Source organism: Canis lupus, chromosome Y, assembly GCF_048164855.1.
Source record: "Canis lupus baileyi chromosome Y, mCanLup2.hap1, whole genome shotgun sequence".
In the NCBI taxonomy this organism is placed as follows: domain Eukaryota; kingdom Metazoa; phylum Chordata; class Mammalia; order Carnivora; family Canidae; genus Canis; species Canis lupus.
This window is the reverse complement of record NC_132877.1, coordinates 1,002,459-1,255,825: the sequence shown is the minus strand read 5'-3', so window position 1 is coordinate 1,255,825 and position 253,367 is coordinate 1,002,459. Positions and strand designations below refer to the sequence as shown.

At 48.6% G+C, this 253,367-nt stretch overlaps 2 protein-coding genes across 2 annotated transcripts; both read left to right on the top strand.

Moving 5' to 3' along the window:
• The first annotated feature begins 33,799 nt into the window (after window positions 1-33,799).
• LOC140629108 (E3 SUMO-protein ligase ZBED1) lies at window positions 33,800-42,519 on the top strand. Its single transcript, XM_072818554.1, has 2 exons — window positions 33,800-33,941; window positions 39,142-42,519. The coding sequence occupies exon 2, from the start codon at window positions 39,195-39,197 to the stop codon at window positions 41,286-41,288; it is 2,094 nt and encodes a 697-aa protein (XP_072674655.1). The 5' UTR covers window positions 33,800-33,941; window positions 39,142-39,194; the 3' UTR covers window positions 41,289-42,519.
• Window positions 33,808-172,223, top strand: LOC140629109 (polyprenol dehydrogenase-like). Its single transcript, XM_072818555.1, has 7 exons — window positions 33,808-33,941; window positions 58,312-58,419; window positions 64,967-65,035; window positions 136,741-136,842; window positions 146,820-147,027; window positions 153,648-153,855; window positions 171,766-172,223. The coding sequence occupies exons 1-7, from the start codon at window positions 33,833-33,835 to the stop codon at window positions 171,967-171,969; spliced, it is 1,008 nt and encodes a 335-aa protein (XP_072674656.1). The 5' UTR covers window positions 33,808-33,832; the 3' UTR covers window positions 171,970-172,223.
• Window positions 172,224-253,367: the final 81,144 nt, after the last annotated feature.

Genomic DNA, 253,367 nt, shown 5'->3' with positions numbered 1-253,367 from the left:
TTATCCATCCATCCACCAATTTTTCCATTCATCGTCCATCCATCCATTCATTCATCTACCCACCAATCCATCCACCCATCAATCCATCCATTTATCTGCCCATCCATCCATTTTTCTATCCATCATCAACCTGTGCTTCCTTCCATTCATCCACCTACCCACCAGTCCACTTACCCATCTATCCACCCTTTTATCTGTCCACATACCCACCCACCCCATCCATCCATGCACCCACCTATCCATCCTTTACTTTCTGAAATCAAACATTAATACCTATGTAATATCCAAACCTACTTCAACCCTTGCCATAGCCTAGGGAATCGATACTCATTAAATAATAAATGCACCCATCAATGAATGAATTGGCCTAATCTAGATCATTCTGCAGACTATTTATATGTGTATTCTTATTTTCACCAAGGAATAGACCCAGAGGAAGAGAATAACTTGGTTAGAAGAGACTTGTGTTCCCAGTTACACTGAGGGGAATCATACCCCTGGAGAGAAAGACAAGCTCGTGATGCAAAGAAATCACAAAACATCAGAAAGGGAGACAGAACATGAGAGACTCCTAACTCTGGGAAATGAACTAGGGGTGGTGGAAGGGGAGGTGGGCAGGGGGTGGGGGTGAATGGGTGACGGGCACTGAGGGGGGCACTTGACGGGATGAGCACTAGGTGTTATTCTATATGTTGGCAAATTGAACACCAATAAAAAATAAATTTATTAAAATAAAAAAAAAGAAATCACAAAACATATTCCGCACAGTATGTGTTGATCCCTTTACAGTTCTCTCTGCTTAGCTATGTGTTCCAGAGACAATTAGATTCCAAAGAGTTCCCATGACTTTATACACAAGAGATTACATTCTGGCCACGTGTAATTGGTTCAAAAGTTATGGTTCACAAATAACACTAAAGAGAAGGATTATATTCCCCTGATGGTTCAGGAAATTGGAAACGGCAGGTTGCAATACTGAATGTTATTCACTGTGTCGTCAGTGAGTAACATTCTCGGCCCGACAACTGAGCACGTCCTACTCTAGAAATCCGGAGAGCACAGGAGTCCTGTTTGTGGCTCCCATGTGGACAAACAACTTAACGGGTCTGAGATATTTTATATTCGAAACGTCGCTCATTTCACGATGCCTGGAAGGTCTCATGCCTTTTCTTTCTTATTTATCTTTATATTATCCACCTTACTGCACCTTTGACCAGGGTTTGCTGTATCAGTGAAAACAACCAATTATCCTGGATTAAATTAATTATTCCACACCACTGAGGTGGGCAGATGCAAGAAACACGGTGAAAGGTGGCCCTATTAGCGTGTAGACGCTGGAGAATTCCAGTATCCCCTACTAGTGTTGGCAAGCAACCAATCCAGACTTTTTCTTTTTAAAGCCGAGTCCTGAGCCCTCTGGGCAGATGCACTTTGCTCTGCGTAGAATCCGGCTCTGGATATCTTCCACAGAACTCCGCAGGGAGCACCCCACGCAGACTCTGCCTCTTTCAACAGCGAGTTCTAAAAACCGTCAGCTTCGTGAGACTCGTTTTTAAAATTTAATGAAAAATGTAAAATTCCCTTTGTATCTTCGTTCGCTGTTTACATAGCACGTTACTTAGCACCGATTTGTTTTTCCTTAAAGTTCCTTTTCCCTCCACGATTTACTAACGCCCGTTTTGTAACTGGTTTTCCCTGGTTTGATCTACGTCGGGGACACGCTACACACAATCACATGTAAGAAGGCGGGAAGATTGCTCAGGTGCATGATGTTGGTGGTTTCTGGGAATAGTAATGCATTTGAGCGACCCATCTGGGGTGCTCCCCCTGTCTTCTCTGTGATGCATCGCCCGGCCTTGTGCATTTCGCACTGCGGGTCAGTCAAGTGGCTTTCCCACATTCCATCCCCACCTCCCGGGTTAGGCGGGCCGGCCCGGCTTGTTTTCTGCAATGAGTTCCCACAAATAACCACCTCTATTGTGTAAAAGCTTTGCTCCAGGGAACGGGTCAAGAACGCATCAGACTTCTCTGCCCCTGAATTCCCAGTGAACTCGGAAATAGCTGGCCCTCCTGGCTGAAGGCGGAGATGCGAAGAAGCGACGTTCCAACGAGCAATGGTTCCATTGACGACTGGTGAGTTTAGGCGAAGAAACGGGACAGTCCTCCAAAGACCCAGGCTGAAAGGCAAATGAGCACCATGCAGTTTTGGGCAAGATGGTTCATCACAAAGTAATCTCTTATTTTCTGGGCTAGTTTGTGTTTGTTATTTCACGAGGTTGGGACAGGCTACATTTGCCTGACCCTTCACAGCTTCCCACATGGGGCTTGTCATTTGACTGCCCCATTAATCTTATTTTCTAGGCAAGGAAGTGTCCCCATTTCTAGTAGAAAGCATTGTGGCTCAGAGTCTGTAACTCTTACAAGACCAGTGAGTGGTTGAAATAGGGGAATTCTTTCTTTTTTTCAAGATTTTACTTATTTATTTGATAGAGAGTAGGGGGAGGAATAGAGGGAGGGACAGGGGGAGAATCTTGTATTCCCAACCTGGGGCTCCATCTCATGACCCTGAGATCATGACCTGAGCAGAAACCAAGAGTCAGATGCTCAAGCAAATGAGCCAACCTGGCGTCCTGAGCTAGGGCAACCATGATGAGCCCAGAACACACTTCTGAATTTCCAGAATCCCTGTTCTAAATGTGGAGGGGCAGGAAATCCTTTGTTGCCTCATTGGTAACCCAATAGCCTTGCCTTATGTGGTAGGGAGGATGATGGCCTCCAAAGCCTTCCATCTCCTGATCCCCATATTGGAGATGGAATGATGTCCCCAAAGACGTCCATATCCTAATTCCCATGTGGTGGATGTGCTAATATCCCCAAAGATCAGTGCATTTTCATCTCAGTACGGTAGGCAGAATAATGTCCCCAAAGATTGCACATCCCGATCCACGTGTTGGGGACAGACTAATGTCCCCAAAGACATCCATGTCCCGATGCCCATGTGGTGGTCCTGTGATCCTGATTTTAGACTATTTTGACTTAAGCCACAAACTTGGTGATCATTTGTTACAACAGCCGTAGGAGACTAATAGATTTGTCTTCAACTTGAACGGACCAGAACAAACATCACTGCGGAGGCCGCCTTTTCAGGTCATAACACGCATGCAAATCACCCAGGGGTCTTGTTAACCACGGAGTCAGCCTGAGCAGGTCTGGACAGGCCAAGATGCTGTGTTTCCAACCAAGTCCCAGGCAATGCCGGCGCTGCTCGTCCGGGGACCGCACTTTGAGCTACAAAGCCAAAGGTGCGTTTCAGCACGGTTTTCATCCTTTGAAAAGTGTTGGACAGAATAACGTCCCCACGGTTCCTTGGGGTTTCTCAGGGCTGGCAGTCAAGGGAACCTCAATGGTAGACTCCAGACTCATTCACAGACACTGGTGAGTTTGTCCAGGTCTTGGAACACGCTTATTGTTTCCCCAAAATTTCTTGGACAACGTAACCACGAGAGGGAATGCCCCAGTTCCCTATTAATTGAAATTGGAGATATGCCCTGACGAGCAAAACGATTTGAAAATTAATTATTGGACGTCTTCCTTGGCTAGAGCCTACAATTTTCAGAGCGTGTCACACATTCCCCACATTTAATTTCTCCCAAAGACGGAGGTGCTGCGGGTTTTCCAATATCACCTGCATGTCTTCCAGAAATAGTGTGGTTCAGAGGGGGAAGCTATAGGACCATGTGTACCCCATGCATCATTTCTAGGACCTCCACACGGATTTAAAAGAAACCCCCTCAATCTCCTGTTCTCATTGTTCTTTTTTTTTTTTAAGATTTTATTTATTTATGCATGAGAGAGAGGCAGATCACTCAGTGATCTCAGGCAGAGGGAGAAGCAGGCTCCATGCAGGGAGCCCGACGCGGGACTCGATCCCGGGACTCCAGGATCACGCCCTGGGCGGAAGGCGGCGCTAAACCTCTGGGCCACCGGGGCTGCCCTCACTGTTATTTTAATTCAGTATCAGAAACATCTTTTTAAAAAATATTTTTATCTATTTATTTTGACAGAGGGAGAAGGGGCACGAGTTGGGGGAAGGGGCAGAGGATGAAGGAGAAGCGGGGAGCCTGACACGGGGCTCGATCCAAGACTCTGGATTCATGACCTGAGCTGAACCACAGAGGCTCAACCAACTGAGCCACCCAGGTGCCCCCAATGATCAGAAATACCTTAAGGAAGGGCCACAGTCTCTGTTGTAGGGACTTGCCGTCACGTATGTTTTCGTCACGAGGCTCCAGGCTGCACGTCCACACTTCCCTGGAAATCTGCGGTCTCAACACCACGCATCTAAACGTTGAGTGCAAACCTCATATCACGTGCTTAAGTATGCTGGACACATGCAAGACTTCCGCAGAGTCATAGAGACTTTTTTGTAGATGGAGAAGGATTTTCCTGGAGGGATGAAAGAAAGTCATTACTTCGGGAAAAATAACTCTGATAACACAAGATTTTAGCACATGAACAAGTGCGTATCTGTGATGCATGCGTTTGATGCGTGTCTGTCTTACACTCCACTTTCGGGCACGTGGCGTATGCGTATTTCACCTGCAACTTCCTTGGCAAAGGCCTTCTCCTCTTGCCCGATTAGCATCTACTCAACTATACGAGCCGTATTATTAGTCCACCAGGTAACCCGCTGAGGATTTTAATGGTTTTATCCCCTGGGATCCAATCTGATCCAGATGTTAACGACATGACCCAAGCCAGGAAAGCATCCTGTAGTCAGGTACGTCGGGGAAAGCCGAGAACGGTACCGTAATATCCGTCCCTCAGGGAAGATTTCACTGCATTTTCGCAAATAAATATTGTATAAAGGAGACTTTTTGCTGCAGTGAAGACCTCAGCTCTTGTAGACCGGCGTTTCTTACGTATTTTGGCCCATAGAGCCTTTGTTACTTCCCACTGGCACCACAATTAGCTTCCCGGGTGATTTGTTAGAAGGAATCACTCAACAGAGTTTGGAAAACACCGAAGTCAGTGAGAGACGATAATCTGGTAATTTGCACTGGAAAGTGTGAGCTCTCACTGGTGGTGCCCACTGACATGCTTCTTTCCGTGGACCACACCCCTTAGCCGGTCTACAACACCCTGGTGCTAACAAGAGTCTTAGCCCTAGGTTTTATAAATACATATTTTTATTTGCAGAAGTTGCATGAGGCCGCTATCAAATAATGTACATTAAAATATTTAATAAACGTCCCCGTCTTTTTAAAGCACCCCATTTGTGCACTTACGTGTGACTCTGAAACATACCACCCTTGTTACTTAGAACCACGGGAGCACCATTGCATCTCCGAATTAATTTTTTATTTTTATTATTTTTAAAATATTCTATTTATTTATTCATGAGAGACACAGAGACAGAGAGGCAGAGACACCGGCAGAAGGAGAAACAGGCTCCATGCAGGGAACCCAATGCAGGACTCCATCCCGGGTCTCCAGGATCACACCCTTGGCTGAAGGCGATGCTAAACCCCTAAACCCAGGGTGCCCCAAATTAATTTTTATGCAATCTTGGAGAGTCACTGAATCCCCAAATCAAAATAAATGCCATTCTTCTTCTTCCTTTTTTGTCTTGCACAAAGCTTTCCTATGCCTTTACAGCTGAATGCAATTTCTGCCTTGACACAATTTTCTCACATAATTAGCTTATTAGTCTGGCTGACCAGATATACAGGCTTTGGCTAAGAATGACACATTTTCCTCCAACGAGAAGAGCATTACAAAGGAAAAAGCATGTGGGATCCAGAAGCCAATGCACAGTGACAGGTGTGGATGAAGCTCGTCTGTGACTTTATGGCGAGACTGGACACACGTGGCATGCCAACTCTCAGTTCTGTGACACCTTCTGGTGCAATTTAGCCTCACACGCTCTTAAATATTCCTCAGAGATGCTCACGGGCCACCACCTCTTCAGTCTCACAGAATTTTTCTAGGCAATGTCAAATCTCCTTCCAGTATTCTGACTCTGTTTTGCATCCACCGGTGGCCTCTGGACACAGCACCTGGGCTGATTTACCTGTGCTTACGTGGCTATGGTAACCCTGGGTGGCAGCTCCGGGCAGCCAGGTGGGAGCTCTGTCCAGCCCGGGGAGCATGTCCTGGTCATACTTTCTCCTTTGCGTCTCTTAACACAACCATGACCCTCTGCAAATCCTCACTCAAGTGGACATCCAAGGGAGTCTGTGCTGCTGGGGGGGTCACATCTCCTAATGTAATCATGACATTCCACAGCTTGTCACTCAACCCAACGGGCATCGGAGGGAGTCTGTGATGCTGGGGGTCACATGAGAGCTGAGGGGGTGATACCCATGCTTGCTTGCTTGGTGGCTCTGGAATAAATGTACTCATTGCCTATGAACGAGGAGGATTCCATCCACCACAAGGCATGGTTATCTAAAGAAGGGGCTTTTCACCCACCCAGATCAATGCATTATCTGTCTTTGGTGGATGAGGTTTTGCAAAATCCAAGTGGGTTGTCCCATCCCCACCCCCACCCCACGCTCGTGTATCATGAATGGTCCCAGAAAGCTTCTGAAACCTCAATGCATCTTTGCACAGGTCAGAGGGTACACCACCATGAGCTCTGCACCAATCGGAATGGGCGTGTGTTTTGGGGTAACTGAACGGAGTCTCCCGCATGGTGGATGTGCTCACATGGGGCCGAGGAGAGACTTTGGGTTTGCAGAGGATGCCTGTAGGGTCACTGGCAGAGAGCTGTGTTTGCAAAGACAAAGGTTCCAATTACCATATGTGCATATGAAAACCTTCTCAGGAAAGAGAACAAAGAAAGAAAAAGAAAAGAAAAGAAAAGAAAAGAAAAGAAAAGAAAAGAAAAGCGCTAGATGTGCAACCTGGGAAGAAATTCCAGGATCTTCAGGATCCAGGAAAGTTGTTATAGAGTCACAGGGTCTCCTGGGTCTAACTGGCTTCACTGTGGTAGAAGGACATCAAGCAAAAATAAACTTATTAAAATAATGAACAATTGATATTTCATATATAGGATTATTATATATTATTATCATATATAGGAATATTATGTATATTATCATATAATATACATAAATATACAAAAAATCCTAAATAAGAAATAGCTACCCAACCTTGTAGGACACCTCAAGAGCTTTGCACAGAATCCCAACGTTTGTGAAGGACCAGCCCAGCCCTGTAAGGACGTGAGTAAAAATCTCAAGCCAGAGGCGCCATCCAGGCAGCTTTTAACTGACAAAATTTCTGTGTGAAAAAAATGCCATGCTAGTACCATTGCCAATTTTCCCATCGCTGAAGGGACGGAAATATTTTGCAAACACCTGAATGCCTTATCAAGCCGAAACAGAGCTGCTGTACTATGTGAAAGCATTGGATTATTTCCAAAAAAAAGAATTTTTTTTTTTTTTTGGCCACCGAATTCTTCTAGCTAAAAATAAATGCATTTGGAGTAAAAAGGTACGATTTTGGTTCCAAAATATTTCTCCCCCGAGGGCAGAAGGATGGACGCCTCGTGCCTAATGTATTTACGACTAATAGAATTTGGTATCAATTATAAATTTGCCTTAGAAGTCAGGCTGGAAATGAAGTAAAGCCATCAGTGAGAAACACGGCTTGTAGTTTACTTTTAAATGTTTAAAATAGGGACGTGTGCTGAAAATAGGCGTCCGTGCATTCAAGTGTCCCCATTGGTTGTTTTGTTTTGTTTTTTTATGGATATTCTCTGTGATGGAGCATTAGCACGTTGTATAATTAATACATGGTGATTACAGTTGCTCAGTGAAGCAGATGAGAAAAAAAAAGTACATAAACCCGTCTGGGGATAGTCACTCGCCAGTGCTGTTGGAGCTCCATAAACCCACCAACACGTGGCATATATTGTACCTGCACAGGTTAGAAACTGAACCACAAAGAGAAGAAAAAGAAAGGAAAAAAAGGAGCATGTAACGTGCAAAACACAATGACACATCCATCATCACTGAGGCGCACCTTTCAAGGAACCCTGCGGAACACAAGCTCAAAACCCAGCAGAGAAACCCCGAGAAAATGTGCATCCAGCTCCCGGTGCTTTTCCAGCAGTAAAATAATTCAAATAAATCGCTCATTTCTCCCCAAAGACACCTGGAAGCCTGCGTTTTCAAGCAGCCTCAGGACGCAAGGAAAGCAAAACGTCTGTAGCCTGCTGCTGCCGCCAGATAGGGATCATCTGCAGCTCCCGGGTTCGTCGACTCGAAGATGCACACGTCTGCATCCATCCAGAGGATCATCCCTCCGTTCTAATTAAGGGACGTAGTAAATAATTCAAAACCGTGACTCAGAAGACGTGTGCCTGGCTTCTCGGGCGGATGCTTATTAGCAGCTATCAGGGATCTACAAGCACAATTACACTTTAAGAGCCGGTGTAGGGGGTCGGAGTTCTGTGACTAATAGGGTGACAGATGCCTGAAGGAGCAAATCTGGAATGGCGTGAGCACCTCTCAGTGGCTCAGTGTTGGGACCACCAGGCGCTCGGCGTAGGTCCTGCGTCTGCTCTCACCCTCCTCACCCACATGCTTGAAGTTTATAGCTATTAACCATCCGGGATTCTGGACCAAAGATCCCAAATGTTCTCCCATCGGGGAAATGAGGACCAGCCACATGCGGGTCACTTTGGACGACTCATGCGTAACCAGCTGCCTGGCACAAAATAACTCAAAGTGAAAAAAAAAAAAAAATCAGTGCAGCACAATGTGCTCAGTGCCGAGCAAACAAACAGGGGGTGAAACAGAGAACAGCATCCCTAAGGATTCATCCCCACGTTTTCCTACGGGAGTGGAAATTTCAGCCCCGTGGCTCCTTTTGGAAGCTAGGGAATGCTTCTTACATGTTTAAACCACGTCATCTGATTTTATTTTTGAAGATTTTATTAATCTGAGAGAAAGAGAGAGAGAACATGGGCAAGGGGAAGGGCACGGGGAGAAGCAGACTCCTCACTGAGCAGGGAGCCCGACATGGGGCTGGATCCCAGGACCCCGAGATCATGACCTGAGCTGAAGGTGGGCGTGTAACCGACTGAGCCACCAGGCGCCCCCCAAACCGTGCCGTTTTAAATGGAAGACATAACCCATATGGGATTCTCCACTGTCCTTCTTAGCCTACAAACTCTGAGAGATTGACTATCTGGTGTTTTTTTTTTTTTAAGGAAAAGTTTCTGAGTCCTACACTGGAGGAGCAGCCATTCCTGAAATCATTGGAAATGTGTTGTTTCGTTTTTGATTTTTTATTTGGACAATGTAATCACATGTTTTGATCCAGCACAGTAGACATCCAGGAACTCTCTGAGTCTGCCCAGGCCTCTCTAGATTCACCTGAGAAACACAGGAGAATGGAACCGTGTCCTAGGGCAAAGGAAGGAGCCACCATGGTGCCAAGAGTGTGCTGATGGAATAACAAGGCGGCTTTATGAGTGATGTTGGGGGTGGGAGGTCACAGAAATTAGGTGTTGAGCCAAGGGAGGTGGTTGGTATTGGCTCTGGGTCACTAGATAGGGTTTCAGGTACGAGATAACAGAATATCCTAGAGACAGAAAGTTATATTTGAGAGATGTTGTTTTTCAATATTTGAAGTGGATAAAGAACCAGAATGGTTAGGGGCAGCATGGCAGATTAGGGAATGCAAAGGTGTGCTGGTCAGGGTCTGCATGGAATCAATAAGATGGATGGGAGGAAGGATGGATGGATGGATGGATGGATGGATGGATGGATGATGCACAGATGGATGGATGAATAGATGGAAGGATAGAGGGATGGATGGATACATGGATGGATGGATGGATGGATGGATGGATGGATGGATGGACAGATGGATGGGTGGATGGATGGATAGATAGGTAAATGGATAGATGGATGGATAGATGAATGAATGGATAGATGGATAGATGGATGGATGGATGGGTGGATGGGTGGATGGATGGGTGGATGGGTGGATGGATGGATATAGGTAGATGGATAGATGGATGGATAGATGGATGGATAGATGGATGGATGGATAGATAGGTGGATGGATGGATGGATGGATACATAGGTAGATGATGGATGGATGGGATGGATGGATAAATGGACAGATAGGTAGATTGATGGATAGATGGATAGATGGATGGATGGATGGATGGATGGATAGATAGATAGATAGATAGATAGATAGATAGATAGATAGATATAGGTAGATGGATAGATGGATGGATAGATGGATGGATAGATGGATGGATGGATAGATGGGTGGATGGATAAATAGGTAGATAGATGGATGGATGGATGGATAGACAGGTAGATGAATAGACAGATACATATTATAAGGAATCAGCACATGCAGTTATGGAAGTTGAGAAGTCCCAGGATCTGCCATCTGCAAGTGGGGACTGAGGAGTCTCTGGTGTAAGTGCCAATAAACAGCAGGAGAAGAAGACATATTTCCCAGCTCAAACACTCAGGTGGAAGGAGACTTTCCCCTTCTTTCTCCTTCTCCACCTCTTCAGACCTCACCTGATTAGACGAGGCCCACCCACATGGGGGAAGGCCCTCTGCTTTCCCGGCTCCACCTGTCCAATGGCTCATGTCATCCAAAAACACCCTCCCAGCCACACACCCAGAATCATGTTTATCCACGAATCTGGCCACCCCATGGCCCAGTCAAGCCGACACATGGAATCCACCCACACAAAAGGAGTGGGGAAGATCCCAAGCATTTGGCAGAAAAACGTTTCCTTGTGGTGAGCTTGGAGCAGGAGGTGAGCAGGGCTGGGATTCTGACCAGGATTTGGCGGGTCATGGTTACAGTGGAGGCAACGGGGTCTCATCTTGCAGGGAGAGAAGACAAGGAGCAAAGGATGCTGAGGTCTGGCTGATAAAGCAAAGTGTCTTCAGAAATCAAGGAAGGAGCCTGGGCTGCTGGCTCAGAGTGGGTGTCTTTGCACCTGGACCCCAGGCAACCCTGATTGCCTTCCACTTCCAGCCTGAAGTGGCAGCTGGTGTAGACAGTGGTGTGCTGGCTCCCGACCTCAAGTACGGCGCCCTCTGTCTGGACTCAGATGGGCTGAGCTGACACTTTGCTGAATCCCTTAACACCTGTGGTTGGCGCGCCGCATGTGTGTGTGCGTCTACAGTATTTTTCCACTTGCAAAACATCCCACCTCCTCTGCACATTTTTTTAAAACTAACAACCACCCGAAAAAGCCACAGACACACAAAAACAAACAAGAAGAGAAAACCACAACCCACCCATGAGTGTTAATGAGATGCCAAATTCAATTTTCCTGCTCAGGAGAAATCTGTGTCTTCCTGGGCTTGGAGGTAGGTGAGAGGGGCTGGCACGGGCTCACGGCCGCAGGCATCAGAGGCTGGGTCAGGACATCTGCTGACACTCATGTGCCCCAGGGGATGTCTGCTGGCGAACAGATAGCCCGAACCCAGAAACAGGCCCGATTGCACGAGACTCGTTTCAAACAGGCTGATGTACCGGACACAAAAGTGGGATCGATCTAAGTGCCTGCCTCCCACTCTGTACCATGGGACAGTCCCCCCAAGCAATCTCGGGAGGAGGCGTGGCGGCCAGCGTTGCGGGTTAGGGCCGCACCAAGGCCACTCGTGTGGAAAGCTTTCTTCCTTTGGGAAGATTTAATCCAGCGGACAGCACTACGTGGGGATGTCTCTAGGGTCACACAATCTAGTGTGAGACTCCAAACATCCCCCCCCCCCCCGCACACTACACCTGTCTTGCTCATCTATATGCACAACTAGACAACCTGAGTCTCTTTTCAAAAACCTGTAAGCGTCTGCCTTCAGCTCAGGTCATGACAGGGTCCTGGGACCAAGCCTTGCATTGGGCGCTCTGCTCGGCGAGAGTCTGCTTCTCCCTCTCTCTCTGCTCTCCCCCACTCGTGCTCTCTCTCAAATACATAAATAAAATCTTTAAGGAAAACATAACCTCCCCCCTCCCCGTATTTCCATTCCAAGCACCCGTACCTACGTGTGTGCATTAGTGATCTCTTGCCGAAGAGCAAATAACCCTCAAGCTTAGAGGCTTCACCAGCCTGCACCCGTGAGCTTCCTGGGCATCAGGGATGCACGCACAGCTTCAAGACGCAAGCACGGGAGCTAGGGCTGGGGGCGCCCCGAGATGTGTGGGCAGGAATCGCCTTGCAGCTCTGCTCACCAAGGGCTTCAGATCCACCCTGGCTGTCAGCTGCAGGTCACCCTGCATTCCCTGCAGTGAGGGCCTCTCTCCATTAACAGCTCACCCCAGGGCAGCTGGCTTCCATCAGAGCCAGCCAATGGGACAGTCTGCTAGTGAGACAGAAGCTATCACCCCGTGCAGTGCAATCATGGAGGTGACATCCCACCTCCCACCATCCCACATTGCCACAGTGTCCTCCCCTCCCCCATAGTCATGGGGACCAGATAGCACAGGGGTGTGCATATCACTACCTGGAGGTCCTAGGAGACCCTCCTAGAGGCTGCCCACTGCCAGGAAATCCTCCTGTAGTGGTCCTGCATGGAAATCTCCCTGCGGCTCCAATATCAAGCTTCTCCTAAATACCACGTTGGGGGGCGATGAACCCAACTGTTGGCTATTCTTGACTGCAAATGGCAGGGTAGAAAGGAGTAAGCCTGCCTGAATTCTCAGTAATTTTTAGCAGCTGCGTCTTAGGGCCATTCATCATGATCATTATTTGACTTTCCTTGTAGTTGACTTTATCCGTGATCCAAGGCAGGCTCGTCAAAGGACGAGCATGGAGGACAAACCAAGATGGCACCACGTGGGCTGGATTTGCAGCCATTTCCCCGCTCTTACCTCCCACGAGGGCACACACAGAAAAACAAGTGAATTCCATGCATGTAAAACTAAAGTAGGAAACCACACACCCGCGTCTGGTGTAGAGTCGGGCCAAATATTTACTCAGCAGAGGCCAGCTGAGTTCCTGACTCCGGAATGTGTCAGAGTCCCAAACAGAAAACAAAGAGGCAAGGTGGAAAACTGCAGTCGGAATAGAAGAGCAGGATCTAAGACTCAGTCAGGGGCTGGCCTGCAAGACACAAAGGCAGGACACGACTCAGGAACCAGCTGAAAACAATCCCATCCCAACAGCGGCAGGCGCAGCTGGATGTTGACGCAGTTGAAGGATTCACTGCAAGAGCAGCAGGGCTTCAAAGCGATAAATCCTAATGAAATGAAAATTCCTAAACAGACAGGCAAATTAAACACGACAAAAACACAGCTTAGGAGGAAGAAAAAAATAACGGACAAGAGCAAAGAAAATTAAAAAAAAAAAAAAGAAATAATGCTATAGGTGACAGAGAAAGACTCCACCAGAGGAGGCATTCAAGACATCTGCAATAAGACATGTCTTAGGTTTTATATTTGAAAAAGGAGTAAATGCAAATGCAAAAAGTCCTTCTATTTGAAGGATGAGATACGAAGGGATCACACCAAAGACTTTCACGAGTTTATTCTCGAGTTTATAAAGCCAAGCTTTGTATTACAAGGGTTTCAAAAGTTGAATTAATAATGCATTCAAACGGTAACACATTATTAAACTATCAATAGATAGCAGACCAACAGGGACCTGCTTTAGTCAGTAGAATAAAATGAATTATAATTAGCTTTTCAAATAATGTCTCATTCTAGTTGGTTTTTCTTAAAATTTTAAAAAGAGTCTACAGAAGTCAAGTTAATTTTAAATCTCTCTCCTAGTTCTTATAAAACTGACCAAGGCTCCATTTTCTCCACACAGGTACGCAGGACGATGATGGGATGCTCTGAACAGCCGGGGATCGTGTCGAAAATGAAAAATAAAAATTAAGCCGCCATGTTGGAATTTCAATGGGATGGTTTTGTCAGCTAATCTTTTCAGAGCAAGATTGTTGGTGAACTTGTTAGTAGGCTGAAGATGTAAGACCGGTTTCTGATTCTAACTCTGCAAAACAAGGCCCGCCCCCTCCCAGTTCCATATTCCATTCACGCCATACAAAACCAAGTGTGAATGACATGTGATACCATGGATTGGAACCATAGTCAAGGCGACTTTACATATCCAGTCAGGGGAAGATAAAATTCACAATATGACACACACAACGGTCTCTTAAATGAGTGCACACGGGAAATGCTGGCAACTCATCCTCAGTGACTGTCTTAGAAAACAAACCCCTTTGGATGGACGCCCCTACTTGGTCTCAGAGAGAGGAAAGCCCACGATGAATACAAAATGGCGGGCAGGTCAGGCTCATGTAGGGTTTCCAACAAAGGTCTCGAAGTCATTCCCTTGAATAAGTTGCAGAGCCCAGTGGCAAACACACCAACTGAATGGAAAGTCTCCCTCGATTGAGACAGAAGCCACTTGAAATTCAGTATTGCTAAAGATGGAAAGAATCTGGATCCAAAGCTTGCTGAGGAATAAAATAAAAATGTTTAAATGGCAGCGAAAGGGAAAGCCTGCTTGCATTCATTGAATTTTCTTCCACATTTTAGGCTCTGTGCCAGGCACTCTGCATGCTGTAGTGTCTCATTTCAATTGTCACGGTAACTATAGTGTTAGAGTTAAAATCTGTGGTTCTGGGCAAAGGACTAAGATCTGTCAGGGTAAAACCCAAGAAAAGTCGTACTGATCAAATCCTTACACAAAGGACCATTCCAGAGAAATGATGGCCTCTCCCCCGCTTGCCAATGACCTCCCCATGGAATTGTGCAAGCCATTTGCCAGCTGCAAAGGTAAACATTCAATCTCATCCTTTTGAGCTGGGGGTACCCAGAAGGCATGAAACGCTGAGAAATTCAATGTTGGCCGTGTCAACAACTTGAGTTCCTTGACAAATGGTAGAAGGGGTGGGAATAACTCTCTGGGCTCATGGTCCAGAAGCCCAGTGCCCTTAATTCTGGAGAAAGGGCATCCAGTTGGGGGACCTCCATTTCTAACCCATTCCTGAATTCTTCCATTGGTTGGAGACACCCGAGATTTCCTCACTAAAATTAGGACAGACTTATATATCCACCTCCTCTGGGACAAGTATCTTTGGTTCTTCAGAGATGTTGGCAGAGGGGAATCCTTATTCTGCTTCCTCACCCATGGTGCTGACATGATACCACTCTCTGCATCCTTCACTTATGTTTTCAGAGCCCCTGGTATGCCAGGCATGGTGGGCACTGGGATAAAACAGGGACTGGAGAGAGATGAAACTTCCTGCTTCCTTGGATTCTGAGTCTACTTGGCACGATAGACATAACTGCACAACTGCACTTGCAAGCCTCTTTGACTCTACTCTTAACTTTAGGACTGGAATAATCTGCTCGTTTAGCCAACTCAGCACACATGTGTTGAATGCCTACTCGGCACCATGACAAGTCCTGTGAAGACAAAGAAAGATCGGCATCTTCACTCTTACAGGGTTCACAGTCTGGTGGGACAAGACAATGAGAGGATCACTAACGGGAGGAGTGCTGCCATGACTCCATTAGAAGATGGACATCACTTCTATCCCAGGATCCAGGCCTGTCATGAACTCCCTCTGTCATCGATGAGCAGGAGCCTTGACTCCAGGGCATCCCTTTCAGTTGCTTACCTTCTCATCACTGAGTTCCTTCTTCCTTCCTTCTTTTGGAAATCATTAAGACATTTCCATCGCTAACACCCCATGCTTACCGACATCCTACTCCATGCATGGGCTGAGGTAGACGCTGTGCTTATAGATCTGCAGTGGAAACAGTGTTTCAGATGCAAAATATAGAGAAATAGAGGTATGTATACAGGGATACAGATATAGAAGGAGAGGCTCAGACGTACATATATATGTCAATGGAGGTGGGGTAAAGGTATAGAGATACAGACAAGAGAGATGGAGACAGAGGTATAGCCATAGATCCAGTATAGGTGTATATTGTAGAGGTGTGGCTAAAGAGGTACAGGTGCAACTGTAAGTGTACAGTGATAGAGGTATAGCATCACTGTAGGGGCAGAAGTATGAACATATAGGGATAGTTACAAACATGAGTACAGAATCATAAATATATAGTACAGGTACGGGTGGAGAAGTAAAAGTCTATGGATATAGGGACGCCTGAGTGGCTCAGCGGTTGAGCGTCTGCCTTCGGCTCAGGGCGTGATCCCGGAATCCTGGGATTGAGTCCCACATTGGGCTCCCCGCGGGGAGCCTGCTTCTCCCTCTGCCTGTGTCTCTGTCTCTCTCTCTCTGTGTCTCTCGTGAATACATCAATAAAGAAAGTCTTTTAAAAAAGTCTATGGACATAGATAAAGCTATACGGAGACAGATGTAGGGATATAGATGAAGTACAGATAGAAGCATGTAGTTGATGTATAGAGTAGAGGTTCCTAGAAAGGCATATGAGTAAAAGTCTGGATGCAGGTATATCCACATAAGCCCAGGTATATAGACATAGGTAAAGGTATGTACATGTACGTATATATAAATGGATGTAGGTAAAGGTATAGGTACAGCTACAGGCATATGCCTGTCAGCATAGGAAGAGATGTGTAGACACAGGTATAGTACAGGTGTAGGTGTACAGGTAAGGGCATAGAGATAAAGGTCTAGCCATGCACATGGGCAGTAGATATGTACCTCAAGAAAGGTAAGAAAGAAGATCAAGGGAATGGAGAGGAGGGGCCAGCCAGCCCTCTGGGAGGACCAGGTGCAGCACCCTGACAGAGGGAAGAGAGGCCCATTTGGTGTGGCCCAGAGGGTTTTCCTCAGCACCCAGGAAGGACAAGAGGGGATTCCCAGTGGGGTCCTCATGCAAATGGCAGGACGAATCCAGTCTCTTCAAGCCATGAACGGGGTAGAAGGCAGCTGTGAGCTGGGACATGACCCTGGGTCACCTTATCTGGGTTCTGAACGCCATTATGGTCTTTGCCCATTAGGGAATGAGGAGACCATGGGGGCTCATGCATCTCGTGAAGCCCAGCCTCCTCCCTCTGGATTTACTTCTCCCCTTCATGCTGCCGTATCTCAAAGACCTGAGTGTGTCACCTTCACCTGGAAGACCTACCATTGCTTTTGGTGCCATGGAGGCCAGAAGATGGTGGTCCCTTGGGGGAAGCACCAAGAGATTCCAGAAGATGACGACCCCAATCCCTGGGACAGTGGTTGTAGCGTGGATGACACCCTGGTCTCCACCACCCATTGAGCTACCATTGACCGCTCAGCATGACTTCTTTCTTCAGGGACTCCATCAAGGAGGGGTCTTTGCTTCTGCTTCCTTCCTGCACAGCTTCTACCAGACACAGAGCAGATGCACCTGTTCCTTGCACCTGCTCTGGGTCGAGGCAAGTCCTGACTTCTGAGCCCCCTCGGCACCTGCTCCTCCTGCCCCCGAACTCCCAGAGCCTTTGGCTCATCTGCATCCTTGGTACAATTTTCTGGATGCACATCCAGGGCAAAACACATAGAACTCAGGACATGGCCCCCAAAAGGCACAGGTTCAGTGATGTCCTTTCATAAAAATGTGAATGAAACGATCTGACATGATGAACCAGCAACATCATCTGATGGTCAGGAGATGAAAATTACCCCCGGAACGTGTTCTGTTTCTACATCAAGGGTGGGTTCCAAGACAGATTTGATTTTCTTGTTCTTTTTCTTCTTTTTCTTTACACAGCAAGAGATACACCAACAGGAACCAGCCTTCAGGATGTCAAAATATTTTTGCAGCTTCCCTGTGAGCAACAGAACCTTTTTAAAAAAATTTTTATCTGGTGCTGTGCCACATTGGATGGTAAAGTTCCATGGTTTATTCTCAACATAAGAAGGCTCGTTGTCTCTTTAGCATTCGAGTGGGGGGGGGGCTCTGTGTGCTTAAACATCCAACCGGAATTTGAGGGGTTGTGTCCACGTGTACATATCCTTCCAAAATAGAAGATTTAAATGCGCAAAAACTGAGGCGAGCATCAAGTCTGGACTCGCCGTTTCAGCGGGAAGGCAGGGACTACTGATTTGGCAGTCAGATCTGTTACATAAATTAGCTTTTAGCTTTCATCTGCCTCCATAAAAACACTCAGAACAGGAAATAAGCTAAGATGAATAATTTATTTGTTCAATTAAAAAAATTGAGCCCTCTGCACACATGCCCTAGAGACCAAGCTCAAATAATTAACACAGTGATAAGTCAAATATCACACGAAGCAGGAGAGTGAATTCCAGACTTATAAAATCCACAGGCAGATTTTGTAGTCTCTCCGTAAGCTTCCTGGTTCTTATGGGTTGAATGATAAGTCCCTTCAAGCTACTTATTGATTAAAAAAAAAAAAAGTCTCACATACATCTCGGCTAAATTCTGCGTTTGTCCCAAATATGGAAAATCAATGATTGTGTTTTATTCTTTTAAATTATTTTTTAAAAATTGGAGTATAGTTGATGCACAATGATCCAGTGATTTTAAAATGAAGACTGGCTGCCATGACCCATTGGAAGCATAGCTCTCAACCTCATCTTTGAAATTCATTCTTCTGCAGTCCACGATCAACCCCGGCCAGAGCGCATGGCTGGAGAGACGTGCTTCTCCAATGGACGGTGCCATTGTAAACCTGCTTTTGAGGCCATCTTCCCTGGTATATATGGGGGGGGGGGCGGGGGACACCTTACTCTCTGTCCCTCTTGTACCTGGAGGATTTTGAGCATTACAGCATTGCATGGGATTGGTGCTTATTTAGAAGTCTCTATTTTTGTGTGTGACTTTTCCTTGGTTCTAAGAGGGCCAGAGAGTTCAATGAGTTTAATGGGTTGTAGTTCTCAACGGGGGTGATTCTGTCCCCCAAGGAACACTAGGTAATGTCTGGAGACATTTTGGATTCTCACAACTTAGGGGTGGGATATATTACTGGCATTAAGTGGATGGAGAACAGAGATGCTGCTCCAACATCCTACCATGTACAGAAGGCCCTCCCACCGTAAAGAGTTATCTGGCCCTAAATATCAATACTGCTGAGCTTGAGACTCTGGACAGGGTCCATGAACTATAACAGCATCCTGTAGTAATTTCCTAGAGCTGCCATAGCAAATGCCCACAAAGTGGATGGCATCAAAACATTGGAAATGTATTTGCTGATAGTTCTGAAGTCCAGAAGCCAAGGTGAAGGTGCCAGAGGTGTTGGTTCCATCTGTAGGTCCAAGGGGAAAAAAATGTTTTGCCTCTCTCTCAGCTTCTGATGTTGCCCATGATCCTTGACACGCCTTGGCTTATCCACACATCACTCCAATGTCTGATCTGCTGTCACATGGACAACTTCCCTTGGTCCACAAATGTCTTTTTTTAAGGCCACTGGTTGTTGGATTTAGGACCCATCCTAACCCCATGGGACTACATTCTACTAAGCTCATTATATCTTCAAAGACCCTATTTCCAAACAAGTCACACTCATGGGTTCTGGGGGTCGGAGCATCAAAATATCTTGGAGGGAGACACAATTCAACCCATCACACATTATTCACTTGTCAAATATTTCATTAACACTTAGTACGTGACAAGCTCTGTTCTTCTCAAAGGAACATGGTGAAAACCTCAGAATAAGCAAAGTCCTCCTGGGATTTCCACCTCTGTGTGTGTGTATGTGTGCACAGACCAGACATTAAACAAGTCGAATGCTCAGTATTCCCCAGAGCAGCTATGAGGTGCTGTGTGCACACATACAGACGTAGAAACATCAGGACACATCTTAGTACAAACACAAACAGAATGTGAATGTTGGGCAAATCTCAAAGGTCAAATGTCCACCCTGTTCATTGTGTAGATAACAAAGTCGAGGCCACACAGGGGGCATGGCCCACCAGGTATCACGTGGACGGTGCTGAACTTTGAGTATCACATCCAGGGACCTTGAAACCACCACACAAAAGAGGCCAAAAGACAAGAAAAAAAAAAGTAGCAACTTCCTAGAGCTTTAAAGATTTCTCTCTGTTGGTCTTTTTAAAGTCGGGGCTGGCCGTGCAGAGCTTTGAATGCAGATTCTGGACACTTAAAATAATGACCTTATTTCCAACAGGTGTCTAGTTATTGTTTCGCAGATGCTATTCATTTGTCTCTTGTGGAAACTTTGCTTGTGATTTATCAAGTCATTTGCATGTGCCAGCCCTCCCCAGATCCTACCTAGTTTGCAAGAGTGGCAATCACCATTTTATTTGAATACCGCCCACGCCCCCCCCCCCAACTCGTTGTGCAATGAATTCCCTTGAGTCAACTCATGGACCATAAAGAATGGTGGGAACCAGGTAACATCAGCAGATTTCAGAGTAAATCACCTGGACTCGAACAGAGTTCAGGCAGAGCCATGTGTAGCACCAAAAAAATCAAGCATAATGAAAGAACATTCGGCTCATTCAAGTCTTGTCCAACCTGAACCTTTTTTTTCTGTGTTGAAGGAAAACCTGTTACCTTTCTTGACCTTCCTGGCCCCAAAATCATGTCCGGGGAAGAAGTTTTCCATAACAGGTGGAAGGAGAACTCATGACCAGGTGGTGTGAGTCCCCACCTGCATGATTGCTCAGCTCGATGGAGATCGTCTCAGTACCTGGGAAGAATATCTCAAAGGCAGCTTTCTTGGAGGATGTCAATGGCAGGCATCTCTCACACGTGAAGCCAGCTCACCTGACTGCAGGTAGGCTCCACTTGGTGACAGCTTATGGCGACAGGGGGAAACTGAGTCTTCCCAAGTCTGATTTGCTATAAGCTGAGGTTGGCCAACTTCCTCCAAACTCCAGCTCCCCGGACTTGGAGCTGATATGATCTGCATGCTTTTGCACAGACATAACTATGGACGTGCACGATGAGCGCATCCTTTCATGGCCTATGGGATCACCGGGGTGGGAAGCACCCAGTCTCCCATTCCTCCACGAAGAACCTTCTTGCTGTTTCAAGACCAGTGAGAGGCAACATTGTCTCTGCAGCCTTGGGGCCGTCATCTGTGTCAATGCTATCAGCGTGGCAATGCCCTGAGGCAGGAAAGTAGAAAGGAAATAAGACATTTTGGCATGCTTTCTTCCAAAGATTCGCTCTGGTGCAAGGCTGTGTGAGACCCCTTGACTGGAGAGTCTGAGGATGGTTTGGGGGGACACCCTGACCGCTCAGTTACAATTTAAATTGATAGCAGTCATGGAGGGGATCATTCCCTCTTGACTCTTTGGCAAGCTTGCTGCAGTATGTATCTGGCTGGGATTTGTTTTCAAATGCTTAGTGAGCATTAAGGGAGGTCCCACTCTGTTGAGGACACACTCAACAAAACTAATGTGGACCGTTGCAACGGACTGTTGGTCCAACCCAGCAGGGATAGCTGGTCTAATCCCGGAGAACGATCCAGTCTTCCCTTCTTTTTCTCAGTAGCCTCGCCCTCATGACGCGCACCCTTCATCATCACCAGTCCTTGGCCATCGCTCCCGGATCACGTGTAACAGAACCTCCCCTAATGCAAAGATTCACCTAAGTCGGCCCAGAAATGGCTTCACTTGAAGGATAGTTTGTGTTTCTGCATTTCTGGAAGAAATTTTGCAAAGGAAAGCCATTGCTTTAGAAATAACTCCTCGGGGGACACCTGGGTGGTTCGGCGGTTGAGCGCCTGCCTTCATCTCAGGGTGTGATCCTGGGGACCTGGGATCCAGTCTCACATCGAATTCCCTATGGGGAGCCTGCTTCTCCCTCTGCCTGTGTCTCTGCCTCTCCTCTCTCTCTCTCTCTCTCTTTCTCTCTCTGTGTCTCTCATGAATAAATACATAAATAAATAGATAAATAAATCTTACAAAAAATAACTCATGGAAAGTGGCCAAGGCATGGGTGTCAGATGAGGCATAATCTGAGGAACATTCACCAAACTCACCCACAGGACTTCCACATCCTCAGGTTGCAGATGCTTTGAAAAATCAGAAAGTGTGTGTAAAACAAACAAACAAAAGTGGTAGACATTATTTGCAGCCATCAATGCCCTGATCATTTTGGAAGAAAGTAGGGGCACATACTATGGAGAGACACATCAACAAACACTGTTTGGTGACTGAGCTGAGTCAGGAAACACACCTCGGCTTCCTAGGTTGGTATCTGATAAGGAAGGGAGAACGATGCTGAGCATTTTTGCAGCCACACCGACCATGCAACCCCTTCAACGTGCTGTTCTTCCCCAAAAAGTGATAGCAAACTTAATTTGCATAAATACCAATACCTTTCTCTGAGGAAATGCAGACTGACATCCAAAAAATACATGGAATCGCCACTCCTGGAGTGTGTGTATTCACATGGGTGGTGGGTATCTGAGCATGCATGCATTGCATTGTGTTGTGTTGCCCTTTGGGTGCATGGTTAGGAGATATTGAAATGTAATGTGTATTGTTTAAGCATTTTAACTAAGATAATATAAATAAATAGCATACATGTCTATCATACACAAATATAAATCCCATAAAACATGCCATGTGAACCATTTTCCAGGGTACAGATCATTGGCTTCAGGCATTTTACGCCATTGTGCAACCATTACCAGGATCTGTTTCCAGGTATTTTTTTTTTTTTTAATATAGTAATCCAAGAGGAAACGTGCTTGGCTTTCCAAAAAAAAAAAAAAGCATTTGGACAAATGCTTTGAGAACAGATGCCAACTAATCTTTCTAAAAATGATGAAATCATCAGAGTCAAAGCGCAGGGCACTGAGATTCGCATGAGTGCTGCTTTGCTCGCCACCGTCCTGCACTCCAACGCTCCTGGTGGGCCCATCTGGCCCCGAGGCGTCCCCCATGAATGAGCAAACCCATGAATGAAAAGTTTAAACCAGCGATCATCACTCCTGTCATGCATCCCGGGATTTCAAGCATCAGGATCCTCAAAATGCCTTTTATAATCTGGGCAGCGTATTTTATTATTATTTTAAAGAGCTCTCCGTGACCCTGCCTCTGTGTTCCGTGGAGTGCAGGAAAGGGATTAACGGCATTAATCCTTCCCGGTGGCCTCTGATGGCACCCAGGCATGCATCACCCTTCCCCACTCCCGTGGATCTCGCTGTAATCTGGAAAGTGGAAACCCTGTTTCTGCGCACTTTCTGAAGTCTTTCATGGTGGTTCTGTATCTAGGAAAGCACGCGGTTGCAGGTTGTAAGACACACGATGTCCGACCACCAGGAAATAAGGAAATATGGGTTGGTGTTGGTCGGTTTCTGTGACAGGCTGGAGGACTAGGTGGTGTTGCAAGAGCGTGTGGGGGACACGCCATCAGAAACCCCAGTAAGGCGGTGGTGTCCCCAGGAGAGCTCGTGGATGGACGCAGTCTGCACCTTGACTTGGGGGTGCGCCTCTCAGAGCAAGCAGCACACACCCCACAAAGCTCTGAAGCCTCTGAAGCCTGCACGACAAAACCAGGGGTGTCCGCAATCGGCCGTCGGTCTGCTCTTGGTGATAAATGGAGCTTTGCGGTCTCCAGAGTCCTGTTGCGTTTAGTTAGGGGGGGGGGACCCTGCATAGCAGAATCCCTGCATTGTCCACACACGCGTGTCCATCCACGCAGGAACCCGCGGTCCCGTCCTTCCTTCTTCCTCACATACTGATTACAGTTCCTTCCTTCCCATCTCCAACTCTTGGAGTGGCAGAAAGCATGACCAAGCTCTTCTCCCGGTTGCTCGTGCCTTGCTACATTTCCTCAGCGTGCTCAGCCCGCTGTGGAGGGCTGAGCCACGTGGACCTCGTGGATGGGGCTCCCCTGTGCTCTGGCTGCCGTTTGGGGTCCCAGCCATGGGTGAGGGACCCTAGCCCTAACCCTAACCCAACCTTCCCAGGATATTGCTGGAAATAGCAGCCACATTAAAACTCTTCTGGGACACACAGGCCCCTGGTGCCTGCTACCTCCTCCTACACAAACACCCTCCCCTACCTCTTACAACGCCTCCTTACCCCACAGACTCTGGACCCACCTCTGAGCCTCACCAGGAAGCGGAGACCCTACCCCATGCAGAAATCCCCAACCTACAAGCCACTCAGATGCTGCATTGGAGATGCCCCTGAAAATGCTGCATGGACCATGCCTGTATGGGGGGAGCTGCAAGAGCAATTGGACTCATTTGAAGGGGAAGCACTGATCTGCGTCACAATCCACACACACACACATGCAAACAAACAACCCCCGCATTTGCTATTTATTGAGCACTTAGTGCATGCACATGCATTATGCTAACTGTTGCACACACCTTCCAATGCCTCCGTGAGGCACCAGCATGATGTCCAGTTTCGGAAGAAGAAACCAAGGTCCTAAATGGATGGACCGTGGGCATGTCCCACCCCTCCACAGATAACTGAAATGTTGCATTTTTATTATGCTTATTGCTGTATTCATATCTGCACAATGATATTGGAATAAAGGGGCATTTTTAGCACTGGGTGTTCTGTGATAGATCATATAAGGCTGTTTTACAGGAAACCATCTTGTCCATGCAGGGGGCCAGGTTTTAGGCAAAGTAAGTGAATCAGGCACATGGGATGAACAGCCCTTTTAGAGCACTTGGGGGGCTGGCCCCAGCCACGATATTACAAATACAAATCCCCATGAATGGAATCGGCCTACAGATTCCCATGAATGGAATGAGAAGGGCTGAGATGATAGCAGAAGGCATGTGTCGTCTGCAGACCACTCGGCACCACATGGATTGTCATGCTGATTCTTTACCAGACACGCAGCTCCAGTTGTTAGCATGTAGTTAAACTCGGTCAGGTTTTTTTTGTTGTTTTGTTTTTTGGTTTGTTTCAGAATACTTTTGCGCTTGCAGAAAATGGCCATGATAGTACAAGAAGTGCTTGTAATCACCACAAAATCAAAGTGGCAGGTTCCCCTATTGCCAGTATCCTATATTGGTGTGCTACATTTGTTATGATTGATAAAGCAAAATTCAGAACAAATTGTTATATGGTCAATACATGATACAGTCAATGCATCATAGTTAACTAGTTCATAATTACTCAATTATTCCCATTTCCTCCGGTATCCTTTTTAGTATTTCTTAATATCCCACATAATATTGAGGCATCCCGTGTCCTCGAGTCACTCTGGGCCATGACAGTTTCTCAGGCTTGCCTTGCTCCTGGACATTTTTTGGGGTTTTGAGATGTGCCAGTCAGGGATTTCGTAGGATGTGCTTCTCTGGGGATTTACTCATGTGATTTTTTTCTCATGATGAGACTGGGGTTGTGGGTTTGGGGAGCAAGAGCACACAGGTGACATGGCTCTGTGGTCATATCATATCCAGGGCACCTGCTCTCAGCCTGACTCATCCCCATGGACACCAATCTTGACCACCTGGCAGTGGTCTCCACTGTAACCATACTCCTTGACCTTGTCTTCTCCATACCGTTTGGAGGGACATCCCTGTGTGCTGCACACAGTTAATATTTCAGTTTTTAAAAGTAAATATTTCTCTCCGATTCAATCTCCATATATAAGAAGTGAGACAATACGTTCTCTTTGTAATAACAGTGGAGGGAAATATCCACCAATAACCACAAAAAGCCTTCACAATGAACAAACCGCCATATAATCATACCGTAATCATTATAACATTTTCCCAAATCTCCCCGTTTCAAAGGCTTCACCATACGAAGCTGTGCAATACCATCAGATATTTTCAACACAGAAGTGAATGCTAGGCCCCAGTGTGTGAAAGCAGGGTTCTCATCTTACCTCCCTGAGTTCTTAAAGTCGCTTGTAAGGAGTGAATGCCACTTCTTGCAATTGCAGAGTGGCTCCTATTGGGCTGACCATCCCAGATGGAACAAGGATAAAGTCTCAGTGGAATTTAAAAACAAAACAAAACAAAACAAAAAATGAAACTACTTGAAAAGTGTGATGAATGACCTCAAACAGGCAGAAATTGCAGAGGAGGAAGCGCCTTGAAAGAAAGAGGAAGTACACTGTGGGGCCATGCCCAGTCAGCTGACCTGGGTGAAGCTGGAAACTCTGCAGATTTATTTATTTTTATTTTTTTAATATTTTAATTCTTTTGTTTATTCAGAGAGAGAGAGAGAGAGAGAGAGACAGGCAGAGACACAGGCAGAGGGAGAAGCAGGCTCCACGCAGGGATCCCGACGTGGGACTCGATCCTGGGTCTCCAGGATCACACCCCAGGGTGCAGGCGGCGCTAAACCGCTGCGCCACCGGGTCTGCCCACTGCAGATTTATTAGCTTACAAGTGACAGCACAGATCTGACAGGTAGCTGCCCGGGTACTTGGGAAATGAGGAAGGAAATACAAGAGAGACCTGCAGGGTGGTGGTGTCGCATCTGGGCCTGAGCATCGCCCAAACCCCTGGAGGATCTGCACCAGGCAGGTGCAGGCAAGTGCCAAGGAACGGGGGACAATCTTCAACATAGGGCAAAGATTTCAGGGTTGTCCACCGCAGGGAAGGCGGCATTTCCTTTACTTTAGCTGAGTCACCCGTCTGCTGCTCTCTGCAGAGTCTGAAACACGCCATCTGCAGCGTCCATGCCTATGAAAAAAAACAAACAAAAAAACAAAGATAGACAAGAAGAATCAGAAAGATGTCATCTAAAATCATGAAAAAAGCATCATCAGGCAGCCCAGGTGGCTCAGCTGTGTCTCTGCCTCTCTCTGTCTCTGTCTCTCTCTCATGAATAAATTTTAAAAAATCTTTAAAAAAAAAAAGCATCATCAATATCAACCAACCCCAGATAATGACTTAATGGTGGAAAGAGCAGACACTTTTATTTAATTTTACTACTTTACTTAAATTTTAACTTATTTTATTTTTATTTTGTTTATTTAATTTTTATGTCGTTTATCTTATTTTATTTTATTCCATTTAAATTCCAGCGTAGTTAACATACAATACAATATTGGTTTTAGCGGTACAATATAGTGATTCAGTGCTTCCATTTGTCACCTGGTGCTCATCACAGCAGGTGCACACCTTCATCCCCCATCACCTGTATCCCTCATCCACCCACTCACGTCCACTCTGGTGACCATCACTGTGTTCTCTAGAGTCGAGAGTCTGTTCCTTGGCTTGTCTCTCTCTTTTGTGCCTTTGCTCATCTGTTTTGTTTCTTAAATTCCACACAGGAGTGAAATCATATGATAACTGTCTTTCTCTGATTGACTTATTTCACTGAGCATAATGCCCTCCAGTTCCATCCATGTCATGGCAAATGGCAAGATTTCTTTTTTTTTTTTTTTAATGCCTGAGCAATATCCCATTCTCTCTATACACGACCACATCTTCTTTATCCATTCACCTGTCCATGGACATGGATTGCTTCCACCAGACACAAACTGTAAAAATCTTTCTGGATCTAAAGGAAAATACTGACAATGAATGAGCAGATGGGGAATTTCATGAGAAAAGTAAACAAAGAGCCAAGTGGGTATTCCATACCAAAAGAATAATATTGGAAACAGAACATTTACTGAATACACTTTATTGCAGCCTCCAAATGGCAGATCAGTACTTTTTTTAAAAAAATATTTTATTTATTTATTCATGAGAGACAGAGAGAGAGAGAGAGAGAGAGAGAGAGAGAGAGGCAGAGACACAGGCAGAGGAAGAAGCAGGCTCCACACAGAGAGCCCAATGTGGGACTCGATCCCGGGACCCCGGGATCACACCCTGGGCCCAAGGCAGATGCTCAACTGCTGAGCCACCCAGGCGTCCCTCAGATCAGTACTTATGAATATACAGTAAGAGAAGTAATTTCATCTGATGAATAGGGAGGAAAAATGATGTGAAAAATGATCAGGGGCCCAGTGTCTTGTGGGACAGTATTAAATAGTCTAGAATAGTAGTTTGGAGCTTTATGTGTATATGTTATAATATTCATATACTATCTAATAATGCAATAATATGTAATAGAATATTTTATTATCATATAATATATTATATATTATGCATATTATACATATATAATACGTCATAAATATATTACATCATTACATTATACTGATATAATATATATAATTAATATATTAATATATTATGCTAAATATCATATGGTACATAATATAATATGTCCTATAATAACACGATATTGCATTATTATAAATTATAAATAAAAATGTATCATATATTATCATAACACACTATTATATATCAATATTGTTATATATTAGGGTATTGTATATAATGCTCCTATATCATGTATTATCACATTATGTGTGTAATATATATGTTATTATATTATACGTTATATTGTCCTTTGTTCTATATTAAATTATATAATATTGTATAATATATAAGTATATATTATATGATATATATTACATATTATTTGATCAAATAATATGTCATTTAACATATCATATAATATGTTATTTAATATATCAAATAATATGTAATTATGATATATGTTATATTGCATAATATATTTATATGTAATTATATATGAATATATAATATATTTATATATTTACATATGTAATAGGTATATTGTGTATTCCTATTATGTCCCCAAACAGCTAGGAGCCATAACAACCCAAACCCCCCCCCAAAAGGTGAATGGATAAGCACATTGTGGCACTCCCACTTAGAAATAAAAGGAACCGACCACAGGTACGTGGACCAACGTGGACGCATCTCGTTTTGCGGACAGCAGATTTCAACAAGAGTGCATCCCATGTCATTCCACTTATGCAAAGTCGTAGAACAGATGCAACTAAGTTACCATGCAAAGAAGGTTAAAAAAAAACCCCAAACCCAAAAACCCAGTCCCAAACCACTGGTTTTTGGCAGAGCGCTGCCTGGGGCGGCCCACGGCTCACTGTACAGAGCGATGCCCGTTTGTACATCTTGTTGTCATGGGTGTCGCGCGGCTGGGGGCAGACGCATTGGACAGTGCGCTCAAGACGGCTGCTTTTCCTGAATATACATTGTGCCCCGAAGAAAGGACTCTAATCGATATAACGTGTTTTATCACATATTTACCAACGGCAGGGCAGGGATTTGGGATTTTGATGTCACTGCATTTCTGAATGAAACACCATTTTCTGAACGTCTGGCGCGCATCCTGCATCGTCCCCAACCCCTCACTTTCAATCGAACGCACAGCTCTCCGGAGAAGCGAGGAGTGCGAGCGGGTCGGAACCACCCCAAAGTCCTCCTTTGCCATCCCCAAAGCATCCACCTGGTTACAAAGAGGATGTTGGAAACATTACACGCTGAGTTTAGGGGAAAGTGAGTCACAAAATGTCACGAACCTACTGGAAGGCACCTTTCGTGGTCCTTGACTGTGTAAGCGGCTGCACGCTTGCTGGCGCACCCAGAATAAGGGGTGTATCTGAAGTGGAGGGGGGGCAAGAGCCGGTTGTCTTTGAGGTGGGTTTCCGAATCTCTGGTCCCATTTTATTCTATGCCACCGTGATGAGAGGAAGGGGAACGTGGGCAGGTGCATGTGGGGCCGCTCTGGGTGCTGCTGATTCCCCAGCGGGGGCTGTTCCAGGAGCCTCGGGGCGGCCTCGGTGGTCTCCAAACCCCGCGGACTTGTGGGGAAACGTCCCTGTACATCCTCGGGCTGCGCACGACATCTCTGAAGGGTCCCGCCTGGCTTGGAAACACTGGGGTCCCCTGTGTCCCGTGTGGCGCCACCTGCGACCCCAACTCCCCAACCACACAGTGCTGGAAGGGCCCGTATCATAAACATCATAGCTTCCTTGGGGTCTGGAGAAAACCCGCACGTCCCCGAGCGGCCCGAAGTGCTAACTCTCCACCCCACGCCGCCCTCCCTGGTGAGGTCCCCTCAGCGGACGACCCTTCGTATCCTGGGGACCAGGCACAGAGCCTGCTTCCCTCTGAGCAGCAAGCTTGAGGTCCCCAGCGGCTCCAATAAGGCGGTCACATCCTCCCACGGGAACCAAGGTGCCCTCTTGGTCTTGTTCCTAAAACACCTGCCGGCTCCGTGTCCCCCTGTGCCCGTTACCCCGTGGGAACTGACCTCCTTTCTCGCACGCTTGAAGGTCCTGTGTCATTGGGGCCAGCACGTGGTCACCTTTGCCTCGTCCATCCGTCACATCTACGCAATAAACCCCGACACTCCCCGGCTGCACTGCCTGGGTTCCCCACATTCGTCTTGATTGCATTCTCACCCCCCGATTTGGAAAGATGTGACACGGAAAGCACCGTCCCCGGGCGGTTAGGATTTGCATGCACCCCTCGCGGGAGGTGGGGGCCCCTGAGTGGCGTCCGGACCCTGGGACACGCAGAGGGCAGCTCTCGCCATGTAAATGTGGTCCGTCTGCGCCTTAAAATAGGCGGGTAATCCTGAATTAACCTGCTGCCTGCGTTCTAATCCCGTAAGCCCCCCAAATACACCGAAGGAACAGGGGTGCCGGGAAACCTGCGGGGAGCCCGGGCTGGCGCGCTGGGAAACGGCGATGTCCACCCCACGACCGCCAGGACCTAGATTCTGCTCGCGACTGACGTCCTGGTCACCGGCCCTTCCAGGCCATGGCCACAGGGGCCCAGGGGCGGCGGCGGGGGGCAACCCCCAGATTTGAGCCTTTGGCAGAACCAGAGCAGCCAACCCTGGGGACGTCTTGCCCGCAGAACACTGGTCTCCCGCACGATTTGGGGCGATTTAGGACAAGTCTGGTAAAACCCGTCCAGAGGAGCATATGGGGCCGGGGAGCCCCTCAAAAAACCATTGCTGGAAGCACCTAGGGAAGCCCGCAGCTCTCAGCACCCCTCCCCAGTTCAAGGCTCCAGAAACCTCCTGGGAACATAGGAGAAGGGGGAGCCTTCAGCGTCACCCCCGGGGCATTGACTGGCCTGGCTGCGTGTCCACGGCGAGCTCGCTTTGCTTTTGGGACAAACGCTCCGAAGTCCCTCCCTCCCTGCTTCCTGCGGGAATCGCAGCCTGGGCCCTAGATCACGGACACCCACCCAGGTCCCCCCAGGCGCCCCTGACACCCGGCCCCCCACCCGGGACCCCGCCTGCATCTCCAACCCCCGTCCACAGGCCCCGCCCTGACCCAGGCCAGACCGGGGACCTCCACCCACAGACCCTGCCTGGACCAGGGACACTGGGTCACAGCCGTGCCCACCCCACACACCAGGACTTCATACGCGGGAAACCCTTTGGGGAGTGGGACGGGGTGCCAGGGACCGTGACTCCCCGGTGCTCTGGGCGGGGCACACCTGGGCCCGCGGGGCAGGCCGACAGGGCCACTTGGCAGGGGATCCCCCGAAGGCTCCTTGGCCTCAGTTTATCTGTAGGACCGGGGGTTGCAGAGGCGGAAGGAACCCTCCTAACCCAGGTGGCCTGGCCGCAGGTGCAGTCCAGGGGCCGCGAGGGAAGGGGTCGCTGTGCCCACGACCGCGAATCCGAGAAAGCACCGAGCACACAGGGTTCATCAGCAAGAGCGAGCTTGGGCCCCAGTATGCGCGGCCCAGGGGGGCGGGGGCTTGGACCCCGAGGCGGCTCCAGCTGGGATTCTATGGGCTGGTCTGGGGGATTCCAGAAGGGGGGCAGCTTCTTTGTTCCCGTATGGGGGGAAGTGGGGGGAGTTTCTTAAGCTGTTTTCATTCTCCCCGTGCGGGACTTTCTGGCGAGGGGCCTGCGGGTTTCCCGCTGAGTGAAGTAGGGGCCTGGGGGCCTGTACTGTGCCAGCGCCGAGCTTCAGGTGGGGTGCCCTAGATTGTCTCGGCCTCCACAGGGTACAGCCCCCGTGGTAGGGGGTGCCCCTAGGGCTGGGCGAGGGTGCCCCCTGCAGTCGGACCCGGTCGGTCCCCGTCCTAGTCCTAGGGGAGTGAGGAGGGCGAATCCAGGGGGTCCTGGTGCAGGGTTCAGGGTTCTGGAGGCTTCCAGCGTGGGATCCTGTGTCCCAGACTTGGCAGGGGTGGGTGGTCTCTGCTGGTGAGTGTGCAAGGGACGTTAGTGCAGAGGCTCCTTGGTGCTACCATTAGGGGGTGTGAGCGGGGGTCTCGGGCCCTGGCAGGCACTGAGGTCCTTGTGGGGCCAGGTGTGGGGGTCCCTTGGGAGGGTTTTGGGTAGGGGTCTGGGGGATGGGTCTCAGAGAAAGTCCTAGCAGTGGTCTGTGCAGGGTGGATGGGGGGTGGTCTAGGGTCTGGGAAGGGTCCAGGGGAAAGGTCTTGGGTGGGTCCTGAGCCGGGTTGAGGGATCCGGGTGGGGGTTCCCCGTCTAGGGTGCCTGCTGGGTTCCCAGTGCAGACAGGGGTCAGGAGGGGTTGCGGTGAGGTTCCGGATTCGGGGAGTTGAGGAGGGGTCAGTGGGCAGGGGTGCGGGGTCTGGATGGGGTAGGGAGTGGGTCGGGGTCCTAGGACAGGAGTCTGAGGGCGGGTCGTGATCCGAGTGGGGTCTCGGTCGGGGTCCACAAGGGATTCTAGGGTGTAGCAGGGGTCGGAGAGGGGTCCACGGGCAGTATCCGGGGTCTGAGTGAGGTCGGGGATGGGTCCGGGGGCGGAGTCCGGGGTCCAGGCATGGTTGGTGAGGGTCCTAGGTCGGGGGTCCAGGATGGGGGAGGCCGAGGAGAGGTCAGCAGGCAGGGGTCCGGGGGCTCGGCGGGGTGGTAGTGGGGGGTCCGGGGGCAGGAGTTCGGGGTCCGGTTGGCGTCAGAGTGGGGTCCTGGGTCGAAGTCCAAGAGGGGTCTAGGGGTGTGGGTGGGGTCGGGGAGGAGTACCTAGATGGGTCCAGGGGGTTCCGGGCGGGGTCTGGGAAACTTAGAGGGTCTAGGCGGGGTCGGGCAGGGGAGTTCCGGGGTCGGGGCCGGGGTTGGGGAGGGGTCCCTAGGGTGGGTTCCGGAGTCAGGGTGGGGTTGGGTCAGGGTCAGAGAGGGGTCCTGGGCAGGGTTCCGGAGTGTGGGTGCGGTTGGGGAGAGGTCCCTAAGGTGGGTTCCGGGGTCGGGGCGGGGTCCCTAGGGTGGGTTCTGGGGTCGGGGCGGGGTTGCGGGGTCGGGGAGGGGTCCGGGAGGGGTCCTCGGGCGGGTTTCTGGGGGATTAGGGTGGAGTGTGGTCGGAGCAGGGTCTGGGCGGGGTCCCGGGCAGGGTTCCGTTCCCGGGTCGCGGTGGGGGCGGGGTGTGTGGGCAGGGTCCGTGGGGAGGGGGTCGGGGCGGGGCTCCGCGGTCGGGGAGGGGTCCCTGGTGGGGTTCCGGGGTCGGAGCAGGGTCGGGGCGGGGTTCCGCGGTCGGGGAGGGGTCCCGGGTGGGGTTCCGGGGTCGGAGCAGGGTCTGGGCGGGGTCTGGGCGGGGTTCCGAGCGGGGTTCCGTTCCCGGGTCGCGGTGGGGGCGGGGTGTGTGGGCAGCGTCCGTGGGGAGGGGGTCGGGGCGGGGCTCCGCGGTCGGGGAGGGGTTCCGAGCGGGGTTCCGGGGTCGGAGCAGGGTCTGGGCGGGGTCTGGGCGGGGTCGGGGCGGGGTTCCGTTCCCGGGTCGCGGTGGGGGCGGGGTGTGTGGGCAGGGTCCGTGGGGAGGGAGGGGGTCGGGGCGGGGTTCCGGGGTCGGGGAGGGGTCCTCGGGCGGGTTTGTGGGGGATTGGGGCGGAGTGGGGTCGGGGCGGGGTCCCGGGGCGGGTTCCGGGTATCGGGGCGGCGCCGGGGCGGGGTCCGGGGTGGGTTCCGGGCGCGGGGCGGGGATCGGGGCGGGGATCGGGGCGGGGATCGGGGCGGGCCGGGGCGGGGTCCCGGGTGGGTTCCGGGCGCGGGGCGGGCGCGGAGGGCGGGCCGCGCGGGCGCGTTTCCGCCGGCCGGTGTGGCTCCGGGTCCCGGGGGCGGGCGGGCGGGCGGGTGTCGGCGGCGGCGGCGGCGGCGGGCGGCGCGGAGGCGGCGTCCGGGCAGCCATGTCGCCTTTGTCTGCGGCGCGGGCGGCCGTGCGGGTGTACGCGGCGGGCGCGGCGGTGGTGCTGGCGCAGCTGGTGCGGCGCTGCGTCGGGGGCTTCGCGGAGCCAGGTCAGCGGGGCGCGGGCGCGCGGGCGGCGGGTGGTGCTGCTGGCGGGGCCGGCGGGGCGGGGGCGGGGGCGGCGGGGCCGGGGGGGGCGCGCTCCTAGCTCGCGGGGGCGGGGGCGGGGGCGCTCCCAGCTCGGCGGGCCTGTGGGGGGGCGAGCGCACCCTGGCTGCTCGCCGCGCGCCCCCTCCCGGGCCCCGGCCGGGCCCGCGCGCCCCCCTCCGTCCCCCTCGCGCCGTCCCTCCCCCGACCTGGGGCCCGGGCGCGCGGCCGGGGCGCCCCCGTGTGCCCCGTTCCCCTGCGCCCGCGGGGAGCGGCCTTCCCGGAAGGCCTGGCCGTGGCCCCGGCGCCCTGGTGCTCGCGGGAGCTGCGGCTGCGGGGCCGGCTCGGTGCGCGGCGCGCGGGCGAGCGGGTGCGGAGCGGCCCGAGCCGGGGAGCCCCGGGGAGCCCCCTGCGAGCCGGCGGGGACGCGCGCCCTGCGCTCCGCTCGCCCGGGCGCCGCGCTGCACCCCCGAGCCCCGGGGTCGCGGAAGCCGCAGCCTAAATGCCGGGGGATCCTCGGGCGACGCACAAGTATCTTGCAAACAAAGTATCCGCTGCGGCCTGGAGCGGCGCTACATTGTAGCTACGGGCGCTTCGCCCGGACCTGGGGGCACCCCGAGGGGCGCACCGCGACCCTCCTGGGCCGAGCGCACGCACCCCGCGCCTCGCTGCCAACTACGCTGGGCGCTTCAACAGCGCTGCTCCCAGCGGCCCACGGCGCTCCACGCTCCCTTTTCTTTCTTTTTCCATAAATACTGCAAGATTCTGTAAGTGCCTTTTTTTCTGCCTTACGGTTTTCCACTTTTTAAACATCTTATTTATGCATGAGAGAGACACAGAGAGAGGCAGAGACTCAGGCAGAGGGAGAAGCAGGCTCCCTGCGGGGAGCCCGATGCGGGACTCGATCCCGGGGCTCCTTCCTCGCCCTGCAGACGCTCAACCGCTGAGCCACCCAGGCGTCCCTTCCTAATGACTTCCTTAATCCCGTTCCCTTTCCTCTGGATTTCGTCATGGTAAGGAGTCAGCACCCGATGCTTACAACACCCAAGATTGTGCTCACGCACTGTGCACACGGGGGGTGATCCTCCTGCACAACAGTGGGCTTCTCCTAGCGAAGGTTTGGGGGTCCTCAAAAGTGATAAGCAGATGCTGCAGGGTGTGTGTCTCTGGGAAGTGGGTGCCCCCGGCCCCCGTGTTGTTTGAGCATCGGCTGCACTTGTGAATTCCTTCCTGTCTCTACCCACTGATGTGGGGCAGCGCACGGGGATCCCGGTGGGCCACGCTTTGCAGAACCTCAGCCCTGAGCCGCAGGAAGGTGTTTGTCCGTGAACCCCACCCTCCCAATCCTCCACCCCGGGGGAGAGGAATCTTGGTTTTACAGGACCTACGCTTTTACCTGTCTGATACCCTGCAATTCATTGCGGTTTTTGTTTCTTTTGACGTATTTACCCGCGTTAGAGCGCAACACAGGGCGAGGAAGGAGGCAGCAGGTATCCCGGAGGCCGGGGATCGACAAGGGAACGCGTGCGCCTTTCCAATCCACTTGTGAACCGGGAGGCACGGGGGAAAGCCACTCCAAACTGTAGAGCGCCGTTCCTTACGTGTACCCGTGCGATTTCCCTTGGACACGGGCTTGTCACCCGCCTAGGAGCCCGTTCGGGGCACGCCGCGAAAGACGGGGCGAATCTGGGAGTGCGATTCAGAGTTGCGGGGTTGTCACTGCACCAGGACACCAAAACGGGCTTGTTTGGCAAACTTCTTTATGGCGTGTCTACGTGGATGGCTTCTTCCTTTGTTCTTTTTAGTTCTTGATTAAAAATAATCGTGAAAACATTAGAATTCTCATGAAATCACGTGGCAGCCAGAGGAATCCTTGTGTGTGTGCCCAAAGACAATCCTTATAGATATAAAGATGAGTTTTTCCTTGTTGGTGCTACGCGAGCCTCGGCCTGTCTGTGGGGTTAGAAACGGTTTTAGATTCTGGTAGGAGAGCGTTTCTGTCATGTGTTTCCTGGAGGCCCCGTCGCAGTCGCTGTGCCTTTTAAAGCTTTTGTGATTTGCTCCACACTGGACGGTGGCATTTGAACTTTGCCCCTGGGACCTGGGGCCTCCAGCTAAACAGTCACAAAGACCCAGTTCCCATTTCCGGTTGGAAGTAGCTGGAAGTTTTCTTTTTCTTTACTTCCTCTTTTTTTTTTTTTTTTAATTTTGCGAGCACTGACAGAAAGAGGTCTGTCTTGCACCTTTTCTAAACGGGAATACGCGTGGCACGTGCGATGACTGGTGTCACTTAGATGGTCTGAAGGAAGGGAGAGACGAGAGGTCCGCTGTCCTCGATGTGCACGTTTCCTGATTTCTTACGAGTTACCCCAAACCAGCTCATTACAGACTCAGGATTGATGGTCATGCCTTTGCAGACACGGTCTGATTCCCAGAACCTCTGTGTTCTGGAGACGGTATCCAGGCGGCCCTCGCAGACAGGTGCGTCCACTCACCGTAGCTTAGAATACGTGATTTAATTACCGCATCCGACATCCTGAGGTCGCCCGAAAAACTCAACCCGTGGGTGAGATCCTGCTGCAAGTTGTTGTTCTCTTGGGAGCGATACGTCTCGATGTATCAGAGCGTTTTGAAAAGGAGAGAAAGTCTCTTTGATGGGTTCTCGAGCGCAGTTCCCACATTGTACACATTTTTTATATGTTCCGCTGGAAGTAGGCGGGCATCCGGGTATGGAAAGTATGGTACCCGGGTGTGGTATACCTGCGGAGGCCGCATCCACCCCAAACCATGTCAACCAGCCCGCGGACCGAGCTGTTTGGGAAGGCCTCCTGGTTTCCAGACGACAGGATTTTAAGACGCCTGTCCAGAGAAAGTGAATTCTTGTTGCTTCTGTGGACACGGTGGCTCCAGGCACATGAAACCCTGGGAGATCCCAGCTTCGTGATTTAGGGTTCCTTTCGCTTCAAAAAACAAAACAAAACAAAACAAAAAAAGGAGGATCCCAAACAGTGTTAGTTTATGTAACTTTTACCTGCTAGAAATGAAACCAGAAATGTAAGACCTAGTTAAGAATATATTAAGAATCGCAGTGACAAGCCAGCTGCCTGTAAGTAGCAGTGACACGGTGCTTCGGGTGCAGAATAACGACGTCCTCCAAGACGGAGGGCAGGCTAGTGATCGCGGCGTCCCCGCCCCCGTGTTGCCTGTTAGCAGGCGTCTCGAGCTCCGGGATGCGGGGAAGGCGGCGAGTTCTCTGTGCTGTTGCTTGCACCTCCCCTGGGATGCACTGTGTGGGTGGCTGTGTGGGAAGAAATCTGGCTGTTCTTGCTGGAAAAGGCAGGACTGCGCAGGATCCTGGGGGGGGGGGGGGAGACGGTCCCCCAGGGGTGCCTGGACCGCCTGCCTGCATGAGCTGTGAGAGTCTATCTTGAAGAAGCCTTTGCTGGCGACTGTGACCGAAGCCATGGTGGGCCGAGCGGTACGGATGGTGGCGGAAGGTGCCTTATGCAGCCTTACAGGGGCTCCTCTGCTCATCGCCTCCTTTCCTGGGGGGCCCCGGAGATTGAGACGTAACTGTTTGCACCCGAGGAGAGGAAACCCAATTGGAAGGCCCAGCGGGGGCGCCTCCATGAGAACCCGCTTGGCTGGGGATTCCTTGTGCTTGGTGCGCAGTGCTTAGCTGGGGTTTCGTGACATGGTTTGGTTAAGTTGATGATACTTATCAGAAGCAGGATAATAGGGCCGTAGGAAGACCTGATACGGGTAGATGGTGTCGCCGGAGTAGGATGTACCGGCCCCTACTCCACACCCAGGGCGAGGCGCCGTGGGTTCCTCCCACGGTTCCTCCCGACTGGGCCGCAGAGCGTGCAGCCTGGGGGTTCTTCCGTCCAGCCCAGGTTCCACAAAGCCCCATTCATCAGACCTGTTGTGACATCTTCCTGGAAGGCCTCAAGCAGGCCGGGGTGGCAGGGTGTGGCCGTCCCCGGGGACGTGGAGGGTGCGGGGGCATTTTGGGCAAGACGTTGATGCTCAGTACCTTTTATGAGTTTTACCCTTGTCCTAGGACTGCCCTGGATCCGCCTTACCCTAAGTCCCAATGGCTTAAAATGGGAGAACTTCATCCTTTCCAGAAAGTCATCTTCTCCCAGTTCTGGAGAGCGGAGTCTGAGACCCACATTGCTGTGTGAGGCTCCAGGGGACGTTCCTTCCCACTTCTTTCAGCTTCTGGGGGCGGGGAGGGGGGGGCGCTCCTGGCTTGTGGCCCGCGTCCGTCCCACGATCTTGTAATTTCTCGTTTAATCACATCTGGGTACTGTTTTGAATAAGGTTCGGTTCACAGGTTCTGGGAGTACCTGAATTCTGCTGGGTGGGGGGGGCACCATGCAATCCCCTGGAGACGTCGGCATTTCGCTCTGAACAGATTCCCAACGCTCGGAAAAATGCCTGGTCGGTGCAGGCTGTTCTCTAACCGCCCACCCCCTCCCAGGGTTAAAAAGTTACAGACTTAACAGACACCTTTGAACAGAACCCAGCTGCCGATTTGGGTGTCTCTGCCCTGTCTGGCGGCTCTGAGGGACCCGACATGGGGGCATCAGGGACAACAGGACCCCCCTACCCCGCCGTCCGCCCGGGGGGGCCGGCTCCTTGGTTGTCAGAGCCTCCCTTCCGAGAGCCTGGTGATGCTGGAACCCGTGCACGGCAAATACATATTTGTGCACGCACGTGTGGTTGCCCACGCTGGGCATTTTGAGAAGCTCCGGGGATCAAGATGTCCATTCCTGCCCCGCTAACGTTACCGATGACGGATGTGCCAAAGATAAAAGGAGAACATGCCATGTTCAAAAAGGCGTCGTTTCAAAACATTAAAATTCGGAAAAAAAAAAAAAAAAAACCAAACCCAAAAACGTTGCAGTGCCTCTTAGCCAACCCAAAGACTGCTCTGTCCAAATTAAAATCTCGCTTTTTGCTTCCTGGATACCCCTGTCTGCCGAACCTCGGGCGCTTTGCAAAAGCCACGCGCACCCGGAAAGGCGGCCCCGTCGGGGCCCTGTGGCCCGCGGCTTGGAGACAGAGCTGCCTCGGCGTGGCGTGCGCTCGCTCTTCGCAGGGCGGCCCCCGTGCCTGGGTCCCTTCTCACGCTGTGTTTGTCTTGCTGCTTCTCAGCAGGTGCGCAGGAATGAGTGGAGGCCCCGCAGGCGGGCCGCGGCGGAGAAGCCATGGAGGCGAAAGGCCTGGACCCGTCCCAGACAGACCTCAAGTTAGTGGCTCACCCGCGCGCCAAGAGCAAAGTGTGGAAGTACTTTGGCTTCGACACGAACGCGGAGGGATGCATCCTGCAGTGGAAGAAGATCTACTGCCGCATCTGCATGGCCCAGATCGCCTACTCGGGCAACACCTCCAACCTCTCCTACCACCTGGAGAAGAATCACCCCGACGAGTTCTGTGAGTTCGTCAAGAGCAACACGGAGCAGATGCGCGAGGCCTTTGCCACCGCCTTCTCCAAGCTGAAGCCCGAGGCCTCGCAGCTGACCCCGCCGGACTCGCTCGCCACCAAAGCCGGCCACGGCCACGAGAGCAAGCGGCAGCAGGAGCTCACGGCCGCCGTCATCGGGCTCATCTGCGAGGGCCTGTACCCCGCGTCCATCGTGGACGAGCCGACGTTTAAGGTGCTGCTGAAGACCGCCGACCCCAGGTACGAGATGCCCAGCAGGAAGTACCTGTGCAGCAAGGCCATCCCCGAGAAGTACGGCGCCGTCCGCGAGGCCGTCCTCAAGGAGCTCGGCGACGCGTCCTGGTGCGGCATCTCCACCGACATGTGGAGGAGCGACAACCAGAACCGTGCCTATGTCACGCTGGCCGCGCACTTCCTGGGCGGCGGGGCCCCCGGCTGCCTGTCCGTGGGGTCCCGCTGCCTGAAGACGTTCGAGGTCCCGGAGGACAACACCGCGGAGTCCATCACCAGGGTCCTGTACGAGGCCTTCATCGAATGGGGCATCAGCGCCAAGGTGTTCGGGGCCACCACGGACTGCGGCAAGGACATCGTGAAGGCGTGCTCCCTGCTGGACATCTCGGTGCAGATGCCCTGCCTGGGGCACACGTTCAACGCCGGCATCCAGCAGGCCCTGCAGCTGCCCAAGCTGGCCGGGCTGCTCGCCCGCTGCCGCAAGCTGGTGGAGTACTTCCAGCAGTCCACGGTGGCCATGTACATGCTCTACGAGAAGCAGAAGCAGCAGAACATGGCGCACTGCATGCTGGTGAGCAACCGCGTGGCCTGGTGGGGCAGCACGCTGGCCATGCTGCAGCGCCTCAAGGAGCAGCAGTTTGTCATCGCCGGCGTGCTGGTGGAGGACAGCAACAATCACCACCTCATGCTGGAGACCGCCGAGTGGGCCACCATCGAGGGGCTGGTGGACCTGCTGCAGCCGTTCAAGCAGGTGGCGGAGATGCTGTCCGCCTCCAAGTACCCCACCATCAGCATGGTGAAGCCGCTGCTGCACATGCTGCTCAACACCACCCTCAACATCAAGGAGACGGACTGCAAGGAGGTGAGCATGGCCAAGGAGGTGATCGCCAAGGAGCTGTCCAAGACCTACCAGGAGACCCCGGAGATTGACATGTTCCTGAACGTGGCCACCTTCCTGGACCCCCGCTACAAGCGCCTGCCCTTCCTGTCCGCCTTCGAGCGGCAGCAGGTGGAGAACAGGGTGGTGGAGGAGGCCAAGGGCCTGCTGGACAAGGTCAAGGATGGCGGCTACCGGCCGGCGGCCACTGCCGAGGACAAGATGTACGCGCTGCCCGAGGAGCCGCCCGTGAAGAAGCTGGTGCTGGCGTCCACGCCGCCGCCCACCAGCGTCATCAACAGCATGCTGGCCGAGATCTTCTGCCAGACGGGGGGCGTGGAGGACCAGGAGGAGTGGCACGCACAGGTGGTCGAGGAGCTTAGCAACTTCAAGTCCCAGAAGGTGCTGGGTCTCAACGAGGACCCGCTCAAGTGGTGGTCCGACCGCCTGGCGCTCTTCCCCGTGCTGCCCAAGGTCTTACAGAAGTACTGGTGCGTGGCGGCCACCCGCGTCTTCCCCGAGCGGCTCTTCGGCTCCTCCGCCAACGTGGTCAGCGCCAAGAGGAACCGGCTGGCCCCGGCGCACGTGGACGAGCAGATCTTCCTGTACGAGAATGCGCGCACCGGGGCCGAGGCCGAGCCGGAGGACGAGGACGAGGGCGAGTGGGGCCTGGACCATGAGCAGGTGTTCCCCCTTGGGGATGCTGTGCACGCTGGCTTCTTCGGCATCAGGGACAGCGGCTTTGTGTAGCTGCCGGTGGGTGGACAGGTGGTCACCACGGCGCTGGCCGCTCCGCTGTAAATACCAAGCGCGCGGGGGTGGCCGTGCTGGCGGGAAAAACGTGGGCTACGCACCTTTCCTCTGAGAGCCCCCTCGCATCCCAGCCAAAGCGTAGGGATGCGCTGGGAAGGTTCCAGAAGCCCCTTTACGCACCTGCTGGCTGCCGGTTGCAGATGATAGCTCCCAGAGCAGTGCAGCCAGGAGGGAGGGACAGTGCAGGGAGGGACGGAGGGAGGGAGGCCCCTTCGCTTCCCAGATAAGGAATTCCACCCCCCAGGACCAGGTCCTGTTCTCCGCGGGAGGGCTAGCTGTAAACCCAGCTGGGAAAATTAAAAAAAAAAAAAAAACTCCCACGTCCTTCCAGCCCAGAGGCTGTCAGCAGGCCTTTGCACACCTGTCGCACTCGTGCGCTCCCGTTTACTGTCCAGTCCAGGTGGGTGCGGCTGGGGGACACCGTCTGCAGCCCACGTGCCCCGCGAGGAAGACACAGCAGCTTCAGGTTTGGTGCAAAGCGTGAAAAGGGAACACGGGGCGAAGCCGTGCCAAAAACGAGCAGGAGAAAGGCGTGGGGCGCGCCTCGTCTTCCGCCCTGGCCCTCGCTGCCATTCGCTCTGTGCATGTGGTCCCGCGAGCCCGAGGCACCTGGGTCCTGAGCGTGCTCGTGTGTCCCCGGAGCTTCGGAGGGTCCTCCCTTTCCCCAGGACGAGAGTGGAGACCCTCCTGCCCGCCCTCGGAAACCCTGGTTTTCAAAATTACCAGGGACCGGAATGTGCCCAGGGTGATTGCACTTCTCCCTTGGGGGGGCGGGGTGGGGGGTCGAGGGACTCTTGCATTGTGTCTTTTTAACTCTGTGCTGTGAGGGCCGCTGATTTATTTTTTTTTAAACATGGACAATGGGACGCTTTTGCCTTGATGACTACATCCAGGAACCTGGAGCCGCTGGGCACGACGCGCGCGGGCAGCACCTGCGGGCATCCCGGACATTGAGGGAGGCGGATGCCGCCGTGTCCTGCGGAGGTGACCCCCCGCGGGGTCCCTACCAGGAACGAGACTTGGGTCCCGACGACACCGACTGGGTAGGAGGTTTCCTCACGGGATGTGCTTTTTTTGTTGTTTTTTTGTTTTGTTTTGTTCTGTTTCCTATTTAACGCTTTCGAATTTGACTCTTGTTCAATAAACCCGAGAAGCCAGCGGGCTCCTACTTATTTGTGTGATGTGTGTTCATTGGGATGGAAGCCCTCCAGGCGCACGGAGGCTGTCGTGGCTTCCCTGAAAGACGTTCTAGGCTGCGAGGAGAGTCCCTGCCCGGGACGAAGGGTACGTATGGCCCCTTCTGGAGACCTGTGCACCCCTAAACGCAGCGGAATAAAGCCGCCCCTTGGTGACGTGCCGGCCGGGAGCAGGCCTCTCGCGGTTTCCTTCACTGGCTGGTCTTCGCAGGCCAGTGGTCTTGGAAGCCAGGGCCTCTCGGAGCGGTGAGCAGACACCTGTGGGGAGGGGAGGACCTGGTGCTGGTGCCACGGGGACGCAGGCGACGCGCGGGGGTTCCCCGGGGAGTGTGTGTACGGCCGTGTCACGGTGACGCAGCTGGTGCGTGGGATTCCCCGGGAACATGTGAGTGCCCGTGCCATGGTGACGCAGCTGATGCGCGGGGTTCCCCATGGAGCGCGTGTACCCGTGTGTCACAGTGACGCAGCTGGTGTGTGGGGTTCCCCGTGGAGCGCGTGTACTCCCGTGTCACGGTGACGCAGCCCGTGGGCGGGGTTCCCTGGAGAACACGTGAGCACTCGTGCCATGGTGACACGGTGATGCGTGAGGGTCCTCGTGTAGCATGTGTATGCCCATGTGGTGACAAAGCCGGTGCGTGGGGTTCCCCGAGAACACGTGAGCGCCCATGCCATGGTGACGCAGCCCGTGGGCAGGGTTCCCTGGAGAACACGTGAGTGCCTGTGCCATGGTGACGCAGGTGATGCGTGGGGTTCCCCGTGGAGCGCGCATACGCCCGTGTCACATGATGTAGCCAGTGTGTGGGGTTCCCCGAGAACACGTGAGCGCCCATGCCATGGTGACGCAGCCTGTGCGCGGGGTTCCCTGGAGAACACGTGAGCGCTCGTGTCAGGCGGCGCAGCCAGTAGGCAGGGTTCCCCGGGGAACACGTGACCACTCACGTCACGGTGACGCAACACCAGTGCGGGGTTCTCGAGAACACGTATGCGCTGGAGCCACGGTGGCGCAACCAGTGGGCGGGGTTCCCCAGAGAACACGTGAGTATCCACGTCATGGTGACGCAGGTGATGTGCTGGGTTCCCTGGAGCGTGTGTGCGCGCGGGAGCCATGGTGAGGCAGCCGGTGGGCAGGGTTCCCCAGAGAACACGTGAGTATCCACGTCATGGTGACGCAGGTGATGTGCGGGTTCCCTGGAGCACGTGTGCGCTGGAGCCACGGTGACGCAGCCCATGCACGGGGTTCCCCATGGTGGAGCATGTGTGCACCTCTGTCAGGTGACGCAGCCGGTGGGAGGGGTTCCCCGGAGAACACGTAACCGCCTGTGTCACGGTGACGCAATCCGAGTGCGGGGTTCCCTAGAGAACACGTATGTGCTGGAGCCACGTATGTGATGCAGCCCGAGTGTGGAGGTCCCTGGAGAACCCGTGAGCACAGGGGTCAGGGTGACGCAGCCGATGCGCACGGGCCGACCTGTGGGGTTCCCCGTGGAGCACGTGTGGGCCGTGGCATGGTGATGCAGGTGATGCGTGGCGTTCCCTGTGGAGCGCGTTTGCGCCCATGTCATGGTGACGCAGCCGCTGTGTGGGGTTCCCCAAGAACACGTGAGCGCCTGTGGCATGGTGACAGGTGATGCCTGGGGTCCCCTGTGGAGCGCGTGTGCGCCGGAGCCATGGTAACATAGCTGGTGGGCGGGGTTCCCCGGAGGACACGTGAGCGCCCGCCTCAGGGTGACGCAGGTGATGTGCGGGGTTTCCTGGAGCACGTGTGCGCCGGATCCGTAACGCAGCCCATGGGCGGGGTTCCCCAGAGAACACGTGAGTCCCCGCGTCAGGGGTCAGGGTGACGCAGCCGATGCGCACGGGGTGACCCGTGGGGTTCCCGTGGAGCACATGCGGGCCGTGCTACGGTGAGGCGGCTGGTGCGCAGGGTTCCCTGGACAGCACATGAGCGCCCTTGCCTGGTGCACACCTGTGCATGCGCTTCCCTGGGCACACGGACCCCGGCCTGCACGCATCCCCGTGCTCACACTCTGCTTCTACGCACAAGTGTGCGTCTTTGGCTGTTACGCTCACATCTGACTCTAAAGCCCTAAGTCTGAGCTGCGGTTGATTTCATTATATCTATTTTCTGGACAGAAGGGTTATCCAGGGGGTGCTCTCCCAGTCGGTTCTGGGGCGCCATGGATGCGGATCCCGCTCAGTGCGGTTCTGGGTGGGAGCCGCTCGCAGGAGCCAGCGCTGTAGCGGGACACGCTGTCCCCGACCAAGGAAGTACCTGTGTCCTCGTGGAGCACGCGGTCCCCGAGGCCATCGTCCCACTGGGCTGTGGCCCTGCACGTGTGACGCAGCGTGGGCGCACAGGACACCTCGAGGCTCCCATCTGCCCTGCGGTCTTGCATGAGCCCTGCGGTCGCCGCTTAGGCCGTGTGCACACGGGGAACCCTTGTAGGGACACCCACAGCATCCTTTAGGCGCGCACGCCCTGGCTGCCTTCCCGACCTTGACGGCGGCTCCTTCCTCGTGCGCTCGTCTGGATCCCGGGGTTTGCCCTGTTTCTTTCCAGCCCGGCCGGGTCATTTGCGGGTTATGCGGTTCTGTATCGCATTTGCCCAGCGAGGCGGGCCGCACCACGTGTCCGTGAGGTCAGGCCGCGGGGTGACCGCCCTGGGAGCGCACGGCCCTACCCGCTCAGGCATGAGAAGGAACAGGGGCATCCCTGGGGTTCTCACGTCACCTCCTGAGTCTCTGCAGGAGCTCAGGCCATCTGCACCACCCTGGACACCACAGCTGGATTCTTAACTTGGGGCATGCGCATTCCGGGGGGTGGACATGCACTTGCCTGTTTAGCGTGTGCCTGTGCTGTTCTGACACTTTCCATCTTGTGGTGTCGGGGTCCCCAAACTGGCCCCCTTGGCCGCATCCTCCTGAGCTTTGCTGGCTTCCTTGGTGGCACTCTGCACGTGCAAGGCCTCCCGCCTTTCCTTTGCGTGGCCACCACAGTTCCGATGAAGCCCACCATCCTCTCCTCAGGGGTCCGGGGGCGTGCACACCAGCCCCATCGTGTTAGCCCCTGACATAATCCTGTGCCCACACCCCACTTTCCCAGGACGTGACTGCAGCTGCCGTGCGGTACAAGAGTCCTGCTTGACAGAAATACAGACCCAGTGTCCCTTCTAGGGACCCCTGATTCCAAAGCTGCGTGGTCTCTGGGTTCCCCAGGTGCCCACCAGTACCCTGTAGTCTGCGTCTCCAGGGTTGGGGGGCTTTGTGCGGCCCCTTTGTTGGGGATGTTGGCCTTGGTTATTCTGGAAAGATTCTCCTAATATCCGCCCGGTGTTTTGACCCCGGTCACAGGCAAGCCTTGGTGGCAAGGTGGTCGCAAGTCCCACCTCCTGATTCCAGAGCAGTTTGTCTGGCGTCTCCATTGTCCCAGACATGCTGGATTCTCCCAGTGACATGGGACGAGGCATGCGCATCGCAGCTGGCAGCTGGCACGTGCTAGGGGAGCGCTTGCCTCAGGAGGCCCTTCCTTGGGGCAAAGGGCCAGGGCGTTCTCCGTTGGAGCGATGCAGCCCTGAGGCCTCTGCGCCTGTCTCCAAAGTGGGGCGGCTCCCAAGAGCGCTGATCACGGGGTCCCAGGCACCAGTGCTTCTCGTCTCAGATGGTGGCAGTTCTGGGACATGGTACTTGATGGGTACTGCGTGCCCATCCATCTATCCATGTATCTGTCCATCCATCCATCCATCCATCCATCCACCCACCCATCTGCATGCCCATCTATCTCTCCATCCATGCATCCATCCACCCACCCACCCACGCATCTATATATCTATCCATCCGTTCACCTATCTACATGCCCATCCATCCACCCATGTGTCCATCCATCCATCCATCCATCCATCAATCCATTTATCCATCGATTGATCTATCCATCCATCCACCCATCTACATGCCCATCCATCCATCCTATACTTTTATGGTTAAGTTGAAGGTGCATTGAGTGACTTTTATTCTCCCTTCATGACATTTAATGAGTTGATGACACTTCCTTATAGGACACCCGTCACTGATTGGCGCGTCATGGATTTACAGTTTTGCCCACTTTCTAAGTCATACCAGAAGGACCCGTGTGATTCCTATGGTGCAGCCTCCCCAGGTCATGGAGAACCTTGGAGGACTGGACCTTTTGTATTTCTGTCCCAGGGGAGTTGGGTAGAGCATCAGCCTGCACTCGGTGTCCAGTCCCCTGCGTCCTCGGCTGACATGGCTCCCACCCCTTCACACACTTGGCCAGGGAGATAGATAGGACATTTTTCATAGGGTCAGGTCACCAGACTGTGAAGTCAGCTGCCAGCAGGGGACGCTAAGGCAGGGCCCTGTTGGCGACGGGCAGCATGGCTGTAGGCCTGCCTTGGGACCACACAGCCCGGGCAGGGGTTCTGCAGCGGGACACACATGGGGAGTTCCAGGCAGGGCAAAGACACCCGGGTGCAGGCATCTAAGCCAGCAACAGGCTGCCTGGCGGGTGTCTGGCACGAAGGACGCCCCGTTGGAGGGGCCAGTGCTGGTCTGAGAACCAGGAGCTCCAATGTCCAAGGGCAGGAGATGGTGAACACGTGGGCTCCCGCAGCGACGGCGCATTCTCCCCCTTCTTCCATGTTTTTGGGTGCTTTTCAGACCATCAACTGATTCAGCAGGGCCCACCCACACTGCAGGAGCCCCTGGGCTTTACTCAGTGCCCCGAATTGGGTGCTCATCTCTTCCAGGAACACTCTCGCAGACAGACACACCCAGGAGGAAGGTGTAACCAGCCCTCTAGGCTTCCCTCCACCCAGTCGGCTTGACACGGCTGATGATCCCTCACATGAACTGGCGGCTCCCACGAGTGACTGGAGTGAAGACGCTGGGCCAGGTCTTGACTGTCACATCCCCAGGAACCACACCGCTTTCCCAGGGTGCTCACAGTTTGTTTTCCAGCCCACAGGAGGGGTGGAGCTCACAACCACTTGCACAAGGGTGCTCCTCGGAAATCCCAGCAATACGCCTGTAAAGCGCCCTCTGTGTTTTCCACATGGGGTGTTTCTGGGACCGCCGGGGCTCCTCCCCAGACAGCTATGTCCTTGGGTGTTGGCTCTTCCTGAACACCACATCTGGCACTTTCTTTTCTTTACTATTATTATTTAATTTTATTTTTTTATTTTTATTTTTATTTTTTTTAAATTTATTTATTTATGATACAGAGAGAGAGAGAGAGGCAGAGACACAGGCAGAGGGAGAAGCAGGCTCCATGCACCGGGAGCCCGACGTGGGACTCGATCCCGGGACTCCAGGATCACGCCCTGGGCCAAAGGCAGGCGCCAAACCGCTGCGCCACCCAGGGATCCCTAATTTTATTTTTTAAAGAACAACTTTAGGTGCACCCTATAACAAAAATACCCAGCATGCAAATAAATGTGTCCAGCAGCAACATTGTGGGGAACACACAGAAATTTCCCATGTACCCCTGTGACCACACACATGCACAGCCTCCCCCGTGTTCATCCCAGCCCCACAAATGGTTGATTTTCTATAATTGATGAACCCACACCAACCCCATCATCCTCATACAGATGCATTCTTTATGTTAGCGCTTCTTCTTGGGAGTTGTGCATTCTATGAGTTTGCACGTCGCCAGTGACACATGTGCAGTTATAGTGCCATGTAGACTATCATCCATTCATCCCTCCATTTATCCATCCATCCATCCATCATCCTTCCATCCCCTCATCCACCCACATGTCCATCTATGCATCCATCTATCCATCTATCCATGCATCCATGCATCCATTCATCCATCCATCCATCCATGCATCCATCATCTATCCATCCATCCATCCATCCATCCATCCCCTCCCTCATCCACCCACATGTTCATCTATGCATCCATCTATCCATCTATCCATGCATCCATCCATCCATCCATCCATGCATCCATCATTCATCCATCCATCCATCCATCCATCCCCTCATCCACCCACATGTCCATCTATGCATCCATCTATCCATCTATCCATGCATCCATGCATCCATCCATCCATGCATCCATCATCTATCCATGCATCCATCCATCCATCCATGCATCCATCATCCATCCATCCATCCATCCCCTCATCCACCCACATGTCCATCTATGCATCCATCTATCCATCTATCCATGCATCCATGCATCCATCCATCCATCCATCCATGCATCCATCATCCATCCATCCATCCATCCATCCCCTCATCCACCCACACGTCCATGTATCCATCCATCTTTCACTTCTCAGTATGTGTTTCGGGTAGCTTCCTGGCTTCTCACAGCTCCATAGCTCGTTTCTATTTAGCACTGAGTAATATTCCCCGGCCCAGATGGACCGCACTTGATGCATCCGTCCACCTGCTAAAGGTCACCTTGGTCGCTTTCATAATCTTTTCAAGGAAGGCAGACTGTGCCCTAATCCTTTTGGGGTCGGAACATGGACAAGGCAGTTTTCCGACCATATTGTCTGAGGCCACTTCTGGGGCCCGCTGGGTCTCTGAGATGCGTCCCTGGTCACCTGACCACAGGGAGCCCCTGTTTCAAGCCCGGGGCACAGAGCAGCTTCCCTGCGTCCAGATGGGCATTTGGAGGAAGCACATAGCTTGTAGGACCGCATGGTGCACATGAGATTCCACCAAGAGCCTGGGAATGTGGAGGGCTGGCCCGGGATGGAAGGAATTCCAGCCGTGCGCCCCGCCCTCCCCATCTCGTCATGTCACCCCACGTCTGTGATGCACAAGGGGCGGTGGGGCGGTGTGGTCCATCCTCGGTTGCTTGGAGCTGCCATCTGCAGGGTGACGTGTGCCCCTCCCGTACGTGTCGGTCTGCCGGCAGCGGTCACGGGTGTTAGTGGCGGCAGCAACTGCGGGATGGCAGGCTCATGACCACACAAGGGGAGCTTGTTGGGGTGAATAGGGCCCGGTGGCCGGCTCCTGTGCGTCCTGCCCTTCTGCCCCTGAGGGCACCGTGGCACCTTCTCCTGGCATCTGTGCCAGCTTACCACATTGTGCAGACACACTGGGCTGAACTGGACGCCCGGGCCTCCAGTCACAAGGATGAGCCACCGTGTGGACAATGGCACCATGTTGGCGCCTCCTCCATGCTTTTCTTTGGCCCAGCTGGCTGCCCCCTGCCCGGGTCCCTGCCACCTCTGTCGCTGACCTCGGGCCTCACGTCACCTCCACATTCAACGAGGAGGTCCTGCCTTTCCAAGGAACCTGCCACATGCAGGGCGTTAGGCACCATGGCCCCGTCCGTCTTGCTTCCCTCCAAGCGTGTTTTTGGGGTGGCCGCTCTCTCTGGTCCTCCTGTTGTGCGTGCTTGATGCAGTGGCCTCACTCAGGAAGGCCCTCGCTCACCGAGCAGACTCCACGCTTCAGGGTGGTTGGTGTCGGCCCCTTCGTTGAGCAGCACGATGTGTATTTTGTGACGGTTAATTTTACGTGTCCCCTACGCTGGGCTGTGCATGCAGACCTGTGGTCCAGCGCTCGTTTGGATGTCGTAGGGACGTATTTCTACACGAGGCAAACATTACAACCAGTAGCCTTTGAATCAAGCAGGTGACTCTGTGTAGAGTGGGTGGGCCTTGTCCAATCAGTCGACAGCTTCGTGAGAAAACAGACTGCCCTCCCCCTTGCTGGTGGAGGTGATTTTTTTTTCCTTTTTTGATGTTGTTTTGACGCTTTTTATCTCCTCATAACCCGAATTCCTTTCCCACATCATCCTACATCACGTAGTAATTGCTATCTTTTCCCCTTGGATCGTTTCTCTGTGGTTTATTGGAATCCAAGCCTACAGGGGCGGAAAATACTTGGGTTTGTCTGGATGGTTCTTTTCTTGATGGTGACATTATCAACAGCCTGCTTTCCTTCCTTCCTTCCTTCCTTCCTTCCTTCCTTCCTTCCTTCCTTCCTTCCTTCCTTCCTTCCTTCCTTCCTTCCTTCCTTCCCATTCATTTAGTTGAGGGAGAGGGAGACTGAGGAAGTCTTCAAGCAGACCCTGCTGACTGCAGAGCCTCATGCAATGCTTGATCCCATGGCCCAGAGATCCCGACCTGAGCTTCCAGTTCATTCCTTTTCTAGCAATGCACATGACCCTATAATGGGATATGCCCCCCCACACCCCGTAGTGTTACTGGGCTTAGTTGGCATGACATCCTGCACGTCAAACGGCAGAGCTGCTTGTGTAGAATTTCAGAAAGGTCACGGGCATGTTTTCAACGTGGTGGTTGCTTTGTTTTCCCTCCACTGAGATTTTCTTAGAAATGGAATCGTGTCCTACGTGGTCTTGGGGACCCTGACTTCTGTCCCTGAGCATCATGTGTTCGTGGTCTGTGCACACGGTAGCAGGTGTCCGAGCTCCGTTCCTTTTCATGGCTGAGTAATAGTCCATCCGTGGATCCGTTGGTCCACTTGGGTTGTTTCCATGGCTACTGTGAATAACGCTGTTCTGAGCCCTGCTGCACACACACGTACATGCTTCCGCCTCTCCTGGGTAGCTGGGTACCGGGGAGCGGGACCGCCGGACCGCGTGGTTTCTCCTTCACGTTCCAGGATGCCCGTGGCATTTTAGGTTCCCACCAGCCACGCGCGACAATCCGCATTTCCCTCCATCCTTGGCAACTAGTGGGCGCGAAGCGAGATCCCACTCCCGTTTTGGTTTGCGTGTCCCGAGAGGCGGACGGTGCAGGGCATCCTTTCGGGTGCTTGCGTCACAGAGCGCCATTCTCACGTCCCAGCGGGGAATAGGAACGCATTATTTGATGGCCAAGGACGGAATGCACCGGAGACCGCCTGGCGGCCACATGGAGCAGCAGTGTGTGCACAGCCCTCAGCATTTGGGAAAAGGACTGAGACGTGCATTTACCAGCAGCTCCGACGTGAGCCGTAAAACACACTGGCATTTCCAACACAACCGGGCAGAAGCCAAGATGGCAAAGACTTCCCTGTTGTTAAATTTGCCTTTTTTTTTTTCTTTTTTAAAGCGGATTATATGACGTGGCTCGAGATTATTAGACTTCTTATGTCTGTCCTTGCAAATCCCCGTAGTTCACACGCAATTGCAAAGAAGAATATAGAGAAACCTCGCGGACACTTTACCTGCTTCCCCCCTCCCCTTGCCAAACTGTAGTGCGCGACCCCAACGCACGTGTCAGCGGGCGTGCGAGGCATCGCTCTTCTACCCACACCTCGCCGTTTTCTCAGGTACCCACCCGTGCATTGCCGGGGTTCGCGGCCTGGGATCTCCTTGCACGTACAGGGTGGTGCCTCCCGCATCACGGTCAAGATGCAAAGCGTGTTTCCCGCCTCGGGCTTCCCACCTGCATGCATCCCTCACCCCCGGCAAACCGCTCGTCTGTTCTGCGCTTCCACGGCGCCGTCGCTTCAGGACTGCCACAGAAACGGCCTCGCACGCCATGCAACCCTTTTCAAATTGCTTTTTTTTTTTTTTTTCTCCCCGCCTCGGTCTCCAAACTGGGCATTGGAGGGTCCAATTTCCTGGAGGGTCCTCCCCAGACGTCACTAGGACAGTAAGGCTTTCTTTTGGAAGAGCACCTGTAACAACTCTTGGCACGCGACGACATTCCCACTGAAGACCTGTGTCTTCTCAGCGAGGCTGGCAGCTCCTGGGCGAAAAAGACACAGCCTTGGTGCACACGTCTCCGTGCAACCCTGCACTTTTTTTTTTTTTTTTTTTTGCAGGACCAGGTGTTCCAGGGGAGGAAGAGCCGGCATTTGTCATTGTTCGGCACCAATAACTCGCTTCCCTTTGCTCGTGTTTAATTCTAGACGTGAGTTTCTTTTTAAATTTTAATTTATTTTTATTTTTTATCATTATTATTTTTTTGAGTTTCAACACTGCTGTAGGCGTGAATGTTTAGCTCAGTATCTGGGACCCCTCGTTCCTTTTCTTTGTCTCTTCTCGGTGGGAAGGAGACGACATGCTCCTGTTGCTTCACGAGGACCCCGTCCGTCATGGACGAACAAAGCATCCTTTATCCTGTACCTGGCAGCCCCTCGTGTGCCTTCTGATATTACCCGACGCACTTTCGATTCTGCAGAATTAAACCTTTTTTTTTTTTTTTTTTTTTTTTTTACATGCTCAGTGTGACCTGACATTTCCCTGCACAAATTCTGTGAGCTCCCTAGAAAAGGCATTGTCGCTGAGCGGTCACCCACTAATAGCCGCCACCGCGTTCCCGTCGGTTTCTATCATCGGGTGTTTAAATATTTCAAAAGTTTAAATATTTGAATCGTTTAAACAATATTTTAAACATTTCAGGTATCTGAATATTTAAGTAAAATAATATTTTAAACATTTCAAATATTTGAATATTCAAGTTAATATTTTAAACATTTCAAATATCTGAATATTTAACTTAATATTTTAAACACAAGTATCTGAATATGTGAATTATTTAAATAATATTAAAATATTTCAGGTATCTGAATATATGATAATTTAAAGAATATTTTAAATACTTCAAGTATCTGAATATGTGAATTACTTAAAGAATATTTTAAACATTTCAAGTATCTGAATACATTAATTACTCAAACAATATTTTAAACATTTAAGATATCTGAATATTTGTATAAAATAATATCTTAGACATTTCAAGTATTTGAATATTCAAGTTAAATAATATTTTAAACATTTCAAATATTTGAATATTCAAGTTAAACAATATTTTAAACATTTCAAGTATCTGAATATTTAACTTCATATTTTAAACACTTCAAGTATCTGAATATGTAAATTACTTAGAGTATTTTGAATATTTCAAGTATCTGAGTAAATTAATTACTGAAACACTATTTTAAATACTTCGTATATCTGAATATTTACGTAAAATAATATCTTAAACATTTCAAATATTTGCATATTTAAGTTAAATAATATTTTAAACATTTCAAATATTTGAATATTCAAATTAAACAATATTTTAAACATTTCAAGTATCTGAATAATTAAATTACTTAAAGAATTTTGAAATATTTCAAGTATCTGGATATGTAAGTTATTTAAACAATATTCAAATATTTCAATCATCTGACTATGTGAATCATTCAAACAATATTTTAAACACTTCAGGTATCTGAATATGCAAATCATTTAAACAATATTTTAAATATTTCAAATATTTGAAAATGTAAATGATTCAAGTAATCATTGAATCTTTCAAATATTTGAATATTTAAATTGTTCAAATATTTGAAACTTTAAATTCCTTAAATAATCATTGAATCTTTCAAATATTTGAATATTTAAATCCCTCAAATGGTTGGATATTTAGATTAAATTTCGAATATTTGAACATATAAAGTATTCAATAATTTGCATACATAAATTATCTAAATACTATTTTTAAACATTTCAAATCTTTAAGTATTTGATCCCTGTCTTACTTCCTGTGCTGTGGTCCGCGAGCTGAGGTTGCCGAGAGCTGTCATTTTATTGCTTCCCTAGATGTTGGCCCTCACGGAGGCATGAGGTCAACCCTGGACATTTCAGTTCTTAAAAAAGCATAATGACCCACGAGGGCTCTAAACATAGTCCGGGCTCTGGACGGGAGCTCTTTCTCAGGACGGCCTGCACACTTCGTGCCTTTGCGAAGCAAATAGGCTTCGGAGGTGCTGGTTGCTTTCCTCGTGCTTTGAGTTGTGCGGTGGCCCCCAGAACAAATCAGGGGTGCGCCATTGGACGTGAGGCTGCCGAGCGGGGTGGTTTGGGGATGAAAGCAGCAGACGTGAACGTTGTCCCCGAGCGGCCTCACGGTGCATGTGTAGCAGCTGCTGACCTGGTGCCGGCTGGTTGGCAGAGGTCAGGTTACAGCCAGCATGTCCCGAGCGCTCCCTCCTACCCGTCGTTGGTGAGCTGGCCTGTGGGACTTGGTGGCGGAACCAAGATAAAGGAAGGACGCGGGCGTGCAGAACAGAGGGTGGCGTGCAAGTTGATGCACGGTGATCCCCGGTTTGCAGCCGGGTTTGGGAGGCGGGGCGGGTGGGGAAGCATAGAAGGCGTCTGGGCTGCAACTGAGCTGCGTCCGGGAGATAAAATGAATGGGGAGAGTGGCCTAGGGAGCCCCTCTAGTCAGGCTGGTGTGCCCTTGCACAGATGTGTGTGTGCATTTGCACCAATTTCTGGGGTTTCAGTTGTGCCTCCCTCCCTCTCAAAAAAGATATGTTGAAGCCTTGGCCCTGGTACTTGTGAAGGGGGTCTTACTGGGAAATAGGTGCTCTGCAGATGGTCGAGATAATGTGAGGTCATGAGGGTGGGCCCTGATCCCATAGGACTGGGGTCCTAATAAGAAGAGGGGCGAGGGCACAAATATGCACGTGGATGACCACGTGAGGACACGGGGAGAACATGGAGTCTGCTCACCAAGGAGAGAGGCCTCACGAGGAACCAGCCTCAGCTTGTCCATCCATCCACCTGTCCACCAACCAGTCATCTATCTCTGCATCCATCGATTCTGTTTATCGAGCTATCCATCTGTCTATCCATCCATCATATCTATATCTACCTATCTCTCTCTCTATTTCTCTACCTAATCTATCTATCCATCCATCATCTCTGTCAATCTATCCATTTTATCCATTCTATCTATCAATCATCTATCAATCAATCATCTGTGTACGTATGTTTGTATGTATCTACCCATCTATCTCCTTGGGTTGTGGCCTCCATGGCTTGCTTGTTCAGTGCACGTGGCAAATTCTGGGATGCGGACACAGCAGGTGCACACCCCAGCTTTGAGGGGGGCGGGACCCCCGGCGGGTCAGCCTCTCTTCCTCCCCTGCGACGGCCTTGCCTGATGCAGCCTGGGGGCCGGCCTCTGTGGGACACACGTCAGGCGTGCATTTCAGCGCACGCGTGTGCAAACTATACTTCAGTATCTGTATGTCGAAGCCACTGTGTGCAGGCTGAGCAATCAAGAGCAAAGCCTTTACATTTGCATCCCCGTTATGGGGTGTCCACGGGGCTCTGCAGCGCCGTCTGCTTCTAAAAAATAAATCCTACGTGCGAACCAGTCGGGATTTGGAAGGAATTGAAAGCAGCTCCTGTAGAGCGGGTCCCGGAGGAGGTGGGATGCGCGTTGCAGAACATGAAGTTGACTGCGTTGATCGGGAAAGCATGGCGGGCGCATGGATGGGGGACACATTTGTGTTTGCAGGAGGTGGGCATGTAGCAGGTCCGCGGGGATGGGGTCTGCTTTGCACACAGGGTTGAGCCCCGACACCTCGATGGGGAGGGAGCCCCGCAGGCGGTAGCTGTGGCGCTATCTTTCCTGCCCGTCGGGCCACGCGGCCCCCAATCTCGTTTCCAAATGCTTCCTGGGCTTCCGTCCTCTTGCACCTGCTGTGCATCCTCCCTTGCACCTGAAGGATGTTCACACGCCTCGCCCGCTGCACGCCGCTCAGGTCGTCACCTCCTGCCTCCGCTCTGGCTGCTGCAACTTCCCTCCATCGTGCACGCCTGTCCTCGGCCCCCTCCAGAGCAGCAGCTCCTGTGTGCTTCCTCGCGAGCCCTCGCAGGCCTGCCCCGGAACCGGCCCGGATGCAACCGCCAATGGCAGTGCGCAGGACCTTGCAGCAGCGCAGCCCCGGATGGCGGGGGCTCGCGTGCGTGCTCGCCTGCTCCGCAGACCCGTTGTTGGACAATGTGCATTGCAGGGGTTGCCACGGGGCAATGAGAGACACGGTCACCCTCCTTCCTGGGGCTCGCGCACGCCTCTCCAGCCCCGCAGATGTCCCCCTGGCAGCTTGAAGGCCATGCCATCTGGCTCCCTGACCCCGACGTGTGTGTGAGGTCGGCTTTGTGCGGGAGCCGGGGCCCTGGTTGCACTGCCCCACGCCCCTGCCTGGCGAATGTCCCCCAAAAGCGCATGTCTAGGACCATTGATGCATGAGTGTTGTTTCCAGCTGCGGTTAGGCCACTCAAGGCTGCTGACTGTTCCCTGAGTGACTGTGGACACCAAGCATGGGCTAGGACACCCCACAGCGTGGATGTGTTGTAGGCTGTTCATCCATGGCCCTACATGCAGGGACGTGGCTGTAGTGAGAAACGTGGGCTCCACGATGGCAGCCCACCTTGCATATCCAGGGCACATTCCTGGAAATGGTTTTGTGGCATCAACAGATAAATGTGTTTCAAATTGCACTAGATAGGGACGCCTGCGTGGCTCAGCGGTTGAGCGTCTGCCTTTGGCTCAGGGCATGATCCCGGGTCCGCGGATCAAGTCCCACATGGGGCTCCCTGCATGGAGCTTGCTTCCCCCTCTGCCTGTGTCTCTGCCTCTCTCTCTGTCTCTCATGAATAAATAAATAAAATCTTTAAAAAAAGTTGCACTAGATGTTACCCGAGGACACCCCCCCACACACCCACATGGACTTTTCTTTGCATTCCCACGCACAGTATACATGAGTGTCTGCTTGCCAGCACCGTGTCAGAGAAGTGTAGCATCAAAGTGTTTGCACTTTTGCCAGTCAGATGGCATCTCGGTGAGTTTTCGTGAACATGTCTCTTACGGGGTAAAAACTCACACTTCTTTGTAGGACCATTTTGTATGTTTTCATATACAGAGTTATGTTTGCCCTTCTTTATAGAGTGTTTTTTTTTCTTGATTTGTAAGAACTCTTTACATATCGGGAAAAAAGCCATTTGCATGTGATAAGAGTTGCGATTTTTAAATGGCTTATCACTTATTTCTAGCTTTGCTTTTGGTGTGCTTTTTTTTTTTTCTTTCATTTTCATAGTGAAATTTGTCTGCTTATTCTTCTCAACTTTGACCTGTAGTTATGAAGGCATTTCATATTCTGAGGTTAAAGATAAACGTGTTCATGTTTTTCTTCCCCCTGCTACATTCATTGTGTAACTTCTTCGCCTTGGTTAATTTTGATGGGTACTATATGAGGTATGGATCTAATTTTGCCTTTTTTCCCAAATGTCTATTTATGTGTCTCAACACCGTTGATTGAAAAGTCCATCTTTGGGGCACCTGGGTGGCTCAGTTGGTTAACCGTCGTCCGACTCTTGGTTCTGGCTCAGGTTGTGATGTGAAGGTCCTGAGATCGAGCCCACGTTGGTTTCCACCCTCAGCATGGAGTCTGCTTGAGAGTCTGTCTCCCTGTCTGTCTGCCCCCCCCCACCCCGCTTGTGCTCTGTCGCTCGCTCTCTCTCTCAAATAAAGACATAAATCTTAAAAATAAAATTAAGTAAAGATTTTCATCTTTGTCACCTTTATCAAATGCTCAGTCTCCCGGGGCTGGCCAGTTCCTAGAGATACTAAGCGCTTCGCCCGGGAGCACGCCTCTCACATGCCAACCAGCCAGTTCAGAGCCCTCACCCCACCAGGTCCGGGACCACACACTTGGCCTCTGTCCACCCAAATCACCGCAACGCCAGGGACGCACAAGTAGGGACGGGCCCCCGTGACCCAGAATCTACTGAAATTATTCACACCAGCTCATCCTAAACCTGCCGAGCCTGCTTACCTCACCCATTTCTTCCCACGGTAAAGACTCTTGTCCACGTCTGCCTGTCCTCCAGTCCACGAGGACTCGGACCACAGTCCACGAGGACTCGGACCACAGTTACCGACTCTCAACTCCCGTTTTCCGTCGTGTGTTCTCACGTGATGAATTCTTCCAAACGTGTACTCTGCTTTTAAAACTCTGACTTATTTCTTCTTCTTCTTCTATAGTTCTGGCCCCACAACCGGAACGTGTTGCTATAGTGACCGGAGGCACGGATGGAATCGGCTATTCCACTGCGAAGCATCTGGCGAGACTGGGCATGCATGTGATCCTAGGTGATAATCGTATTTTTGGTTAATGGAAGATACCCAGTTATATCCGTGTGCAAACAGCGATTTGCTTAGGAGTAAAACAGATCTGGGAAACACCTAAGGATGTCCTTATAAGGACTCCAGCCCTACTGCGTGACAACCCACCTTAATGACCTCATTTTACCATAATCACCCGTTTAGAGACCCCCTTCCAAATGAGGTCACGTTGTGAGGACCTAGGGATCTGGGCTTCAACATACGAATTTGCAGAAGATGCACCATAGCCCACAGTAGACTCTGAGCACGTGTCAACGTATTGGCTTCCTCGGCAGCTGTATCCTATTGACACTACATGTTCCATTCTTCTGTTTGAAACTCTGTCTGGTCCTTATCCTGGCATCAAACTCTTCTTTGAAAACAAAGGGATTGGGATCCCTGGGTGGCGCAGCGGTTTGGCGCCTGCCTTTGGCCCAGGGCGTGATTCTGGAGACCCAGGATCGAATCCCACATCGGGCTCCCGGTGCATGGGGCCTGCTTCTCCCTCTGCCTGTATCTCTGCCTCTCTCTCTCTCTCTCTCTCTGTGACTATCATAAAAAAAAAGAAAAAAGAAAACAAAGGGATTTTCTTTGCCCGGGGAAAACAGACAGCTCAAATCAACCCATTCTACTTTTGTTAGTTTTCCTGGTGCATTGGGGGTAGAATTTTTAATCAGCTAGCAAAAATGATACGGTGCACATCACCTTTGGGGAAAAAAAAAATACACACACACAAAGCAATTCATGCTAATTATGTCCCCTATTGACATCATTTGCATTCAGTTAATATCTTTCATGGTGTCCGTTTTTACAGAAATCATATTATATGTCTGGTTTTAGGGTGTGACGGATTGCTTTCACTTCAGAGTTTCTAAATAATGTTGTGTGTGGTCCTTATTCATTAATGATTTATTTATTCCTTTCTCTCTTTTTTTCCTTCAACTTTTGCCTGCCATCATTTATTGAAGGATAATTTCAGTTAAGAAGTGATCGTTGGGGCTGGGTATTTAGACATGAATGTGTTCTACTCTTTCCTGTCTCTTGACGAGCGCGGTACACAGCCAGGTTTCCCCTTTCCTGGTGCTTGGGCCCCTTTGGCGTCTACTGATGCCTAAACACACAAACCAAAATCCATAATATTGTAAACCAAATGGGGCAGCCCGGGTGGCTCAGCGGTTTAGCACCACCTTTGGCCCAGGCCGTGATTCCAGGGTCACGGGATCAAGTCCCATGTCGGGCTCCCTTCATGGAGCCTGCTTCTTCCTCTGCCTGTGTCTCTGCCTCTCTCTCTCTCTCTCTGTCTCTCATGAATAAATAAATGAAATCTTTAAAAAACATACTGTAAACCAAATGGTATTGAGATGCAGGTAGAAAAATAGATAAGAACACAAACCTGCCACGAAATCACAGACTTTATATCTTTATACGACAAATAACAGGACCTACTGGTGGGCTCAGTAACTCCTACTGATTGGAAGCTGTGATGATCCTAAACTTTATTTTGAGACGGCTTCAACCCCTGAACTAAGGTCTGCAAACATCTCTGGTTTGTGTCGGTGGCCAAGTCACAGACCCCGCCCATACTTCTGAGTGTTGTCCACAGTCCATTGGGGGTCGGCCACCATGATGGTATTGGTTGTTGGTGTTGAAACTCACAGACCCCCAGAATTCCATGGTGGGAGGCTTTTGGGGGGCTCTTAACCCAGATGGGGAGCCCCCAGGTCTAGCCATTGTGACCTTCTGTTGTCCTCGGAAGGGTATGCTCAGCTGGTCCTTCAGTCTCATAATCAAATGGGCTCATACTTCTAACTTTGAGCTTTTTTTTTTTCACTTTTGCAAAACATGACTCCACAATTTAAAAATTTTGTATCATATGACCCTTGCCCTATGTCATTTTTCTGAAAAAGCACAGTTTCTTACAGTGATTCCTCCCTGATGGACCCATTTAGGCATTTTTCTCTCATAAGCCATGGGGGTCTGCAGAATGATGCACATTCAAGCACATTCAAGCTTTGGGAGGGGTTGATTACTTCCTGGTCGACCTCACTGTTCTTTTTCCTCACCAGTATTTTTTTCTTCAGGAATGTGTCCTAGTTCCATTGTCTGAATCGATGTGGAAATGATAAAATGGTTTTTGACAAGTCCTTGCGAGGACAGTCTTTACCAATGTCCGTATCCACCCCCCTAGATGAACAGGAGTTGTTGGCAGGTGCGGGGGTCCTGCAGGACAGGAGACCCATCTGAGTGTGCTCTTCCAGAGCTCCCCTTCAACTGTAGCATCCCCATGATATGTTTATTTCTCCCTGGGACCTGAGCATGTCATGGAGACAAGGTGTGTGAGTGAAGGGTCTCAGATCTCTGGGAGACAACTGCCATGTCTTGGGTTTCTGCCACCATCTGGGATGACTTGATCAAAGTGATGTCAGAAGGAGCAGTAAGTCCCCTCTGAGGGCCGGCTGGATCAGAGCTAGTGGCAGAAGTAAGCTGGTGGAGCAGGATCCTGTGGTCTGAGAACAGGTGGGGGCTGGCATCCCCCCCTGTAACTTCTCTAGTGCACTTGTCTTCATCTTCTTTATTCTTTGTGAACCCAGGCAATGCTGCAATGCAAAGAAAAAAAATGGTTCCATTTCTGTGCTTTTTGCTTCAGTGTGGTGGTTTAGTCTAGATGGGTTAGGTCATGATGAGGTCTAGTTGAGTGGGTCATGAGGAGGTCTAGTTGGGCTAGGCGATGAGGTCTAGTTGGGTGGGTGATGATGAGGTGTAGTTGGGTTGGTTCATGAGGAGGTTTAGTTGAGTTAGGTGATGATGAGGTCTAGTTGGGTTAAGTCATGAGGAGGTCTAGTGGATTAGGTGATAATGAGGTCTAGTTGAGTGGGTGATGATGAGGTCTAGTTAGGTGGGCGATGATGAGGTCTAGTTGGGTTAGGTCATGAGGAGGTCTAGTGGATTAGGTGATAATGAGATCTAGTTGAGTGGGTGATGATGAGGTCTAGTTAGGTGGGCGATGATGAGGTCTAGTTGGGTTAGGTCATGAGGAGGTCTAGTGGATTAGGTGATAATGAGATCTAGTTGAGTGGGTGATGATGAGATCTAGTGGATTAGGTGATGATGAGGTCTAGTTGGGTGGGTGATGATGAGGTCCAGTGGGTTAGGTGATGATGGGATCTAGTTGAGCAGGTGATGATGGGATCCAGTTGGGTTAGGTGATGATGAGATCTAGTAGGTTAGGTCATGAGGAAGTCAGGTTGGGGTTAGGTCATGCTGAGGTCTAGTTGAGTGAGGAGCGAGCAGGTACTGCAGACACAATGCAGTGAAAGCATGTGAGGAAGCACATAGCACCCATGCATCTGAGGACTGGAGCCCCAGCTCTCTTGTTACCTCCTCATTTAGGAGTTGTTTCCTGAGCACCAGAAACAGTCCTGCGAGCACCAAATTTCTCCTTTTCTTGAGTTAAACAGAGTAAGCACCAGCTGTGCTCCTCACCCTCCTGCATCTTCTTTCCCACCGAGCTTCTGACGTCTGCATGGGTCACAGTTTGACCCCTCTCAGGCAGTCCAATCAAGCATGAATCTTCCTTCCTCCCTGAGTCCTTCAGGGCATAATTGCGTATGCTCTGAGAGGGACAATTTTTCACTTTGTGTGACAGTTTGCTAGAAGGCCACTTAATGAAATATTATCACTGGACACTTCAATATAAATCTCACATTAAATACAAACTAAGAGATGTGTATATTCAGTTTCAAATTTTCCAATCCCAAGTCCATTAATGTTTAAAGAATACTCCATTACTTGCTAGAGAATTGGGAAGGGAACCTGGATCCAACCCAAGCACATTAATAGTGCTATAAATACATTAATTATTAAATTTCTCATCTGCTCACGGTGTCTTCATTCTTATAGTCACAAAATACTGTTTTGGTGGAGGATCTTTCTTTGTAATTCTTCATGAACAGCCATTGAAGGTTGAGACCAGGGGCTAGTAAATTTTTTTTCTGGTGTGGACCAGATAATAACTATTTGCCTAGGTGTGTCTCTCAATGATCAACTCTGCCCTGATAGCGGGAAAGCATCATTGTCAATATTTAAAGCTACAGTCATGGCCATTGTTCAATTTTTTTTTTTTTTTTTTTTTTTTACATCAGGCAGATCCTGAGATTAGGCACTAGCTTCCTAGTTTGCTGGCCCTGGTTTGGGTTCAACAGCTTTATTTTTTTTTATTTTTATTTTTTTATTTTTATTTTTATTTTTTTATTTATGATAGTCACACAGAGAGAGAGGGAGAGGCAGAGACACAGGCAGAGGGAGAAGCAGGCTCCATGCACCGGAAGCCCGACGTGGGATTCGATTCCGGGTCTCCAGGATCGTGCCCTGGGCCAAAGGCAGGCGCTAAACCGCTGTGCCACCCAGGGATCCCTGGGTTCAACATCTTTAAAACTTTGTCCTCCACAGAAAGCATGAGCCGAAGGCAGACCTGCTGTGCTTGTGCCCACCTTCTATCCTGGTCAAGTGCTGTCTCTTACACAATATTTGCTCAGTAAATGTAGGGAAAACTCTAGTGATTGCATAGAGTCAAGGTTCCATATCCAGCTCTGGGGAGCCAGCTGATAAAGATGACCTTTGCCAAAAAAAGTGCCCGTGTCCATACCTCTAATACAATGCCTTAGGGAGAGTATGAGCTGCCCGTTAGGGGGAGCGGCCACCATGACCAGTTTCCTCTGCTGGTTTGATGCCCTCCTGCTTCCTCTGGACATTTATATCTTTTTTGCAAACATGGAGCATCTCTCCCAGTTCGTGCAAGCTTCCACCGGGCCACCCCTGATGCCAGAAAGGTGGCCTGGTAATGGGTGGTTATTGAATATTTTAAAATCGCACGGGATTTCAGAAATAAGCTCATGCATGTACATAGCCCCAACTCAAAGAAAGGTGAATTTTATTTTGTTGTCTTCGATGCCTACAACACTGACAGATGGAATACAATTTTCTGGTTATCCCTGACACGGCATCCTGCCTGTCTGTGCACCCCGCCACGCAGGACGACTCTCGGAGCAAAAAATCTAACAACCGTGTAATAGCGTCTATTCTCGAAGGGGGCCCCAGGTGGGAGGGTCACGCGAGCCAGCCCTTCCCCCTTGTGACCTGGCCCTCCCAGGCTAGGTGTGTCGCCTGGTGTCCTCATGCCACCTGTCAGTTCTCGGGGCTCTGGGGGCTTCACACCCACAAGTGTGTTCCTCAGATGCCAGCTCTAATCCCCTTCTGTGGAAGCACTCCCATGACTCACCCGTGCAGGGAGTCTCACGGTTGGCTCACCCTGCAAAGGATCTGAAAATCTGCCTCAGGTCCAGTTGTTCGTGATGGCATATGGGAAGACGGGATCTCCTGAGCTTCTCCCCCGAACTGCAGCCCCATGTGGCACGCCTTAAAATTAGGACTGTGCGCTCAGGGACACAGTTGGGAAGCAACACGCCTTCCTCCAAACATCAGTGCACATTCATCTAGTCAGACATTAAGAAACCTGTTTCACTACTTCAACCCCCAAATTTCATAGTCTTTTTTTTTTTTTTTTAACAGTGATGTCCCTCACGTATGAAACACTCTTTGCCTTTCTTCTAAACTCAACGACCACCGGCGCCATTTCTCTGCCGGTTTTTACAGAGTCATGGATAAGGAAATGGGAAATCCCAAGTATGGAGTTTTTATGGGTTTTTATGGAGTTGTGGATGAGGAAATGAGAAATCCCAAGAATGGAGTTTTTATGGGATTTTATGGAGTTGTGGATGAGGAAATGAGAAATCCCAAGAATGGAGTTTTAATGGGTTTTTATGGAGTCGTGATTGAGGAAATGGGAAATCCCAAGCATGGAGTTTTTATGGGTTTTTATGGAGTCGTGGATGAGGAAATGGGAAATCCCAAGTATGGAGTTTTTATGGTTTTTTATGGAGTCGTGGATGAGGAAATGCGAAATCCCAAGTATGGAGTTTTTATGGGTTTTTATGGAGTCGTGGATGAGGAAATGGGAAATTCCAAGAATGGAGTTTTTATGGGTTTTTATGGAGTCGTGGATGAGGAAATCCCAAGTACATAGTAGGAATGTCCTATGATCATGTTTATAGCTCAGACCACCAGTGAGTGGGAGTTGCTGAGTGTCCGCTAAAAGTTTCTTAGCAAGGTCTATATCTGCTCTGACCTTCCCACCAACATTTTGTTGCTTAGGCTCCTCTTGGCTCCCCTGCCCCGACCCAGCCACCCCCCATGTTCATTGTGCCGCCAGGTGCCTGACGCCCCTGTAATCATCAAAAGGGGAAACTTCATACAAATGCATCCTTCTCGCCGATCCAGGCTAGAGGAGAGGCTTTGTCTGGTGATAGGTGGCGTTGGCCGCAACTGCCCTGACGGCCCTGTTCCACCCCATGGCACGATGGGAAACTGTAAAGAGATCCCTCCGGGGTTATGTTTTGCGTCTCAAGACAGCATTTTGTCATGCTCAATAATGTCTGAACAACATTCCCACCGATCCTATCTTTTCTTTTCCTTGTAGCTGGAAATAATGACAGCAGTGCCCCAGACGTCGTGAGAAAAATACAAGAAGAGACTTTGAACGACAAAGGTACTGCTCGCCAGCCAAGCGGCTGTTTTCCTTGGTCTGAGTGTGTGTTTGTGGCTGAGCCCCGGAACCCGGTGTGGGACCTGGGATCGCCAGCATGGGGTGGGGGGGTGGTGGTGGAGGTGGCACTCGGGGGGCAGGGGATGTCTCTCCCTCTGGTGTGTTTCTTTTGGAGATTTCCGGCCCCCGCTGGCGAGAGACGAATGGCAGTAACCATGTCCCCGGGAGAGCGTTGCTGTGTAGGCGGCTCCTGGGGAACGTGTTGGGAAGCGGTGCTCGTTCTTGTCTCTCGCTCTCACCCCGTGTCCATCTCCAGGGCTGCAGGCCCTCTGCGGCATGTCTTCATGCGGGAACCGTGAGAGGCACCTGCCAGCAGGTGCTTCTACTGGTTGCTGGTTCTTGACTGGAGATCATTCAAACAGGGATGTGTTTGGCTCCACCCTGCTCTGTTGCAAACCCTGTAGCGCTTGCTCTCTCTCCTTGTTCACCCCGAGCCGTGGACACCTGTCTGTAATATCTCTCCTGCTTGCAAGTGCTCTTGAGTGCCTTCTGAGCCCTGCTCGTGGGCCTTATGTGTAAAGAAAGAAGATACAGGGCTCCTGGATGGCTCCGTCGGGGAAGCGTCTGCCTTCAGCTCCGGTCATGATCCCAGGGTCCTGGGGTCAAGCCCTGCATTCGGCTCCCTACTCAGGAGGGAGTCTGCTTCTCTGTCTCCCTCTGCCGCTCCCCCTACTTTTGCGCTCTCTCTCTCAAATAAATAACAGAAAAAGAAAACATGCACGTGACCATCTTGGACTGGCTCCAACCAAGATGGCGCCTTGAGCATGTCCCATGTGCTGGGGCTTCCCCTGTCTGAGCGTATGGTGGATCTTCTTCTTCGTCTTCCCTTTTTTTTTTTTTTTTTAAGATTTTATTTGTTTATTTTGAGAGAGAGAGAGCATAAACAGAGGAGGATGAGAAAGAGAGGGAGAAGCAGATTCTACGCTGAGCATGGAACCCGACATGGGGTGCAATCCCATGACCCGGAGATCATGACCTGAGCCAAAACCAAGCATCAGATGCTTAACTGGCTGAGCCACCCCAGCGTCCCAATGGTGGTTCTTCTTAATAGGCTAGGAGAGAGCGAGCCACGGATGGCAGTCAAGTCCAGTTAGCGTCTGTCCCATGGCGTCCTTATTATCTACCTAGGTCATACAGCGCCGCCGCGAAACTTGCCATTTCACCCTGTCCGCATGGCTGGGGGACGTCCTGGGTGCCTCCCACCTTTGTGACATGATCCCTTTGATCCTGGGACACAATAGGCAGCTGTTTCCCCAGAGCCCAGAGCTGGTTCCACTCTTTGTATGACAACAGGTGGCTGTTGCAGACGGGAGCCGATTCCTTCCGCCACCTGCCCTGCACAGAAATGGTCATGATACGCGATCTTTGTCCCCTATCCCCATTTACAATGGCTTAAGGAGGTGGTGTTCTCCGACACGCTTGTGTTCCCAGCCCCGCAGCATCACGACGAGTATGTTACAAATACAGATGCCCAGCCCTGTGAGGAGTCACACCCTCTAAGGATGGGCCCAGAAATCTGCATTTCTATCTGGTTGACCCCTCACAGTCCCGCTATTTCGAGACTCAAAGAGGAGTCTCATGGGAAACCACCAAATCATGTGTTCTTTGAGACTTTTGAAGCATTTCGAATATATATTTTAAGAAAGGACAGTTTGCCAAAACTTGCTAAGGCAAGTTAGGTTATAACCTAAGCAAGGAGGGAGTAAGTGTTCGTGACGTTTAAGAGCTTCACACCTACTCACAAACCCATAACCAGTAGCCCTGTTTGTCGGAGGAAAGAATGTTCTAGAAGCCCTGTCTGACATTAGAAATGACTAATGCTGGCTCCTGTGTTGTGTGTTGAGATTGAGCTGTGGGCGTGGAAAGGCCATGCATCGAAGGGACGGTTCTGTGTCCGCATGTCCGCGCTGGAGGGGAGGCCACCGAGGGTCTTGGGTCGGCAAGGCAATGACTCATGATCGCAGGATGGCATGCTCACTTCTGAGAGCGGTCACCCGCCTCTCGTCAGCTGATGGCGCCTCCTGCCGTCGGCTCCTGTTTCTTCTTTCCCATCAAATGCCACAAAGTTGATGCACCGAATTAGTATCTGGGAGATCCAGGCAGTAGGACGGATAACCCTTTGGGTGCACCCCTGCGGGCTCTAGAGTGCCAGCCCATCTCGATGCATGCTGCACCCCCTTCCTGCCTCCCACTCCTGGGCATCTCCGTTTCTGAAAGGGGCAGACCCTGTGTGTGTACAAGAAGCATGGCTCTGTGTCCTTGGTGAGGGCATCTGGCCCTACTTTGCTTTGTCCTTTCTGCTTCTTAGGACAGGACTGACAGATGCCCCGAGGGTGGTCATCAGTCTTGGGCTTAGCCTGGCCTGGGAGTGGATGTGCGGGGTCGGGGAGGTGTCTGGCCCTGGGCTGGGTGAGCCCTGAGGTGTGCAGCATGGGTACTCCAAGTGGAGAACCTGTTCATGGCGGTCGCCTGTGTCCACTGTGACTGAATGGGTCTGTGGAGGGCGGGGGGAGGTCTGAGCCAGACACACACACACATTTTAAGTGAATCTTGGCTGCATTGAATTAAACAAGAAAGTAACACTATTAGTTTTATATTAGAAGTGAGTGAGTGGAGGAGTTGGTCAGTGCAGGGCCCCTTCTGCCCGCTGTGTCAGGTGGACGATGCTGGGGCTTGGCTGGATGGGGGTAGTTGGGTGGTGGTTCTTGAATAGACTTGCACTTTGGCTGAATCTGCATCCAGGCTCGGGAGCCCCCCCAAGGACGCCATCCCGGGAGCCCCAGGGCCGCTCTCTGTGCCGTGGGACAACAGGTATACCAGCAGCTCCTGTGGGCACCTGCTGGGGGAGCTGCGTCTCCCCGTCCCTTGGCCGCCGCCCGTCCGTCAGCAGCCCTCCTTCCTCTCAGCACATCTCCCTGTAATCAAGTCTAGCTCGGGATGCTCTCCAGAGCTGAGCTCAGCTGCAGACGCTTCTCTCCACACCAGCGTGCACCCACCAGAGCCTCTGAAATTCTTGCCCACACACCCCCAGTAATGCAACTTGGCTTGGCGCCTGTGTGAGCCACACTTATTATGGATTATGGCTCTTCTGTGATTTCTGTGTTGGGTAATTGTGTCTCTGCTCTGCAGAGTCCTTGTCTTTTTTTTTTTTTTTTTTTTTTTTGAGCCAGCAAGCACACATCGTAACATTAGATACGTAATACGTAATACGTAGATAACTGTCAGAATGCAATGATTTCTCAATGCCTACCACCTTTCCAGCCTACCTCTACCTCTTCTCTGGACTCAATCTAAGTAAAAAAAAGAAAAAAAAACAAAAACAAAACAAACAACCAAAAAAAACCAGAAAACCCAACTAATGCTTAAATGCCTCATCCTCCTTAGGTTCTGGAGCTTTCTGCCTTTGAGGTCATGGTCGGTCGAGACCCTACTTTGGGCTGGGGTGGGAGGCTGCCCACGTCCCAACCTTCAGGTGATTGAGCTCTTGGAGGGACAAATTTATGAGTGTTTTCAGGGACGGAGGTGATATGGCTCATCTCTCAACTGAGCCGTTTTCCAGGGATAAGTTTCAGTGCCTTGTCATCCTGTATCCATGGCGCCACCAAAATCTTTATTGTTCTTGAGTAATAACTGCTGAAGAAAGCCATCTCTTTTGGAGCACCTACTCCTGCTTATCTAGGACCAAAATCAATAAATAAAATGCAAAATAGAAGTACAAAACCCAACACCACCACAAAAACAAGTGACAGACGTAACAGGATCCCAGTGAGCATGAGCACAAACGGGAAAAGAGCTTTGAAATACTCTTAAAAGTACTTAGAGAAGGTATTTCTGTTTTGCACGTTAGCCATAGACTCTCACAAGCTGTGAGAATTCCCTAATCCTAAATCTTCCGTGTGGCGATCCCATTGGAAATACAACGTCTGTGATCTTATCAAACAGGCTTTGCTTTGTGCTCTTGAGAAATAGCTTGTTGACCAGTTTCCATCTTCCCTGACATCATTCCGCCAGCAGTAGCTCATCCGTCTTTATCGGGAAGAGGGGCCAGCTGTTTGATTCACGGGCTTTGGCTTAGGTATTAGGTCCAAAAAATCGCTTTTGTTGAAAGAGACCATTTCCTGCACCCGGAAAAGTCAGTTGTGTTGCCCTTGCCGGCCAGACAGTTTCAGCTTAGAAATCCATCTTTGAACTATAATGTTTGGATCATCCAACTGGCTGTAAAATATTTTAATTGGTCATGGAAGCAAAAAAAAAAAAAATGCTATGATGTCAGTTCAATGTGCATTATGGGAATAGGTAACAGCATCCCTGGATCGCCATCTACTAGTGTTCGTCATCCGAGGGAGATTCATATCTCGAATGTAGACCTACCGTGAGATGAGTAGACACCTACCATGTTTCTTCTTCTCGTAGACACTCTGATTCTGCAGAATGGTCCTTCTGGAGCTTGGTCCATTGGGACAACCTTGAATGAGTGTTGATTGCATGGATCTCTTGATTCTGCCCACCGGGTATCCTTTTCCTTTATGGCATAGAGTTCTCAACGCCCCGTTCCTATGGTGGAGCACTGGATGGAAGTTTGTTGGCCAACAGTCAATGATATCCCCAAGAGTAGTCTCAACAATATTCTGCACGTACATTCAGGTCTGGTGTATACTCAAGACGCCTTGTCTTCCTTACTTAACATAAAATAGCCCTTATTGATGTAAATTTTTCAAACTTGAGTCCTATTTTATTTTTTTACCCTTCAGTTTTAATTCAGTGTCCTGGGTTGGGCAATAAGCAGCCACGCTGGCTAGCTAGACGACAGCCAGGCAGACGGACAGACAGCTGGTTTCCTGGGGGTAATTAGAAGGTTTAGAAGGTCACTGTGTCTTTTCTGAAGGCATTGGAGGAGTCGCTCAGCACTTTCTGAAAATTTAATCGGCTATTATAGGTCTCACCTTGTTCCTTACATTAAAGGCTCCTCATCTCTCAGCCTTGCAACGATTAATTTTAACCTTTCGAAACACTAGCAAGGTGAGTTCTATGAGAGAGGGCAATTGTCTGCCTGGTTTCCTTAGCACCTCTATAAATACCTAGAGGATTTAAAAAAAAAATCCCACGAGAAAGAATTTTCATCCTCAGAGCGCCTGCCACGTTCTGCTTCCCCCACCAATAATTTATGGACGATTTTCACGGCCCACAGTGTCATCGGCCGTTTTGTTTCTGCTTTTCCCCTGGACACGTCTCAAGTGGTTCCTTCGAAGACATCTCAAGATGCTCTGTGCATCTAAGCTACGTGATGCGACATCATGCACGTGAAACCGTTTCAAAAAATTATTCTAGAAACGTTCCTTCCGTAGCATTTTTCCCTCCTGGGAAAGTGAAGTGGGGACTTCAGTTGCTGTAAAATAGAAGCATAAGGTAAGAAAGGGTTGGTTTTTTTTTAACAATAAACTGGAGTGTTCTGTAAAGATATTTTACACACATCATTAAGACCCAGGGATAGGGCCGCACGTTCTCAGTGACACATGGTTCTCAGCAGACAGAACCGAGCGTGTTCCCGAGTGAGAAATCCCTTAGGTCCCCCTGCTAGCCGATGCTGTAACCCCTTACGGGCAGGAGAGTCTTTGTGAGGTACTGTAATGCCTTGGACATAAATATTTATAGTTCCTGTATTTGCAGGTTTTATCTTAAAGGCTCTTCTTGTGGAATCACATTGCACTCCCTGCAGAGAGCAGGTGTGAGAGCTGCATGATCCCAAGTATTTATCCGCAGATGAGGTGATCCCTTTGTATCCCCATCTTCCCCTGTGGCCCCCAGCCCCCGCCCCCCCCCCCCGCCCCGGCCCATAGATGCAGGTTTCCATCTGGGGCTGTTTCACTTCTTCCTCATAAAATCCTGCAAGCATTTCTTTAACTGTGAGTCTGCTCATCGCAAGTTTCCACACCTTTCCTTTGTCTGAAAATGTTGTTATTTCGCCTGTGTTTATTGCAAGGTATTTTCCGTGGATACAGAATTCCAGATTGAGGACATTCACTGACCTCCAGGATATTATTATTATTTTTTAAGATTCTATTTATTTGTTCATGAGAGACACAGAGAGAGAGGCAGAGACACAGGCAGAGGGAGAAGCAGGGTCCCTGCAGGGAGCCTGATGGGGGACTAGATCTTGGGACTCAGGGATCACGCCCTGAGCCCTGCCCCTGACCCTAGGGTATCAAAGTTTTTTTGACATGAATCTTTATCATTTAGGATGAGAAGTCAGCTATAATTATTATCAGTACTTCATGAATATAAGTGTCTTTTTCCCATCTCTTCTGTTTTCAGAAGTTTGAGAATATGCATAAGTGTGGTTCCTATTTCTTCCTATGTTTATCCTGCTGGGGTGTAAAAGGCTTTCTATATCTGTGACTAGTTGGGCATGATCAAATTTAGAGAATTTTCAGTCATTTTTTTTATAACAATGTTATCTGCTCTGTTCTTTCCATCTTGTTCTTATGAGTCTGCAATTACACGTACGTTAGATAGCGTGACGCCGTCTGGCATCTCATGGAGCACTGTTCATTTTATCCCAGCTTTTAAAAATTTTACTCTGCGCTTCAGTTTGGATAATTGCTGTTGACCTACCTCAAGTTCACCGAATTGTTTTTTTCAATTGTGTCTATTATACTAAAAATTTTTTTTTTAAATTTGAAACAGAGAGAACACGTGTGGGGGCAGGGGGGCAGCAGAGGGACAGCAACAAGCAGACTCCCTGCTGAGCAGGGAGCCCGATGCCGGACTTGATCCCAGGACCTTGGGATTGTGACCTGAGCCGAAATTAGATGCTTGACTGACTAAGCAACCCAAGTGCCCCTATTATACTTTTAATCCCATCATTGGATATTTAAAAATATATTTTATTTCTCTATTCATGAGAGACACAGGCAGAGGGAGAAGCAAGCTCCCTGCGGGGAGCCCGATGCAGAACTCGATCCTGGGACCCCAGGATCATACCCTGAGCTGAAGGCAGACACTCAACCAGTGAGCTGCCCAGGGACCCCCATGATTGCAGGAAAACAAACTGTTTTTCAGGTTCAGGGTTTCCAATTGGTTATTTTTAGTTTACCTATATTTCCTAACATTTTTCGTGTCCTCATCCTTGATGCCCATCTGTTCCTGTAGGCTCCTTAATAGGTACTAGTTATTTTGAAGTCCTGTCTGTGAATTCTAACATCAGCGTCATCTCTGAGTCTGTTTCTATTGTTTCTTTTCTCTCTTGACAGCAGGTTATGTACATGTTGTTCTTTCTTTGCACGTGAAGTGATTTTTGTTGTGTATTAAACACCGTGACTGATCCATGGTGCAGACTTTGGGTTCCGTTGTCTAACTCTGAAGAGTGTTGAGTTTTGTAGCAAGCAATGATAAGACTTGCTGAATACCTATATCTTATGGAAGCCCAGCTGAAGGTCTGGTTGTCATGAGTCTATTTCATTGTTGCCCTCGGGCCTTGGACGGAGCTCTTAATGTTGAGACACAGCCCTTTCTTCAAAGACATAGACCATCTCAGGTTTCAGGTGAGAGTCCAACATGCTTGCCAAACCCTTCCAACTTGGCAGGACTTAAATGTCATAGTGTCTCCCCAGCACCAGGCAGCGGCTGAAATTTCTCTGCTCACCTTTCAACCTTCCAGCTGTTGTTTGCTTCTGAGCACCTTGGTGTCTCAAGTTGGAGCCTTTGAAATTCAGTCCTCAGCCAAGGGTGCACAGGAGTTTCTACTCATATTTTGGTGCTCTGTTCCCCCACCCCCAGGCCTTTTGGTTTTAGGATTGTACCTGTTGATTCCAGTTGCCCTAACAGCCTCAAACTTTGACCACTGACCTCTTAGCCCATCTATTTATTATGTTCTGCTCAAGCTCTACGCCTGCGCACCTTTCAGTTTTGGCATTGTACGATCAATTCCAGGTGCCCCAATAACCCTAAACTCCGATCTTTGACTCCTTGGCGCCTCTGTTTACTGTTTTCTGCTTGAGCTCTGCATCTGTGCACATTGCAATCTGAGAAGTACCCTGTAAGGGTGGGGAAAGCAATCAAAGAGAACTGTCTTTTGCAAACCAGGATTTGTGGTCATGCTCTAATAAGCTAGTGAGGTTACAGTGAAGAGCCCGAGGAGAAGAAACCACTACACTTCTGTATGTTAGCAATTGCCATAAGCTGGGAAACAGCCAACATTGGGTTGGATACTTGCTATGGACCAGCTACTGTTGTAAAAACCTGTTACATGCGTCAATTCACGGGTCCTGTCCTTTGAGGTAGGTATTATCACTATATGCATTTTCCAAATGGGATTATACAGAGTTTAGGGAAGTTGCTCGGCTTCATGCAGTTTATAATAAGTGGAGACGTTGGAAATTTGAACTCAATCTCCAGGAATGAACTCAGAAATAAGTGAGATCCTTGGGAATGGGGAGGGATGGAGAGCGAGCAGCAGGGAAGTAGAAGGGAAAGATATGGGCAGATAGAAGTTGAGTTGGTTGTCCATCGTCCAGGGTGTTCAGGAACACTGGTTTGTATAGTGTAGTGTGTTCTGTCCCCAGGAAGACCTGTTACACACACACCTGGCTTGTGCGTAGAGGATGTGCTGTGAGTGCACGTGTGTGTGAGGCCAAAGATAGCATCCCATGCTTCCGTCAGTGGGACAAAATGATGGCAAGAAAGTCATGGTGGTGACTTTCATAGGAAAGTCATGGACCACTCTTCATATCAGTAGGAATCAGCAGAGGGAACCACATGCTCCCCAAGGACCCTGGAAATGCCCAAGGGCTGCGGAGTGTTCTAGAGTCTTCACGACCCAAGACAAGGGCGTGAATCCTTCAAATCCAGAGCATCACCTCAGGAGGAAGCACGACACAGCTGCTGCTTGGGTTCTGTGTACATATCTACCAACCAACATGAGATCCTGCTTTCCATTCCGCCTATAACCTCTCACTTTTCCATGTTCTATGTTGTTGGACATATTTCTCTGTTCATAAATAGAAGTCCTTATTTTTATGCCTACCTACTCTTCCGTTGTGGAGATAGACCAAATTATTTAGCTAATTTCCTATCAATGTACCTTATTATTATTATTATCGTATAAGCTTGATGTCCTTGTATTTGTATCCTTGAATGCTTTTTCAAGTTGCCCTTGAGATGTATTCTGAGAACCAGAATGAGGAGTAGAACGGGTGTGGAATGCATGTTGGCAGGTGGCTCTCCAGGACGCTGGCACCAATCATGGCTGTCCCTTCTCCCCCGCCATGTGTTTTCATGCTGAATTGCTCATCTGGGTGATGGTTAGTCCACTTGGTGAAGCTGTGTTGGCCTGAAGAGGGTCGGCAAGGGTGAAATGCACCCAGTTGACATAGGATGTGGATGTCGCAATGCCTTGCTTTGAGAGCTCTAGGTAGAGATGCCTCTCTGCCTGCGTTATCTGGCCACCCGTCTCCACGTGCTCTGAGCTAGCCTTCTGAACCTGGAGCACCCCCACTTGGCAGGCCACACCTTGAGGTTGCTTCAGCCTTTTTCTCCTTCTCTAACGTATATATCATCACTCCAGCGCTGGAACATGCTGATAAGCCTTGGGCTTGGACGGGGAGGGCTTTCTGTGGGGTTTCAGTGCTTGGCGTGCCTGTTCCTCAGTCACTTGTATCATTACCATCCCAGGCATGGGCTTTACCCATCAGTCACCTGCCCTGACTCGTCCTTTGTTTTGAGTACTTAATAGAGGCTGTGTTTTCACCCGTCCAGTGCTGGGGAGGTGATGGAGAGGTTGACGTGATAGCCCAGGACAGCAAGGATTTCCTTAACTTGTCATCTTATAACAGCTTCCTGTCTGTGGTCTTCCCAAGTGCACTTGACTATAAGAATTTCACCTTACAGAATGACCCTTCTTACTCAAGAGAAAATTCTGTATGTCCTCTGCTTGTAAAATTCAAGGTGAGAATGCACTTTCAGAACTTCCTTTTGGGAAATGAGTCACAAGAAGGCTTCCTACCTGTAACACCCATTCTTTCTTTGTACCTGGGGGTGGGGAGAGGACATCACCGTGCATGATTGCATCATTGCTCACCTGGCCACTATGGCGAGACCTGTTGGAATCTCTACTTTTATTACCCCCCCCCCCAAAAAAAGAAATTTGACGTTAATTTTTTTGTGGAATTTTAGGCTTATAGAAATTTGAGCATAGAACAGGAAATACCCAACCGTGTGCCCCCACAGCTTTGCTGATTATTAACATCTTGGCCACAATCAATGAGCCAATATGGAGACGTTATTATTAATTGTTATTGTTATTATTGATAATGAAAGCCCATCGTTTACATTAGGGCCACTCTTGGTGTTGTGCATTCTGTGGGATTTGGACAAATGTACGGTGACATGGATATACCATTATGATGCCAAACAGAATCATCTTACTGCCCTAAAAATCTTCTGTGCTTGACCTGCTCATCCCTCCCCGCTGAACCCCTGGCAACCACTGCTCTTTTTACTCTCTTCATGGTTTTGCCTTTTCCAGAATGTCCTAGAGCTGGAATCATAGCATATGTAGTATTTTTCAGACTGGCTTTTTTCACTTACTCATATGCATTGAGGAATCCGCCCTATCTTTTCATGCCTTTGTCAGGTTTAATCTGATCAGTAGTGAAATGAAATAGAGAGGCCAGGCAAAAGTTGGTCGGGATAGGCTTTTAATGGGGGAGATTCCGCAGGGGAGGGAGAGAGCGGGGAAGTCGGGTGCAGGAGAGTGCAAGAGGGCTTTTTATTTTTTTTTTTAAGAATTTATTTATTTATGAGAGAGAGAGAGAGAGAGGCAGAGACACAGGCAGAGGGAGAAGCAGGCTCCCTGCAGGGAGCCTGACATGGGACTGGATGGATCCTGGGAGCCACCCAGGGATCCCTGCAAGGGGGCTTTTTAAGGGGGGTGGAGTAAGGGGTTGGGTATCTGTACAGGATGATAGGTATTAGGCATATTACTGGTGAAGTCAGCATGGAGCAATAACTGCCCATGCCCTTATATGGGGTCAGAGTAAGGTAAGGTTCAGGTTTTCTGCATAGACTCAGGTTCCCCCAAGGGCGATGACATATCCTCGGTGGTCTGCCGCTGATAGGAAAGTTCAAAGTTGGGGGCCACAGGGTGGGGGATTTGCCGCCATTTTGTTGGTGCCTCCCGATCCCCCTTGATCCCACTGGCCCAACAGTCTTGAGGACTCATTTCTTTTAGCGCTGAATCTATATTTTTATTAAGGACAGACTGCCCTCTATATAGGATTCTGAATGCTCATGAATAAGCATGAATAAGCAAAATGCACAGACATAGCTAGGCAGCAGGGGGTTTACACAAAGGAGGATGAGCAGCCATGCACGGTGTTTGCGCTTTTTGAAAATCCAGCTCCTGTGTTACATCGAAGGATGGTTAGGATCAGGGTCAGAGTGAGGTTCAGGGTCAATATCAGGGTCAGGATTAGGGTCAGGGTCTTGGATTGCCATTAGGGTTGGTAAGGGGTAGGATCTGGGACAGTGTCTAGTGTTAGTGTTAGGGTTAAGGTCAGGGCTAGGGCCACGTTCAGGGTCAAGGTTAATGTGAGTTAAGGATTTAGATATTTGGGGTTGATGTTAGAATTTTGGTTTTTCTTATGGTTTTGGCCAAGATCTATATCAGGACCAGGGTTGAAATGAGGATCAGGTTCAGGGTTGGGGGTATAGTTAGGATGAGGTTAGGGTGGAGGTCACGGTAGGATCCGTTTTTGGTGATTGTAAGGTTGCAGGTTAGGGGTTGCAGGTGCCCCAGTTTGTCAAAGTCTGATCGCATTTTGGGGTGAATCTGCCTGGAGGGCATGCTCTTCCTGACAGCCTATCCTATACGTCCCATAAGATATACGTCTCACATCTGATTACCAAGCACCTGCCACGCACCCCTGTTTTGCAGAAATGCCATCTGCGCTCTGAGTTCATTTCTCTCACGTCTCCAGGTGGGCTGGGCAGAGGGGATCCCCATTCCTCCACAGCCGCAGCCCCCCACCCCCCTGGGAGTTTCTAATCTGGCACCGTGTTCTCTGCAAACGGAACCTGTCGGGATCACGTCGTCTCCGTCTCCGTGTCAGCAGTACTGAGGACAGGGTTGTTTTACAAGTTAATTACCCAGAAGATTAAACGGGTGGTTTTAGCAGGGCCTATTGTATGCACTATTTAACAGATAAGAAGTAATGAGTGTCGTTCAAACAGTCACAAGGTGGCTTTGTCAGCTCAGCCAGAGCGCCTTATCCTGCCTGCCTTCTGGCATGTGGTCTGTGTGACCCAGAACTCGGGTTGCGGGTGGTGGTGTGGTGGTGGGCCATCTGACGGTCACGTGGAGCCCATCCTTGATGGGCCTTCTCCCACCCCAAGAAAGAGATGCCTCACTCTCACAACAAATGCCTCCCACCCCGTACAACGTTTATCAACTGCTTCTTTCCTGCTATATGTCAGCCTCTCAAATCCAGGTCTCTCCAACCTGTCCCTTTATTCCGCAGACACCTCTGTAGTCTGCTTTGGCTTTGAAAACTATTAAGTACCATTAATAAAGCTATGGTTTCTGAAATGGCAGCGAGGTGTCAATTTGGGGCTCATTGCTCTGTTTCTCACACTCTACAGTCCCCGTGTGCCTCCGACGGGGGAATGTGCCCTAGATGGTGCCTGTAAGGGGCTGATGAAAGTTCCCCACTGAGGTTCCCCTTGCTTAAGGCAAGCTGACCTCCCTTGCTCAAAAGAGCAAGGCCTCAGACCATGCGCTGCATCATTTCCCCGCTGCTAGAGATTTCCAGGTATAATTATCATTTTCTTAGGAAGTGATGGTGGCACTGGTGGGGTCTGGGCATGTTTGAGAGCCTCAGTGAGGTTGCAGAGGCATTTGAGAAGGTACTAAGAATGACTTGTAGATGCTCCTCTGGGCTGATTAATGGCCTTCAAGAAGATAACATCAATGGATGGATAGATGGATGGATGGATGGATAAATGGCATATGGTCCATGCATAGAATGGAATATGACTCAGCCTTGAAGAGAAAGGATGTTGTGCACCTGCCAAGATGTGGATGGACCTTGAGGACAGGACACTCAGTGACATAAACCAGACACAGAAGCCCAAGTCCCATGTGATTCCACATATATGGGGTTCATAGAGGAGCCCTATCCATAGAGACAGGGAGTAGGTGGTGGGACTAGGGGCTGGGACGGGGATGCCAAGTTAATGTATCCTGGGGACAGAGCTTCAGTTTGGGAAGATGGAAAGTTCTGGAGATGGATGTGTATTTACCACAGACTTCTTACCATGGGGTCCCTCTGCCCATCCTGGTGGCCCCATTGAATAGGACCAATAATAACCCCATAGAACTCACTCACCTATATTGTCCATAGACTTGTTGCCCCTGCATGGCCAAGGGCTTCCTCAGGAGCGAGCCAGGCACCTGTGCTCTGTCCACCCTGAGCAGGCCATGCGATTCAGGTTCTTGGTGGTGGCGGGAGGGGGTTCCTGGATGTTCTTTCCCGTCCAAGGGAGAATGGGGCTGTAGAATAGGCAGCCATTTTCTCCAGCTGATTCTTTTCTAGAAATTCATGCTCCCCTCCCCTCCCCCGACTGAATATTGGTCCCATTGCACATCTTTGGTCTGGTTGAGGCCTTGGAGTTGGGGGACCCACCTCACCGCCACTTTTCGTCTGTAAGTTCACCTCTCACTTCATATTCCTTTATCTGTAACCTTGGTGTCCCAGCCAACAGTGAGGTGGGAAGAGCCTCCTTTTCATATTTACTTTCAATGATTAAAACATGTGATTTCCACATGCCCAAACATGTTAATTTTTGAAAGTTGCCCTTCTAAAGCATGTAGACAGAAAATTCACACACAGGAAGATAGTATTTTATAAACGATAAAAATGGAATCTGCCGTATTTCTATTCCATGCCGCCATCTAAAGAATATAGCCAAAATATATTGAGAGAATTTATACGGTGCTCAGTTCTTGAATTACTAAGAAATGATGAAAAAAAAAGTTGTGTCTGGGTGCCCTGGGACTGAAGTGAAAATTGGGGATTAGGGAAATGGAAGTATTTGTGCAGAAATAAAACACCAAGTGAGAACAGAGAAGCTACGAACAAAATTAATAATCATTTCCTTTAAAAAAAAAAGAAAGAATAGTAATTCAGCAGACCATTATTCATCCTCTGCCCTGTAAGAAGAGCAAAACAAATTAAATCTGCCTTGGAACAAGAAAGAGGAAATAACATCTAATAAAATGTGATTTAAATTTGGGCGAGGAGCAATTTATTCTTGACTCTGGGCTAGTATCTTTGATTACCAGTTAGAAAAGGATGTCTCATTTCCAGATCGAAATGGAAAATCGGAGACGGATCAGCAATCTGTTGAAATAAGCGAACGTCAGAGCTCCCCACCGAAAAGGCTCTTGCCTGTGATGGAGTTCCTTTATACTTTTCCTAAACCTCCAAGGGTGGTCTAGACCAGGGTCTGCAGACATCCCCCCTGGCCTAGAGCTGGCCCTCTGCTTGTTTTTACAAATAAAGTTTTATCGACACACAGTGGCACCCTTCATTCACTTATGTGTGTGGCTTTTTCTTCTAAGAGTTGAAGAGTTCAGCCCACAAGGCCAAGTGTATTTATTTACCCCCTGGCCTGTTACGACCAAAGTTCGCCAGCCCTTGGTTTATGCCATTCAAAGTGACCAGAGCCCCCCAGCGTCCTCTCTGTGTTAAATAGAATAAACGCCATGTGTTTTCTTCCCAAATGGGCAATTTCCAAGGCAACGTCATAGACCAACCCTGCGGACCGACCTAGAGACGGACTATCTAGCTTAACGTCAGCTACTGAGTAGACTCCCAGGTTGAAAAATGTCCCTTGAGTGATGCAACTACACCTTCATTCGCCTACAGAACTATTCGCCTACAGAACTCCAAGTCCACTAATTCGTAAACCTCTGAAGTAATTAATTTTGTAGGAGCAGCTGGAAGGCGGGCGGTGCTCTGTCTATGCCTGGGGCGTGCATTGAATGCACAGCGAATGGACTGCCTTGCAACCCTGAGGCTGGTGGATTGGTTCTGCCTGCCAGGCGGAGACGAGGTGAGGACGACCCAGAAGCAAGGGCGACTCTAATCGATTAGCGATGTCTGCTGTGGTGACGGGGGCAGGATTTTGGTCGCGCGCCACATTCCTGCCCTTCTGGCCAGTTGTCTCCTAAGCTCCATAAACCGTCCATCCTTTAAAGTAGCAGCAACCACCAGCAACCACCCCAACCTTTGGCCGTGACCTGGAGGCCTTCTCGCGGCGTAGCCCCTGCTGGCGTCTCCTAGGACTCTGCGGGACACTTACTTACATGCCATCAGAGGTGTTTGGTTTCTTGCCCACTGACATTTACATTCTAGCCGCAGAGGCGAAATAATGCAAGGATAGGCTACGTAGCTGAGTGAACAGAATTCCGGTGAGCACTCAGAGCCGTGTCCTCTAGGCCGTCTTAAAAGATTGGGTTGCATGAGCCGCGGTGATGCTGCCGCCTTTGATTTTCCGGCCACCGATTGGTTCACTTCTGTGCAGCCTCTTCTAACTTGACTGTCCCGGTTATGCCTCATCCCTCAGGCTTGAGCCCAGGGTCTCACACCACATGCCTCCCCCTGGGCATTGCTCGCACTGATGTATTTTTCTCCAAGAGTCCTTCCAGCTGGAGCTCTCTGCCCGCTCAGTACATTCAGGGTAGAACTTGACCTCTTCCTCCTCCCTGTTTCATTCATTGTTGGTGCCATCCCCTCCCGGCTGGAGGCTAGACCCTGGGGTTTTCCTCATGGTTTCTTCCACCTTCCCCTTTTTATTTTTTATTTTTTTTAAAGATTTTATTTATTTATTCATGATAGTTACACAGAGAGAGACAGAGAGGCAGATACACAGGCAGAGGGAGAAGCAGGCTCCATGCAGGGAGCCCAACGTGGGATTCAATCCCAGGCCTCCAGGATCGTGCCCCAAGCCAAAGGCAGGCGCCAAACCGCTGCGCCACCCAGGGATCCCCCCTTTTTATTTCTATCTTCCGTCACTAACTCAACACTTTGTGTCTACTCTGTCAATGTCTCTCGAAAATTCCCATTCTGTTTCTCTGTTGCTGCCACGACCACACCCCAGGTCACACCTGTCCTGGTCCATAGCACAGCTTCCTAGCTGGCCTCCCAGCTCCCAGGTTCTCCCCAATCTGGAGCATCCACCCTGTAGTGCAGAGTCATGCTGTGGCCTTACCTGCATAAAGTCACAAGGGCAGAGAACCTTTCATGCCTCCTTTGAGTAGCTGCACACATGCACATGTTGTCTCTGCTTTTTGGCTGTTCTTCCCTTCCTGACCATTGAAATCCTACTCACCCTAGACTTAGCATCTGTAGAAAACCCTAAAGGAGCTGTCCTAAAGTCAGGTGCTTCACTCCTTGCTCCATAACCTCTCCCTTATCACCAACCTCATGATGTGCTGTCCTTTGGGGGATCTCAGTGAATGCTAAGTGCTCTGATGGTCATGGTGGTGATCACGGTGATGGTTGATGGTGATGATGATAATGATGGTGATGATGGTGATGGTTGATGGTGATGATGGTGACAGTTGATGATGATAGTGATGATGGTGATGGTAGATGATGGTGATGGTAGATGGTGATGATGGTGATGGTTGATGATGATGATGGGTGATGGTAGATGGTGATGATGGGTGATGGTGATGATGGTAATGGTTGATGGTGATGATGGTTGATTGTAGATGGTGGTGATGGGTGATGATGGTGATGATGGTGATGGTTGATGGTGATGATGGTGATAATGGTGATGATGGTGATGGTTGATGGTGATGATGGTGATGGTAGATGGTGGTGATGGGTGATGGTGATGATGGTAATGGTTGATGGTGATGATGGTTGATTGTAGATGGTGGTGATGGGTGATGATGGTAATGATGGTGATGGTTGATGGTGATGATGGCGATGGTAGATGGTAGTGATGGTTGATGGTGATGATGGTGATGGTTGATGGTGATGATGGTAATGGTTGATGGTGATGGTTGATTGTAGATAGTGGTGATGGGTGATGATGGTGATGGTTGATGGTGGTGATGGTGATAATGGTGATGATGGTGATGGTTGATGATGATGGTGATGATATTGATCATGGTGATATATTGTTATTGATGGTGGTAGTGGTAGTAATGATGATGAAGGTGGTGATGGTGATGATGTGACATGATGATGTTGGTGGTGGTGCTGATGGTGATGGTGATGATTGTTGTTGCTCTCTTATCCACTACAGCTATTATCACATAAAATCACAGAATTTGCAGAGTGATGCCCAGAGACTCTTCTGGGCTCTCCAGGGATGCCCAGCTAGCTGCTGGCACTGAATTTCATATTCGTGTCTGTCCCCTACCACATTCATTTCCTGCTGTGCTACAGGGGAGACTCATTAATTCTGTGGCTTCACTCCATGCCGTGTGTTGAGATCATATTTAATTCAAGATAATTGTCAGAACGAATATAGGAAGAAACTAATCTGCATTGTCTGTTTGACCTTGGACACTCAATTTCCTTAAATTTTCAGTCTTCTCTCCTGAGCTAAAATTTTGCAACTTTTACTCCAACTGAGAGCAGAGTCTTTTCCCCTGACACTACCAGAAATGAATTAATTCGTGTTCATATTCATTTTCATTGATACCTTTGTCACTTGGAATGGAGGTTTCCGGTAAGAAATCATATTTAATATTGCCTTTGTCACTTTTCAGCCTTGCATTTGCATACAGCATTCACCAGACATGCTCACCGTCACCATGGTAGCTGGATACGCTATGCATTGATTAAAATACAGTCTCTCCAGGCAACATAACATTAAAAACTACTCAATCATTTCCAACTTTCTTATATTAGATCTGCAGTTGAACCAAACTTCTCTGTTCTTCCTGTGGCTGGAATTCGCACCTTATGGAACACTTATTCAGAAAGACCTAACTTGGCAAAGTCAGTTGCACACCGCTTCACTTTTGCTTCTGGTCGCAACAGCACGGAGACAGCACACTTCCAAGGAAACATAAGTCAAGAGAATTGATTTGCTTTCAATTCCGCCCAGGGAAGGATCAATCTGAAGGTTGTAAAAGAGATTCAAGGGGAATGATCATTCCCCCGCCCATTTTTCTGGAGTCCTATTTTATTCAAATCTCAAATCTGTGAATTCTAATAAGCACAGACTTCTCATCAGACCTCCTGGTGTCCTACCCATGGGAAATGTTCTTCGGGGAAAGAAACTTCGCTGACATCTGTTAACCACATTTTAAATATCCTAGCTGGGCACCTCCTAGCTGGGATGGGACCGCTATAATGCCATGTAAGGCTCATGATTAACACACTTGCCCAGGTAATTCGTGAGGTCCACTCTTCATTAGAAACATCCTTGCTGTAGGCGACCGTCTTGAGACTATTCTGGGGCCCATCCACCTGAGCCTCTGTCTCTGCCACGTCCTCCTCCTGGGGGCCTAGGGAAGCTGGCCGGGTTGGACGCCCTCCCCATCCGCTTTGTGCAGCTGATACCAGCCTTCATGCCAGCAGACTGACAGGCCATTCTGCTCCCTAGCTCAGCCAAACGAGGATTGTGGTTGAGGGGCATCCAAGATCGCTTCTCCAAGCCCTGGAGATTGTGTTACTAAATATTTTCATTAAGCCAGACGAGTCTAGGAGAGCTCATAGGACCTCCCCAAGCATTGTCCCCTCTGCAGGTGACAGTGATGCCATTGGCAGTCCAAGCCATAGGTGATATAGAGACAGTGCTTCCCTGTCGAGCTGACTCTTCCCAAGCTGAACAGCTTGGGAAAAATGCCACACTCCAGCCACCTGCCACCGATCCAATTCTCCACGTCCAGAATCAATACCATGCACCTGCCAGGTTGAATTAATTAACTCATGCACCTACCAGGAGACTTGTCCTTTCCAGGAGAATTCTCATCATGCCAGATGTCTTGCTTCCCTTTGGCTGCAGCTCTTTTCTGGGAACCTGAGTTGCTCTGGCCTGTCGTTGGCATAACAAAGATGCTTTATGTCCCAACTTCTTTAGCACTGACCCTGTCATTGTAGAAATTGGCTAAGGCCAAGTCTGCTTTCTCCTATCCAACCTTTCCAGTTTCTAGAGTTGTCCTTTGCTGCCCATGTGGCTTTCAGATGTTCTGCATTCGGCACCTTCTGATTCTGTGAGTTGGCGTGTACGTCAAGATGTCCTAGAAGTGATGGACGAAACTAGACCAGGCTGCCTTCCTGGGGTCTCTCTGTGTCACTTGGTGGGACTCCCGTGTGGGCGTTTGTATGGTCACGTCGTGCATTTTCTTCCTGCTGGCTGGCAACATCCATAGGTACCTGCTTCTCCTCCCTCTGTGGCTCCATCTGGGGTTTTTGTGGGAAGTCAGCAGATATTCTCAGAAACATGGATGAATGCAGAGTGCCATCGCACTTCTTTCTTATGAGATGCATGAGTGTCCTGGGGCTGTTGAAATGAATTTGTACACATTGCGTGTCTTCAACAAATGGAATTCATCCTGTCGTAGTTCTGGGGTCAGAGGTTTGAGATCCAGCCAGGGCAAGGCTGTGCTCCCTCCAGAGGCTCTGGAGAGGGTCCTTCCTGCCTCTTCCCACATTTGGGGCCCCAGGTGTCCCTGGGCTGGTGGTCACAGCCCCACCATCTTTGCCTCCATCCTCACGGGGCTCCTCCTCTGTGTCTGTATCTCCTCTTTAATCTCTTATATGCACACCTTATATTGGATTCAGGGTCACCTCCCTCCAGCATGGGCTCACTTCCAGATGTTTCACCTAATTACATCTATAAAGACCTTTTGTCTAAAGAAGGCCATATTCTGAGGCTCTGGGTGAATATATCCTTTGGAGGGCCACCTCTCTAACCAACATGCAAGGGAGGATGGAAAAGGGATCAGATACAGATGTGGTGGGGGGAGGGATTCATGCCCAAATTACATAAACCATTGATTCCTGTTCACCGACTTAGCCTGGATATAAAGTTGAATCAAATACACTCAATACCTCTTAGCAGGCAAATGAGGGAACATTGCTCACTTGGTTCAATCAATGGAGAGAAACCATTCCTTAGGTTATAGATAATTCACCTCTTTGCAGCCGCCTCCTCCACCTCAACCAACAACCTGAGATACTCTGGTGATTTTGATTATTATTTTTTTTTCTCAATGCCAGACTTAATTTTCATTACTTTTGAATTCATTTTGTTTTTAGCTGTTGTCAAGGAGAGCCTTGGAAATTTGCGTTAGCAGAAGTGAGTGTGTCTGTGGAGCACCTGGATGGCTCAGTTGGAGGAGCATGTGACTCTTGATATGGGGGTCGTGAGTTTGAGCCCCATGGTGACCATAGAGCATACTTAGAAAAAACAAAAAGCCAAAAGTGCCTGTGTCTGTATGAGTCTGGATGCATCTGTGTCTATCTATGTTTATATCTATTTATTTATATGTGCCTATTTCTTTAAATATATAAACAGAGATACTTATTAAATATAAATATCTAAAAGTATGTATAATATTCATAAAATGAACACATTTCCGTTTATTTACAGAGAGATGATTACATATACAGAGAGAGAGAGAGATTATTCTTCATGTTTTTTTTTATTGTTAAATGGTATTTTAAGTAATACAGAATAATCAGCTTTGCTAGATTTGTCCAGAGAAGTTTAAGGAAGCAGGTGGTGAGTTTGGTTGGGATTTCTGAGCCAACACATGATGCTGAGACGAGTCAGGGCACAGGTGGTGTTTATGGAGTATAGGGTGCATTACTGGGCCACTTTATGTTCTCAGTGTCTATACGTCAGGACTTGGGGCGGACATCCTGTGACTGGAAACAACTACTCATTGATAAACTCATTCCAGTCCTTTCTCGGTGTTGGGTGATGTTCACTGTTTCGATAACACGAGCAAGAGCCCGTGCTACCTTAGGAACAGCCCCAGAATGAAGAGCTTGGCTCTGAGTGGACTTTGGTTGGAAATCCAGGTGGACCCCCACCTCCCACTACACCTGTGAACTTTAAACATCATCACCCCCTGTTGTTACTTCATTAAGTGAAGGAACCCCAAATGGAGCAGTCAGTGATGTTCACCATAATTGGCTAATTTACTGCTGCGGCTTCCGGTTAGCTGAGGAACTTCTCAGGGTCAGACCCTGAACTCTTTCCATTTAAATTGGTTTCCTTAAAAATAAATAAATAAATAAATAAATAAATAAATAAATAAATAAATAAATAAATAAATAAATTTATTTCCTATCTTTGGTCGCATGACTTTAATTATTTAAAATATTTGGAAAACACGTACAAGGTGTGTTTCCAGCTACTACCCGGCATCTGATCTTTAAAATAAAAGCCAGGATTCAGCATCGGGAATGAATTGGATTTGTTGCTTAGGTTAGTAGTAGAACCTCTTGTTTATCTGTCAAGTTCTGACAGCGTCTGATGAAACCCTTGAGATTTTAAAACTCTTGACGTTCCAACTTTGGCAGCCGGGGATGAATCACTTTTACCTGTGTTGTGTCTTGGTTCTTCCGTGGAGAATGGGTTTGATGGTCGGGTTTTCATCCATCATTCCCTATGACGCAGACATCTGCTCATGCCCCATCTGCTGCTCTGGACAGCCTCTGTGTGCATTGACGGGTCTCCAAAACACAACAGTCACCCCTGTGCTAGGGCTCCCTGTGTAGAGCCTGCTTCTCCCTCTGCCTGTGTCTCTGCCTCTCTCTCTCTCTCTCTCTCTGTGTGTCTCATGAATAAATAAATAAAATATTAAAAAAAAAAAAAAGAAGAGGACACCAGACCTGTTGGACTGCAGCCTCAGGCACTGTGGAGAAATACCTATCTATTGTTTATAAGCCTCCCAGTCTGTGCTAATTTGTTATCACAACCCACACAGATCAAGACATTTATATCATTCATACAATGTATTGTTTGATTTTAAAAAAAGAAAACAAGCAGGAAGACCTGTAAAGACATTGCCAGGTGATGGAGCAACATGTAAGACCATTATATCTACTAAAGAATTGTTAGTAATCACTAATAACAACTATGTTTGAAATAATCACTGGCTACATTGAGGAGATTTGGCATCTAAAGACATCCCACCATATTTTGTGGATATATGGAAAGTAAAGGTTATTACAAGAAATTCATTGATTAGCTGGATTTTAAAGACACAGTTGACCCTTGAACAATGCAGAGGTTAGGGATACCAACACTGCCTCCTCCCCACACAGCTGGAAATCCATGTGTAACTTTTTTTTAAGAGATTTTATTTATTTATTCATGGGAGACACACACAGAGAGAGAAAGAGAGAGAGAGAGGAAGAGACACAGGCAGAGGGAGAAGCAGGCTCCCCGTGGGGAGCCTGATGCAGGACTCAATCCCAGGACCCCAGGATCATACCCTGAGCCAAAGGCAGGTGCTCAACCACTGAGCTACCCAGGTGTTCTAAAATACCCCACACAGGTTTCCTGGATCCTCTGCTTGGGGTCCCAGAAAGCTGAATCGAGGTATGCATGAGGGCAGCATTCTCATCTGAGGTTGAGACCGTGGCTGTTGTGTGATTTCAGCACCTTCCATCTGGAGACTGACATCCCCACTTCCTTTGTCTCAGCTCCTAGAAAAGGTCCTTGGATCTTTGCTGTGTGGCTCTCTCCTGGCCCATTCACACCTGTGCTGTTGCCTTTTTTCCAGCATCGGGACTCCCTGCTGCTATTTCCATCTCTGGGGGCTTACCTGAGCAGGAAAAGACCACCACAGGATAATTCAAAGCCAATTGCTTAGAGACCTTAATTACACCTGCAGAGTCCAAATTATGTTACATTATGATGCAGCCTCCTGTTGAGAGTGACATCTTATCCTATTCACTGCCCCACCGCCCCCACCAGGAGGCATGTGCACCAAGACACAGGTACCTGGGGATGGGTCCTAGAATCCAGTTCCTACACAAGCTAAGTAGGATGTATCAATCTACCAGTGAACATGTGTGAGTTCCAACAGGGAGCCTCTTGCCCCTTGCTAACATGACACTTTAAGAATTTCAAGTATAGGCATGATTATGCCTCCTTGTGGTTGCACGTGGACTACATAAAGGCTCCGGGAGATGCCCACATCTCAATATACAGGGTGTGTGAATATATTAGGTTGGGTGGCAGATTATAATCACAAGGTCCTTTTAGGAGGAAGGGAGAAGGACCTGTCAGAGACGGAGAGGCAAGGATGGAGGAAGGGTCAGAACCAGACAACATGGCTGGGTTTACAGATGAAGGAAAGGACCATAAAGCAAAGGAGTGTGCTAGAAGCCTCTAGAATCTGGAAGGGCAAGGAAGTGGAGGTCCCATAAGGAGCACAGCTGTGCCCACACCTTGGTCTTAGCTCGGTGAGACTTAGGTCAGACGTCAGACCTCCAGCGCTGTAAGACAATGCACCTGTGTTGTTTTCAGCCACTCAGGTTGGGGATATTGGTCACAGCAGCCGTGGGGAACCCAAGCGTAATAGCTGGGTATCTCATCCACACCGCGGGTTTCACCTGATGTGTGGGCACCACCTTCTGTGTGTCAGTTGAATTCACTTCTGATTCTCTCCAGTCCTATGTCTCCACAAGTCGTTATGATTACTTTTCTCAGAGACCCTCAGTCCCACAATGCCGTCTTTCCAAGGGAAACCACCCTTGATTCCAGAATCAATGGAGAAGACGGACCTTTGGTCTCGGATTCCAGCAAGCCTGCTAGATGGGATGACAGTGTCTCCATCACTTAATGACCCTCATAATTGGTCTAATTGCTTTTGTCCTGCAAATACTCCTCCGGATTCATTAGTGTTGCAATTACGCGTTAGCTCAAGTTGATTTGAGGAAACCACGCTGATGCTGCCAGACATCGTTTTCATTTGGCAGAGGAGGGCCTTCCGTCTCCCTCTTGCCTTGATTTGTTTTGAATTCCTGCTAAGGTATGGGGTGAAATCAGGGGCACGTCTTGATACGGTAACACAGAAGGTCAAAGCAATGTCCTAGAAGGCTTCCAGCATCAGCCCATGGATCCCTAATGTTATTCATAGAAATTAGGGATTTCCAACTGCATGAAAATGTTCTAGTACGGTGGTATTTCACAGCGTCGTCCATCGTTCCATTGACCCATTTATGATGATTTCCGAATGGTTTGGTGGTTGTTCGCATATCATGCAGGCAGGCTTAGAGTAATCCGCTCTGTGCTTGGTCACCGCGTACAAGTAGCTAGTTGTCAGCAATCAACAGAGGGTCACGTGGCATCGGCGTGATTAGGACAAGGGCCACCGTGGACTCGTGACATGGGAAGGGAGGGTGAATAGCCTCTGTGATGTGTTTCCTCAGTCCATTGTGAGATACTGTGCCTCCTCTTTGGTCTTCACTGGTCCGGCATCCAGTGCAGGACCGGAGTGGATGCTATGCCCACAGCGCTTTTGCTCATGAACACTTAGCACGATGCAAGCCACAGCTGCAGAGCTGACTTACACCAACACGTCCACAGGCAGACAAAGCCACAAAGAGCCACGGGTCCACAGGGTTTGCCCTGCAGTGAGCCAGACCAGGGGTGCTGCCATCATGAGGCACCACAAACTGTGATGCTTTAATGACAGAAACATGTCTTCTCAAGTTCCCGAGACCAGAAGTCTGAAGCCAAGGCATAGGCAGAGCTGGTTCCTCCTGGAGAACCCGAGGGAGAATCTGTGCCACGTTCTGGAGGCCGCCGGCGATCCTCTGCATCTCCTACCTTGTAGACACCCCGAGAGGCACCCCATCTGCTTCACCTCCCCATGGCCTTCTCCTTGCATCTGTGTATCTGTGCTTCTTCTTGTCTTATCAGGACACCTGTCATGCTAGATTTAGGAGCCACCCTATCCCACAATGACCCCATCTTTGCTAATCCCATCGGCTGTGACCTTAGTTGCGAGTAAGGTTGCATGCTGAGGTCCTGGGAGTTCAGGCTGGAAGATACCATTCCTTGGCACCCGGGAGAGGATGTAGTTGATCCCATCACAGCCCCTTACACTTGGACTTTTGAACACATGTTGTGTTTCATCCACCTTATGCCTGGCCCTCCTCTGTTTATTGCTGTCCTGAATGCAGTGTGTGGCCAAGGGTCACTGCTCCATCACCGTGTGCTAAACCGGCCTGCATCAGGCGATACGCACAGACAGATAGGATGGGATTTTTGCAGCGTGGGAACAACCAGACTCGGTTGTCTCAATTCGAGACTCCTTATTCTGCTCTTCCCAAGGGCCAGTCCGATGCTGGATTCCCCGAACCTGCCTCACAGGCTGGGCGGCGCTTGCATCCTCTGGGCACAGGTTTGGAGGAAGAACAGATAGGCGGAGAGGTTGTCTGGGGCATCCAGGGGTGGTCCACTTCCAAATAAAAAGCAATGGGCCAAAGCAGGGGAAGACCAGGGAGGGGTGTTTTTGGAGGACTGTATGTACTGCCCCCTCCAACGTCAAGAAGAAAAAGGTGGACTTTTCAGGGGCAGGTTCTTTGGTGCAAGATTTTCGATTCCAGAGGTTTCTGGTGGGAAATCTGTATGGAATGTAAGAACTTCAGAGACCCGTGGCGTGAGTGGTCAGCCACAGGATGCTTTCCGTGGGAAGGTATTTAGCTTCAGAGAGAATACAGGCTGCCGCACAAGGATCTGTGAATCCTTCCACCCACCCCCACACTTGAAAGCACAGAATCCTCTGCAAGATGAACTCGCATTTTCTGTATGGTTCTTGCTTGAAAACTTGCAGATGCACATGCAGATGCACACTCCCACATCCGCTCTGGGAAGTAGCCAAGACCAGGGACGCATGCCCCAAAGGTCTCGGGCTTCACTCTCTATCCTGTAAACAAGTCAAAGCTGTTAGCATCATGGAACTAATAAAGATCACGCCAGTTCCTTAGGAGATAAGTTCTAAAGGGTCATCAGCGAGTCAACCAGAAGAAAGTCCATTCTTGGGTGCAGATTTCCAAGCCTTTTGCAACGATGGAGTCTGTGCATCTTGGGTCCACTGTAACCCCAGAGTTCACGCAGAGGGTAGGCAAGTCCGCCCTTCAGATTATGGTACAGTTGAGGGTGGGCAGCCGTACTTTGTGCAGCCAGAATGGGCTCTGGGGCTCAACGCAATGTGATGGGGTGGCATGAGGAATGGAGGTGGACTCAGAGAACCTTGTGTCATCTCGTACAATCTCTCCCAGTAAAAGGGACCCAGAAAAGTCCATCAAATTCTGCTAAAGTTACCACCTTTTCTGAATGTGCCAAAACTCTTAAAGAGACATCCCATTAGCAGAGGTCACTCTTCACTCTTGTCCACTGAGGTCACATGCCCCACTCTCCTAAATTTAGCTTTTCTAGAAAATGTTCCATGACCTGTGGCACATGATGTTCAAGTGACAGGACGCGTGACAGGCTGATGGCCATGAGGTTGTTGGGTTAAACCGCTGGCCGTGCCCTGCAGTGACAGGAAGGCATGGGGTGGGCGAGTGTCTGTCTCTGCGAGCTACAAAATCACTGTATTTAAAGCCAGGCTGATTCCATTTCTCTGAGTGCCTAAAAAAATCGAATGCATAGATGCAGAGAGTGGAGTGCTGGTTGCCCTTGGCTGGGAGAAGGGGACGTGGGGAGATGGTCAACAGAGGACGGAGCTTCAGGGACGCAGGGTGGACACATTCTTGGAGATCTGCTGTACAGAGTGGCACCCCTGGTTACCACTACTGCGTGCTGCGCTTACACATTTGTTAAAGGGCCCGATCTTGTATGTTATGTGCTCTTGCCCCCAAAAGACAAGCGGATGTGCAAACAAAAAAGCCAAAGAACACGAGAACATCCTGGGATGTGTTGGCTGTGGCTGTACCCTGGACCGTGGTGATGGTTCCTTGGGTGTGTGCAGACATTCACACTCATCACATGACAAGCATGTGCACGTCTGTGTGTATTGCTGATGCCTTCCTAAAGCTGGTTGGGAAAACAGGGCTGCAAAGGACCCACACACCCCAGTACAATGCTGCTGTCCTTGCTGAGCACCCATGAGATTTTATTTTTAACGTCTTCCTCTGCCGTGGTTGTCAGTTGTCCATGAAGAAATGTGGCAAGTGCCTTCCTCTTCACGTGGATCCCGCTGGTCTTTTGCTTCTGCTTCTGCTTCTGCTTCTCCTTGATGGCACAGAGCTTAGGATGACGGTCATGGCCAAGACGTCTTCTCTGTCCCCTGAGGTTATGCTCAGTGGGGAGTTCCAGTTTCATGCAGAAAGATGCACTTTCCAGATGCATGTATCCAGATACACTCGGTGGTGTTTCCACTCTCTGTTGTCTTCTGTTCCCGGCCTACGCTGACTGAGCAGTGCCTTGGGAGTCTGCCTCATTTGGACATTCTCTTTAATGGGAGCCTTTGCCACCTGCGTTTCTTCCTATTTTGTAGATGCTGAGTGCTTATGGACAGAGCCTCAGGTCCTGGGATCCCACGTGAGTTCGCTAGATGACTTCCATCCACAGCACCAAAGTCTTGATGTGAAGGTGTAGCCAGGGGTATGGAGTTGTGTGTTCCTCTCTGGGTCTTTCTCTCCGGGTGGGACCATGTAGAAAAGCAGCTACACTGTTCTGAGGTTTTCAGACATTGACAACCACATGTGAAAAATGTGCCTTAGACTCGTCATCCTCCCGACCATAACAGCATTAAATGACTTCCATGAAACTACCATCAATCCCCGGCCACTCTTTTTTGTCATTCGGTCTATTGGAAGGTACACTCAACTTTTCCATCTTTCCCGTCACTGAGTCTTAGTCTTTCTTAACCATAGCTCTTCAGACAATCATATAGTTTTAAAGTTTAAAGGAACACCAGAGCTAATTTTAGTAGCAAACTGAGATGTCTGTAACCAGGTATATTAATCTTCCTAATGTTGTCAGGAATTTCTGTAAACCGGGTGCGAAGAACAAGAGATTTGTTTTCCCCCAATTCTGGAGACCAGAAGTCTGAGATAGAGACGGGGCAGGACCACTGAGATCCAGAGGCTCCAGGGAGGGTCCCTCCTGCCTCTTCTGGTGTCTGGGGCCCCAGACGTCCCCAGGCTGGAGGCCGTGTCTCTCCCGTCTCCACCTCCATCCTCACAGGGCTCCTCCTCTGCATCTGCATCTCTTCTTCTATCTCTTCCAAGGACCCCTGTCGTTGGATGTAGGGCCACCTCATCCAGAATGAGCTCATCTCAGAGCCTTCACTTCATCCCATCTGCGAAAGTCCTATTTCTAAGTAGGGTTCCATTCACAGATTCTGAGTGTTGGCACATGGTCGCATCTTTATAGGGACACTTCAACGATTATTCAGCACTTTGTGGAGTCTGGTCACATGGCAGCTGCTGTTGGCCTTTGATGGAGTGGGTCTGGATACTTAGCTCTCATAATGGATCCTGTGGTCCAGTGGGCAGGGAAATTAGCACCACGGTGCCCCCACGCATGAATCTGCCCATGCAGCTGTGGCCTTGGGACACGCATCCTCTGTCTGATTGAGAACTCAGGGGTCTTACTGAGAACAAAGGCACCTCCTTAGTGATGAATGAGGGAAGCTTTGCTTACCCGACAAATGCACAGCTGGGAAGACCAGTCAATTGGCTCTGCCGCCCGGAGGACACATCCACACTCTGTTCTTGGCCCTGTCTGAAGAAAGGCTCAGCATTTTTACAAGCCGGTCACACATTTCCTGAATACATCGCATAAGAAGTTTGGAAACAGTCCAACAACAACAAAAAATTGTTCCCTAAAGTATCTGGAAAAATTTTATTTCCAAAGTAGAGGTAATGATGTTTAAAAAAAAAAAAGAAGAAGAAAAGAAGAAGAAGGAGAAGGAAGAAAGAAAATCCAGAAATGAGGATTATCCGTGCATTGCGGCCAGATTTCATGTCCTGGAGGACAAAGGTGTATTTGCCAACAACACGACAAAGTCGTGCTGCCCTTTCTATGAAAGTTAACTTCCTTCTGCTCCCGCGTGTCTATTATATTCCCGCAAGAGCTCATTTCCCCATTTTGAGTTTTTATGCATGCGAGAGAAACGTTTTACGAAGTGCATTAAAAGCACTACAGAAGGGACCCCAAAGCATGCCCTACGTTATGAATAATGAGGCTTGAATGCATGCCAGGCCTGTCATTTCAACCCCTAGAGCATCTTCCGCGGCCCCAGAACACACTGAATGAGGCATGTTGGCCTGGACGCTGCTCAGTCTGAGAGCTCGTTCTTTCAAGAACAGGTCATTCATTAAGATGGCAGTTGATCCCGTAATTACTCAACTAAACCCCTACCAGGTGACAAGGACTATTGGCACTTGGAGACTCATTGCTACGTTAAGAACTAAAAGTAATAGGATCTCAGAAAACCAGGCGATTCTGAGGACTAGTTAGGCTGGTCCTCCATCCTATGCTGGAAAGGCTTTCTTATAAGGATGCCCGTCATCGGAGTTAAGGCTCATTCTACTCCACTCTTCAGGGTAAAATCGTGTCTCCCACCCCTTCCAGAAGACACGTTGAAGTCCTAACTTCTGGCATCTGTGAATGTGGCCTCAATTGGGCATAAAAGAGCACCCATTCTTTCAAATGCATCCCGATCCTTGTTTTCCAGAAGACTCCACCATCTAATAAGTAGCATACTATGCACTAATTATGCATTTGTCCCTTTGATGTGATACCCAGCCACTGTGCCAGGATTTTCAGTTGTCTGGGTCGTGCTTCTGTCCATGGTTTTATGCTGTGGGATTCCCAGAGGCAGCACTTTATGGACCCATCCATGGGGTTGTTAGGGGATCTGCACATGAAGCATTATGAGAAGGACAGATCTTTCTAGAATGTCAGGCTCCCGATGCCATCACTCAGTGGGTCCTCCTTCATGTCACTAGTGAGGAGGAGTGTGTTGGTTTCCCATGGCTGCTGTAACAAAATCTACCCAACCAGGAGACTTAAAACAATGCAAACTTATTTTCTCCAAATTCTGGGAACCAGAAGTCTGAAATCAAGATGGTGGCAAGGTTGGTTCCCTCTGAAGGCTCTGGAGGAGGGTCCTTCCTTGCCTCTTCCAGCTTCAGCTGGCTCTCAGCTATGCTTGGTCTTTCTTGTCTTGTAGACACATCACTCCATTCTCTGCTTCTGCCTCCACTTTGCCTTCTCCTGTGTGTCAGTGTCCCTCTTCTTATGAGGACGCCAGTCATTGGATTTAAGACCCCCCTAATTCAAGTAGGGCCTCATCATATCTCAGTTCATCCTCGAAGACCCCATTTCCCAAATACATTCTCATGCACCAGTCCCGAGCGGACACATCTAAGGGGCCAGGGTTCAACCCGCTGCACTGAGGTCCTGGGCTGGAATCGGAGTGGACGTTAGATCATCAGCCACTTGACCTGCAAATGCACTGTCAGCCTATTGCCAGGACCCGTCACGTTCATAATAAAGCCATCATCCTATTTAGATAATAAATAGCAGCCTTGCGGAGGATGCTGGCTTGCATTGTTCTTCCTTTCTGACAATTCTCTTTTGTACTTTAGTTTATGGCAAGAATAGACACACGCATACACACACACACACACACACACATACAGGCACGCACACCCCTACAATTTACAATGCCTCAGCTACCCCGCTGCATTCAGCCCCCGTGGCCCTATAGAATTAGGGAAGAAAGGAGTCACATGGTCGGCTAATTCCATCTTTCCGCCTGAATCAGAGTCACCTGTGAAGGAGGAGGAGGGAACTCTTTCTTCTGCAGAAAAATAAGACTCCAGGGAAGTCGCCTTTTATTTGTGTTTTGGTGAAAACATTGTGGTGACAATGGTGGCTATGGGCAAGTTAGTAAAAAAAAAAAAAAAAAAAAAAAAAAAAACAATCACAGAGAGGTAAATTTTACATCCTCAGGGGAAGACTGTGAATTCTTTTAAGACTCACTGATCTATGCCCTTCTTGGAGCTGACCTGGAATAACAAAGAAAAAAGCAAACAAACACACAAACCACAATCGTACAATACGTGAGGATTGTCCCTGCAGGGGTAGAAATGAGGGACACACACAGGGTTTTCCAGCCAACTACAAATAGCTCAAGGAGGGAAGGAGAGTGTTTTGGAATATGCCAGCCTTTTCTACGGTGGAAGTAGGTCATTATTTTGTCAGTGCGGAGCCTCAATACCTGAAGCACAGAAATGCATTTGAGAGCCATAGTGGGTACAGTGGCACTTGGCTATTTGGAGCCTTATTCTTATTCTTTTTTAAAAGATTTTATTTATTTCACAGAGAGAGAGAGAGAACAGAAGCAGGCAGAGCGACAGGCACAGGCAGACAGAAGCAGCCTCTCTGCTGAGCAGAGCCCCCAACTTGGGGCTCGATCCCAGGACCCGATCATGACCTGAGCCAAAGGCAGATGCTTAACCAACTGAGGTACCCAGGAGCCCCAAGGAAGCTTTTTTTTTTTTTTTTGCATTGTGTAAATAACTTCCTGCCACAGATCGGAGTGCTTACCTAGTGCCCGCAGATCCCCACCTGGAGTTCATGCTTAGTGCACCCACAGGATCCCCTTTGACACCTGCTCAACATTTTCCACAAGCATGCGGTCCACTGGCCTCATTGGGGTCGGCGCCTTCTCAGGAAGATGCAGGTGGTGCCCTCTATTTTTGGAATGCTCTGTTTATTTTTAAGTGAAACCAGATGTGGGTAGTTTAGAGCCAAGAATGCTCATCACCTGGGGAGATGGTGGGCTGTCACCTTGGTTGGACAGGGGCGTAGGAGGGGCAGGTTTGCAGACACAGGGAGGGTCTTTTTCTTCCCTACTCACTGCCCAGGTCTTTCAGACTTGCTGTGGTCAGAAGGCCAGATGAACACCTCCTTGGGCTGAGGAGCCGTCGATGGTTTCTATCTGTCCTCATCATCCTCCAACACCTTCCAGCTGGTGTGCCCTGCTTTCAACACTTCCTCCTCCTGGACTCCCTTCTCCCCACCTCTACCTGTTAAACGTGCTACGTCTGTTTCCCCACCAGACACCTCATCCATGAAGTCTCCCAGGGATCCTGGGTGGAATCTGGCCCCTGTCTTCCATGTCTGTTTACTTTTCCAAAGCACTTGTGTCATGTGTTGAGCATCCTGCATCCTCCCGTGGGATCTGCAAGGATGCACCCCATCCACACCGCACCAGGCACTTGGGAGCCCCTCAAAGGATCTCATCTCAATGGCCGCCTGGTGGTCGAGCCCTGGAGACCTCACCTTGAGCTTCAGCTTTGTCCCCTTTCTGCCACCCTGATAGTTTATATGTCCACGGAGACTCTGTCCAGCCACGGCCTAATTTGACAGCTCCTCTTTAGAGCTGTCATGTTTCTGATGGGGTGCCAAGGATTTCCTGCTCATAAGGCAAAGCAATAGAGCTTGAAGGACTTTGCAAACCAGTTATTGAAATGAGAGGAGGGGGAGGAGGAGGGGGCTGTGGTAATAAGGAGCGAACCCCGACTGTGAGATATACATGCAACTCAAGGTCAGCAGAGAGGACTTTCCATTTACCTGTGAGCCTAGAAGAACCAGGTGTGCCGCGTGGGATGAGCAGGTGACATGATTGAAATGTCAGAGCTGCAGATCTCTATCTTGGCAGACAGCTGACTTTTGGAGGGGTTGTTCTGCATTTTCCTACCACTCAGGCTCAGGCGAGGGTGACCTGAAGTCCCAGGGATGCAGGGTGGGGAAGGAGACAGCTGAACCAAAGTTGGATTTCATCATTCAAGGGGGCGTCTTGCCCAGATGGCTCAGAGGGTGCACACGGTTCAGCCAGTCATTCGTGAGCCTAGAAGTGGGGTTGGGAGGGAGGTCCGGATCTGGCCTGACCCAGAGGAACAGGTGGGGGGCATGGTGAGTCTTGTGTAAGGGAGATGGCATTGGTGGGTTCCTAGAGGGAAGGTGTTTCCTAGAACACAAAAGGGTAGACAGTTTCTCCCCACTCAGTGTCTTCCAGAAGCACAGGTGCTATGGACTGGATGTGTGTCTCCCCAAAATCCATGTGTGGAAGCCCTGACCTCCGTGGAGGTGGTATCAGCAGGTGGAGATTTTGGGAGGTGGTTAGGGCACCATGAAGCCATCAAGGTGGGACCCACACACACAATGGATTAGCGTCCTCATGAGAAGAAGAAGGGATTGGAGCTCTTTCCTCATCACACATAGACCCAGCGAGAAGATGCCCTCCGTGACCCAGGAAGCAGGTCCTCACTAGACAGGACACCTGCAGATGCCCTGACCTAGGACATCCAGCCTCCAGAACCATGAGAAGTTATCTGTTTTGTTTTGTTTTTAAGCCACGCTTTTGGGGGTGCCCTGAATATGCAATGTTGTCCTGGTTAGTTTATTAACCGCCAACGCACACGCTAATAAGCGCTCTGGAAAGTCGAGCGTTTCCCCGCGCTCGACGTGGGTGGTGGGCTCGCCTCCGTGGAGGGGAATCAGATGCGACAAAGAGTGGGGAGTTTCACTTTACAGAGAAGGCAACGTCCCTTTGAAAATATTCTTAAAGAGTAGGTACGTGTAAGCATGAGATCAAAACTAATTATCTTCTGCATTTTTGAAGCAGTGATTTGAATTTCAATGTGCCCTTAAATTTTTCTATCATAATTCATACATATGAAAGACGTAGCAGATAATGGAATGAACGAGTGTGTACCTGCTGTGTGGTTCTACCAAATCTGCCCATTTTGCTGCAGGAGTTTTAGATTGTGTTTGTGTGTGTGAAATAAGATGTTTCAGGTGCCATTTTCGTCCTGTGTATTCCTCCCCAATTATTTAGTTATCCCGCAGAAAAATGACTCCATACCTTAGGTCAATATTGTTCTGCACGGTTTAGCGATGCTTCATCTGTGCGTTGACGGGGTGGAAGGGAAAGATGCATTCCTCCTGTTCTTATTTGCACTTCTCAAATGATGCTTCAATTTAAAACTAATTATCTAAGGAAATAGCATCTCTCTGGCTCTACTGCTGAAAAATGCTCTTCTGGGAAAGCCTGGATTGTGGTGTTAGCAGTTTCTGGTGCGAGCTGTGCCGTTCGCTGATGGGGCGCCTGCACCTGAGGGCTGGGCGGTGTCTGGGTATTTGCAAAGTGGCCATTTTCAGACCAGAAGTGGGTCATGGGCGTCTCCAGCAAACCTTCGAATCAGCTCTCTGGGGAGCAGGCGCGACTGTGCACCCACGTTCGCTTTGCAAAGTCAGGCACAGTCGGCAGGATATTGCACATAAAATTAATCCAGGATGCGGGCAGAGAGAGCCCCGTGATCTCTTGATGAAATCCTGCACCCTGGTCACATGTTGATACTAACTGTAATCTCCTTACGGGTTAACAGAAATACAGTTGGAGAGAGTTTTCCCACCCGATGTTTGTGGAATGCACAGTGTCTGCTCTGTGGTCCCCTTGCTTTCCACCCAGGCCTGACCACCTGGAATAGTCGGGTCCTCACGATTCCCTGAATGCCCATCGGGTTAAGGGTCGTGCACATGTTGGGATTTCTCCATCTCATCCCAGTTTGGGGGAACTCATGGGTCCATCCATCGTCAGTGCTTGGGGGCCCCCGGGGGGGTCCATCCGTTGTTAGAGCTTGGTGTCCGTGAGGGTTCTCCCGAGGGTAGAAGACAGGAGGTTGCAGATTTTGGATTTGCTTCACAGACAAGTTTTCAAGCCAAACTCTTTGAGTATATAGGAATGAAGGAAAAATCACGGGAAGGTAGCATTGAAAACAACCCCAAAACTCCCCTTTAATATGGACGTGTGTAGTCTCATGGATGATCTACTGCCTCTTCTCTTTGTCTTTGTGTACGTGGGCCAGCGATCCGTTCCAAATGTGAGATAGACCCACTCGGCTTTAATTCAACACAGTAAGAAGATTGTACTGATGATGATTCCAGATTCCACGTTGCTGCGTGGCCATCCTACAAAAACCACTCGGTGGGTCCAGGGATGGTGTCAACGATGATCTACAAGTCTCTGAAGAAGCTACAGAAACGCTTCTTCCTGTTCCAGCTTGGGATGCGTGTGAGGTTGGATCTCCTTCAACACAAACGACATGTTGCAACACGTGCAACGCAGACGTCGACGGGGAATCCAGCGGTCTTCTCTTAAGCCGCATGTTTGCAAAAGTGTGAGGCGTTCTGAACGTCCCAGTCTACGCCCAGAACACATAGGGCACGTCTCCCGTGTGTCGCCGCCAAGGAGACGTTCGGCTTGTACTATCCACTTCTGCAACCCATCTCTTGCCGCGGGTTCTTCCTGTTGAAACAAGGCCTGGCTCAGTCACATACATGGTTGGAAAGGGAGGAGTATTTTCATAGCTTTTTTTTTTTTTTTGAAAATTGTGGCGAATCTCTGGTGCTGCTCCAACCCCAACAAGTGGTGGTTTTGTAAAGACGAGTGGCCCAGTGGAATCTGGAGTCTTTAGCAGTGGCGGTGACAGGGATGTGTCTGTGACATGCAGCCAGGGGGACCTGCTGTGGTTTGTGATCACTGGGGTGAGTCACTCCATCTTTAGTTCAGGAACAACTCCCCGTTGTGAAGGAGGAAGTTCTGAGAGCCCCTCAGGTGGCGGTGTTCTCGGGACTCATTCCACAAGTGTCACTGAGCATGCTCTACACATCTCCATTGTGTGCAAGTGAGCGGCCAGCCCCAGACACCCTGCTCTCCTAGAGCTCCTGGCTGACATGATTGACCTGGGGTCCTCTCCCTGTATCCCCTGTGTGGAGGCTGTGCAGGAGGGACGTGTGTCTGCAGAGGACGTGGGCTAAGCACCTCCATCCCAGGCCAACCTGTCCTAGCCTGGACCCTGTATCTCTACCCCGAGTTCCTGTAGGACAGATACACCTGTGTCATGGATGTGGGCTCAGCGCCTCCATCCCAGGCCGACCTGTCCTAGCCTTGACCCTGTATCCCTACCCCGAGCTCCTGTAAGAGGGATGCCCCTGTGCAGTGGACATGGGCTCAATGCTTCCATCCCAGGAGGACCTGTCCTAGCCTGGACCCTGTATCTCTACCCCAAGCTCCTGTAGGAGGGATGCCCCTGTGTAGTGGATGTGGGCTCAGTGCCTCCATCCTAGGAGGACCTGTCATAGCCTGGGCCCTGTATCTCTACCCTGAGCTCCTGTAGGCGGGATGCCCCTATGTCATGGATGTGGGCTGAGCGCCTCCATCCCAGGCCGACCTGTCCTAGCCTGGACCCTGTATCCCTATGCTGAGCCCCCACACCTGCCCAGTAGCCCCCAACCTGCCTTGTGTATGAGGACGTCTCTGTGTTTTGGACGTGGTGCATGCAATGCACCTAGCACATGGTGGCCTGGTGCACCATTGGTGCCCATCAAATGCTCACCAACAGCATGGCACAACACTGAGGTTGCTTCTTGAGCCGCCATATGCAAACACTTTGAGTTTTCCACGTTGGGCTCTTTCTTTGGGTGTGGCTTTTCCCACAGAAGAGAAGCAGCATTTTTACTTTTTTTTTTTTTTTTTTTTTTGCAAATGTCTTATATTTTTCCAAATGTATGGCCTAAGAGAAAACAGCCAGAGTCTCCCATGGATGTCGGTATTCCCCGTGTTGCAGTATGTTTCCGTTGAAGAAGATCCAGCTTCACACATGTAGCTGGAAAACAGAGTGTTTTGCTTCTTCAGGTAATGGTGGGTTATCTTTGACACCATCCTCAGACCCACCAAGTAGTTGTTCTATGATGGCCAAGCTGCAGCATCGAATCCGGAGTCATCATCAATGAGATTTTCTTATTCTGCTCAGTTAAAATCAGTCGGCCTATTTATCGTTTGGAATGGATCATTTCTGCATTGGTCCTTTGGAAAATATTGATCTGGTGACTTACCGAGACCCATTTCATTATACGACATCAAGAAAAAAAATACATGTTTCAGTTCAGCCCCTGGTCTTATCAGAGAAGCCTAGGCCTTGGGAAACTGTCGAGCTTCTGGTGCCCCATACAGAGTTTTCCAGAATTCTGAATTTCTCTTGAAAGCTCGACTGTTGTCACTGGCGGCGGTAAATGCTGTCATTTGTTTTCCTTGAAGTGACAAGCTCACTGTGTTTGTTTTCAAGAAAATGTCTGCCAGATACCCAACTCGCAATAACCATAGTTTGTCTATCAGTTGCTCTTCCAAGCAAAACTGATGTTTCCTGAGGAAAAGCAGCCAGTTTAGCCTCCAACGGAAGCAGCCTGCCAGCCACCAGACGTCAGTGCGCGGTAGATGTGCTTTCTGTATACTTTCAGTTTTGTCCCACAGGACGTATATAGTTGACCCCTGAACGACATGTATACAGCTGACCCTTGAACGACACACGCGGTTCATAGTACTAAGATGATGATGGTCCTGACTGCATGGATCTCCCGCCACCTCCCACCCAAGTACCTGTGGCCCCGCTTGGAGAAAACATTGATCTGATGAACACTGAGTTTTGGTTCAACATGACCAGTGCTCATCATGGCAGACACGCATTGGCACCAGCATCCGCTCACGGGTACCAGAAGATACCCTCCTTGGGAGGATGTGACCCTGGAGTCCGACTCTGGCACCTCCTATCACCTTGTCCTTGGGTTCCATGAGCATTGACCTTCCCCTTTAGCTTTAACTTTCTCGTACTGTAGATAAATACCCAACGTTGGCTTTGGCCATGCAGTGCTTCCTTCTTGAGTCTGATCTTGTCATGGTTTAGTTTCATTTCTTTCCACCACCAGGCACTGGGTGCTTCCAAGAATTACATTTTGTTTTAGGGTCTTTGCTCCAGGGACCTTCACCTGGAGCACTGATGGGCTTTTATCTTACTTTCCCAAAGTATGTGCTGTGGGTCCCCGTGCTTGCCTGGGAGTTTGGTCTACATCATCCTCATAGGGCTGGGCTTTGGGTCTCGTGGCAGAAAGACCCGAGTGCCTCTTCACCTTCCATGACATCTTGGTCAAAGTCAGCCTGCCCAGTTTGGGGATGTCCTTGCACTGAGAAGCTCCCATGATGTTTCTCGTCTTGCTGGTGTGTGACCACATGTCCAACCCCCCCCTCCCGCACCATTGAGAGGTGCCAGATACTGCTTCACAGCCATGTCCAAGGTGAACACATTGCTACTGGGCCATGTACCTGCAGGTCCCACTAGTGTCTATTTTCTTCCAACTGGGAAGCATACCTGCCATTCTTATGTCCCCTCCCACATGCATTTTGTCCCACTCAACCCATTAGATGCACCTATTCTGCAGCTTCTCAAATTTCAGTTGGGTGTCTAATTCTTCACACACACACATAAAAAAACCCAAAACAAAAAAAAAAAAACAAAAATATCATAAATACCACATGATAATTAGGACTGAGTCTCCGAGTAAAAGGGAGTTAACATGCAGATTTAAGGCACCTACCAGAGACCCATCACTTCTTTGAAATAGCCCCGAGCAATTGGAGACTCCAGAGGGACTGTCTGGTTCCCAGCTCCCCAGCCACCCTTCTGTCTATGCTCAGCCACCCGCCCACTGAGTCAGCGTTTGCTGGAGCTTTTGCAGAATCAAAGTCTGCAGTTGCAGAGTAAGGGAAATCATTGACTTGAGTATTTCAGAATTGGGACTGACAGGTGTCACTCAAAACTAATGTCCCCGATGAGGACCCGGATCCAGAACACACATCAAGTGTCAAGCAGTTTCCCAGAAGTTAGGCTGTGCTCTCAGACTCGACACACGTGCACAGAACCAGTGCAGGATTCTCCACAAACCATACAATGACCCCAAATTCAGAGCCATCCCAGGTTCAGTGGCTGCAGGATGGTGGCGCTTCCCAATGAGAAGAGCTCGGTCCAAGCCAACTGCGGTTTTGTGTTATCATCGTGCGGCGTTCACTGCAGAGCTGCTGGGGCGCCCTGGGCGTATTTTAGGATGCTGACGGTTGCGGAATTTCTAGAATCGGAATTAGTCATGGCGCTCAGTCAACCCTTTCAAGGATGTTGCCTGTGAAAAGGTCACTTAGGTGGCCAACTGATACAGCTTGTCCATCCCCACCAGATGGGAACGAACCAAGAAAGGGAGTGACTCGCAGCTGCCTGCCTCTCAGAAGATTGCTCTCTCTGATTTTTTAAAAGACCCAGGACACAAAATGAAGGATGAGCAGGAGCCTGAGCTATGGGATGATACTCATGAGACTTTGCAGTCTGAGGTGCCCCTCAAAGTCGCCTTTATACATAATTATGTGGTTAACATGTGGTTAAATATGAGTGATCATAGGAGAAGCCGTTCCCGTCCTTGACGTCTGCACAGGACAGCTGGCACCAGGTGTGCAAACAAAGACGTGCCCACACGCTTTTGTGGCAGCGTGGTGCACAACAACCAATGCACAGAAGCCCAAATTCCCATCAGCAAAGGAGCAATGGTCAAGCAGAATGTGGTCCATCAACACACGATGCAATTCTACTCAGCCACAAAAAGTGACTGTTTTTCTTTGTCATAACAGCTTTATGGATGTATAATCATATGTCCTAAAGTTCAGTTATTTTTAATACACTCACTATCACCACTGTCTAATTGCAGAATGTATCTCTGGCATTCCCCCCAAGAAAGAAACACCATGTCCATTTGCAGTCATGGCCATTAACCCACCCACTCCCCAGTACCTGGCAACCACTTATCTGTGTGTTGCCTTTTATGACTGGCTTTTCTCACTTCAGGTAATGTTCCAGATTCAACCACCTAATAGTGCGTAGTCTGAGCTTCCTTCCTTTTTATGGCTGTATAATGTTCCATCGTATGGGTGGATCACATTTGTTTTTCCGATCATCTGTTGATACACATTTCAGTTCTTTCCACTTTAAAGAATTTACTTAAAAATGGCATGTTCTGTTATGTGCATTTTAGCACAGAGAAACAGGAGGCTAAGTTCTGAGAGCTTGGGACATACCAGTGACTTAACAATGTGTGAAGTTTCACGCCACAGGGATTCATTGAGGTGGACACCTTAATTACCCTTATGTCATGGTTGAGGAATGCAGATATTGATAAGCCAAGTTGCTCACAATGCCCTGAGTGGTGAATGCTGGGCTGGGATTACAACCAGACACCTCAGTCTTCCCAGGAAGACATCCCCACTCCTCTGCAAACAGGAGGCACCATATGTATGAACTCCTCCATGAACACTAATACTACTGTCATCATGACTTCAGGAATGGAGTTTGGTCCTAACTGGCTGCACCGGTGGAACGTTATAAAAGGAGGGACCATGGGTCCTAAGAGGCCAGACCATGAGTAGACAGGCAGCTCAGATGGTGGAGGATCCTAAAAGGGGGGACCATGGGTCCTAAGAGGCCAGACCATAAGTAGACAGGCAGCTCAGATGGTGGAGGATCCTAAAAGGGGGGACCATGGGTCCCCACAGGCCAGACCATGAATAGACAGCTCAAATGGTTGAATGTTCCAGAAGGGGAGGGAAACTTGGTCCCAACTGGCCAGACCATAGGTGTCAACAGGCTACATCATGAGTGGATAGGCAGTTCAGATAGTTGAATGTTCCAGAAGGTGGAGGAGGGGGGACTATGGGTCCCAGTAGAGCACACCATGAGTTTCAATAAGCCAGACCATCACTGAACAGGCAGTTCAGGTGGTAGAATGGTCCACAATGAAGGATGAGATAGCACCTTCATGAACGATGAGAGATTAGGGCATGTTAGAGGGATACTGTGAGAAGGACCACAGGCGGGATTGGCGTGCATCATGGTGAGTGTTGGTCTCTCATGATGGAGAAGCTTCCAGAAGGTTGTGAACACCTGTTTTCAGTAGAATGTGTCCAGGGTAAAAACATGTTGGGTGGAGGAGTTTCCTGAAACCTCTCCTGTGACTTCTTTTTCCCTTCCTCCTTCCTCTGTTGTTTTCCAGAAGGGACACATGTTCCAGAATCCTGCACACCTCCACACTTTTAGAATATGTCCTCCTGGCTCCTGACACCCACAGGCTGCTCTGAATTGGGGTGAGGAGAGCACGACCCAAGCCTTGCCTTTCCACTCACTTAGGTTGGAACTGGGGCCAAGTCATGTGCCTTGGCCCACTATGGCTTCCCCATCTGTGAGCCTTGGCTTCCCTATCTGTGAACCCTCATCGTGGGTTTGAGGGTCAGAGGGACCGTTGACCTTAAAAGATTTTGCTGTGTTCAAAGTGCCTCTTACAGAGTAGCTATCCTCATGATCAGAGTGTATTACATGTGTCTACTGACAGAGGAATCTTCTGGATGGTTAGTGCATTTCTGTTGCTGACTGAAAGCTGGATCCAAAGATATGGCAAAACATTGTTCACTTTTTAAAACATTTTCCTGGATTCTGTAATATCCACAGAACAAGTTTGGAAAATATGAATATCTTATATATGTTAATATTTGTAAACCAGTGTTTCTCAGCCTCAGCACTGCTGACATCTGGAGCTGGCTGCCTCTCTCATGAGGGGCGTCCTGGGCATTGTAAGGTGTTGAGCAGCATTTCTGGTCTCCATCCAGCACATGCCAGGAGCACTTCCCCCTCTCCCCCCACAAGACATGACAAACCAAAATGTCTCCAGATATTGGCTAATATTCTCAGGAAGGCAAAATTTCTCCCACTTGAGAACCAGTGTGAGGCAGATAAATAGGTGATAGAAGATAGATGATAGATAGATAGATAGATAGATAGATAGATAGATAGATAGATGGAGGTGATAGGTAACATACATACTACATAGATGATAGATGATAATAGGTAGATATAGATGGACTTGTGGATAGATGGATAGATGGATGGAGATGATAAGTATATACATAGATGATAGACGTAGAGATGGATGGATAGATGATAGATAACAGATATAGATGGACTTATGGTAGATGGATGGATGGTTAGAGATGATGGATGGTAGATGGAAAGATACAAACATACATACATAGATAATAAATGGATGGTAGATGATAGGTAGATACATAGATAGATGTAGGAATAGATGGATGGATAGATACGATGGATAAAAGAGAGATAATAGGTAGATCTAGATGGACATATGGGTAGATAAATGCATGGATGGGCAGAGATGATAGATCACAGATAGACACGCACACAGACACGTACACACACACACAAAGATAGACACATGCATAAAAACATACTTACATAGATGATAGATACATAGATGGAAAGAAAGAAAAGAGAAAGAGAGAAGGAGAAAGAAAGAAAAAAGAAAAGAAAAGAGAGAAAGAAAGAAAGAAAAAGAAAGAGAAGAAAGAAAGAAAGAAAGAAAGAAAGAAAGAAAGAAAGAAAGAAAGAAAGAAAGAAAGAAAGAAAGAAAGCATCTCTATGCTAAAGCGGAACTTCTCAGTCTTGGCTTTATTGACATGGGGGCTACATAAAGTCTGTGACAGACCCGTCCTGTGCCTTCTAGGATATTGAGCATCAATCTGCCCTCTACACAATGGATGTCACTTAGTGTGCGCTCCCTACCCCGGTTGTGACAACCAAAAATGCCTCCAGACTTGCCAACTGTTTCTTGGGGGAAAGAGGAGAGAGCACAACACACTGTCTTTGAGGACCACTGATAGCGAGTCCAGTTCTTCGGAGCATGGCTGCCTTAGAACTGCAAATGGCCGGGACTCAAGACCTAAATGCACTCTGAGGCTCTGGGAAGGGGGCCCCAGTCCAGTGCCCCGGGGGAGAGTTTACACCTGTAGGTATCACGTATGGCAATTTACATCCAGTTAGAGGTGGGACCTCTCCGTCCCACCAAACACTCACCCTTCACATCAACACCCCCTGTGTCTTGGGGCCTTGGGCTGGTCACGTGGTGAGCACTTTTCCTGCACAACCCCTTCTCCATTGGAAATAACTGCACACCTGGGACTCCAATCGGGTGAGTGAGGACATGGGTGGCCCAGGGCCAGCCCTCCTCCCCTTACATGCAGATTTGTTCTTGGAACGGTGATAAAAATGGCAGCATGATACCAACATACGAGATGAGAGACCCCGAGATCATGCCACCCACAGTTGGATGTATCTGTGTCATTGGTCGTGCCCCCTCCTCCTCCTGTGTGCTGGAGGCAGAGCACAACACCGGTGTCTCTGTTGAATAGGTTCTTCCCTGGGAACCTTCCATGGATGGATTGAGGGACTATCGATAAAACCAAGATGAGCTGTGCCATCTGCGCCCCTCAACCACAGCCTTGAAAGTGAGCGATCCCAAGGAAAGTCAGTTAAACAGTGTAGACCCGCCCGACACTTGCAACACCACCAGCCGGACAGCACCACCACGTCTACAGCGTCTTTGATGTCCTTCCTTCCGCAGATCCTTCTTCCCACCTGCACCACCTTCCCTTCTTCGAACTTGGGGATGGATGGATTTTGAAATTTCTTCTGATGGTATTAAAACATCAGAGTGTTTATTTGAAGCTATTTGCCAGCGATGTCAAGGATATACTTGCAGGGCCCATTGTCGTCAGTCATGTAATCCCATCTTTTTTTGATATGTGGTCCCTGTAAGCATCATTAACTGAAGCACGTATTATGGACCTGGCACTTCTCCTAGGGAAGAAAATTAAGCACTAATTGAAGAAAGAATTAGAAGCTCTGAATTCACAGAAATGCAGCCACCCTCTGTAATTAATTTTTGAAGGAAAGAAAATTGAATGCTTTGCCACTGGGTGAACATCCCCAGCATTTTTATTAGATGTTGCATTTTCTGGCTCTTCAATTGAAAGTGCCTCTCATCAGCCTGTCAATCAAGAGGACTTATCCAGCTCTGCTTTGTCTGCTTGAATCACGAGAGTCAAGATTTTAGTGGGAGGATGGGAAGGAACCAAGGAGACTGGATAGAGCTTGACGTGCGCCCACGAGGGCACCTCATCTGGGGCGCATTGACTCAACCTCGGTTCCCCGTTTGCCCCTCTTGGTAGTTGGGCATTTTTTTCATCCACCTCTAAAAATTCATTCTCCGATTCGATGGAAATTGAAAGTGTTTTCAAGACCTTACTAAACCGCAGATTCATGTTCCTATAAAACCATCATAAGTGGTAGTAGATCCTATGATGCACGGATGGCCTTACCCAATACGGTGATCATCGTTAGGATTAGCAGCAGTCTCTTCAAAAACACTATTAAAATGTGCATGGGAAGTGTTCCCTTCATCAGTCTTGGGGTTTTCTCTAACTAAAGCCCACGCTACAGCCAGCATGTTGGCAGGATCTACAGGACAGGGTTCGTTGTCGTCCTTGTAACCACTGAATGTGAGGACAACGAGGGACCCATTCCCATTGTCCCTAAATTCCAACCCCATCCTCGTCTTTGTAACCACTGAATGTGAGGACAAGGGAGGACCCATTCCCTTTGTCCTTAAATTCCAACTCCATCCTTCTCCCGATAGGTGCCGCGAGACCCGATGTTCTGATAGATTCCTATAGATACTCATTTGCCATTTAGTCATTCTTCCATCAGGCATCTACCTTTGGCGCCCTGGCGGCACAATATTAAATTTTCGGCATTCAAAGGGCAGTAAGGATTTGTCCACATTCGTTCGCAGGTTTTAGAACAGTAACCAAGTAGGGCTTTGTGACCTGACTCAGCGAGTCCCAGGCCATCTCAGCTCCCTGGTTTGTAAACTCCTAAGCAACCATTGGGGTGAACCGGGATCATACAGTCATTGTAACTTCATAGCAGCGTCTGTCCTTTATCACCATTTAAATTTCCAATATTTTTCTTTGCTTTGAATTTATTTTTTTCTGAAAATAATATTTGGATCCTAGATTTCTTTGGGTTTATATTCACCTGTAATCCCCTTTTATATTTGTTCATTTATTAATTTATTTAGTAATCCCCTTTTATGTTCAGCACAGATCACTCTTTTGTTTTTTGGGTTCTTTTCTTTTCTTCTTTCTTCCTTTCTTCCTTCCTTTCTTTCTTTCTTTCTTTCTTTCTTTCTTTCTTTCTTTCTTTCTTTCTTTCTTTCTTTCTTCCTTCCTTCCTTCCTTCCTTCCTTCCTTCCTTTCTTTTTTTTTCTTTTTTGACGGACTGCATATTTGTTGTTTTAAGCCTACGTGATAACGTCAATCTTCCCTTGACTAGCCGTGTTTGTCCCAGTCACTTAAAAAAATATTTGTATTTTGTATATTTTGTTATTTGTGAGTGCTCTGTCCTCCTATTTTATGTTCCCTCTTTTTTGCCTTTTGTCAGTTTTGTAGTGTGCTGTGTGTTTTGTTCCCATGGAGTCTCCATAGGTCATCCCCCAGCTGCCTGGTAATTTTTGTGTTATTTGTTGAAACTGTCATAACTTGAAGTGCTCATTACCTACATTTCTCAATCCGTCATCTTCAGGGCTCAATCAGTCATGACTACGGGCTCTGCCCTTTGAAGACCTAGGAAGTCTCCTACCCACACAATTCCACCAAACTCATTCATGTTTTCAAGAACTTCTCTACGGTTCTAATAGTTTTAACAAATAAACCTGTGTTCTTTTCTCAAGAGGTATTCTGTACCCCCCTGCATTGCTTCCCCCCGGGTAGGTAGATTCAGCCCATGATTATTCAGTAATCTCTTATTTCCATGAATCCCTCATTCGATGCAGACCATCCATCTTTGCCCGAGGGTGCGTTCTTGACTTGAGCAGAATTTAGTGCTCCCGGGAGGAGCATCTGAGAGCATTTCATGGGAAACAAGTGAGGACTGGTTTTCATTTCCCCAATGCCTGGAGTATTTGACAGTATTTCACTTTCCTACCCGAAGGACTTCGTCCCTTCGGTCTATAAGGATGTGTTCACACCTTTTGTCATTCAAGACTGGCTGTTTCTCTGCTCTTTAGTGAAATTTAATGTTGGGGAAGAGGGATCACAACCTCCTTTACTGTTGTCTTTGTCTGATATCCTGTATTTTGTGCCCTGGATGCCCTTAGGATTGTCCAGCGTTGAAGATCAACCACCTTATAGGATGCGGTCGCTGGCAGTTAGACACGATTTACACAGTTTACACAGCTCACGATCACTCTTCCCCTAGCACATTTGAGTGTTTCTTTGCACACACCTTTGCGCAGACTCTCATGTTTCTTTTTCTCAGTTCCTTTTCTTCCAAGACACCGACTGTCCTTGTGTTGAGTTCCCACTGTCTGCCTTCTCTCTCCATGTCTCCATTTCCCCCCTCCGTTGGTTTATCCCTTCACCTTTCTCTGCTGTGTTCTGTATTAAGCCTTCTCTCCACATCACAGACTCAATTCTCAGCAGTCTTGATGCCGATCCTTCATGCATCTGGTGCTGTCCTGGGTTCTCCAGAACATGGTTCCATAACCTCTCCCGTGAGCACCACCAGGACCCTTGATCTCGTTACCTTACCCCTTCATCTCTTGCTGTCACTGAGATGGTGAAGGAATGATCCTTAAAGCTTGTTCTGTTCTCTCCCACCTTCTGCAAACCTACCCTTGACTGATGCTCCCAATCCGTGTCCAACATAGTGCTAGTATTTTCATGTACCCATTATGACCACGTATGCAGTCTATTTCCTCTTTCGGTGTTTTCCCACTTTTTCTCATGGGTCCCAACATTATTTCCACCCCCTGGATATGAGAAGTTCTTTTAATTAATGCCTTCTCTTTGCCCATAAAGGATGTGGGTTGGTTCGTCCACCTAAAGATGGTGGCAAGTAACAGTACACAGTTGTCTAGTGATGGCACCAGGCTGGAGCACACAGCCATGCGATGATGGTGGGAGACCAGAGTGCACAGTTGTCCAATGATGGCAGAATGCCAGAGTGGACAGCCATGCCATGATGTTGGCTCATTTTCAGCACACAGCATTGCCTTCCAGGACACATTACTCATGTTAACCATCATCCCTGGCTCAGCTACCCTAATATGGCTGCAACCCTGTGTTCCTTCATCCTCCACCAGCACCATCTTGCTGGGGTTGTGCACAGAAGGCAGAACAGGGGCTCTCAAGGGGACCCCTTCCTCTTTCCTATCCTTGCCCTGATCTTTTTCCCACCTGGGTGCATCTTCTTGCCAAACCGAGGAATGCGTGTATATCTGTTTGTGGCGGGAGGTGGGAAAGGGCTCTTTTTTTTTTACCCTAAACAATTGATAAACTAGATGATCAATCTCCCCCTGAAATATTAGTGTGTTTATTTTGCAACACATTGAAGCATGACCCAGGAAACGAATGGTTTCTTAGGGGCTTGGTGAATCAGGGGAACTTTGTGTCTCACTAGGTTGATGAGCGTGTCTTCATTCCCCTGAGATTTTCTTTACTGGCCCCACTCTGCTTGGTTGTCAACGAGGCCAACATCTGAGTTTGCTGGCCCCTGTTGATTCCCTGTGGACCCTAGAAACATGCTTGTGGCCTTTTTGGGCACACTTTTGGCTCTGTGACATGGAAGATGAACCCTCAACCTTGAGTTTCTCTGAGATTTTGCTGGTTCAAGTCGCTGAATACCCTGTAGGAGGGATTGAGGTGTTAGGGCTTTGTTTGAAGGTCTGTTCTTAATCCCCATGCTGGTCCCGCCTATGCTTGTTTTCATTGCCTTTGTGCCTGCAGTGACCCAAGGGAAATCTGCCAGGCCTCTGCTGGGTCTTGCGGAGATGCAAAATATGAGATTCTTACCCCAGAGAGCTTTCAACGCGATGAGTTCCCACAAGGCAGCCCGGAAACAGCCCTCCAGAGCGGTGTCTGCACACCGTTTCAGGAGGTGATTTATGGCATCCTGGGTGGATTCTGCATATCACAGACAGGGATCTGATGGATCTGCTGAGGAGTGCACTGCAGCTGAGGAAGGGTGAGTCAGCCCTGAGCGTCTGGGGCCACGGCCCCGCGGGTAGGAAGGTGTTGTGACGCTGCAGTCGACGGAGCGTCTCAAGACAGCTCGTGTCTTTGCAGACAGTTTTGTAGGAGTTTTATTTTAAGCATAATCTGCTTCCTTGCCACTGATGTTTCTGTGACTCATTCCCATGATCTCTGTGGAGGAAGCAGATATTACCCGGTTCCTTCTTAATTCAGGGTGCTCACGAAGCCCTGCCTTTCTGTGTTGGACACCTCGTGCTACTCTGTTTTCCTTCAGAGTCATAGCCTCATTTTGGGAGAGGCGATCCTCAAAGTTGTAATGGAGGCTTCACATTCTGCAGGTGACAAATAGCAAAGCACGTCGGATGGAGTCTCTTGATGTTCATTTTCGCTCAGGTTCATGGTCTCCCACTGGGGCTTCTAGGGGACACACATGCGCAGGAATTTGTGTAAGAGCAGCTGTCCCACGTGGCCCGGGAGACAGAGCCGAGGACAAAGCAGGTGTAGAAGAACCAGCTTGGCCATGTTGACTGATTTTGCTAAGCAGCCTTAACACCGGATGATGCTCAAGGCTATTGACTGGTAGCATCTTGGATGGGAAGCTGGGGTACCACTTGCTCCCCTTGCTGACCCTCTGCCCTTTATCCAGAGTAGATGGGCTGTTGGTCTGGTGGCCCCACCCCATGGGCAGTGCGTCCAGCACCAGAGGCCAGGGAGCAATAGCTGCTTCTCCAGAGGGTCAGGGACTCAGGGCTGGTCCCCAAGGTTCATCCAAAGACCAGACATGCACTATATGGCCCTCCTCGTGCCCATGCCCATGACACTAGCCTTCCACTGAACAGTATTACTGTTTCCCTCCGTCACTGAATGTGGTGACCTGCATTGTCCTGTGAATCAGAAGGTCTCTGCGTGAGCTATCAGAGGCTGAGCCACAGCCTCCCTGAGGCTGCTTGGCAAAGGCCACAGACAAAGCTATCAATGCATTTCTTATAAGCAGCAATTTACATTCAAATGCTTAATACTGGAATTACAAGTATTCTTATCCACTCATCAGAGCAGATGTGAAAAGTTAATCAGTCTCATTTTGAATTACTTCTGTGTTAGGGCATAAAAGCTTCTTCGATTTATTTTTTTAAAAATGGCATTTAATTGTAGTAAGGACAGTTAACATAAGACCTGCCCTCTTAACACATTTTTAATGCACAGTGCTGTATTGTTAGCTACAGACAGGCTGTTGTAGAGCAGTTACAGAGAACATTTTCATCCCGAATGACTGACACTCTGTCCCCGTTGACCGACATCTCCCCACATCCCATTACCCTGCCCCTGGCAACACCATTCTACTTTCTATGGGTTTGACTGTTTTATATAGAACATGTAAGTAGAATCATGCAATTTTTGTCTTTCCATGATCGGCTTGTTTCACTTAGCGTGAGGTCCTCCACCTTCATCCGTGTGGCTGATATAATGCGATTTCCCTCCTTTTGAAGGCTAATATCACACAGTACAAATACACCACCTTTTCTTCCTCCATCCATCCATCAGTGGACATCCAGGTTGTTTCTACCTCTTGGCTGTTGTGCATGATGCTGCAATGGACACGGGGTGGACATCTCTTTGAGATACTGATGTGTATCCTTTGGGTAAATACACAGACGTGGGATTACCAGGTGATATGGCGGTTCCATTTTTAATTTTTTGAGGACCTTTTATACTATTTTCCACATTAATATATTTCTGCAAGTGACAGCTGGCCGAGGGACTCAGCTTTCACATCCGCTTGCCTTTTCATCCTGCTTCTCCTCATGCATTATCTGCATGTACCTCTTTCTTATGTCTGGCAAGTCTTTCCTAGACTTGACACACTTTAGCTGCTTTATTTTTTTTCTTTTTTTAAAATAAAACCTATATACCCAGAGTGAGTATGTGAAGGGCACATGAGTAGTCAAAACTCTGGTTGTAATGGACAGACCTCAGCTAAGCCACAAGACGGGTGCTTTTGCTTCTACATCCATTCTGCACCACATTTCATGTCCACTTCCCCTTCAGTGACCAGGATGGGGGTCCTGGCAGCTCCCAGATGCCCATTTCTGACCTCCGACATCTACTTTTCCTGTAGTGAGCTTTATTCTCTCAAATGGGTTTCTCTTCTGTTTTCCTTCCCTTTCTCTGCCTCCAATGCTGACAAACTGTCTTTTTCTCATTTACATTCAGGCCATCCCAGGGAAGCATTTGAATTGACCTGGTTTGGGTCCCACACCTGGTCCTGGGTTTGGAGCATGGCGTGTCCTCATCAACAACTTTCCCGGATCCCACAACAGGAGAGGGCGGGTGCAGGGAAGCAGCTGCCAGGGTGAAGCAGGAATGGAGGGGCAATCCTTGGGTGCTCAGAACCATGAGCATCCACCCCATGGTAGAGCTTATGGTTTAGTCGGGGACAGATACCGCTATTTTGTACATTACAACATGGGTGGGCTGCATGGCACTAGAAAGTAGAACTCCATTCAATGCAAGGGGGCTCCTTGAGACATTACATCCCTACCAAAGGGAGTGAACAATGCGGGGTGAGGTGAAGCCAGAGGAGGGTTGCAAAGATGATAGTTGGTGCTTGAGATATGAGGAGATGAGGCTTCACAGCAGCATCAAGACAGCTGGCAGGAGGGGAAGCCAGAGGCGAGAAACCAGATGGGTGCAAGATGGCACTGATTTGCATAGAAAGTTGTGCCAGCCTGGGCTGTGGCTGTAATTTTGAGAGTCATTATGAGCTTATCATAGAGGTCAAGGCAAAAGGTAGGGAGAAGATTTAAGAAGGTCAGTATGAAAGTGGTGACCAACGAGGACCAGGTCTGAGCTGAGGCATTGGTGGCCCACAGAGAGAGGAGGGTGGGCCTCTGTAGCCCTTGCCATGGGATCATGGGGGGGTAGAGCAGATGACACACCCAGGATGAATTCCATGATTCTAGCTCCCAACAGTTGTGATGGTGGGGAATGCTTTTCTCCAGCTCAAAAGGGACACCCACATTCTGAATGGAGCTTTCGGTGTTGGAATACAGTAGGGAAGACCCTAAGAATGGAACCATCTGTCCAGGGAGGGATGAGTAGGGAAGAAAGAAGGGCCGAGGGGACAATCCATGAGGGGCATCAACATATCAGGGCAAGTGGGCCAGTTCCACTTGACCCAGGAACATTGAAAGCGTACAGTCCCAATGGTGGGAGCAGCTGAGCCAGGTGACAGCGCGTTGACGTTCTAGAACAACAATCCTTCAAAGAAGCCAGGAGTCAGTTTAGAAAACGGTTGAACAGAGTGGGTTTCAGGTCTGTCTTTGATTTCCGAGCTGGAGCTTGGGATGCCATTTGGGGTGTTGTCTTGGTCATGGGCTGAATCATCTTTCCAAACGTAGCTCAAGGCTTCTCCCTTTGTAGAGCGAACGTTTGCGTGTTTTGAAGGTCGCTACTGCTTGGCGTGCTAGGATGCACTTCTTTCAGAGGCTCCTTGTGTTGTTTTTATACCCCCAGTGTGTGCTTAACTAGGAATCACTGAATTTTTTAAATTAGTAGATGGCAGGAGAAGCCAAATATGCCTTCCAAGGGACAAGTGAGAAGAACAGAGCCCTGTGGCTCCATTAGCAAGGTGAGGAGTAGGAGACAGCATGGAGCTGGGCTTGCTTTGATTGTGCCCAGTCTCAGTGCCATGAGCTTGGGAGTTATATAAGCTTCGTAAATGAATAAGAGCCAGTCTCTGCCAGCGGCCAGGAGCTGTGTCTTGGGCCAACCCAGCCGTCTTTGAGTTTCCAGGAGGAACACATGGCTCATGTGCTTGTCACCCGGTGAGTTCATCCGGTGACTATTTTTATGCTCTGGGACTCAGAAGAAGGGCCAAGCTGTGCCCAAAGGCAGATAGGGGCCGGCCAGATGGGCACTGCCAGATGCCCAGTCACCCTCCTGCCCAGGAGCTAGAAATAGAACCGGCCCCGGGACAGCCGGTGAAGCATCAGAGCACATACAGCCTGGTGAAGGTGAATCCGGGATGTCGGGGTAGTTGGCTTATGGCACGATGACAGAAGACACAGATTAGAGTCTCAAACCAATTGCAATAGGATGTTCCTACCGAGTGTTGGAATTCTCTCCTCAGCACTACGTCTGGCCCTGTGTGTCTACGAAGAGTGATCTCTGCTCACACCACCATCAATTTGGCGCATGACGAGAGCTGAAGGGAGCTCTTAGTCGATCTCCATGCCCAGACGTACAAGTTTCCAAACCACACACTTGAGTGTCCATCCATCAATGGATGGGTGGATAAGGAAGATGAGCTACATTTATACAATGGAATACTGTGTGTGTGTGTGTGTGTGTGTGTGTGTATGTCCTACATGTTGTTGACTATAACCTGGAGCCTACAAGATGTAGCATCCATGTGACGAACTGCAGGACTGTCCTGCCTCTCATTGTGCAAATTACACAAGCTGTTGTCCACCTGGTGCACCTGCTTCCTGAGGGTTCTGAGCTCCTATAACAGGCAGGGAATAGGAGGTCTCGTGTCTCCTGGGAACGACAGGGCTGAGCACTCACTAATCAGCGGGGCTGGGCTCGCCAAGACAAAACACGCACTATTCAGAGATTGTGTCTGGCTCATCCTGCGACCCACTCAGTGCACTGAGTGGTTCTGACTATGACTTTAGAATGGATGCAGGTTCTTCATGCCATAGCTCAGGTGTGGCATCTCCAAGAGATGACACTAAGACCATGTTTCAATACCCCCCAAACCTTCATTACATACACGTGCATACAAGTAACGCTGTCCAATTCCATGTGACACTTACATTTCTACTTCTGCACAATGTGACGTCAGTATCCCCAATTCAGCACCTACCCGGGAGGCACATCTGTGCCAGGAACCAATGCTCAAGTGTCTCAAGATCAATTTTGAATTTTCTTAAAGCTGGACATCTTCCTTGTCTAGAAATCAATTAATAGCCTTGCAAAGTCAGCTCTGTGCTTTGGTTGTGGCGGGGGGGAAGCATTGTTTTTCTTTTAGTTGAAACTAGATTTTTTTTTTATGACATTCACTTTATTTCATTGCTTGGTTTGCTTCTTATGCACTCACAGAATTGAAGATAATTACATCATGTTACCTAGAAATAAAAACCCAAGTGTCTGAACAATGTTGCTTGTATGTGAGGATGTATATGTGGGGTTGAAGCATGCTGCTACCACTTTGCTTTTGTGGTTTAACATAGAAAAAGCGATAAGGTGATATTGGTTCCAATATTCGTGGCTTAAAATATAACTCTAATGTCTGGACCTTCTGTTAAAATAGTGCAGTAAATACTTAAGTTACCCTGTTAATACGAAATGCAGGAGTGCTCTGAAGTCAGTAGGCACCATGGAAGCACTTTTATTTTTATTGTTTTAAAGATTTTATTTATTTATTCATGAGAGACACAGAGAAAGAGAGAGAGACAGAGACAGAGACACAGGCAGAGGGAGAAGCAGGCTCCATGCAGGGAGCCCGATGCAGGACTCAATCCCGGGTCTCCAGGATCAAGCTCTGGGCTGAAGGCAGGCACTAAACCACTGAGCCACCCGGGCTGCCCGCACTTGGATTTTTAAATGACATTTGGCATGCTTCCACGTCATGACAGTCCTCTGACAATTCAGGCGGCTGTTGGAAACCGAAATAAGGCCAAGAAACCACTGAAGAATGGCCTCTGTTTGTTAAGGATGCTGGAGCTCTTCCATCCATTGGCTCCTTTTCTACAAGACGCCATGGCAGTCACAGGAAAGATGGCAGCTTGGGGAAAGGTGGTCCTAAGATGCAAGATTCATTATTATTCCATTATGGTGAGGCCAACAGGTCAGGACACAAGTGCCCCTGAAAAGATTGTGGCTCACAGCTCCCGTGAGGAAAGGAGATGCAGTGTCATGAGAACCACATGGGGAACACCAAGGCTGGTCAGGGGCAGATGGAGAGTGGGAATTGTGGACAAGAGCCTTTCTGGTGGTTTCCATGGGAGGGTGAGCAGGCTTAGGATTGGCTGCTGTGAACACTCTCATCAGCTCTAGGGCACAGGGGCTTCCTTAGCTGCCTGGCACCTGCCCTGGGGAACTGAAGGCAGGTGCACCATGGCTCAGGGAATGGCGGCCCCATAGAGATTGGGGTTGGGGTGTGGACTCTGGATGGCTTTGTATTTAAAATGTGAATCATGTGCTCTCAGAATTGGCTACTCTGTGAGGGACTGTCCATCCCTCCGGGGTCAGCACGACCCTAGCTGTCAAGGTACCAGAACTCAGAAAATCAACGTTGGACAGATGATAGATGTGATGCGAAGCCAATGGATCTGGGATATATTTTGAATTTTCCAGTTGAACCGAGCATGGCGGCAATGGGGGACAGTGAAGGGACGCTAAGGGTTTTGCTCCAAGCAGTTAGGAAGATGAAGGTGGCATTTACTGAAATGCAATGGATGGTGGTCTTGATCTATGATGAGCTCATCTCAGATCCTTTACTTAATCTAGTCTGCAAAGACATATTTCCAGATAAGGTCCCCTTCCCAGGTTTGAGAGGTTGGAACATGGACATATCTTTTTGAGGACACAATTCAACCCACTACTGAGATCAAATAGTAAAAAACACGGAGCTGGTGGGGGAGAAGGGGCATTGAGCGATGTAGCAATTAGGAGTCTTTGCAGAGTGAATATTCATCCCGATTTCCATAAATCCTAACCAGTCCCATTTTGCTCCTTTGACCTCTGGCAAAGGTGATGATATTTTCAGTGCTTCTCACATATCAGCATTGACTTCCTGGCACCTTCCAGGGATCGCAGTGTGATCCACCAGGGGTATTAAGTCAGACTAAGTGGATTACAGAACAGCCCTGGGAACATCGAGCTCCTCTGTGTTTTCACGTGTCCTAGTTATTTTCGTAGAGCCGGCTCCCACCTTATTCCAAACTCATGGGGAGCCTCCTCGAGCTGGTGACACCTGTCACATGTCATCTCATCGCTGGAGCAGAAGAATCCACCGCGAATTACAACCACCCACTCTTTGCTGACCGGCCTCCCAGCCAGGGCTGAGTCACCTCGGATCCAGGCGAGAGTCAGAATAGACAAGACTGGCTGCTTGTCAACAAGGATTAGCAGGGAAACACAGACGTGTGTCTTGTCTTTGTCTGTGTCCCGTGTCCATGGTCGGCCATGACAGCTACATGTCTTGGGATGTGGTCTCATCTGGTGGCTCCCACTGCGGGGTTCCTGGACCAGTGGTATCCAACACCCGCTGGGGATGTCTGAGAAATGCCACTTCTTAAACCCCACCCCCAACCTGCGTGATGCATGAAACTCTCGAGATGAACCCCCCTGACCTGCCTTTAGAAAACCACCGGCCTCTGTCTCATGTGTTCCTCTGGCAAGAGCACAGTGTCTACTGACCGTCATCGATATTGGACGCATCCCGAGGCTTTGCATATATGGAACCTTGTAAATGAACCCCCCCAAACCCCAAAAAAGCTAATTTGAACCCTCTAGGCACTCGTGACAAAATGGGTACAAGAGAAAACAACATTCCCTCCTTACTCCTTATTGTGTTTCTCTGGAAACACAACCTGTTTTTGTTTGCTGAAAGGCAATTAACCTTGTTGCCCAATAAATGTTACCGCAGATGTCTGACATAATCAGGATGCATTATCCATAACAAAATGCTCTTTATTGAGAAAATCCACGGGGAATTGCAGAGAAAGGGGCAGAGACTGAGGCTTGGTGCCTCCAGATTAAACTGTCCGACTGAGTGACAAGACAAGCATCTAAAGTAGCTGAGAAGGTTTCACTTAAAAAAAAAAAAAAAAAGGAAAAAAAAGGCAATAAATAAATAAATAAATAAATAAATAAATAAATAAATAAATAAATAAATGGCAGCCCGGTGGCTCAGCAGTTTAGTGCCGCCTTCCGCCCAGGGCATGATCCCAGGATCGAGTCCCACGTCGGGCTCCCTGCATGGAGCCTGCTTCTCCCTCTGCCTGTGTCTCTGCCTCTCTCTCTCTCTCTCTCCTTTCTGTGTATTCTCATGAATAAATAAATAAAATCTTAAAAAAAATAAAATAAAAGCTGAGAACTCTGCACAATATTAAGAGCACTGCATTCTGTGACTCACATTTAGGGAGCTTTGGGTGTAAGTGCAAAGATGATGACAAAGTTAAATACGAGCGGACCGAATTTTCTAAGCAAATTCGGCACCAGAATTTGAAGTGGAAAAATTAAAGTTAAGGAACCAACACCTTAGAAAAAGTACTTAAGGGCAGCCCCGGTGGCGCAGCGGTTTAGTGCTGCCTGCAGCCCGGGGTATGATCCTGGAGACCCGGGATCTTGTCCCACGTTGGGCTCCCTGCGTGGAGCCTGCTTCTCCCTCTGCCTGTGTCTCTGCCTCTCTCTCACTCTCTCTGAATAAATAAATAAATAAATCTTTTTAAAAAAAGTACCTAAACCCAAATTGCGGTGTAGTTTATGATGGTAGCTCCTGGTCCAGTGCAAGACCCTGTGGTTCTCCGGGATGTGATAGGGATGGTGTGCGCTAAAAGATTTGTGCCCAAGACCGGTTGAGCATTCCTGAGAGGTCACCTCTAACCTCTTGGGATGTCCTGCCTCAGTTTACCTGGGGGCCTTGGGACATGCCCCGTAGCTTATGCTAACACTTATGGTGTGGTTCCTGGGCCACGTGCTATCAGCCTGACCCTCCTGGAGGGACTGGAGATGAAGGTCCATCGTGCAGGTGGTCAGCCACACGTACATCGCTGATACCCGCAAAAATCACAACTCAGGTGAGCCTCCCTGCTTGGCAGCATTCCACGTATGTGGTCATACATCGCAGCCTGGAGAATTAGATGCGTCATCAGTGCACAGTGATAACAGGGATACGGGTGTAGGGACGTCTGCGTCATCACCTTTGGCCAAATCGCCTGGAAGTCAAAGCACTTTCTGTGGCTCTACCATGTTGGAGATCTGAAAAAAAGTTTGCTGTTGAATATTTTTGCTGGATTTCAAAGGAGGAAGATCCCAGCACCTTTGCCAATGCATAAAATCGAGACTCCGGCGACTTGGGGCTGCACCGGGTAGGCTGTTACCAAGTGGTGGTCATGCCCCAGAGACAGGCGGCCAGCTGGCAAACACAAATTGCATTTCACATGCACACAGTGGCTGTTGCTTCTTTTGTGCTCGTGTGTGAGGCTCCAAGTGTTTGGCGTCATCTGTTTACCCAAAGTCCTGGCTAACACTGGACGGCTAATCCCCACACGCTGTCACCCAGCCAATGCCTAATTTGGCCAATTAGCAACCTAATTTAAAAAGCGCCGTGAAAACACCACTGCAATGCTATATTGCCTTTGCCCGTCTCCCTCCTTCCTGGTACATTTCTCCAGAGAACTTTGTATTCAGCGCCTTTCCTTTGGCATGAGCAGCGTGCTCCCCGGAGCCTCATTATGGATGCCTTCCATCCATCAGTCTGTTCTTCTCTCTGCCTTTCACGTCTTGCTTGTCACCTCCCCTGACAATCCATCGTCCTCGTAACTAAGAAAAACAGGAATTTCAGGGTGAAGGAAGTAGTTACTGAGCACTTAGTATACGTTGGGTGTCATGCTAAGAATTTTGCACAGCTTGCTCCTAGAACGTCGCAGAGGTGGGTACTATTCTTGGCTCCCTTTTGCACATGAGAAAACCAGGTTAATGGGCCCAGCTTCTAAATGTGGAAGCCTGGACCCCAACTCATGGTTGGACAGCTCCATGAGCGTCTCCTCCCATCTTCTGACCCCTCCATCATCACCTTGGGGACCTTTGGTGGCATTTCTTCTACCTCCTGCATAATCACCAGACATTTTAGAGATGTTTAGAATGCCCCATACTGTGTCCTTCCCTCCTCTCTCTGCTTCATACCAGGGCTTCCCATTTTTCCTCTCTCGTTGACTCCAAGACTACACTTCTGCAATCAAAATGGCGCCCTCTCAGCTCATTATGTGTGAACTGCCTCTTGCCCTTGGGTTTTTGTGCCTTCTGTCTCTGTTGTGGCTGGATGTGTCCCTGGTATGAAGGAGAACTTTTTTCTCTGGGACAACGGGCTCTAAGAGCTGGTCGCTGTGAGTTCCACAGCTTACTGAGGATGTTGTTCATAGAAGATGGACGCGAGGCATTTGCTTGGTAGACCAGAAGAACGGCAGCGCAGGAAAACAAAACGAAACAAAAAAACTGAAGGCAGCTTCCTTCGGGTCTGGAATTTGAAAGTCATTTAATGCCATTAGAAGGGTGAAATGTCAAGAATCAGAGCCAGTGTAATCTGTTTATATAACGAAAGAATTATGGTATCCCCGGATTGTTTGCAGCTTCCTAGGTTTACATTTCAAGTGATCCAGTCAGTAGTCGTGAGCGGCGGTCAAGGCAGGCTGGGCTGATTCCAGCTTTCAGTAGATTCTCCACCCACAATTAATATTCCAAATGCAGGGAGGGTGTCCCTGTATCCACCTGTCCATCCTGGTCATTCTTGGTGAGGTGAGCAAGGCGTCTGCATCCAGATTCCACAACCAGATTCCACAACCTTAAATGAAGCGTGAGCTCACACATTCACCGGGCATAAGCGTGGGGCACCATACATACCTGCAGGTGCTCTGTTGGAAGAACACGGTGCACCCTTAGTTTCTTTCCTTATTAGAGCATGAGGGATGGGAAGGGAGGAATGTGTTGCAATTGGCATCCCTAAGTGGAACTCACCCTCCTTTGTGCAGATCTCCATCTCTCAGATGACTCATGCTCTACAGTCACCACTTTGGAGGTCACGGAAAGAGAATAGACTTCTAGGGACATAGTGGGCATGGGGGTCCCTCATGATACCACCTAAGGATTTTGAGCCTGAAAATCCATTTGTTCTAAAGATTTTATTTATTTATTCATGAGAGACACACAGAGAGAGACAGAGACGCAGGCAGAGGGAGAAGCGGGCTCCCTGTAGGGAACCTGATGCAGAACTCAATCCCAGGACCCCAGGATCACACCCTGAGCCAAAGGCAGATGCTCAACCACCAAGCCACCTGGGCGTCCCTGAAAACCCATCTTGTTATGATTTGTTCACCTGTAAATCAATCCAAGGATGTTTTCACGGAGCCCTGACTGTGGGAGATATGGGGTGATGTGTCTTCCGACTTGTGCTTTTCTCTAGCATACACCTGAGTAGCGTCCCTGTGGCTGGATATGGCAGCGTCTACTTACAGAGTCAGCGTCTGTCACTGTGAGGACCCATCATGGATCATCATTAACTTTAAATTAGAAACAGGTGTACAAGCAGGTTCTAAAGATAAATAGGATGAATGTAGGAAGCAAGCCGCGAGCTGGCGTATGGCCTCCCGGCTGGAGAGATCCATGACCCAGAAAGGCAAGGAGCTGATGGTCAGCACTTTGGAGCGCTTGGCACCCACAGGGTTACTTAGCCCTGAGCCTTGACAAGAAAGAGATTTAAAAACATCCTTGATAGCTTCCACGCCGTGTCAGCTGAACACGCCGGAGCAGACACAAGACCCGACATGCACACCGTCCCGTGCTTGCAGCGTGGCTGGAAACGGGGGAGGCCAAAATATATCCTCGTGTCTCAGTGGTGGAAGCACTTACAACAGTAAGTGTTTGGCATGATTCCAGCGCTCCCGTGCTGGGTTTGCCAAACAGCTCTACGAGTGATGACAATCAGGTTTAGCGTCGAGGCTAATGCTTACAGGCCATTTGCTAGATCGGAGACACTGCACCGTGTCCTTGGTTGGCACACGGTGTCGTTTACAGCTCACGTGAGCCTGCACCCTGACACAAAAGGAAGGTATTATGCTAATCTGCAGATGATTACCTTGCCAGAGAGCAAAGGTTTGTCCCTCCAAAATGCACATGTGGAAACCTAACTGCGAGTATGTTGGCCTTAGGAGATGGGTCTTTGGGAGGTAATTAGCGTTAGGCGAGATCATGAGAGTGGGACCCCCACGATGGGATTGGTGTCCTTGTAAGACGGGACTTCAGAGAACTTATTCTCTCTTTCCCTTTTGCTATGTGAGGACAGAACAAGATGGCGGCTATTGACAAGCCAAGAAGACTGGTCTACCAGGCTCCAGCCACATGGGCAGCCTCATTCCAGACCTCCAGCCTCCAGCCTTCTCATCTTTACGTGGTGTAGTCTGTGATGCTCTGTTATGGCAGCCCAGCAGAGTGATACAACCCCATAGCTCGAAGACATGGAGGGACCTGCCCAAAGTTGCCCAACCAACAAGTGCCTTGGAGGTGGAATAGGACTCAGGTAGTCACGTTCCGAAGCTACTCAGTGATGGGGCTCTTCTCCCTTCCTAGAGATGGACCACATACTTCTAGGAACATGTGCCCGAATATGAATAGGTGCCTTTGAGAACCTCCTGGAGATGCTCTTGAACCAAGTGAGGGTAGAATCTTGCTGGTGGCTTTTGTCTCCCATTAACTTTTATGTCTCTCCAGCTATGGAGAGGAGGAACCTCTTAGGCCAGGAAGAAGCTTTACAAATGAGAGATATGAGCATCTCTCTCCAGGTGAGAGCTGTGAATCTCAGAAATGGGGGGTCTTCCAGTGACTGCTCTGCTATGTAGTTTGGTGGTTGCCTCTCTGTCCTCATAGGAAAAAAGAAAAACAAAAACAAGAGATTAAAAATCTAAAAACCAAATCTTCCTAGGTCCTCCGAGAATGGCAATCACATGACCAACTGCTGTCCTGAAACCTGGAGGGACACGCGCGCGCGTGCACGCGCCCACACACACACACACACACACACACACACAGGTGCATGTTGGTGGATGCCGAGAATCGCAGGTTAACAGGAGCAGAAACTCCCAGGGGGAGGTGGGAACGCTTGCAGGGTGATTGATGAGCTTCTGGAGTCTGAGTCTGGACAAGCCTAAGAATTTGGAACCCCAGGGACCCAGTTTGGTCCAGGTGGCTGGGGCTGCACTTTTCGGGAGCTCCCCCTGCAGGAGCGCCACCTCCTTCTAATGATGACTATTGGAGAAATACTCAATCCTGTAGTGGGAGGGGGATGGTAACCATTTTGGAGAATGTCCAGAGAATTCCTGTCCCCTCCTGTGCTCATGGGAAACTGTTTCGCCAGTGCCTCAGTGGTCTGTGGAGAGTGACATACTCAGTCTGGAATTTCAGAGATACTTTGTGTGGGTGAGTGAAGGTGATAGTGTTTTCTTAGCACCTTCCGTCAAGGTGGCTAGCAAGGCCACACAGGTGGCCTGTGTGGTCCAGGAAGCATCACCTTGTTCTAAGGTGGTGGCTTCCCTGGTCACCATGTCCAGACATCCTCGCGCTGTGGGGCACGGGTGCCAACGAGGACCATGCCAGACCGTCTGGTTGGAGGAGCCCAAGGAGGGGACACGTTCAGGCCCGCTAACCGGGATCTCACCATCCACAGGCGTTCTGGGTTGAATTGTGTCCCCAGAATTCATAAGTAGGAGATGCCAGCTCCCAGGACCTCAGAATAGAACTGTATTTGGGTATAGGGCCTGGAAAGAGGGGATTTTTAAAAATTTTTTTTAAGATTTGATTTATTCATTCATGAGAGACACAGAGAGAGAGAGAGGCAGAGAGAGAAGCAGGCTCCATGCAGGGAATCTGATGTGGGACTCCATCCTGGGTCTCCAAGATCACGCCCTGGGCTGGAGGCAGGCACCAAACCACTGAGCCACCCAGGGGTCCCCTGGAAAGAGGGGATTAAGGCAAAACAAGGTCAATACGGTGGGATCTGATCCCATAGGACTGGGGTCCTTGTAAGAAGAGCTGAGGATACAGACATGCAGGGAGGGATGACCACGTGAGGACATGGGGAGAAGACTGCGTTTACACACCTAGGAGAAAGGCCTCAGGAGGAACCAGTCTTGGCCTCACCTGGATCTCAGACTCCCAGCCTCCAGGACCAGGAGGGAACAAATGTGTGCTGTTTAAGCCTCCCTGTTCACATTGCTATTACTGCGGACCTCATGAACTCATACAACAGGAAATCCAAACATTGTTCTCTGAAGAATATTACTGCTAAAATCATTACCATCTGGGTATCTTTAAATTGGCAAGAAAAAGGCAATTCAGATAGGCTGCAGGCAGAAAGAAAAAAAAATCTTAAAAAAATCCCCAAAAAAACACAACAAACCAAAAGTGATTAGCTGGAATCAAATATTGTGACAAAACGCAAACATTTTAAGTCTGCACCTTAAGAACGTTGGCAGGCCCTTACAAAATAAGGAGAGCCGACATTAATTTGTAAAAAGATAACCGGGACTTTCTTTACTTTTTTTTTTTTTTTCTTAACAGAATATTTTATTAACTGTAGTGCACGTTGACTGTTTGGATCTGACACCGAAGAAAAAGACCATGCGATCCCCCTCGTTTTGTGTGTGTGTGTCCATTGGTCTGCAGACGCCATGTCATCTTTCTAAATTGTTTGCTTTGCAAGTACTTCAAAGATAATCCCAGAGAAAGGACAGTCCGTGCCTCCCAGGAAGGAAATGCAGAAATGGGAGAGACCTGTGGGGAATTTCCACCTCCTGGCACAACAGACGCGCCCATTCACACACTTAACCTCAGTGAGAACACCGTGTCTGTGTTTCGCGATGTTCCTTCCCGGAGCTTGTATGTCGCCCACACGCATCATTCCCCAGCCAGAGATGCCAGTTGACCTCCAGCAAACCCGGTGGCGTGCAGATGCGCTTCTGATTTTATGGAATTTGTAGACAGTGTCATTTCCAGGCTGGTGGCTAGATGTGAAGTCATTTTGCCAGACTTCCGTATTTCCGGCGTCTCAAGCTAAATAAAGGTTTGTTTGAAGCCGATGATGGGGTTACGTTAATGTGCTAATGATTTTTGTTTTGCTACTTGAAAAATTTCTGTGACTACATAAATGATATGCAACTTTATATTATTTACTTTATATATTTGTATTATATATAAATATAATAACATACAACGTAACATAATGTAACAATACGTAGTATATATTACATGGTATGTATATTACATATTACATACTATGTATTTATTATATTCATATACTATTTATTTTGTATCTTTATATTATATATGATATATACCACAATAAATATAATCTACAAATATAAATATAGCATATACAAGGGGCACTTGGGTGGCTCAGTCACTTAAGCGTCTAACTCTTGGTTTCTGCTAAGGTCATGATATCAGGGTCGTGGGATTGAGCCCTGCGTCACGCTCCGCACACAGCACAGAATCTCCTTGTCTGTCTCCCGTCCTTCTGCACCTTTCCCAATCCACATACTATCTCTCAAATAAATAAATGAAATCTAGCAAAAAAGTTCTACATTTAACATATAATAATATAGAGAGCCTTTGGTGTGGCAGGTGTCTGTGGCACTACATTTAAAAACAGTTCAGATCACCCGATATTCCTATTGACATGTGCTCTGACTGGTGCATGAATCTGAGAGCATAATAAAGCAGTACTGAGATTTTTTTCAGGGTGCTTTGAGGATGAGCGTGCACCCCAAAGTGCTGGGCAACAGCACCCAGTTCAGCCTGGGTTTCTTTGCCCTTGCACAATGATGAACACCTTTTGCATTAGCTTGCCGCAAAGCTCACGGCAGTTCCAGCACCCCGGCCAGACTTCGTTGTCATCTGTGAGCATGTCTCAGCCATGCGTTGCAGAGGATAAACCATTTCTGGGGAGAAAAATGAAACAGATAAAAGTCCCCTGCACAAAAGTCGTCCACCATTGGGCAACACTGTGGTCCTTTTGGAGGAAAAAGAAAACTGCGTTCCACGTCCTGATGGCGCGTGTCATTCGGGAAGGTTTGAGAGTGTTGATGAACAGGTCCTGCCAAATCCTAATGTGTGCTTTATGGCCACGGGAGGGAAATGATGCGGAAAATCGATGTGGCACCCCAACAAAATGACAGTCATTACTGTGCAGATGCTGGGACCTCATTCCCAGATCTGATCATCAGGCCCCCGGTTGTGCTGCTGACGGACGCAGGGCAAGGCATTTGGCTCAGGATGAGAAGTGCCGTAATTTCCAAGAGGCACAAATAATACTGCGATGCTTTCATCTTCCCCTTGATGGGATGCGTAACAGCTTCAGGGACAACAATTTGGGAGGCAGTACTCACTCTACGCCACCTCCTTCATGAAATATTCATAAAGTAAACACAGAACACCAGGCACCATCATGTCTTGTTTGTCTGCAAGTCGGTGGGGAGAGAGTGTAGCCGAAAATGAACAACACAACAGAGCAAAATGATTTCCTGTTCTTGGGTAGCAAAAAAACAAACAAACAACGAAGACCTATTATGGGAATGATTCTTTATGTCTGTTTTTATGAACTAAGACTGGGGAATTTTGAAAAATGGAACCATGATAGGCCAGAGGGTATATTTATGGACGTGATAAATTCTGGAGTTCCCCATCACGCCCAAAGAATTTTAAAAATCCTGACATATTTAGAATGTTTCATTGTGTCCCCTGTGTCTGAAAACTTGATTAATGGTGTCATCGACTCATTTAGAGATGTTCAGAATCTGCATGTCTTCAGGGGAGCTGTTTAAGAGAAGGGAGGAAGGGTAGAAAGAGGAAGATAGGGAAGTAGAGAGGGAAGGAAGGTAGGTGGGAAGGAAGGAAGGGAGGGAGAGAGGGAAGGAGAGGAGGGAGGGAGGGAGGGAAGGAAGGAAGGAAGGAAGGAAGGAAGGAAGGAAGGAAGGAAGGAAGGAAGGAAGGAAGGAATTAGGTAGGGAAGGAAGGAAGGTGGAATAGAGGAAAAGAAGGAAGGAAAGGAGGGAGGAAGAGAGGGAAGGAAGGAAAGGGAAGGAAGGTGGGAGGGAGGAAAGGAGGAAGGAAGAAAGGAGAAAAGGAGAGGATGGACAGAAGAAAGGAAGGTGGAGGGAGGAAAAGAGGAAGGAAGGAAGCATAGAGAGAGAAAGGGGAAGGAGAGAAGGAAGGAGGAAAGAAGAGGAAGGGAAGGAAGGAAGGAAGATGGGAGGGAGGAAAGGAGCAAGGAGGGAAGCAAGGAAGGAAAGAAGGAAGGAAGGAGGGCAGGAGGAAGGAAGGAGGACCCCAGTCCTACAAGTACAGGGAGCTGAATTTCACCTACAACCCAAATGAGGCTGGAACAGGATCTTGGTTCCAGCTGAGACCCCAGCCCCATCTGACCACCTCCTGAGACCCTGAGCCGAGGCCCCACACTCCCCTGCCCAGACTTTCCGTTCAAGGAATGGGGACATAATACGTGGGTGTCATTTCAAGCCAGTTCCTGCGGGATGTGTTGTTACGCAGCATAGCTAGCTGCTGCAGCTGGCCCCTCGAGCCCTCTAGTCCCGGCTAGGGGGAGGATGGTCCTGTATGTGTATCTGTATTCCCCGGGTTCCAGCTGTCCATCTGCTGTCTACACCCAAGTATCCACACTCCCTTCTCACCAGCGAGCAAGGACGGGGGAGCCTGAGAGCCACCGAGGAGGTCAGATACTCAGATAGCAATTCCCTGCATGTCCTAAAACCTGCCTCATGTACAAACATCTCGTTGTCCTCCCCTGTGGCTGGTGCTTGTCCTTTTTCTACCTGTTTTGCAAGCACGTCTGGCTGACCCTTAATATCGCCATTTAGCATGCTGGTTACGTAGGCACAGGAGGGTGTTTATTGGGATCCAATTTTTCCCCATTTCTGGCCACCAAGAGATTCCCTTGAAGCATTTGAATTTTTTTTTTTTTTATGACTGGGGTATTTATGGACAGACCTGTGTATTTCAGGTCAGCCAAGGTGATTTCTTTCTAAGTGTACAGCGTGATGGCTTCATATACGTACATTGAGGTGATCACCCTATTTGATTCAGTTGACACATTGATCACGTCACATAGCTCCCACTTGGTGTGTGCAGTGAGCACACTTACGATCTCCACGCAGTAAATTCGAGTATATGATTCAGTCCTGTTAACTATCCTCGCCGTGCTGTACGTTCGATCCTGAGAACTTGGAGCTAAAACATCATGCCCTAGGACCAACATCTCCTCATTCCCCGTCCCTAAAACCCAGGCATCCGCCATTTTGTGTTCCTGTGGGTTTGACTTTTTTTAGATTGCGCACGTTAGTGAGATCATGCAGTCCTTGTGTTTCTCTGCCTGACTTCTCTCACTGGGCATGATGCCCTCGAGGTCCATCCACGTTGTGACAAATGCCTGAATCTTCTGTTTGAAGGCGGAGTCATGTTGTGTTGGGTGGATGGACCATCTGTTCTTCATCCATCCATCCATCCATGGGTGCTTGGGTTCCTTCCACGTCTTGGCCGCCATGAGTAACGCTGCCCTGAGCACATCTCTTAACTCTCCTGCTTTCATTTCCATCAGATGTATACCCAGAAGTGGCATTGCTGGGTTGTATAGCAGTTGCATTTGTCACTTTTTGAGGACCCTCCATACTGTTTTCCAGAGTGGCCGCACCCATTTGCATTCCCACTCACAGGGCACAAGGGCTCCCCTTTATCCACGTGCTGGCCAACACCTGTGACTTCTTGTCTTTTTGATGGTGGGCATACTAACAGGTGCGAGGTCACCTCTCCTTGTGGTTTCCATTTGCGTCTCCTCCATGGTTGGTTACATAGACCCTGGCATGGGATCTAAGCTGGGAAGTCCCCCTTAGGAATTAAGTTTTAAGAGGCATGCCATGCTGAACCACCAGGCGCGGAGCAACACCCACACTGCACCTGCATTGATGAGCAACCCGTGAGCATCAGGGCCGGGCTGAAGTTTGCCTCCTGTGCGGCCCCATTGGTGCATAAAGCAAATTAGATTCACAGGACAACAGTTCCCCTCCTCGGAGAAGGAATTTTTTCCCCCAAGCTTTTAGAAGCCCGTTTCCATGCGACACGCTGAGTGCCTCCTAATCGGCTGGTCTATATGTTGGTTCCAAGCTGCTCTTTTCTCTTTGTGTTGAAAGCACTTTGGGGGCACCTGATGTTTGTCTGGGGGCAGATCAAGGGTGTTCTGACAATTTCCACTTCCCTAATATTCATAGTTTGTGCTTTGAAATTCCACGCATCTCGACATGAGTGCGTGCCGAAGCCATGACTTGGGTTGCTGTGATTGGGTATTTGGGGTGGTGGCTGTTGCTGTTTCAAACTTGAGCTGCTTGGGTTTGAATTTGTAGGGCCTTACAGTGCTGGCTGGGTGGGCCAGGTATCTCTAGAGAGAGAAAACCAGTCAGGGACACCAGGACAAGGGGGTTCCCCTGGGGGTGGCATGGGCACATGTGTGTGCACAAGGACAGTATCGCTCTGTAGGGCAGACTCTCTGAGAAGTTGTTCTTGGTAAGGATGAGCCGACACTTGACCGGGCCCAGAAGGGCGACAGGTTGTCCTTTCAAGCTGCTTCGAAGGCAGCGTTTGGTGTCTGTGACGTCTTTGGTTAAGGAATGGGCGTCTTGCATACAGAAGGCTGGGCAGGTGAGCCAGCAGCATCTCCCTGAGCAGGAAAATGAGGCCGGGCTCCAGCTGCCATGTCCACCGGGCGCAGGGCCCCAGGTCTCGGACGCTGGGTCGTGGTGCTTGAGTCCTTGCAGGAGGCCCAACCAGACAGGACAGTGCACCCTGTGTGTCAGAAACAGGCCGGATGGCGCAGCATGTGGGGCTGCCCGCTGTGCGAGCAGCTGTCTGGGAGAGGCAGTGAGGGACCGAGGGCCTCAGCAGGGCCTGGCCTCTGGGTCGGGCGTCCAGGCAAATGCACCGGCCGCGTTCCAGTGGCTGCCAAGGCCTGGCGCCATTCTCTGGGCGGATGCTGTTGGCGCACCTGCCTCTCCTCCCAGGCCTTCCCTCGCTGCACACTGGGCCCCAGCGTCAGCACTGCTCGCGGGGGCTCGGAGCCCCACAGAGGCACCGACATGCTCCATGCTTCACGCACCGTGCTCCCTCCCCGCGCCCCTGGCCGTCTGCCTTCTGTCTCTCTCTCTGACTACGTCTGTGTCTGTCTCCCTTTATCTCTGTCTATCCCTATCTCTGTGTGTCTCTGTCTCTGTGTCTACCTTTCTATGTCTCTCTGTATCTGTCTCTTTGTATCTCTTTGTCTTTGTGTCTATCTCTACTCTCTCCATGTGTCTGTCTGTCTCTCTCTGACTGTCTCTCTGTGCCATTTCTCTGTCTCTGTTTCTCCCCATCTCTATTTCCATGTGTCTCTGTTCCTGTCTCTCTCTGACTGTGTCTGTGCTTTCTCTGTCTCTGCTTGTGTCTTTTTATCTCTGTGCATTTGTCCATCTCTATGTCTCTGTCTCCCTGTGTCTCTGTGTCTGTCTCTCTGTGCTATCTCTCTGTCTCCCTGAGTCTCTGTGCCTGCGTGTCTGTCTTTCTGTGGTATCTATCTGTCTCTTCCTCTGTGTGTCTCTGGGTCTGTCTCTGAGCATCTCTGCCATTTCTCTGTCTCTCAGTCTCTGTCTCCATGTGTCTCTGCGTCTCTCTCTGACTCTCTGTGTGCCATTTGCCCGACTCTCTGTGTCTCTGTGCTGCTTCTCCCTGTCTCTTCAGCGGTCTACTCTTGCACACACACACACACACACACACACACACCATACCCCCTGCCCCAGGGTATTTAGGGGACGGCCCAAGGGCACTGAACACCTAGAGGGCGGGATTGCCCGCCCCACGGAGGAGCGCAGAGTGCGTGTCAACAGCCAGGTGCCACCGTGCTTCACCTCTGTCCTCCGCAGAGACAGAGGTGCGGGGGGGGGGGGTAGAGGGGGTCAGGGGTGGTGGGGACCTCCCCTCCTTGTGGGCGGACCCCGGCACTTCAGGGGCCCTGTTCCTTACCCCTGGCAGGGAGGGGGACACTGCGTCCCACAGCTGCTCCCCTGCCCCGGGGTGTGCCTGAAGCGGGTGCAGCAGCTCCCGGGGGTCGGTCTGGGGTCCGTGGTCAGCTATGGGTGTCACACCCGCGGGCACAGGTGTACCCCGCCTCCTGTTTGCACTCGGGGAGCAGGACATGGCCTCTTCCTGGGGGGATCCATCATTAAACAGATAACCTCTCTGGGAACGACCTTCTGCTCTTTTCCCTCCTCTTGGACGCACGGGCTTTTCTTTACCCCAAAGGGTTTTTAATTTACGTTTGTGTTCGCGGCATTTTCATCTGTGTGGGTAGATGTTACCAGCGCGTCGGGTGCTCTCCAGTTTCTGTCTCCTTGCCCTCCTGGTGCTACCTCTTTCCAGATTGTTCTATCAGAACCCTGCAAATGTCATCAAATGAATCAACTCAGCATTTTTGGGGGGAAGGGGGCTGTGTGTGGAGTCAGGAGAGGTGGATTGTCTCTTTCAAAGTATAAAACAATTCGCTAAAATACCGTCACCGCCCACCCCCTCCTTTCCGGATGCCATACTTTTGTAATTTTTTATTGCTCTCATATTCGTCAGTCTGATTACTCCTAATTTCCTTGATTAGGCCATAATAATCAGTATTTTCACAGAAAAGCACTCATTTCCCTGAAATGATCATATTTCTGTTACCAATTTCACATACTAATATAGAGAGAAATAGGTGCCCATAATTATAAAATCTTCCTCATTACCAAAAAAAAAAAAAAAAGAAAAAAACAACAAAACCCACCACTCATTCCTATTTGTAAATTCGTTTTACAGTCTTGTCCAGTGTCTTATCCGCAGCCTTCTCTGGATCCTCCTCTCTTCTTGTCTGTCAGTCTGTCAAATGAGCAAAGATGGACCCTCGCGGAGCCTCCCGTAAGGATTGGGATTCTCTCGCCATCTCTCCCTGCGTGTGCAACAGTCGTTGACAAATACAGCTCGATGTTGTGCTACTCGGAACACCGTGTGGCTGGAAGTGACCTAGCACGACCATGGCGCACCATATTGATCGACCGTTGGGTCCACCGCTAATAATCCTCTGTGTCCCATTAACATCACAGTCTTGAGTTAGCCCTTCCCTATAGGAGCAGGGCCAGGCCTGCTTCCCATTGGCTTGTTTGATAACTTTTGGCCTTTTCATTGCTAATCTTTGCTTTTCAAAACTATGACCAACGTATCAAATTCACCTTCCACCCGCCCCAATGGGATGCCGCCATATTGTTTTTGAATCAAGATCAATGGCCCAGGGCTCACACCTCCTTCTAGCATTTTCCTGGGTCTTCCAGTTTGTCCATGTGGACGACTGGTATACCTCATATTTGCCAGTCATATGTTTGACAGATAGGGTACTTCTGGTCCCCGAGGGGTACATTGAAGATTCTCAAAACATTTTATTTTATTTTATTTTTTTAAAGATTTTATTTATTTATTAGATACAGAGAGACAGAGAGAGAGGGAGGGAGAGGCAGAGACACAGGCAGAGGGAGAAGCAGGCTCCACACAGGGAGCCCGATATGGGACTCGATCCTATGACCCCAGGCCTGAGGGTGTGGGTGGGATGCAGATTTTAGGTGGATGTGCCGACTGAACCCGTAGCAAGTGTGACTCCGTGTCTTGTCGGAGCTCAGTCCTGGTGCTTCTACTTGACACGGGTGGGATGCCACGTGCTGCAGCTTGCCTTGTATGTTCCCGTTGTTATGGATGGACCCTGTGACGAGTCCTGGTCTGCAGTGGCTGCCTTTCCCTCCCCAACTGTGGAGCTTGGTTTAGGGGCTCATGTTCCCTAAACAATGCCAGCCCCCTCCAGCATGTGTTCCTGTTCCTGCGGCGCCAAGGGTGGGGGCAGGAGTTCCTGAATCAGCGTAGAAAAGCAGGTGTAGCCAAGCCCTTCAGGTGCCTCAGAAGGCAACGATCCCAAGGTGGAAAGGTGGCTCTCATGTTTCTGGCGAGCTGGGAACCCTTTTCTCCAGGGAGGGAAGAAGTGCCTCCTGACGTGACAGAGATGCACTACCAGTGGTCTGGCTCTGGAAGCTGACTGTGCCTGTCTACCAACCCTGTTACCAGGGGTTCTGGTTAGCAGAAGTAGTGTAGGTTTTCCCTCTTTAAAAAATCAATCAATCAATCAATCAATCAGTCTTCTCCTTGTGAATATACATCAGGGGGAAATTCGAATGGTGCCTCAGGAATGCGTATCCAGATGGCACGGTGTTCTAGACCAGCGCTTCCAAACCATCTGTGGCAAGACTCTCTCTTCCCAAACATGTCACAGACTGATACTGATGTAGACGGGTCAGACACGAATCACTAGAAGATTAAAATTTTAAAATATGCAAAAGTGGGGCCTCCGATTTCACTTTTTAAAAAATCATTGGATTCAGCAAGCATAAAATGACTATTGATTTTTGTTTTTTTTAAATATTCTAACCACTGTCCTCAACGTTGGGCTGTATCTTACAGTAGACTGGTAACAATCCATTTGCAGGGTGGCACCCATCTGTAGATCTCACCCGGAAGGGCTTTGATCCAAAAGCATGTCCACCCCCCATTCCCACTATATTTCTTTACAGAAAATCTTGAAGACGGGTGCTTCCTCACCCTCACTGGCCATGTTACGTGGCACACATAAGCTTCGTACTTCACACTGAGAAGCTGGGGACTGTAGGTTATCTCAAAATGTCCCTTCGAAGTGAAAGCAAGTGTGTATGTTCCAAAAATATGTACCCTCCCGACCTAGTGCTTGTGGCTGACTCTCCTGTGTTGTGAATTTTTTTTTAGATTTACTGTTTTATTTGAGAGAGAGAGTGCAGGGGGAGTGGCAGAGGGAGATGGAGAGAGAGAGAATCTCAATCAGACTCCTTGCTGAGTGTGGAGACCATCACGGGGCTTGAGATCATGATCTGAGCCATAATCACGAGTCGGTGTTTCTGTCCTTTTGCAGTGGAGTTTTTGTATTGCGACCTGGCGTCTCTGAGGTCCATCCGGCAGTTCGTCCAGAAGTTCAAGAAGAAGAAAATCCCTCTCCACGTCCTGGTCAATAATGGTGAGTCCTGGGGAAATCCAGACATTAACTCTGATACACACATGCACGCTGGCTGTCCCGTGAGAGGCGTCCTTGGGGAAAGCAGGATTTCCATGAAAGCTCATGAGAGCATGTGCTGTGGTCCCCACGGCTTTGCTTCATTGATGCATTCGGCTTCTGTCATTGGTATAATCAATTTGAGACGACGGTAAGCCTGATACGCGTTGTGTGGAGTTGATATTTTCACTGGCCCATGTGGGCTAAGGAGGAAGTTGTGTTATGAGTGTGTAAGGGTTGGGCATTTTCACAAATGTGACCTTATTAAATCCTCACCATGTCCCCATGGGCGTCATCAGCAGGCTGCATCCCCCAGTGTCTCTTGACTTCTGCCTTCAATCTGCCCACCTGTCCATCTTTAACACAAACCAGCCTTGACCCTGATCCCATCTTTCAGCCATATCCTGCTCTTTTTTTTTTTAAGATTTTATTTATTTATTCATCAGAGATACAGAGAGAGAGAGAGAAGGAGAGACCCAGGCAGAGGGAGAAGCAGGCTCCATGCAGGGAGCCCAATGTAGGACTCAGTCCCGGGTCTCTAGAATCACGCCCTGGGCCGAAGGTAGGCGCTAAACCACTGAGCCACCCAGGGATTCATTCCCCCCATATCCAGCTCTTAAGAGCAACAGAGACAAGTTTGGTTTTTCACCTTCGTACCCAAGACATTCCTCTCTTCCCCTGCTACACCTGAAAGATGTCATAGAAGTTCACCCAAACCCTCCACAGGGAGGAGACAGCACCATTAACATGTCCAAATGGAATCCACATAGAACACCCAAACTACCGGAAATAAGGCGGAATGTCAGGCATCGCTTTCCATCTCAGAGACCACCTGGTTGTGCGTAGAGGAGATACATGGCATTATTAGTACAGTGAAAGGAATAGCCACAATCGGACACTACAGCTTCTTTCCAAAACACGTAAAACATTTGCTAAATCGTTCATCTGTTGGATGGCAGGGAAAACATTACCATGGGACCCCTGTGATTCCACTGAGCCCACTTGGATGATCCAGGCAAATTTCCCCAACTAAAGAGACTTAGTTGACTCTCTTCTCCAAAGTCCTTTTGCCACGGGAGGAACCGCAGTGAGAAATCACAGGAATAACAATGTGGACATCTTCTGCGGGGAGGAGTGAATCTAAGTCTGTATCCTACGGCTGTTCCGCGTTAGTCCATTAATGGGGTTGGTGGGCAGGAAGTGGGTGCGGATATTCATGCTTCTGCCCAATGCATCTGTTTGATTGGAAATTCTCAGTGAAGGGAAAGACGCAGCGTATACAACCTAGAGGGTCCGACCCCACTGATTTATTTATGTGTGAGGATGTGTGCACATATAGCTGTGATGTGCGAGTGCTGGACAAAGTCGTAACTAACACCACTTCCACTTACTTAGCCTGGGAGCAAACACTGCGTGCATGTTATTAGTACTGGGGCTACTCACTGAAAGGTTCAGAATGATTTTAATTTTACTTTCTTCACAGACCTTTTTAGATATTTTTCAAGGTTTCCCGAAATGAGCGTACCTTAAATTTATTTGCAGAAATCAGTTATTTGGGATTTCTCCATGTTGGCGCCGGTGGGGGCTTCTTTTGTCAGGGCCTTTATCAGTATTATAAATGTTGAGAATTATAATAATATGAATCACCCAGTGTAGACACGAGCTGGCAGGACTGTGGGCATCCAGTCCAAGTATACGTCTTATGTCCTCAGTCTACATAGCACCCTCGGTAATTAGCGACCGGAGCACTTCATTATGGAGAAAGTTGGCAACAGCGGGATGAAAGCTGTGTCTTGCGCTCAACAGGAATTTGAGACTTTACAGACAGATTCACAACAAGACTCTGTTATATCATCGGTAGATGCTCCATAATTCACTCTCTGCCCTTCACTTTCAAGGTGATCCTGGTGGTCCTACCACAGCCCCTTGTTCTTTTCTGCAGATCGTAAACCAAGCACGTCTGGCTTATCTAACATCTCCCGGGACACAGCTGGAATGTGGGTCTGGAGAGGCTGGACCCTCTGCACGCCGTGTCCATTTTTCCTCTTCGGGGAATCCTATCCACATGTTGTTGTCACTTCAGCCCAGACTTTGTCCTACACACACACACACACACACACACACACACACACACACCTTCCTCTGTGCTTGGGACCTGTGTTTGCTGCTCCATGTCACAGACACATGGAGACACAACATGCTCAGGGATTTCACCCTGAGGTGAAAGGTGGCATTGGCCCTAAGACACAATCTCTTGATTTTCCTTGAAATTTCCTTGATTTCTCTTGACTTGCCTTGCCTTTTCCAGCTCCTAAAGGCTGTTGGCATTCCTTGGCTCGTGGCCACTTCCCGATTCCATCTTCGAAGCCGGTGGGGTAGCATCTGCAGTTCCCCCTGTCTCTCTATGATGTTTGCTTCTGTCTGCGCATCACATTCTCTGACTCTGAGCCTCCCGTTTCCCTCTTGTGAGGACACTTGTGGTGACCTTGGACCACTAAGGTAATCCAGGACCATCCCCATCACAGGGGCCCACACCCAATCCCCATCTGCAAAGTCCCTTTATTCATCTAAGGACATACATTCACAGGCTCTAGAGATCAGGATGTGGACATCTTTGGGGATGCTATTTCGTCCACCACACTGGGTTTGGGATGTGGACGTGTTTGGGGGTGCCATCTACCCCGTATTCTTTCTCCCACATGGGGATCAACACATGGACATTAGTGGGGACATTATTCTGTCCACTGTGTGGGAACCGGGATGAGGACAATTGGGGGACATCATTCTATCTCCCACGTGGGTACCAGGATGTGGATGTTTCTGGGGACATTATTCTGTCTCCCATAAGGGGATTCAGGACGTGGATGTCTTTGGCGGGCGGGGTGGGGGGGTCATCATTCAACCCACCACACCCACCTTAGGAGAGCTCGGTATTTCACAGGCAGGAACATTAAGGTGATAAACAAGCACCGTTGACCTCCTGGAAATCATTCTCTAGCAAAGGAGACAGACACTCAACAGGCAATTATTCTGGGACATGGCTTATCCTAGAAGTGCCACCTGCGATATGACAATACGGTCACGTATAAATAATAGAAGAGTCTGCATCCCAAACATGATCTGTCTGGAAAGCCCTGGGCTTCTGAAGTAGGCATCCCATGGAACCCAAGATGGGAGTAGGGCCACAGGGACAAATGGCCCTGGGGCCAGCCAGGATGGTGCCAGTCAATATTGCAATGGATTCATCACCAGTGCAGTGTGCTCAGATTTACCTTGATTTATGGGAAGCAAAAGCATGTCTCCTGTGTCTCTCACCTTGGTTTGTGTGTGAGCATTCATTCTTGCTCTGTGCGTTGGGAATTCTGACTCAATATTCTTTTGGAGATATTTGGGAGGAGTCAACAGATGCAAACAGGTCTTTCAACCACAGGACTTGACAGAGAAGGAAATGGTATGGTCCATGTCCAGGAGGGTCTGCAGAATTTCCCGAAACTATTTGCCCAGGACCCTCCTCTATGATATCATCTTCTCCCGCCAAGGTGACTGGTTGAAAGGATGTGGGTTAATGGGACCCACTTCTGTTTAGCAGCTACATGCGTCCTGTCTCCTGGAAAACGGACCTGACTGTGCTCCACAAAGAGGACTCCCGGGGGCTAAGGGAAGCTAGAATTTGCGCTTTTGTCCTCTCTCTGTCTCTCTGTCTCTCTCTCTCTTTTATTTAATTCCTAAAGATAAGAGCTATCAAGATGTTGCAAATGTTAAGCACTTCAGAGAGGAATAGTGTTTGCATTTGCTAGTGTGATGAAAATAGAACCAGACTGCCTCTTTCTGGAAGCTCAGGATCCAAGCTGAGCATTTATCCAACACACGAAGAATCAATAGTATATCTCCTACAGGGCCGGCTCAGTATTTATAGCATATTCACATAAAAATTATACTTATCCCGTCTCCCATCTCCACACCTGATCAGGTTTGAAATCACTGCACAGAATTGATGTTTTATCCTTGTAGGACTTCTTCCCATACCTCTCATGGATGAATTGCCCGACATCAAGAATTCCTAAAAATAAATATGGCAGTGGTAACCCTTGAGAAATAGAATAACCGTGAGAAGTAAATGATTCTCACCTGGCCAGGTACATCCTGATGGAGTTTGCATCCACAGAAGACTACAGTTGAGTGAGGAGTAATGGTACCTGCTTCTTGGCAGACAGATGCCTGAGCCGTTTTCCTATTTATGCACTTGGTGTTTCCTCTACAAAACAGGCTCTGCCATCATCTGGTCTCCCTTCCAGGAACACGGAAGGTGGTGAATCAGCACTGCGTGTGTGTGCGTCAATGGATTATTGGATCTGAATGTGTGTAGACCACTTCTCATCGATGCCTTCTGTTTGTTTTCCAATGTGTCTCTCCCTGTTTTCTGCCGTGTGATGGGTTTCCCTAGAACAGAAGGCACTTGGATGTTCCTCTGGTGGTGGGTGTTTGCAGGGCTGTTTGACATGATTTATTATATCCCAGAACTGCCAGAAGAGTAGGCTGGAGGCTGTGAATGTGCATTGCATCTCCTGCATTGAACACCTTTGTTTTTTCCACATGCCCTTTGTGAGCTTCCAGGAAGTACGCTGAGTAAACATTGGTTTTCCAATTATCCAGATGCCCCGGAAGCATGTTCCCCAGAAGCTCTTCTGAAAACCACCTGGCCTCAGGTGTCCTCGATGGTGCAGATGGCGGATCCAAGTGGATGGTACTTTCCATCGAGATCCGTTGATCATTATGGAAACATCTCAGGAAATGATTGGATCCTTGCCATCGTCACGGCGTATGGGGTGGGTGATGCGTTTGCCTTTTATGGTAACGGGGAGAGTTATTCCACAATGGAAATGGGAATACGGAGCCTGGGCAAGCCATGGGGATCCATCCACATGATGTGTTCCCCGTTGTGTTCACATTGAAGAATTACTTTGGATACGCTTATTTGTGCCATCGATTTCGACATTTTCACTGGCTTACATGTGACTGTGCGTTCACTACCCCCGTGTCCCAGTCCCCATGCACCTGTGGGTTCATTGCCACCCATGTTGCCTGGAACGACAGATGTTCATCAACCTATAGATAGATCTTTCCCAGTGTCCTTTTGCAAGGCACATGCACAACTCCTTCCCTGTTCATGTTTTATGGGCAGAATCAGGACGCTTATTGCTCCCTTCCAGAATGTTCTACCCCGCCATCCCCCACATTTGCGTATCCCTCTCCTGACTACCACGGTTGCCGGCTTCCAGGCATCTTTGGTTTTGCTTTCTGTGATGCCACTAATGCGTATGTCCACGGAATCCAAAGCTTGGACAGGGACAGTAGCTCTGAAGGTAGGGGTAGCAGTCATTCCCCCAGAGTGGTGGTGGCATTTCTGAAATGTTCCTCGCATTCTGGAGTGAGGAAGCCTTCATCTGGCCCATGTGCCACCAGACAGAAAGTGCTTTCTTCCTTCTCTTCTTTCTGCCTTTCTTGTTTTCTGCAAGGCACACGACACTCTCTCCTCTGCCACAGCACATGGTTCTGCATGCAGGTCCACTCACCAATCAAATGCATGGCTCAAAGAGCAGATTATTTTTTTTTGAGCATATTATTTTTATTGCTCCTTTTCCCGCTTTCCAGTTGGCAAAGGGAGATACCAAGGTCTCAGCAATGCTCAGTCTCAAGGGACAGCCCTCCGAAGCGCTCATGTGACAGCAATATCTCAAAAACACAAATGCACCTCCCTGGATGCACAGTTAAAATTCCTCCCTCAGCACGGAAGAGACGTTCCATAAATATTATCGTCTGAGATCAATGATGTTCTGCACAGGCAGGTGTCCGGGACATTTTGCCTTAGAATTAGAGATGAACATGGAGTGTCTCAGTATGCGACATAATCGTGGATTATGAGTGTGCAGGGGATCCCAGACGGTTTTGGCTACAGCCTCCATGGTGCCGAGAAACCCCACCTCGCTTCCACGAGCCCGGGAATGGATTGGACACTCCAGGAGGTGACCAACTGTAGGCATGACAGTGATGTTCTCGCCACTCTTTAAAAGCACCCTTTTCCCCGATGACGCTGCTAAAACGCCAAAAATTTGCTCCAAAACCAGTTTATGATTTCTGGAGTAACCTTGAACTCGTTCTTTGCCCAGAGCATCATTATTGTCAAATTCTTAAGAGTGTGGATCAGTGAGTTTGGGCTATGATCTGTCACCAGAAACTTGTGTCAGACGAGGATTCATGCTGGCATTTCCCCTCGGGCTCGACAGTTACCCCACGCTTACTTGTCGGGGACATTATCATAGATAATCCATGATAGAAACAGAATGAGTCGGATATGGTAAGCCTTCGGGCGATTAGGCTCCGGTTGTCCTTCAGCTCCTGTGTGCGCTCACTGGACCGCTGACGTCCCCGAAACAAGTAGCACTAATGAATCCAGCGGTTCAGCGCAGGGGAGTGAAACCCAAGGTCCATGCAGCTGCCCCAAGGGTCAGCAGAGTCCCCTAGCTATTTTCTCTGCTACCATCTTGCAGGCACTCGAAGGCCATCACGAGGAAGAGAATAACCCACAATAGTTATTTATTTTATGACAGATTGTCTTTAACTAACCAGATGGAAGCCCTGGGACCTCACTGCAGGTTAGCACCCCAAAATTCAGAATAATCCTTAGTGAGCCCCATACCCCCCACAGATGCCCCTATTCCATTATGTGGGGTTTTCCAATGAATTTGGATACTTGGAAGGCTGAGTTTGGTGACAAACCTTTGTCCCACGAGATGGGGCTCTCCAATGTGGAATTGGTAATGCATGCATGCAGACATATTGCAGGAATCAATAATAGGCATGCAGACATATTGCAGGAATCAATAATGGGCACGCACTGATATTCCAGGAATTAATAACTTATACATGCAGGGATATTCCATGAATTGATAATTTAGTCATGCACTGATATTCCAGGAACTGATCATTTATGCATGCAGTGATATGCCAGCAATTGATAATTTAGGTGTGCAGTAATACTGCAGAAAGTCCTAATTTAGGCATGCACGGGTATACCGGCAATCGATAATGGGCATACCCTGGTCTTCCAGGAATTGATCATGTAGTCACTCCGTGATATTCCAGGAACTGGTCATTTATGCATGCACTGATATTCCTCAAATTGGTAATTTACTCATGAAGCAATGTTCTAGGAATTGATAATTTCTTCATGCACGAATGTGCAGGAATTAATAACAGGCATGCGCCGGTATCGCAGCAGTTGGTAATTTAGGCATGCACTGATATTCTAGTAGCGACCGCTGTGTTATTAATCACCCCCAATCCGAATGACTCAAAAATGAACATTTCTATTGCTTGCAATTTGGGGTGGGGGCAGAGGAATCTGGGCGGCTCTAGCTCTGGGTGTCCCTCGAGCTTCGATTTACATGACGGTTCACCCGGGGCTGGGTGTCCAGATGGCTTGCTTCAGTGCTGGGAGGTTGGTGCTGCCCAGCGCTCGGGCTCAGCGAGGACGGTTGACCAGATGACTGCCGTGAGTTCTCTCCAATGTGGCAGCCTCGGGGGCACCAGCCAGTCTTCTTCAGTGAAGCTGGTTCTCCCCAGAAGCAGCGTTCACAGGCAGGTAGGGCCTGCAGGGTCTTTCCTGACCAAGCCTTGGAAATGGTCCGGAATTGCCATCACTGCTGCCTTGTACTCAGCACAGAAAGCTGCACGAGGCGGCCAAGATCTGAGGGATGATGGGACACAGACTCTGTCTCCCGACCAAGCAGGAGTCAGAAACGTATGCAGGCTCATTTCCAGCTGCCTAGAGCTCGGGTCCTGTCCCAACCAGCCTCGCAGAAGCCGGGAGTTCGAGGTGAGCCAGGCTCCCCCGGCGAGGCATCTGCAGTCCCCTAGGCATGGACACAGCTCCCCTTATCTGGCATCATCACGAACAATATGATAACCAAGGAAATGACATCAGCAGGGAGGCGCTTACGTGTTCTCAAAATGCCAGACTTCACACCCGCTTGAAGGCTCGGGTGCCAGGTGCCCTTCGGGAATGCGTTCTTAGCTGACTTGAGGACCTGTGTATTTATTCTTAAATACACCTTTCACTGAATGTATTCTAAGACCCCATGGGGCTTCGTTTGCGCGTGTATGTAGATCTCATCCCTGCGGGTCTGTGAGAGCTAAGCTCAGGGGATCCATTTTCAATCCACTGGATGGGTTTTCAGACGGCTGGGCCTTCCGGGAGGTGGCGGAAAGCACTTAGCATCGCAGAAGGTGTGTGTGTGGGATGCAGGCCACGGGCTCTCATTTCCACCTCTTTAAAGTGACTTACCTACCTTGCTGCACCCCAGACTCCATACTCCTGCCGTGATCCCCACAGCCCGGATCAGACATTTCCTTTGCCCTGAGCACCTCACAAGTGACAAGCCTGCATGAGGGCTGGACGTGTAGGGGCGTGAATGCACAGAGTGCGTCCTGCATGGCCGCTGGTGTGCGGCGGCGTGCCGTGTGGCCTGTGTGTGCAGGGAGGGGCCTCGCAATCCAGCAGAAAACTCTACACGTATGCAGAAGCACTGACGATTACATGTGGATATGCATCTGCACACACACCTAACACACGTGTACATATGCAAATACATCTATGTGTCCACATGAAAGACGCATGAACACAAACACGTCCACGGGTGCAAACACACCTACCTAGAGAAGCACGTAGACTTAGAAGCACGTAAATAAATATGAAATACAAGCACATGCAAATGTGCACACAAATAGATATGCCCGTGTGCGTGCAAAGCAGGCACGTATATGGGCTCGTTTGGAAATTCCAAACATGCGCAAGTAAACGTGGGAATGCATGCATTATCCACAAATATGTTTGCAAAAACAAGAAATGCAAACGCAGAAGGATATTCAAACACCTTTGCCGACACAGTAACAAGCACATTCACATGTGTAAACACACACATAAAGAGACACATAAATACATAACTAGGCATATGCAGCTGTGCCTGGAAACATCTACGTGTATATGTTTACACGTTTGTGTGCAGCTGCATGTGCACATGGATGCAAGTGCCTGTAAGCACATATGCACGTGTACATATGCAAACAAACCTGCAATATATGCCCAAGCACACGCAGGATTGCACCATGTGAGATACACATACAGGTACATACGTGCCGTCCGACAGATGGACGCTGAAGCAAGGTGGGCTGCTCCAGGACACGGACTCGTACGGACCAGGCGTGTTTGCTGCGCGTCCGGGAGGCGGCGTCCACGGAAAGGATGTAAGGACGGGAGGTGGGTGGGGGGCGATGAGGTGACTGGGTGACGGGCGCTGAGGAGGGCACTTGAGGGGATGCGCACTGGGTGTTAGACTGTATGTTGGCAAATGGAATTTCTTAAAAAAAAAAAGTAAAATAAAATCTAAAAGTAAATAAATAAATAAATAAATAAATAAATAAATAAATAAATGGACGTAGTGACGGGCAGTCAGCTGGGCTTTGCCCTGATGGGCGTGGGGAGGTAGTGAGCTTGGGGGAGGATGCATACGGCGGGCACAGGCAACATGCTTTAATGAATATGTTGGTGAGGTACCAGCCAATAGGGCTGGCCTGGGGTCTGGGGCGGGGGCGGCCGTGTGAATAGTTGGGTCAGTACTTTGCAGGGGGCAGCCTGGGGGTCGAGCGTGAGCGCCCATACGTGTGCGGGGAGCTCCTCCAACAAGCGACCGTTTGTGCGGACGACTGTTGTGTCGGGAAGAATCAACGTCCCAGGGCTGGCGCGGGGTGCGGGCGGGCAGCCTTTGTGGATTTAGGACCAGGAACCCTGGGCTGCCCGTGAGGACCACGTGTCCCCCCCGCCCCCGCACCGAGCCCGTGTGCGGAGCGGCTCCCCCATGTCCCTGCAATCCCCTTCCTTGCAGCCGGGGTGATGATGGTCCCTGAGAGGACAACCGAGGACGGCTTCGAGGAGCACTTCGGGCTGAACTACCTGGGCCACTTCCTGCTCACCAACCTCCTGCTGGACACGCTGAAGGAGTCGGGAGCTCCCGGCCGCTGCGCCAGGGTGGTCACCGTGTCGTCGGCCACGCATTACATCGGCGAGCTGGACATGGATGACCTCCAGGGCAGGTGCGTGCTCGCGGGAGGCCGCGCGGGGCTCGGGCTTGCGGTGGGCCTCACCCGGGGGGCGCGGGGGGGCGCGGGGCATGGTGTGCAGCGTCACGGGAACCGGTGCTCCCCTCCGACCAGGTTGGTCAGACACCTCTCTTACCATCAGCATGACCACTAGCTGCGAATTATCCACCGTTTTGCTCTGAAGCGCCTCATGGGGACCAGCCCATGAGTACGGCACGCAAATGCCCTCACCTAAACACTCCCGTCTTCATTTTATGCCTGATGAAACCAAAGCGTATTAAAATAAGAAGATCTTCCTGGGGCACCTGGGTGGCTCAGCAGTTCAGCATCTGCCTTCAGCTCAGGTCGTGACCCTGGGGTCCTGGGATCGAGTCCCACGTCGGGCTCCCCGCAGAGAGCCTGGTTCTCCCTCTGCCTATGTCTCTGCCTCTCTTTCTAGGTCTCTCGTGAGTAAATAAATAAAATCTTAAAAAAAAAATCCTCCTAATGTTACTAGACAATCACGCATAGAGTCTATATTCCATCCCAGGAAATAAGTACGCACAACAGAACAAAACCACCAATTTGGACTCTGCTCCATTGTCAGAATCACTAAAAACCTCCCTGCGAACATTCTGTGGTGTTCTCTTACTGCACCCCACAATGCATGTCTTGTTTTCTGTGTTTTTTAATTTTTTATTTATTTTTTTAAGATTTATTTATTTATTCATGAGAGACACAGAGAGAGAGAAAGAGAGAGAGAGAGAGACGCAGAGACCCAGGCAGAGAGAGAAGCAGCCTCCATGCAGGGAGCCCGATGTGGGACTCGATCCCGGGACTCCAGGACCATGCCCTGGGCCAAAGGCAGGTGCCAAGCCACCGAGCCACCAAGGGATCCCCCTCAGCGTTTTTTTAAATTCTAATTTTTTTTATCGAGGTACAATTGCTATATACTCAAAAATTACATTTGTACCTCAATATTATAATCCTAAATATGACATCATAATTATAACATACATTGTAACATTATAATGTGATTATAATTGTGATATATGTCACAAATAATTTAAGTATAATTGTTATATACCATATGTATGGCATTACAGTGTCACAAATATGATTGTTATGTATCATTATATGTTATAATGTAATTATAAGTGTTATATACTATCACACATGTTTTAAAGGGTATGATTGTTATATAATATATATGACATTATACTGTTGTCATTGTAACTTACACATTAAAAAGTCATAATGTAATTGAAATTATATGATATCTATCATGTCATGTCATAATTGCTATTATACATGTTATATTGTTTCATCGTCACAATTGTTATAACGTGTCACGACGTTATCCTGTTACAATAATCATACAATGTGACTAATGTGTCACAACATTGTAGTGTTATAATTATACAATGTGACATTATATGTGTCACGACGTTACACTGTTACAGTTATACAATGTGATGTTATATGTGTCACAACACTATCCTGCTACAATTATACAATGTGACGTTATATGTGTCACGTTATCCTGTTAACGATTATCATACAATGTGACATTATGTGGCTCACGATGTTATCATGTTATAATTCTTATATAATCGACCTTACATATGTTGTCACATTACAATGTGATAATTACAATCGCCACCTCATGTGACATTCCGTTAGTGTTGGGGGGACAAGGAAACGATTCGCCACTGGCACGAATGCCAAAATCGTCATCATACTAATTGCTAATTGCATTTAACATGCATCATCGTCAGACCACATGCATCTTATGCTCCTGCTGCTTAGCTGTGCGGTGTTATCATTTTTATTTTTATTTTTGGTAGAAAGACACAAGTTGGGCGTGGACCTGGGAGTCTGAAGCAATGACATCTTCTCTTTTGCAACTGCCGGGGGCCAACCCCCTAACTCGGTGTGCCGCGCCCGGGTGACTCCTGGTGGCCCAGGAGGCGCCGCGTTCCTGTCTGTGTTTCGCGCTCTCTGCTCCTTAAGGAGAAAAGAGTCCCCGAGTGTGATTGGGGTGCAAGCTTACGTTTGTGTGGGCAGCTGTAACTGTGTGTGGAGGAAATGCCCTGCCTGCGAGGCCCCTGACCCCTGGTCTGGGATGTGTGCGGGCTGGATGCTCTCGGCGCCCCAAGGGATAGGGTGGCCCAGCCGTGCGGCCCCGGGGGGAGCTTTCCAGCACGTGTTTATGCATGGCAATGCCCCATCCGGTCTTCCAGGGAGTTCTCAGCCAACCGTTAGCCAGCCAGGCTCCTGGGTGGGTGGGTGAGTGGGCTCTCTGCTTGTGCCCTGGGGGCAGGGACCACCCTCCCTGGGATTTCCCCTGGGGGCAGGAGGGAGAAAGTGGATCCGAGGTTCTGTGGGGGAACAGGTGGTCTCTGAGGACGGGCATGGGGACAGGGCTGCCCAGGTGCTGCAGGATGAGCCTGTGCAGAGAGGAAGCAGGGGGAGCCAACGCGCGGGAGTTGGCGGGCATGGACAGCCGTGCTGGAGAGGTGGCCGCATGTTAAAATTCGACAACCCCTTGGGCTTCAAACCCTCTGCTTTCCCACGTGAAGAAACTCGATCCTCGCTTTCCCCCTGGTGTAGACACAAGCTGGCCAGTTATCGTTGCCAACACTGCAATGATGTTTGCTGGAAACTCACAGAGAAGAGGGGCGGACTCTTGAAAATTGTAAATCAGTGGCAACGGACTCGTGAAGAAGTGGATAGCTTTCTTAAAAAAAATGAGTTTCACTTTGGGGGAAAGGGGTGAAAGTGTCATTATTTAAGTTAAAAACATCTCGATAAATATTTATAGATGGTTTACATGTACGACTGAGAGAGACAGAGACGTAGATTCATTTAAGGAATTGGCTCAAAGATCAGCGCGGCGGCCAAGGCCAAGATCTGCAGGGTCGACCAGCAGGCTCAAGATGCAAGGAAGAGTCAGTGTTGCCATCTTGACCCTACACACGGATAATTTAGGCAGGATTTCCACACTATAGTGATGAGGCCACATTCTTTCTTCTTTGGAGGAGACCTCCATGTTTCCTCTTAAAGCCTTCAACTGATTAGACAAGGCCCACCTGCATGATGGAATGGGAGCTGCTTTACCCCGAATCTCCTGATGTCAGCATTAATCCCATCTAAGAAAATACCTTCGCAGCGACGATTAGACTGGTGTCTGAGCAAGCCACTGGGCAGCATATGCAGGAGGCTCTTCCGCCTACACTACGGCTTGTCTGAGTGTCTGGCCTCCCTCGGCCACAGGCTCCTCTGTGTAAACCTGAAGAGTGAGTGTCCGTGCATTGTGTGGCCATTTGTACGGACGTTTTCACAGCCCGTGATGTCACTCATTGGAAACCCAGGGCTCTCAATAAATTCCCCAAAGTGTTCACGCGTTTCTGCACTGCCCTGGGATTGCATTACACGCCGCAGACGTGCCCGCCGTGTTAAATCAGCGACCACATCGCACGTTTGCACAAGGCTGCAAATTGGCACGTGGGCGCCAACGTCCCCAGGGCTGTTTCTGGGGCGTCCCTTTGTGTATACGCAGAGGCCCTTCCTTGCTCACGGGATTTCCTGAGCCCCTGCTGCGCGGTCCGTATTCCCACAGTCCTCGGGAATATGAAAGGTGGAAGGCCAGGGATGGGCGCCACATGACATGTGTCCGTCCCGCTAATGGAAAACGTGGTCTGGAGGTGACAGGTGACTAGACTTGCCTCAGAACAGGTGCCGTTCATCCTTGGTCCCGAAGAGACTGATCAGGGTCGGACCCGGGGAGCGTCTGGGCTCACGGTCGCAGGTGGACTTTCCATCATCGTGTTGCTTGTGCCATGTATGCGTTAATGTCCCACAAGGGAGATCTCACACCTTACTCACATGATGTGAGTGTGACACCCTCGGTTGTGTTGCCTTCTGCACGCCTCTTTATCGAGCTGAAAATGTGCGTTTCAAACACCGTGAGCGACATGCAAATTCAGAGACACCTGAATTTTTTTTTTACTTCAGTAAGAAAACTCAATAAATTGCGTTTTTCAGCAGCTCGAGATACTCTCTCAGAAATCCCATGGTCCTGGGCACAACTTCTAGTTTGGGAAACCCACTCCTCGTGAAACAATGAAAAATAACAGAAAAGGTCCGCGGGTTTCTAGGACGGGAGGGTGTTGATTGTCCTACAAGAGATTGACGGGCAGTATAGGGCAGCTTGGTGGAGAAGGAGCCCTGTGTGCCGGCGTGGGAGTCGTTAAATAACCCGTGAAACCACATAGAAACTATATCGACGGACATGGTGTAGACAGGAGTATGCTCCGATCTGACTTAGAGCAGAACTTCAGAGAAATTCACGAATCCTACCAAAGTAACCCTTTAACTGCTGTTAGTATATATATTTATTAACCTTTTCAGAACTTACCATGTCCGGAAGCCCAGACGCCCTTTCGTTGGTCTCCTCACACCTCCACCATTTACCAAGTGTTCGTAAATTGTAAATAAACCCAAGTCTAATGCTGTTTTTGCACTTTTTTAAAGCTATTTTCTATGAAAACCCACATACGTGTATTTAAAATTGGCATGACTTCCCCCTGTAAAGCGGGCTGTCGTATTTAATTTGCATCCCTCCGTTGCAGAGCACAAAAGTACACCAGAAAAGTGTTTCTGCTTTGACAGGAGGCGAGACTATGACCGTCGATGACTTTGGTTTCAAGTTGACCTCCTGCTTATGCGTGGAGCGGCGACACCGATAACGTTCTTTATTTACTGAAAATAGGGATCTGTGTTTACGGGTCTCGATTCTGCTCTGTGACAACGCTTATTACAAAAGCGAGTCACTAAAGCCTAGCCTTGAGATCGGAGCCACGCGGCCGCGTCCTGAATGAGTCCGCTCATCGCAGGCGGCGAGGGGCGCCGTGTGGTTCTGGTTGCGCCCGCGTGTTACCCGTGAACGTTCAATACCTTCGCTGTCTATGGTGCCCAGTGCCTTTCTGGGCTATGGGGTTTCATTGAGGACCAGCGTCAGCGGGGGCATCGCGTCCTCCTGTTAATTGGACCTGAGGTGGGAGTGTCATTTCCCCATAAACCTGTGGGGACGGGGTGGAGGTGGAGGATGGGGGTGGGAACCTCCCGGAAACAGCTGGTCGTTACCTACTTTCTTCCTGCCTCGTGTAGAGAAACACAGACGCACGTACTGACGACCCCCTACCCCGTCCCCGCTGTGTGTTCCTAACGTTCTGGGTGCTCCCCTCTCCCTGCTACCCTGTAACACCATCATCACACAACACCTCCGTTTGCCCCCGACAAACATGCGTATTGATGTTCCCCACCGTTTATAAGGGCCGCGTCCCAAACAACAGGACAGGTGGAGACCCCGACGCTCGCGTGCACATGGCACGCAGGTGGCTGGAAGCCAAGACGAAAGTCGGCATCGATTTCCTTGCACTTCATCACCCCCTGCTTCCTGGACCTGCATCTTCTCCCCTATGGGAAGCACATAGGACACATTTCAAAAAAAAAAAAAAAAAAACAAGTCCGTTGACCATAATTGAGGGGTTGCAGCTCGTCTTGTGTCGGGGATGGAATTTGCACGGTCTCCACCAGCCTGTATTGTTCTCGTAATCCGTCCCTACAAAAAAAGGGCATGTTTGGGATCATTTTGGCAATCGCTCATTGGCACGTTGGCCCGGTTGGCACCCTTTGCTGACCTGCCGTCCTTGCACCGGTCGCTGAATTTGCCCGAACCCATAGGAGGTGCGCCCGCGAGGATGAGCTCTAACGTACGGTGCGCTATGCACCTGGGTGGTGATGACGTGCGGATGCAGCAGGTGTGCCTAGCACAGCCTCTGCTGGGGATGCTGATAACGGGCGTGGGCTGGGGGCGTGCATGTCCATCTGCGGACACGGAGGGGCCACGGGAAATCTGCACCTGCCTCTGAGTGTCGCGTCAACCGAAAACTGCTCCAAAAATATATATTCTGGTAAAAAATATGAGGATCGTGTGCCTTGCACGTCATGAGGCCACAAGGATGGTAACGTTGACCTCACTCCAATTCCCACTTCTGTATATTTACTGTGAAACTTTACTGAGCGTGTCGGTTTTCGAAAAAATGAACGTAGAAACAAATGTCACATGTGGACAGGTCGGATTTATGCCAAGCTTTTGGAGCTGGGCTCTCAGCTGTTTTTGCCTTCACATTAAAGGCGGGTGGGGGGGGGATCGCCCCATCCTTACGATCACTGGGATGCTGGACTTTCTGTTCTGTTCTGGGGCATCAGGTCAGCGGCCTGGGTGACATCCCGGGTGATGGAGCCTCAAGGTTGTTGTACAAACTGGAAGAACCGTCATGAGCAGAGGGAGTGGAAACCAAACATCAGAATAGCCTAGGGGAAGACAGCAGGTGGGAGACTGTGTCCCCAGACAGGTGAGGGACCCGGGCAGGTGAGGGACCCAGTCAGGTGTGGGCCTGGCAGGTGAGTGACACAGGCAGGTTAGGGACCCGGGCAGGTGAAGAACCTGGACAGGTAGGGACCCGGGCAGGTGAAGGACCTGGTCAGGTAGGGATCCGGGCAGGTGAGGGAGCCTGCAGGTGAGAAATGCATCAACCTCTTACCCATGTCCTGCTTTCCTTCCCCAGCCGCTGCTACTCCCCACACGCCGCCTACGCCCAGAGCAAGCTGGCCCTGGTCCTGTTCACCTACCACCTGCAGAGGCTGCTGGCCGCCCAGGGGAGCCCCGTGACGGCCAACGTGGTCGACCCCGGGGTGGTCAACACGAACCTCTACAGACACGTCTTCTGGGGCACGCGTCTCATCAAGAAGCTCTTCGGATGGTGGTTTTTCAAGGTAGGCCTCCTGCGCTTACTTGGCTGTGCCCGCCTCAGGTCCACGGCCCCACAGGTGGCCACCCCCAGGCCACGTACCAGCCGTGGTTGGGTGCACACTCAGAAATGTGAGCATCCCCGTGTCCCAGGTCGCCAACACCGAAGCCTCGCGCTACAGCCTCCCCGTGTGTGTGTGGGGGGGGAGGGGGTGTGGATTCAAGCACGTATTAGTATTTTCTGAAATCACATGCGATTTTGGCTCTGCTTTCCCCCTGGCGGAGGCATCTGGGCATGCTTTGCACACCTGCGTGTGTCTCTAAGGAGCCTCGCCTGCGTGCATCCCTGAGCATCCCTCCCGGGAGGATGCAGGCTGCCTCCGTTGTACAAACACAAAGTCGCACAGAAGGCCCCTTGCAGGACTCACATGGTCCTCCCCGATGTGCCCCAGGTCCCATGAGGTTGATGGGAGACCTTTGCCCAAAGATGGGACAGTCCCCGTGTGGGGGAAGCGCGTGAGCTTCTGACACGTGGGGCTGAAGCCAGCAAGTCTCATCCTGCAGAGACCCAGATGGTGCATGAGATGCACCTGCCGCCACGCACACAGCTTGAATTCTGCGCGGCGTGGAATTGTGCACAGCATTTCAAGCCACCCCAAATCCCACCTGTAGGAGCTCCCTGGTGCTGCTTCTCTGTCAACGGGGCCATCATCCTTCCCAATCCGTGTCCCCGCTCTCCCATCAAGCAATGGAGGGTCTGTGGTTATTGGCAGGCACGTCCGCGTCGGTCTGCAGCTTCCTTCATTGCTCCAGTTTAGATTCTTGCTCCTTTTTCCCCCATGGGGCATCTCGTGTGACAATGACAATGAAAGGAAGCACGCAGCCGTGGGATCCGGGCACCGCTTCCAGCTCCCAGGGTCCTGGAGAGCGCATGGTATTAATTTCTTCCGCGGTTGAGAAAGGAGAAAGGACGAGGTCCAGGGCCATGGAGGGCAGGATGCGAGGCTTTGGGGACAGTGACCGCGGTGAATTCACCACCTTGGGGCTCTTCGTGCACCCCCGTGTTGGGGCCACATGGGAACCCAGATCCTAGTCTATGGAAGTCATCCTGTGACTTCCGGCAGGGGGTGTTGGGGGGGAACGCTGGCATCTGGCCTCAGCTGTCAATCACCCAGCTCCCCTCTGCAGTTCCACTTAAAATCCAAATCCCCTTTTATGGACATGACTTTCTTGAGTGAATTCTTTGAGCAGTTCCACTTAAAATCCAAATCCCCTTTTATGGACATGACTTTCTTGAGTGAATTCTTTGAACAGGTCCTTAGCCATTTTGTTTTCCCCACGGCGGGGGGGGGGGGGGCTGCGGGCTCAGAAAAAAAAAAAAAGAAAAAAGAAAGAAAGAAACAAAAACCCTTTCTATTTAATGAGGGATATTTAATCATGCGTCTCCTGTGGCACATCTCCCCGCCCCCCAATTTCTCGTCATTTATGGTCTTCGACGGGGTAATTTAAGCCAAAATCGAGTCAAAGGCGTTAAAATTGGTTGTCTGTTCTCTCAAGAGGTCGAGTTTCGCTTTGTGGCGTTGTGAAGACTTCCTACTTTGAGGGCTATTGTCATGTTTGGAAAATCCCCCTGCAGCAGGTGTGCATCACTCCTTTAGTATTTTCTGAAAGCACATGCGATTTTGGCTCTGCTTTCCCCCTGGCGGAGGCATCTGGGCGTGCTTTGCACACCTGCGTGTGTCTCTAAGGAGCCTCGCCTGCGTGCATCCCTGAGCATCCCTCCTGGGAGGATGCAGCAGGGAGTGATGCTGGTCCCTGTGTGTGCAGAAGCCCGTACTTCCTGCTCTGCTGATCCCACTGATCCCAGAGGGGAAGGACTCTCCTTTTCTAAATACCTGGATGCTCCTGTCTGTTCTGAATTCACCTGTCTGCTCTGGCCATGCCCTCCCCCATGGCTCTGTGTTCTGAGCTTCCTTCTCTCTTTGGCCTAATGATCTTTCTTTCTTTCTTTCTTTCTTTCTTTCTTTCTTTCTTTCTTTCTTTTCTTTTCTTTTCTTTCTTCTTTCTTTCTTTTCTTTCTTCTTCCTTTTAAGATTTTATTTATTTAATCATGAGAGACACAGAGAGAGAGAGGCAGAGGCACAGGCAGAGGGAGAAGCAGGCCCCATGCAGGGAGCCCGATGCGGGACTTGATCCTAGGTCCCCAGAATTACACCCTGGGCTGAAGGAGGCGCTAAACCGCTGAGCCACACGGGCTGCCCCTAATGATTTTTTCAAGATCAACTTTTAGATGATTTGCAGTTTGAAGAAAACAGAATTGATGATGAGGATGTATCTGCGTATTCACCCAATGTCTCTACATCTGTACATTTAGGCTGTTGCCAGCTTTTTATGATAGAAGAGAACAGAGAGAAATGGGATGGGATAGAAGATAGAATGAAAATGGAAAGAGTAGAATAGGATAGAGTAAGGCTGAATAAAGTAGAGTAGGATAGGATAGGATAGAATAAAATAGGATAGGATAGGATAGAATAGGATAGGATAAAATAGGATAGGATAGGATAGAATAAGAAAGAATAAGATAGGATAGAACAGAACAGGATAGGATCAAATAGGATAGAATAAAAAAAGAATACTTAGAATAGAGTAGAATAAACCAGAATAGGATAGAATAACAAACAATAAGATAGGGTAGGATAGAACAGAGTAGGATGGGATAGAATGAGAAAGAATAGAATAGGGTACAGTAGGATAGAATAGAATAAAACAGGATAGAATAAGAAACAAAAACAGAATAGAATGCAATAGAATAGGATAGAATAAGAAAGACTAGAATAGAATAAAATGGGATAGGATAGGATAGGATAGGATAGGATAGGATAGGATAGGATAGGATAGGATGAAATAAAATAAGGTAGGGTAGATTAAGAAAGAGTAACCGAATAGCGTGCCGTAGAATAGGTTAGAATAATATAGGATAGGATAGAATAAGAAAGAGTAGAATAAGGCAGGATAGGATAGAATAAAGGAAGATAGGATCAAACAGGATAGAATAAGACAGGGTAAGAGACTAGAATTGAGTCGAATAGAGTAGGATAGGAGAGAAAAGGAGAGAGGAAACCAAGAGCAGCAGAATAGGATAGAACAAGACAATTGAATAGGATAGGAGAAGAAGGAGTAGATAGGATAGAACAGAATAGGATAGAATAAGATAGAATAGAATAATATAGGATAGGACAGGATAAGAAAAGAGTAGAATAAGGCAGGATAGGATAGAAGACAAGAGAAGAGGAATAGGATAGAATAAAACAGGATAAGGTAGGATAGGAGAGAGAAGAGAAGAGGAATAGGATACAAAAAAACAGGATAGGATAGGAAAGAAAAGAGAAAACAGAAGGGAAGAGAAGAGAAGACAAGGGGAATAGGATAGAATAAAACAGGATAGGATAGGATAGGATAGGATAGGATAGGATAGGATAGGAAAGGAAAGAAGAGAAGAGAAGAGGAATAAGATACAATAAAACAGGATAGGATAGGAAAGAAGAGAGGAAACAAAGAGCAGCAGAATAGGATAGAACAAGACAGAATAGAATAGGATAGGACAAGAAGGAGTAAGATAGGATAGAACAGAACAGAATAGAATAAGATAGAATAGAATAATATAGGATAGGATAAGAAAAGAGTAGAATAAGGCAGGATAGGATAGAAGAGAAGAGGAATAGGATAGAATAAAACAGGATAGTATAGGATACAATAGAAGAGAGAGAAGAGAAGAGGAATAAAATAGAATAAAACAAGATAGGATAGGACAGAGAAGAGAAGAGGAATAGGATAGAATAAAATAGGGTAGGATAGGATAGGCTAGGATAGGAAAGGAGAAGAGAAGAAAAGAGGAGAGGAATAAGATACAATAAAACAGGATAGGATGGATAGGATAGGATAGGATAGAAGAGAGGAAACAAAGAGCAGCAGAATAGGATAGAACAAGACAGAATAGGATAGGAGAAGAAGGAGTAAGATGGGATAGAACAGAATAGGATAGAATAAGATAGAATAAAATAACAGGATAGGATAGGAAAAAAGAGAATAGGATAGGATAGAAGAGAAGAGGAATAGGATAGAATAAAACAGGAGAGGAGAGGAGAGGAGAGGAGAGGAGAAGAGAAGAGAAGAGAAGAGAAGAGAAGAGAAGAGAAGAGAAGAGAAGAGGAATAGGAATAGCATAGAATAAAACGGCTGGACAGGATAGGAGAGAAAAGAGAAGGGAAGAGGAATAGGACACAAAAAAACAGGATAGGATAGGATAAAGTAAGAAAGAATAAAATAGGATAGAAGAGAATAAGAAATAATCAGGTAGGATAGACTAGAGTAGAGAGGAAGAGGACAAAATAAGAGGGAACAAAGTAGAGTAGGCCGGGCTGGGCCGGGCAGGGCCGGGCTGGGCCGGGCTAGAGTTACGGACAGAGGAGAGGAGAACCAGAACGGAAGTTAATTGGCAGGCATTTCTAACTAATCTGGGGTGGGGTGGGCGTTGAGACCTCACACGGTGATCATCTTTGTCAGAGAATAAGTCGTCTTTCCGCTCAGTTGTGTCTTTCTCCAAGCTTGCGACTTTGTGATTTATAATGAAAACACATGTTTGCTCTTTGCCCTGTTTCTGGCCCAGAGCTCCCGAAACCCTTGGAATTTCCGGTGGGTGCGGAGAGCCCGGAGGTCTCTTTTGTCATGTGAATAGGCTGACTTTCGGAAATCCCCTAAGGAGGGGGCCGGTTGCCAGGGGAACCAGCCACGTGATTAGAAGCCTCTGGGCACTTTGTGCCTCACCCCTGACCTCCCGGGAGAGGAGGCGGGGACTGCAGGTTGAATCAGTCCCGGCGACCAATGATTTATTCCTGCGATAAAGCCTCCCTTTGTAGAAAATGAAAGGTCGGGGTTCAGAGAGCTTCCGGGTTGGTGGGCAGTGCAGGTTTGGGCCGACAGGTGCACCTGGGGAAGCCATGGAAGCAGCTCCACGCCCGTCTCCACACCTGGCCCCAGGCATCCCTTTACCTTGGCTGTTCCTGAGTTAGAGCCTGTGATAAAAAACCCGTGATCTAGCCAGTGACCTGTTTCCTGGGCCCTGTGAGTCACCCTAGGAGATCAGTGAGACCCCAGGAGGATGTCCTGGGAACCTCCACTCTGTACCTGGGTGGGTCAGAAGCACAGGTGACAACCTGGATTGGTGATGACGTAGGGGGTGCCGGGCAGGCTTGTAGGGCTGAGCCCCCTACCCTGTGGGATCTGACGCCACGGCCAGGTAGATAGGTCAGAACTGGGTTGACGTGGGGGGCAGCCCCGCATCTTGGAATTGTGACCAGAACCCTAATGCTTCTCAAGAGGTGTTTCATTAATTCTCCGTAAATGCCTGTACCTTTCCTGTTGGCATTTGTTGCTAATTGTTTTATGAAGCTGCGATGTTTGATTCTGCTGTGAATAGGTTTTATTCAAAACACTGCCAACCGTGAATACAACAAAATACATTCGATGGTCAGAAGTCACATTGTCACACCACCTGAGGTGCCCAAGCTTTCCCCCCAAATGCACTTGCAGGAACTAACCCACACGTCCGTAGCATCCACTGTTTTCTTGTTTCTCTTCATGAGTGTCTCACACATGTGTGTCTCTGAAATTTGACTTTGCGTTCTTTGACCCCAAGGTAAGTAGAATGATATCTGTGATTTGCTTTCTTTGCTCAGTAGATTAGTTTCCTGGGGGGCACATGTAAGCTAAAAGGGGCTAAAACCACAGACATTCATCTTCTCCCAGCCCTGGAGACCAGATGTCTGAGTCCAGGTGGGGCAGGACCAGTGAGGTCCAGAGGCTCCGGGGAGGGTCCCTCCTGCCTCTTCCAGCGTCTGAGGCCCCAGGTGTCCCCAGGCTGGTGTCCTCATCCCTTCCATCTCCATCTCCATCCTCACGTGGCTCCTCCTCTGTGTCTGTGTCTCCTCTTCTGTCTCTTACAAGGACCCCTGTCATTGCATGTAGGGCTCATCCTCATCCAGGACGAGCTCATATACCTGCAAAGACCCTATTTCCAAATCAGTGTCGATTCACAGATGCCCGGATTTGGATGCAGGCCTATCCTCTGGAGCCCAACCAGGGCAGTGGGAGCTTTATCAGAAAGCCCCTAGAGCCAGCTCTCTCCCATCAGCTGGTGGAAAAACCAGAAACTGGTGGCCAACATCTTCTGTGTCCTATTGATTCAGAAATGTCAAAACTTATGACCATTTTCAGATTAAACAGCAGCAGAAGAGAGAAAAGACATTAGAATAATTTCTCATAAAACAATAAAACATTGTGGGCAGAGGAGAAAAGACCTATCTATCTCTCCGTCGTATCTATCTACCATCTATCGTCTGTCTATGTGTCTATCCATGTATCCATCAATCCATGTGTCTATCATATTTATCTATCCATCCAATCACTTAACCATCCATCTACCTACACCTCTTATCTATTCATCCATCCATCCATCCATCCATCCATCCATCCAACCATTCATCCATCTGTCTATATCTCTTATCTATCTATCTATTATCTCAGATCCTTCACTTCATCACATCTGCAAAGACCCTATTTCCAAATAAGGTCCCATTCCCATGTACTAGGGGCTAGGACTTCAACTTGTGTGGGGTTTTTTGCGGGTAGGGGGGACCAATTTAACTCATAGTTCTCCATACTCAGTGTTTAAAATCAATCCCTATGGACGCCTGGAGAAGTAGATTATTCGATCCTGCCCCGGTGGCACCCATCCACATGTATGTACAACACGGTTTCGACCTGTCCTCCAGATCAGAGACATTTGGGGTGTTTCTAGTTCTTTGGGGTTTCCAGAAATGTTGCCTTGAGGGATCAATCATACACCTCCACATCTGCTTCTATCCCCATTGCTCTAGGGAACATGGCGGGCTCTAGAATGAGAAGGTTGTAGAAGGTTCTCTCGTCCACGTTTTCCAGAGCATGCCATTGGGCTCTCAAGGGCAGTTTTACCAACACATGATGCAAGTACTGAGAATGCCTCTGGCCTTACGTCTTTATGGATTCTAACTCTGACGTCCTCTTTTTCATACACTTCTGGTCTATTTAATTAAATTAGCTGGATTTCGATTTAATTTTCAAGCCGTATTGAATTTTTAATGTGCAAATATCATAACCCTCTTCTTCTTTCTATGTGTGCTTCTCTTGAAGATGTTCTTACCTACTCGATAGGCAACTAAATAGTAGGTGGTGTAGGCAACTCATATCTTATTTGCCATTTTGATGGTGAATCATGTAATGATTTTCTTATAGATATATATTGTCAATTGCATATTGTACTTTTTTTTTTTTAATTTATTCATGAGAGATACAGAGAGAGAGAGAGAGGCAGAGACACAGGCAGAGGGAGAAGCAGGCTCCATGCAGGGAGCCCGACGTGGGACTCGATCCCGGAACCAGGATCACACCCTGGCTGAAGGCAGGCGCTAAACCGCTGAGCCACCCAGGGGTCCCACGCACTGTACTTTCTTATGTACTATGCTGTATATCATTCCCATTTTACATTTCCTTTGAATGAAATATGAATGTTGAATTTTACCCAAAACAAAATAGTTCGCTACATACCAAATTATGGTATTTGTGGTGCACGGGCTGGCCACATGGTTTGTCGATAAAGATTTATTGGCACACATGCTTATTCATTCACACGTTGTCCGTGTTATAAAGGCCTTGAGATCAGATGGCCCACAAAGCCAGAAATATTTACTGTTCAGCCATTTATAGAAAACATCTGCCGAGTCGGATCTACAGAGATGACTACGTTTTTGTTTGCTTTAACTCCCTTATCTGGATAATGTGGATCCATATCTTACTCTAGAATGGATGGTCCTCAATTTCTAGAATGATTCTTGCTGTAATGCAGCAGTGTTGTCCAGTACACGAGAGGATCCCATTCCCCAGCCACTTCTTTGAGGACTTCTGGATTAATGTTTACCCCAACGCTGTAGATCCCATTCTGTGCTATCTTTATCAAGCTGAGATACTAAAGTCTTGATGATTTGTTTAAGAAAAAAAAAAAAAAAAAGCCATAGGGGCATCTGGGTGGCTCAGTGGTTGAGCATCTGCCTTTGGCTCAGGTCGTGACGCTGGAGTCCGGAATCAAGTCCCGCATCAGGCTCCTCGCAGGGAGCCTGCTTTTCCTTCTGCCTGTGTCTCTCATGAATAAATAAATAAAATCTTAAAAAAAAAATTTAAATAAATAAAAATCATAGAAAGCAAAAGAACGAGAGAATCGAGAAGCCCACTTCTCCCCCCGTATTTTTCTCTCTTATAGTTCAGCCCTAATGTAATTATCGTGAGAACTCTGTACCTTGGAAAAGTGGAAATATTAGCCTTTGCAAACTCTCTGGGTTTGGGAATTTTCAGAAAGATAATTCCAGCTCGGTTTTCAAATTTTTCTCTAATACATACTGCTTTCTTGGGGACTCCTCCCTCTTTCCACGTCAGTGTTGACAGCTTCATCTCTTAGATAATTGTCTGTTTCTTCAAGTTTGGGAACTAATGAGGATGGTTCCCAAGCCTTTTTGCGGGGTCCGCCTCCCACACCCGCTCTGGATTCCCTCCGAGCACTGCTCATGAGGTCAGCCGAGACCTGGAGCTCCCTTTAGGGCTTCATCACCTCCCTTCCTTTCCAATTTGCCTTCCTACCAACTCATCGTTTGGTGTCTACTTCCTCAAGCAAAGAGATTTCAAAAGAGTTTCTTTGGCCAGGGAAGCGTCCACACCCACCTCGTTCTGGCCCCAGCCCAGAGCGCCTGGGCCTGCGTCCTGCAGCACCTGCCCGCTTGGATTAAAAATGACCTCAGGCCGGCCGTTGTGTGCGTGGTGCCGCCGCTGTACAGAAGAGAAAAGAATATGGAAGCTGTAGACCTAAGTCGTAGGAAGAATATTCATTATGATGGAAATGAAGTAAAAATAGGATCAGGAAACAGCACAGAGTCTGTAGCTCAGCACAGGGTTGGGGCCCATGCATTGGGGCATCATCCCTATCTGCTTGCCTTCCGGCCTCGGGTTCAGTGGGTGCCACATAAAAGCGTGATTCTCAGTGCCGTGGGCGTCGGGACCCCTGTACGGGGCTCACGTCAAACAATAGCAGGCCTCCTTGGAATACTTTATACACGGGTCTCCAATTAAAAAGGATCAAATGGACAGTGTAGCATGTGCTCGCTCACCTCACAACATATGTGACCAGTGCTGGTTGGTTCTCTTTAATATACATTTGAATCAACCCACTCGTGGGGTCATTTGATTGCTTTTTGATGGATGTGTCAGGAGGATGGCGCGTTTAATTAATCAAGTCAAGGACACACGTCTGGCCATCCTTCTTCCCACCTCTGCATCATCAGCTCCTCCCCATCGTTCATCAGCATTCAAGCGCACGCTGAATTGACAACCTTCAGTTGACCTTCTCTCGTGCCATAGGCACCTACCACTATTACTCTTCCATCCTGGGGTGTAGGAGATGCCAGATGACCCAGGGGAGCCCAGTGTCATCACACGGGTCCTCATAAGACAGAGGAGGGAGAGTCAGTCGGACAATGACAGGGGACAAGGAGACAGACCCTCACCTGGAGCGTCCAGGGGGAACACAGCCCCTGCCAACCCCCAGGTTTTACCCATTGACCTTCACTGTAGACTTCTGACTTTGTGGAATTTTAATGTGCTAATTCTGTGTTGTATGAAGCCACGAAGCTTATGATAATTCACTAAGAGTAGCCAACGGACGGGATCCCTGGATGTCTCAGCGGTTTAACGCCTGTCTTCGGCCCAGGGTGTGGTCCTGGGGTCCCGGGATCGATTCCCACATCGGGCTCCCTGCATGGAGCCTGCTTCTACCTCTGCCTGTGTCTCTGCCTCTCTCTCTCTCTTTCTCTCTGTGTCTCTCATGAATAAATAAATAAAATCTTAAAAAAAAAAAAAGAGTAGCCAAGGGAAACTCATACTCGCTGTCCTTGGATCCCAGCTATCAAGACTATTCTCTTATGTCTTTGCCCAATGTGTTGGCTTCAGCATCTTTGTCTGTAAAGCAGGTGGAAAAAGAGCTACCCCACAGGGGTATCATGAAGATGACATCAAATCAGGATGCGTGGAGCGGGGAGTCAGTGCATGATGTTCATTTGGACAGATGACCTCTCATGCATCCCTCCAGGTGCAGAGTGATCAAGAATGGTCACTGGAGAGTCAGGTGGGCATTTCCCATCATTGCTCCCAGGGCTATGGCGACTCCACTAGCTATCACTTGCTTTGACTTTGAGCATTTTCATGATTGATGAAAGGACGAATATGGTGGCAGTGGTCTGTCCTAGCGTCGGGTGCAGGAGGAGAAGGCTTCCTGGGGATGGAGCCTTTGAAGGTGGATTGAAGGTTAAGCAAGGGTCCATGAGCAATGCTGCAACCATATGTCAGAGAGAAAGTAGTTCAAGATGGCGGGTGGTCAAACTGACACCACGTCAACTGTGTCCCCCATCAAGACTTAGAAAGGATCTGAGCTACCCATGTCTCAGTTCTCCGAAGAGCCACATCTCAGGTGTACCAAGAGACAAGTCTATCATCTGTTACAAGCAGTGGCCACCTTAGGATTTCAGGGCAGGCGCCAGTTGAGAAATGTCAGTGACGAGGTAATAGGGTCAGAGCCTACAGAGCCATCCAGCCTACAGAGCATCTGATGGACTGCAGGACATGGGGCTTCTGAGGGCTCTGCTTATAGACCATTGCAGGGGTGCAGGTGGTCCTGGCTGCGGTGGAGAGGGAGAGAAATCATTTTGAACACTAGTTCCAGAGATAAAATCAAGACATCTTGGCTGGTTGATTCTGAGATGTGAATCAGGATAATATGGGGTTTCCGACTCAGGAAAGTGAGGGTAATGGTGGTGCCTGTCAAGATGACGGGGTGATTGGAAACGTCCAAGGAGGGATTTAGGGATGCTCGACCTTGAGTCTCTACTTCCAGGTACCAGCAGGGCTGCCGTGAATGTCTGTGGCTCAGAAGACAGCAGAATTGGGTTTTCATTTCAAACATGAAGACACGGAAGGAGAAGAAAAAGGAATCCATAGGCATGGGGGATGGGCCCAGAGGGAGGCCGATTGAGGACCGAGATGCAGAGGGTTGGGGTCTCCGGAAGAACCGAGATCTGGCCACCCCTTCCCTCTCCTTCTCATCCTCCGCGATGCCCCTCGCTTTGGTAATTTGTTAATTCCGGATAATAATATCTCATAAGACTGTTGTGAAAATTGCTAACATAATATATGTGAAAGCATTTCCAAAACTGTAAAGCGCTATGTAATTATGTAATTATAAGGCATTCATGTTTCCCTCCAACCGTACATTGCTTGCAGCTCTATTTAGCACGCCTTAAATTCCATCCTGTATTTATTCTACTTACTGGGCTTCTTTTTTTTATTTTTTTTTTTTTTCACGCGCTTGTGCCCAACCATCGACCCATAGCCCCTGCCTGTTGTCAACTCCAGGGTTGTCGGGGTTGTTTTCAAAATTGCCTTTCTTTGCCCCGAGAGCCAACAAAACACTGGTGAGCATTTAATAAGCATTTGTTGTGCTGAATCCAATTGAAACGGGGTGCATAGCTTCCAGCTCCAGCCGCGGCTTCGTGCAGAGAAAACCTTTAACTATAAATACGCGGAGCCCTCTTCCCTGGTCTCCCCGCGGGCATCTGGTTCCTTAGTGATCCCCCCGCCTCTGATAAGAGTAACACGTTCCCCTCTTGGGTTTGGTTTTACATTTTAGACATCTTACAAGTCTTTAAGGATGATATATATGTTTTTTGTTTTTTTTTTTTTTACAAGCTGTAGATAAGATGGGATATGTTATTTGTGCCTGAGGAAGCATTGTTTAGAGGACCTTCTTATCTATTCAGACACCGGCTGATTTTTTCCCTACCCAGCGCCCGGGAAACATACTTCGTCATCCCGGGAATGAGCTGGAAGACAGCTCACCTCAACTACAACTGCACACGGGCAGATAATCAAATTTTGCCGGGGGGCTCCGATAGATCTGCAGGTGCACCGTTGGATGCTGGTCATCCGTCCTTGGTGTTCCTTGAGGCCAGAGAGAGAGAGAGCACAGAGTTGATTGGGTCATTCTGCATGTCTCTCTTAATTAGGTACTTTGTAATTTGCCTCCGTCATGCTCGTCATCATGGACCTGAATGCCCAGACATTTTGAACACAGCCGACTACCGGATCCCAGGTACTTTCCTAGAGGAGACAATCCTTACAGGTGAATTAAACAAAACAAGACAAAACCAAACGATTCCATGCTCAGCTTAGAAAACTCTAGAAGGGGAGTGTGGTTATAGATACAGGCACAGAACGTCCATTTTCGTGTTGGAGGAGAGCAGCTTTGAATGCCGTCAGCTGTGTTCCTGTAGATACTCCGGGACAGACTAAGCTAGAGATTCTCCTTCGTTGACCCGCTCTGGTTGGCAATCGTTAGCCTGTTGCGGTTTCGTGACCCCAGAGCTCTCAGCAGATCATGGGCTCCGCTGAGCTTCTCTAGGACATGAGGTTCCATCACCGAATGACCCAAGCAGTGATCCCAGAGAGGAAGAACGGATGAATAACTCTCTTTGCTGGAGACGAGCATCTCCAAGCTTGAGCTTATTAGTCATGAAATATCGTCTACGTGTTCACCGTGCAGGGACGGATTGTAGGGGTCACAGGAGAGGAAGCCTTTTGATCTTGCCTTTTTGCCAACGTGAAGCGTTGAGTTAGCAACAGTGAATCACCGTGCCCAAGATCTTCAAGAGCGGCAGGGCTGGACCTGTTAGCAGTCAACCCAGCTAGTTTTCCTTGTCAGTGTGTGTGTGTGTGTGTGTGTGTGTGTGTGTGTTGGGGGCGGGGGTGGCTCCCTGGGACATCCAGCCCGTGACCTGGTGCCCAGCCAATGGTGGATCATGGTGCCATGAGCCACAGGTACCACAGGTGCAAGATGTCAGGTAGTAACACAAAACAGAGACAAGAGGAAAAGTGAGGGAAGAGAGGAAGCACAGGAAAAGCGAGAATGCAGCTCAGGTGTCTCTCACGCTCCCACTGAAGCTGGTCTCACCCTCCACTACTACTGTGGCGTGCAGGGTTCTAGCTCAAAGAGATTCAGGGAAAAACGGGTGGTTGTTTCCTCCTTGTGTTTTTTTTCATAACCTGGAATGTGGCCTCATTCAAAAATAGAGCTTGGTGTCGGCTCATGGACTCATCAGCTTGGGCAGCTTGAACAGAATCCCACAGACGGGGGAGGTTTGAACAACAGGTACTTGTTCCTCATAGTCTGGAGGCTGGAAATCTGAGATGCAGGCGTGGCCAACGTTGGTTTCTCCTGCGACGTCTCTGCTGGACGTGCATGGCCATGTCCCTGTGTCCTCACGTGATGGACAGACGGAGAGCTCTGGGGTGTCCTCTCCTTATTAGGGCACCAATCCCATCATGAGGACAGGCGCTGCTGCTGACATGACCTCATGCAACCCTAATTATGGCCCAGAGGCTCCACCTGGTAATACCATCCGTTCAGGGTTAGGGCTTCCACATATGAACTGAGGGGTGGCGGGGGGGGGGGGGGGAGATGCACACTCGGTGAGAACAGGATGCATGCATTCACTGGAGATGTATGTTAGAAGTATCTCCTGCTGAATCAGAGCATGTCCGTGCCATGACTCAATGCGGCCCATGAGTAGAGGCATAAGCACCTGTTTCCTGGAAAAGCCATGTGCACACAGCTCCTTCCTGGGACGGGCACAGAGCCACCGCGGCCAGCTGTCACTGTAGCCCCCAGTTGGGGAGGAGAAACCACACGGACGTCGTATGAGTCTGCCTGGGGCTGCCGAGGCAGACGAGGTGGCTTCAACATTAGACATTCATCGTCTCTCCGTCTTGGGAGCTGGGAGTGTGAGATCCAGACCGGGCTGAGGCCTCCTGACGTGGAGACCCTGTGTTCTCCCCGTGTCGTCATGTGGTCGTCCCTCTGGGTGTGTCCGTGTTCTCCTCTCTTCTTATAGGAACACAAGCCCTATGGGATCAGGATGCACACTAACAACCTCATGGTACCTTAATGCCTTCTTTAAAGACCCGACCTCCAAATACAGCCCCATCTGAGGTCCTGGGGGTGAGGGCTTCAACATATGTATTTGGGGTCGGGAGGGAACACAGTCCAGGTCATTTCAGGCTTTCTGGTGGATGTTCAGCCTTCCTGCTTCGCCGAGACAGAAGCAGGAGCTGTGCCCCGTGGACACTCTCCCTTTGGTTAAGCAGGTGTGGTGGCTCTCTCTCTCTGCACGAGATGTTTCCTGCTGTAAGAGCTCATTTGGGCTCACAAGTCTTCCCAAACCCACTGTCCCATCTGCATTTCCCAGCCCCTTTCTGAGTGTTTTCTAGGAGAAACCAGCACACGCTATGGGCAACCACGTTGGCTAGGGAGGTGGCGGCCCTGGGTACGAATCCCGGCGTCTCCACCCACCAGCTCTGTGCTGTGGAGAAGGCACTAGTCTTCTCTGGGCTCTGGGTCCTCACCTGTGAAATGGGTGTTAGTCCTTGGCACAATGCCCAGCACACAGTATGGCCACCCCTGTCGTGTTTACTGTTTACCATTCGCAGTTGGGTTTATATGGGTCACTTATGAGGTGCCATTTGTTTCCCCTGATACTCGTTTGGAAAAGTATTGCTACAATATCCATTTTCCGGGAGAGGATACAGGCTTAAGAGGGATGGTGGTTCGGTGAAGGTCTTGCAGTTAACAGGTGGAGGCAGAATTTGAACCCAGGTCCTAAGATTCTTGGGTGTTTCCTCCTCCTCCAGATGATGCAGATGCAGATCAGTTCCCAAAGGTTAAAGTCCTGTGTGTGAGAGCTTGTGGGTGAGCACATGTGTGTGCATGTGGGCTACTGTCCATGCATGTGGGTGAATATGCATGTGGGTGCATGTGAGCATGTATGTGTGCATGTGGGTGAACAGTGTGCGTGTGTGTGGGTGAACATGTATGTGTGCATGTGTGGGGTATGTAAGCATGTATGGGTGTATATGGGTGAGTGTGTGGGTGCATGTGAGCATTGCATGTACAAATGTGTGTGACTGTGAGCGCTTGTGGGTGAGCACGTGTGTGCATGTGGGCTATGTGTATGCATATGGATAATATGTGTGTGCATGTGAGCATGTGACTGTGCATGTGGGTGCATATATGTGTGGGTGAGTACACGTGTGCATCTTGGTGAGCATGCATGTGTGCACGGGAGCATGTGAGTGTGCATGAGCACATATGGGTGTCTATGGGTGAGTGTGTGGGTGCATGTGAGCATGTGTGTGCACATGTCTCTACACACATATGTACATCTCAACATCATGACACCCTCCCTTTTACACGGGCTCGTCCTATAATGGCTCTGATGGGTGATGATTAGCATGTGATATGAGATGTAATGAGAAATAAATGAATAAAACCATCTATTTCATGAGCTGTCAAAACATTTAGGAATTAAAGAATACAAATGAAATCTCATTTCCGTCTTCATTATAAGCCCAAGGCTTTGAAATGTTCTACAAACGATCAGCGGTTGCTTTTTTAAACCTCACATCTATCATGTACTTAAGCACATGATAGTTGTTGGTAAGTGGATGTGATTAATTCTCCGCAAGATGCCTTGTAGCCAAAAAACAACTCTTTTTTTCTGCCCCTTTGTATGTTAGCAGAGCTGGCTGCCCAGGGCCAGCTACGGTGATTGTGTGTATGTGTGCAGGTGAGTGTGTGTGTAAATGTATGTGTGGCTGTGTGAATGTATGTGTATATGCATGAGTGCATGTGCGTGTGCATAAGCATGTGTGTGTCTACGTAAGCATATGCATGCACATGAGTGTGTGCATGTGAATATGTGTGTGCATGAGTATGTATGTGTATATGTGAATGTATGTGTGTAGACATGGGTATATGTGTGTGCATGTGAGTACCTGTGTCCACATGAGCATATGTGCACACATGAGTATGTGTGCATGTGAATATGTATGTGCATGAGTATGTGTGTATGTGAATGTATGTATGTAGACATGGGTATATGTGTGTGCATATGAGTACATGTGTGTCCACGTGAGCATATGCATGCACATGAATGTGTGCATGTGAATATCTGTGCATGAGTCTGTATGTGTATATGAATATATGTGTGTAGACATGAGTATATATGTGTGCATGTGAGTATGTGTGTGTCCACATGAGCATATGCATGCACATAAGTATGCATGTGAATATGTGTGTGCATGAGTATGTATGTGTGTATGTGAATGTATGTATGTAGACGTGGGTATATGTGTGTGCGTGTGAGTGTGTGTCCATGTGAGCATATGCATGCACATGAGTATGTGTGCATGTGAATATCTGTGTGCATGAGTATGTGTGTATATGTGAATGTATGTGTGTAGACATGGGTATATGTGTGTGCATGTGAGTACATGTGTGTCCACATGAACATATGTGCACATGAGTATGTGTGTGCATGTGAATATCTGTGTGCATGAGTATGTATGTGTATATGTGTGTGAATGTATGAATGCACATATGGATACATGTGTGTGCATGTGAGTGAGTCTCAAGGGAGCACATTTACATGTGACTACGTGTGTGCATGTGAGTTTACGTGTATGCACGTGAATGTGTGTGCATGTGTGGATGTGTTTGTGTGCATATGAGTATGTGTGCATGGGAAGGTACATGTGAGTTTATGTGTCTGCAAGGGAGTATATGTGTGTGCATGTGAGCACAGATACATGTGAATATATGTGTGCATGTGAGTGTGTGTGTGCATGGGAATGCCAACCCCCCATGCAGTTGAAAATCCCAGTATCCCCTCTGACTCCCCGAAGCTGAACTACTGAAGCCCTCGCTTGCCTGGAAGCCTTACCGATGCCACACGCAGTAGGGGAACCCATATTTGTCCGTTGTGTGTACTATATGCTGTATTCTCACAATAGAGAAAGAAAACGCAGCTAAGAAAATCCTGAGGAAGAGAAAACACATGTATGAAACTGTGTTACATTTATTGAAAAAATCCGCATCTGAGTGCACCCGCGCAGTTCAAACCTGTGTTGTTTGGGGGTCAGCTGTTTAGACTTACAGAGGCACATGGGAAGCTCCAGAGTGGAGGGCGGGTTGAGCTTATTAAACAAAATAAGCTCCTGAAAACGTCTTTATCCTGACAATAAGAAGCGAGGGGGACACCGTCGGTTCTGGATCTGGAACCACAGCGCTGCACGGAGGCGCCTTGGTTCCCACCACTCGCAGTCTCTTGAGCTCCTCCTGGCTCGCCGACACCCCCTGACCACGCCAACACCCACTGACCACGCCGACTCCCACCCCTCACATGTGTCGTCCACGTTTCCAGCTTCTGCTTGAACTTTGCTTTGCCCCTAAGCAGTGACCGTAGCCCGCGAACGCGTCCGTCCCCGTGGGAAGCTCACCGTGCTGCACGGACACCGAGAGCCTTTCTGCATGGTGGCCATGAGCCACCCAGTTGCTAACTAGTGTTGCTAAAACACAGAGGCTCCGCATTCATCCGCTTTGAGCCAATAAGATGCATTTGGGGTTCATCAGGAGCTGGAGAACTTGACGACGCACGTCTGGGATTTTAATATGCATCTGCCTGTGGAAATGGACCAACCCATCTCGGAAGTGCAACCTGGCATGTGTCGAACCCGAAGCCAGGAGCTGCAGGGCTCTGACCCCGCTAGGTTGCGCTCGTGGCTTTCTGCTTGAGCTTCCCGACCCAGGTGATGAGCATGCTGTCTCACCCAACGGCACCTGTGGGGGTCCTGAGAATCCCATGCGCTCTGCTCTAAAAGCTGACATGGCCTGGCCTTCTTCCTTCTCCCCACAGACCCCAGATGAGGGAGCCTGGACGTCGGTCTATGCAGCGGTCACCCCGGACCTGGAGGGACTTGGCGGCCGCTACCTGTACAACGAGAAAGAGACCAAGTCTCTCGCAGTCACGTATGACCTAGATCTTCAAACAGAGCTGTGGGCCAGAAGTTGCCAGATGACCGGCATCACCGACGTGTCCCAGGACACCTTCTCGGGGTAGCTGCTGCATTGGGGAAGACCTTGCCTTCTGTCTACCAAGCACAGGTCTGTGACAGATCCCCATGTCTGCATTGTTCATAGCCGTCCGCCTTCACGGCTGTGTCCCCAGAGGTCTCCTGTCTGCCGTCCTACCTTTGCAGGAAATCAAGGGCCAAAAGAAACATTGAATGTAATCCCCAAGTAGGTGATTCTGAGCCATAATCATGTGCCAATTTGCTACAAGTGCCATGAACAATTAAATGCTGCCTAACCCAACTGTGCGGTCTTCCTTGTGTAGCATAAGGCAGGGAGGAGATCTGGGGAGGCGCGTTCCAGGTGAGATAGGCATTTTAGGGGAGCACGATCGTTGGGGCTGTAGGGGGTCCCCTGCGTCCTTGTTCTTCCATTCACACAGAACTGGACACCCACTCTGACTCATGGGCCCCCGAAACTCTACAACCTGAGACTGACCTGGTCCCCGGTGCTTCCTGTAGCCCTCAGAGCTGCTGTCATGAGCTCAAGCCCATGAGTCATGTGCATATAACCAGACGTGTCAAGGATTCTGTACATCAGGTGGGAGGACAAGGTCCAGGACAATATTCCCTGTATGGTTCCCTAGGACAGGAGGAGAGGGGTCTGAGTGGCACTCCCCATGAGGTTCTGTAGGAGAGGAGGGAGAGGAGGGGTCTACACAGCACTCCCCATGGGGTTCTGTAGGACAAGGAGGAGGAGAGGGGTCTACATAGCACTCCCCATGGGGTTCTGTAGGACAGAGAGGAGGAGAGGGGTCTAGACTGCACTCCCCATGGGGTTCTGTAGGACAGAGAGGAGGAGAGGGGACTGCACAGCACTCCCCATGGGTTCTATAGGACAGGGAGGAGGAGGGAGGTCTACATACCACTCCCCATGGGGTTCTGTAGGACAGGGAGGAGGAGAAGGGTCTAGACTGCACTCCCCATGGGGTTCTGTAGGACAGGGAGGAGGAGAGGGGACTGCACAGCACTCCCCATGGGGTTCTATAGGACAGGGAGGAGGAGGGAGGTCTACATACCACTCCTCATGGGGTTCTGTAGGACAGGGAGGAGGAGAGTGGTCTACACAGCACTCTATGGGGTTCTGTAGGAGAGGGGGGAGGAGAGGGGACTACACAGCACTCCCCATGGGGTTCTGTGGGAGAGGGAGGGGGAAAAGGATCTGTAATCACTCAGCACAATGTCTTGTGGGACGAGGCACAGCACTCTTTGCCGTGGAATCAAGATCTTAGGATGAGGAGGGCATCCTGGCTCATCAGGGGACGCTCAGCGCACTCACCACGTTCCCATATGAAAAATGCACAGATGGAGATTTGATTACAAAATAAGAAGAGGTCATATGACCATCGAGGAGACAAGGATGGGAGGGTCGTGGCCACCAGCCCAGGGACACCCAGGAGGCAGGAAGGACCCTCCCCTGAGCCTCTGGAGGGAGCACGGCCCTGCCCCCTCCTTGATGTCAGACTTCCAGCCTCCAGAGCTGCGGGAGGACGAATGAATGCCTGTGGTTTTTGAGCCTCCAGCAAATTGACAGGAATTTGTTTCAGGAAATTCACAGTTCCCGTGGTTCCAAAGATCTCCTGCAGTTTACTGGACACCATCCTGGACCTCAGGGCTCTCACCCTTATTCACCCACCAGTCAGGCAAGGAAGCCTCAGTCCTCCCTCTGGGGGAGGATGTTCCCAAATGCCAACACGGACACGCGGGCTGATTTCAGACGCAATGGACAGGACGGTGTGGGTCTGCTGCTTAAGTACCTTCTGAATTCACCTCTGGAAATTCACCGCTGGTCAGCTGACCATCCATTCCCTCAACCAACAGAGTCTCACTGAAGTCCCAAAGCCGATGTCGACCCCGGGCACACGCGTGCTTTGGAATCACTGCCGGGATAGTGCTTCCAGTGTGGGGTTCACCCTGGACGCGGGGACAGGTGCGTCATACGTTAACGTTTGGTTGCTCCAGGACACATGGGGTGGCACCGTGAAGCGATTTAAGCATCAAGTTCTCCTCCTGGAATGGAGCATTACCTAACGGGAACTCAATAAAATGCCAAGGAGTGTCGTCGCTCTGCTTTGGGATTCTTGAGAGTGCCCCCGGTGGATTCTTTTTCAGTGACAGAGTTCTCCGTCTTTTCTTGGCCAAGGTGGTCAACCCTAAACAAAGCTTCTTCTCAGCGAACATGCGGAAGGCCTTCTTGAAGGTCCAGTTAGGCTGGTGGGTTTTGGTTGCCCACTGGGGAAGGATCTGAAAATGAGCATTGCTCATCCCCACCCTCAAAAGAATTCCAGACTTAATTCATCTGGGCGTGAGCATATTTCTGTAGAGCTTCTCAAACCATCCTCTTGTTCAAGCCAGTTCAAGACCCAACCTGAACCAGACGTATTCAGATCGCAGCTTCCCGCCCTGAGTGCTGGCACCTCCTCAAGCTGCCCAGATGTCCTGCTAAAGCCTTAGACCCCAGACTAATGTCTCTTAGAGCTAAACTCACGATCAAGATGTGCCTCATCTTTAGCCCTTTGCACTAAAAAGCAGAGTCTTGCGTTCTGGAAGATGCCAACCTTGGAGCACGTGTATGTTGTCCAAGAGCCTATTACAGCCTGAGGCCATCGTACACAAGAGCCAGCAACCGTTGTCGTTATCACCAAGGTGCTTTCCAAGGAGAGGCTCAGGATGGCTCCCGGCCAAGCTGACAAACTCCATCACTGAGAAAACAAGCATGCCACGGCTTGGCAGATGCTGCAATCCCCAAGCTGAGGAGATGCACTCCAAGAGCAATCTGAACCTTGTAGGACCCTGGCCTCAGATTGCTCCTCCTTGTCGCATGACAGCCCTTGTGTTGCTGTTCCTCCCTGCGGGAGAGAGGGGGAAAAAAAATCACAGTTCTGGAGAACTTAGTATGTGCCCTCCACACGTAATCGTAAAATTCCTCGGTGCTCAGAGACCCTTCCCAGCAGCTGGAGAAATTGTGTGGCTCTCTGGGTGAGTAGAGCTGAATCCATGGCTTCACAGGCATGGGGGGAATCATGGGGTTGAGCCTGTCACTCATGCTATGGGAGTCACGAGGGTCTCTGTGCGCACGCCAGGGTGATGACTTTCCATCCATGAACTAAGACTTGATTCAGTAGTTGGACTCATGAACGTGAGTGTTTCTCTCCTCAGTAAAGCTGTTGTTTTGTTCCCTCGGTGTAGCAACAGGGAGTTTTGTTTGGGTTCAGCAATGGGAGGGACCACTTTGTTCATTCATCTATTCATTCATTCATTCATTCATTCCATCTGCCAAGCCAAGGTCTGAGGACAGACAAGCTCACTCAACTTGAGTGGGACCTAGCTCTTGTCCCAAAAGAGCTTGAGGTCTGTGGTGGGTAGATAATGGCCTCCGTGGATATTAGGTCCTAACACCTGGAATCTGGGGATGTCACTGTAGGGGACAGCAGGGACGTCTAACAAAGAATAGTGAGCTCGGCAAAGGCCAGTCCATGTAGAACACAAGCTCCCTCTGGATGCCAACTGGATGTTGAAGGGTTTCTGTGTCTTGAACAGGTGGGCATGGGCATCCCTCATCTTGCCTATTTGGAAGTACGGCCATACAAGGTGCACCAGGCTCCTTCTAAGGCGGGACAGGTTGGGAGGCGGGATTGGGGAACTTCTTAGATTGGTCTACGGGTCAGGGAGGGCATGCCACGCCCATTTCCCATTGGATGTGAGCTTTGGGAAGGCGCCATCATTAAGCCTTTGGGTCTCTTTTTCTGATGCCTCATCTACTGAATGATGACACACCTTGCCTGAGCCCAGGTTTTCTGAGACAACAAGATCTCTGTAGATGCTCTGCTTCAGCAGTGTTCAGGAATATGACGCCTGTGGTTTTGGGTGCAAGCCCTGGGATTTAATTTGTCACAGTTGAGCCTTGAACAGCACAAAGCTAGGGGTGCCCAGCCTCTACGCACTCAAAAATCCACATACAGCTTTTGGCTCCCCCAAAACGTAACGAGTAGGAGCCCACTGTGGACTGGAAGCCTGACCAATGACATAGTTAATATTTGATGCAGTCTATGTATTGCATGCTGTGTCCTTACAATAAAATAAGCTACAGACAATAAAGTATGATTAAGAAAATCATAGGAAGAGAAAACACATTTACAGGACTGTGCTATATGTATTAAAAAAAAAAAATCTGCATCTCAGTGGACCCAGGCAGTTCACACCGTGTTGTTCAAAGGTCAGCTGTAGTTGGGATTGTATTTTCTGTCATCTGGTACCAGTATCCTAGTCATGGGGCCTAGATTCGTAACTTGTTTACCAAACACCACAAAAGCACAAAGGTAAACCCAGACTTAAGTCCCTCCTGGTTTCCAGCGTGTGCCCTGTAGGGTCAGCGTGTGAACGTCTATGCCTAGTAACAAGCTTGGGAGTTCTCCAGCTCTAGGATTCTAGAAAGTCGAGGAAGGACATTCTCTGGTTCAGGAATAGAGCTTTACCAGTATGTGCACTTATTGAGCATTTATCAATTTTGGTTATGTCCATTGCTAAATTTCTTCCCTACATTCTGGGATATATGGTCCGACTTCCTGACTTGATGAATGCCATTTATTATTTTTTTATTTCCATATATCTAGCTGCAGCAATGCATTAAAAATCTTGCTTGCTCTATTTCATCTAAGATCTACTTATATTGTTCTTCAAAGGACCTGCGGTACGGCTGGTCTACCATGGTGCCAGGTGTGGTGCAGTGAGTTTTCATTCAAAATATCTTTTTCTTTTTTAAGATTTTACTTATTTATTTGACAGAGAGCATGTGCAAGCATGAGCAGGGGGAGAGGCAAAGGGAGAGGGAGAAGCAGATTCCTTGCTAAGCAGGGAGCCCAGTGCGGGGCTCGATCCCAGAACCCTGGCATCATGACCTGAGCTGAAGGCAGATTCTTAGCCAACTCAGCCACCCAGGCACCCTTCATTCAAAATAGCTTAGAGAAAATCATAGCATGTTAAGTAAAAGGACCATTCTTTTGGAGAGGGAGGGATATTCATTTTATCTTTCTGACTTTATTGAAGTATAACTTACCAAAAATGTATATATTTAAGGGGTAGGGCACGATGTTTTGATTTACATTTACACTGTGAGATGTCTGTTGGCCATGACTTGGGCAAAGTGTGTCCTATTATGTTTAATGGGTCTTTTTTTTTTTAAGATTTTATTTATTTATTTATTTATTTATTTATTTATTTATTTATTTATTTGAGAAAGAGCAGGGGATGCCTGGGTGGCTCAGAGATTGAGCATCTGCCTTCTATCATGCCATGATCCTAGGATCTGAGATTGAGTCTTAACACCAGGCTCCTTCCAGGGAGCCTGCTTCTCCCTCTGCCTGTGTCTCTGCCTCTCTCTCTCATGAATAAATAAATAAAATCTTTGAAAAAGAGAGAGAGAGAGAGCAGAAGGGGTAAGAGGAGGAAGAGCAGAGAGAGAGAAAGAAGCAGACTGTGCTGAGCATGGAGTCTGACTCAGGCCTCGATCTCACGGCCCTGAGATCATGACCAGAGCCAAAATCAAGAGTCAGTCACTCAACTGACCAAGCCACCCGGGCACCTCTCAATGGGTCTTTGGTCCTCACATGCATGAGAGGTTGGCTACAGAAGGGAGTTAAGGCTGTGGAAGATCTTGCCTATGTGAGTAACGCCACCATTGTGAGTTGTGTCCACGTCGCATGCACCACCTGATGAGTTGGCTTTCCTTCCCAGTGGCCCAGTGGTTATCAATGCTGGTTGTTCTCCACATGGTTCATGGAAAGGTAGAGAAGAGCACACTGAAAAAAAGTTAAACCAAAACAAAACCTCCTGTTCATGTTTAGCGGGGTGGAGGCCAGCATGGTAGATGTGTTGCAGGGCACAGGACAGGACTACCCAGTGTACAGTGTCCCCAAACGCCCACATGACTTCTCAACATCTGCCCAGATGTCCGTGCAGGTGAACATCCTGTGTGTCATGAAATCGAGCCTAGAACTTAACTATGTTGACACATAAATACAATCATTGAATTTTCCAGGCAAGCAAACACTGCATTAATTCAAGATTGTCCTTGGTTGGATTTTTCACCATTTGCAGAAATGCAGATTGAAGCTCATGGCACTTGAGTCACTAATGCAGCATGCCTGGGGCTGCCTCCGTCTGCACCCTCTTGGGGATCCAACATGCAGAGGCTAGCATCTTACTGCTTCATCATCTCTGAGCATTGACATGTTCAAATGCTTATCACTTCATTATAAATTGCATTATATGGACATGAAATGGCTACTATTAAGTCTCCTTGTAAGTATCTGTGATTTCACTTGAAGATAGTGGGAACACATTAAAAAAGTATTAGCAGGGTGCTTAGCTGGCTCCATCGGTAGACCATGCGACTTTTGACTCAAGGTTGTGAGTTCGAGCCTGAGGTTGGGTGTGAAGCCTACTTAAAAAAAAAAAAAATTAGTATACATCCCTACAGTGCAACATGATTTCACCCTGAAAAGGGAAAGGAGTACCCGTATATACACACACCAGGGGCCAGCCTCAAAAACATCGTGACAAAAGAAGCCAGACACAAAAGACCACATGGTGTATGATGCCATTTCTATGAAATATCCACAACAGTTAAATCCAGAGACACAAAAAGATTTGTGGTTCCCATGGGCTCAGGAGAGATATGGAGCATGACTGCTAATGGGGACAGGATCTCCTTTTGTGGGGATGAGAATGTTCCGGAACCAGGCAGAGGTAGTTGCACAACACAGTGAAGGTGCTAGATGCATCTGAATGTGCACTTTAAATGGCTAATTGAATCCCACGTCAATAAAACATTTGCTGTGAAGAGCATGCAAAGCACCTCAAAGCAAGATGATGCTTTTCTTTTTGGGGCACACACACTGGGTGCCCACATGCATATGGGGTATTAGTTTCCTTTTCAAACCAGGGTGGGTCATGAGAGGGGAGGCGTCACATCCAGCTGGGAAGCTAAGACGTCAAGGCGGGAGATTCCCGGTATCACCTCACTTACCCTATGTGCCACCTGCAAACAAGGTGTTCCCATCCTCATAGTAATGTAGGAAAAAAACAGAAGGAAAGGGGGTTCTGCAGCCCCCCTTGGGCTCGGTCCACCAGACCATTATAGGTGCTCTTCCCACGCCTGATGTTGGGACACCGAGTACTTTGAACAAGGCTCTCGAGACACCCTCGTGGGCGGCACGTCATGCTTTCCAAAACACAAAAGCCTGCAAAATGTCAAGTCATTCATTTGCATGTAGATTCGAGGTCCCAGGGAGAAAAGCACACCTCCCCTCTTCAAAGACGTCTCTGCCTTCTACTGGTGGTGTTTTCCATCCCTGCATACTTAAAAAGTGTAATATCTGGACAGTCTAGTCTCACACCCACCCTCTTCATCCGCTGAGTTGGCCTCTGCTGCCTGGTCTGAATATAAATGGCTGCAGGCAGCTTTGCTTTTTTCTCTTTGGCCTTCACTCGAACATCATTGGCAAAGGCGAGCCGTTCTAATGCTGCCTCCTAGCCAAACCCCTGCTTCACTGGAAGACGTGGGCTACGCGTCTCTGGAGGCGAAGGAGAGCGCATATGAGCCATGAGTTCCAGCGGCCTTCAAAATGGGAACGAATGGATCCAATTTGGTTTCATCATTTTCTGCACGTCTTTGGAAATTCTTTCCATGGCAGGTTTGGTGAGCAGCACCGCGGAGTGAAATATGATGGTCAATTCCGGGAACCCAGGAAGCCGAGAGGTGCCACACAGATGCAGCCCTTACAGTCCCAGATGATGACAGCCACTCCAAGAAGCTGTCGGAAAGCACAGGATTGGTTTTCGGGATGTGCCTTGGGTATTAGGAGAAAATGACTCGTGGTGAAGTCATATACACAAAATAACTCCGCGACGAAAACAAACGAAGCCATCGCCAGCCAGTACAAATGGCTGCTGGAACGTGGATGTGCCCAAGCGGAGACTGGGTGGGATTGGCAGTTTATAAATCACCAGCCTGAGGTCCCGACAGAGCCAGGAAACACAAGCACGTGGGCAGATCTTGGGTTTTTCACAAATTTATTTTGTAGATAGACACAGAACACATTCATATATTCATATGCAAATGCATATGTATTTATGGATATATAGCCATTATGTATCATGAAGCAAATTTGTGAATTACACACAGACATATTCATATATTCATATGCAAATGCATATATATATATGTGTGGCTATTCTGTATCCATGAGACAAATCTGTGAAATTTGTGAATTATACACAGACATTCATATATTCATATGCAAACGCATATATATGTGTAGCTATTCTGTATCCATGAGACAAATTTGCAAAATCTGAATTATACAGAGAGACATATATATGCATGATTTGTATGGGAGGATATTGTTGGGTACCCTCAGGTAGTCCACGTATTCTCCACCTGGACAAAATTAGTATTTTGGGTTGGTTTATTCTCTGGGGCAGGGCATTCTGGGCACTGTACACTGTTGGTCTCCACTCACCAGATGCCAGTAGTAACTCCTCAATCTTAACGATCAAAAATGTGCCCAAGTGTCCCCTGGGGAGTAAAAGCTGGTCTCTGGTTGCAAACCACTGCCATGCCTGCTGGATGGATGGATAGATAGATAGATAATATGATGGATGGATAGAGAAGATATGATGGATGGATGGATGGATGGATGGATGGATGGATGGATGATACATAGATATGATAAATGGATAGACAGATGATGGGTGGATAGATAGATAGATAGATAGATAGATAGATAGATATAGGAATGGATGGGTGGATGTGTACCTGGATGGATAGATGATGGGTGGATAGATGGTTAGATGTGATGGATAGAGAAGATATGGATGGATGGATGATAGATGGATAGATAGAAGGCTGGATGGCTAGATACATAGGATGGGTGGATGAATGGATGGATGGATGGATGGATGGATGGATGGATGGATGGATATGTAGATGATACATAGATATGATAAATGGATAGATGATGGGTCAATAGACAGCAAGATAGATGATAGATAGATAGATAGATAGATAGATAGATAGATAGATAGATAGACAGAATCTGTTATGCTGAGCCAGGTGTCTCCACCTTAGGACTATTAACATCTGGGGCTGAATGACCACTGGAGTGGGGTGTCCTGGGCATTGCAGGGTGTGGAGCAGTATCCCTTGTCTCCACCCACCACATGCCAGTGGCAGCCCCCTCATTGTGACCCCCCAGGGGTCCCCTGAGGGTCAAATTGCTCCCATTGGGGAGCCAAGAGCCCACCCCAAATACCACACAGTCCCAAACATTTCAAGCTGTGTGCATTAGATTTTACAATTGCAGAGCTGAAGTCCCCATTAACATTCCAAGTGAGTTATGACTTCATTCCAGACCAAAAATGAAGAAATAAATTTTTAAAACAGTTCCTGATATCCGCAGAAGCCCGTGAGCACTGCTGCTTACTTTCCAGAGGAGAGGTGTCCCGGGGTGATACTCTCAGAGCTCTGAGGGTCTGGGATGCTGGGGAGAGGCTGGTGGGCAGGCATCCCAGCCTCACCTGAGAGCACGCAGGTTCCGACCAGGTGCCCTGCTCTACGGCAGCTTCCACATCTCTACAGAGCTGATATCCACCCAAGGATCATGACTGGTCCATGATCGAGACGAAGAGTCTGTAGCACCAACTGGCAACTTCATACTTGGCCACCTCCCTTCTCAATTTCCTGGGACTACGTTCAGCTCAGTTCAGAGCTCTGGGCCTGACTTGGGGAGGGACGCTGGATGTTTGTCCCTCCTGCAGACTCACAGGGCTGGTGCCACGCCCGGCAGGCAGAGCGTTTCATCCATGCCCCGGTGCACGTCTGTAGACAAATACTTCATACAGGTATGATGTTCTGTATTCCACTGCAAATAAACAATTTAAAGGGGTGGCATAAAAATAAATGCAAATAGCACTCACAGTCCTACCTTTCTGAGTCCTTCTGCATGTTCTCTCTAGAGCAAGACTTTTTTTCACCTAGAGGTTCACAAACAAAAAAATAATTTTTTTAGATTATAAATTGTGGCAAAATACACACAGCATACAATTTGCCATCTTAACCATTTCTAAGTGCAGAGCTCAGTGGCATCGAGTGCATTCATACTTTTGTGTGACCACCCCCACCATCCATCTCTGGAACTTTCCATCTTCCCAACTGAAGCTCCCGTGAACCACTAATTCCCCACCCCAGGCCCTAGCTCCATCATCTATTCTCTATCTCAATGGATGGGACTCCCCTCAGGACTTCATGTACGTGGAATCACACAAGATTTGTCCTTTTGCATCTGGATTATGTCACTGAGTGCCATGTCTTCGAGGTCCATCCACATCATAGAAGGTGTCAGAATGACCTTCCTTCTCAAGGCTGTGTCATATTCCACTGTATGGATCCCATGCTGTTTATCCATCCATCCATCCATCCATCCCTCCATCCATTTCTCCATCTATCATCTATGTATCCATCCATCCACCCATCCACCCACCCATCCATCCACCCACCCACCCATCCATCCACCCATCCATCCACCCATCCATCCATCCACCCACCCATCCATCCACCCATCCTTCCATCCATCAATCCATCCATCCATCCACCCATCCGTGGATGCTTGGATTGCTTCCACTCCTTGGCCATTGTGAATCATGCTGCTGTGAACACAAGTGTGCAAATATCTATAAGTCCATGCTTTCACTTCTTTTGGGTAAATACCCAGTCATGGAATTGCTGGATCATATGGTCATTCTATTTTCAATTTCTTTGAACAAGTGGAGGTCTTCTCAACATCTTACAAAGAGTAGAACATTCACCGTATCTTGGAGTAGAGTCCTGTGAGCTTTAACACATGTAGAGATGCATGTAACCAGCACCCCCCCCCCCCAGTGGGATTCAGAACCTTTATACCATCCCGGCCAATTCCCTCTTCCTGCTGCCTGTGAATTCACAGTCCAGCGTTTTGTCTAGCAATGACTGAGGACAACCACCACTCTGCTCTCTCTCCTTCTATTTGTCTTTTCCACAAAGTGGTATAAGTGACGCCATCCAGTAGTTAGCCCTTCACAATTGTCTTCCTTCACTCAACACTGAGCGTCTGACACTCGTCAGGGTTGTGCATGCAATCGTGGTCCTTCCTCTTTTGTGGCCAAGTGGTGTCCCAGGGCATGCATGCACCACTGTGCTACAGCCGTTCCCCACTCCAGGCTGTTTCTGGGGCAGGTTAGGCAGAATGCTGCTCTCAATAGTCACACCGGGCTTTGTGTGTGTGTGTGTGTGTGTGTGTGTGTGTGTGTGTGTGTGTGTGTGTGTGAATGTACACTGTTACCGCTCTTGCATAAATACCGAGCAATGGGACTGCTGGATCCTATAGGAAATGTGCACTTAGCTCCGTAAGAAGCTACCAAACCATTTTCTAGAGATGTGCTCCAGTTTGCATCCCCGGCCAGCAGCCCTGATGTGAGTGTTTCAGCCGCTGCACATCCTCACTGGCACTGGGTGTTGTGACTACTCTCAGTTTAGTTGTTCTGTTACCTAGGTCGTGCTCACTCATGTGCATCTTTTCATGGAACCTAGAGGCTTATCGTGAATATTTTCCAGTGATTTCTTAGTATAGATTCTAAACCAACGTTGTGGTAAGTGACAGAAGCCACACACAGCATAGCACATAGTGTATGATTCCATGGATATAAGAAACATCCCGCGTAGGCGAATCCATAGAAACAAAGTGGATTCGTGGTTGTCAGGGGGATGGGGTATGACTGCTCATGAGGATGGGGTCACCTTTTGAGGGAGTAAGAATGTTCTGGAACCAGACAGGTGTACTGGTTGCACAACATGATAAATGTACTTAAATACAACTAAATCGTTCACTTTAAAATGGCTACTTTTATGGGACGTGAATTTCAAGATATATGACTGGAAGTAACTATTTTTCTGACTCTAACATAATACAAAGAAAAGAATGAAGTCCGTTGTTAATAAAACATTAATCTGGACACCATAACCAGATTTTTTTCCCTACCTGGGAATAAAATCACATGTTCATGGTGAAATCCTGCACAGGTGTACCTGGTGCCGTCTGGATGAGCACATGTGTGCAGTCAGGTCAGCCAGCATCTGGACACCTCATGTTTGGGGAACCTTTCCCATCTCATGGCAAGCTACCACGTCCAACCCTACCCGGGATGTGGCAAAGTCAAGGTCCTCTCTTCTTTACAGTTCTCCATCAAGGAGACACCTGCTTGGCAGGGAAGACACATGCAAAACTAGTGACGCACAGGTGAGGGCCCATGGTCCTCTGGAGCTAACAGAGGCATGGTCTTTCCAGGCAGTGGGAGGATGGGGTCTAGAAGCATCCCCAGCACCTGGGGCCTGGCCTCTGTTGGACTTTCCTCTCTCTCTTTCCCCCTTCGGACTGGACATCCTTCAAGCCACATGTTACATTCCCTTCAAAGACTCTTGACTTGTGTTTGTGTGCACCTGATTCTAAAGGCTGAACACAAGATACCTCGTAGCCTGTATCCAAAGACCCAGCGTCTACAAGAGAAGGGCTTCATCCACTGCGTCCAACACCCAGAAAGGTCGTTTGCACCATTTTGATGCAGAAACCATATGGACCTACTTGTAGCATCTGTTACTTCCTTTCTGCAGCCAGCTGGTACATGGGGTGCTCAGAGACAATAGGAATCATGCAGCCTGTGGAAATGGGGCGAGAGAAAAAACACTCGTGCTCCTGTTCCATGTCCTGCATGAACATTTGTTGAACCAAACCACCTGGGGGCACCTGACCCTCAGCAATTGTAACCTTGTATGAATTACTATTGGTTATGGATTAGGGCTCAACTCTTATCAGCTGATGTGGGAACTTGCAGATAATGGGGAGTTTATCAGTTAATGCCTGCTGGAGAGAGGAGAGGACTCTAAGTTATGGGGTTTGTCCTGTAGGACATTTGCCTCCTTTGTACCTGCCTTTTGCATCTCATGCCAATGCCTTGGCCATGTATCTGCCAACCCCTCCAGCCTGCATAGAACCTCCATCGACATCTTAATGCTTATGAACCTCCCTTACTTAAAAAGAAAGAAAGAAATCCTTGATGTAGGCTCACGATATGTTTTCAGGAAAATGGTGCCTTCAAATTGCTTAAAATCACACATTAATAACATAAACCATACAAGGACTGCATGTGCTAGTGGATGTGCCCTTGGGGGGGGCTTCCTAACTGAGCATCCCATTTTATTCCAGAATTCACCAAACACCACTTGCTCTGCAAAATATTTTTTTTTTCCTGCCTATGTTTGGCTGAATGATGGTCCTCCATAAGAGGGAGGTGGGAAGGTCAGATACAGAGAAGGCAACATGGTGTCGAAAGCAGGGGTTTGATGACGCTAGCCTGCTGGGTTTGTATGAAGGAACCAGAAACCTGGGGAAATGAAGAACGTGGCTCTAGAGACTACATGAAAGCTGGGAAATGGATTGTCCCCTGGAGCTGCCAGGAGGACCCAGCCAGCCTAAAGCCTTGATTTCATTCCCCTGAGAGCTGTTTTTCTGACTTCTGGCCTCCAGAGTGGCAGGCCCGCACCTCTGTGTTGTTTTGAGCCTCTGAATTTGGGGTCATTAATGACAGGAGATTGATCCATCTTCCAGGGACTGGTGCATGCTCATCAGTCACGTGCACAGAGAGAAGGCAAAGCTTTCCTGACTCTGGGCATTCCTTGCAGTCTTGTGAGGTTTTGTTATTCTTTCACGTGACGGGAGTTGAAAACAATCCCAACAGAGACACCTACGAGCATCTTTTGTGGCTTGGAAAGCGGGATGGTGCCAAGAATGGGTCTCTGTACCCACCCTTCTTCTCCGTTTTATCTCCCTTGCTGTAGGCTCCTCTCTTCTCTACACAGTATGTGCTTCATCCTCTTGGGTCTCTCCAGGTCACACTCCAAGCCGTGTGATACCCACCACACTGTGACTGCTGCCAGTCCCTTGGGCGTTAATTTAGCTGTTTTCACAGAGAGACACCATTTCTGACATCCAAGTGCCCAACTCCACTGGGGCTTAGTCCCGGCCAAGGGCACAGATGCCAAGCACGCAGTCAGCGCTGGGGCCCCGCGGCTGTGCTGCAGACCACATTAGTAATTGATGCTCTGTGCCGCCGTCTTCCCAAGCAGAGACTCAGGCTCTGTCCCTTGGAAATTCTGCAAGTCACTCTGGGTCCGTGCATTGGTCAAAAGGGACAATGAGCTGGCAGGGACAGAAAAATAAATAACAAAGAAATGCCTTTCCTTAAAGATGAAATAGAATGGTACAAGGCAGGTGCAGCAGCTGTCTGTAAAGGTGTGCACCTGTGGATCGATAGATCTGTCCACCGCCCCCTGTGCATCTGCATAGAGGCTGACATTTCTGCATAAAGACTGTCGTATGAGCACCACCTGGGTGGGATCAGGGAGCCTCAAATCATCTGTCTGACCCTCCTCTCTCAAAGCCAAGGAGCAGAGATGTCTTACATTCTGAAGCGATCTGCAACATGAATTTTTAAATACTGGATTTTGTAAAAGGTTGGTGTCCTGCAAGAAGCATCACTGGATAAGATGCTGCAATAGGGCCCTGCTTTCTGGGAAACGACACCTTCCCTGAAGCCCAAATGACTGCAAGGTCGTGGTGATTCTAACTGCAGCTTTCAGACACACAAGCTGATTCAGAGGCTACTCTGTGGCAGAGTGCATGCTTTTCAGGGGATGTTCCCAGACTGCTGCTTTTGCAGCATTCAGTCTCTTAAGATGCCTTCATCTGCTGGACCAGGGCTTCTTTGCCTGGGGATTACCGACCTCTGGGGCTGGATGACTCTCTGATGTGGGGCATCCTGGGCTCTGTAGGCTGTTGAACAGCATCTCTGGTCTCTAACCAACAAATGCCAGAACCAGTCCCCTGTCCCTATTTGACAACCAAAGTGTCTCCAGGCATTACCTAGTGTCCTTTAGGGGCATAGACTTCCCCAGTTTTTAACCACTATCATAGATGATAGATAGATAGATAGATAGATAGATAGATAGATAGATAGATAAATGGATGAATGGGTGGGTGGATGGATAGATGGATGAATGGATGGATGGATGAATGGATGGACAAATGGAAGGATAGATAGATGGTAAATAGATTGGATGCATGGATGGATGGCAGATAGATAAGATGGATGGATGGTTGCTTGGATGGATGGAAGGAAGGATAAGTGCATAGATACGTAGATATAAATGCATACAGATATGGATCTGAATGTGGATATATAAATGAACACAGAGAATGATGAGCACCAAGAAGAAATATAAAGTCAGATAAGGCATAGAAGCAGGTGGAGAGAGTTGAGAGAGGATCAGAGAAGGGGCGATGTTTAAGCAAAGACCACCTCGATGGAGGGCATGAGACATACGTATATCTAGGATGGCAGAGTGCTCCATGAAGATGCACAAAGGCTCTGAGGCAGGGATCGGTTTGGTGATTCCAGAAGCAAAGGAGACTCATGTCATGGGAGTGTCGTGAGACCAAGTCCAGGAGAATGATGTGACTCGGGTTGGAAAGATTTCTCTCTGCAGTGGCCCCAGCATCTGGGAATTGAGAGCGACAGGGGGAATTTGCAATGCAAGGAAAGAAAGATGGGACAGTGGGTGGACTGGGCTAAGGAGAGCGGGGAAGTTGGGAGGCAGGTTCCGAATGGAGGCATGGCCATTGGTGACCAAGCAGGACACACCTTCAGACCTCCCCTGGCTCCTTGCCTGGAGCCTCTGGACACTAGATGATGACAGGGTCACCCAGGATCATGTGTGGGCACTTCCTCAACTCCTTCTAGCTCTTGAGTGTGCCTTGCACATGGAGGTGCTTGTTGCAAGCTGGTGGAGAATGGCTGGTGAGGATCTGGATTCTGGGGATGGACGGTGACATGACAAGGCACATTTGGGGCTCCGTAGGGTTCCCATTATGGCATCCTCCTGAAAGATGGCTTCCCAGCAAGGACATCCCATCATCACTGAGCACCCCGGAAAGACCAGCACAGGTGGAAAGCTGAGGAGGGCTGCACAAAGGAACCCAAGCAGGCGGCCAAAGAGTTCTGGGCAGATGCAAATAATGGCTTGAATGTGAACTCTGACTCCAAAGAGTGAGTGTCTGATGGTGACAAGTGGGAAGCCAGAGACAGGGATCGGTCCAGAGACTTGGATTTCTGGGCTGGAAGGAGGCCCAGGAGCCATGAAGGTGGAGAGACGGTTGACAGCATGTGGTATAAATGACAGGACTCATCTTGGCACCGCCACTGCCCTCCTGTGTGCCCACAACCCCAGGAGAGATGTGTAACCACGCTGTGCTGTAGTGTCTCGTTCTGTAAAGCAGGAACTATAAAAGCCCCAGAGTAATGAGAAATGATGGGAGCAGGTGCTTAATACGGTGGCTGCCATCGTCACATTGTGCTTGAGCCTTTTCTCCTTAGTTCTGTAGGACAGGGAAGTGAGACAGCAGAGTTATAAAACCAGAGAGCAAGTCATAGGTCACTGCCTCCTGCAAAGCATGTCATGGGTCAGTACATCCCAAGGCTGGTTGGGGCTTGAAAGAAGGTTCCTTGTCTCAAATAGCTCCCTAAGAAAACACCAGAAGTTGGAAGGGAGGGACCAGTTTGGGAAAAGAAGATGGATTTTGTCGTGGATTCACTGCTTTTGAAGGGGACATCCAAACATAAACACTTGGACTTTGTTTTATATTGTAAATGTCACAAGGAGTTTCATATGTGTGCACATGGGTGTACGTGTGTAAGAGTGTGCATGGCTGTGTGGATGCCTCGTGCATGTGTGCAGTGGTTTGTGCATTTATATTCACATGGGTGCATGCATGCATGAATAAATGTGCACAAGTGTATATGTGCATATGCGTGTATGAGTGTGTGCACAGGTGTGTGAATTGGTGTGCATAAACGTGGCATGCACAATACACTCACGCATTTGTATGCACCTATTTTCAAGCATGCATGAATATGTGTGATGAGTAAATGTATCTGTAGGTAGTGCTGCATGTAGGCACTTATATGCATGTATGTGCATGCATGTGTGTGTAGGAATGAGTGTGCACAAGTGTGTGGATGTGTGTGCATGGTTAAATGTATGTGTGAGAGAAACACATCCATGCATTTCTAAGCACATGTGTACATGCATGTATGTCTGCATAAGCAAACGCGTGTGTGCACGTCTGTGCTCTTACATGATTGTGAATGTGTGTGCATGAGTGTGTGACTATGTGTATGTAAACGTGTGTGTGCAGGAAACACAGGCATGCATTTCTATGCACCTGTGTGCATGCATGAACGACTACAGGAGTAAATGTACGTGTGCAGGTGTGCGCTGCATGTGTGCATTTATATGCATATATGTGCGCGTGTGTATGAATGTATGAGTGTGGGAGTGCCTGCGTCCACTGCATGTGTGCAGTTTTGTTCACGTGCGTGTGAGTGCATATGAATAGATACGGAGAAAACAGAGCTTCCGGAAGGAGGGCCCTGGAAGCCACTGTGAAGGCACGTTTGCAGAGAACACAGGAACCGCCAGTGAAGCCTCTTTCCAGCTCCCTAAAACACAGCCTGTCGTCAGCCTGGGGATGGAAAGGCCATAGGTTCATTCCGGGGGTGCTGATGAATCAAGCCTGCTAGCGGGGAGTGTCTCGCTTGCCATTTCTCTACTTGGCCCTTACATCCATCCCCTGCGTTGGCTCCCGCCCTGCTCTGGTATCAGCAGCTGCAACGTGTCAGATAAAACACACAGGCCCGCGCCCCGCAGGCAGGCTTGCAACAGGTCCCGAACCCCAGCGTCGTTGCTTTGTCATCACTCGATGACATCCGTGATAAGTCAGGGCTGAGCGTATTGTGAAGTTGAGGGTTTCAGCAGGCTTTTCCCAAAACAATCACAAAAAAAAAAAAAAAATGAGTTTTGGGGATGCAGTGGTTTCACATTTTAAATGTTTCTTTATTTTCCTTATTAATCTTTAAAAACCCCGCAGAGCCTGGACGAGATATTATGAACCTAAGGGTTTTTGTGTTTATCTTAAAAGGAAACTTTGGAAGGGTTTTAGATACCAAAAGTCAGAAGTTAGCAACCTGTTTGTGTAGAGGACCAGACAGTGGATATTTTGGGTTTTCCAGGCCAGAAAGTCTTCGTTGCAACTCACCCGTGCTACTGTTTCCGGGAAGTATCCATGGACAATGTATGAATGGAGGCACCTGACCACGTGCCAATAAAACTTTAGTGACAAAAGCCCAGACACCGTAGTTTGCAGACGCCCACTTTGGTGGCTGTGGCACGACATTGCACAAACTTCCATCCCCTTCCTGAAGGGTAGAAATGCTTGCTCTCCAACCCGCTGGGAGCAGTGACCACTACAGACTCCCATACTGAGTGTCCCCAAACCAGGAGCTTCCCAGGCGTAGAGGACCTGCCTCGAGGAAGGTCTCACTCATCCCTGCGGAGTGGGAGCAGCCTGCTTCCCCTCCCTGGCACCATGCCTGGGCTCACTGCTCCCAGCCCAGCAGCCCTACTAGTGTAGCCCCATCCTGCCAGGATTCCCAGAGCTTCCAGTCCCTATTCAGAGGGAAGTCCTATCTCGGAGAAAAATGCATTTGCCTTTGGGTTTTACCGGCTTTTTTTTTTTTCTTTATTTCAAGACCACAAAATGAGGACTTTGTAATTTGTATTTTCCCTTTTATTAGTGAGGTTAAAGTTTTAAAGTGATGATGCATTTTCCCTGGAAGCTTGGAGGCCCATGAGACACAGGGAGTGAGTGAAGTCAGGGCAATGCGCCAGGCCAATGTTGCTCCCCAGGGCCTCAGCCCATTTGAGGTCAATGAAGATGGATTTTGCTCCATTGATCTTCTTACAAGGAGGTCTGGCCCCAGGGTATACAGCAGTTTGTGACATCCTTATTCTAATCTGTTAGCTGAGTCCCTGCTTTCAGTTCTGCTTCCCTATAAAGCTCATCCGCTTGCTGCCCTTTACCCAGTCTGTCCACCAAGCAGAGGAGGGAAGGCAGGCAGGAAAGGCCTTCTCTTAGGTAAGAGTGACGGGCGGAACAAGAGAAGCAGAACCTCACTTACTAATGCAGGCACCATCTCCTGTCGTCATTTTTTTTTGTTGTTTTTTTGTCTCCTGTCGTTCTTCCTGAGCCATAGAGACTGCAGCCTATACGCTCAATGGATAGATATAATAATAGAAAGATAAATGATAGATATGATAATCGATAGATGGTGGATGGTTAGATACTAGATATGATGATGATGATGATGATGAGAGGAAGATATGATAGTAGATAAAGTAGATGATGGATGGATGAATGGAGATATGGACAGAGACAGATTGATGGATGGATATATATATATATAATAGTAGGTGGATAGAGAGATAGATAAATAATGGATGGATAGACGGATGGATGGATGGATGGGTAGAATGGATGGATGGATGGATAGATAGATAGATAGATAGATAGATAGATAGATAGATAATAAATGGATAGATATAATAGTTGATAGATGATATGATAATTGATAGATTATAGATGCATAGATAGATAATAGGTAGATAGATATGATAGTAGATAGATAAGATAGATGATGAATGGATGGATGGGTGGAGTAGATAGAAAGATTGGTGGATGGATAGATGGATGGATGGATAAATATACATGATAGTAGATGGATGGATAGATGGATGGGTGGATGGATGGATAGAGAGATGATAGATATGATAATAGATAAGATAGATGCATGGATAGATGGAGATATAGATAGATTGACGAATGGATAGATGGATGGGTAAATACATATGATGGTAGGTGGATGGATAGATAGATAAATAATGGATGGATGGATAGATAGGCAGATAGATACCAAGAGACAGATTTATTTTAAAGAATTGGCTCATGATTGTGAAAATTGGCAAGTCCAAGATCTGCAAGGTTGACCAGCAGGCTGGGGACCCAGGGAAGCACTGATATTATAGTTTGACTGGTGAGTCACGTGCTTGCATAACTCCTTCTTTCCTGGAGGCCTTAGTCCTTTTCTATCAAGGCCGCCAGCCGAAGGCCCACCTACATTATGGAAGATCATCTGCTTCACTGCAAGTCTACTGATTTAAAAGTTAATCTCACGTAGAAAATAGTGTTACAACCACATCTACACTAGGGTTCGATAAAAAAATAAAAATTAAAAAATCTCGGTGGCACAACCTACCGAGTTTGACACATAAAACTCACCATCACACTTTCTACATGTGCCCTGGAGTAAAAAAAAAATACATATATATAATATATATATTTCTTTATAATATTAAATAATATTATAATTATAATGATATATAAATATATATAATTATATATATTTATAAATTATATTTAAATATAATAAAAATATATTTTTATATATTATTTTATATAATAAAAATATATTATATATAATTTATATATAACATATAATATATAATATAAAAATTTATATATAATTATATATATTCATATAATTATAATTATATAATATACATGAACATATATAAATATATATAATTATATAATATATAATTACATATAATATTATTTAATGATATTTTAATAATAATTAATATATTGATATATTGATTTAATACATTAAATACTTATTTATAATTATAAATTATAATCATTATAAATAAATAATATAAATAATATATTTATAATATATTATATACACATAGTACTGCATTGCAGAGTGTTTGGGACTTCAGGCCTGAAAACGTCTTATTTCCTCTGAAATGTGAACATGAAATTGCAAAACTCAAGATCAGCGATCTTTTACTTAAATTTCTATCAAATGTTGAAGTGCGTTCACTGCGACGAGTCTATTATTCTACTTACAACAGTCGCACACATCCACGCATGCATAATTCGCATGTAAAGATCGAGATACCCAGTTAATTATCATATTGGATAAGGCAGCATTTTTATCTATTTTAAGTAATTCGTGGTGGAGCATTTCCAGGAGAAGACGGGCTTCTGGAGTGGACAGCCTCATACTGGAATAAGCCCAGGTCAGGAGCCTAGAGACCCAGAGTTGAATCCCCAGCTCTGCCATTGACCTGCGAAGCGGACGTGAGGAATCTTCTCCTCGGGAAAGTGGGAAATACGTGCGTCTTGGGTCCTGACAGGGCTGATTGAAGAAATGATTTATTTGGTGGACCACACTGAGTTCACCTGGAAGAGGTAGAAGGGGTGTCCGATTGGATACTGGACCAAGACGTTGACATCATCCTGCAGATAACGTAGAGGAACCAACGCACTTTTTTTCCTATTTTATGATTTTTACCTAACTTTTTTTCTTCCTGACGTGTACATCACCAACATGTTTTCGAATAAGGGACTGACGGAGTCAAATCCGTGTTTCAGAAAACACATCTTGCTTTTTCCTCCTTGGGCCTTATCTCACTGTGTCAGACAGGGGAGGAAAGGTGGTCGATGCCCACAGGCGATGGTCCACCGTTTTCTAAAATGGCACGTTCGCCTTGGCGTAGACTCCTCGATTCCGACATTTTCAGGTGTGGACACTCAAGCATGTGGCGTCGACAGCGCTGCTTGTGGGTGGCCGAAGCCGCTCTGCCCAGCCGTGATCTCTCTGCTCATTTCAACAGAATTCCCACACGCTCGAGGGACGGTGCGTGTATTCATGATCTTGCGACCTTCGGATGAGAGCTCTGTGCCCCCAGCCTTGACCCCACTTCGCGGGTCTCTGCTCCTCCCTCTACCTTTGCTTTCCTTCTGCTTCATATCCACCCTTTTCTTAAATCGCCACTCACCCCAGCACAGAGCGAGGCCCTGGTAAGCTTCTCTGCTTTCCACTCCCGGGACTGAAGAATGTTCTCCAACCAGACACCAGACATACCTAATATCCCCAGGAGCTTGGGTTTTGCGTGACTGGGAATTTTGTTTGCTTCTTAAACACTCTCTCTCTCTCTCTCTGCTCACTGTTGTGATTACAAGGATAATTTGTGAAGCAATCCCCGTCTCCGAATAAACGCTTGCTCATTGCTTGTGTTTAAGCTTTCGTCGTTACCCAATATCCCGTTTTCAAGAAAATCGTGGGCCATTCTCTCTAAAGACAGCTAGCATCTAATTTTGCCAGCAGACTTTTAGAAACTTTTGAAAACGCATCGACCAAAACCGCTTCCGGGGAGAACAGTAGAGACGCTTTATATATGCTGACAGCTCCGGGCTCCTCTGAGGGAGGACTTCTCTGCCCGCCTGACTGTTTCCAAGGAGAGGGTTTCATTTCCGTGATGAAACGAAATGACTGGATGTCTCCCAACAGGGATGCAGTCTGCTTCTGGCTCTTCACAGGGCCCCAAAATTTACTGAAATTGTTTATCTGCACTCTTGGTTTCCTCAGATAAATAAATTTCATGTTCTTTGGGGGGAAATTGTCATTTTATCTGCAGCATGACACAAAGCGTGGCTCCTCGGTTTACATTTCAAAAATGAAATCGACAGCCTTATACCCATGTAAGAGGTTCCCCCGTTTACTTAGTTCAGTGTCCTTTAAATGGGGGCGTAAGAGGGCAAATTTGTTCATAGGGCCGGAGACTTCTTGAGGACACCGTTTTGTTCAAATCCTGAGCGTTCGTGGCTGCACATCACAGAGAAATGAAAACGTGGACAGGCCAGCACTCGGTTAGCACCGAGTCCACCCGAGCTAGAGTAAGGTGGAAGAGATTTACTACGGGATATACGTTTTTATCGTGATTCGCCATGAACGTGAATTACCATAACATTTTCCATTCGCGTCATGTCCGATGAGCATACTGGTTTCCAATCAGTGTAATCTCCAACGACGTAATGTTTTCTTAAGATTTTATTTTTAAGTAATCTCTACAGCCAACTCGAAGCTGAAACTCGCAACCTCAAGATCAGGTGTCGCATGGTCCACCAACTGAGCCAGCCAGGCACCCCCCCCCCAATTAGCATCATATTTTTAAGATTCATCCACATTCAACACGGATCTGTACTTTGCTCCCTTTTTCATGGCTGAATAATATTCCCTGGTGTGACTATCGCATGTTTGTTCATCTGTTCATCCGTTGATGGACAATTAGGGGCCCTTTCTACCTTTTGGTTATTGTGAGTAATCCTGCCGTAAACATCTCTGCACAGGTTCTTATTGAATTTCTTTTTATTTCCTGCACAGGTTCTTATTGAAACCTATCACTTTTCGATTCTTCAGGAAATATACTCTTAACGTAGAATTGCTGAGTCATAGGGTAATTCTGAGTTTAACTTTTTGAGAAACTCCCACACTCTTCTCCCCCAGTGTGGCTGTATCGTTTTACCTTTGTACCAGCAACATAGGAAGCTTCTCATTTCTGTGTTCTCACCAACACCTCGCCTCATTTTTTTTTTTTTAATCAAACAGATGCTTACTGGTGATTTTTTTTTTTTTTAAATGAAACAGATGCTTACTGGTGGTTTTTTTTTTTTTTTCTTTTTTTTTTGGCCCGGAAATGAAACACTTCCATGATTGCAGTGGAGACATGTGGGAGTTTCTCAAAAAGTTAAACTCAGAATTACCATCCATTGATGGACAATTAGGGGCCCTTTCTACCTTTTGGGCATTGTGAGTAATCCTGACATGGTCTCCATTGTGTCCGAATCCCATGAGATCACATCTGATTAGCTGCCCTGCGTCATGACTGGTACTCATTCTTGTTTTAAGAGTCTAGAGAATGCTGCGTAGTGTTGGGGCCTCTGGCATGTAGGTAACCTTGAAGTGTGAGTGGAAAGTGCATTCATCCTCAAATAATCATACCCACTGATGCGTACTCATCAAGCTTCAGAGAACAATACTGTCAAGAGGACATGGATCATGGGAGGCTTGGGTTCCAGTTCTTATGTTACCTTTCACTATGGCCACTTATTTATTTTTTATTTCCTTATCTGGCAAATGGCAGCTATCATTTTACCACCTCATGAGAGTTTCTTGAAGATTCAAGTCATGAAGGATTTGTTGAGCTGCTTGGGAGCAAAACAACCAAAGATCCTCGCCCTCATTTTGCTTATGACTAGCAGGGGATATAGTGACCAGTAGGCATCATAATTACATATTATGGTGTAATACAGGGGATATAGTGACCAGTAGGCATCATAATTACATATTCTGGTGTAATAATGATAAAGAGAAAGTGATCAGACTCTAGGGGGAATAAAAGAAGCAAATGAGAGTTGAAGGATCGTGCATGCTACGGTAGGGTACCATTTGCAGAATTGAATAGACGGCCAAGCTCAGTCTTTTTGAAAAGATCAAATTATGTGAAACAAAGGATGCAGAGGTCTGGTCTGTGAGAATCAAACAGGTAGTAAGGGATCAAAATCTGTTGGTAGCCATCATCATTATCCCCATCATCGCCATCGTCAACAGCATCATCACCACCACACCACCGCCGCCATTGTCTACACCATCACAATCACCACCATGTGAGCCAGCAGATGGAGACTCTTTAGCCACCCATGACCAGCTCAGATCTTTTATCATGATGGAAGACAAACCCAGGGGAAAAAGAAAAAAAATCCCAGTAGAAACAGCTACAGTACTAAATGAGCTAGAAAGCTTCGGGTTAGACTATTTCATCCTGTTCTATATTCAAAAATCATGTATCTGGCAGTGCGGTCTTTAATCTGAGGCGGCAGCTGAAAACACAGAAAGTGTCCAGAAATTCTGTGCACACAGCAGCACACTAGGCGTGTGGCCGCTTGATCCGCTGCCTGGGGCTTGTGCTGTCTGAGCTCTAACACTCGTATTCATTAGGAAGGGACCCGGACAGCAGGGCAGACTCTGCCCAACATTACCCTGCCCTCCCGCAGCTTCCTCTGTCCTTAACAGGTGCATCAAAAGCTCATTTCCTGAGGCCACCAAGCAGCCCTCAGGTGATAGACACTTTGAGGAAAGCAGCAGACGACATGTACCCTTCATTCATTGTTTAGACTTGAAGTCCAATTTAATCCTCCCTGCCGCCCAGCCACAGTGCTCTGCTGAGCACTTGAACAACATTCCTGAGTTTGAATAGGAGTTCAGCCGCACATAAAATGGAGATGACCACACGGACCTCATCGTGCCTCCATGAAGGTCAAGGAGAAAAAGGCACCCGCCGCGCACAGCGCAACCCTGACGTGCAGGGATTCTTTGCAAAAAGGCCATTTATTTATGTAAAATGAAGGCAGCCTTCGAGACACTCCATATGCATGAGCTCTGTCTGTCCTTCCACCTGGAAAACACAAGGCAGACATTGCTATTTTCTCAGTCTTCTAGTGTCTTCATCATCAACTGGGTGTAACCCATCCCTGGAAGGTCACATTGCAACATGGCGCCCATTGGAAACCAGTACTGCAAATTTGCATAATTTTACTTTTGGTCTACAAGGTGTCCTCTGCGTCTCATTGGTTTGTCTTGGCTTTGTGACATCTGGACACGTACTCAGCAGATTCGAGAGACAATACCAGCTCTAGGGTGAAAGCATGTATTTCTCTAGATAGCCCCGCAGACACCTTCAATGCCTTTCTCTGGCCATTCTGATTTGGAATCTTTTGATGACTTTTTTTCAAATTGTTCTTTTTATTATTATTATTATTATTTTAAATTGTGGTAAAATAGCACAACGCGAACCATTTTTAAGTGTACAGTTCTGCGGTATTAAGTACATTCACGTGGTAGTGAAGCCGCCCCTACCATCTGTCCCCAAAATTATTCTCATCTTGCAAGACTGAAACTCAGGACCCATTAAACAACCACTCCCCATTCCCCCTCATCCCCAACCTGCCAGTGGCATCGTTTTTTTAATGTCTGAGTGATGTATGGAGGGCTACAGTGATGATCTACATTGGAGCCTGGCCTGAATGGGGTCTGGAGTCAAAGGCAGACCCCCTTCTGATGCCAGTTGTCTCTGAGCTGAAGACCCACCAGGGCCCATCTTCCTCCCTGACTCAGGCTGGAGCCCAGGGGTCCCTCCCAGAGTGCTGGCCACCCTGGACACCAAACAATGACAAGAGACCCTGGCCCAACTACAAAACATACAGTCAATGAATGTAGAGTTCTTAATCCTGGCCATCACAATCAACTGTGGAATCCCTCTCGGGAGGGGTCTACGGAAATGCAAAGAAGCAACAGACCTGCTCTGGGGCTCCTCGATTTTTGCGATTTTTGCAAATACAGAAGAGAAGCTTAAGGCTTCCACAGTATGGAAGGGTCTAATCCTGGTGCAAATGACAATTCTTCGACCTGGACGTGCATCTGCCACCTCCTCCCACCTCCACTTGGCCATGGTTCATGGTGCTTCTTGTTTTGTAGTCCTCGACTTCTGTGTGAGTCTGCTTGAGCTGCCACAAGAAATCACCATAGATGGGGCAACTTCAACAGAGGACGTTTATTCCTCCCCGTCCTGGAGGCTGGGAGTCGGAGATCCAGGTGCGGCCAAGGGTGGTTTCTCGTGAGATCTCTCTCCTTGGCATGTAGACACTGTCTCGTCTCTGTGTCTTCACGTGGCCGTCCCTCTGTGTGTGTCTGTGTCCTCATCTACTCCTCTTATAAGAACACCAGTCCTATTGGATCAGGACCCACCCTAGTGACCTCATTTTACCTTAATCCCTCTTTAAAGACCCCAATCTCCAAATATAGTCCCATTCTGAGCTCCTGGGGAGTAGGGCTTCAACATAGACATTGTAGGGGATATAATTCAGCCCATAATACTTGGTGACTCTGTCCTGGGAGATCAGGCTCTTCAAGGCACATATTATTTCTTTCACTTGCCTCTCGGCGTGCTGCATTTAACTGGCATCTCATAAACATGTGTTGTTGCTCAATGAATGTACTCAGTGAGGCATTTCAACACTCGACTGAGAATTGTAGCTGGTGAGGCATTTCAACACCCACCTCAGTATGAGGCCCCAGGGTGGGACCACAGCCCCAGACGAACCCTGGGAGGGGAGCTGCTGGGCCGCAGGTGGACCCAGTGGGGGAGCTCTGGGGGTGCAGATGGACCCTGGGAGGTGGTAGTTAGTAAACACAGGAAGGTGCTCATGAGCACTTTGCGTGGATGGCACCCTTCAATAATCTCCAGAAGAGCCGTCTATGGAAGCACTTCCTGCATATTCCAGTTCCAACCTTCAGGGTTAAGGCTATCTGATTTTAAAACCTGTACCTGGTATAGCAAATAGAATTCCTAGTATAGTCGCTGGAGGTGGTAGGAGGGGAACAACATGCAGAGGAACGGCCCTCAGTGGGCGGATTGTAGGTCTATAGTGGGGGCAAGTGAAGAGGGCAGAGGGTAATGAATCACTGCATGGGGCCGCAGATCCATATCCACCCCAAGAGCTGCCCCAAAACAGAAAATATTCATCAATAATATGTGCCAACTATGAACGCATGGTTAATTTTTTTTTTCAGATAAAATACAAATACATAATAAGTTACAACAAAATGAGTAGTAGCTGTTTTGGGGACATTGTATGTCCTCATTTTAAGAACGCTGTGCTGTACTGCGATCACGTGGGGAAATACGGACTCTTTGATATCCAAAAGGGAGTTCTTTTGCTCCATATGGTTGACGATGACTGATGCCTGCCGCTGCTTGGGGCAGATGGCTCCCAAGATGACCTGATGGCAAATGACAGGAGCCGGGTTAAGCAGCATCACGTCTGCTTCAGACACAATTTCGCAACACTCTGACCGGGAAATTTCAGGGCAGGGAGCTTTATTATCACTCAGGTATAGGATGGCCAGCAGGTCCGAAGGTGGTTTGTACGTGAGATTTATAGCAACGTGTGACTATTCTTAATAAGACTATCGTGTAGTTGAAATGTGCTGTGAGGGTGCATCTCCCCAAACAAAGAAATTGTAATTGTTTGGGATGATAGATATGTGTTCGTCTGGCTTGTGGTGATGTCACAACATCTCTGTATACAAAAACATCAATTGTACACTTTAAATATATACAATTTTTATATGTCCATTTTATGTCCATAAAGATGGGGGAGAAGAGATAGTTGACAGTCCCCAAAGGGAGGGGACACACCATGCTTGCATGGCCAAGTGGGGAAGCTTCAGCCCCGTTGGTCAGGAGGCAGAAGGAGAGGGTGAAACGTGGACAAGAGTCTTTATCGTGGTTTCCGTGGGAAGGAACGGGACAGGCAGGGTGAGTAGGCTTAGCATCGGCCACTGTGAATAGTTTCAGCAGGTTGCCGGGCATGGGGGCTGTCTCAGTTGTGTGGCACCTGGTCCTGGGGAGATTTGGGCAGCTGTCCCGGAATATGAGAACCCCATAAAGGAGGCAGTGGGCAGCGTGGGCCCTGGAGTGATTCGTTTGCATTCAAAAGGCATGTCTCCCCGGGTGGTGTTTGGTGTCTCTCTGAACTAGCTAACCCTGGGAGGGGCCGTCCTTCGAGGGTCAGCAAGACGCCACCATGTCAGAGCATCATAAATACAGAAACCAGGAACTTGGTTATTATGGGAACCTTCCCATGTTACAGGGCGCCTACACGACCCCTACTTTTGTTCAAGGAGATGCCCGCGGCTACGGGAAGGGGATCTAGAGATACCACGGTGTGGAAACTTGCTGTCTCCCAGAAACACGTGGATGTGTGCTTTGCTTTGAAAGAGACGCTCCTTTGCCTCACCCGTCCTTTTTGGAAACAGCCCACCGTACACATATGGCTTTCCTCGTGCAATAGAAGCACCTGTTTTTAATTACTGGAAAGCATAAAAATGGCATATCTTGACAGTTGGCGCCATCGTTTCCCTGATTACGACCAGATACGTTTCAATCCTTCTCGTTCCTTTTTTTGCAGTGCTTTCAAAATCTCAAGTTACATTGGAAGGTTCCTTACCAAGGCCTTGCCGCTCTCTTGGGGGATGGGTGGGGAGACATCTTTCCTAATTTGGCTCTCACCTTTTGGAAACCTTTTCCTTCTGTAAATCTTGGCATCAAGTGCAACCCTCGTGTGCCTTGCTTTCTGGCTATCTGGGAAGATGACTACACCCACAAAATGCACAGAGCAATGGAAGTTCCCCTTCTGCTGTGTTTGTTCCCACAAATGCCTCCTTTCCTCTCAGAACTCTCAAGGAAATAGAGTGCCAGTGAAGCTTTCTGGTTGTTAAGGATGAGGTCCTTTATCCAGCATGAGACTGTGCAACAAAGGAAACAGGGCTCAGATTCTGCAGCCTGACTGGTCTTGTATGGCGGGAAGGAGTGGCCTAGCCCCAAGGAGATCTTCTCTGCCAGGTGTGGTGGGCTGAATAATGCCCCTCCAAGTATCAGGTCACAATCCTTAGAACGTGTGAATGTGACCCTAAATGGGAATAAGGACTTTCCAGATATACTTAAGTGAAAGATCTGAGATGAGCTCCTCCTGGATCAGGGTGGCCCTAAACCCAACGATGAGCGCTTAGTTAGAAGAGACAGAAGAAGAGACACGGACACAGAGGAGAAGCCACATGAGGATGGAAGCAGAGATGGGAGGGACGCAGCCACCAGCCTGGAGCCCCAGATGCTGGAAGAGGCAGGAAGGACTGTCCGCCTTGAGTCTCAGGAGGAAGTATGGCCCTAGTGTGTAGAAATCACCTCCAAACTATAATTAAGCAAATCAATGTGTTTTTTTAAGATTTTATTTATTTATTCATGAGAGACACAGAGAGAGAGAGGCAGAGACACAGGCAGAGAGAGAAGCAGGCTCCATGCAGGGAACCCAACGTGGGACTCCATCCCGGGTCTCCAGGATCATGCCCTGGACTGAAGGCAGTGCTAAACCGCTGAGCCACCCGGGCTGCCCCATCAATGTTTTTCTCCATATCTACCCAACTAGCAGGTGAGATGTAAACTCTTTGCGTCAACAGCATGGTTTGGGCACTTTTCTGCTCCCAGGTGATGTCTCAAAAAGGCCCTCACGCTACTCATGAGGGATCTTGCATAAAGATGCATCAGCCACCTCAGGGGGGAGAAGTTTCAGGTTTCGTGGGGATGTCCCACCCACAACTCACCTACCCCATGGCTTCATGGCCATGACCATTGTCGACTTGTTCCAGGACATAAAGTTAAGAGCCGGTCTAAGAACTAAGGGGAAGGGATGGCCTTCATGCTCCAGGTGTTGGTTGAACACAAAGAATCTGATTTTATCAAGCTTCAATCATCAGGACACACCATCAAGATGTGTCTGGCGTCTTCTCCCAAAGCACCACCCTGTGGAGGCACCGGGAGAAGGGAGTGAAGCCAGCGGGCAAGCTGGAACAGAGAAATACCCAAAACTCACAGAGAAAAAGGGTAAGAACGAGAACATCCTGCATTGCTATGTGCTTCCCCACCCAGCACAGTTCATTCTTGGGGACAAAGCCAACAGAGAGAGTGAGATTGCCCAATGTTGGGTAATTGGATTTGGGAAGGCAGAAATTCCACAGGGTGATGGAAGCAATTCATCATCTCTGAGGTTGACGTCTCTGAGCTCCCACTTGTCCGCACCCCGGGTAGCTGCCAAGTCCTGCTCATTCGCACCTCCATCATCTTCCCCCGCCTGAAACTCTTCAGCAGAACTTTCCTTTTCAACATCAACGTCATGGCCTCCAAGAGGAGCTCGTCTCATGACAGGCATTTCTGCACGTGTGCCGTGAATGGGGGTCCACTCGATCACGGTTAGATTCCTGTCCACGTGAGGGGACCTTTACCTATTGAGGGCTGAGAAGCAAAAATAATAATAATAATAATAATCAGTATTGGGCTACTTTGTGACACACCCAAGGAGCTCTGAACCGGGGGGGAAGGTGGATTGAAGATCCTTAAGCGCTTAGTTAGGCAGTTGTTACGACTGATGTACACAGAAATGAGAAGAAAGAACTAGAAGAACAGGACGGGGGAAGGCCCATAGGATGAGTTGAGGAGAGAGAAGTAAATCAGCAGATAAAAACCCAAAAGTCCGAAAGCATGCCAACTCTTTGCTGGACCTCTCAGTTGTGCCTCGTGGTGATTTTTCCGAAGCAGTCCCTAGGCAACCTTTTCTCCCATAGCCCCTAAAAGACTCACGTTCTTGGTCTTTCTAATAAATCGTTCCACACGGGGGTATTGTCAACACAAATTGGTCCAGGTTTTAAGACTTTGGTTCTACTCCAATCATGAACATGCTCAAAAGTCTAGGACATACTTCCCGTCATGAGAATCTGCGAACTTGTTGACAAACCGACCTTCTGTGTAGCTTACGGATGCCCGAGATGTCTTGGGGGCTAATCCTTCACGGGAAAAGAAAAGGGTTCATGATTTTATGGACCTCCCTGGTGTGTTTTTTTTTTTTCTTTCTCCTACATGACTACACTGTTCAAGGTCAACAATGGGTTGGATTTTCATTCCCCTAAAAAGATACGTCCTACATCCCAACCGCTGGTACCTGGGGATTGTGACCTTGATTCAGAAAAGGATCTTTGCAGATGCTATTCGTGTAAGAATCCCAAGATGTGGGGTAGACTCAAATCCAATGACTCATGTCCTTGTAGCAGACGGAAGAGAAGAGAAACGTAGAGAACAAGACCATCTGAAGACAGAGGCGGGAGTTGGAATGATGTATCTACAAGCCCAGAAATGCCAAGGATGGCCAGCAGCCACTGAAGCTGGGAGAGAGAAACATGGGACACATTCCCCTTCACAACCCTCGGAAGGAACCAGTGCTGTCAACACCTTGATTTTGGACTTCTGTCCTCCGCACCGAGAGAGAATACATTTCTGTTGCTGGGAGGCACCCAGCGTGTAGACATTTGTCATAGCAGCGTCAGAAAACTGAGACAAACTTCACAGCACAATTCTTTTCCCCCGTGCAAGGACTCTGCTGAGACCCCACGAGTCACTCCACCACTTGAAATGCCTTGCTTTGAACGTCCGTTGTGGACTTCACACACCTGTTTCCGTAGAGACTTTATTATTCATGTACACGTGTCCACCCCTGGAGAAGGAGGAGGAGGTCCTAGCACCTCTCGCATAACCTTCTCCACGTGCTCAATAAACACAGGGTCCCCGGAGGGAATGAGTCTGCAGATGCTCCGAGCAGGATGAGTCCTGCCCTAGTAAAGATCCTCCGCTACTGACGGCAAATCTAGCGGTCGCCAGCTGTTAATTCTTTCTGTGCATGGTCCAGGGTTAATTTGGAGCCTCCTCAATGGTCTCCTGCCGGATTGGGTTACGTTTCTCTCCTTTGCACCCCACCCGGGGTCCTGATAGCACTTGGCTATGTGGGAGGCTGGCATCTTTGATCCCTTAACCATTCCCCGCAGCTGAACTCTGTAGCTGCATATTGATCACCTTCTCATAGGGCTATTGGATGACGGTGAGTGAGTCTGATATTTCCTGGTTGCCATGGGAAGCCTTCATGTCATCCAGCTAGGAAGGCTTTGCTCTGCCACCCAGTGATGGGGGACAGAACAGACACCTAAACACACAAATAAAGCGGAATTTGAGAGATGAATCACCAAACCTCCCTATTTATATTTAGATAGAAAGCTTATAGGACTGTCTCAGATGGCTCAGGTTGCGGTGTCCATTTAGAACGCTATAGAACATTCTAAATTCTCTGTTTCTTGAGAAATACCTTGGGTGTTGGAGAAGAGGAGGCAACCATATGTCCACAGAAATGTTCTGTAGTTTTCCTGTTGTCAGGATGCTGGAAAATAGAATATGAAACGTCCTCACCCATACGTACTTGCTTTGCCGGACTCATCAAAATTCATCTACCGTAATCAATGGAGAGATGGGCCAGGCTGGATTTTGGACATTATCGGCTTACACCGTGGGGTTACTCTGTCCCCAAGCGACTAGTGACCCCCAATAGATATATTAGCATCTTTTTTCTGACATGATGACAAAAATTGGTCAAGAGGGAGTGATATGCACCTTTTTGGAATGTGTCCACAAGATTCAGAGTTCCTAGTTGGAAAGGAGAAGGATACACATTTTCATGGCGCGGGGGAGGGAGGGGGAGCTCGGGACTTGGAGAAAAACAGTTATAATGCTCGGGAAAATAAAATAAATGTTTATATAGCAGAGCTCCCCAAAACGGTCAGCTATCTGATACGGGATGAGGAAGAAAAATCCGTCATATCATTGGCTGTCTCTGCTCGTCTCCTGGGTCATGTACCAGTTTGGGAATCAGACAGTAGAGTTTGAGATGTTTTTTTCAAAATGACTTAAAATAGTATCACTAGAGGCATGGCTGGCATAAAATGTGCTCTTCTCGCTGGGACATGATGTCATGAAATGTCTACATCCAAGGGTGTCGTTTGGGTGTTTGCATCCAGGATCTGAAAACTCTCAAACCCGGACCAAAACCGGGAAGGTTCTGGGGTTGTAAACTTTCCCCTCCCTGGTTCCGTTTTCTGCTGGATGGCATCTTCCATTCTAAGAAATAAAGTAAAAGATAAATAAGAACAGATGTCTCGTATAGACTTGCACGCGACTCTGTTGCCGGAATTAGATCGATGGGTATATGGTGTCAGGTCAGCACAGTTCCTAAGACTCGAGGAGGACCCTCCAATTCTAGCTGTGCGTGATGCAGTTTATGAACCTAATTCCTTTTGCAGTTTCTAAGAGCGAGTGTGCTGCATGCTCTTTATTGTGAAGGGTCACGGTAGCTTAGCTCCTTTGGTATTTTCTAAGGTAATTTAGGAGGTGTGCTTCTACCAGCATCATTTCCCTGCACAGTCTTCCAGTGAACGATGCGGCTCTATTTCTCCTACAGCAACCCACTGCAGGCATTTATTTTGGGATAAGTAGATTTTTCCCAAAAGCTAAAATAAGCCTTTGCAAAGCACCGAGAAGCCCATGACAAGTAATTGACAGCGGGCTGTTTGTTAGATTTTTTGGCAGCTCAAAGCAATTTCACCTGCCACTCATTTTTATTTTTTTATTTTTTTTATTTTTTGCAAAAATTCTCCTGTGCGTGGGCCCTCCTGGTAAAGTCTGCGGCTCCATCATAGGATTGAACTCAAGGCACAGCTGGAAGAAAATTTTTTCACTTTTTTCAAAACAGCACAACACTCAGAAAATGAAACTTAAGACTTCCCTTGAAAGTCCATGCCATGACCTCACAATTCTTTTCTTTTTTTTTTATGACCTCACAATTCTAACGAGACGGAATTTCTTCTTAATCTCTAAACCAAAACCACAGGTGTAGTTGAGGGTCGCTGTCTAGTGAAGACAGGGCCCTTTTCTTTGCCAGCCTCATAGCTGCCACCAACCTCAACTCGGTTTCTTGCAACTTGCCCTGCGTGGTTTCTCCTCGCAAGCTTGAAAATCCAAACACTTATCGGATGTGTTTCCTGCTGGTATCTGCTCCATCTCCCTTGGGCGTTCTATCCACGGGCTTCCGCATCCTCTGTCAGGTCCCAGTCTGGGCTGCCGTGATTCTCCTCAATGTTGAGACCATCTTCTTCTCTGTGTCATATTCTTTTGATCTCCCCCTCCCTTTTCTTTCCCCAGATGCCAGGATTCCTTCCACACTTGGGTTCTTCTCCCTCTTCTTGGCCACCCAAATAGCGTGTCTGACCCAAAACTCCCATTACAGTGAAGGGAGGGGTGAGGGGACTTAGGTGGGCATCAGGACAGGCTCTGCCACAAGGTTAGGCATCACTGGGCCCACATGTGCACCCCACAGTCAGGGACAGATAAGTGATGACCCCACTGCCAAGGGTCAGTCCTTCGGTGTCATCTTTTTTAAGTTCTTTGCCAGATTGTCCCAAAATGCATTCCACAGAATACAAAAGCAGAAAGATGGTCAGCAGATATCACAAGACTCCACCTATAAATGTTGAAGAGACACTTCTTGTTGGACTTCCTGTCCTTAGGAGCTCATAGTGGACATTTACCGTGTTAGACCTGTGACGTGCCCCGCAGTATAGATGCCTCTTGACTATTAGACCCCATGTATTAATATGCTCAGCCTACGCAGCCATAGAAAGATATCCTACATGCAGATGCAAATAGATGACATATATGATTCATAACTGGTGTATTTTTCTATTATAATACATTTTACATTATATATGTACTAACTTGACACTCTGAGGATATTGAGTTATATATACAACTTATTAACATCCATCATGATGCAGAAGGTTTCCTTGTTCCCCTGAACGTTGTGGGCAACCGTGATTGAAGCTGATTGTGTCTGTTCTAATTAACACAGCCTTTCTGTACACCCAGAATAACATGATTAACTGGATTCCCACATCTTAAATCCCAGTCACGTTTCTGCCTGCCTCCAGGAGATCAGAGCCAGGTCATCTTAATTGGAATGTTGGGTGTTCCCCAACTCTTCAATTAAACAGTTATAGACAGGCTCTTCTTGGTTTGCGTTCAACAGATGGCTGGTCGCGTCCATTTGGTGAGATGTGAGTGTGGGTTTCTCGGTTTTAAATCTTGGGCAGACTGATTTCTTGTACTATCAAGTTCGCAGCGGGAGGATGCCACTTGGATGCCCCCATCTGAAACTCCATCCTGAACAGACTGTAGGAGCTATTTCTCTGGGTTTTTTGCAGCCTATCCAGACTATCACCAGTCTGTAGGAACCTACTCACCTTCCTCATTCCCTTCCATGTAACCATTTATGGGCCAAAAAAGCTGGGCACCTTGTCCCCAGCATTCTGACGCTAATGGTTCTCAAGGATGGCGGTGGTCGTTGGTTCCTCTGTTGACTCAGACAGGGCGCTCCATCATGGGGATTGCATCCTAACAGGGGAAATCCCTGTGTAAGTTGTCTTTTCCTCCAGTAGAAGTCAGGATGCATGTTTGTGCTGAAGTCCCTAAATGTAAACTCCATAAATCCTCTGTACACCTTGCTTCTCTTGCTGGTTGAGTTGGCCTCATGCTTTTGGACATTATATTAGAGAGATTTTTAATTTTTTTTTTAATTTTTTTATTTATTTATGATAGTTACAGAGAGAGAGAGAGAGGCAGAGACACAGGCAGAGGGAGAAGCAGGCTCCATGCACCGGGAGCCCGACGTGGGACTCGATCCCGGGTCTCCAGGATCGCGCCCTGGGCCAAAGGCAGGCGCCAAACCGCTGCGCCACCCAGGGATCCCTATATTAGAGAGATTTTTAAAAAAGATTTATTTATTTATTCATGATAGACATAGAGAGAGAGAGAGAAAGGCAGAGGCAGAGGGAGAAGCAGGCTCCATGCTGGAAGCCCGATGTGGGATTTGATCACAGGACTCCAGGATCGCGCCCTGGGCCAAAGGCAGGCACCAAACCGCTGAGCCACCCAGGGACCCCCGAGAGAGATATATTTAAAAAAAATTTTTTTTGTGGGTCACCTGGGTGGTGAAGTCAGTTGAGCATCAGACTCTTCATTTTGGCTCAAGTCATGATCTCAGGGTCCTGGGATCGGGCCTCTTGGTCAGTCTCCGTGCTCAGTGCAGGGTCCAGTTGAGATCCTCTCCTTCTCCCTTTTCCCCTCCCCCCCTCTAATAAATGAATAAATCTTTAAAAAATTATATTTGCTCCTTAAATAAATTAAAACTAAGCTACTCAAAAATAGTTTATTGCTTCCTGTAGCCGAACCCCAGCGTTTTATTACAGTCTGTAAAGTTGAATTGTGAGGGGGTCACTCTCCCTTAAAAGTCTGAATTTCCTGCAAGCACATCTTTACAGGTGCCTCACATTCTCTGGGCAGGTAGTTGGGTAGGTGGATGGTTAGATAGATGGATGGTTAGGTAGGTAGATGGATGGGTAGATGGATGGAGACATGAGTGGATGGGTGGGTGGATGGAATGAGAGCTTCCTTCTCATTCACACAACACTTCTAATAGTACCATTAATACGTCCCCCCGTTGCCCACATCTTCTACGAGAACATAAACATCTTCATAATAAGCATCTTCCATTTATTCTATTTTAAAAACACAGCGATTTATTCCAAGGATGCAAATAAGCACCCACCACTGACCCTTTAGAGGGAGTGATTTTGAAACTTTAGTGCACTCCACATTCCCGTACCTCACTCCCTTGTCAAAATCTCTCTCGAGCCTTTGTTTGTCTGTTGTCACCTCCTGCTGTGAGTTGTTCTTTCCAACTACAATGGTCTCATGACTGGTTTCCCTGCTTATACTCTTTCCTGATGGAATCCAGGTGATGCAGAAGAGTGACCTTCTACTTCCCACACCTACACCATTCTCTCATTGCCTACAATCCAAAGTCCATGGCCACCTGTCCACCTCCTCCTATCTTCAAGTCTCCCCAAACATCCGTCTTCCATGACCCACCATGTGTCCTACAGCTGCCCTGGATTCCATGCTGTTCCACTAATAAGACCCTCATGAATAACTCTTGCCCTGCACTTCTAGAATTCCCTCTGCCTTGGATATTTTTTTGAAGATTTAGTTATTTAATTGAGACAGAGAGAGAGAGCACTAGTGAGTGAGAGGAGGAAGGGGTAAAGGGAGAGGGAGAGAATTCTCAAACATCCTGCCCCTGAACACAGAGCCCCAGCCTGGAGCATGATCCCAGGACCCTGAGATCATGACCTGAGCTGAAATCAAGAGTTGGATGCCTAACTGACTAACCCTCCCAAGTACTCCTGCCTTGAATATTCTTTTATGCCCTTCACCGGTGAAAATGCAATCTCTGTTCCAACCTCTGCTCCAGATTCTTTTCACCTCTGCACCTTCTCTTTAACTTTTGCTCCTGGGTTTCGTTTTCCTCATTCCAGCCTCTGACTTCATCCAAAGAGTCCTTCACTGCCCCTTCCCAACAACTCAACTAAGAGGCTCATTTTCTTTTTTCTTTTTTTTTTTAAAGGCTCATTTTCATGTCCCTTCCTAGATCAATCTGGACCTGAGCAAGGGGGCTTTAAAGCAGGCCACAGAAAAAGCTCTTCTTGTAGTAGCACCTTCATGGAGAGATAGAATTACATTCCTCTCACTGGGCTACCTGATTAGGGAACACCCTGGTGCTGATCTCAAGATGCTGACTTGGGCCCTACATCATAGTCCACCATGCCCTTTGTGGTCAGTCTTCTAGAGTAAGAGATTGCTGCATCTGAATTATGGAGCCCAGGCTTTTCTCCCTCCCCCCTGTGTCCATGTTCTTCCTTCCTGGAGCTTCAAGCCTGACTGGTATCCTGGAGTTCTATTAACTATTCCATAGCTTTTATGCCTTGTGCCCACAAGGCTAGAGAAGTTCTTCACATATCATGCGTGCATGAGAGCATGAGGCAATAGATGATATAGATGATAGATTGATGGATGAATGGATGGTTGGATGCTGGGTGGCTAGATGAATACATCGATGTGTAAATGGGTGGGTAATTGGGTAGGTGGCTGGTTGGATAGACAGATGGATGGTTAGGTAGGTAGATGGATGGGTAGATGGGTGGAGAGATGGTTGGAGAGATGAGTGGATGGATGGATGGATGGATGGATGGATGGATGGATGCTTAGGTAGGTAGATGGATGGGGGATGGATGGAGAGATGAGTAGATGGGTGGATAGATGCACAGATGGGTGGCTCATCCAATGAGAGAAGTATCCCTACCTCTATTTCCAAACTTTTCCTGCATGGCTTTCCCTGACTGCCAAAAAGTGTCCTCATCATCACCATCACCACCTGCACACTTTGCCACTACACCTTGGCAGCCTGATACCATTCATCTACTTGAACAATCATTTCAACCTGTGAGATTGCAGGCAGGCCTGGTTGATTCATAGCAGTCAGGTAGGTTGTCCTCACAGATTCACTAATATTTGGACCCCAAGCCCTAACTTTGCTAAGAAGACACTACCAGGTCTCACTAAATGGGGCCAAAATGCAATTGTCAGTCACAAAAGGTCAAAACTAAATGGTTTATTTGGCGCCCTTAATTTTCTGTGGCTCTTCCATGGCACTCAGGTGTAGCATGAGCTGTGGCCATAAGAAGATTGTGCTTTTGGTCCAGTCAGATACAACCACGTCTGATCTAAATAAATACCGTTGTTTTTAATTTTCTCCTCCAGTTCTTTTCTAGTGTATTTTCCAAGCATAGGTTTTTTTGGCTCCCTTCTCTGACTTATATCTAAGTTCACTTTCGCAGATGCACACCATGTATCTAAAGCCACTGTTCAAAATTAGTTGATGGAGTATTTTAGTGAGTATTTTAGTATCCAGATGGCCATAACCAGAGATGGCTCATCCTTAACTCCTGCTATTTTTCCCAGAAGGGCGAAGTAGCAAAATGAAGATTTCTGTGCCTACACTTGTTCAGGACAGTGAGTTCTCACAGATAAAAACCAATACTTGTTGAAGGGAAGTTAAAAGAGAGAAAAAGACAACATTCAGTTCAGTTTTCATTAATTTATTCCCAAGGAGCTGTAGAGTGACAGCACAACAAATGAGCGTACAAGAACAGAAATGGCACTGAAAATCATTTAGGATGCTCAGACCAGACCAATTTGTCAACAGGCCACTTAGACGGTGTCTCCCAAGGAGGTTCGATCATCATTTTTAGTTGTTTCTAGGTCGCCGAGAATGCTCCACAGCTCAGAGGAAGAAATCAGTCAGACCATTGTCTTCCTGGGATAAAGTAGAGAGAAGGTCCTATGAGGTCAGATTGTTCTTCTAGAAGCCCAAATGGCAGCTGGTGATGGTGGTGATGACGGTGATGATGATGATGATGATGATGATGATGATGGGGGTAATGATGGTGGTGATAGTACGATGATGATATTGGTGATGTTGGTGATGATGGTGGTGCTGGTGGTGGTGATGGCAGTAATGATGGTGGTGATAGTATGATGATGATGGTGGTGATGATGGTGATGATGATGGTGCTGGTGGTGGTGATGGTGATGATGATGATGGTGGTAATGGTGGCGATAGTACAATGATGATCTTGGTGATGGTGGTGGTGGTGGTAGTGGTGGTGATGATGGTGGTGGTGATGGTGGTGGTGGTGGTGGTGGTGGTGGTGGTGATGGTGGTGGTGATGGTGATGATGGCGGTAATGATGGTGGTGATAGTATGATGATGATGTTGGTGATGATGGTGGTGGTGATGGTGATGATGATGGTGCTGATGGTGGTGATGATGGTGGTGGTGATGATGGTGGTGATGATGATGATGGTGGTGGTAATGACGATGAAGAGGATACTTTTTGCCAAGTTATGAAGCACATATCAAAAAATAAGATCATGCACACTTCAGTTTTGAGTTGTCATGTAAGATCTTTTTTGGTCTAAATAAATACAATTTAAGACAAGTATCAAAATGTTTCTTACAGGGCTTCTGCTCTGGATTTTATAAGGAATAAGTTGTCTTTCAAATGCTAACATTTTTTTGAGTGCCACTGGGCATCCACTGATGACCACAGACCAATAACGAGCAATGTTATTGACTGTGTGTGTGGCAAGGCATGAGAGGGAGAGAGGTATTACTTGTCTCTGTTCTTCTTGGCTGACATGGCATCAGTATCCAGAAAATGTTGTTTGAAACCATCAAGTGGTGATGACTTAACTATGATTGTCCAAAGAAGTGAAAGCAAGTAAGATTCAGGAGTTATCCAGTTTTATGTATTACTTCACTGGTTCATTTTTTAGTATTTTATATATTTATTCATGAGAAACACACAGAGAGAGGCAGAGACACAGCAGAGGGAGAAGCAGGCTCCATGTGGGGAGCCCGATGTGGGACCTGAGCCACCCAGGAGTCCCTGGTTCATATTTTTCCCCAAATATTTAACCAGGAAGATATTAGTCTATATGAAATGAGACTATATACATTGATGTGAACATCGCCATGGAAAGATACTTCTGCTGAGAAATGCTCTGTTCAACAGCAGTTGTCAAATGTCCTTTAAAATTTAGTTTCCAAAGAAGGAAGTTGAACATGTTGCATCTTTTCAGATACAATTACCCTGGGCGATCAAAGGCGATTCAAGGAATGTACAAAATTACTCCCATAAATTGAACCTTGTAAGTGTTGAGACTCTGGGCTGGGTTCCATGTGTGTGAACACTTGCTGTTGTGACGTGGGGGTTCTTGTGATTCTTGTACAGATGGCAACATGAGTTGTGTAAAGCTGACGTGGTGAAGTGAGGTTAGACAGACCATCAGACCGTATCCCCCAAGTTAAAAAGAAAAACATTGTAGATTTTTTTAAAAAGTAATTGAGCTATAAGCACGTCATATATAAGAGCAGATCAATGATATTGGTCTCCCATTACTATTAATTCTTTTAATAAACTAACCAGTGAGCGAGTCAGCAGAGGGAGGACTCAGAGTAGAATATTTCACCCCACGAAGAAAGACTCATGGAAAGGAGCTATCACGTAGAATTGTCTGATGTGACACGTGGAATCCCATCACTCACTTCCAGAGTCTCATTCTTTGCCACCAAAATTTCCCCTTTAGCATATACAGCGATGTGTCCCCCTCCCTCTGTCACCTTCCCACCAGGTAGCTCTCGGCATTGATTGGCAGCCTGCTGCTGATCTGAAAGGAAATGAAATATGCCTGGCTTAACAAGTCAATCGCTAGGTCAACAGTGAGACTTCCGCCTGCAGTCGTGTGTGTGTGTGTGTGCATGTGTGCGCATGCGTGCCAGGTACAGCAGAATGGCTGCTGAGCAGGGTTCTGAGGGATGCCACCTCCTGCAAGATTCCTGCTGGCATCTATTTCAGTGTAGACGCTATCCATTAAGACATCCCCCCGTTTCCATTCCCAAGCATTCGAGTAGAGCCTGCAGCAAGATGGAGCTCTGGGGCCCTACACGGTCACCATGTATATGACCCCTGCGGTGGGATATACCGATTTCACCAACCCTTACCACATGGGTAACATCAGGCATGACGTCACTTGTCTAAAGTTTGCCCGCTCTAAAAATTACTTTTAATCTTTTTCCGTGGAAAGTTTTCTTTGGTAAGCACTAATTTCAGATGCGGCTCCTCGTTTTATCACCAGATGTTCCACCTCCACAGGACATGAGTAATACTGTGTTACGCATTCGGTGTTTGTGTAGATCTGCCTGTGTGTTTGCCACTTTCTGATTTCTTCACCTCTTGTCTTCTCCCAGCGTCCAACTTGGGTTCGTTTCAGTTTCCTTCATACATAGTCTTTACATTTTCCTTCTGGGATGGTCTACTCGTGAAATTTGTTCTCAGAGTGTCGTGGTTTTGCAACCGTATTGATTTCGGCCCCTGTTTTTGGAAGGTATTTTCTCGGGGGCTGATTTCCTTTCAATCCTTAAATTACTTTTTTTTCCGATTTCCTTTCAATCCTTAAATTATTTTATTTTTCTCTCTTCTCGAATTTCTGGCTTCCACCGCTTGATAGACGACAATTGTGAAGCTTACTCTCAAGCCTTTGAAAAATATACATACATATTTTATAAAATAAATATAAAATATTTCATCTTAATATATATAATTCATATATACGTTATATACAAAATAAAATTTAAAATGTATGTAAATATATATATAATTTGTTCTCTGCCTGCTTTTAAGATAGATTATTTTATGTCCTTGATGTTCTGAAATTTCGTATGATGGGTACATGTGCGTATTTTACGTGTGCGTAATTTTAGTCTTCTTGAGACTGACGTTATTCCCTGTACATGTAGGTATCTGCCTTTTCGATTCTGGTTGGTTCTCAGCCATCATCTCTGCAAATATTCCTGTTGGCTTACTCTCTCTCCCCCATCTTTCTAACGTTTGTTAGCTCTTCTTCTTCTTGTACCTTTGGCGCTTCATCACATCTCTTTCATGTGTTTGATTTCTAGGTCCCTCTGTGCTGGCTTCCGGACCACCGAATCGTCCAATTCACTAATTCTCTCTTCAGTTGTGTCTCATCCCCTTTTTAAACCCCATCCACTGAGTTTCAAACATCACTGTGTGTATTTTTCATTTCTTGGAGCTCGATTTGGTCTTTTTAAAATCTTCGGGGTTGGTCACACGATCATCTGCAGCTGACAATTCAGACCTGTGAAATCCTCATTGCTCTGTTTGTTCCATGTCTCACGCACATTGGAATTGGCTCACACTGACTTAAGTCCTTATGAGTTTAGTAATTTCTACACTTGCACTGCTCATTTTCCTTGTGCCAAGAAGAAAGGGACGTTCCTCCAGAGAAGATATGTGTTTGGTCCTTCTGAGTGTCTCTTTGGGGTTGAAACTCAGCCTGAATGTATAATACCATGATATTATTCATTCTGAATGGTTAGGTACCTTTGCTCTAGAAGTTGTTATATATTTGATTTTCAAATTTTCAAATTTCATCACTGTGCCTGAGGACACGATCAATTCAGGAATATTTTAAACTAAATTCAGAGTTTGGGATTTGGGAGGAGGAGTACCGCTACGTGGTGTGAATTTCTCCTTCTACTCTGCAAGAGGTTACACAGGTGTTTAGATATTGCAAGAACTTCCCTTTGCCTTATTAGCTTTGTGCCAGTGCATCTCTTCTGTAGATTCTTAGAATGGAACCCAGATGTGCATCTTGTCCACTCTTATATTGACAGTGTAGTCAGTGTCTCTCCAACCTCTTGGTGTTAGGAACTCTTTGCACTCTCAATAACGATGAAGCACCCCAACTCTTGTCTGTGTGATTTATATCAATAACTATTTACTGCATCAGCAGTTCAAACTGAGAAGATTTGGAGGGTTGCCTGGCTGGCTCAGTTGGTGGAACATGCAACTCTTGATCTCAGGGTTTTGAGTTCAAACCCTGCATTGGGTGTACAGATTACTTAGAAATAAAATCTTATAGGCACCTGGGTGACTCAGTCAGTTAAGCATCTGCCTTCGGCTCAGGGCATGACCCCAGGGTCCTGGGATTGAGTCCCACATTGGGCTCCCTGCAGGGAGCCTGCTTCTCCCTCTGCCTGTGTCTCTCATGAATAAATAAATAAAATCCTAAAAAAAAAAAAAAGAAAAGAAAAGAAAAGAAAGAAAAGAAAATAGTTTTGACTCAAGGAACCACCCCTCGAGGTTCTCTGTACCAGACTTTGAGAACTGCTGTTAGAACACTTCAGAATTGTAGCTCGGGGCAGGAAAACCCCTCCATTAGACTCTCTACCTTGACCAGGACATAAAGCCTTTGTCTTCTCTTTCTGGAAACATGAGGGAGATGTTAAAAATGAGGTTTAATTTTGATCAGTTCACCAGCTGCCCTCTGGGGAAAAGGTGGCTCCAGGGATCCCGTTACTTCTCTGCATTGCTGCCTCCCTGGAGACCATAGTCAGATGATATCCTGCCGTCCCATCAGTGCTGTGATGCTTTTAATAAGATGCTTTACAGATCGGCTTCTCCAGCACATTCAATTTGTTTCAGCAGGACTAGTGGGTCAAATAACCTCATCTTCCCTGTGACCAAAAATAAAACTCCTATTAAGACATTTGTGCATGACAGATTGAAGAAGACAAAGGAGGGAATAGGGATATTAAGGATTCAAATTATATAGCAGAAGTGAAATGTAATGGCTGTATAATCAAATCCATATCCATAAAATACATATTATGTTTTTTTCAGACCATATATTAGCTCAAAAGCAAAACATCATTAATCCAAACAGTGTAAATATGATTAACCATATTTTGGGCCATAATGTCATGAAGTTAGAGTTTAATCACAAGGTATTAACAAACAAAACTACTACAGGACTGGAATTTTTTAAAGTCTCTTTTAAAGGCCTTTGGGCCAGGGGAAGGAAATGGAAATAAATACCATTTCATAAATTTGGGGATGGGGCAAAAGTTACTCCCATTGGAGCCTGAAGGGGATTGACTGTTTTGGCATGATTTTAGTTTTTATGTAATGAATGAAGCACCAGACTGAGGAATTTTTAAAGCAGAACAAATCTCAGGAAAGGAAGAAAATGAGTTTTTTTCATGATTAAAAGAGGAGTTTAGTACATGAGTATGTAGACGAAGAGCAGAAATGATAAATCGTTTGTTGGGAATATAAAATCCTACCTTGGTGTCAAAGCCGACAGGGGCCTGACATGGATGCAAGCTACTTGTCTGACCTCCAACTCCACCAGCATTTGGTTTTGTCTCTTTATTTCAGACACTTGGATCTCCTTTCTCTGCAGGAATCACAATCCACCTCAGGACCTTTGCGCTGGCTGTTCCCCCCTGCTAGGACTTACAACGCCCAGAGATGAGCATCACTGGCTGCTTCCACCCTCTCTGGTCTGTGTTCAAATGTTACCTTGTCATAGACGCTTTATCACTTTTAAGTCTTCATCCTGTTTATCAGGATTCATAGCACCTATCGCGACATAATATACATTTCCTACAGTCGTACAGACACGCATGTATTTTCCATGCTTGCCCCCCGAGACACTCCCGCAGGTGCATTGCTGTCAGTATGCACTCGGTGGACGCTATTGCAGCCATTGCTTTATGTCCACCTTCTAGAACACTGCATGGTCCAAAAGAGATGCCCAGTAAATATTTTTAAGAAGTGTGTGCGATAGAGCAGACACTTAGTTTTCTGAAAACAAACAAAAAAATGTCGCATAAACCACTGGAAAGCAACTTGAAAAGAAAGGCAGGGTGCACGTGCCCCAAACGGACTTGGAAATGGTGCGTTAATCGTGAAAATCAATGCGATTGGCAGCGGTCTATGCAAATGCCCCTGGAAAGCAGAATTAAACGGACCATTGCAGGAAGAGCATGCGCTGCCAAAATTTAGTAAAACAAAGCAAAGGTCAATAAACCCGTCTCAGTGATTAAATAAATTTGGAAAGATTTACCTCTGCATAAAAACGCTCCAGCTCATAGAGTTCCTAACTCAGTTCTCTGAAACCTCCAAGGATCCCTCAAGGTATGGATATTATTCAGAGCTTGGGGCGAGGAGAAGTGCTTGCAAATGATTTGCGAGAGTTTCCAAAGAATGATTTAAAATTCTATTTAAAACGCACAGGGAAAGAGTTCTTGAAACTTATAGGAATATCACTGCCAAGAATATGAACATGGAGGGGCTTCCACGTGGTTCAATTAAGCATCTGAGTCTTGACCTCAGCTCAGGTCTTGGTGTCAGGGTTGTGAGTTCAAGCCCCCATGTGGAGCTGACTTAAAAAAATATTTTTTTTCTAAAAAAAAAAAACAGAATATGAACATTGATTAAGCAAATAGCATTAGTCAATACATCACAAGAATGGTGCATGTGAGAAAGTGAGGTGGATTTTAGGAATTTCAAATGCACGGCTGGTCAGTTATATGAACAGAGAGACAGGAAGTGAAAAGGATCTGCGTTCCCATAGCCAGTGACCCCAAGACCCCAAAGACAGGTGTCCCCGAAGATGCACATGAATCTGGACTTCTAATCAATATGCAGGGCCTGTTGTTTGGGTTCTGGGCTTTTGGGGGTTTTGTTATCAAAAAAATTTGGGGGTGGAGGTAGAGTTAGTTTCGCTATGATTGACACAAGAGCCATCTGAATGCGATGTATTTTCTGCGCCAGATCAGGAGAAAATTGTATATTCTGTGACTCACGCTACCAACCCCATACTTTGCACTGCAAGCGTGGCTAATTATTGGCTGCAGTATCTCTTCGGGTTAATTTATGCACGCCTATTTCTTGTTTCCGAGAAGCAAAAATAAGGCACAACACCGGGGCTGTGAAAACCTGTAATTTGAGCTGTCAGCATCGCCTCCCCATGGTTAGAAAGCTTGCAAGTTTAATCTCATCGTTCACGCAAATTTAGAGACTTAAGAGAAGGTATTTGGGTCTGAGCGCTCTCGGTGACAGACGTGTGAGGAGTGGCCGAGAACAGACTCCCCGCGGGGATCTGCGGGTTTTCCCAAGTTGCTATGAAAGTCTCACCTCCCAGAAACCGTAATCGTCTCCCTGTGCCTGCATCGACCCCATAAAACGTGGTTAACCGGGTTCCTCTTGGAGATAATCCCCTTTGCTTTATTTTAGGGGGAGTTGTCCGCATCGTGGCTTTCCGGCAAAGATGGGATTTGCTCAGATGGGATTTTGCCGGTTTTGCCCAAACTCCCATTTGCTTTGTCTCCAAGGGTCAGATCCCACGTTGAGAGCTCCGCTCGCTCTCCTCGGAAGTAGTGATTCATCCGTTCCTTTATTCCTTGCAACCTTGAGTAGAGCTGGAAATGTCAGTGGCAGGTCTTGACTCGTCTCCGGTGAACTGAACAGAAGGGAACGCGTTTTCCACTCGGCTTGTTTTTGATGGAAATGAGCAGAGCATGACCGCAGGAGGTGGGAAGGGGGCAGGTACAGCTTCTCAAGAGGGACAAGTCCTCAGGCGATGCCCGCATCAACCCCTCACTTTTCAGTTCCCCTCGGAGAAGAAAAGACGCACGGGTGTTTTCTGGACAGGAACGCGTCGCTATGGTAGCAGGGACGGCCAGGCGGTGGCTGACCTGACCGTCCTCCTGCGGGGCACGGTCCAGTGGGAGCCTCCCAATGAGGAATGAAATAATAGGAACGGGCACAAGAAGTGGAAGGGCAGCTCACCCCTGTCTCCCCAGAGCAAGGTCCCTCTGGAAAGTGAGCATCTTTGCTAATGTGTCTTGACGTGGGTCCCGCGCTAAATCCCGCCGCACCCGGAAATGCTGCAAAGAGAAACATCCAACTGTGACAATTCAAGAGTGCGGTGGATCGGGGAGATATACAAGAAAAGAACACAGAACGGCGGTTTTGAGCTTGCGCTGTCACCGGTTAACGATTAGGATATTCCCAGTCTTGAGTCTTCCCATCATATACAAGGAAGTGCTACGTGATTCGCCTTCATGTAGGATTTTTCTCGTTCTACTACATGGTGCCTTTCAAATGTCCCAAGTCATCGTATGTGCCGTTGGCAGGAAGACGCCACCGGCGTTTCTCGACATGTGTCATCACGATTGCGTTCCTGTGTCACAAACTCAAATCGTGTAAGGATATTTATTTCATCTTCAGGTCGCGTTGGGGAAATCAGACTGTCGTGAATTCACAGGTTGACAAGATCGTTGGGATGCGAGCACCTGTACCAACCCAAGGTCAGAAATTACTCCCATCACATTGATCTAAAATGGAGGAATGCCTTGCGTGATCCTGTCGGGGCTGTGAACTCCGTTAACAGGGATAGAACTTATGTCTTTCTCCGTCTGTCATAATATGTGTCCAGTGCCACAGGATCGATACGTATCTGTTGAACAATTGATCAATTGATGAATGACTGTGACATTCATGAACAGACCGTGGTGTTCTCTTCTCAGTTTTATGAATCAATGAGGGATTGTTTCAAGTCTCAGTTTTTTGGGGCACCTGGGTGGCTCAGTGGTTGACCATCTGCCTTTGTCTCAGGGCGTGACCCCAGGGTCCTGGGATCGAGTCCCACCTCGGGCTCCCCGCAGGGAGCCTGCTTCTCTCTCTGCCTGTGTCTCTGCCTCTCTCTGGGTCTCTCATGAGTAAATAAAATCTTTTTAAAAAATAATGTTTTTTATATAGTTTTCTGATTTGGCCCCTAATAAAATTTGAGACTTAGACCTGATAGGAAGCGAGGTATCTGAATATACAGAATAGCAGGTGGGTCTTTGTTTCTTTTTTTGCTCTTTTGTTTCATTCTCAATGACCTGATAGGAACCTGGTGTATGTGAATATAAAGAATAGCAGGTGGTGGTTTGTTTGTTTTTTGCTCTTTTGTTTTGTTCTCAGTGACCTCCGAGGCTGAGGCTGAGCACATCTTTGTCTGGGGTGAGTGACCTTTATCTATTCAAACAATGCTTCCGTCTAGACTGGCTCCCACAGCGGCAGTGGGTTGACCTGTCCGTGCCTCCGCTGACCCGCATTTTCCCCACTGCTGAATATCAATGTCCCTGCAGGCTTCCAAGACCCTGAACTGAAACACTCCTTTTATCCCTCTATTTTGAACACATTGCTGTGTATTGACCAGGATTCAGAATTTTGCAGAAAGCAGGAGGTGGTGGTGGTATTGCACAATTTATCAAGGCACATGTAGATATTTTTAAAAAATCCACTTAGTTCACAAAAATGGAAGTGTTAGAAAGCAGTGGGAAATCCAGTTGCTCAGCTAGGAAAAGGGCCTCAGAGCGGAGGGTCTTAGGAATCCCACAGAGCAGGTAAGAAACTGAGGCAGGGCTCGGTCCTCAAGCAACGGGGACCAGCCCAGGTGAGCAGGTGGAAAAGGTGATGACAGGACACAGGAGATGGAGGGAAAGATGGACCCGGGAAAATCAGAAGACGACTTCTGAAGTTTCTTGCCTGGTGCACTGGGAAAAATAATGGCGTTGTTAACAGGGAGCCGGGATGCAGGTGTGATAGGGATGAAAGAGGGAGTTTTGGCAGTGCTCATGTTTGCTTTTTTTGTGAAAATATGCAACACGTCCTGTATCGGGTGGGAGACAGTCACTTGGCCAAGCCCACTCCCCCACTGTGTGTGTCACCACTATGCAGTGGACCCTTGCATGATCCAGGGGAGACCCTAGCAGCATAAAGGGTCTCCAGGAGGGCTCTGGCCATATGGCCGGACCCCATTCTGAGTGCCCCATGCCCATGTCAAAGGAGGGGAAACAGATGTTTAATGTTTGCAGCAGAGGGAACGATGGCCTCCCAACACACAGATGCATATCCGGACCTTCAGGAACCAGGGAATGGGGTCTTCTCTGGGAATATGGTCTTTGCAGATGGGATGAAGTGAAAGATCTTGAGATGAGCTCATCCTGGATGAGGTGGCCCTACGTCCAACGACAGGGGTCCTCGTGAGAGACAGAAGAGGACATGCAGATGCAGAGGAGGAGCCCTGTGAGGATGGAGGTGGAGATGGGATCGATGCGGCCACCAGACTGGGAACATCTGGGGCCCCGGACACTGGAAGAGGCAGGAAGGACCCTCCTTGGAGCCTCTGGACCTCAGTGGTCCTCCCAACTTGGAGCTCAGACTTCTGGTCTCCAGAGCTGGGGGAGGGGATGCACTTCTGTATTTTAAACACCAAGCTTGAGGTACTTGGTTGAAGCCGCCCCAGGACATGCCTACAGATATCACCGCTGGTTTGGAGAATGATGAAATTTTGAGAAAGTCAAGACGCCTAAGAGAAACATCCTAGGACAGTTAGAGAAAGCAAAGAAGTCCGTGCAGGAAATGTAGTTTTGGAGCACCCATTAGGCCCTATGAAAGGTGGTATTTTGAGGAGTGGAGGGACTTTTTGGAGGCGGGAAGAGAAGAAATGAAGACAAATGAAACCCCCCGCAGCGCACCCCCTTGAAGGAGCAGCAGAACCAGTCCTTCAAAACTGAAAGACAAAGATCAGTTGGAGATACTAGGACAAGCTTTACGAATCACACGGGTAATAAGCCCAAATTTTCCTGAGAGGGAGGAAATCCTGTCTGCAGAGCCCCCTCTGGTGGCCGGGAGGACTCACTTATGGTCTTTGTGCAGTGACACCAACTCAAAAAACGTGGAAAATTCGTGAAAACCTGAAACGTGGGCAGCCCTGGTGGCTCAGCAGTTTAGCACCGCCTTCAGCCCAGGTCATGATCCTGGAGACCGGGGATCCAGTCCCATGTCGGGCTCCCTGCGTGGGGCCTGCTTCTCCCTCTGCCTGTGTCTCTGCCTCTTTCTCTCTCTCTCTCTGTGTCTGTCATGAATAAATAAACAAAATCTTAAAAAAGAAAAGAACACCTGAAATGTAAGAATGGGGGAGGCTTTGGAGAGCATTTGCAGGGCCCTCTGACTTCCAGATGAGGAATGGGAAGCCCCTTGGTTACTGTGCTGACCCCCGGGGGGCCATGTCCCTGCTAGGCCACCCCTTTCCACCTCCCATCCCCACACCAACCTGCAACGTTTGCATCCCTCTGCTCTGACGGGCCCAACACACCCCGACTGAGGGTGGACACCTGTGAAGTGCATCATCGATCCCAGAAAAAGAGCCTTTTCTGTCCTTTAGAGCAGAGTTCTACTCGGCATGAAACGTATAAAATTCCCATTTGCATACACAATAAACCCCAATATTAAAGGGATGGGTTCTGGCTTCCAGGAAGACCACTTACAACCTGACTCTCTCCTAGGTCAATGAGCCGGGACAGACAGTCTCCCAAGGACACGGTTTCCTTGCAGAATAATGGAAATTTAGGCACCAGACAGAAAGTCAAGACGGAGACTTCTGGTCTACCCGGGAGACTAAGGTAACGTTTTATATTCTTTTTTTTTTTTTTTTTAGTTTTTATTTATATTCCAGATAGTTAACATACACTGAAATATTATCTTCAGATGTTCCATATAGTGGTTCCACAATTCTGTATATTACTTGGTGCTCATCACGACATCACCTGTTTCCCCCATCCCCCCATCCACCTCCCCTCCCCACCAGCGTGTTCCCCAGAGTCAAGAGTCCATTTCTTGGTTTGCCTCTTTTTCTTCTTCGTTCGTCTGTTTTGTTTCTTAAATTCCACATATGCGTGAAATCACATTGTCTTTCTCTTATTTCACCCAGCGTCATACCCTCTAGTTCCATCCGCGTCATTGCAAATGGGAAGATTTCATCCTTTCCGATGACTGAGTAATTTTTCGTTGTCTGTATCTCCCACATCTTCTTTATCCATTCATCTCTTGATGGACATCTGGGCTCTTCCCATAGTTTGGCTACTGTGGACATGGCTGCTGTGAACGCTGGGGTGCAGGTGCCCCTTCAGATCACTGTGTTTATATCTTTGGGGTAAATACCCAGTAATGCAATTTCTGGGTTGTAGGGTAGCTCTATTTTTAAGTTTTTTTTTTTAGGAATCTCCACACCGTTCTCCAGAGGGGCTCCACCAGTGCGCATTCCCACCAACAGTGCAAGACGGTCCCCCTCTCTCCGCATCCTCGCCAACACCTGTTGTGTCATGAGTTGTTGATTTTAGCCATTCTGACAAACAGCAGGGAGGCGGGATCTCACTGTGGTCTTGATTTGTATTTCCCCGATGATCCGTATTTAGTTTTTCCTTATAATCAGCCGATATGTCAATACATATCATGAACGGTCCTGGAGATGTATTTATTAGTGTTTTATCACCAGCATTGTTGGAACCTGATCTTAACCTTCACTGTTGGAAACTTCCATCCTTCCATTCATCTCGTGTGTCCCTGGTGGCCGAGGACCCGGCAGGCTAGGGACCAGGAAGGGACCAGAGTGAAAAGATGCACATTGTCATCTGGAAGGTCTGGAGACCCAGGGGTGAGCCCTGCCTCCCCCCGTGCACTGCCCGGGGCTGGCTCTGCCTCCATTACTTTGTTTGCTTCACGCCTCCTCAGCCTCTCATGACTCACTTAGCTATTCCCCAGATTTTCTTTTCTGGACAGCAGGGGTCGGACATCTATGGGCCCCATCCCTATAAACAATGTGGAGCTCAAAAGACAACGCCGCACTTAATAGTCCTGCTGGTTTTAATAATGACTCCATCCTTGCGTTTTGATTACCACCAGATGGTCACAGGCCGTGAGGCAAGGCCGGCTGAAAACCACAATAAATCCATGTGAGCAATGGGGTAGAGAGACACCGGGCTGTTACACCAGGGAAAACAAGAGGCCAGCCTGGGGTCTGCATCTCATGGGCCCTACGTTGTTTGTCTGGCACTCGTGTCCTCGTGTCCAGCTGCCTCAACCATCCAGTGCTGCTCTGCCTCTCGTCCCGCAGCACGACGCGCTGACTTTGTTCATCCTACTCCTTGGTGGAGAAGTGCCTTTCATCTGCTCGTCAACTACCCTGGTTCTTCATACACCTCCCACCCTGCCGCGGGTTGAGCCGTGTCCCTCTGTCTTGCGAAAGTAATGCTGAAGTCCTAGCCCCCAGGATCTGTGAATGTGACCCTATTTAGAAATAGGGTCTTTGCACGGGATCGCGTGGAGGTGAGACCACGAGGGTGGGCTCAAGTCCAGTATGGCAGGTGTCCCCATAAGAGAAGAGACAGAGGTAGAGATAGACGCCCACGGAGGAGACATCCCAGTGAATGCACAGATGCGCAGGCAACGTGAGGCAGACCTGGGGGCGCAGATGCGGTGTTGCATCCCCCCCCCCAAGCTGAGGGCCGCCAGCAATGACTGGCAAACACTACAAGCTGCGGAGATGCATGGAACACGCCCCCTGAGCCTCCAGGAGGAATCACCCCTGCCCACACCTGGCCTGCAGATCTCCAGCTTCCAGAACAGGGACAGGACATGTCCGTTGTCCTGTGCCCTCTGCTCTGTGGCACCTGGTACGGCAGGCAGCCATGGGGAGGTCACTCAACACCCTGACATGGATGCCACCGCTCCGTGAAGCCTTCTCCGACATGGCTGGTGGAGTTGGCTATGTCTCCATGGGTCTTCCCACATTGTTCAGACCGTATTTCCCTGGAGCCAAACCACTTGTACGAGCAAGGCAGCCAAAACTAGCGAGCTCCATGGGGGTCCATCATGGCGGTGGTGCTTACTCATCCGTCTTCCCAGAGGGGCCGAGCTGTCCATCACTGCGGCCGATGGCTGCAGAGTCGCATGGTGTGTCACTCTAACGGACTCTTTTTAACTACACACGTGGTCTAGTTCCATCTTTTCCTGAAACGAGCACCTCACCTTGTGGCCCATCCCTTGCACACGTGCCTCTTACACTGGCTCCTGCTTCCACGGGACGTGGCATGCATCCAGATAAACCATGTCGCCATCACTAAAGAGAGCACCGGCCCGTCTCCTTCACTCCCTGTGGCATTGGTGACACTCCAAGGGGACTCCATGCTAAGCAAAGAGCCCGACACAGGGCTCGATGTCACGACCCTGAGAGCGTGACCTGAGCTGAAATAAACCACGAGTCGGGCGCTTAACCGACTGAGCCCCCCCAGACGCCCTGTGTTGGTGATTCTTACTTTAACATTCAGTCTTTCACATCCTCGGTTGCCGATGCTCATCCACCCACGCTGGCCATGCTGTTTTTTCTTCTCTTTTTTCTATCTTGGTGTGAAATTTGCATTAACATGAACAAACTCAAAGTGTGCGGTTCAGTGGCGTTGAGCACGTGCGCCGTGTTGTGCAAGCACCACCTGTTGTGCCAGAGCATCGCCCCAGATGGAAAAACCCTGCAGCCGCATCAAGCAGCCCTCCCCAACCGACTTCCTCCCACCCCTGCGTGCCAGTACTCCCTTTTTCTCTCTGTGGATTTCCTTATCCTAAGCACTGTGTGTGAGTGGAACCATACGATGTGCGGTCTTCTGTGTCTGGCTGCTTTTATTTCACGCTTTCAAGGTGCATCCACATTGTAGCATGTGCCAAGGTGCCATTCCCTCTTCACGCCTGAGTAATAGTCCACTGTGCGGATGGACCCCGTTCTGTTCATGTCTTCGTCCATCCGTGGACAGTTGGGTTGTCTCCACCTTTTGGCTGTCGTGAATAATCCTGCTATGAACATGGATGTGCTAGCTTAGATTCAACATCTGTTCCCAATTGCGGGGCTATGTATTTAGAAGTGGGGATAGCTGGGTCATAGGGTAACTCTACGTTTTAACAGTTTTGGTGCTGGCAAGTAGTTTTGATCACTTTTCCACTCCTGACACTCTGGTCCCAGGCTGCGGTCTGGTCCTATTGCCTTATCATTGGCCACATGCTCATATTCACAGTTGCCATTACCTCCCAAACCCCGTGTGTCTGTGCGATCCCAGGAACCCCTTGCACGCAAAGCCAACTGACCCTTTTGGGTCTTCTCCTGGCCCTGGAAGAGACATCGTACACACTCAGTTCCATAGTCTGCCTTGAGATGGTCATCTGCCTCACCTTCCAAATGTACTTCCTGCCTTGTGTTCCCAATCTTGGCTGATGGAATGCCTCACCCCCCGCCAAGTGCCTCATGGAGGGACTTGGAGGCCCCCCTTATGTGCATCACTAATTTCTTCTCACAAATTACAGCTTCTGCATCCCAAATGCATCTCAAGTCAACACATGTCTTCTAGCACGTCATCATGGTGCTGCTGTCTCAGTGACTACCTTTTCCATCTGTACCACCAACACCTTGGACCATTCAGTACCTTCCGAGGTGCTTCCCTGGTCCTGTGTCCTCCAAGCTTCCAGTTAAGGAGCCGTTCAGGGGCATCGTTCCAAAACCACATTCAAAACCCAGGTCTCCATGTTGGCCTCCCCAACGAGGCAGCTGATATGGCCGTCGTTATTCACGCGCCTGCCTCTAGACCCTAGAACACAGTGTCGTGTAGGATGGGTGTTCCAACACATGTATGAGCACATGCACACTATTTATATGGCTCAAAAGGACGTCCGGCATCAAAGCAGCACTCACACCGCAGGGAGATGCATTCATCCTTCTTCAGAGAAGTTCAAACACCAACACACAATTCCAATTTATCTTCAACAAGCGCCCCGACCCACTTAGCTCCCGTTTTACTCTCGGCTTCGGCGTGAACAAAGTACGATCTACACATCCTCTCTTCTGTACAGTCAAGATGCGAATTTCTGATCTTCATTTCCTTTCTGACTTCTTTTTTCCCACATGTGGAATGTGTCTTTTAAATTAAGGTTTTTTTTTATTTTAATTCCACCGTGGTTAGCATCCAGTGGGATATTAGTTTCGGGGGTACAGTCTCGTGACGGAACACTCTCATCCATCACCTGGTGCTCCTCACGATAAGCGTGTTCTCCATTCTGACTTTTTACACACATAGTGGCGCCATGTTATTCTGCTTTGGTGATGGCAAGTTTCGTGTATCATTTTCTTCACAAATCTTGGCAAACCCCTTTTTTAAATTTTTATTTATTTATTTGAGAGAGAGCGCACACAAGAGAGAGCACAAGCAGGGGGAGCGACAGGGGCAGAGGGAGATGCGGGCTCTCTGCTGAGCGGGGAGCCCAACTCAGGGCTCGATCCCAGGACACTGAGATCATGACCTGAGACGAAGGCAGACGTTTAACTGAGCCACCCAGGTGCCCCCAGCAAACCACTTTTATTTAAAATCTTGCTCCATCTGTCTGGACTCTTCATTCATTCATTCATTCATTCATTCAGCAAAGTCAACTTTTACAAAGTGACCTTGGATAAGAATCGAAGTGCTTTCTTTGTGAAATGCTTTTGCTTGTTTTGCTTTTTTGGGTCGGAAATCTCACTTTGTCTCATTCGTAGGAAGATTTACATATTCTTGGTCTTCTTGTCCTTTGCTATCTCCCAAAGCCTTCAGTTCTTTGAGGGCAGAGACCGTGGATTGTTTGCTTCAAACACCCACACGGTGCTCGGAACCTAATGGTGATAATTGATATCAGAAAACATGGCAGCCAAACGCAGGAAGAGGGCGGGGCTGGCATGGCAAGGCTGTAATCATAACGCCGCGGGCTTTAGTCATGATCCATGATGTCCTGGCTGTGCCCCTGATTCTCCCCATTCTCCCAGGGGTCCTCATCTCCTCCCCGCCATAATGACCAAGCTATTTCCTGTTTGCATTTGCTGTTCAACGGGAGGACCATTCCATCATCATCATCATCATCATCATCATCATCATCATCGCTGGCACTACACACCCTTATCTGAAACACCCAGGAGCTACCCCTCCCATCTCAGCAAGATGTTATTTGTCACTTGCCAGTGGACAAAACGTGGCACCATGTCAGATTCCGGATCTAAGTCACTGCGGGTCCTTAGATTCTTGCTGAGGCCAATGGTTGGGGGCGGAGGAGACGCAGCCACATGGGTTTGTGTGCGGTTTGTGTCAGCCACACTTTGCAGACTGCGGTGTTCTCTCCACCAGGAGGCCGGCAAGTATGGCAGCTCTGTCCACACTTTCTACCTGTTTCTCCAGAAATTTGTGTCCTGACAATACAGCTGTGCGTTTCACTTTTTTTTATTAAATATTTTGTTTATTTATTCATGAGAGACACACAGCGAGAGGCAGAGCCACAGGCAGAGGGAGAAGCAGGCTCCATGCAGGGAGCCCGACACGGGACTCGATCCCAAGACCCCGGGATCATGACCTGAGTTGAAGGTAGATGCTCAACCCCTGAGCCACCCAGGTGTCCTGCAGTTCACATTTTTTTAAGTGTATAATTTGAATTTTCGAAGGGGAAGCAAGAGGCAATGGGGATGGGCAGGACAGGAAGAACAGGATGAGATCGGATTCGTCAAAGAATTTGTTGGAGAGTGGGACCTGATGCTCATTTGTATATAAATATTGCATATTTGTATATAAATAGTATATATTTGATTATAGCTCAGACCTCAGTCGAGTGGGATCTTCTAAGCTCTGGGTTGTCCATCAAGACTCCCAATGTGTACGTATATGGCATATTATTGAGTCTTGAAAGAGAAGGAAGTCCCGCCATTTGCAACAACATGCATGGACCTGGAAGGCGTTATGCGAAGTGACATGAGTAATGCACAGTATCACTTGCACTCGGAATTTAAAATAACCAGACTCAGGGGACCAGAGGCTAGGATGGTTATCACCAGGAGCTGGGGAAGCAGGATGGAATGGGAATATGTTAGTCAAAAGGCGCAAACGTGGGCAGCCTGAGTGGCTCAGTGGTTTAGCACCACCTTCAGCCCAGGGAGTGATCCTGGAGACCTGGGATCGAGTCCCACATCGGGCTCCCTGCATGGAGCCTGCTTCTCCCTCTGCCTGTGTCTGTGTCTCTCTGTCTCTCTCTCTGTATCTCATGAATAAATAAATCAAATCTTTAAAAAAAGGTGCAAACGTTCAATGATAAGATGAGTAAGTTCCAAAGATCTAGCGTCCAACATGGCGAGTCAAGGTGACCATGGGTAGGTTGGTGCATGTGCCCCGTGTTGGACCCAAGGAAGCTACTATACACACCAGGGTGCAGGTTCAGGTGTGGACGGGTGTTTGTAGCTCGTTTGGGTGAATACCAAGGACCAGATGCATCTGCCTTGTTGCAATCACATGAGCCTTCGTGGACGAACTCCAGGGTCTCGCGTGGTTGTGGGATCCTTGACACGATCACAGCCAGCAGGTGGCGTTCCTCAGTAATGGCGGTCATGGGTCATCAGTTGGGTCTTCATAGGTAAAGACGTCGCCTCTCAAGCACTGAGCTGGCTGGAAACCACGGAAGAGTCTAAAGACGAAACCCACAAGGGTTATAAGCGCGCGATCCCTGGATGTTGCCCTGAAGGGGTTGGAGAACCAGTGGCAGGTGCGAGTCAGTTTTCCCTAATCTCTGCAGGAGTGCGGGGCGCCCACAGGGAGATCCTCCCCAAAGCACAACTGGGGCCCCCACCAAGAAACACCACTTGTGTCTGCTCCATGCCTGCCACCCCATGAAACCACGCTCAAGACCACTGGGCAGTCTGAAAACATCCAAGCCCCCGTTAACGGGCCCCCCGCCCCGGCGTTCCTGAGAAATCTGGCTTCGTGTCAGCCTCAGGAATGGCCACCGCCAAACCCAGAGAGACGTGCGGCAGCTCGTCGGAAAGACAAGCCAGCGCACCGAAGACACACCCACCGCAAAGGAGGAGACGCCGCAAACACATGGACACAATCGGCAGGCGGGCTGCGGCGAGGGCCCGGCGGTGAAGGCCAAGATCGGCCAGAGGAACGGGATATTTGCACAGCTTCGGAAAACCTCCCTTAAATCTTTGTATAAAGCGGTATTTAGCAAAAAGCGAGGCTTCGGGGACAGTGACCGCGGTGACCTCAGCACCTCGGGGCTTTCCGCGCACCCGCGTCTTGGGGCGGCAGCGAAACGCAGATTGTCGCCATCGGAAGTCATCCTGTGACATCCAGGGCGGGGTGGGGGTGTGTGCTGGCATCTGGCCGCAGCGGGCTGTCAATCACCCAGCCCCCCTCTGCGGCTCCCCTTACGACCCAAGTCCCCTTGGACCTTATGCACGTTTTGCACTGAGAGCAAGGCGCTGCTCCCTGTGCTCCGCCCGCGAGCCTCCCGACGTCTCTGTGGCACCCACCGTCGCACACGCGTGTCACATCCTGTCTGTGGAACTCCCAGGGCGGCCTGGGTGGGTGAGCCACGCTCTTTATTCTGGATTTATTACATTGTGCAGGTGCCAGCACGTGCTGGGGACTTGATCCGTGACCTCCAGCTTCTGGACGTTAACACCTGCCGCTTTTAATTTATTTTTTAAGATGTTTATTTATTCTTGAGAGACACAGAGAGAGACAGAGGGAGCAGCAGGCTTCGCACACGGAGCTGGATGCTGGACTCGATTCTGGACCCCGGGGTCATGCCCTGAGGAGCAAGTGATGGGTGACCTGGGGATGAGCAGGTGATGGGTGACCTGGGGAAGCACAGATGGTGGGTAACGTGGGGATGAGCAGGTGCACTGGGTGACACAGGGACCAGCAGGTGCACTGGGTGACCCGGGGAGGAGCAGCTGTGTTGGGTGACCTGGGTGCCTCTGGATGCTGTCCAGCCCACAGGTGTCGATGCACACATAACGATAGCTGCCCCCCATAGGATCACACGGTGTTTTCCCTGCCCCACGACCCCGTTCGGCCCCGTAGTCCTGAGTACACGTCCTTAGACGTCTGTGTGAGCCCACAGGAGGCACAAGGGCACCTAATGTCACCTCGCCAGTCTGGGATGACGTGTCCACGTGTCCATCGATGGGAGCAAGCGCCCCGTCCGGTGGGGACGTTGATGGCGGCGCAGACTGGGCGTTCGCAGGGCCGCGAGGACGAGGGCTTCTCTCCGCACCTGCTTCTCCATCGCTGCACATCTGGAAAGGCTCTGAAAAAATTAAGTCTTTTTCTTAAAAGTCCCGTGCGCTCATCCGCCTGTCCCTGGCCGGCTGCCCTCAGGCGCCCGCCCGCCTCTGCTCCTGTCCCTCCACGTCGGAAACGACGTCAGGCAAACGGCGGCACTTGTCACGTTTCTGCGTCTCGCCGCCAAGACGATTTTCCAACCTCGTTGCTCGGACTCCGCAGCTCCTGCCCTGGTAACGAGATGGGCCAGCGGCCGCGTGTTTTCAAGGGGCGGGCTCTGTTCTCATCCGTCCGTCCGTCCATCCGTCCTCCGCAACCGTCCCGCGGGGTCACGAGGTCACCATCTGGCAGGTGGGCCGACACACACCCAGGATGTCCTAGTGCTTGTCCCAAGGTCACGAGCACAGAGGGTGGTGGAGAAAGAACTGGAATCCAAGTGCAGGATTTCAAAGGCGGGCACCTCGACGACTCATGCATGCACGGATTCTTGCGTGCAGGGAGCATTTATGCAGCACCTACTGTATACAGCAGGCTCCAGGAACTAGGGATGCAAGGCTGAAAAAATCCCCAAGCAACAGGAATCAGTAAAATATCATCTGTGTGCATCAGTGTCTGTGTGTGTACGAGAAAGAAGACAGAGACCCGGGGGCCGCACACGTGGGTGTAAATTAGGAGGCAGGTGAGAGAGTAAAAGCCCCAAGAAAAAGCAGGTGATTGAGACCTGGTCCCTTGCCTGGAGGTCAGTAATGGTGTCACCAAATATTTAAGTCCTGCCTGTGCCCTCAACAATCTGCTGTTCTTGGGGAAACAGAGAAGCCTGGGGTGGGGGCCCTGGCGGATTCCTGATGTCACCCAGCACACCCGGTCACCTGGCAGACCCGCTTTTCCTGGGGTTACCTAGCAGACCTGCTCATCCCCGGGTCACCCAGCGCCTGCGCATCCCCGGGTCACCCGGTGCACCTGCTGGTCACTGGGTCACTCAGCACCTGCTTCTCCCCAGATCACCCAGCGCACCTGCTCATCCCCAGGTCACCCAGTGCCTGCTCATCTCGTCCCTGGGTCACCTGGTGCACCTGCTGGTTCCTGTGTCACCCAGTACACTTGTTCATTCCTGGGTCACCCAGCACCTGCTCTTCCCCAGGTCACCCAGTGCACCTGCTGGTCCCTGTGTCACCCAGCACACCTGCTCATCCCCGTGTTACCCATCACCTGCTCATCCCCAGGTCACCCAGTATCTGCTCATCTTGTCCCTGAGTCACCTGGTACACCTGGTCATTCCTGGATCACCCAGCACCTGCTCCTCCCCAGGTCACCCAGCACACCCAGTCATTCCCAGGTCATCCCGCATACCTGCTCGTCCCTGTGTCACGCATGGCACCTGCTCATCCCCGGGTCACCCATGACCTGCTCCTCCCCAGGTCACCCAGTGCACCTGCTGGTCCCTGTGTCACCCAGCACAGCTACTCATCCCCAGGTCACCCATCACTTGCTCATCCCCAGGTCACCCAGGGGACTTGCTGGTTCCTGTGTCACCCAGGGCACCTATTCATCCCCAGGTCACCCAATGCACCTGCTGGTCCCTGTGTCACCCAGCGCACCTACTCATCCCCAGGTCACCCAGTGGACTTGCTGGTCCCTGTATCACTCAGGGCACCTGCTCATCCCCAGGTCACCCATCACTTCCTCCTCCCCAGGTCACCCAGTGCACCTGCTGGTCCCTGTGTCACCCAGCACACCTGCTCATCCGGTGCTACTCCTCCTCCCCAGGTCCCCCGGAGCACCTTGTCATTCCCAAATCCCCTGTGAGCTTCAACCCCTACTAAGCTCTCGAAGCCTTTTCTTTGTCGTAACTACCCGCCCCGAGGCCCACACCGTCAATGGGATCATCGTCCCCTGGTGCACAGATCCGTGCCTGGTTTGCGGAGAGCAGGAGCCCTGACAGGCCGGGGCGTATTTCAGGCAACACAAAAGGAAGCTGTGGATTCTGGGGGGATGATGGAGAATTACTCCCTCGGTTCTGGGTGTTTGGGAGAAGTGAACCCCGTTGGGCTACACCCGCGCTGAGCTCGGGCACCTCTGCCATTCGCGACTCCGCTCACCGGTTCTCCAGTGTTGGCAGCTCCGCCCGCTTGAGTCCTTTGTCTAATTAGCAGCGACGCGCAGGCGCTCAGAGCTTGGACATCTGGCTCCGACCTCCCGATGTGGGGACTCAGTCCCTCCCGCCTCTATTTGTAGCGACGTCCATCGCATGTCACGGACTCTAAGCAAAACCATCCCTCTTGATGCACAGTTTAAAAGCTGATTCTTTACCTTCCTTTGTTATGGAACAAAGGAAATGGTGCAATTTTAGAAGCTGAACTAACTAGAAAAGTTTTCTTTTTTGGGGGGGGGAGGCTTTTTAAAAAAAAAAAGTTTTATTTTTCAGTTCTCTGTATACAACATGGGACTCGAACTCAACACCCTGAGATCGAGAGTCTCATGCTCTGCAGACTCAGGCAGCCTGGTGCTCCTCACTGGGGAGATTTGAAGCATTTTGTTTATTTTGCTTTATTGCCTTAAAGAATAGTGTTTTGTTTCATTGCTTTAAAAAAATTTTATTGCTCAAAAAATGTTTTTGTGTGTGTGTGTGTGTGTGTGTGTGTTGTGTTTTTTTGTTTTTTGTTTTTTGTTTTGTTTTTTTTGTTTTTGTTTTTGTTTTTTTGAGGAGATGAGCTCTCTTGGATTGGGGTGCTGTATATTCTGGGCAGACCCCTCTGGGTGGTCCCTTCCACATGCACCATTGGGAAAACTTCATAGTCACGTGCAAAATAATGAAATTGGACCCTTGTTCTCACCCCGTCCACACACACACAGGCGCGAATTAACTCAAAATGCATTAAAGACTCAAACCTGAGATCCGCAACCTTTAACTCGCAGAGGAATGGCTTTTTAAAATTTACTTATTTTATTGATTGATTGATTGATTGATTTTTTGGTTGCCTCAAATAAAAACGTTGCACAGCCACGGGAGTGATCACCAGGGGGAAGACACAGTCTGCAGAACAGGAGGAAATATTCAGGAACCACATATCTGGTCCTTCAGAGCTTGTATTTGGGACATGGAAGGACCACTTTGCAAAATAAATAAATAAATAAATAAATAAATAAATAAATAAATAAATAAATTTAAGAAAAAAGCCAGCCACTACCCAAAATAGATGACAAGTGTTTGCTTCTTGGTAAGAGTTCTTAATTCTGGTTTATCTGTAAAAATCAACCAATTGGTCCTAACCATGCAAACACAGTCACTCGGCGTTACAGTTATTGTATTATTATGTGGTTTCTAGTCTCCTTGGGAAATAAAAAAGACTCTCTGATTGCTTGATTTTTCAGGTGGCCGACGGCGTTTCGTTGATTCCCTGGAGGACCCTTCACATGTGTGCTCCCGATGGGTAAGTCCAGCCGTTCTTTGTCGGCTGCATAGGGCTCCGCGCTCTTGAGGCAAACCTAGCTGCTCCAGGTGGCTCCCCGAGCCCTCGGAAATCAGATTCTGTGTTTCCAAGCCCGCCGTCTGTGGGGTCTCCGTGGTTCTTTGGCTTTTCATTGAATATCCTTGAAAACTCTCCAAATGCGTATATCTCCCTGCACCAAATTCACACTCAGAGACCTTCCAGGGGGCGATCTTATGCATCGTGTTGGTTGTAAATGAGGTTGGCAGACTCGAAGTTCACTTTTCTGGACTGATGCACCAAACAGCCCTGGCTTTGCACATGCCTCGAACTAAACTGGAGAGCCGTCAACACAGACCTCCATTCCCGCTGGTTCCACGGGAGGATGGAGGCTCCCACTTCTTCTGACGTTCCCGTCCGGGCACCACAGAGAGAGATGACGGGGACCGAACACATGTCCAGGTGATTAAATGCTTGCCCCAAACTCCCGTACATAACGGAGGCTCCATTTCGGTGGCTGCCATTAATCAAGCCAGCCTGGTGTTTCCTGACAACTTTGTGAATGTGCAATTGGTAGTATATTGTTTGAGAAAGAGAAGGCCACTCTTCCAAAAAAAAAAAAAAATGGAGCTTATAGATCTGAAACCGGAAATGGAACTCACAAAGGCATGCTCGGAATTATGAATCTGAATTCAAGCTTTAATGAGTCCTTTGGCTTTTTATGGTCTTGAGCTCTGGAGCCAAGCTCATCTCTTCCACTCTGCTTAGAAATAAGACAATTTCTGACTTTCAAATGGAAAATCAGGCTAGCTGCACTTCCTCCTTTTGATGAGAGACACGGATGTCAGGTCAGGCATTTTCCTGCAGTCATCCCCTTCTGAAACCAATTATTTTTGGCCTCCTTTTGGACCTCAAAATAGGACCAATGATAAGTAGGAAGATATATATAAAAATAAGTCAATTTACACATTTTTAAGCTACAAGCAAAGGCAGATGAAAGGATCAGTTCCCACCATGAAAAGCAGGCATATTTTATGAAAGATTTGATTTTGACGTAGCTAGAATTTATTCTGTGAGATCATTCTTACTTCCCCAGCATATTCTGTGACTCGGTATAGAAACTTGAAACACCCCATGAACTGTGTATTTCTGTGAGAATCCTGAATGTGACCCCCTTCAGATCATCTTAGTAGTTCAGATTTATTATCCTGCCCTGCATAGTGGAAGGACCCAATGCAACAAGTGGGTGGATGTCCTTATTTCTTGTGATCACATCTTGGGCCTATAACTGTTCTCCAGTGAACCTACTTCAACCTGATTTCAATGTCAATCGTATACTCGCCACTACATAGAATTAGAAAAAAAAAAAAAGAGCACAGTAGGGGGCAAGCATTAAGTGGCACGTGCCACACAAATGGACGATTCCAAGGACCACCTACCCAACTGATTCTCAAATTCACTAATTTATCCTGCTTTCTAAAGACCCTGAACATAATTACTCTTCTCTGAAAAATCAAGCAGCAGGTCTTTCGACTCTTGTTTGGCACCCAGAGAGGAGCACATTGGCTGTGTTTAATTTGGGAGGATTTCATTTGTTCTCCCATCAGTAGGTTGCATTAGGCTAACACACCATTTGTTAGTCCTCGGGGGGTCAAAACGTAATACAAATCAAGTGGGGCTCAGTGTTCTTCCTCTAAACCAGTCAGGGGAGTCCCGGTTATATTGCAACCCCAGGATCTTAGCCCAACAAGGTGTGTGTGTCCGCAGGACCTACACGTTTTCCGTGCTAACGTGGAGATCCAAGCTGACATGGCGACCTCACTACCTGAAATGCTGCCATCTTTAGTTAATGTGGAAGAAGAAAGACATGTTCACACACACAACATTGCACCAGGCAGGACTGCCCACATTGATGTTTCTGTGCAAGCTATGCTGGGAAAATGTGGGGAGCAGATGAAGCCATCAGTGGGCACAGTCTCTGGCCAAAACCCCAGAACTCATATCCCCTGACTGCAGCCAAACACCAAAACGATGCTCGTAAGTGTTCATTCTGTCCTCATCCTGGGAGACATCCAGATGTTCTATGGGAATTTCAGACCAATGGTTGTACAGGTTGCGACAGTAGATGTCAAGTTGATGTGAAGACACCAGGGGAGGTATCCGTGTAGGTTGTTGGTCAGTGCAGATTCCAGGCAGTATGGACGATGCTGGAATTAGGCATCTTGATGAGCTTGGCTGCTCTCACAACAAACGAAGAAGAACGGGAAATAACAAGTATTTCCAGGGATATAGAGAGATTGGAACCCTTGTGCATGTTGGTGGGAATGTAAAATGGCTCAGCTGCTGTGGAAAACCGTATGGCGGTGCCTCAAAGAATTAAAAATAGAACTACCCCGTGATGTAGGAATTCCACTTCTGGGTATAGACCCAAAGGAACTGAAAGCGGGGTCTCGGAGAGACATTTGCACACCCACGGTCAGAGCAGCATGATTCACGATAGCGGAAATGTGGAAGCAACCCAATGACCATCAACAGATGAGTGGATGAGCACACAATGGAATATGACATTCTGGGCATGATGGTGGGAATGATCACACAACGGTGTGAATATGCTCCATGCCGCTGACAGTACATCTCCACATGATTAAAATGGCTGATTTAATATTATCAGTGTCTTAATTTGGTTACAAGGAATCAGGGAGACCCAATACAAGTGCACAAGGCTATTTTTATTCTACTACTCAGTGCCTAGAAGATAGAAGCCCAGTCCCTCCATAGACAGGCAGCCCTGAGTCGACCCCAGCTTATGTCTGAGGCCCTGTGAGGCTGGCCAAGGGGCTGGAGACAAGGTGGCAGGACCACCTGACGCTAAGCCACACTCAGTGTGCAAAGCTTTGGTGGCTAAATTGAGGCTTGAAATGTGTCCATCACACAAGTGAGTTGATTATCCCTCTTTTATCTTTGGAGGATTGAGGATAAGTGGCATCATTTGGAAGAGAATGTTCTGGACAAAGGGTCCAGATGGGGCAGATGGTCATGAAGAGTGAGTACAAGAAATGCCTGAGACGGCCCAGACAAGGGCAGAGGGAGAAATGTGCATTCTTAAGCCTCACACGTATTTGTGGGGTGTTTTGAGGGATATTTTGAGAACGCTTCCTCTTGCAAGCAATGCTTGTGGGTGACTTTTAAAAAGTAGAGAGATCCAATTTCATGAAAATGCAATTGATGTTTGCAGCCTTACTTAAGCCTCAGGTCCATCAAACCCTTTCCCAGACCAAGAAGGGCACCCTGTTAGTGGGTCCGAACATCCCAGAAATTTGGCAGAGCACCCGCCAGATACATCAGTGAGCTCTTTGGGAGGCACACTGGGACCTCAGAGGCACAGCCTGGGTGGGAAGGAGCTATGGTAAGCAGGTGGTGTCAAGGTTTCTGTGTGGACATGACTGGTTAGGATGAGATTGTGGGGCTGGATCCACTGTAACTAGTGTCCTTATAAAAAAGGCAAAGACAACTAAGCAGGTTGGGGAGATGCATCCACAAGCTGAGATGCAAAAAAACCCTGGAAAACCACTGAGTCCTGCAACAGAGTCTCTGTCAGAGAATCCACATGGAAACCACCCTACTGGCACCTTAACTTTGGGTGTCCAGGCATCAGAACTGAGAATACATTTCTATTGTTTTTCAGAGGCACCCACTTTGGCATTTTGTCACGGCGGCCCTGGGAAATGCACGTCTGAACAAAGGATTTGGGTATGAGGCATGATCTCTGGGGAATTCTGGCCAAACAGCCAGTAGGGGCAACATCCGACACTGTGGTAGGGAAATCAGTCCAAATCATGCAGCACATACTAATCTATCTGCTTGATGTGACAAGAGGACAAGTTAGTGTCTACAGATAATTATTTCAACCACCCCTTACAGAGTGTAAATCTCACGGGGCTGAAGAAAATGATTCTGGGTCCAGCCCCACTGAGATTCTCTGTCTCTGTCTGGGGGCAAGGATATTTAGCAGTAGAGAAAGATTGGGAAATTCCCCCAACACCTCCGGTCCACAAAGCAGGTGCAGCTTTTTGAGGGGCTCATGGATGATGAGCAGCTAAGTGGATCCTGGCGGCCGACTCTTCAACATTCAAATATGACAACTTGTCGTATGCAGGTGATTTATAAGAGGAATCCTGACGGCAATCAGGCATCTTCAACAAATCTCCCACGTCCCCCTCCAGTTGGGGTCCTCTAGTGACAAATCATCCTCCTGTTGGTTCACGACTCCATCCTATCCCTTGTCCTCCCCTGTGTCTTGTTATTAATATGAGAAGCACCAGGCTCCTAGTCCCTTCCAGTTGGCAGCACCCCACTGCAATTATTTTAATAGATTTAGACAGACTTAATTGGGACAAAAGATGGTCAGAATGCTTGAGTAACTCCTCCATGACCAACACCGTTAAGGACGCAGGGAGCATCTCAGAGACAAAGAGGATCTCCTTGAAAGAAAGCCGAGGACATCCAAAGTCCACCACCCTTGGTGTCTTAACTCGGGCTGCCGTGACAACATACCACAGACCAGGGGGCCGAGCAGCACAAATATATTTCTGTGCAGTTCTTGAGGCTGGAGGTGTGAGATCCAGGGGCCAGCAGGGTTGGATTCTAGGGAGGACGCTCTTGCTGGCTTGTCCATGGCCGCCATCTTGTATGTCTTCACATGACGCAGAGATTGAGTTCTTCTCTTCTTATAAGGAGAGTAAGCAGCCACCAGCCCCCCATCAGACCCTAATGACTTGCCCAAGGCCCCATCTCCTAAAACCATCCCACTGGCGGAGTAGGGCTTGCACATGTGAGCTTTGGTGGAGGGACATGATTCTTTCCATGCACCCAGCCTTCCCTATTGTGATAAACAGCATCACCCAGATGCACAAAGCAGAATTGCAGGGCACGTGCCTGACTCTTCTTTCTCATCCTCCCCCATATTCAATATGTTTTCAGGCTTTGTCGATTCTCTCCAAGGCATATACTTCCATGTCTGCCCCCTATTCTCCATCATGGTGGCCACCAGCCCCGAGGCAGCCACCACCACCCAGCTGGACCATGATCACAGTCTACTAGATGAGCTCACTCGCCGTTTCTGATCATTCTCCAAGCACTGACGTGGAGCCGCCATGACTCCATGCTCAGGGACTCGCTTGCATGCTGTGGGCTCTAAACAACTGCGTGTACCCCACCGTACCTTCTAAGACCTGATGATCTCGTGCCTCGGCCTCTCTGTGTCTCCCTACCCTGTCCCCTGCCCTCCTGCATCAGGCCCACCACACTTCCCTCGGGTCTTCGGACCCACTGAGTCCTTCCAGCCCTCCAGAAGATGGATCAGAAGCGGTAATTATAGAAATGACAGAAGACGGATGTAGTCTGCCAAAGACATTGTCAGAAGAAAATGTGACATCGGAGGCCTCGCTGAAAACAAAAACACGGAACCAATCCTAGACATACTCTGACGGAGCTGTCAAACCAGATAAAATAAAGAAAACTCTCCAAAAGCCTAGTGGGGAATAAAAATAAAACAACAGAAGAATCCAACTCGCCTGGCTTCATTTCATCTCAGACATAAGAAATGACCAAATGGTATTGAATTGCCTGGCATTGATAGGGGGCAAAAAAATAAAATAAAATAAAAAAATATAAAATAAAATAAAATAAAATAAAATAAAATAAAATAAAATAAAATAAAATAAAATAATAAAATAAAATAAAATAAAATAAAAAATATAGTAAAATAAAATAAATAAAATAAAATAAAATAAATAAAATAAAAAATAAAAAATCATTAATAAGAATGACATAGGGAGACCTTTAGGAAATGAGCTCTGTCTCCCCCAAATACCATTATAATAATTTCTAATACCCTTTATGCAATCCACGGCGTTTGACTTGGTAATTATGCAGTGCTCCAAAGCCATGCTGCATACAGGGATCCACATTAAGGGATCCACGGTAAAATCTTCATCCTCTAAAAGAAATGGTTTTTGTTATGGTTGATTATTACATTCAGAGCATTTAGAACTTGGAGAGAGGGTTTCATTCTTAATCCACCTTTGAAAAAAAAGGAGTAAAAATCTGAAGGCAAACCAGATGATGATTTGCAAATGTCTTGCTCAAATGGGGCTGCAGAGGATGTGTCTGTGCCCTCACGTCTGTGAAGCTGCGGAACATGAACAAAATACCCTTAATAGGATTTCCTGACTATGACTGAATGTATTTACATTTTCCTCTCCAAGGGAACAAAACCAGGATGGGCCTATTTTAATTGGTTCAATGCTTCCCTCTGTAGCTTAGTGCCCCTTATAGATGGAAGAAGGTCTTCCCATATGAAAATCTTAAAATTGAGACCCTTTATAAGAATTTATGTGTTTTCTGAAATCCCATTAAAGGTCATGTGGTACCAAAAAAACAGGAATAAAAAAACCCAAATATTTGTTTGGGAAAGACAACAACATGGTATTTTAAGAATCGTGCATCCATGACTGTGCTGATATGATAATCCTTTATAATTTCAGAAAAATCAGAACGCTCCTTTTGCTTTACGGAGAATCCCATCTAACACACAGGACATGGGGTTGGTGTGAACCCAAGGCGCAGAGGCCAACACCTGTGCCATCTGTGCTCATGGAGAGCTGGAGAATCCGGTGAGTGTGCATGCTTCCTTGTGAGTGAGTGCCATGGGCATACGTATGAGCTACTCTGTGCAAAACCAGGTCCCGCACGTTGACCTTGCCCAACAGGTTTTTGTGGGGGGCTTGAGAGAGGTATCTCCACCATGCTAGTCATGGGCATCATTGTCTGTGGTGGAGCCTCCAAGATGGAGGTTGAAATGAGCAGTTAGGGATCCCTGGGTGGCGCAGCGGTTTGGCGCCTGCCTTTGGCCCAGGGCGCGATCCTGGAGACCCGGGATCGAATCCCACGTCGGGCTCCCAGTGCATGGAGCCTGCTTCTCCCTCTGCCTGTGTCTCTGCCTCTCTCTCTCTCTCTCTCTCTCTCTCTCTGTGTGTGTGTGACTATCATAAATAAATAAAAAATAAAAAAAAAATAAAATCTTTGAAATGAGCAGTTAGAGCGTGTCCCTGGGTGCACGTAGCACTCGGGCCCTGGAGAGTGTACCATGCACCCAGGCCACCCGGAGCCCAATGGGTTCTGAGCCATAGCTGGGCTGAGAACACCTCAGTCACCCTCCAGTGGCTCCGGTGGACGTGCACCATCGATGAGCTGTAGATAAGATGCATACAGAGAAAGTTGCTTGTTCTCCACTAGAGCCTTGAGAGGAAAATACTCTTCTGGCTACTTTCTTAAAAAATAAGAACATGGAGATGCGGAAGAGCGCGGATACGCATTCACATAGCACCAGGGGCAGGATGAAGAAACGACTGGTGTGCCGGGGCTAAGAGTCCATTGAGAAACATGCTCGCCGTCTGTTAGAAAACCCGTAGGGCTCGTAAGTTTAGCAGCAAAAGGACCTTCCTTCTGGGATGGAAATGGCCTTGCCTATAAGTGCTCGGGAGCACCCAGGGATGAGCTCATGGGAGTCAATGCAGCAGCCACAGCCGTCCCATCACTGGATTGTGACTTCCTTCTGAGAAGTCAGACTCCCGGTGTTGGTAGTCCCAGCTGTGGTAGCACACGCACGTGATTACATGTGGTCTCCCCAACCAGACCCTGCAAAACCCCAGAGATCTCCAGAGCCCAAGGTGACACGGCGAGCGGGGAGGCGGCCGGCTTACACTGGAGTCTCCAGATCTTCTGTGCATTTCCAGGCATAGCAGCTCTAAGGAATAAAAAGGCCGTTTCCAAAAAATCATTTTATGAAGGGAGGCATTCTCCTTGTCCACGAAGGGTTCTCCAACCTTGACATTTGAATGAGGTCCATGCATGTCTACGTAGAAGTGGTGCCAGAAAGAGCCTCAAGGAATAAGTGCAGCTACCCAGTGATGGGTAACGTGTGTGTCTACGTGTGCACCTGCTCCAGGAGGAGCGTGCAGAGTTCCAGTTCGAAAGAGATCTTTGAATCCAGAGGTGTAAATACTGGGGGAGAAAATGGGTAAAAGGACGGGATGCTGCTGCCCCACGCCGTGCCTCTGCCTCTCTCGAGAGGACACTCGTTTGGAGCGCACTCTGGTCCAGACGGGATCTCCGTGCAGCTCTGAATGTCTTTTCCTCAAAGCAGGACGGTCTGGTGAACACGGTCTAGTGCACACACCCGCAGCAGCCGCGCTCAGGGAGCCGGGGAGAGGTTAGCAAGTGTGATGAGCGGCGGCGGCAGCGGCGGCAGGACCGGGGCTGTTCCTCACCTCTGAGCTCCTCTGTGGAGCTGATTAGGGGCCACCGTGCCTCGTGAACACGACTGATGCATGCAGGCAGCCCAGTCTATTACCCTCCGGTCGCCGCATCCCGTGTCGGGCGTTGGCGGTAACTGTGCCTGGCGTGCCCTGTCGCCTCTCGTCAGGCTTGCTACGCCTCGCTCAGTGTTTTCCAGGAGGCTGGCTCCCTCAGGGACATTGCTCCTTCCCGTGGCAGATGGCTCGTGACTTAAATCCCATCTGTGGTTTCCCACCAGGATGACAGGCGGTCTGACCTGGAAGGGACTCTGGGGACCTGCGTGTTCAGACTGTGAAAACCAAGTCTCGGTGGCCCCGTGGTGTATTTGGTGACGGGCACACATCTGAGCACGTGCTCCTCCAATTATGTCTCAATTAGTTGGGGTTGCCTTGATGCACCTGCCTGATGCCTGGCATCCTCAGCTGACATGTGTGCTTACGTGGGTATAAGACACACGTCCGTACATACGTGCATTGATGTCCTCGGCCTCACATGCACGTACCACACCACATGCATACACGCACACATGTACCAACACATGGCACATACTGCTCCCTATACACAATTCGCCACCACGGAATTCGCAATATCAATGATACAAAACTATCCCCCTGACAGCTGCCATCCGATAGTTTGTTCTCCTTTGTTTAGACATAGTAGCAATGAGGACTTCTTTATTATTATTGTTATTAATTGTTATTGTTATTGCAAGTGATTTGTTATTTATTATTGATATAACCATTTATGTTTGCAAGTCCCCTCAAACTCCTAGATTCACATCTTCCGAAGCATTCTGAAGGTATCCCTACCCTGAAGACCTGCCCACAGCCTTCTGGGATGGGAGAAACATGCTTTTTTATGTTTCCATGTCGTTTTGTTTTTTCTTTTTCCTATCCCGCAAGGGCTCGTGAATCGTGGGTGGGTGGATTTGGTGCTTGTGTATGAGCTGCAATATGTGATCACGCTCTTAGCTGTACTACGGTGAGCCCCAAGGAGGCTCAGATCGTGCATCTGTCAGGGTTGTCCAGAGAAACGGAACCGAAAGGTTGCATATTCATATAAAGACAGAGATGTTTTTTCTTTTTCTTTTTTTTTTTTTTTTAAGAACTGGGTCATGCCATAGTGGGAGCTGAGAAGTCCAAAACCTTCAGGGTAGACCAGCACACTAGACATGCGGGAAACAGCTGAGGTGTGCAGACCATGTGCCGACAGGATTCCCTTTCGCTCAGGGGAGGTCACTGCTCATTCTCTTAAAGCCCTCAACTGGTTAGATGAGGCCCACCCATCTCATGGGTGGATGGTAATCCACTTCGTGGATGGCAATCTGCTTCACTCAGTGTCCACTGCATTCAATGCCAACCGCGTGCCGAAAATAACATAAAACACTTACAAAGAACCCTCCGGAATGATATTTGATCACATCTCTGTAGCCCTGTGGCTTGGACACGTTGACACATAAAAACGACCATCACAGATCTGCTCGCTGTTGAGGAAGACAAAACGACCGGAGACCTGGAGCCAGTGACAGGCTCCACAGGGTCTCCAAGAGAAACTTTGGTGCTTTTCTTCCACACCAGCAGGATTAACCGAATATTCACTTGCCACGGACAATACGTGCGTTAGTAAAATTCCCACATTCCCCTGCCTTGTGGGCCTGGCGTATTAGAGCAGCTCAAAAGTGCAAACATCGGCGTCTATCCTTCGTCCCCATGTGTGCATCCACAGTCTTGCATGGGGAGTCTGAAAACTACAGTGGAGCCTGGTGCGTGTTTTGGCAGCTTTCTATTTCCCCCCATCTGTGGGTCGCTTTTTGCAGAAACCGCGCCAGACCTCAGAGTACACGTCCCGGCTTCTCAGGCTGGCGAGGCAGTTTCCGGGAGTCTTGCGGAAGGGCAGATTGCGATGTAGCAGAGCCGAGACTTCTGCCCCCAGGTGAGGTCGGTGCCGCAGGTGCACGGGACACACTCTGGGCACCCGTGGACGCCTAGCTCAGCAGTCACAGCGGAGCACACGATGGCCGGCATGGACGAATTCCCAAGGCTTCAACCCAAATCTCCTCCCGTGTTAAAACGCTCTCACATTGCAGTAAGAAGAGGGAACCCGCAAGCCAGCCCGGGCTGCAGACAGACAACTGGAGTTAGTACACTCCCACCTGCTTCTAAAGCCCGGGTACGCAAGTCTTCACGACGCCCAGAGCCCCCCTCACCTGTGCTCACCTGTGCGCTTGCCTGGAGCCAGCCGCAGGGCCCATGGGGTGGGCACCTGCGTCCATGCCTGCCCGCGCAGAAATGCTCCAGTGCATTCGTCTTCAAGAGGGTGTGTGGAACAGAGAAAACAGACGCTTGGCTGATCGCACTGGCTGTGCTCACACGTAGAGAAGGACAAGTAACAAAATCAGAATGTGCCGTGAGGTGCGGAAACATACCTCTGTCGTATGGACCCAGCCCCGAGCCCGCACACCCGGCACCGATCACCTCAAGGCCCCCGAGCTCTATCCCAGGTTCCATTTCTTACATTGCAAAACAGTGCACATGATGAGGACATTAGCTATCATTTTACATGTATACTCTATATGTATATATACATTCAATATATGATACATAGGATATACATATTATATAGAGTATAGGATATAAATCTTATATTTTTATGTATATTATGTATGCATTACATATTATTCAGTATATGTGCTGCATAGAGTACTTGGTATGATGGGTAATATATTTTCATATAATTATGTGTATATAATTGTATATGACGTTCGTATGTAATCACATAACATAATATATATAATTTTTACAAATATGTACCTCTATGTGTATACAATATATACACACATATAAAAATAAAAATATATACACATATCTATATATACACACATACCTATATGTATATACACCTATATATACATATAAATATGTAATTGTACAATTATATATATTGCATAATATATACACATGTATTCACATATATACGTACAAATATATATAAAAATTATATAATTTTGTTATATAACCTATATACATGTATGCAAATACATGATTATATATACATTACATAATATCCATTTATGTGATTGTATAATTATATATTGCATAATATATATACATGTATTCACATATATACATACAAATATATATAAAAATTATATACTTTTGTTACATAACACATACACATATTTGCAAATAATGATTATATATACATTATATAATATCCATATATGCAATGTGTATGCAAATATACAGAATATAGAAACATAATTATATGACATTATATATGCACTATGTACATTATATAATATATATACAAATTACATAATTATACGTGTTATATGGTATATACACACATATGTGCAAATATATAATTGTATAACATGTGTACATGGTATCATATATACACATATGTGCATACAAATAGGTATGATTGTGTATTTTATATGCACCCAGCCATGCACATGTATCTTAAATGTCTTAGAAGACAGAAATATCAAGTAAATACTGGTGTAGCTGCATGCTGGCATAGAACCTGGTGATTAGGGACGCCTTTGTGGCTCAGCGGTTGAGCGTTTGCCTTCAGCTCAGGGTGTGATCCCGGGGTCCTGGGATTGAGTCCAACATCGGGCTCCCCGCGGGGAGCCTGCTTCTCTCTCTGCTTATGTCTCTGCCTCTCCCTGTGTCTCTTATGAATAAATAAATAAATTTTTAAAAAAGAACCTGGTGATTAAGTGCCTGTGACAAAGGTCTGGGATGCAGATTAGTGATGAGTGTGACCACACACCCACACACTCACATGCAAGCATATCAATGTTCCCCAGGAGCTGAGTTCATGGGATGCATGACAGGACAGGCATGTTAGGGCAAGTGTGTTTTCGAAGAGTTGCTGGTTGATCTGCAAGCAGCTGATGAAAACCACCCCAGGACCTCACCACGGCTGGTGTGATTCACATCAAGGCTTTTGTGGAGCATGTTGGAGATGTTGGACACAGAGCCAGGTGCCGGGGAGACAGCAGTTAGTGCTTCTCATACAAGCTGTGATACGCAGAGGGACATATAACCAGGATACAGCATGGCGTCGCACCAGGTCTGTCTAATGCGAGGATCAGTTAGGAAAGTGCATCTTGTTTGTGTTTCCTGAGAGGTATTTATAAATCCATCTTTCTTGGAAAATTCATTCACTGCATATTCATTTATTTCTCTTCTAATGCAGAAATACATAAACAAACACAAATGTAATAAATAATTGTGTTTTAATTAATTGGAGCTGCTTGTTTTTCAATGTGAGCCTTCAAGAGAAGAACGGTTTTCATCAGAAGTGGGTCCTGAATAAAACAAGTGGGATTTGTATGACACATTCTAAGGTTCGAGGGATTGTACACTTTAGTTCATTTGTCTCTTACGACAGTTCTGGGAGGCAGGCCACAGCACCGTCACCATCATATCCACACCACCATCACCATCATCACCATCATCCCTACCATCACCATCATTACCGCCATCCCCACCATCATCACCATCACCATCATCACTGTCATCCCTACCACCATCACCATCACCATCATCACCATCGTCATCATTATCCCCACCATGATCACCATCATCCCCACCACCATCATCATTAATATCATCACCATCATGATCACCATCATTACCATCATCACCATCATCCCCATCACCATCATCCCCATCATCCCCATCACCATCATCCCCACCATCATCGTCATCCCCACCATCATCACTAATATCATCACCATCATGATCACTATCATCATCATCACCATCACTCTTACCACCACCAACATATCATCATTACCATCATTATCACTGTTACCACCATCACCATAATCCCCCCCACCATTGCCATCATGATCATCATCATCACTATTACTTCCACCACTAATGTATCATCACCATCATCCCCACCGTTATCACCATCATCATCACCACCATCACTGTTACCACTATCACTAATATCACCATCACCATTACCACCATCACCATCATCCCCACCATTATCACCATCATGATTATCACCATCACAGTTAGCACCACCATTATATCGGCATCACCATCATTGTCACCATTGCCATCCCCATCCCCATCATCACTATCCTTATCCATATCCTCCTCCTCATCATCCACATCCTCATCATCATCATCATCCTTGTCATCACCATCACCATCATCTCCATCCTCATCCACATCCTCATCACCATCATCATCCTTGTCATCACCATCACCATCATCACCATCCTCATCCACATCCTCCTCCTCCTCATCATCATCCTTGTCATCACCATCACCATCATCTCCATCCTCATCCACATCCTCATCACCATCATCATCCTTGTCATCACCATCACCATCATCATTGCCATGTTACAAGAGAGGAAACTAAACCTCACAGTAGTCCAACCTCCCCCAGCATCACAGAACTAATCATCAATGGCCGCATCATTCATGCCCAGTATCTCCCAGTACAAAGCTTTTCCCTCTCTGCCTACTGGTGCTACAGCATGGCGGAAACCTTCCTTCAAAGACATACACAGCTGGCCCTTTCTTCCCTTCCCTGCTTCCCTTCCTCCAATTTGCTTCCTGGAATGCGGGGACCACCATCCCAGACCATGAGGACAGGAGTCATAACTAGAGCTGGCGAATTGGGGAGGTGCAAGAAGCCTAGTTTCTGAGGAGTCTGACACGGAGCCAGCACACCAGCCCTGGACCATGTACTGCAGGGTCACCTTTACTTGGGAGAGAATCAAACGTAAGTCATTTCAAAGCACTATTGTTTTAGGGTTTCTGTGCCTGCCGAACCTAATCCCAGTGTAGCATTCAAGCTCCACGTACCCTGCAAACCACCTCCCTCATCCCCCAACCCTGTACACAGGTTAAACCCTCCATCTGAACTACTCCAAAGGCAGCTCAGCCATTTCCATAATCTGATTTGCTTTTAATCCACGTTGGAGAGGATAAAATCAGTGACCTTCAAGGACAGCCCTGAATGAAAACTGTCCTTTTGCACCAGCTGAAAATACTGGGGATAGGCATTAGTTTGGAAAGAGCTGGCGCATCATGAGGGATGTCTGAGAAAGCTATTAAAATGCATTTAGAAACCCAGTGTTGCTCTGAAATGCACATTTTCCATCTCTGGTCTGGGTCAGGCCAGCAAAGGATAGAGATGTTTGGCTTGTCGTATCCTTTACCCCACATGCCGTGCCATCCCGTGATCGTCGCTGCTAAATGACTTATCAAGGCTTTCAGACCATCGTCCTGTAAAGCTTCCTAGGAAACGGAATGTCAACCCATCATCAGAGCCCATCTGGCGATGGAGCACGCAGCTCAGAGCCCAACTGGGCATTACAGCATCTCACTCATGCCCTTCTGCCCCTGCATGGTCCTTGCAGGTGGCACAGCCAGTCCTTGGAAGGAGTTCAACATCTCAGGGTGTGTTCCTGACACAATGAAACCCCAGTGGTTACAGGCAGTGGGATGTGGGGCTTGTGTCTGAGGGATGGGGTTCTCGATCACCTGTAGGGTGTTCAACAAGGGGCTCAGAATAAGTCCCACGAGCTCTGAGAAAAGCGCCATGCTGATCCTGGATACATGAGACCCCTCCACAGTATGGTGTTTCCACACGAGATACCTGGGAAATCTGTGGGGTGAGCTCTGTCGTGGACATGCCAAAGGACCAGGATGTGCATCTTTGAAAAGCATAAAGGGCCAGCCGTGGGCTGGTTTCCAACAATGCTGTCAGTAACATGGGCTCAGCATTGACCAGAAAGAGATGCCTGGTTTTTTCACACCCAACATTTAAATGAGTCTTGCAAAGAGCAAGGGTTGAATCCAGTTCAAAGAAGATGGGACTGGAGGGGAAGGATTTCAGAAGAGGCTACAGAAAATTCTAGAGGGCGTAGTGCAACTGTTTGTACAGATAGGCTCATGAGAGTGTAACAGACGATGTCTGTGTGTGTGTGTGCCTGTGTATAAGCATATTGTGTGTCTGTGTGTGTGAACATGCATGTATGTCTGGGTACACATGTGTACATTTGTGTGTGAGTTGGTGTACATGTGTATGTGGTGTCTGCATGTGTGTATGTGTGTGCATGTGTATATTTGTGTGTGTGCATGTCTGTATTGTTGCATATGTATGTAGATTTCTGTGTGTACATATGCATGTGGTGTCTGCACATGTATGATGCATGTGTGTGCATATATGTGCATGTGTGTTTGTGCATGCGTATCTGTATATGTGTGCATATATGTGTGTTTGTGCTTGTATGTGTATAGTTGTGTGCATGTGTATATGTATATGTGTGTCAATGCACTGTGTATGCATGTATGTGTGTTAGTTCATGTATGTGAATGCACTGCGTGTGTATGCATGTGCATGTTCATATGTGCACATGCATGTCATATGTGCATGTCTGTATGCATTGTGTGTGCATATGCATATTTGTATATTGTGTGTATGTGTGCATGTGTGTATGTGTGTTTGTGCATGCATGTATTTGTGTGTGTGCATGGGTATGTGTGCACATGCATGTGTGTGTTTTTCATACGTGTGCATGTGTGTGTGTGTGTGAAGGCAGAGCAGCAGAGTAGTCACGGCGCTTGCTGGCGAGCACTCCAGGGAGCCTAATACACACTCCACTTGTTAGAAAATGTACACGACTCATGAAACAGCATTTTCAGGATAACCTGTCGTATCCTTTACCCCACATGCTGTGCCGTGGGGTAAAGGATATGCTATGAAATTAATAGCGCCCACCACTCCGTCCTCGGCCTGCGCGAGTACTGTCCCTCGCTGAGGCCCCTGTGTTTGCAGCAGTGCAGGGAACATAAAGATGTGCATGGGGGCGCCGGGGTGCCGTGCAAGACCCCGCAGGCCGGGAGCTAGACACTGGGGGCCCAGCTCTCGCTGTCCCAGAGGCTGGAAGTGCTCCATCACGCGGTCGGCGGCGGTGCCTTGGCCCCGGGCTTGCGGACGGCCACTGCCTCGCTGCCTGGTAAATCCGTGTCATTTGCAGCCAGTAGGTTTGTGGTGCTTTGTGAGGACGGCCACTGGAAACTCATGGAGAGCCTGGGGTGGGGGGGGGGCTGAGGACGGGCGAGGGCGGGGGCAGGGTGGCTGGCTCTGTAATGGAAATGAGCACTCGGAAGCTTCCATGAACCTGAACCGACAGACAAAAGCAAATGCAGTGGGGGGGGGGGGGGGGCGGGGGGAGACGTCTATTTGTTAATGTTTTCATTAGCTTGACTCTTCGATGTGGATTTGCCTAGAAGACTCTGTTCCATGAGGGCAGGACTGGTGTGTCCCCACTCGCCCTGGTATGTGCACCCCCGCCTCGCCCGGCACGAGCAGAGGCCCCACGCTGACACGTGGGGCACACGGAAACCCATGCCGGTCCCGTGTGCTCGTCCCATCGCCGCTAGCACAGTGCAACACAGAGCACGGACCGCGCTGCTTTGTGGCCGTATTTCCCGGGACGTCATAAGCTGCCTCCTCGGGAATTATGGTCTCATTTGGACGCGTGTCGAATCCCTTGATTCCCATAAAGCTGATGTTTCGGCCACGCTGATGAGCTTGCACGGAGCAGGTGGTTTAATTCCGCCTCCGCGGATGACACACTTAGGTGGAGGACTTCCCTCCTCTCATCCCGAGTGCAGGCTTCCCCTAACTGTCTCCTCTGGTCACCTTTGGCTCTCCTTCATCTACCCAGGCGGCCACTCGATAAATAATTACTGAATAGAGAGTGAACACGTGCCAGAGCTGTGCCGCGTGGATTTCAAGGCGGCCAACAATGAACGCACGATGAGCCCATGCACTTTGGTTTTGGTGGTTGTTCTTTTTTTGTTGTTGTTTTTTCCTTTTATTCCGGTTCCACGTCTCGATCCTTGTGGGTTTCTGTGACATGAATGCAATTTCCACATCCGGCATTCAAATCTCTGCGGTCATGGAAGAGGCAGCTCAGCCAGGAGCCTTTCCAGCGCAAGAGCAAAACCACTGACCTTGGAGCTGGCCAGCCGTGCTTCTGAGCGCAAGGGCCGTCTGCCACCGTGTGCCCTTGTGCAACTCATGCGTCTCCTAGGAAACCTTGACGTGACTTTTTCTCTTGAAGATGTGAGCGCCATGAGCTGAACTATGTCCTCCCTAAATTCATGTGTTGAAGCCTCATCCCCCAGGACCGCAGAATGGAGCTGTGTTTGGAGGTGGGGTCTTTAAAGACGACTGATGTAAAACGAGGTCAGGAGGGTGGGCCCTGATCCCATAGGAGTGAGGCCCTGATAAGAAGATGGGATGATGTGCACAGAGGGACAACCACATGAGGACGCGAGGAGAACACAGCATCTACACGCCCAGGAGAGAGCCTCATCAACAAAAGCACATCACGGATGGAAATATAACTGCACCCTGGCACTCGTTATGCATCTGTCCACATCTGTCAAAATCCACCCACCTGTGCCCCAAAAAGGGTAGCTTTTCTTGAGCGTAAATGACACCTCAATAACCGTGGATCAGAAAAGAAGGAGCCTGATGGTCTTTATTCCTTCTATCCATTTGCACAACGACGTCAAGTGAGAACCACTAAAGATATGCCTAAGGAGTTCTTTTTTAAAAAATATTTATTTATTCATGAGAGACACAGAGAGAGACAGAGACATAGGCAGAGGGAGAAGCAGGCTCCCTGTGGGGAGCCCAATGGCAGACTTGATCCTGGGTCTCCGGGGTCACGCCCTGAGCCCAAGGCAGATGGTTGACCACTGAGCCACCCAGGGATCCTAGTTCTTTCATCTTTATACAGAAATGTTATGCTTGTAAGACAGTGTTGAAATTATTCTTGTTGTGGATTTTAGCCAAATGAGTATGCTCTTTGGAGATAGTGTGTGGGGTGTGGCGTCC

Coding starts and splice junctions, on each gene's coding strand:
- LOC140629109 (XM_072818555.1), top strand. CDS start 33,833: ATGTCGCCTTTGTCTGCGGCGCGGGCGGCCGTGCGGGTGTACGCGGCG. Junction 33,942..58,311: donor CGGGGGCTTCGCGGAGCCAG/GTCAGCGGGGCG, acceptor CTTCTTCTATAG/TTCTGGCCCCACAACCGGAA. Junction 136,843..146,819: donor CCACGTCCTGGTCAATAATG/GTGAGTCCTGGG, acceptor CCTTCCTTGCAG/CCGGGGTGATGATGGTCCCT.
- LOC140629108 (XM_072818554.1), top strand. CDS start 39,195: ATGGAGGCGAAAGGCCTGGACCCGTCCCAGACAGACCTCAAGTTAGTG.